General features: G+C 42.9%; 2 protein-coding genes and 1 non-coding gene across 11 annotated transcripts; 1 reads left to right on the top strand and 2 right to left on the bottom strand.

Annotated features, from left to right (window-relative positions):
• Positions 1-80,173: 80,173 nt before the first annotated feature.
• Positions 80,174-228,590, top strand: ADCYAP1R1 (ADCYAP receptor type I). 9 transcript variants are annotated; one of them, XM_071559880.1, is made up of 19 exons: positions 80,174-80,257; positions 80,508-80,766; positions 112,210-112,378; positions 137,993-138,098; positions 169,371-169,478; positions 185,660-185,695; positions 186,372-186,413; positions 188,063-188,166; positions 188,671-188,768; positions 189,225-189,357; positions 191,365-191,518; positions 195,582-195,642; positions 199,762-199,831; positions 203,050-203,141; positions 214,129-214,182; positions 217,056-217,139; positions 224,627-224,756; positions 224,978-225,019; positions 227,952-228,590. In XM_071559880.1, exons 3-19 carry the CDS (start codon positions 112,328-112,330, stop codon positions 228,159-228,161), a joined length of 1,575 nt encoding a protein of 524 aa, XP_071415981.1. In that variant the 5' UTR covers positions 80,174-80,257; positions 80,508-80,766; positions 112,210-112,327; the 3' UTR covers positions 228,162-228,590. The 9 variants fall into 9 exon arrangements, with proteins under 9 accessions (XP_071415981.1, XP_071415984.1, XP_071415980.1 ...); XM_071559883.1 differs by having other exon boundaries at positions 80,195-80,766; positions 227,965-228,590; XM_071559879.1 differs by having other exon boundaries at positions 80,195-80,766.
• A 10,246-nt stretch (positions 228,591-238,836) lies between these two features.
• Positions 238,837-270,079, bottom strand: LOC139674057 (vasoactive intestinal polypeptide receptor 1-like). Its single transcript, XM_071560168.1, has 13 exons — positions 269,997-270,079; positions 259,461-259,560; positions 257,286-257,393; positions 256,555-256,664; positions 251,475-251,572; positions 249,813-249,945; positions 249,269-249,422; positions 247,336-247,396; positions 245,650-245,719; positions 245,104-245,195; positions 243,415-243,544; positions 242,440-242,481; positions 238,837-239,025 (listed from the first exon to the last, which is right to left on the bottom strand). Exons 1-13 carry the CDS (start codon positions 270,069-270,071, stop codon positions 238,837-238,839), a joined length of 1,362 nt encoding a protein of 453 aa, XP_071416269.1. The 5' UTR covers positions 270,072-270,079.
• Positions 255,015-255,086, bottom strand: TRNAE-CUC (transfer RNA glutamic acid (anticodon CUC)). The gene has a single exon. It is a non-coding gene; the product is annotated as a tRNA-Glu (tRNA).
• Positions 270,080-288,358: the final 18,279 nt, after the last annotated feature.

Genomic DNA, 288,358 nt, shown 5'->3' with positions numbered 1-288,358 from the left:
GAGACGTGCCCCGGGCAGTGGGTGATCCTCCATCCTGGAGACGTGCCCTGGGCAGTGGGCGATCCTCCATCCTGGAGACGTGCCCTGGGCGGTGGGTGATCCTCCATCCTGGAGACGTGCCCTGGGCGGTGGGTGATCCTCCATCCTGGAGACGTGCCCTGGGCAGTGGGTGATCCTCCATCCTGGAGACGTGCCCTGGGCAGTGGGTGATCCTTCATCCTGGAGACGTGCCCTGGGCGGTGGGTGGTCCTCCATCCTGGAGACGTGCCCTGGGCACTGGGTGATCCTCCATCCTGGAGATGTGCCCTGCCCAGCACAGCTGCGTTCTCATCAGCATGGCCTCGATCCTGGTGACCCTGCCTGTTCAGAACAGACACATTGGTCACGTAATCAGACCAGTGGATGTTTAGGATTGAACGGAGGCAGCGCTGATGGAAGCATTCGAGAAGCTGCAGGTGGTGGTGGTAGATGACCCAGGATTCAGACCCATATAAGAGAGTAGACAGTACAATGGCTCTGTAGACACTGATCTTTGTACTTTTCTTCAGGTGTTTATTGGACCAGACTCTTCTATGGAGTTTTCCGAAGGCTCTGTATGCCTCTTCTACCTCCAGTGGTAATCACACACTTTCTGCATGTTTGTGGTCTGCCTTGCATGTCCTTTCAAGATGCTCCTCATCTGCCTGCAGTGATTGCCTCAAAATTTGGTTCAAGCTTAGTCTGAAATACCTGCACATTCAATCCTTCCATCACTCTCCAGCCCATGGTGGGATGGAGGTAAATTTTTGTTTATGTTGAAAAATAATATATAAATGATGGCTTGTATTCTCACTTCTATTCCTTAATTTTTCCTCCTGGGAGGAAAAAGCTTCCAATTTTGAAGATGTGACACCTCTATGGATGAGCATCCAAACTAAAATGCAATATGACAGTAGAGGTTGTCCAGAGATTTAATTTCTGTTTTTCAGGAAAAATAAATATAATTTCTGTCTAATTCTTAATCTCTGAAGAGGATCATAAATTTTCTTATTTAAAAGAAAAAAACCTTGCATAGTTTTATTCAAATTTTTAAAATATTATGTTGCTAGGGTTGCATTAAAACAATTTAAAAATATTCAGTATTTCTCTAAATTGTGAAATACTCAAGAACTGTGTGAGGAAGGGGCTATTGCAGCTTTCCAAAGACTTGATATGCAGTGGTTGTTTTCAGCCAGTCTGTGCAAAATGAAGCCTGGGAAGGGTTCACATAAAGGGAAACAGAGTGTGCAAACTCAAGGATCTTTATGGAAAACAAACATTTACATTTTGAATTTACCACTGAAATCGATTTTCTCCCAAAATGGCACCCATAGAAATGTTGGAGTTTTTTTCAGACAAGGAAATTTCTTTGTGCCCAGAGGTTGTAATAAATTATTTCTGGATGTGAAATCATCATTTCTCTGGGTGTACACACAGAAACCAGTATGAAATCAGTTCCTACCTTCTTCCCATATTATTTCTAGTTTTCAGGAAAAATTGCTCCATGCTAATAGAGCTCTGGGGTATCCAGCAGGTCTGGAGGAGGGAATATGTTTGCCTTCCACAATGAAGTTTTTAACAGTTTCATAAAATTAAACATAAATGTTTCTGAGCTTTGCCATTAGACTTTTGAATACAGTCACTTTTACAAAGAGAAAATTGACACAATACAGGAATTTTCTACCTGAGACAAGGGCAGTTTCTTCAGGAACTGTTTAATTTCTGTTATCTCTTGCTTTAAGTAAGGGTAGAAAAATCTGTAGCTTTTCCAGAACCTCTTATTTCTCTTTTGAGACAACAGCTATTTCTTATAATAGTCATTGCTCTTCTAACACTTTTTGCACAATTATTTTGCCCTTCCACTTTAAGCTCATTTTTAACATATATTGTAAGTCTGTCCTTCACTGACTTCCATGTCATTTACCATTTTTTGACTCATCCTAATAACTACAATTACTATTTTATTGCCTTGAATTTTCTGTAAATATGAACTTTTACTGCTGACAGTTAAATATTCCCACCTTCACTGAGCAGTGAGTTCTGTAAAATTATAGTAACATCTCATATTTTGGACATTAATACCAAGGGAAATGTTGGCATTTCAGGCTTCAGTCTTTCAGTTCCTGAATTAGGACAACAAAATTCCACCAAATGCCTCCATTTCCTCATGTGCTTTTCTGCTGGTCTTAATTTTGACTTTTCCATTTTCCTCTTTGTTCACTTCCCACTATTACTGTTATTTCCTACAATTCTTTTTCCATCCTTCCCCCTGTGTTCTTTATTTTCCTGCCCTACTTCTAATAGCAAGTTTTAGTCCATGTTTGATTTATGAAAGTTTCTTTAGATGACTCAGTAGTGGGTGAACATCATTCCCACCCAGTGACAGAGGAGATCTGATGTGAGATTGACACATCACATTTTTAGAACCCTTTCTTCTCCTCTGTTTCATCCAAACAGGGGTTACTTCCTTCAGTAACTGAGGACTCTGTGCTACTTTGAATAATGTTTTCTTGCAATTGCTCAACTCCTGGTTGAAGTACTTTGGCCTAGAGAGAAACTCTGGTTCAAAATTCATGTTAAAAAATCACCTTAAAACCCATCTTTAATGACAGACCTCCAGATAATCTTCTGAAGGATGAAGGAATTTTCTTGCCTATTTTTCTACTGCTGTTTGGAATAAAACTTTCCCTTCTCTGAAATTATTCATGTGGATTCCCCAGTTATTTAATGAATCCTTATCTGTGCTTTTCAGTAAAATATTTTATTGTGGTCCCATCCACTTTCTGCTTTAATCCTTTTCTTTGTAAAATATCTGTATAATACATCAAAATGATTCTTTCATATAATAATTTTTAATGAGAAGTAAAGAATAAGAGACCTGTTTGAAATGTAAAAGCTCTTTGAATATCAAAGATAATTCCAAAGGAAGGCTCCTAAGGAAGCAGTCAGGAATTCAGACACAAGCACAGGGAAATATTTAAGAAGTCATGTTGGGAAGAAGGAAATGCAAAAGGAAGTGACAAACACAGTTATTGTGCTCCTGAGTTTCAGCCTCTCAACATCCTGGCCATGAGGAAAATGCTAATTTAATGTTTTCAGTGCTTCTCATTTTCTTCAGCATAGCAACAAATGAAACACCACCAGCTTTTTACTGCCATTCCAGTCTTCACACTGAACCCCTGAGGATCTTTCTTGTGCCCTGGAGGACATTTGTAACCTCTGGAACCACCAGATATTACAGACTTCCTGAGTTAAAGTGCCATCTTGGAATGTTGTCTCCACTCTTGTAATTTCAGTCAAGTAGACTCTGAGCTCACCCACAGGATTTTATCTTGGTGGGGACACGGATCTGTCTTTGTTCTTAGGCAGTGTAAAAATCTCCTTTTTTTTTTTTCCCAACAATAAACAAACTCATTTCTGATTCAAACACTCACTTTTTGTGCTCCTTGTTTAGGCCTCCTACTGAATTTTTGGGCCTCTATTAATCATGTTCTTGTCATTTTCTCTTCCTCTACCTGTGCATTTGGAGAGCTCAAGAAGAGCTGTTCCATCCTGTGCCTCCCTGGGCAGAGCTTCTGTCACCCACTCTGCTCAAAAATGACCTTTGGAATCCTGAGGCTACTTCCTTTCATTTGCAATCAATGCTCCTTATTAAGATCCCTCTTTTCCTGTTGCTCCCAGCAACATCCTCGAGAAGGGAACACACTGTACAGAGCACAGAAACAGGGAGGCTTTGCCTTTGTTCTCTTCACGTGTTTGTGTCACAGGGAGAACAGAGAGATGCTCCAGTCCCTTCCTAATCATCACCTTGGCTCTCCAGGGGACCCTCCCCAGTGTGTCTTGAGCTGAGGAGCCCAGAACTGGGCACGGAATTCCGGATGTGGCTCCATCAGGGCAGAGTAGAGGGACAGGCTTCCCTCCCTCAACCTGTTGGTCACACTCTTCCTAATAAACCCTGAGATACCACTGGATTTCTTGGCTTCAAAGGCACATTGTTGGATCATGGTTAAGTTGGTGGTCACCATGACCTTCAGGTCCTGCTTTTTATCAGCTCAACCCCTAAGCTGTCCTGGTGCTGGGCTATTCCTCCCCAGGTGCAGGACCTCACACCTACAACAGGCAGCAAGACTGTGTGATGATCCCATATATCAGTTTTGCTTTGTTTTTAATTTTTTATCATACCTTCATTATTCTTAATGTTTATCAAAATTATTGTTCCTTTTCAAGGCATATTAAATGTACAGAATATGATCTTTATTTTACTTTTAATTTCAGCTACATGTTTGCTTTCATGGCCTAGAAAGCATTGTCTGATTTATTTTTTTCCTTCTTTTTATTCTTAAAATGCATTCTGATCATTTTGAGTAATGAAAGGATTCTCAAACTGTCTTTAGCATAACTAAATCTGTCAGACAAATTCCTTAATGTTGTTTATTTGTATTTCTTTTGACACTGCACCATTTTCTTGCAATAGTGGAAAGGTCCTCCAGTTTCTAGTGTTGGAAAGAAGAAGTAGAATAGCCCTTGATCTAATGGGGAGTCACAAATATTGCAAAATATCAGTTTATTCAGCTGAGATTTTTACATCTACCTTTTTTTAAAGGGTTACAACAGTAACAGAATCCATTGGGTGTGAAATACATCCATTTGAGTACCCCTGGCTGAAAGACAGATGAATCTGAAACAATGTGATGATGAACATGAAAATGCACTTTGAATTCTTAACAACCCTGAGAATAAAACCGGCAGATTGAATCTTGATTATGTTTTGTGCAACACAGAAATGTGCAGTGTCAGCTTTTGCTGTGAGCAGATGTTTGCATCTGGGGCTTGCTTTTTATTCTGAAGTTACTCTTGTAATTGCATGGAACTGTTGCTGTCCACCCCTTGGGTAGTTCTTGCTGTAAATCTTAATATTCTTTCTAAATGTGAGGCAGAAGATACTCGTGTGCAGTTTCCTGTTTTACGTGTGGTAACTGGTTTGTGGTGAGCCTTGTACTAAGTCAGCCCAAACCAGAGGGGGGTTTTATTGCCCATGGTGGTCTGCAGCTTTCTCAGGAGGGAAGGAGGAGGGGCAGGCACTGATCTCTGCTCTCTGGCCAGTGACAGGGCCCAAGGGAATGGCACAAAGTTGTGCCAAGGGAGGTTTAGGTTGAGTATTAGGAAAACGTTCTTCCCCCAGAGGGTGGTGGGCACTGACCAGGCTTGCCAGGGCAGTGGGAACAGCACCAAGGCTGCCAGAGCTCCAGGAGGGTTTGGACAACACTCTCAGGCACATGGAGGGATTCCTGGGACTGTTCTGTGCAGGGCCAGGAGCTGGACTTGATGATCCTTGTGGGTCCCTTCCAAGTCAGGATATCCTATGATTCTGTTCTCATGGAATATGAGTTAACAGTGATGACACAATCCCATTTTTCCTTGGGATGTCTCATCATTTAAACAGCTGAAAGCAACACCAAGTCTGTCCTTTCACAAAAATGGGATGATCTTACCCTACTGGTTTCAATCCTGAGGGCTGAAGCCTCCTTAGAGTCATTGTTTATTGAAATCAGATAATTTCCAAAGCTCTAACCATACTGGGAGCTCTATAGCTCCAATTTTAATCTAGGGGGACTCATTTCACCCTTGAGGAACATTGCTCAGAACCAGTCACCACTCAGACTTTGAACTACTAATGCCTCTGTTTCCAGTCTGATGATCTGTTGAGCTTTCCAGTCCCCTGGAAGTCCATTGGCAAGAAAGAAAGGGGTTATTTTTCTTCAGCCTTCTGGACTTTAATTTTAGGAGACACCAGAAACTCCCTGCAAAAAAATTTTGGGTGGTTTCTCTCTCCAATATGGAGTTTCCAGCAACAGAGATACCACTTCAAGGGCAAAGAGCTGTCAGCAAAAAAAGTCCTCCAAGTCTTTACTCCAGCAGCACAGCAGTGTAGTGATAAATAATAAACCTCCTTCCAGCTTTGGGAGAGGCTCTTCTCCTCCTTCCTGTATTTGGATTTTAAAAGTTGCTATCAGAACTAACTTACAGAAAAACTTAGCTGACCCCAGCCACACAGTTGCCCCTGGTGTCTGACTTGCTGTGCTCCCCAGTACATTGGATAAGAGTCCTTCTGATTTGGGGTTGCTGTTGTTGCTAAGTTACAGCCTGAGGTAGAAGTGCATATTCACATCATTGCCTGAATTGCTTTTCCCACTCAAAAAAACCCAAAGAGGTCTCACAAAACATGAAGTTCTGTAGATGCTGTCAGTGTATTTCCTTTTGCTTGCAGAGGGAATTATGCCATGAAAATCAGATGGCAAACTCTGCAAGGTGTCTGAGCTGTTTTCCTTCACTGTAGCAGCAGTGCAGGCTGCAGAGTCTTATGTCTGAAAAGCATAAGATCCATAAGAAAAACATGGATACAACTGCCTGACACAGCAGCCAGGCTGTGGGGGGACAGTGTCATGGAATCATAGAGGGATTTGGGTTGGAAAGGACTTCAAAGATCATCATGTTCCACCTCCCTGCCATGGGAAACCTTCCACCAGCCCAGGTTGCTCCAAGCCTCATCCAACCCTGCCTTGGACATTTCCAGGGATGGAGCAGCCACAGCTTCTCTGGGCAACCTGTGCCAGGGCCTGCCCACCCTCATGGTGAGGAATTTCTTCCTAACATCTTAAAATTTCTTCTTGGCATCTGATTTAAACCTCTTCTCTTTAAGTATTTTTGGGTTCCAGAGCGACTTGATTGTATTTTATTCTTTTTATTTAGTTTAAATTTTGTCTTTCAGAAACCAGATTTTACAAATCATCTGTTTCTTCTTCCCTTTCTTCCTTGGGCTTGTTGAACCAGTGGATCAATGTCATAAACAGTACATTATAAAGGCTATTCTTCAATATGAGCTTTGATAGACTATACATTTCTCCTGTGGCAACAGTGACTGGGTGTTTTTGGAAAGCCTCTGGTTATGTGGGGCACAGCATGAGAGAAAGAATGAAGTAGAACTGGGGGGTGGGAGCCAGGTGGGCTCCAACTTTGACAACAGCCGTTTCTGTGCCCCAAAGAGTTTTCCACAGTTTCTTCCCTCATCTCTAAAGTGAGGAAAAAAAGAGAAAGCTTCATCTCACAACCCTCTCTCGAGCTGGCAGCTTCAGTCACCAAAAAGCAACATATGCAGAGGAAAATCTGCTGGCAGTGTCTGCAACACTTGCTCTTTTCAGAGGTTTGTATCTCGCAAGAGTCACCTCAGATGCTGGTTACTGATCAGGGTCTGCAGATGCCAAACTCCATTGCCATGCAGTGGTGAGTGTAAGAGTTTATGGGTTTTTTTGACCAGTGTTTAAATGAGTCTCTTTGCAACATTTATTCCAGTTTTGCTCCTCTCTCCAACTCACTTTAAATCTTTTCCCCTTTTCTTTCCATGGTCATTTTTCACTGTTCTCATCCTGGACTACTGCTCAGCTCTTGTTTGATTGTCATTCAGCTTCTCCTTCTCTTCTTCACTCTATTTTTCTTCCAATTTCCCAAGTGACAGCCTTCAACTTCCCCAGTTACGGGAGGATGACAGAGCCTGTGCTGAGCTTCACTGGCAAGTTTTTGCTTTGTCACTGTGTGGTGACAAGGTTAACTTTTCCCCAAAGGTAATTCAGTCTTTCAGGAGGCCTGTGGGCTGCTCAATCGATATGTGCAGTTAGATATTTTCACTTTTAAAGTGTGGCTCCCAACAGAGCTGTGCTAACAGGGTCAGTTATCTTCAAATGCCAGGAATTCACTGGGGGAAAGAATGATACACAGTCTGAAATCTGGAATAAAAACCTGCTCTTTTTGCTATTATTTTTTTTTTTAGTGAGAATATTTATGCTACTGCCTATGATTATTATTAAACAATAATCTAAAAAAGCTCTCAGACATGACAAGGAGAACAAAAAAAACTTTAAAATGTTGGGAGTTATTATCAGATTCATTGTGCTGTACAACTGGATGGAATAATGAACCATGAAAGCTATTACAGTATATTGCAAAATTTCAAATAGAGTTGATGAAAAATAAAAGCACTGGAGGAATATCTGCAGTATAATTTTACAGAAGATGATTCCTGCCTGCCTGTAAAGTTGTTCTCAAGGCTTTCTAACAAGTTAAGAAGAGGTTTCCATGAAGGAGACAAGTCTATTCCAGAGCTGCAACCATGTCTAAGCAGTGTCTGGTGAGCAGAGGACATGAAATGCAGGTCCTTGGGAAGATCATCCTCCTGCTTGTAAGAAACTTCTCTCTTAGGTCCACTGTACTCTGGATACCATAGGATCAGAGAATATCCCAAATTGGAATTGATCCACAGGGAACATCAAAGTCAACTCCTGCCCCTGCACAGGACAGTGTCAAGAATCACACCATGTATAAATGTGTATATTTATGTATATGTAGTAAATGAAAATGAATAATTTTCTTCTTTTGCTGGTCACTGTGTGGGTAGAATAGATCCAGGCAGGTGTTGTAATTCCCAGATCTGCTCTTTTACCCTGTGGAACCTGAGAGTCCTCATCCACAGAGATGTGGAATTCCATGGCTGATGCTGTGGGACACTATACAATCCAGGCAAATTTCCCAGCAAAGGTGAGAGAAGAACCACAGCTTGGTGCCACTCCCTCCTAAGGAATGCAAAGAGTGGGAACCATCCCTCTCCTCAGTGACCTCTGAAACACTAATTTTCCTGAGTCCAGAGAAGTCACTACTTCATTCCTGGAGGAGAACAGGCTGTGCTTCTGAGTTGTGCATAACTGGCAACTGAACTGTGCCCTAATCCACATATTCCAGCTCTGGAAAAGGCTTACAGGAGAGTCAAAGTGTTCCTTGGAGGTCAAAGTTGTTGAATGAGAGAGAGAATTTGGAAGACAACTTTTGTACCAGTATTTATGGCCATTTTGCAGGACCCATGATATTATATCCACATTGGTATGGATATATAAAGCCTTTAGTAGCAGGAATTTGATGACCATGGAAAGAACATTTATTATCCCACTGCTTGAAGATGATCCTTCAGAAGCTACTTGTGGGAGACCATTGATGGAGAAAGTGACTTCAAAGGAGCATTATTTCTTTCAGCTTGCACTTTCTTGTGCTGAATGAAGATGAGATGAAGAACCTTATATCCATAAATTGCATGAATTAGTACCATGGCAGAACTCCTAGGCAGGGATGCACGTGAGAAAAAGAGGAATATGACACCTTGTCTACTCTTGAGACACAACTTGCTGTATTAACATGATTATCTGAAGGGCTTGTGCACTCCTGAAACTACAATGGCACATGCAGGGAGCAAAGAAAGAAAAACTGCAGCAGGACTCAGCAAGATGGTGTGTCCAGAGTGGCCTTTATTCTTATAGTTTTTCTTTACTGAGAACTAAATATAGTTCAAACTTAAGCAGTTTGTTGCAAAAAATGTGTGTTTAATTTGTTCATTTCACTTCAAGACAGTGGAGATGCCCTTATTCTATTGCCTCTCAATTCCCCGAAGAGCAGATCTGATGTAAATTCAAATTTCAGTACATGAAACAGCCCTTAAGAAGCCCAAAATTAAAACATCATCCAGTTTCTGAATCTGTTCCTGGTATTCACTGTTTTTAAGGCCTGAGGGGGAGCATTAACAGCCTCCAGTCTGTCCTCTGGTTTACACCAGGTCACCTCATTTTACCCAGAGCTACAAATTTTTATGAAGCTTTGAAAAACTAAACTCAGATTTCAAAATTACGAGGAAAAAAAATTCCTTGTAAAAGCATCTATGATATTTCTGCCTATTATTTTAAGAAAATAAAAGTCTGCAAATTGGACTGATTAGAGCAGGGAGAGGTTCCTGAGGATGAGGGATCTGACAGGTTGGGAAATGGAACCTTTAGCTTTGAAAGGCAAGTGAGCAGACCTGGGGGGGATTTGTTGGGTCACAAAGTGCTGGTCTAGAGACAGACCAGCCAGGACCAGAGGGAGGTGGGATGTACTTTTGCAAAGTACACTTTCTTTTCTTCTTTTTCTTAGTAATGCACAGGAAATGGATGAAGTAAGAGGTACATTTTACATAAAATAGCCAGAATGGTTGGGTGCCATTACCTGAGAGGATCTGGGCTCTCCTCTGGAAATACATGTGCAGTCAGGAACAGCAGGATCACCAACACATGGGAATGTTCTGTTGACCCTTGGCTGGGACAAGGGGGAAGGGTCAGAAGGAGGAGAAAGGAAGAGGGGGGGAAAATGAAAATGTGTATTGCTGGTGACAGAACAGGCCAGTGGTGTGGTTATGGTGTGGGCACAAGGACAAAGTTTCTGCAGGGGAAGGAGAAGGTACCAATGAGTTCATTTGGTTCCTGAACTGGTGATCCCTGTCCTTGCACCATCCTGCAGGAAGGGGCAGGGCTGGGCCAGCTGAGGAGAACACAAAGGAAATGGGGTTTGCCCTAAAGTACAGACTGAGCTGTGCTTGTCAAACAAGGACAATATTCACACCCACTCTGTGTTGGGCTTAGCAATTAAGTTGTCACAGCACTTTTAATGCAGTGCTGGGTTAACAGTTGGACTCAATGATCTTAGAGGTCTTTTACATCCTAAATGATTCCTGATTCTGTTGACCCTCATTCTTTTCAGTCCTGTTTCTCCATGAAGCACAAAGAGAGAAGACCACATGGGAAGCATTAGGGCCTCCATTATTATAAATGCAGGACAGACTTAATTATGAAATAAATCACATTTTATGAGCAATAGAAATAAAACTGGCTGAATGGCATTTAGGAGGGGCTGGGCACACAGAGCTGCTACTGAGCATGACCTAGAAAGAGAGGCAGCAATATTTTGCAGTGCCTTGGTATGACCTGTGCACGTGTCAGAATTCCCTGTGGGTGATGGGAGCCACCTTGGTCATGACATATTGGCAAGATTTTAAACTCATTCTAAGCTCATGGTGATCCTCAAGTGGATCATAACTCTGTAAGTCAAGTTCTTCCAGCTTTTACTCTATCCTGCAGGATTTCAGCTACATGGGAACCTGCCCATGGCTTTGGATGTTTCCTTTGGTATAAACTGCCACCTGCACCTTTTCCAAATGGCTGAAGTTACTGGAATAGGGTCTCTGTTTTATTGATAGTGTTATTAAAATTGAGTCATTTGATAATGAGCATCATGAGCTGTAACAAACTGTAACATGCAGAGTTCTATTACTGGCAAACTTAATAGACTGGAAATTCTCTCACCTCCGATTTGATAATGACTTTACTATTACATAGTTGAACATGCTGATGTCAACAAAATGCTATTGTGTATGAGGCCCTTCATTGTTTTTCTTTGTGATCTAAAGCCCCATTAATTTACTGAGTTTTTAGGCATGAGCCTTGCAAAGACAAAGCATTGCTTGGTGCAGTTTTGGCAGGTGAAGGAGGTTGTGTCCCATCTTGTCCAGGACACTTGTTCTTCTGTGATAATGGACTGTGTGAATGGGAGTTCCCAGACTGCCTGGACAGACACACAAGTGCAGGAGATTTCTAAGAGCATCAAGCCTTTAGTTAGGCTGGGAAGGCTGCAGGTGTATTTCTTGCAGTTCTATCTGAATCTGCCCAGTTACAGAATTACATTAACTCAATTGTGATGTATTGACATCCCAGAATCTTCCCAGTCTTTTGAGCTCATCTGTTGACCATTATTCTCCCAAGGATTTATATAACAGCATGAGAAATGAGGTACCAGGGTAGTTATCACAGCATGAGCTGTCACCTTCCTGCCCATGGAAGTCGATGATGTTTGCATCCTGGAGTGCCTGAGCCATGATCCCGTTATCCCAGCTGACAGCAAACAACTGCACAGCTTCCCTGGGAAAGCAGACACACGTGTCTGTTAGCAGAGTGCCTGTGCCTCCTGCTCCCTCACCCTCTGACACCCAGAGCTCAGCACTTCTGCTGCTGCTGTGGTGGCTACAGCTGCTTCTGACTGCAAAGCTGCAAAATTTCAATCAATGCAGCAGTTAAAAGGGCAGGAAAAGACACTGAGCAGCTTCCAAAATGTTTGCAGAAGCAATAGATCCATTTGACGCCTCTCCTCCATTTCTCTTCACTCCAAAGTAGGAAAATTTTTAAGGCTGTTTTAAAAAATTGGGGGGGTTAACTCAGTTTTATTGCTCAGTTTCTTTCATGCCATACCTGTGTTACCTCTTTCAGTGTGTGCTGAGCAGCTGCAGTATTGCTGCCTGCACATCTGCTCAGGGCACTGGGGAATGTTTGGGATTAAAGCTTTTTGAGCAGGGCAGAGTCATCAGAGCCCTTGCACTGAGCTCACCGTGGGCTCAGCTGCCCTTCACTTATTCAAAAACACTGCAGGAATTCTCATGATGCATCCAGGGCAATGTAGTTCCCCTGTGGAACCACAGCCCTGTCTCTCTGATCACCTGGCAGCTTGTCTGGCTGATGTTTTCTTTAAATTAGGAAAGCAGAAGAAACACTGAGAGCTGAGATGGAGCACAGAGAGAGCCGCTCAACGTGATTGATGTGCTTTCAGCCACACCTCATATTACAGTGGTTTGCCATGACGAGCTATGCTATAGACTTTGGGAATCAGCTGGACACATTCTGAAAATCAAAGAGGAGATATCAATGTGTGGCTAATAGGAAGTTTTCCCAGTGTCCTTTCATCCACATAGCATATAACTTCCCTGGAAGTGTTCAAAAGGTATTTGGATGTGGCACTTTGGGACATGGTTTAGTGGTGAACAGGACAGTGCTGAGTTAACAGCTGGACTCAATCCAGCTTAGAGGGCTTTCCTGATTTTATGATTCTTTAGTCAGTTTTGAGATTACTCTCTGACCTACTCTCTGTGCTACACCTTTACCTTTTCTTAACACAAATTAGATTTTGTCCTGACAAGTGCAAGTCAAGGATGTTCAGATGTGGTAAAGGCTCTATCAAACTGACAGAAGACAGACACCTCTTTATTTTGTAAAATCTGTAGTATTTATCTGAGGTATGTTGCATGTAGGTGCCTTGTGTTTTGGGGTGCATCTTTCTACACAAGGTACCCCAAAACACAAGGTAATTGTACTCTCTTTCCCAGATTCACGAGGTTATGTTTGCTTTTACACTCTGAGTGAAAAGAAACAGTATTTTATCTCTGACTTCTCTAAGTGTAGCTCTCTTGCTTATGGAATTCCCCTGTGTTGCAGGTTTGGCTTAGCTGTTACCAACCCTGGACTGGCCCCTCTTCCCCCTCCCAGAACTTTCCCAGCAAAGGAAAGGGAAAAGAACTGAAAAGAAACGCGTTCAAAAGAAACTGAAGTGAATAAAAAGAATAAATTATATTTTCTAACATTTACAACCACACCATATACACAGTATGCAGGATCCCACCCCCAGGGGAAAGGGGAAAGGGGAAAAGGGGACTGATCACTCAGAAAATTGAGAAGAAAACAAAACCAAACCAAAAGAAACAAATGAATCAGACAAACACAGTTAAAAACCTCAAGGAACGGGAACAAGCATGAAACAATCTCACCCAGGACAGGAGAACCACCAACAACTGGAGGGATCAGGCTCCAACAACCCACGAGCTGCCCAGCCAAGGCAGGAAAACCCAAACCACTCCCTCCCCGCTACGTGGAAGACACATGTGGAATACTTGTAACTTCCTTAGATACAATGGTTACTGAGGAAGCCATGGGTCAAACCATTACACCCTGTGAGCAGGTGCATCAGTGCCCAAATGCCCTTGAAAGGTGTTTGCTCAGAACAAGGATTTTGATGCAACAGCTGCATAAAAGGATCCTGAAATCTTTCACTTACTTTAAAGCGAATCTCATTGCCTGGCAGATTTCACAGCTGCTTCCCTACTGGTTTTACAGTCCCACTGGAGAGCTGAGGAGCAAGAACTCAGGTTCTCAGTGTCTCCAGAAGCAGCTTTGTCCCTTGTCATGGCCACTGGTACAAGCAGAGCCTTGTCATGGCCACTGGTACAAGCAGAGCTTCTAAAGCCCTGTGTGCAGGAGGCACCAACAGCCACCAGAGCTGCCACCACTGTTCAGTGAATGCCCGTGGGGTAAGGAGAGGTGGGGGATTCCTTGGAGGAGCTGTCAGTGTTTCCCAGGCAATGCTGACAAAAACCTGCTGCCTCTAATTGGCTTCACTACAAATATTTACAGCTGTGAAAAGAAGTTTGCTGATGCCACCACGGTAGCCATGGTTGCCTATCTTTTCAGCTGCTGTTGTGCTGGTGAGAAACATGAATAGGTTGCAAGAATCCCTGGCTGGCTTTGTAGCAGGAACACTTGCTGACCCAAATGTAGAAGCCTATTAAGCTCTAAAGCTTCTGTGGGTTTTTTTCTGGTAAGACTTGCCATTTGTTCTGTGTATTCACAGAAAAAACAAGCTAAAACCAACCAACAAACCCATGGTGAGGGGCTGTGACAAATCCAAGGCTTGTAATCATTTATATTGGCTGTGTGTATATAAATAAAATACTTTTTAAGTATATTATCAATGTATGAAGGAATTCCCAGGCTGACAGTGTCTGTTTGCAGGCCTGTGTACTCAATCAGCCCCTCAAAGTAGAAATGTTGATGTAATATGTGCTAATATTTGTTCTGAAATTACCTCTCAGATTGAATGTGTACTTACTCCTGATGGGAGGAAGGGAACAAGATGGAACCAGGCTCTTCCCAGAGGAGTCCAGTGACAGCACAAGGTGAAAGGGACACAAATAGAAATCTTGGAAATAGTTTTTAAATCTAAGAAACTATTTCCTACTTTGTGGGTGGTCTAAGAGTGTAACAGGTTTCCCAGGGAGGTTGTGGAATCCTCATCCTTGGAGATATTCAAAACCTTACTGGCCACTGTTCTGGGACACCTGCTGTGTGAAAGTATTTACTGTGAGGGTGGGCAGGCCCTGGCACAGGTTGTCCAGAGAACTTCTGGATGCCCCATCCCTGGAAGTGTTCAGGCTAAGGTTGGACGGGGCTTGGAGTAACCTGGTCTGGTGGAAGGTTTCCCTCCCCACAACAGGGGAGTTGTAACTGGATGATCTTTAAGGGTCTTTCCAACCCAAAGCTTTCTATCATTATATGATTCTATGAAATTACTTCATCTGCTTTCAAGACTCTGAAATAATGTCCCATTTTCCAACAGGTGAGTGTCCCCAGAGGTTGTTATTCCTTCCATGCTTCAGACTTCAACAAAATGCCATTTTTGGGGGGTGAAACTCCAGGCTGCACAATTGCTTGGCAACCTTAGGAGCTTTGCTTGCTAGTCAAGGACCAGCAGTTGAATGTTTGCAGGAGCTTGACATAGGCCCTGTGAAAGGCATTGACATTTAGTGCTGGCTGTGTTTCTGCTCAATCAGATAAAACAAGGGCTCCTGCATTATTGTGCTGGTATTTGTTCTCCCTTTCCCAGCCAGATCTTGAAAGTGGCTCATGACTGCACAGTGAATTATTAACATCTGCTTACTTTCAGTTTAGCTTGAGAAGTTTCCCATGAGGTTTGCTCCTTCTTGTGAGTCCCTTCCAACTCAGCAAATTCTGTGATTCTCTGTGATTCTTGCCCAATGTACTGCTTGGATGGGCTTCTAGTTAGAAGTTGGTGCTGTCAATGTTGAGTCTTGAGCTGTGACTGGTGCTGCTGACACCTTCATACATGGTATAAGGTGGCCACTCATGAAAGCTTTCTGCAAATATGCAAAATAGCTTTGCACAGTAAATTAAAGATGAAGCTGAAGTGTTGGGTTTGTATGCCAGCAATCTGCCAGGAGAGAATTCAGGAGTGATTTAGGATGCATGTACTTGGGGAAATTGTGGATTAGGGTTTAACTGGTGATGAATTATCCCAAAGGGACATGTTTAAACAAACATGATTTTGGTGGTGACTCAGAGCATGAACAGATGATGGTATCTCACTGACAAATTAACAAGTTTGCACTCCATCTTTCTCTAAAGTTCTAGTAAGCTTTTAGAATGCCTAATAGCACTGGAAGACCTGTGCATTTTCTCACAGAACCATGATTTTGACTCAACTACAAAGCATTGCATTTAGTTGCAAGAGTTGATTCTGCCCATTGTCTCTTTGGCCATATATTCAATGAGTAGCAAGCAAAGAACTTTGGGGATGTACAAAACCCATACATTTCTTACTTAATTTCTTTCATTGTCCTGGTGATCTTTTTACTAACTCTGTGCCATGTTCTAGACTCTTTCTTACTCTGTCTTGAATTCTTTCCATTCCATTCCAAAACAAGTCTTAAATGGTATTTTTAACCAGAGGTTCTCCAAATGATTCTTGCTGCTGGAAGCACTAACTCTTCCTGTACATTATAAATAGAAAAAGAAACCAGTTTGACTTAAGGAAGGACATGTCCTGATACAAACTTTGCTGGTCTTAAATTGGTTGTTGCACTCCCTGGTGCAGGAGAATGAGACATCATCTCTTTCAGGTGCATTTGGCTGCGTGTTCTGTGTGAGGAACATCCCATCTCCCTGCTTAAAGTATTTTTCTTTCTGTCCCATTTCCTTTGCTCTGGCTCTGAAGTATTTAATCACTATTTAGTAATTCAAATTTGGTTGACAAATCTACCAAATATGTTTAACAGACACCCTGACTTGATGACCACCAGAAGGTGCATATGAGAAGACTACATGAACAGTCTTCCATCACTAACTTATTTTTAATTTTCTCCTGACATTTGTGGCAAATCCCCTGTGGTGCTGAGCTGGGCTCTACATTCTGCTGCCTCTTTTATGGTAATACCTGTTTTACAGTTACCCAGGAAAGTTCCAGCACTGGTAGCACTGTATTATTTAGGCTGCCTTTCCACCAGACCAAGTCATTATTCCTTCACCTGTTCCTCGATGTGTCCCTCTGTCATTTTTTGCTGTCATTAGCTCATGTGCCACAAGCCCAGACAAGCTCTGTCACCTGCTATTTCTTTTGTTCCTTTTTCTTCTAATTGGGTAGCTGAACTGCTTCCTCCATAACGAGTTCTTAGATCCTGTTTCAATTCTGCACCAGTTTCTTGCAAGTACATCTCACCATCCTCCATGCCTTGTGTAGTGTTTGACTGATCTCACTCCTAACTCCTAAGAAATAATATTAACCAACACTGCTTCTTTTTGTCAGTCAACACTCCATTCCAGGGGAAATCTTTTCTGATTCTGGACTTTTGGCTTCACTCTGCTGTTTTATAGGATTGTTTTGTGGTGTTTTTTCCTAGGCTGTAGCTGCCTCAATGTCACACCACAACATGCTGCTTGAGCTTTCACCCATCCATGATTCCCATGTTTCTATTTTCCCTACAGTGAGATCAGGTGACTCTCTGACAAGCCCAGATGGACTCCAAGTGGAAAGGAATGCTGTGGGTGATGACAATTTCTTTCAGCTTCATGGGCACATCTGGCAATCCTGCAGCAATGCAGCTCTGCAACCCTCACTGTGCAGGATGAGCACGATGTGAGCCTGCTGGATTTACCTCACAGATTCAGCCAGAAGGCAAGACCAATTTCAGGTTTCCTTTTAACACACTGTAACAAGCCAGTCCGAAATTCAGTATCCAATTTCTCTTAAAGCACTTTCTCTAGGAAGGTATTTGCTCTTTAGAAAGAGTCAGTTGTGGAGTTGCCAGAAAACACTGTATATGTTTGTGAGAAACCTCCTTGGGGATGTTTAGGAGCTACATTTAAGCTCAAGCCCTTGTCCTACATCCTTGAGACTATTAACCTTGTGCCCAGCCTTGTACCCTGGTTTGATCTTGACTCTGCCACATCCTTACAGATTTCCCTGGTCATCCAGGTGCTTGGATGGTGATGGTTCCTGCTATTGCACCTGCTTTGCTGTCCTTGCTCAAGGAGGGACTGTGTTTTTGGGGGGGCAATGCCTTGTCTGCCTCCCTGCCACCCCCAGCTCCTGCCTCACCTTCCTGGGTAGGGTTCCCCCACTAATGTTGCTCCCTGAGAATGGGACAGTGGGTGGACCATCTCTCCTGTTTGCTTGGAAATCGGGAATCAGTGGAGTTAGATGCTACATTACAGAATAATTGCTCACCTACTGCTGTCATTTTTCCCAGTAGGAAGCTCCCATAAAAACAACTCACTGACACATTGCAAAGTACTGTGAGATAAGGAAAATGTTACTGGCCTGTTCCATGATATGAGTGCTTCTTATATAATCTGTATAAATGATTAATTAACAACTGTGTTGTTCCCAAATCAGTTTCTATCTCTTGAACTTCCACCACAGCAAAGAGATGGACCTTAAATAAGAAGTGAGAGTGTTTTAGGAGTAGAGTTCTCCAGCTCCTTTCCTTTGGTGACTGATAAAGGAAATTACTTTTTATATTTGGAGCAACATTTTCAGCATTGTCTAATTCATCCTGAGAAGTACTGTGGGGTAGTGACACCACAAATTAGGGAAAGCTCAGGAAATAACTGCATTCCTGTTTTTTGAGGATTTTACTCTCCTTTATAGAGTAATTTGCAAACAGTTCAATAAGGTCTCAGCAAATTGAATTGTTTGCTTCTTTGCCTTGGGGTTTTTTTTAATGTTTATGTGTGAGAACATGATCGACACAGACTGGCTCACTTACCCTTTTAGTGGATCAGATATACTATTTAAGGCATGTCCAAAAGGGAGAAAACAGATATTGAAGAACAGAACATTACCCAGAAGTGACAACACAGAGGTATTGCCTCAAATCAGCTTGAAACATTTAGGATGGAGCTTCCTTCCTCTCACAGCTGTCACACAGTGTTGAGAAACTGCTCTGAGTGCTGTTTTAGGAATGACCTTCCTCAATGCAGTTAATTAAGGGCTGGCTGGCCCACAATATCTGACTCCTTTGCTGACAAAATATGAGCTCTGTGTGTAGGATTTATTTCAATGAAAATTCCCTGGTGTTCCACAGAGTTAATTGTAAGACTAAACCTCTTCTTGAGATAGTACTTCCCTGAAGATAAATATAGCTCAGTACCCAATCTTCTAAAGACCCACACTCATGAACTTTATTCTTTTTAAAAGCCAAAGTTCATATGAAGATTTGCCCTCTAAAACTGTTACAAAGGAAATACAGAGAGTTAGCTCAAACCAGGCTTTTGAATGGCTGAACTAAGGGGAGGTGAACCCAGATTTATATGCACCCAAACATCCATAATTGCAACAGGAGATCCATAAACTTTGATTTAGACAGATAGAGAAAATGTCTTAGTTGTGGAAGGAATGGAATACTCAGACTCTGAACTCCTGGCTCAGGTGGGTGCAGAACCCTCACATTGTCTGCCTTCTCCATGGTCCATTGTTGTTGCCACTTTTCCTGTGGTATGTCCTTTGTTCCACAACAGTCTTGAGGAAGAAAGAGGTGGCAAATCATAAAGTGGTTTGGTTGGAAGGGACCTTAATGATCCAGTCCCACCCCCTGTCATGGGCAGGGACACCTTCCACCAGTCCAGGTTGCTCCAAGCCCTGTCCAACCTGGCCTTGGACACTCCCAGGGATGGGGCAGCCACAGCTTCTCTGCCCAACCTGTGCCAGAGCTTGCCCACCCTCACAGCCAAGAATTTCTTCACAATATTCAATTAAAATCTACCCTCTGTCTGTTTAAGGCCATTACATCACTGCAGGGAAGTTTGTGAATTTTTATCCTTCCAGCATTTATTTTTAAAATGCAGAGTTGTGCCAGCATTTTTCCAAAGGACAGGTACACATGGATAGTCAGCCCTTCCCAGATCCACAGCTTGTTTGTGAGACCAGTGATGGATGGGACAAGGAAAGTCATGCAGTGAGACAGATTTTCTCATGTTGCAACTTGACATTTCTGTTGTGGTTGTGATTTTGTCTTGAATTAGATGTGCTAGAAACCTCTAAAATTCAACTGAGGTCCAGCCACGTGGAGTTGTAGTGGAATTTAATAGCTTGTACAGGAATTTAATGTTCTCTGAAGACAATTCTGGATTATTCTGAGCTTGATGAAGATCATCTGATCTCACACCACGAGAGCTTCTCTGTCTTTATTTATAAGACATCCAAATAAATACACTTTAGGGCACACTTGGCTCTTAGTAACTTTTCAAGCAACATGATCTTGATCTTGTAAAATCATCTTTTTTTCTTTCCTTCCTTTTTTTTCTCATTTAAGAAAACTTTATGAGTGTGTGATTGAAACTAAAACTCATTTTGGGTCTCCAGAAAGCAGAAAGAAAAGCTTTTGCAAAGCCACTGCCAAGTGGAGGCATTTGACAGAAACACAGAGAGGCCTTTGCAATAGAGCTTTGCTTCCTGCAGCGAAGCAATCCTGGGAACCCGTGAAAAGGGGCATGTTTTACAAACCACAGGAGAGAAATCAATACAGGAGTCAGTGTGAAAACCAACAGCACATTTTTTTCTGGCTCAGTTATCCAAGCAAGGCCAACAACAATATTAGCTGAGAGACAAGATGGGGACGAGCAGAGATGGGATTTTCCACCTAATGAAACCAAATTGTGTTGCTGCTCCTGCAGCTGAATTTCTACAAACACACAGGATAAAGCCAGTCTGGTAGGAGAATGTACAACCAGGTCCTGAGCTTTTAAAAAGACTTAAAACCAGTAACCATGGAGTATGAACAACTTCCTTGTCAGGGTAGAATCACTGATGTAAAACAGGTCTGGCTCTTCTCTTTGCCACCCCCCCTGTGTGCCCACAGTGCTGGTGTGCCCAGCTGGGCTGCACAGCTCTGCACAGAAGCAGTGCCATTATTTCATTTGTGAATCATTTAGTCTCATCATTCAGACTAATCATCTCTCCAGCTATTTATAGAGTGCAGCTGCCAACTGCAAAACCAGTAAACATGGGAATGGGACAGAAAAAAACCCAGATTTTCTTAAGTGCCTGTGGGGTAAAACTGAATGTTTTAACTGACCTTGAGACAGAGGGAGCTCTTCCTTTGAGGCAGAGTTTTCTTGCCAAGGAAGAGTTTGTGGTAACACCACAATAATCCCCACTCCAAAAGACAATTTTTAGGTTATCTCTCCTTTGATATTATATATTTTCTTATTTTTTTGCGTGAATCTTCATTTAAGGAGAATTTTTACTGTTCTGAAAAGAATCCCACAGAGGTGCAGTGATTAAAGAATTTTCCTCCATCAGTAAAGATGATGGGAAAATGTAAGACAAAGAGGATTTTTTCCCCTCTGTTTCAATACTATTTTTGTGTTTGGCAGGAAGGTAGAGGCAGCTATACATCCAAAGGCCTTGTATGCTACACCCTCCTAATGAAATTGTAAGAGAGTTCCCCTGTTTTCAGGGCCTGCAAATGACAGGATTTAACCTCTAATCATAGAAGCATAAAAAATCATGGAATGGTTTGGGTGGGAAGGAATCTTAAAGTCCATCCAGTCCCACTCCCTGCCATGGGCAGGGACACCTTCCATCAGCCCAGGTTGCTCCAAGTCCTGTCCAATCTGGCCTTGGACACTTCCAGGGGTGGGACAGCCACAGTTTCTCTGCCCAACCTGTGCCAGGGCCTGCCCACCTTCACAAGAAAAAATTCTTCCTGATATCTAATCTAACCCTGCCCTCTGTCAGTTTGAAGACATTCCTCCCTGCCTTATCATTCCATGCCCTTGGAAAAAGTCCCTCTCCAGCTTTGTTTTAGGCACTGGAAGGTGCTCTGAGATCTCCCCAGAGCTTTCCCTTCTCCAGGCTGAGCAGCCTGCACTGACAATCCAGAATGTTGGTTTGGAAAGTTGCCTTTTCTGTTCTCTCAGGTCTCTGCCAGGAGTTCACAAGTTCCTTGGTGAGCCACAGAAGCTCTGCCCTATGCACTAAATGAGCACTAGACCTTATTTTTAACCTTTGCTTCCAAAACTGGGTGGAACAATCAACATTATTTCTATTGTTTGTGTTGCTTCAACAACTAGTTAGAGAATCAGACTTAGTTGTCTTTCTTTGTTTGACTTTCCATTCCTTTCATTGCTGTGTTATAAGGCAAGAAATCACAAAATCTGTGCATATTTAGAGTTAGTAGATCAGACCAAAAGTGGTTTCAGATATTCTAGAAACTTCTTTGTTCTTTCCTCCACAAGTGCTTGGTACTAGAACACAGAATCACAAAACATGCCAAGTTGGAGGGGGCCCAAAAGGATCATCAAGTCCAGCTGCCTGATTACATCTGTCTTTGTTTGCCAGATAAGGTGGCTAAGACTGAGACTGACCCTGGGATCAGGATTTCTTGGAAAGGCAGTCCTAGAGAGGAGCTATAACTGCAAGAAGTTCACTTTTTTTGTTTGAGGTGATGCCTTGCCTAAAGCAGAACTCAGGTTTCCTGTTCTCTGCTGCTTCCCAAGGATTTGTCCTGGTAGTAGGCAGGACTTTCTTATTACCAGTCAATGTGGGCAGCTTCAGATCCCTGGTGACATCACCAGCATTTCTCATTTTCCCTTGAGACTCTGCCACTGGGCTGATGAGTCAAACCAAGAGAGAGGTGAACCAAATTCCTCTGAAATCCTGGGAGAGGCAAAATCTTGTACTCAGCTCTGTAACCTGGCCCTTCTCCTGCTGCTGCTCTCATTTCTGCCTCTGCAAGGTGCCTGCTCATGTTGGGCTGGAGCAGCTGATGGTTTTCTAGGCACTGACCAGTGACCTCCTGCCTGACTGGGGGTGCAGGAAAGTCAATTACTCTGCTAATTGAAAATCCAAGGCTGTGCCACAACACCTCATGTGGTCTCCCTTCCTTAGGAGCTGTTTAGAAGTTGTCACAACCCTTGAGCTCAGTGTTCTGACTGTGGAACGTGTAGGGTGGGATCCATTTATCCCAAATTTAGGAACTTAAAAGGTAAATGTCAAATTTTAAGCTCACTTTAGAGTCAGAGAAGCAAATACTTCTTTTGTTTGTTTGTTGTTTTTTTTTGGGGGGGGGGTTGTTTGTTGGTTTGGTTGGTTTTGGGGTATTTTTGTTTTGTTTTGATGAAGTAGTTTCTCTTCTTCTAAGACAGGTGATTTTGGAGAAATCAACCAAATCATTTATAAATGCAACTATTCATCCCAGTGATTATAAATGAAGTCTGTAAAAAAAATAATTAAAAAAAATCAGTCGTGTTGATATTTTTCCTTGCTTATCACATCTGAATCCTTCAGAAAAGACATGTGGAAAAAAGATCACCCTTTTTTTGCCTAAAACCTGCTTGGTAGGCATTGGAGATACATCTGCTTTTTGCTCATCTTTTTTCCAACAAAAGCTGGTCACGATTTTATCTACTCCTCCTGCAGACCAAGACTCTCTCTCACCATCTGAACAGGGAATAACTCAGTAAGGGACTGCAGGAAATTTGATTGATTTCTTTCCTCTATGTGCATGAACATGGAATAAGATCCACAAGCTCTAACAATACTCCCAGAATTTCCCTTCCTGTAGTGATGCTCAGTAGTTTTCTGCTTCATTGCTTATTCATGGCAAGGAGCATATGTTCAATATGCAAGATAAAAATACATCAACATATTTATAAAATAATAATTAAATGACATCTTGAAACAAACCAACAAAAATAAATGTAAAAATAATTTTAACCACCCCCCAACAGTTGCAAAATGTGTATTTATTTAGAAAGGCATTGTGGCTCAATAGCTTTCACATAGTCATGTTGCTGTGCCAACTTATCAGGCTGTTGAAGATGATTTATCTGCTCCCAATATTATTCCTGAGTTACTGTGAATGGTTGTACTCATGAGAGAGAACTACCACAGGCAAGTGGTTGTTGGTTGTACAGTGAGGGATGGGAAGGAGCACAGACATGCTGCCTGTGGTTCTCAGTGAGCAAAAGCTTCTGTCTCTGCATGGGACACAAATGAGACCTTGAAGGTGCTCAGTGAAGGGTCTGACTGGAAGGATTGTCCATCCAACATCACACCAACCACCTCCATGTCCTTAAAACCAGTAGCCTTGCCCAAAGGATGTTCAAGAGAGACCAAGGATAAGTGTGACACCAAACTTAGGGATCCAGCTACCCCTGGCAATGGTTTTGAGCTTGTACAAGGTTGTTTTTATTCTTGAGTGTAGTGAGAACACGTTCACTCTTCACACCTTCACAAGACTGAACACCATCCAGAGTATCCTGAGCCACGTGCCAGCTTTCTGCCACGTGTCTGCCAACAGCCTGATCCAGGGGCCTGCAGCAGTGCTTGTTGCTAAAGATCCAGCTCATTCCTTGCTTTTGTGAAAGCTCTGGATTGGGATTCTCACTAAATTCAGGTGTCCCTGACTCAGAGATTCACGTTCCTTAACAGTGAAGGACTGATCACCATCACCAGTGATTTCCAGGTCTGAGTTTTCTCTTCTTAGTGTAGATGCACAAAACAAATCAACAAAATTACTCTGTAAATGTTTCACTATAAACTCACTACCTGTCCAGTTATCTGCTCAATGTGCTGTGAAAGATGAGCTGCAAGTACACGAGTTTATCCCAGAGGATGTGGGATAAATGGACTTGTACCCGTGTCCCTCAGGTAGGCAGCAAACCAGAGACTGATCCTGATCCAGACAAAGAAAGACAAAGAACATTAGGTATTAATCACATTTTATGACAAAGGTTAATATATGAAAAATTGGAAAAAAATTACAATTTAGCTCCTAATTTGAGTAACCAGTCCACAGAAACTGTGGTTGGTATTTGCTGCTGTGTTGGCTCTTTTATATCTGACTCCTACGAGTTAACAACCTTCCTGTTGGTTTGCAAAATTTGATTCTCACTAACATTATTATCAGGGGCTTCTGTGGCATTTTCTTGCTCATGTCCTGTCCCTTTGGTTTGCTCTCTGCAGCAGCCAATTGTGTCCTTCCCTCCAGGGATGCCGAGAAACTGCAGGGCAAGAAAAACAGTGGGAAGCAGCTCCACTGGAAAAAGGCTTTTTGAGGAATTAGATTCCAGGGGAGGTTCTGGTCTGTACTGGGCATGTAGGAAGGTTTACAAACAGAGGGCAGGGAGGGACATCCTCAGCAGAACTCCTGTGGCTGACTTAGATGTGTCCCTGCCTTGGTTTCCACAGTGCAATTGAATAGTCACTGAGAGATTTATGAGGTGAAAAAAATTGTCAATAGCACAGAAGTGTTTCTTGCACTTTCACAGGTCTTGTGTGCCATGGCTTTTAATGTGGGCTTGCCCATCACTTGAAGTGCTCACTTAAGCTGGCACACTCCAAAGGGATATTATTAAAGATTTTCTTCTCATTTAAAGATAAAAAAAGGTCAAACATGAGTTTAACTGAATTGTGGTAGAAATTTAATTAAACTTATTTTAGATGTCCAAAAATTCCTCAGCTCTTTCTTAACTGGTCCATTATTTACAGCAGAGAGAAACAGGTTCTTTCTAGATGGTCCATGAGCTCATTTCAGAGCAGGCATCTAAAATCAGATGAGCTGCTCTCCCAAAATGCTTGTTTGATTCCTCTGACTGGTGACAGCATGAGGGTGGCACAGCCTGTCACAGATCACCCACATGTCTGGTTCAGGGCAGTGGCATCACTTCCTAAACTCTGTTGTCAGTGTATACTGTATGTATGACACAGGATTTAAGGGACAGTCAAAACCTTTCCTATGGAAACCAGATGTCAGGCAGGAACAGAGCACAACACTTAAACCAGAGCCTAAGCTTAAGTGTAACTGTCCCATCCATTGATTCTGACTCATAAAATGAAGGACAAACCCAGGATTGTCTTGTCTTCTCTTCTCTTCTCTTGGGCAATTAAAACAATTAGTCCTTTCATGCAGTCATAGCAGAGTCCAGGGCAGTGATGTCAAAGCTAGACCAAAATATTTATAAATATTGGTAAATATTTTTAAATCACTGTTTATGTCTTATTCATGCTTTGACCACAGATGTTTCTGTATAGCCAGCTAAGATTAGGCTGATGATGATCAAAAGAAGTTTAGAGTGAGCATTACTGCTCCTGGAACAGTTTTGGTGTATTCATTCATATTTTTATAGGGATCCTGGGAAATTTACTCCCTTTGCACTGCTGAAGTAGCTCTTAAAACTCAGAAAAGTTTGTTTCCTTCACACTGTTTATGGTAGTTCTTTTTCATGGGAAACTATGAATTAGGATTGCTGTAGATTATGGCAAAGAGAGATTAATGTCTGCATTGGTTTGACAGGTGAGACAGGGCCAAATATGAAACCAATGGGATTGCACTACAGTTTCAAAAAATTTTATTATCATCACAAAGCCTCACTTTTCCTCAACTCTCCAAGCCCTGGGTAGTAGGTGGGAGCATTTGAAGTTATTTGGCACATCCACACGGTAGCCACACAGAAGCACCAAAGAAGTGAAACAGAAATTTTCTGAACAACACATTTCCCCACCAATAGTGAGCAGGAAGGTTCCTCAAAGAAAACCACTGTGTGCCCCAGCAGTGATTAACTGGTCCTACAGTGTCCTGGAGGAAATTTGAGCCTGGGGGAGAGAAGACTTTGGGGTGACTTACTGCTCTTTCCAGCTGCCTTATTGGAGGCTCCAGAGAAGGCAGAACCAGGCTCTTCCTGGAAGTAAATGCCAAAAGGAAAAGAGGCAATGGACAGACAATATTTCTTGGTGTCATTTTCTGGTATGTTTTCCTCTGAATTTCACGTCTTTGGAGTTTTTCAGTCCATTTCCTGGAGCATTCCATAAATATGTTTGCCTTCTTTCCTTTCCCATGTCTGTGATTTAAAGTAATTTAAAAGTAATTTGAAAACTGAAGGTTCTGTGTGTGACACCCACTTTGAAAATGTCTGAAATAATAGGTTTGTTTGCAATCACAGATCTTACTATGATTAATGCATCAAAGCATTGCTGGGAATTTCCTCAGTAGTATTTAAGTACTCTTCAAAGCAAAGGTACAGACTAGAAGTTTAGAGGTTTCTCTCTCTTTGTACATCTTTGTATGTGTTTATCTAATTCCAATGGAAAGGGTTTAGTGGGTTTGTTTTTCTCATCCACTCAGGCATTGTCAGCTAAATAAAAATTCTCCTGGGGAAACATCTTTTGATATTTGTGAAAGATAAATTTATCTTGCAAAGAAATTAGCATTGTAAACATCCGTATAAATGTTTGCTGTGTGATACTACTGAAAGTATTGTAACCTAAACCAGCATTGTGCCAGGATCCTAAATCTGCTTGCAGACTGCATGGGATGTGCAGAGCAAGGGCTTGGAAAAGACCACCCAAGTAAGGACTGAGAAGTGCTACACATGATTTGGGAATGACTCCTACAAACAAGGGGTTGAAGAGATGCATTACATCCAGCAAGATTACAAATAAAATATTACTGGATAAGTCCCCCATCTGCTGGGGGAGGCCAGGAAGGGGCATCTCCATCAAACTCCAGGGATCTGAAGGGGAGGGAGAGAACCAGATCTCTGATATCCTCCTTTTAGAGAAGCTCCAAGGGCATCCTTTTTGATCTCTTGCTTTGTGGCTTCATCCACAACTTAACCTCTGGCTCAGTGGCTTTTGGGTCTAACAGCAGATCCTAAAATATAAATTTTTTGTTTCCAGTCTCTCTCATCGTATGTGTGAAGGTTGGTCTCAGAGTAGACAACAGAACACATGATTGATTGACATCTGGTGACACATCTAACATATCTTCAGGGCATGCTTAGCACATCAAGTGTTTCTTCCTCAGTCTAATCCAATTCTTCACCCCTTAGCTAAATTGCTGTATAATGCCTCACAATTGCAGCTGCAGTAGGAAATGCTCTTTGTATTATTATTGATACATTGATGCAAATAGATAAATGAACACATAATTCCAAGGGTAAGATACTGTCCTGGAAAAGAAATTGAATCCCTTTTTTGCTTCAGACATCACAAAGAATAGTTGTGGGTGTGGAAACAAAACTGGAAGGTTTTATTTTGGAGAGAGAAACCAAATTTGAAGGGAAGAATCTGCTCAGATAACAGTCAAGATATGAACCTTAATCCTGATACCAGTCCCAGGGGCTCAGTGGTTTGATCACATGTGTGTTAACACAGCATGGGCATGATTGAGGCTTTATTTACCCTGGAAGCCTAAGCCAGCCTGCTTGTGCTTTAGTTCAAAAACTGGGCTTACATTCCCTTTGGTCTGTGGATTCCTCCTGTGCTATTTCAGCACCACAAATGCCTTGTTGAGCAGCAGAACACGATCTGTGTCCATGCAAGGAACCAGCAGGAGGGGCTAACAGCAGAACACACAGTGTGGGGAAGAACAAACAAACCTGGGCACATAAAGCCCAGCTTACTCACCACATGCCACTCCAAAGAGTACCTTCTTCTCAATTCATCAGGGGGACCAGAAGAATGAAAATACCGTTCCAGGAATACAGAAGTCAAGTTGTTCCTTCTTCTGCTCCTTCCCCTGCACACTGCCTGGAAGAGAAAAAGAGCTGGAACACTGCCAAGTGTCAGTGCAGAGAGGAGCCCTAAACTGGCACAGAGCCTGCAGAATATTTCCTACAACCTGCTTGTTTCTAATGGGTTTCATCTTCCCTAACCTTCACCAGCCAATTATTAGGCTTGTGCTCTCAGCCAGTCATTATGTCTCTCTGGAGTTGATGCAGAGAGCTTGGATGAATCGCCCTCTGGGGTTACTTGTCTCTGTGTGTTGACAACAGAGTCAGCCTAAAAGACTGGCTTAGAACAGACAGCAAACTTCTCGGCAGCTAAAATTAAATTAGATGAGTCCCAGCATCAGCTGCACTCCGGTGACTGACAGGCTGACTCACAGTAAGGCACAGCTCACTATGGCACTTTAAATGTTCCACAGGAGCTATGTGTTTCTGGCTCTGGCATCACTGTGGACATCCTTAGCTCTGGAAAGGCCGGGTTTTGTTTGGCTACACTAGCACAGGTTGCCCAGAGAAGCTGTGGCTGACCCATCCCTGGAAGTGTTCAAGGCCAGGATGGATGTGGCACTGAGCAACCTGGGCTGGTGGAAGATGCTCACTTGTCTTGGTTTGAGGTGGCAAACTGCCAACCCTCCAAGTACAGGGTTAGAGGGGAAGGAAAAAGAAACTTCAAGCCACGTTTATACTAAAACTACATATATTTTTACAGAAAGAAAGAGACAATTAGAAGAGAGTACAAATATACACTCACACAAGTCTGCAACAACAACAAACATTTCCCCACTTCCTAACGAACACACAAATTCTACTGTCTTAACTACACATTACTTCAAAAAACTTATTCCCCAGGGAGACAAACCCAAGCAGAAAGGAGAGAACCAGAACAACACATTTCACTTTCCTGAGATACCCTGTGAGCCAGTGGTGGGCCTGGCCCTCTCCATCCCCCCTGGGACAACACCGTGTGTCCTCCCAGGAGGAGGGCTGAGAAGCGACTGCCTTAACCACTCCCACACTGGTTCCTACTTCCCTGGAGATGATGTTGTAACGTGGTATGGAATACAAAATTACTGACTAGAAGAGGTCAGCTGTTAGCTCAGCCCAGCTCAAGTCAGCTGACAGCTTCGGCCTAGTCCGAACTTCAGAGCCCAAATTTAGGCCCACCTGGGTGAACCCATAACACCACTGCAGTGGGGGTTGGAACTGGATGGTCTTTGAGATTCCTTCTAACCCAAACAATTCTACTCTCCTATTATTCTATGCACTTTGGGGGCAGCAAATCAGATCCAGAAGCAAATCAGGAAAACACAATGCATGGATTATGATCATAGGAATATATAACATAAATGCAGATGAGGTGAGTTGAAAACAGGCTGAAATACTGAGATGGAGGAATGCTCAACAGGAGGAAAGTCAGTAATGCAGTACCATAGGTGTCAATACCGGAACCAATAGCAGGTGGTATTTTTATTAATGATACAGATAAATGGGACATCTGCAGGTTTGGAGACAGTAAAAATTCAGGGCGAGGGGTTGACCTGATGGTTGTTTTGTCATTCAGAGAGCTCTGTTGGTCTTGGAAAATGGCCAGAGAGGATTCTCAGGAAAGTCAACAAAGGGATATGCTAATCCTTCACCTGAAGAGGAATGAATCAGTGCACCAGCATGGACTGATGGGCTGGAAAGGAGCTTTGCAGAGAAGACCTGAGGGGTCCCAGTGGACACTAAGCTGGTCATGAAACAAGTGTGTCCTCAGAGAGTAGTAAATTAAAAGCATCTTGGGCTGCATTATGAACAGTATCACCACCCTCTGCTCACCCTCAGTGAGATGGATCTGGGGGTTTGTGTCCTTGTGCTGGGCTACCCAGTGCAAGAGAACCTTGAAGACATTGGAGTCATTCTATGCAGTGTCACAAGGGTGATTAAAGCCTCAGTCTCACAGGGAGAGGCCGAGAGAGCCAGGACAGAAGAGAAGGGAAAGATCTTATCAATGGGTATAAATACCTGACAGGAGGGAGCAAAGACATCCAGGGTACTCTCAACGACACCATGTAAAAGGGCAAGAGGTAATGGGTGCAATCTGAAGTAGAGGAAATCCCACTGGACTTTTTTCTATAGCTTATTTACCCTCAGAGTGTTCAAGCACAGGAACAGTTTGTCCAGAGAGCTTGTGTAGCCTCCACCCATGGAGATATTCAAAACCCAATAGGCAAAATCCTGAACAACCTCACTCTGAGGAGATGGGTCGGAATGGACATTCTCCAGAAGTCCCTGGCAACTTCAACCATCCTATTTCATTCTCTGTGTATCAAATCTGCTTTAAAAAATCAGAGTTCCACAATGGTTTGGGTTGGAAGGGACCTTAAAATCACCCAGTTCCAAACCCCTGCCATGGGCAGGGACACCTTCCATTAGACCAAGTTGCTTCAAGCCCTGTCCAGCCTGGCCTTGAGCACTTCCAGGAATGAAGAACCAACTGAATCTGATATAGTTCACATTTTTAAAAAGATTCATGGTTTTGATGTCAGTTTTATAGAGTGTAGACAAAAAAATACTCACATCCACTGCTTCCTTTGAGACAATGTCTGATCTCATCTCATTGCTCAAAGCTGGTACAGCACTGGAGCAGGAAAACCTGATGTATATGACCATAAAACTAATGAATCGCATCTAGAACATGATGCAAAAGGCATCACAGACACTTTGGCAGAAGGAAAACCAGAAGTCATGCTGACAGGTCCTTGTACATATTTGAAATGTTTTTCCTTTCAGATCTCAAATTCATGATGTGGAAATTCCTGTCTGAATTCAGTCCTGCTCCTAGCATGAAATTTAAATATCCTGTGCCTCTCCAGAATCAAAATGTTCATCTCAGACAGTCAGGTAATTGCAGATACCACTTTTAAGTGTGGCTTCCTTAAGCATTTGCAGTCAGTAGATGGACAGTTTGACCCACAGAGGCTCCAGCCAGTACTGGACATTGGAAAGACTTGTTGACACACAGTTTACATTCTCCCCAGGGCCTTTTGTACTCCACAGTATGGGTTGGATCCCAAACCTGTACAGAGAACCCCTTCAGGAGACCTATTTCTCCAAGGCCAGCTTGGACAGGGCTTGGAGCAACCTGGTCTAGTGGGAGGAGACCCTGTCCATGACAGGAGGTTGGAACTGGATCATCTTTAAGGTCCCTTCCAGCCCAAACCATTCCATGATTCTCTGAAACACTCAGTTCTGTGTTTCTCTCTCACTGGATGTAGAATATACTTCAAGACAGTAGAGGTGTAATGTCCATGTTCTCTTCATTCAGTGATCATTTAAGATCTTAAAACCTGGCCTGAGGAGTTTTCCCCAAAACAAGACTCAGAAATACTTTCTTTTCTCTTTCAGTGTTTAAGCATTCACTTAAATTCATTAAAGCTTGTAGAAATGAATATATTAAACAGGTTAATGATGAATCATTTTTTCTAAGGATAGCACTGACTCTCATGTTTGAATTCTTATTTTTAAATTGTAAGAGTAGTCTTAATTACATATTGCTGCATGTATAATTTTGAGATAATTATACAGCAAGTAGATTAAGCTCTTATTTGCTTATCATGCCTGAAGATCTCATTTAGTAATTATTTAATGCTCACCTAATGTAAAACTACCTTATTAAATCAGTGCTGAACAGCCAAGAGCTTTCTTTAAAAGAAAAAATTCTCAACTTTTTAAGAGAAGAATAGACTTGTCAGGCAGGTATGAAGCACCCAGTCTTTATCTCTTACCATTTAGCTTGGGGTTTACTTCAGAAAATGCATTTATTGATCCTGAGTCTGAAGAAAGAGATCTCAGAACGTCTCCCTACACACTCCCACAGTGAGTGTGGTGTGTGGGCTCCCAGCCACAGGATGGAGACACATCCCCCACCACTTAGAAACAGGGACGTGACAAACTTGCCCCTTTGACTCATCCAAAAATTCTCCTTTGAAGGAATTTTCCACTGATATAAGGAGCACAGTTTTCCTTGTAATCACCTGAATAGGGCAAACCATCTCAGGTGGAATTCTCTTCTGGTGAGGCAAACTAAATACAGGAGGTAATGTAGGTGATCAGTCAAAAATAAAGGTGACCACCATTTCTCCTCAATATCTGATCTTCTTAACAAACCATCCTGCAGGCTGTGCCTGAAAGGTGCCTCAAAGTCTCCCCAGGACTGGAGGGGGAATAAAAAGTAGCTCAGTAACATAAATTTCCAGTCATTTATCCCTGAAAGATTAGTGCCTATTGCAAAAAGAAAAGGAAACTGAACCCCTGAAGTATCTTCGGGGCATCAAGTGCTCAAGTGATGAGCAGAATGCCATGGGTTGGGGTCCAAATGATCTATAGGTAAATAAAATCACACTGTGATTAACAGAGTGTTCATATCTCCCATTTGACCCCCTGTTTTGGGTTTCCTGGTGGTGACCATTGTGTTCTTCTTAAACAAGTACATTTGTAGTTTCTTTGAAACCTAAAATTGATTATTGTCTACATGAGGATTACACAGTTCTTAATGTCTAAGTCTTGATGACTGTGGTAAATGTGCTGAGCCATAGACTATCTCCTTATTCCTTAAGAGCAGGTATAATGTTCATACAAATATGTCTGTGTGGGCAAGGTGTGGTCTGAGTGTTTCAGAATTTCACTGATGTCTATTAAGCACCTTAATATTTCTGTGAAATGTAGATGTGCCCTTTTACAAAGTCACAGACATGTATCAGAGGGTTCAAGCACATATGCTTAAAAAATAAAGGACAAATTAGTTATTAGCACAAATAAGATGCAGATTTTGCACCTTAATTGTATTTTGACAGGAGCCAGTCCCTGATGTGATAAAATATCCTCACTTATTTTTAGGATTTATTTGCTTTTTCTGCAAGTCAGAAAGTTGAATGAATCCTTTAACCAGATGACATGTATGAAGAAGGTCTATGAGCATCAGGACCTTTTTTCTTATTAAACTGCAGTTCTGATGTGTGTTTTACATACAGATAATCTACTAAACCATAACTCACTGACAGAGACTAAAGAGAAACAACTTAATCAACCAATTAATTCAAACTTTGTCTTTTCAAAGTGGAATTTCAATTCTGGTGATCTATGAACACACCTTTAAACCTTGAGTAAACAGCCATGAATCAGCACAAACCAGAGCTGGCCTGGTTGTTTTTTTTTTTTTTTTCCTGAAGGCACAGGGCTTGTTGACTTGGGGGTTTGTGCATGCTAAGCTTTCCAAATCATGTTTTCTAGAAACAAGGAGGGTAACCCAACCATTCAGAGTAGGAGGCACAAGCTAATTTATAATAGGATTAACTTTGCTCCATCACCCTCCCCGTGGCTTTGCTGGGTTTTCTGTGTTAAGATCTCCCCTACAGCTGCTCCATTTGATTGCAATTCTGTTCATGTTGCCTCTCTGCTGCAAGGCAGGGACTGGTTTTGTGTTTCTTTAGGTTGTTTTGGTTCCCCAGTCACCACACGCAGCCACCTCTACAATGGGTGAATGTCTCTTAGCCATGCTGTAGAAAATGGGTGATATTCAACCAGGTTTCTTTGGGAGGCACAAGTGTTGCTTTCCTTATTTGCCATGCCTGTCACTGAGCTAAGGAAGTGCCTCTGTGCCAAAGGAATGCAGCCCTGGGAGCTGCTGAGTGTGCTGTGCTGGATCTGCCTGTGTGACCTTCCCTACGGGCACAGTGTGTGGAGTGGGAGTCCACCAAAGATTAGGCAACTAAATGTAACTAAATATTCAGGTGTGTGTTTAAGTTCTCTCTGTGCTCAGTAGAAATCTCAGTCTGCTTTAATTGCTCACACTCTTGTGTCTGTTTGCAATACCACACGTCATCCTGCCTGAACTTCACTTGAATTCAAGAGGACATGGGTGTCCCACAGTTGTGGTGTCACACCTGTCACCACCTCTATGTGGGCATCTCAGCTCTCCCAGTCCCTAAAGCTGTTGCCTGGCTGTGAAGAAATAAACTACACCCTCATCAGAGGAGTCTGGAGAGTAGTTCAGCTGCCCAAATGGCACTGCCTGCTTTGGGATTGTTGTTCCTCTTTAGCACCTGTGTGGCAGGATGGCCCAACCCGATAAAATCTAAAACCCACTCAGAGAATGCAATGCCAGTCAGCATGAAAGACATCATGAAAAGCAGCATGAATGCTCAGCTGCTGGCCCAGGGTGCTGTTGTGGTGTTGAATGATGCTAAAACCAGCCTGGTTCATCAGAATTCCAATTCACATCCTGTGTTTGGGACAGGATTTGACAGATGAACTGCCAGCCCATCACTTTATACTATACAAGCCCAGTCCCCTTCCATACAGGCAGGTCCTTCTGACATAGCCCTGCTTGGGGTTTTGTGTGGAGATTCCTCCTTTGGGTGGGAACACCCTCCAAGGACACTCCTGAGGTTGAGTGCAGAGATCTCCCCATGAGCCTTGGTCTGAGTGAGCTACAGAAAATCTCTACTTAATAATCCTTTCTTTTTGCCAGCTTTAATATATTTGCTTCAATAATTGCTATCTTATACTATGCAACTACTGGGTTTAGCTATTGCATTGTGTAGTAAATGATTCTGATTAAAATACTTTGTCTAATTATTTGTAATAATAAATTATTCATTTTATATGATTATGCTCATTTTGCCAATCATTAAAACCTGTGGGACAAAACTGGCTCGATCCCACCTCTGTCATTCCTTAAATTCAAACCACTGACATAATTCAAGGCTAAGACTGGATTCAGCTGCTCCTGGATTCCTCTTTGAGAAGGGTTTAGAAAGCCAGGGAGTCCTTTCTGCATCTCATGACTCAATGGCAGGGCTTTTTTTCTTAAATTTTGACTAAGCTTTCCAATCTCACCCTTGGCAACCTGTCATTCTGCTGCTGGTGACTGAAGGAGAGTCACATAAAAAAAAAAATAATGAGTGTCTGCAGCCTGTCAAGTCCATGACAGGTGTTTTTTAACCTTTGAGCATCTGGTGCTGAAAGCTTTTCTGGAAAAAACTGCACAAGAAAAATTGGAATTCCACTGTATTTCACAGCATTTACAGGAGAATCTTACCATGAGTGAAATTATAAATAATCTGTTTGGTTAAAAAAATCAGTGACATGCATTTCAAACCCCTGGATAATAAAGACACAGTATGGTCTTAGTTCAGAAATTTATTCATTTTGACTATTGGAACATAAAAAATTATGATAAGGAGGGTATGTTTTTACTTTTTTCCTAGCCAGAGAGGTTAATTTTTGGTTCACCAAACCTAAGTCCCTCCAAAACACTCTATGTTATATTATATGTGATATTTAAAGCTGCCATAAAGCAGTTGTCAGTCTATACCCTTAACTCTTAGCAAGTGTTTTTCTGTAATGGCCTTAGAAGAAGAGTGAAAAAACTGTACCAATACAAAATGTCTAAATAAAGGTTTTGCCAGAGTTTTTGACCACCACATTAGTCACATCTCATCCTAACCCCCATCTCATCCAACCCCATGACTGTTACAAGAAGGGTTTCCATGGCCTTTTGTCACTGCCACCCGTGTTTCAGGGCTTGTTTGAGGCACTACATGAATATTTGCTCTGCTCAGATGGAAGTTCTGCCTTACTCAGCATTGTGTCTGACAAAATTTAAAAGAAACAGGGCAAATATAACCTTGTCCTTGCCTTGATATGTTCTTTCAGCCATTTAGGGAAGTTGGTGTGTCTTTTTAGACAAGAAAAACAAATATGTATTGTTGGAATTCTGCAGTTCAGAGCCTAAGTGACCTTGCTCTGTCTCTACTCTGAAAAGGCATTTTCAGAGAAGAAAATATAAGCTCCCTTTGGCTATGTCTTGAAACTACCAGGAACCCAAAGAATCAAAGAAAATTCTGATGTCAAGTGTTTGCTGTCTATTTTTTTCCCTGCAAAAGAAGTTACAACTAAGCCTGTCTATAGCCGGTTATCATAGAAAAAATAGTTATTTTCATTGTACCTCTATCAGCATTATCACTGTGATTCCACAGACAGAATTTCTAATTAAACTGTAGTGTGGATGAATTTTAGTAACCTTTCTATATTTTTTTTTTCCAATACTGGTACTAGAAACTATACTCAAAATTATTGCACCAAAAGACACAAACAAGACATGGGCTCGTCTCATTTCACCAATTCTCAGTCATAATACTGGGTAGGACCAAGAAAGAAATATGAAAGTTAAACAACTGAGGATGATAGAATCATCTTATAGTTAAATAATCACCAACAGAGACTATTTAAGGTCATGCTAACCTCAGTATCCAAGACAGGCACCAACAGGCCTTTAGATCTTCTCCATATCTCCTTTTATTGATTAAAAGAGAGTCAGGTCTGATCAGCTCCAAATTAGTTATGTGCTTTTTAGGAGTCCATGTTACAGCAGCTATTCTCACTTTTGGTATCACAGCAACACATAATTAAAAGGGCACTTTGCCCCCCAAGGTGGTTAATCAGAGAATCACCTGAGTGTATGAGTGGGGATAATAAAAGGGAAAGTTTCTTCTCAGTCACTGTGCAGAGAGAATTAATCTAAAAAGAAACTTAAAAGAGGAATTGTTTTAAGGCACGAAGAAAGGAGCAGATGCTCCCAGGGGATGATGCCATGGAGAGCAGCTTCCAAGACTTCCACTTGGAGCTGGTTCTTTCTAGAGTAAGCAGAGAAAGCCCCATGCCATCCACCAGCACCTCATCTCCTGATCCCACAGGCACAAATCCATCGATTTGGGGACACAGAGTCATCCTCTTGGCACATGATAGATGGATCCTGCTCCAGTCGTCAGCAGAACTGATCCTTGATGAGGTTCAAAAGCACATATTGGAATATTTATGAGTTTCCCAAACTGGGATGAGTGGGAGATACCTGAAACCTACTGGCATGGCCAGGGCACCACACAGGACCCCAATGGAAACAGCTGATCTGTGTAACAGAGACTGCCTTGTCAAAAATACTCTTTGCTGTGTTTCTAGGGCAACATATCTGCTGCTGAGGCAAGACATGAAGCACACACCTCCTCCTGTTCCACAGAATTTTTCATTTAAAAAGATATTCTGTTTTGGGCCCTAAGGGCAAGCTCAGAGTTACCTAAAATTAGTTATATATGGAAAAAAAAAGTTTCTTTGTAATTGTTTCTTATTTATTTTTTTGTCCATAAAACTTAGCAAACTCTCTAGATTCAACCTACCTTCAGTGTCAGAGCTGCAGCTCCCAAAAAGCTGAAGATCAGACCCACCACATCCTGGTGCTCATGGTTTGAGTATGAGACAATGCCCAGCAAAGCAAATCCAGGGCTGTGCCAGCTGTGCTGTCCCAGTTCTCTGGGCAAACCTGCCCAGTCTGTTGTCTGCAATGATCATTCTTGCAGCATTGCTTCAGCCACTCTCCCTCAGCTCTGTCTTGTGGGATATCATCCTGTACTCATGATGAATAATCAAATTAATTTTAAATAACCTTTCATAGAATCATAGAATGGTTTGGGTTGGAAGGGACCTTAAAGTTCATTTCATTCCAATCCCTGCCATGGGCAGAGACACCTTCCCCCAGCCCAGGTTGCTCCAAGCCCTGTCCAACCTGGCCTCGGACACTTCCAGAGATGGGGCTGTGCTGGTTTGAAGGTGAACCAGCAGGAGAAATGAACTCACCACGAGAGAGATTATAAGTCAGAGCTAAAATTTAATAATAATATTACAATAACAACACTGACACACAAGGGAAATTGCCTTCAACTCACAATACCCCAGCAGTATAACCCAGTGTCCTGGGGCACAAACCCAAGGGGGTTTGTTTGCCCTTGTGCTGAGACCCCTGTGGCTCCCCCAAGTCCAGAGCAAAAGGAAAAGAAAAACCTGTTGGTGCAGGTGAGGGCTGTGGTCTGGGCGAGAGCGGTGATCTCCTCCTGTCGAGGTCCTGCTGCTGCTCTGGATCCGACAAGAAGTTCCCGAGGTCTTCTTACCCACCCCTTATGTACCCTCAGAGAGCTCTCAGTCCCTCCCCCTGGGCGGGGACTCACACAATGGGTGATTAACTCTGAGAGCCAGGGGGTGTTGAACTGTTGATGGCCCATTAGCAGCTCTGTCCCCTCAGGCTGGGTGTGAAGTGATAATGGCTCCCTGGGCAGCTGCTGCTAATGGCCCATTGACCTTGGGGAATGGATAGAGGGGGTAGAATACACAGCTTTGATCACCCTCACACAGGGTTAGCTGGTCCCTCCTGCTGAACTAGGACAGGGGCAGCCACAGCTTCTCTGGGCAACATACTTTAGTAACTCAATTTATGGATCTCAGGGATTTTCAAGTAGAAAGTATTCTATTTTAATTGAGTGCTATCTATGAGGCTCATTAAAATAATGGCTCAGGAGAATCTTTTGATCATTGAAGGTGAGAAGGGACACCAAATTCTTTTGATTTTGAAGGCAAGAAAGCACAACCAGCCCTCCACAGAATCAGACCCTTCAAATTATTCAATGGTTCAAGACTGAGATGCTGAAGCTCATTTGCTTCAGAGGGACTTTTGTGACTTTTACTATTCAGAAAGTATTGAGACAGATTCCTGAGATGAGAGACCTGTAGACCAGTAATATTTTTATTTTTCTATTCCTCTTTTCTTCTGTTTAGCCAAATGGACATTAGAACTAATTTGTAATAACAAAGAGATACAGGGACTGCAATTAACATCTTGATAGTTGTTGTCCCTAGTAATTGCTTTTAGCAGAGTATTCCAAGCAATCTTGTTTCTAAACACAGTAAATGCAGTGGCTCAGGTAAATGATTCAGTAAATACTGAGGGTTTCATGGTACCTATGGCAGCATAAGGAGCATGTGAGGAGAAGGCACAAACAGCTCATGTTTTATCCAGTACATAAATAAAGGCTTGTTTTTCATTTGCAGCTCAGCTCCCTTTATGTTCCACATCAATAGTGTGTAAGGAAAGGCAACACTTTAATCCCAAGGTTTGCTCAGAAACAGTTGTTTGGGAACAGAGCTCAGCTTGAGAAGGCAGACCAAGCAGGGACTGGTTGGGTTAATTAATGGATTGACATAATTATAAATATCTGGACAGGTATTACAGTAGGATCTATTTGACGAGACCAAACTAATATTCACCTTCCAAACACTGAAGGAAGAATATCCTTTGCTCTCTTAGCAAGGTGTATTGATGTCTTTGCTTCACAGTCAATCACAACTTGGGCAAAGCAAAATCACAAGACAAAACAATAAGCAGAAAAACTGTAACTGCAGTTGATACATGGAGAGATCTTTTTTGACAAATTCCAAGTTGTTTGATTCCTGCAGATCACCCTCGGGCTGGGAGTTTGCTGACTGACAAGTTTCTCAGCTTTGATGGTGAGTGTATACAAAGAACATTTTGTGGCAGATTCCTCAGCTGGAAAATGGGTTTAATGATACTTTTTTCTCTCTCTTCCTTCAGTTCTGGTAATTAAATGTTTATATCAGGGTTCATATCCTGAAAGTATATACATAAAAATACATTTTTGCCTATATGGACATAAATTTATGTGTTTTCTATGGAATTTTTGAATCCTGAAACAAATTGAGGTTGGAAAAAACCTCCAAGATCACTGTCTCCAACCATCAACCCACACAGCCAGGTCCACCCTTAACACATGTCTGTAAGTGCCACCTCTACAAACATGGCCATATATATTTATAAACACATAACTGCACTTCATATTTTGCTTTCACTGGCTCTTTGAAGTAGTTACATGTCAAATGAATCTCTTGCAGTTGTGAAAGTGAAAAAAAAACTATCAGCTTCGATGGCATTTGTGTTGCACAGCTTTGGATAACCAACATGTTGACATTCAGGCCTGCCCTCTTCGTCCCACACTCTCCTTCTAACCAACAGAGGCACTTGAAGGGAATAATTCATGTTTCCTATTAGAGACAGTTTATGTCCCCAAATGGTCTTTTGCTTCCCTTCAATTCAGAGGGCCCCAGGAGTCACCAAACCGAATGTATATACCTGCACTGCACATCTCTGTGTTCAGCCAGAGGAGTCCCATCCCCTGAAATCCTAAATTGTGGAGAAGAGGCTTTGGAGAGACCTTTTTGCAGCCTTCCAGTACCTTAAGGGGCCTTTTAGAGAGGAGGGAGAGGTTTTATATGGGCAGATCGTGATAGGACAAGGGGTGATGGTTTTAGGCTGAAATAGAGCAGGTTTAGATTGGATATTGGGAAGAAATTCTTGGCTGTGAGGGTGGACAGGCCCTGGCACAGGTTGCCCAGAGAAGCTGTGGCTGTCCCATCCCTGGGAGTGTCCAAGGCCAGGCTGGACAGGGCTTGGAGCAACCTGGGGTAGTGAGGGGCATCCCTGCCCATGACAGGGGAGTTGGAACTATGAGACCTTCAAGGTCCCTTTCAACACAAACCTTCCTGTAACTCTGTGATCTCAGAGGTCTTTTCCAACCTTAATGATTCTATGATTATATGACACATGGGACAGTGAGCTCTGATGTCTTGCTGTACATGACATGGGAAGTTAATGACAAAACCAGGGGGAAAATCAACATTTTCCCAAATCACCCAACAGGGTTTCATTTACAAACCACTCTTACTATGAGTGTAATTAAAGTAGCATTGAATACCAAAGGAGAAACCTTAAATAACTAGACCTGGGCAAATCACTGAGTCATTATTCTGGTTTGATATTTGTCTTGTTTAGTTTGGAGGAGGAATTACTTGGATACCATCTGTTTCCTGTGAGCTGCATTCTAAGAAAAAAAAAATTACTAAAATATTATTCTGAGAAAAATCTATTACAAATGAGTGTTCAGGAAATGTAAAGCACAAGGACTACAATGAAAAAATGGAGATGCAACCTGTGACTTACAAGGTACTGGGAACAGAAAGTTGAGATTTCCCATACTTTTATAGGTATCCTTTTATCTTTGCCCCTAGAAAAGATCAAAGGAAGTTCATGTTATTTCTGTTCTTGGTCAGTGCCCTTTAAGTTGTACAAATATTTTGCCTAATGCAGTGTTAGAGCCCTTTGGGAACTGGACTGAGTCCACTCAACACATTGCTCAGGATAATTTTTCTGTGCTTTTTAATCTCTTTATAAAAAAGTTCTTGGTCCTCAGGACAAGCATTTAAACTTATTATTGTACAGAGCCAGAAGGCAAAAAAAAGCAGTAATTAAGCAGGAAATGAGTGCACTTATTTAGAATGCTTTTACTTAAGATTTTTAAGAAATAAGAGCCTAAAAATTAAGTCCAAATATTCATGTCTTGAGTATTGCAAAAGTTCTTGCTATCATGACATTCAAGACTCAGACTACGATACCCCTGGAAGTTTATAAGACAGTCAGGTCCTGATTCCTGTCTTGAATTAATTAAAGATCCTCAAATGAACTTCTTCTGCTTGGAATGTCCTTGAGATCCACGCTGGTTTCATGCTGATGGTGGGTCCCTTCAATCTTCACAAGGTGTTGCACAGCAAGGAGGGAAATAAAACCTGAAATGTTTCATCCTTGCAGTCAGAGGGAATGAATAACAGTTGTGCAAAAAAAGCTGAAGAATCACATCTTTAACATGGCAAACACTGTTGGCTGTGTCTGCCCCCTCTTCTGTGACACGGAGAGCCAGTTCAAAAGAGAGAGTGAGCAAATTGCTGCTGCACTTCTTTGCTGTGCATCCCCCTTAGCACAGCTATTCATTTGTGCTTGGAAAGGATTATTTTTGTCCATTGGCCTCCTGCATCTCTATGGGAGAAACATCAAATCTTGAAAGCTGATCCACCCCTGATATAGAAAGGGGTGCTTAATGAAAGCCTGTAAGACACTAATTATCTAGTGAGATTTCTAAGTGTTGTCCTTGAAGTTCAGCTGCAAGAAGAGGTTGAAAAACTGCACAGAACTGAATATGTGACTCGAGTTCTGAAAAAAATAATAATAATAATCTAAGGAGTTTATACTTGAAGTGCAATCCTGCACACAGGTTGTGGTGCTGTGCTGAATCCCAGGTGGAAAGCAATGCCTTCCTCGTTTAATTCCTTGATCCAGCTGATGCTGTGAATGACCCCTCCCCCCAAAAACAGGACTCTGAGCATGTTAGTGCAGGGTAAGATAAAAAGTAAAGGTCCTTTAATATCACAGGGCCTACAGCCCACAGGAATACAGGATGACATGCATGTCATGCATGTGTCCCAGTTCTTGTTTCCATGGCTTTTATAATAAGATCCTTCCAATCATTGCTTTACACATTTCTCAGTCCAGCCCCAGTCCAACCCCTGGAATTGGGTCTGGGGTCATCAAGACCCTCTGTCTTCATCAACTCCTCTTCCTCAGGCACACAAAGGTCTCTTGGAGTTCATCCAGTTCTGGCTTTTGGGTCACTCTGACCTATATTTATGTTTCATTCTGTGGGCCTTCTGATATCCTTCAACTCTACCTTGGAAAGGAGTCTAAACAAGATTAATTAACTAAAGGAATTTGAGCTCCCTGTTCTGGGACAGGGGGAGTGATATAAAGGCATTAAACTTAAACTGTTAGAAATATTAACCCTCTAAAAATCCACAACTACTGTGTTCCTAAAATCTACAAAATGTGAAAATCAGAACAAAACCCCCTTTGGCATCACAGCCAATGGAAATAATTTTACATTCTTGTCACTGGGAACAGCAGTTTAAAAAATTCACTATCACCATCTTTCTCTTTAAATGAAGAAATCCTTTGTTTAACAGACAGTTTTCTACTATGTTAAACAATTCAGCTTATTAAATTTATGGTAATTTTGACTTAGATGACCACACTATTACCTCTCAAACTAAAATATAAATTCCAGGAAGAAATGGAGTTCATGTAATTTCCAACAATGGCTTTTTAAATCTTTTTCGTTCCAAATGTCTTTGCAATCAACTTTGACAGCATTTTGAACGAGCTTTAGATATTCCATAACAATTACAGAGGATTTATTCCCATGCTGCAAATAAAAGGAAGATTAGGTAGTGATAGAAACAGGGAAAGCCCTTCAGGGAATTCTGATTTCTGTGCCTGTATTGGAGGAATTTAACCCCAGACGAAGATCAAGTCCTAAATGTGAACATTGTAAGCTTTAAGCAACTGCTTCAGTTTAATGAAATTCAGAATATAATATACTAAGAAACAAAAAGTATCTTGATGTAGTTTTAACAACTGGAGGGAACAGAGTCATTGAACAATCATATTTATACAAAATGAAGAACAACAATAAGGTTAACCATATAAATGTTCACCAGAGTGTGCTGGTTGCCCAAGGGATTTAGAAAGAAAAGAATAAAGATCTTCATTAGCAGAAGGCCTTCCAAAATCTTTTCCATTTCTTTTTCATTCTGCAGATTCTCTGGTGTCAAATATTATGATTAAAATCCTGAGTAGCCAATTCTTATAATTGCAACACCAGCTGTAGCCCATCTCCTCTTTCTTCCTGACTATCCTTAATATCCTTCAAAGATACACCTCTTGTCTAATGATAATTGGAACTGGATAATGTATTTAATGGAGAGTGGGGACTGGCAGACATGCAGTGGGGTTGCAGAAGCTTCCCTTCCTTAGGAAATCAATTAAAAACTTATGAAGTCTTCTTCTGTGTCTTGCAAATTTGTAAGTTAGTGGTGTGGGGCAGGTCAAAATTGAACTGAAAGCACAGTTTGATTTGGCATTTAAGAGAGAAGAGGAGGATAAAATTGTATTTCCATCCCTGCAAGTGCTCAAGGCCAGGTTGGACAGGGCTTGGAGCAACCTGGGACAGTGGAAGGTGTCCCTCCCCATGGCAGGGGGTTGGAACTGGATGGTGTTTAAGGTCCCTTCCAACCCAAACCATTCTGTGATTCCATGACATGGCTCTACTTACAAGCAAATACACACCTGGAAGTCCACGGGCTTTCTGGAGTATCTGCAATATCTCACCTGAGTTAGAACTGCTTCCTGAAGGCCCAGTGAGGGCACAGCTGGGAAACCAGGCAGATTTTGTTGAGTCTCTGCCACCTCCCTTGAGCTTTGTTTTCAGAACCTCACCCAGCCTTGGTGCTGGTCAGCCTTAGAGCAGCTGCTCTGTGCAGCCTCCCTGGGGCACAAACACCCGCAGAAGGTTCTGTGTAATTGGCATCCAACATAAAAAGGAGTGGAGAACCAAAACCTGGCAGTCTCATCTGCTGCTCCTTTCTCCTCCTCAGCTACTTACACTTCTCAAAGTTTCCTCTCAGTGCAGGAACTGTGTCAAAGTGCCATGATCTAGCAATCAAAGTGGGGTTGGATTAAGGGTTGGACTTGATGATCTCGGAGGTCTCTTCCAACCCAACTATGATTCTATAAGAGGGAGAGAGATTTGGAAGTGTTATCTGATATCCAGATGGTTCCCATCACTCACCATGTAAACACATACCCTGGGATGTTTGTGGGACAATCTTTCCATTAAAATTTCTTGCTGTTTCAAACTCCTTAGAGAGAACCATTTGTGTTCCCCTGGCTAGTCCAAGTGGGGATGGTGCTTCCATGCTACTAACTCCAAAAATCCCCCAAAAGCAGAGAGTTTGGCTCATGCTATAGCCAGAGATAAAGATCTCCTGCTGTTTGAGACTCCTTTTGCTCCCTGCATGTAAACAACTGTAATGATCTTGAAGGGTTGATAGCTTAATCTTCTGGGAATAGTAAAGGTGAAAGGAAAATGTCATACTCTGACAGTAATTGCATAAGTATGATTAAGCTCAACTACTGCCTACAAACTTTGATTGTGGTACAGCAAAGGAAAGAGAAAATTATTTCCTGCTGCAGACGAGCACAGAGGAGAAAATACATCCTAATTTTTAATATATCAAATGACAGAGCAATGATACCTCAGCAGCTTATTTATACAAATACATTGGGGGATTTAGAATCATAGCTCAAGGAGAGTATTTTCATCGTGCATTACCCAGAGCCATCAGAGCTGTAATTTAATTTGTGATAATGGAAAGAGGAGAAAAATGTGGATTAAAATGGTGCTGTGTGTGTGTAAATAAGGCAGCTCCTAGTGCTCAAATACAGCAGTATATATAAAATGATTATTTTGGAAGCTGTGGAAAGACAGCAGAAACATGACCTGTTTTTTTTCTTTTCTTCTTTACTCTGTAGGGAGATGGGAATTATTAATTCTGCTTAGCAGTGTTTTCATCTGCCTTTGATTCAGCAGTGCTGTCACGTCCTTGGCCTCCTGGGGCCACATCCACAGAAAGCATAACCTGCCCCAGGACTGCTGACTTTACTGGAATCCCACCAATTTGCTGTTCTGGAGAATTGGGCCTGCCCTGATTTCTTCTTCCTGTTGCACTTTGTGGTTGTTTCGTTGTTGCCTTGGCCTTTTTTTAATTAAATATGTTCTTTCACAGCTTAATAAACCCTGTTGTTTGCAGACAGTCAGGGCAACAAAGGTTAATGTGTCAGGTTTTGTTTCCTAATCTAAGTGTTCAGGCTTGACTGAGGCCACCAGGGAATGACTTTACAGAGCTACAAATTGCTCATTGGTTCCGTGAAAAAAAACTCTGGTAACTTCAAAAGAATTCAGCTGATACATATCAAATAAATTCCCAGAGGTTGATAAAAACCAGAACACACTCCCTGCAAATGGAAGGTCATATTTGTTCCCAGTTATGCCCATTCTGATCAGCTTGGTGTGTGCTGTAAAGCTCAGAACCAAATAGTTCAGACAAAGGGGCAAGAAAAGCTGAAGCTGACAAATGTAGAACAGTTCCAAGTCTCCAAAGAGGTCTTGACCTTTTTCCTGGAACCCCCTTATCTGAAACATTGTCCTTATCTTACTCAGCTCCTTCTAAACCTGGAAAGGGCAGCAGGGCTGATACAGAGCTGAGAATGGGCAGAAGCATTTTCTAATTAGTTTATAATCTACCCAAATGGTTCTTATTGATTGTGTTTTTACAAGAAGGAGAAATTTTACAGAAGGGAAGATAGAACCAAGAAGGAACAATCACAAAGCCTGACTCATGAAGAAAAGATGAAAAGATCTTTTGTTGAGGAAGAGAAGAAGAGAAGAAGACAGTTCTGTCCTGGGAAGGAATAGTCCTCCTTTCCCTTTGTCTTTTGGGTCTTGTTTAGGACCCAAAAGCCCTGGAACAAAAAACTATTTCCTTGGGCCAGTTTCTGTTCAAAATTAGACAATTTTTTGATAGTGATCATTTTTTTCAGCAACTTTTCACAGGGCTTTGAGCAACCAGGTCTAGTGGAAGGTGTCCTTGCCCACGATGGGGGTGGAATTAGATGATCATTAAGGTCCCTTCAAAATCAGCCATTCTGTGACTCTCAAATCCTCAGCTGTATTGGAACAATTTTATTCCTTCATTCAAGCTGCATCTCAAGACATATTTCTGTATATGAGCTGAACCCAAGATGTGAATTCCAGCACTCCTTTGTTGTCCAGGGTCTATGTTTCTGCTATGCAGACACAGATACATTACTTTTCATCAGTTTGTCCCAAGACAGACACAAGACAGACACATCAGCCTCTTTCTGCCCAGTTTAGAGGAGAAAATTGTTCTCCTCCCTTGCTGGAAATGTTGGATTTTGCAGGTCAAGATACATCATTGTCTGTGTCTTTGGGTTGGGCACTGCACAGCTCAGTTTCCAGATGGCTGGTCCTGATGGTGACCCTTCCCCAACCTTTGCCCATGTTGTGGAGTTTCTACCTGAATGATCATGGATGGTGGGAGGGTAACGCTGCTGTGCTTTATAGATGGCTCCTTCAAGCACAGAGCCCTGCCAAGGGGTGGCTTTTCTGTGATTTCTATGTTGTGTCACCATCTACAGTCTTTTCAGGGATCTTTTATATCAAATCTTTTTGTTATTTTTTCCCACTGGCATTGTAGCAGCTGGAGCTGTCACGTGGCACATGGAGGAGAAATTCTTCCCTGCTCCTTGAGCCACGTCCACTGCAACCAGCACGGACTTGTCCGTGGGTCCAAGGAGGCCATGAAGATGCTCCAAGGGCTGAAGCCCCTCTGCTCTGGAGACCCACTAAGAGAGTTGGGATTATTCAGCCTGGAGAAGAGAAAGTTCCAGAGAGACCTTATTGGGGCCTTTCAGCATTTATAGGGAGTTCATGAAAAAGAAGAGAGTTTTTCCCATGGGCAGTTAGTGATAGGACAAGAGGGAAGGGCTTTAAACTGAAAGAGGAGAGCAGGTCTAGATCAGATGTTAGGAAGCAGTTATTTGTCTGGAGGGTGTTGAGGCCCTGGCATAAGTTGCCCAGAGAAGCTGTGGCTGCCCCATCCCTGGAAGTGTCCAAGGCCAGGTTGGATGAGGCTTGGAACAACCTGGACTAGTGGAAGGTGTCCCTGCCCATGACAGGGGGTTGGAACTGGGTCATCTTGAAGGTCCCTTCCAACCACACCATCCTGTGATTCTGTGAAACATGAGGCACAGTGAGAAGTGGCATCAGATAACCTGGTCACATGAAGGGCTGGAGTTACTGGCTCTGCTGTCTGTCCCATGGCTGGGATTTCCTTCACCTCTCCTCAGGTGTCTGCAGACCAGACTTCCCCAGAGGACAGAGGCAGGCAGTGGTGCAGCAGGGCCCCTCTCACCCACATTGGATGTCTAACTGTGGAGGAGAGGAACTGAAGCTTCCCAGCCATTGACTGAATTGATTAGATCTCCTGAAGGAGCCCCAGGAGGACCAGCTCAGGCACAAATGCCTGATTTGCAGGTTCTTGTGGAAAGTAAAGATAAATCCTTTGTGAGGGATCTTGTCTCTTGTTCTGTCTTTTTCTAGAATCAGTTTTCAGCCCAGAAACTTCCATTTACTCCTCTTTTTCTTTTTTTTAAATTTCTCTCTCTCTCTCTTTTTTCTTTTTAAATTATTTCAAAATCTGCACACAAGTTCTCTGTCGCTCTGGGAATTTCTCTTTGTTGCTCTGGGAATTCCTTTGTTGTTCTGGGAATTTCTCTCTTCCTCTTTTCATATGCTCACCTAGAATTGCTTTTTTTTTTTCTCCCCAGGACTCATCAATATTTCCACAGTCACTAATGAGGATTGTCAAAAAAAAAAGTTGTTATTTCAGCTGAAAAATAAGCAGCAGAAGGAGCTACATGACTGTAACAGCAGAGGTGCTGTCTGTCTGCTTTTCAGAGGTTTTGAGCATCCCTTGTCCTGTTTTATTCAAAAGATATGACTCCAGTGTCAGCTTGAGAGCAGAGATGGTTTCTTACATATCCTTGCTACTAAAAATGAATAATTCAGCAGACATTGAAAAAAAAAAAAGCTCTGGAATCCTAAAATATTAACTTGAAATTTAAATGTGATGTTGCTCAAACAACAAAAAAACTAAAGACAATCCACCATCAGTATGGAATTGCTTCCAACAAGTTTATTTTCTGATATGGTCAGGAAGGGGGAAGTTGGGAAGTTGATGCCCAACAGTTGTTAGACATGGGAGGGAAAAATCTCATTCTAACATTTCATCAGAATGACAAAGAAGTAAAAAGTGTGGAGGAACCAGAATACTCCCAGTTGTCATGACATGTTTCTAAGACATTTTATGTCTTAGAATATTCATTTCACTGAGCTATATAAAAGCACCCCAAGTACCTACCTCAGCAACCTCCATGGTCAGTGAAACAAAAAATGGGATGTCCAGTGTGTGATTTTGCCTGGACACCTCATATCTAATCTAAAATTACCCTGTAAGATGAAAGACTAAATTTAAATGAACCCCCCAATATTTTTTTCCTTAAAGCCCCAGGTTTTATGTGAATAAGAATAGAGAAAAAACAACCATATCCCAACTAAGAAGTGACAGGACAAGAGGACACGGCTTCAAGTTGAGTCAGAGGAGGTTTAGATTGGATATTGGGGAAAATTTATTGACTGAAAGGGTGCTCAGACATTGGCACAGGCTGTGCAGGAAAGTGGTGGAGTCACCATCCCTGGAAGTGTTCAAAAAACGTGTAGATGTGGCACTTGGGGACATGGTTTGGTGGAGGATTTGTCACTGCTGGCTTGGGTTTGAATATCTTAGAGGGCCTTTCTGACTAACCTGAACAATTCTGTTCTAATGTGTTCAGACATTTGAGTCAGAAAGTAGTGACTTTGTGAAACCAGTGAAGGGAGAGATAAAGTATTCAGACTCCAAATGGTTTCCCAACCTGCCCCTGTCACAGCAGGTCTGAGTGAGCAGCTCCCCACAGCTCAGGGGACTGGTGGAGCAGCTGAATGGAGACCTCCCACACTGGTGGTATTGATGGACCTTACCCCAGTGCCACTGGAGGAAACCCTACACTCTCTTCCAACTACAATTTGTCAGACTTCTCCCAGGGGCTCAGTTTGCTGCAATGGCTCCCTGTTCATCAGGGTGACCTGGCTGGGGACACAAGTGACATAACACATAAAGGTTATTGGGGTCACCTATTTTGCCAGGAAAAACAATGATTTATTTTTTTATAGTTGTGGTCATGGCAGTGGCCAATTAAATAAACAGCTGCTGAGATGCAGCTTTCCTGGAGCTTTGCCCAGGATGAAATTGGACACACAGTGACCTTGGACCATCCTGCTTTAAGGCACAGCCAGAGGACCACAAGTGTTTAGAGAAGTCACTGTGTTTGCTGCCACAGTGTCACAGCTGACTGTGTGCACCTGCAGCCAAAATCAGCCCTGCCACTGCTGAGGTCCCATTTCACCTTGAACTTCCAGGAACTGGGGCTGTACACATCTCCCACAGTCCCATCTCAGCTGCCAGGAGGAGCTCATCAGCCCAGATTTTGGGCAGCTCTGTGACCAGAGACCTCGTCTCTTGAGATTCCTCATTTCTCAGCTCCCACACTTTCCACCCATGTTATTACCAAGGCAACCTCATGAGCCTGACAGATCAAGAAAATGATCTTTGGAAACCCCACACACCTCTCCTGAGTTGCTGTAGAAACTTTCACAGAGAGAAAACAAGGTGTAGTTAATTTCAAAACACTCAGAAGCCTTAATATAGTGAGGTCAAGGAGAAAGAAAACAAAAATGAAACAGAAACAGGTTCCATCAGTGCTGGGACTGTTCAGTGCAAGAAAGGGTAAATCAGGAGGCCAGATCGTGTCTCTTTGGATCACAAATCAGGTGGGTTTTGTAGTCTATGCATATTGTAGGACAGGAAAACTTGGAGAAACAAGCATTTCCCAGGAGGAAAGAGGTGAACTAGAGATATGGAGCTCCTGGAACAGGTCCAGTGGAGGCTACAAAGATGATGAAGGGACTGGAGCATCTCTGTAACAAGGAAAGGCTGAGGGAGTTGGGTCTCAAGAAGAGAAAACTGAGAGGGGACCTTATCAATGTCTGTCAGTGTCTGCAGGGAGGGGTCAGAGGATGGACCAGGCTCTGCCTGAGGGTGGCCAGAAGTGGGACAAGGGGTGACAGGCAGAACATGATGCTCAGAAAGTTCCACCTGAACACGAGGAAGAATTTCTTTCCTGTGGGTACCATGTGGGGGTTTGCTTCCCTCCCAGGGATTGTGGTAAGGTAAGTGCTCCATAGCTCTCTAAACCTTCCTTGCCTTTTTGTAAGGATTATCACAGCTTGTTTTGGTTATTTTATTTTCTATTTTACTTTATTTTCACTGGGGAGATCTCTCAATCACTGCAAACTTGCAGCAAAGATGGAGAGTGGCAGCATTTTCTCAGCCAGCTCCCTGCTGGATACATCCCATCTGGCTCCAGGACTTGTACATGTCAAATTTACCAGGTCCAGGAGTTTACCAGAGTCCCAAATCCCCAACCCAGTGCTTAAATTTCTTTCTCTCTGAGAAGAGAGATTTTTTTTTGTTCCTCTCTGAATACATCAACCTAATTATTATGAACAGCTACAGCTGAGGCAAACAGTATCTACAACATTTCAATTAATGTTCTATTGAAAACACTTAGGACTAAATGTGTTCACTCCAGCCCTTCCACCCAGTCTCATTTTCCCCCTCCCAAACTGAAAACAAGCCAGATGGAAGTAAAATTGTGTGCAGCAAACCATAGGTTTCCTCCAGGTCACCCCAGTGGGGCATGTAAAAGGGATTGACACTGCACACAGCACAACAGAAGCTAATTCTACGTGTCTGTTTAGTCCCTACTGAGCAGCTGGATCTGGGCTTGGGAGAAAATGGTTTATGGTGAGAAATGGCTTTGTCTGTCAGTGCCAGGTTGTTCAGCTCAGCCTTCACGGTCCAAATATTTACCTGAGAACAGCGTGTGTTGTGGATACTGCTGGTGGTGAAGATTAGAGGATTTCCAGGCATCCAACCTGGCATGTTGCTCTCAAAGGCTGTTGGAGACCCAAGGATAGCCCTAAAGTACAGCTTGGGCTGGAAAGGAGGTTTCTCATCTGCCTGAAAGGAGGTCATAGTGGGTTGAGGGTTGGTCTCTGTCTTGGTTTGAGATAAGCAATTGCCAACCCCCAAGCACAGAGAGAAAAGCCTCCCTCCTAACACCAGGGAAAGGGAGGAAAAGAGAGGGGAAAGAAAAAAACACTTCAAACCACGTTTATACTAAAACTACATATATTTTTCACAGAAAGGAAGAGACAATTAGAAGAGAGTACAAATACACACTCACACAAGTCTGCAACAACAAAGTCCCCACTTCAACTTCTTAACGAACACACAAATTCTACTGTCTTAACTATACATTAGTTAAGAAAATACTTATTCCCCAGGGAGACAAACTCAAGCAGAAAGGAGAGACCCAGAACAACACATTTTACTTTCCTGAGATACCCTGTGAGCCAGTGGTGGGCCTGGTCCTCTCCATCCCCCCTGGGACAGCATCGTGCGTCCTCCCAAGAGGAGGGCTGAGAAGAGACTGCCTTAACCACTCCCACACTGGTTCCTACTGCCCTGGAGATGATTCATAATGTGGTATGGAATACAAAATTACTGGCTAGGAGAGGTCAGCTGTTAGCTCAGCCCAGCCCAAGTCAGCTGACAGCTTCGGCCTAGTCCAGACTTCAGAGCCCAAATTTAGGCCCACCTGGGTGAACCCATAACATTCTCTCAAGAAACAAATGACAGGATGAGAAGAACTGGCCTCAAGTTGCACCAGCTGAGGTTTAGTTTGGATATCAGGAAACATTTCTTCACTGAAAGGGTGGTCAGGCATTGGAACAGGCTGTCTAGGGAAGGAGTGGAGTCTCCATCCCTCAGGGCTTTAAAAGCCATGTAGATGCTGCCCTTGGGACATGGGTTAGCATTGAACATGGCAAGGTTTAACTGCTGGACTCAGTGATCTTATGGGTCCTGCCCAACCTAAACAATTCTTTGAGTCCATGAAGTCACATCCCTTGTGGCTTGGGACACCAAGAAGGAAGTAAGAATTCCATCCTGAGAAGGAGGGAAGGAGAAGCACAGGAGCACAGAACAGTTATTTCACACCAGACAAGGGAAGAATTCACAGCTGAACTGTCCCCATTCTCTGTAAAAATGCTACAGACTGAAAGGGCCAAAGTTAAAAGGAATTTAGTCAATGGAGATGTAGGAGAGGATTCGGATTCCTAAAAAATTTGCTGGTACCCTCAACAGCTGAGCATTCCTAATGCCAACAGGCACTTCCACATAGGTAGGGGAATCTCTCCCCTGAAGTTCAGCATGATAAATCTCACCCACATGGACTAATTCCCTCCTGTTCCTGGCTGGGCCTTTAAATGGTCCCCACAAGGTTAGAATAAGATTCCTGTTTTGTCAGAGGGGGAAAAAACTTGCTCCATGTTTAAGATGTTATTTTATTCCATTCTCAAAGGGTTTCCCAAATGGCATGGGGAACAAGCTGAAATTTTAACAGTGACAAATGTGATTAATATGTTGAAAGAGCTGGTAATTCTTTTTTTCTAGTGAAAAGGCTTTTTTCATCCAAATAATGGAATGCATTTTGAGTTACATTTTTGGTGAAAAATTAGTCAGTACTATAATTCTAAGCAGCTTTCTTTTCCTTCCTAGAAATAGTTTTTCCCAAAAAATAGGGGAAGGGAGGAATTATTTGTTTGATTGCCTTTCTAGGTCATAATTTTATATTGTTAAAGCACCCCTATCACACTGAATTATGTCCTTATCATGGAAATGAGATATTCAGTGTATTTCAGGAAAAAAACCTTGCAAGCAGCATCTTCTGATACAGATATTATGAACTTTAGTCAACATCTCACAATAACCTCACAGGAAGTAGAAATCAAAGAGTTCATTAAAAGAATTCCTCTGTAGAGTGAGTAGGGCCTAGGCAGCATTTTACTTGGCAATCACTAACCCACAGTGTAGTGGATTTATGTCCCAGTTCAGCAGGTGGGACCAGTTTGTCACTGTGTGGGTGTGACCAAAGCTGTGTATTCTTCACACTCTCTTCATTTCCCAGGAACTGCTAACAATGGACGGTTTGCAGCAGCTGCCCAGGGCACACCTGACCCCTCAGGGTGTGAACTGGGTGTTAAAGAACCCTGTGAGACAGGAGCTGGGAGAACTACCCTCCAGGGAGTCCTTGGCACCTCCACACCCACCTGAGGGCTCAGCTCTGCTCATGGGCCAGCAATGAGTCCAAAATCCCCCCTGACTTCCAGAGTAAGATCAGCCAGTGTGGAACTCCCAGCCCTGGGGGAGGTGCTGGGTGTCCCCACCTGCACCTGAGGGGATATAATCTTGGGGTTTGGGCCTGGGGTACCACTCATGGGATCCAGAGGAGGAGCAGAACCTCGGCAGGAGGAGCCCACCACTCTCGACCAGACTGTGACATCATCTGCACCAACAGGTTTGTCCCTTCCTTTTACTTTGGACTTGAGGGAACCACATGGGGCTCAGCACAGGGACTAACAAACACCATTCTGTTCATGCCCCAGAGGGCTGGGTTATACTTCTGGGTTTTGTGGATTAAAGCCAATTTCTCTTTGTATCATTGTATTCATTGTAATATTGTTATTAAATTGTAACTCTGACGTCTAATCTCTTTTGTCTTGGGTTCATTTCTCCTGCCGGTTTCCCTTTAAACCAGCACAATTTATCTGTATTAATTTTGTTCCTTTGGGTCTCATTATGTGACTAGAGCCTGTCCACCCCCCTGGTTGTGCCAGATGTGGGTGCACATGTGGATGTGAATGTCCCTCAAATGCATGGCAGGGCACAACTGGCCCATGATGCCCTTTGGCTTCTTCTGGCTGGAAGTCCAGGCATGTTCACAGGAAAAGAGGGTCTGGAGGCAATGGAGGAGGTCAAGGGCTGGTTGGAATCATGAAATCAGTGGGGTTGGAAAAAACCTCCAAGATCATCAAGTCCAACATTTGGCCAAACACCACCATGCCCACTAAACCAGATCCCAGAGTGCCACATATACTCTGTTCATGAACACTTCCAAGGGTGGAGATTCCTTCAGTTCCCTGGGCAGCCTGTTCCAATGCTTGACCACTCTAGGTGAAGAAATTTTTCCTAATATCCAACCTGAACCTTCCCTGGCACAACTTGAGGGCATTTCCCCTTGTCCTATAGCATGTTGCCTGGGAGAAGAGGCAGATTGATGGATCTGATTGTCCCAGAATGACCAGCATGGTGACCTTCCCAGCAGTTTAAACAAAGTTATCCCTGATAAGCAGCAAAACACAGTCAGTGAAATTCACTCTTCACTTGAGAATCATTTAGATTTTACCAAACAACAGCCAAACTGCCTTTCCTTTTCCTGCAATAATTTCAAGAAGGGTTGTGACTTTTTGAAAAATTTTTTTTCTGCCTAACATACACCACTAACAGTGGTGAAAAGAACGTGAAAAGCCCAGCCAGGCAGTCTTTCAAGGCAGGGTTGTGTTCAATTCTGGGCCCCTCAGTTCAGAAAGGATATTGAGGTGCTGGAGTGAGTCCAGAGAAAAGCAACGAGGCTGGTGAAGGGACTGGAGCACAAGTGCTGTGGGGAGAGGCTGAGGGAGCTGGGGGTGTTCAGCCTGGAGAAGAGGAGGCTCAGAGGTGACCTCAGCACTGTCTGGAACTGCCTGAAGGGAAGTTCTGGCCAGGTGGGGGTTGGTCTCTTCTCCCAGGCACTCAGCAATAGGACAAGGGGGCACGATGGGCTCAAGCTCTGCCAGGGGAAATTGAAGTTGGAGATCAGAAAAAAATTCTTTACAGAGAGAGTGCTCAGGCATTGGAATGGGCTGCCCAGAGAGGGGGTGGATTCCCCATCCCTGGAGATTTTCAAACGCAGATTGGCCGTGGCACTGAGTGCCATGATCTGGTAAAGGGACTGGAGTTGGACCAAGGATTGGACTCGATCTCGGAGGTCTTTTCCAACCCAATCCATTCTATGATTCTGTGATTCTAAGAACTTACCTCTTTTCCCATCTCACCTGGGAGTTGCAGCTCTGAAGGCAGCTGCTGTTTCACAGACAGATCATTCTGCTCTGAAATATTTAGTCTTTGAGGTCAGCCAGTTGTCCTGCACTGTGTCCTATCACCATGGCTTAGGCAGCTTTGTGTTGTGCTGAATTCAAAGAGCCTGCCTGAATGTCCCTTTGGAAAATCTATCCCTCTCTGTTCAGTGGGAAAGGAATATAAGGTGGTTTTCCTGGGCCTGGACACCAGGAACAGGCAACAGTTGCCTAAACACCATCCTCTTGAACATTAAATATTTGTACAGTGAGGTTGGTCTTGCTGCAGGACCTATAGAAAACCTGTCCCTTCATGTTCTTGTAGGTGAGGGCCAAGCAAATGTCACTTTTAGCAACTCATTCTTCCCTTAATATCTTCTTGGTGTCCTAAGGGGTATTCCAATGTCCTCCGGCTGCTGATCTGGAAGGCTTTGGCCTCCTGTAGGTGCTGGGTGGTATCTGCCAGTCCCATGTGGATGTACATCCCATGCAACCAAGGAAAGCTGAAAAGGCATTAGAATTTTGCATTAAGAACAAAGCTCTGAGAGTTTAATGTCATATATTAAATTGCTTGTCTGTCTAATTAAAAGACCAGTTGGAGAGGATTAAGAAAAAGGTCAGTAAAAACTAAAAATGATGGAAAAGTTAAAAAACAAAATTAAGTCAGACTGCAAAACTGAATTGAAAGAGGACAATGACTAAGGACTCTGTGGACTATCCAAAACTCCTGAAAATCTGTTTTTCCTCCAGAATAGGACTTGGGTTTTAAAAGGAGACAGAAATAAGAGGAAGTTCTTCAAGGGAAAGCAATAAAAATGACAACCTGCCAGAAGGTAGACATGGGAATCATTGTGATGGCAATAAAAACTTCCTGTGCATGGGGAAAAGTTGGCAACATAAATGTTCCTTACAGAGCAAAAATGTCTGGAGGACTGACCATCTCTGAGCACTGTGCTGCCAAATAACTGGAATTTAAGGAAGAAAGGAAGTAAGAAAACCCCAGAAGAGGCCAATTTCTTTCAACAAACTTTCAGCTCATTTGTTTGAGGGAATATCTCTGGACTTTTCTTCTGTCCAAAGCAAGAGCCTGACCTGACATCAACAGGGGCAGAAAATCTCAAAGATTGCTTAAATCAAAGATTTTTTGTTTTTCTTTTTTTTTTTGTTGTTGTTGTTGTTGTTGGTTTTGTTGTTTGGGTTTTTTTTGTTTTTTTTTGTTTGTTTGTTTGTTTTTTGGTTTTGTTTTTGTTTTTTTAAAGAAGAACATCTTAAATACCAGAAAATATATTGAGGATAATTTTATTTTGAGAGGGAAAATGGAGTTGACAGGCACAATCTGAATTTTGCATGAAAGAAAAATATATGAAAAATTAGGAAAGTTCCACAAAGGTGTGACCAAAAGTATTTTTTTCTGGACCAGAAAAGCAGAGGGACAAAGAGAGGAGGAATAGGAGAAAATGTGAGCAGGAGCTCTTGTTAAATAGTCATAGTTATAAATCAAAACTAGGACAGTAAAGTCGTAAGATTGGCCAATTTGTTCTGCAAAGGGAGTCGAAAGTCTGGTCTTTGAAGAAAAGGAGTGACTCTAATCTCCAAATTTCACATGTAGGAACCATCAAGTGATGCTTTAAAATCAATTCTCCTGTGATCTTTTGCTTGAGCTCTCCCTTGTGCTTGGAAGGAAGTTCTTGTAAGAATCCAGAGTACCTCATTATTGTGTTCTTTTCATACACACCTGCCAATATTTTGTTAGTCTGGTCAGCTGAGGGTCATGAACTTACCTACAAATTTGTAATACTGACCAATGGCTTCTTTGGAAATTTCTGTAGAAATTCAATTACCTACAAATAACATTCTCTCTGTGTTTGCATCTCTCTTTCCAGGTGTATTCCACAGGTAGGATAATTTTAGGGATGTAAAATAAAAGACTGGGTTGTTCAGAAGAACATTTCAGTCCAGGGATAGATGATGTTTAAAAAAAAAAAAAAGAGTTAAAATCAGCTAAAATGTCTTGTCAGTTCGTCCCAAACCAGCAGCACTTGTCAGTGTTCTGCATGATCTCCAGACAGGTCAGGTTTGGTGTGACCTGAGGGAGCTGAAAGAGCAGTGTCATGGCAGCCGGTCACCAGTGGTGTCCCCAGGGGTCTGTGTTGGGTCCAGTCCTGTTTAACATCTTTATTGATGATTTAGATGAGGGGATTGAGTCCATCAGCAGCAAATTTGCTGATGACACCAAGCTGGGAGGGAGTGTCGACCTGCTGGAAGGCAGGAGGGCTCTGCAGAGGGACCTGGATGGACTTGAGAGATGGGCTGATTGCAATGGGATGGAGTTCAACAAGGCCAAGTGCAGGTCCTGCCCTTTGGCCACCCCAACCCCCTGCAGCGCTCCAGGCTGGGCACAGAGTGGCTGGAGAGCAGCCAGGCAGAGGGACCTGGGGGGACTGAGGGACAGGAAGCTCAACAGGAGCCACCAGTGTGCCCAGGTGGCCAAGAAGGCCAAGGGGATCCTGGCCTGGATCCAAACTAGCGTGGCCAGCAGGCCCAGGGCAGTGACCCTTCCCCTGGACTCTGCCTTGGGGAGGCCACACCTTGAGTGTTGTGTTCAGTTCTGGGCCCCTCAGTTGAGGAAAGAGATTGAGGGGCTGGAGCAGGGCCAGAGAAGAGCAACAAGGCTGGAGAAGTGACTGGAGCACAAGTGCTGTGGGGAGAGGCTGAGGGAGCTGGGGGTGTTCAGCCTGGAGAAGAGGAGGCTCAGAGGTGACCTCAGCACTGTCTGGAACTGCCTGAAGGAAAGTTCTGGCCAGGTGGGGGTTGGTCTCTTCTCCCAGGCACTCAGCAATAGGACAAGGGGGCACGATGGGCTCAAGCTCTGCCAGGGGAAATTGAAGTTGGAGATCAGGAAAAGTTCTTTGCAGAGAGAGTGCTCAGGCATTGGAATGGGCTGCCCAGAGAGGGGGTGGATTCCCCATCCCTGGAGGTTTTTAAGGTGAGCTTGGCCGTGGCACTGAGTGCCATGATCTGGTAAAGGGACTGGAGTTGGACCAAGGGTTGGACTTGATGATCTCGGAGATCTTTTCCAACCCAATTGACTCTATGATTCTATAATTCTGTGGGAACTGAGGTGCCCAGGTAGCTCAAATATGAACTGCTTGTTTGCAGAAGGCTTTTAGGAAAGACTCAGCTCTCACCAGTGAGGAAAAAAAACGTAAAATATTCCTGCAGGCAAGAGGCAGATAACCTTGTTTATACTGATGTTATAGTTTGCTGGATAATGGGATGAAACAAGCACACACCTCTAACAAGGTTAATGGGTTTGACAAGATGGCAACAACAGCCCTGTCAGACTTGAGGTTGTTTTCCTAATTAATAATTTGTTGCAGGTTATAGGAGATTTAATAACACTAGAGAGTGACAGAGGGGAGAAGCCAGGCTACACCTGCTAGATCTTAAACTGAAGCAGTGAGATGCACATAAGCAGGATGGATATGACCCAAAGAGGATGCTTTATTTAGTCTAAAATATTTTGTGAATCTCTACAGTCTCTGAGGATAAATGGGCAAGGCTGAGTTATGGGGATTATTTAAGTTCCTTTCCTGAAGCTCAGGGAAGATGTAGAGGAGGAGCTTCTTCTCCAGACCCAACAATGCCTGAAGTTTGACCAGAGTTTGTGGCAATCTCTGTATCTGCCAAACACAGGATATAGGAGGTTCATATTGTCCATCACCCTCTCAAAATCTTTCTGAGTCATGTAGAGAATAAGAACCTGCTGAAGTGAAGAGACTGAGTTCACTCAATCACCATAAAATCTTTTAATTGGGTTTAGTTCCTTCTGAGCATTGTTACATCCCACAGTTTATTATAGAGATTTAATAAAAACAAACAAACAAACAAAAAAAACTAACAAAGCCAAAAGTAAAACAACTGAAAAACTGTTCAGGAAAACTTCATGTAAACCAGGAGAAAATGTTTTTGATGAATAAACAAAATTATTTGACCCACTTCTGTTGCACATTATGGAAATAAAGAGAGAAAGAGAGAAACAGAATAAGAGAGAAAGGAAGAAGAAGAAAGATTCAATTATCTGTATTTGACAAAGGTAGAGATAAATCAAAGAGGAAACGTAACACTTTGATTTTTAACCTTGGCTACAGGAGAATGCTGGAAAAAAGGAGGCTCAGTGGGGACTTTATTGTTCTCTACAACTCCCTGTAGCCAGGTGGGGGTCGGTCCCTTCCCACAAGTAACAAGAGATGCAACAACAGCAAATGGCCCTAAATTGCACCACAGGATGTTTAATTTGGATGCCAGGAAAAATTCCTCCATGGAAAGAGTTGAATTCTTTCTAATATGAAGTAACCTGACTTCAACTTCCAGCCACTCCTCTTGTGTCTTGTACAATTAGGATAAAGAGCTTATTAGAAGGTCTTAATTATATTATATATTATATGCCCATTATCAGTTCCCTCTAAGTCAGTTTGTGATAACCAGACTTTTTTTTTTTTGTCTTTCTCTAATTTATACAACTACATACAACTTTAATACAAATATCTCTACTGGTGTTATTTCCTCTTGACTCTTGGCAGTCACTGCAGAGCCAATGAAAACAGGCAGTGAAAACCAGGACACGATTTATCTCACCCTAAAATAAATATCTGAAGTGTGCCATGTGACTTGCACCTGAAAAGTGCCTATTTCTTCCCACTGACTATAAAATGAGCTGGGTCTGACCTGCTCAGCAGCAAATGTTGGTTTTGCAGATAAATAATGTCAAGAATTTGCTGTAAGCTTTAATAAGTTTTCTATTTTTCCAGCAGCAGTTCACAAGGATGTGCAGCTTTCCTGGAGGAATTCCACAGAAACAGTATGGAGAGCAAAAATAACACCTTATTCTCCTCTTCATACAGCCAAAAACTGCTCCAACTCTTTTTTTTTTTTTGCATAGACAGACAAAGAGGATCACATTGAATTGTATGTTCTCTCCCTCTGCAACTTTTTTTAAATAACACACAGATACCCCCCTCTGTTCTTCCATTCCTAATTCTCCGGAGTGGAACCCTCCAAATCACAAGAATCATTGCACTGGTCCTCTTGGATTTAAGTGCCTCATTTGCTGTTATTGGATTATTTGCTGGAAAAGAAACCACATCCAGAAGTAACTGTTTTTTCCCCCTCTCTCCATGAGAGCACAGATTTAATAATGGTCAGCATCCCTGTTAATGCTGGTCATTTGAGTTATCTTGTTCTATCTATCTCTGGGCCTGCATTTCATCTTCCAGCAGCTCTTATCAGGATGCTGCAGCTGTCAATTAACCTCATTATCTGCAAGGAAAAGTAGACCCAGAACTGCTGGCTCATGTGGTATCTGCAGGGGTGACTAAAAGAAGATTTGGCCATCTGAAAACAACTCTGTTTACAAATGGAGAGATGCATTTTGTATTACAGCCCTGAGCTCCCTCCCTAATCAATCCCTTTGTGTGAGACTGAAGAGGTCTCCTCTGCACTGTTTGAAATCATGTTTACATTTATCATCACTGACAGCATAGGAACCTTGGAGTCAGCTTCCAACTCTCCTTTTTAAAGCTCTTACATTCATTGGCTTATGAACTAAAATGCTTTCCAGCTCCTTAATCTCCTTTAATAGATTTTTAAGGCTGTCTCTTGCCAGTCAGACAGTTGCAGTATTTTAATATTACTCTTTATTATATATAGAAAACCTCCCCCTTTTGCTTGAATGGGAATGACGTCTTTGATTCCTTCCAGACGTCACCTTTACATCACTGGGCCTCTGTACCACACTCAATGTTCCTCCTGCTCATGAGTGATGTGGAAAAGGAAAAACACCACCAAACCCATAAACCAAACCTGTGTGGGGCTTGGGGACCCCAGGCAGCACTTCTGAGCCAGTATTGCTTTGCCTTTGCTTGTGTTGCTCTGCACAGACTCCCCCTGTGCAGCTCAGGGACGTGGCAAGGCAGAGATAACAACCCCAACTCCAAAGCTGCCAGAAAGCAGAAGGCAAAACACTCTGTAACAAATTCCAGGCACTCAGGGGCGGCCCATCTTTGATTTGCTGTGTGTCACAATTGTTTGCTGTTCCACTGTCATCACAGGCATCATTTCTTGATTCTGAGGAAGGCATTTTTTACCATGGGGGTGGTGAGGCATTGGAGCATGGCCAGAGAAAGTGTGGCTGCCTCATCCCTGGAAGTGTCCAAGGCCAGGTTGGATGGGGCTTGGAGTAACCTGGGCTAGTGGAAAGTGTCTCTGCCCGTGGCAGGGATGGTTGGACAAGATGACCTTTAGAGGTCCTTTCCAGCCCAAGCCATTCCATGATTCCATCATTCTTTCTTCATCCATCAGTTGCCTGAGATAAAAGAGACTCTTGTGGTACTGGACATGTTCACATGATGTTGGAGATGTTTACAAGACCCTTGGAGAACCACTGGATGTTTTTCATATTCTCTCAATGCAGCTGCAGCTGCACATTTTTGTCCTTGACTTACAGTCACTGCCCAGCTCAGGATGAGTTTAATTGTGGATCAATAATTATTGCCCAGGAAGGTACAGCTGGATGTGATGAGTGATTCTGTAAGATGAAATCTTACTGGGAAGAGGTGAAGAATTCTCAGCCCCTGACTGGGAGACCTTGGCTGAGAAACATCCACTCCTTGAAACGACACTTGCCAGAGTGAGAGGAAGTTTAGAATCATAGAATCATTGAAACATTAAGGTTGGAAAAGACCTCTGAAATCATCAAATGGAACAGTTAACCCAACACCACCGTGTTCATCCCTAAAACAAGTCTCCAGGTACCACATCCACAAGCCTTTTGAACACTTCCAGGGATTGTGACTTCACTGCTTCCCTGAGCAGCCTGTTCCAATGCCTGGCTACCCTTTCAGTGAAGACATTTTTCTTAATATCCAATGCAAACCTCCCCTGATGTAACCTGAGGCCATTTCCTCTCATCCTGTCACTTGTAACCTGGGAGAAGAGACCAAACCTCCCTGAGCTACACCCTCCTGTCAGTTTATTTGCATACTAGGAAATCAATCCTATTTAACTGACATTTCTTTGAGATCAGAGATGTTCTGAACACCCACAAAGTGTTAAGCAGACCTCAGAAAGCAGAGGCTGTATGAAAATATGATTGGAAGTATCTGGTTTAAGGATGAAGAGGTAAAGTTGGGTCCTTAATTTACATCACTGAGACAACTTTCCATGATGAGATGTTTGTTTCCCAGAGAAAACATGCTATGCTCAAATTTTATATCAGATCCCCACAATGGCTTGGGCTCTGGGGTTTTCTCCCTCTCCACCATCTTTAATTAGCTAATGTTCAGGTTATGTTCCTCCTTCCTCACAGTCTGAGTGTGATTCATTTGGGAATGTGGCTTAATTGTCCCTTGGACACCCTGGCCATAAACATTATGATGTACAGGGGCTGTTTGAGCCCAGGGGATTTGTTAGCACAGATCCAGCACAAAGATAGTGATGTTGCCTTCAGGGTCACCTCTGGTCCAGAAGATTATTGGAACCCCTTTGGAGGACCAAAGCTGGCTACATGCTGAGCATGGCAAACCTGTACAGGACCTTTTCTCAGCAAGTTTGCAGCAGGGGGATGGCTGAGATTGCTGACTCAACTTTGGAATTCCAAACCATGTCTGACTCCTCAAAAACAGATGAGGTGACCCTACCCCAAGTATTTTTGTGAATCCAATCCTCCTGTTAATTTGGAGAAAAACACCCCAAAACTAGACAGTTCTTTCCTGTCCTTTCCTTTCAATATTTCCCTTGAAAAAAAAATTGTACTCAACTGTACAAGCCTAAGGGAGAGCAGCCCCATGCTGAGAAAATAAGAGCAAAGCAACACTGTGCAAGGCACAGTACAAACCTCTAAAGGTGAAAGGGCCAAGAGCATCACCAGAACCAAAGATGCCTTTTTCAGACCAGAAAATGTCTCTGTGTCAAGCAGGTCTATCCACAGTTCTCCACCATGCACATGGACCTGAGAGACCTTCAAAGGGGCTGGCTCAGGGGCTGACACCATCATTTTCAGGACTAGTCTTCATCTCTTCCAGATTTTCCACTTATTAAATTCCTGCTTCTTCCACTCTCTGCTCTGCTTTGTGCAGCCATAAATGTGCATTTACCAAGTTCCACACAGATGTGACTTTGCTTTTGAACAGAGTTAAATCCTCCTCTGCTTTGTTGGCACCCCAAGGCCCTGCCATGAAGTTGGGGTTGGGGTCATTGCACTCTTCCTTTCCTGCCTGTTCAGTTTTTCAGTGGCCAGGAAAGTCATAATTTTGAATCAGTCTGAACTGGTATTTCCCCCATTTTCCCTGATTGTGGTAATTACACAGCTGAGATGTTGGTAGGCTTAAATTTGCTTTATAGCACCAGAGAGGGACAAAACCCCAGAGGTTCACAGATGATAAGATATTGAAAATTGCTGCTTTAGATCTACACTGAAGGGAACAAGAAAATTGCCAAACTGCTTAGTTGGATTTTCTGCCTCCTTCATGATGAACACTGACCATGGGCAATACTACTCCTGGTTTCCAAGGCCAGGCTACTTAGGAATTTCCCTGTAGGAAATGGAGGCACTTAAATGCCTTTTCCAAGAAGAAATGGCCTGAAAGGTTGTCATGGTAAGTTCAGGTTGGACATCAGGAAGAATTTCTTCCCCCAAAAGGTGCTCAGACATTGGAATGGCAGCCCAGGGAGGTGGTGGAGTCACCATCCCTGGAACTGTTCAAGGAACAACTGGATGTGGCACTCAGTGCTCTGGTCTGTTTGACCAGGCTGTGTTCAGTCAAAGGTTGAACTCAATGATCTTGGTGGTCTTTTCCAACTGTGAGGATTCTGTGATTTTATTCTGTGATTCTTTAAAATCCTTGTGTGATCATCATAAAATACTCCCCTTTCCTTCTATTTTCATTCTCTAACATGTCAGCATTTTACTCACCTGTGCAGGAAAAATACTTTTATGTTTGGAATTAGTCTAAATCAAAAAGAAAGAGGGCATGAGGCTGTCTGGGTATCTCTGTGACCACCTATCCCTTCTCTAGCAGTGAATCATCCAGGGGGTGATGTGCTCTTTGCAGGTACTGCACTCCTCTCCTGAGCCACATTGGGGATGCAGAACACCAACCCTGTTCTCACTGCCTGACAGCACTGCAGGGCTCTGTGACAAACCACGGAGGATAATTATTATTTCATCAACACTTTGTTTGTTTTTCAGGAACCCCCAGGCTCTTTGCTCCCCCCACGGAGTTAGTTCCGATTCAAACTGCGAATTTCTGCCTGTGATTCCTTCGGAGATGCCCTGAAGTGCTTCAAATGGGAATGATCACTGGCAATTTTGCTTGGAGACAACTCTGTGCAATCTAAATGATTGTGTTAAGCCAGCCTGCTCACCTGTCATGATTTGGAAAGCTCTTTAAAAAAAAAAAAAAACAAAACCAAAAACCAAACCAACCAAACCTGAAAGAGATGTCCACAAAAATCACAGCTCTAAAGCTTATAAAGTCTTTACTGCTACTGATGACATTTTGGTTTGTGGGTTTGGGTTTTTTTTCCTAGATTTCCAAACCCTGTTCATTCAGAGCATTTCATTATGGTCCTCAGTGTAAAAGAGCAGAATTCATAGAATGATGTGCTTTATTGCTCATGAAAAAAAGAACTAGGAATGAATAAAAGGAACATTTGGAGTTGGGGGCACCGCAGCTGGATTGTGTTTTCATGCTCAGTGCAGAAAACTGCAACATGCTCTGATGTGACTGCTCCATGGCTCACTGAAACACTGATCAGCAGAGGAGAGGCTTCACAATCAGCTGTGATAGTCACAACTACATGGAAAACCAACTTTCATTTTGGCCTCTTCATGTTGATGACAAAGTTTTCATGGAATGTGGGTTACCCTGGACTGAAGTGCCCCAAGAAAATGTATCCAGGGGTTCTGCAGGTACAACTCATGTGTGTGTGTCATCAAGTGCTTCCATGAGATGGGGGAAAAATACCCTGTGGCCCACAGTTGTTTTAGTGGTACCATAATTGCCATTTTTAACTGGGTGGACTGAGATAGAGGAGGAGAAATAGGCCAATAGTCACTGTCACAACTTAAGCTCAGAACTTCTGTACATCAGACACAGCCATCACCTCAGAAAAGTAATAGCCTCAGCTTAATCCTTAATGCATTTGCAGGATGTATATTTATTGCTTAAAAAAATACGTGGAGAAGTTGTTTTGAAAGGCTGAATGGTGCTATAGCAATTTGCAATATGTGAATTTATACTGCCTGGAGATCTAATGGTATTAAGTCTGCACGTAGTTGGGGCAAAGCCAAGGATCTCATGGGAGACATCTGAGGGCTGTGCTTTATCTTTGGCTGTGAAAGCACTGGGAATCAGCAGGAGCAATGTGAATTAGAACAGAAATTATTGACCTCATTTGCACTGGGTGTATGTACATATGGAAGAGGAGGCTGTGGTGATAGTCCCTCCACATTTAAATGTGTAAACATTTATACTGCAGACATCTTCACTTGGTGGAATAAACTCATCTTTTACTTTCAGTGCAGAGAACCTATTTTAAGTATTTCTTTACTGAGAGGAAATGGGTTGAATGACTTGTATCTGTGCCTGTGTTTCAAAACCCTTTCATTCACCACTTCTTGTAAGGATGGTGGTAGGTTTGCTCCTGAGGGTTGTGAGACACTCAGATATCACAGATCATGAAAACCTGGAAATATAGAATGGTTTGGGTTGGAAGGGACCTTAAAGAACATCTAGTTCCAAACCCAAATGGCACTACAGGGGCTGCAGGAGCTTCTTGAATAGTTTGAGTCAGATGAACAACTGACTGACCCTCTTCTTTGGAAAGGTCTAGAGAACAAGCAGGAGGTGACAGAAAGAAGTGGAATACAACACACAGGCAGATCATAGAATGACTTGGGTTGGAAGGGATCTCACAGATCACCTCATTCCACACCCTGCCATGGACAGGGACACCTTCCACTAGCCCAGGTTGCTTCAAGCCCTGTCCAACCTGGCCTTGGACACTTCCAGGGATGGGGCAGCCACAGCTGCTCTGGGTAACCTGTGCCACGGCCTGCCCACCCTCAGAGGGAATTTCTTTCTAACCTCTAATGTAAATCCCTCCTCTTTCAGTTTAAAATCATTCCCTCTTGACCTGTCACTATCTGCCTGTGTCCAATCTCACTTTAATGAAATCATAGAATAATAGAATCATAGAATAATAGAATTGATTGGGTTGGAAAAGACCTCCGAGATCATCAAGTCCAACCCTTGGTCCAGCTCCAGTCCCTTTACCAGATCATGGCACTCAGTGCCACGGCCAAGCTCAGGTTAAAAACCTCCAGGGATGGGGAATCCACCCCCTCTCTGGGCAGCCCATTCCAATGCCTGAGCACTCTCTCTGCAAAGAAGTTTTTTCTGATCTCCAACTTCAATTTCCCCTGGCAGAGCTTGAGCCCATCGTGCCCCCTTGTCCTATGACCAAACCAGCAACTGTAAAGCAGCAGCACAGGTGGACAGAAGGCAGAGAAATGACAAAGAGAAGAGAAATGCAAACAGCTACAATTGGATAGAGTGCAAAGATCAGAACTGATGGAAGAAAAGATGCTGTAACCTTTATACAAGGGTTTAGACTAAATTGAGTAAAGAAGGAATTAGATTTTAAGGCAGACATTCATGGTATGTTGATTAAGAAAAAAAAAGGACAAAAAAAGACAAAAAAGGATTTGCCCTGGACAGGGGTAGCATCTGATTCTTGCTAATCTTGCTATTGCAGGGAAAAAAAAGCCTTCATAAGGCACCAGTTTTTTAGGATGAGGATGTGTTATATCTACCTTCTGTTGTGTCAGATTGCTACAGTCAGACAATGCTTTGAGTGAACAGAGAGCAGAAACAAAGCTGGTATTTAAAATAAGCAGCATGTGAAGAACTCTCTATTTCAAATTTAAAATATATGCAGAGTTACTCTAAATTCTGAGATAGTGTCGCTCTGCCAAAAATACAAAAGTTATATCAAACCAATTGACTTTGTGCACTGTTTATTGTAGGACTATGTAAAGCAAATATAAATGATTAATAAAAATGGAAGTGAGACAGCTCAGGGATAAAAGAGAGTGCTAAAGAACCACTTTTGGAGCTTCCCCATGAAGTGCCACTCCATGTCTTTCTGCCATGTGATGTGTGAGGCCTTTTGTTCTGCATGACTTTGAGTTCTGTAATTAACTCACTCTCTGCTCTGCTTTCTGCCACTTGCATTTCCCTGTATAACTCTAATATTAAATAATCCTTGTTTCTGTTGAAGGGGAACTGACAAAATCAGGAAATTCAGCACCTACTTAAAGGAAACATAAGAAATTCAAAGTGGTAAATCCCAGCATAGATTAGAACTCCAGATCTAAGTAAGAATAGAGGGTGGTGGCTTTGTTTATTTATCTGTATGTTTGGATATTATTAATTACCTCAGAAAATCAAATTAATGGGTTTTTTCTCCAGGATATTTTGACATTCCATCAGATCCCTTGTCTGTCTCCTCCATTTACTTTTCCCAGGCAAGGTATATTAGGTGAAAATGGAAGAATATGATGTTTAGGGTAATATATTTTGTTCTTTACCTTTAGTAATCAAAGACTGATTAAAGCTTTCAAGCTGTAACAGATCACACTAAATTTATTTCACTATTAAAAGTATTTCTTCTGATAATATTGGTGGGGGTTTTATTTGGTTTGTATTTTTTTTTATTTTTTTATTTTCCAGTTTCTTCCATTCCAAACTGTACTCTTGCTCTCTCTCAGTTTTTATGGAAATATGTTCCACGGCTGACAATTTATCTTACAAAGTATTTCCTTTTATCAGGGATAAGTTCCACACCTTTCCATTCATCTGTCATCATAAGACACTAAAATTTATTCAGTTATTGAAGTCAGTGATTTATACTTGGATAAAGCATCTCCTTTGACTAACAGACTTGTCTTGATGACACTCAGAGTGGGATTCATCTCACCCACCTTTAGATGTTGACAACACAAGTCCCTTTAAGTTATGGAGAGAAATTGCACTTTTAGGATATGATTTTTCTCATTTATTTGACATGCCTCCTTTAGGTTGATGTGATTCATGCACTGGTTTCTGGTGACTGTGAACTGGATTTCTCTGACGAGAAAGGGAAACAAGGATTAGTTCAGCTACAGGCACCTACAGTGCAGAAATATCTAACCATGAATAGATGAACCCTTTAGATATTAAAACCCTTCCTCTTTCTCTGGCACATTATTGCAGTGGTTATTTTCCTACTTCTTTAAGAGAGCATTTTTTATTATTTCTGAAGTGAATTTATCTGCCTTCTGTTTCCAATCACTACCTTTTCTTTTTCTTTTCTCTGCTAGTTTTGACAGACCCCAAGGAGAAAGTGTATTCTTGCTGTGAATATTTAATCTAATTTAAGGTTTTCATATGTTCATATTTCAGGACATGAAGACAGAAATATGGGATGAACCTGTCTTTGTTTTTTTCCATAGTATTTTGGGGATGCCACATCCCTGGAAGTGTCCAAGGCCAGGTTGGACAGGGCTTGGGGTAACCTGGGCTGGTGGAAGGTGTCCCTGCCCATGGCAGGGGGTGGGACTGGATGATCCTTAATGTCCCTTCCAACCCAAAACATTTGGAATTCCATGATTCCATGATTTTCATGCTCAGAGAAGCGGAGTGGATTGTCAGGGAGGGTTCAGCCTCCTGTAGGAGATGAGATTTCATGTCAGTGGACACTTGACTGCAAAGAGTTCCGCACAGCAAGGGAGCAGCAGAAGAGAACTCCATCAGAAGGCAAAGGGAAAAAAAAGATTCTTAGCTTTGTTATATTTGATTTAAGAAAACTGGCCTTCAGCCAAATGCAGGGGAAGAAAATTTAAACAGAAAATAAAGAATACAGGGGAAAAAGCAGGGGAAAAAAAAGAACATATCTGAATGTAATCAGTAGCCATGCCCCAGTGACAAAGCATAACCATTATTTCTCAGTCTGGCTCACTAAATGATGATGAAATACTGTCAGCAATAGTCACAGCTATTCCCTTTGTGCAAGCACAAGGAGAAGATACTTTGTAATGGTTAAAGTAGCATTTTTGTTCCCTGACTCATCTTGGAAGGTGCAATTTGACATATAAATGCTATGCAAGACTTCGGACCCAAGAGAGTGTATTAAGAAAAAAATGAATATATGTAATAAAAAGAATGAGAAATTGAGATAGTGAGGAAGTTCTTAGAGAAATATGAACAAACACATTTTATTCTCTAGATAAAAGAAGATTTCCTCATCCCACATACAGAATGGCATCAAGTAAAACAGCCAGGAGCATCAGTTCCTCAAGAGAGATCTCCAGGAGTGGCATTTGCAGATGTTGCCATAAAACCTTTCCACAGGGGTGTGGCCCACGCAGGTTTGATGGTCAGGCCAACCACAGACCTTCTGCAGTCCCCACCAGAGTGTTATTTGCTTCCATTTTCTCTTCTTCTGAAGGAAAAGAGATTTGTTGGTCTTCTATAGCTGAAAATTTTTCATAGAATCACAGAATCATAGAGTCAATTGGGTTGGAAAAGACCTCCGAGATCATCGAGTCCAACCCTTGGTCCAACTCCAGTCCCTTTACCAGATCATGGCACTCAGTGCCACGGCCAAGCTCAGGTTAAAAATCTCCAGGGATGGGGAATCCACCCCCTCTCTGGGCAGCCCATTCCAATCCCTGAGCACTCTCTCTGCAAAGAATTTCTTTCTGCTCTCCAACTTCAATTTCCCCTGGCAGAGCTTGACCCCATCGTGCCCCCTTGTCCTATTGCTGAGTGCCTGGGAGAAGAGACCAACCTCCACCTGGCCAGAACTTCCCTTCAGGCAATTCCAGACAGTGCTGAGGTCACCTCTGAGCCTCCTCTTCTCCAGGCTAAACACCCCCAGCTCCCTCAGCCTCTCCCCACAGCACTTGTGCTCCAGTCCCTTCTCCAGCCTCGTTGCTCTTCTCTGGACCCGCTCCAGCACCTCAATATCCTTTCTGAACTGAGGGGCCCAGTTGTTCTCCTTCAACAGTGGAGAAGAATCTCCCTCCAAAGGTGTTTCATGCAAGAAGAGAAGACAACATTGGACTGAAGTTATTTTGGGAGCCAGAATCAAAAATGTTGAGCACTATTGGATGATCCTCACCTCACAGAGAGGAGACCAGAAGGGAATTTGACTCAAGGCATCCTGTCAGATAAATTAGAAGAAAACCCCTTGACTTCAGGGTTAGGGGAGCAAACTTGTCTGTACCTCAAGATAAAGGAAGGCAGAATCATTCCAAGTGACAGAATCAGCTTATAAATCAAGGCAGTTTAGATTGGGAATGTGACCTTTGAATTCAGCCACAAGTTGGTCATTAATAATTCCAGAAAAAACTGTCTAAGGAGGATGTAAGATGTCTTGGCTGCTGAGAAGGACGACTGTCTGGAAGATGAAAGAAGGTGTGTGTCTGCCAGTTGGGGATGGCAGCTGGATAGATCAGTGACTTCTTCCTCAAATCTGCTTCACCAGAGTCTTTATTGCGCTTTAATTAACGAGAAATTGTTTAGGCCAGGGCTTAAGCAGTAAATTCTCAGAGCATCAATCTGCAGCACAAAAATTCTCATGTGGACTCACTTTCAAGGTCTTCATGATTTGAAGATCAAAGTGAAAATTTTCCCAGGTGGTTTTTAAGGCAAGATTTAATAAATTCTGACAGATATCCACACTCTTTGAATAGAACAAAAATGACTGAGAGAAGAATTTTGTTTATCAGTCCCATTCAGAGAGATGGCCATGAAGGTCTGTGTGCTTGTGAAAGGTTCTTTGCCAAGCAGGAGCTACAGACAACCTTCAGCCTTCAGATGCCACTTATTTCCTCAAGCATTTTTAGTTCAGGCTCCTTATCTCACCACAAACAATATCCACCCCCCTGAGATTTCCACTGATAAGGATACTCCTTAGACCTGGGTTTATTTATGGTTGCACAATTTATCTAGAAACAGGCACAAATTCTTATTAACTTCAAAAGCTTTGTGCATATTGAGCTTTTTTATACTTGTAGGTGGAAATGTAGGGAGAGTTATCAATTAAACTTTCTGCAGAGGACTAGATATTGATTTCTGGATTATGAGGGAAGGCACAGATTTATATGCCTTGCTGTATTAATGCTGCTTTTTCCATTTTTTAAAAAAAGAGTGTCAAAAACTTTGGTCAGGAAATAAATCTGTGCAGTAACTCTTTGAGTGAAAAATAGGCTTTCAATTTCTGTTTTGAGAAATAAAAATATGTTTTTAAGTCTTGGGGATTTTTTCTCTTATCTCTTTTGACAATTGTAAAAACTCCCTGACCCAATAATTGACTTCTGATTCTACTTAAAGACAAACCTCTCATGATACTTTCTAACTATTCCTCCAGCAACCACCATCCAGTAAAAACAAAAACAAAAAACAACCAAGTCAAGAGGAAAATAAGAATATTTCAATGAAAATAGCAATTTTCTCTTCTAAATCTCCTCCTGACCTTCATGGATTGTGCATCTCTCTGAGCAAACTCACTGAAACAGAGGAAGGCTCATGGTAACAAAGTGAAGGACATGAATAACTGTCCTCAGGACTTGTGGCCTTGACAGACATGGTGATCCCTTCCCTGTCTCCACGCAGAACTTCTCCTGCCTTAATTGCCCCATGAGGTGCTTCAGCAGGTCATGGGTCACACCTCAGAGGCTTTCCCAAAGAGCTTCTCAGCACTTTGTTGCTGCTTTCCATTTCTGCCCAGCCCATCTTCTTCCCTGCCTTCCTGAAGGCTGTCCAGGGACATGGTGGAGTCACCATTCCTGGAATTGTTCAAAAGCCTGTGGATATGGCAATGGAGGACATGGTTTAGTGGTGAACATGGTGATGGATTGGTGGTTGGACTTGGTGATCTTGTCCTACCTAATGATTCTATGCCTGTGATTTCTAGAAGGCAGGAAACTTTATTCACCTGTGATTATTTGTTCTTGGATATAAATGGTGTGACAGCCAGACCTCCAGGAACAAGGCAAATGGAGAGAAATCAGTGGGCTGGCTCTCATCCCAGCTGAGCAGGGGGAATATCAGCTCTTGTCTTCCATGTGAGACTGAGTATCCCTCCAGATACAACAACATGACTTTCACAGGCTCATCATGACAAAATCCACAGTGCAGCTGGAGCAGCAGATTCCTCCTTCACACTCTGGTACTGGAGTTTCTCATGAGCAGCTTTGTTTTTTGTGAGAAATAGTTCATCTCCTGTGCCCTGTGAGGAATTCCCTATCAATTCCTCCTGCCCTCTGAAAAAGAGGTGCCTTCAAGAGATAAAATATAGTTCCTTTAGTGAGTGCCAAGCATGAAGACACAGTGTAACATCGTTGGTCTCCCTTCCCATTCCAGTTTTATGCAGGTTTGGGAAGGAGAGAAACTCCCAGATATTTCAGAAGTGCCCTGAGAGGGCTCTATCTCAAGAAACAGAGGACACAGATCAAAGAAAGTCCTAGAAAATGAATCCATCTACATGTTCCAAATGTGGTAGGATGAATCTTGGCCATGCAGCAATAGAGGAGTTATAAGTAGAACTTCAAGAATGCTGCAGCTTTCAGTGCAGATTGAAATAGAAATTTATATAATAAATTATATAACATTTATTTAAAGACATATTTGTAAAATTTATTTCTGTAAATTATATGTTTATATGGCTGTCAGGTGAAGTCCCCAGTGATGGGAACATGGGAAATATTGGGATCATTTTTAAAGAGGGTAGAAAGGAGGACCCTGTGAACTACAGACCTGTCAGCCTCACCTCTGTGCCTGGGAAGATCATGGAGCAGATCCTTCTAGGAGCTGTGCTAAGGCACAGGGAAATCAGGAAGGTGATTTGGGGCAGCCAGCACATCTTCACCAAGGGCAAATCCTGCCTGACCAACCCAGTGGCCTTCTGTGGTGGGGTGGCTCCATCAATGGAAATGGGAAGGGCTACAGATGTCACCTGTCTGGAATTCTGTAAGGCCTTTGACACAGTTTCCCCCAACATCCTCCTCTCTAAATTAGAGAGAGGTGGATTTGATGAGTGGACTGCTCAGTGGATAAGGAATTGGCTGGATGGTCCTATCCAGGTCAGTGGCCAATGGCTCGGTGTTCTAACGGACATCAGTGACAAGTGGTGTCTCTTGGGGGTCTGCAGTGGGATCAGTAGTGATGAATATCTTCATTAATGACACAGATAGTGGGATTGTGGACAGCCTCAGTTAACTGGCAGATGACACCAAGCTGAGGGTGCAGATGACACACCTCAAGGATGGGATGCCAACCAGAGGGACCTGGACAAACTCAAGAATGGTCGAACCTCATGAGGTTCAACAAGGCCAAGTATAAGGTCCTGCAGGTGGTTCAGGGCAACCCCTGGTATCAGTAGAGGCTGAAGGAGATGGATTGAGAACAGCCCTGCTGAGAAGGACTCAGGGATGCTGGTGTGGGGCAAGGTAGGACAACAAACAATGTAAGAGTGTCTGCACTCAGAGCAGAAGTCACATGTAGTCTTGTAAGTTCCTAGAAAGAATATTAGCAAGAGGCAAGCATTAATGTGGAAGTGCCCTAAATTACCCCTCAGCAGCTACTGAAAACTTTTTCCGAGACTTTCTGAGCCAGAAGTGATCTCATGGTATTTAATTGCCTTTATGGACTCTTCCTCCTTGGAGGTGCTTTGTATCCTTGGCAGCTTCTATCATCTGTCAGGACATACAACATTTTAGGTTAAGACTTTTTTGTTGTTTTGGAGTAGGCCTCACTGAGTTGTTGTTTGAGGTTTTTTGGCATCTTTCCTTCCTTGCATTAGGAAGAAGGAAAAGTGCATGTTTTTTTCCTTATTTACCTTCCCAATATCATTTTTTACAGATCCCCATCACCTTCTGTCTCAGTAATCTCTACTGAAAGCTGAAGGCTCCTAATCTAGAGCAGTTCTTAAAGGTAATTCATTCCATAGATATAATTCCCTTGATCATTTCCTGTTGTGTCTTGTTCATTGTTCATTTCTGCTTTGCCCATTTTCTCTCTGTCAGGGAAACTCACACACGTTCCCTTCTGCTGCCTCCCTTTAGTGGGAAGGTAACTTCTCCACTGCAAGAATGATTCACACAAAATAATTTCTTTAAACAGCTGATCATGAATCACACGAGGTTGTCAGAGGGCATCTTTAGTTTATTTACCTAAGAAGAGGAAGGAACAAATTCTGTCCTCATGCCAAGTGAAGCTGGAGCTCCAGATAGAGGAGGTAGGTCAGATAGGGAAAGAACTCTGAGGTTATTGGTAACTGCACTCTTGACTGCAAGAGCAGGATCCCGGAGCCTTGCACTGGTCACCTGAGCACCTCAGCTTTTCACTGGTGGCTGCTGTGACACATCCCAGCTCCATCTCTGTGGGCCAATCTATTCATTTACTGAAAGGTATGAGTAGTCACACAACAGGATATCTGCAGATCTTTAGGTTCATGGTTGGAGTTACTGCCCTTTAACAGTGATGTAGGCTCTTGCCTGCACAGCAGGGATGTCCCAGCTGATCACAGCAGCTCAGGGATTTAGGGTACTGCATCTCCCTGGCTGTGGAAACAGCTCGAGGAGTAGAAATGTCTTAAAACAGTGCAGCTCATTTACATAACTAGAAAGGGAACAAATGACAGTGCAGCTCATTTACATAACTAGAAAGGGAACAAATGACAGTCTGCATAAATAGCTCTTTCCTCCTACTCTCTACCTCCACCACATCTTGTCCTCAGGAACCAGGAGATGTTTCTTTCTGACTGTTAGAAATCTTCTAGTTGGTGGGAAGTGACTGAGGGATATGCAGACCAGAGGGTTCCATCTGTCACGAGACATTTCTCAACCTCACATTGTAGCTGTAGCACAGGAGAACTTTTCTTTGCTCTGGGACTCCTTTTGATGCCCATCATGGCTGATCATCCCATCAGAGCATCTGTAGGCCAATAGGGTCTGGCAGGTGGGATCTCAGTGTGGGTGGGAGGCTGTGACACCAACTGGGAGTAGTTCTTGTCCTGGCAGAACAGAAAAAAACCCAAGTGAGTGAGTCTCAATATGTCAGTCTTGTCAAACCTGATAGTGAAAGAGGGATTCATCTCATTAAACATTAGTGGTCTACTCTGGGGGTGTTGACAAGCTGGACCAGTGTTCCCAGTGTGTCTGACACCAGTGGACAGAAGCAGGCACATTTGGGATGTGGTTCCTCTGAGCTGGTTTCAGTATCTCCTTGGGCTGAGATGGATCGTGTCTTGTATTCCAGGGGACTGCATGGATAAGATTTGACTTTAATGTCAAGGGAGAGGTGGTTGATCAGTTCAGACCCAGTTGTCCAGTTAACTAAATCACATCCAAGGTGTCACAATAAAAGGACAAGGGCCTTCTAATCAAATACCTTTAACTTAGTCTCAGCAAACACTCCTGCAAGCATCCTGAGTAGGATGATGGATGGCTGTTGAGGTCATTACTAATAACTCACCCTTTGCTCTCAGAAGCCTTCTCCTACCCCTGCCAGTCTCCCATGCTGGCCAAGAGAATGGTTTTTATGCTCTGCACATGTTTAAATAATGAAGACCTATTTAATAGACTGCTCAGGAGGATAAACATTAAAGCATCATTTGCCTAAAAATGGCTTAGTTGTTTTCTCCTCAAGAAAATGGTCTTTAGAGAACAAAGTTCTTAGATAGACTCTCCTCACTCCTTCAATAAGAAACCTGATACAAATATCAGCTGAGACCATCTAAGGCAGTCCAACTGCTGCTGGATATGGGCCACCAGATGATTCTCTTGGCCTGCTGCCTTTCTCCTGGGAAAGACAGGGAGCAGATGTTGGAGCAGCACATAATAACTGAACAGCTGGGAGCCTCCTTCCATCCTTAGCAACCCAAGGCAACATTGCACTGTGGGGCTTCTGATTTGAGGTAGGACTGCCATAAATTCTGTAAGTTTTAAGGGAGCACAGCTGGGGTTTTGATTCCTTTGTTGTGAGTTTTTTTGGAGTGGGGAAAGAGGTTCTTCAAGTCTGCAGAGTGAATATAGAGGCTTTTTTATGGGAGGAATAAACATTTTGCCATGGAGGGTTTTTTTGTCCTACATAATCTAATGTCCTTCATTATCCAGTGCACCCTCAGTAAGTTTGCTGACAACACCCAGCTGTGGTGTGGTTGACATGCTGGAGGGAAGGAATGGCATCCAGGTGTGTGCCAGCCTCACGAAGTTCAACAAGGGCAAGGTCCTGCATGTGGGTCAGGGCAATCCCAAGCACAGACACAGCCTGGGCAGAGAATGGATTGAGAACAGCTCTGGGGAGAAGGACTTCGGGGTGTTGGTGGATGAGAGGCTGGACAAGACCTGGCAATTTGTGCTCTCAGTCAAAGTCAACCATATCCCCAGCTGCATCACAAGAATTGAGGCCAGCAGGTAGAGGTAGGTACTGCAAAAATAATCAGAGGGCAGAGGCACCTCTGCTCTGGAGACAAACAGAGAGCTGGGGCTGTTAAACTCAGAGAAGAGAGAACTCCTGGGAGACTTTAGAACCTCTTCCACTCCCTGAAGGGGCTCCAAGAGAGATGGAGGGGGTCTTTTTAAAAGAACATGGAGTGATGGCACAAGGTGGGTTGACTTTAATCTGAAAAAGGGCAGTATTAAATTAGATATTAGGAAGAAATTCTTCCCTGTGAGAGTGAAGAGGCCCTGGCATAGGTTGCCCAGAGAAGCTGTGGCTGCCCCATCCCTGGAAGTGTTCAAGGTCAGGTTGGATGAAGGTTTGAATAACCTGCCTAGTGGAAAGTGCCAAGTGCTGGGGGTTCAGAACAAAATGATCTTTAGGGTCCCTTCCAACTCAAACCATTCTATGATATTTAATTTGTTTTCTTTTTTCCCTGTGTGTCTAATGAAGTTACCAAAAGCTGTGAGAGGTGACTGGAGAAGATGGCATACCTAGAAAAGCAATCTTTGAAAAGTCAAGTTGATTCCTTGGTCTGTTCCATGGTGCTGGAACCAACCCAGAGCTGAATGCTCCAGTGAGTCTGTGCATGCCTTCCTGTGTGCAGCCACAGGGCTGTTCCTGTGCCAAGGCACTGGGAGCAGAGCTGGCTGCTCTGGTGCTCCTGCTGTGGAGGTGTGTCCCCCCAGGGACCCATGGGGATTATAATGCACAAATGTGATGGTTTAAAGGCAAATCAGCAGGGGAAATGAACTCACCACGAGAGAGATTATAAGTCAGAGCTAAAATTTAATAATAATATTACAATAAAAACACTGACACAAGAGGGAAATTGCTTTCAACTCACAAAACCCAGCAGTATAACCCAGTGTCCTGGGGCACAAACCCAAGGGGGTTTGTTTGCCCTTGTGCTGAGACCCCTGTGGCTCTCCCAAGTCCAGAGCAAAAGAAAATGAAAAACCTGTTGATGCAGGCGAGGGCTGTGGTCTGGTCGAGAGTGGTGATCTCCTCCTGTCAAGGTCCTGCTGCTGCTCTGGATCCGACGGGAAGTTCCTGAAGTCTTCTTACCCACCACTTATGTACCCTCAGGGAGCACCCAGTCCCTCCCCCTGGGCGGGGACTCACACAATGGGTGATTAACTCTGGGAGCCAGGGGGTATTGAACTGTTGATGGCCCATTGGCAGCTCCGCCCCCTCAGGCTGGGTGTGACGTTGATAATGGCTCCCTGGGCAGCTGCTGCTAATGGTCCATTGTCCTTGGGGAATGGATAGAGGGGGTAGAATACACAGCTTTGATCACCCCCCACACAGTGTCAACTGGTCCCTCCTGCTCAACTAGGACAACAAATAAGTTACTATGTCAGGGATTTTCACACTGGACAGGTAATGGATTTAGTTGCTTTTATGACCAAACTCCCTTTTTTTTTATTCCTCCTTTGTTTAATCTGGGGGCAGGGTAAAGGCAAGGAAGATTTGAAATTAATGTACGTGCTAAGGGAAATAGAAGATGGGAGATGCAGAAAATGAAGGAAGAAGAAGCCTGGAGAAAAGGAGGCTGATGAGAAACCTTACCACTCTCTACAAGGACTTAAAAAGACATTGTAGCCAGGTGGGGGGTGGCCTCTTCTCCTCAGCAAGGAGCAACTGGACAAGAGGACATGGCCTCAAGCTGCATCAGAAAAAGTTCAGGTTGAACATCAGGAAGAACTTCTTCATGGAAAGGGTGGTCAAGCATAGGAAGGGGCTGCTCAGGGATATGGAGGCACCACCAGCCCTGGAGGTATTCAAGAAATTACTGGATGAGGCACTCAATGCTCTGGTGTAGTTGACATGATGGTGTTTGGTCACAGGTTGGACTTGACATTCTTGGAGATCTTTTCCAACCTTAATGATTCTATGAAAAGGTAAACAGAGGAAAGGGCTTCCACAATAGCAAGAGTAACAGTAGGTGTACAGGTCTCATGAAATCTCAGGGTAATTAGAAGATCCTCATTAGGCAGCTGTTCTTGCAGCACAGGTGTCACAGAATGAGGGTGAGGATTTGGGCATTCAGCATCTCAAATTCTTAACATGGATCTGAGGGGCCCGAGAGCAGCATGGTTGGCAGCAGCACAAACATTGTGGTCCCAAGTGTCTCCATGGGATGTACTGCCAGAGGGCTCCCCCAAGGCTGCCATAGATGCTCAGGCTCCTTTAGTGAACATTTTCCAGGTCTAGAGAGCTTTCCCTTGAAGGCTGCACTCTGCAGAAGGGAATCAGTGACTGGATACTCCTCTGCACAGCTCCACTCCCCTGGTTTTCCAGCAACAGGTTCCATTCTTGCACTGCTGTTGCTGTGTGGTTCTGAGGCAATGCAGGACAGTGCAGATCCTGCTGTTCCTGTGCAGCCCCTTGTCTCTCTGGGTGTATGTTTGTTGTGTAGGAAGAGAATATCCTTTTCACAGCCTCAGAGGGCTCATCCTGGACACAGGCCACCTGCTCATCTGCAAATACCAGCTGCAAAATGGAGCTTCCAGCTGAAATTCCTTCCCTGCCTCCCCTCAGCTCCCTTCAACTCCAGCTACTTTATCACTTTTCTTTGCAATCAACTCTCTGCAGCTCAGATAGAAATTGGCTCTCTTCATCCTCCCTCCCACAGCCCCCTCTCCCTCCCAGCAGCGATGCCATCCTTCCTCCCATCACTGTCTGCTGCTGACCCTGTCACACTAATTAAATGAGAAAGAAAAATCTCTGGGACAGCAGAAACAGGGCTAAGGTGCTAAGGAGCAGGAAGGTTTGGGGGAGGTAAGAAAAGGAATAGAAAAAAGAGGGGAAGGGTGTTTGATTTAAGAAACTTGATTTGAATAAATCCCTCCTCCCGCTCCTTCTCATTGGTTTCTTTTCCTCTTCCATATTAATGCGAGCAGCCAAGGAGAAGCTATTGGTTCCATATCCCTTTCCCTTTGCTCAGGCACTCGGGGGAGGAGGTGTTTGCATTTCTCCGCAGAACCAGCTCGCTTTGCAGAGCATTGTCTGGGTATGAGAATCACACACAGGCACAGAGACGGGGGCGAGCGCACCGGAGCATCTCACCCCGGCACAGCATCTCAGCCAGCCTAAGCACCCTTTTAGTCCCGAGCCCCTCCCCGAGCCCCCCCAAAACAAACAAAAAAAAAAAGGGGGGGAAACCCAAAGTTTGCAAATTCTCCCGCCTCCCTTCTGGTTTTGTTTTGGTTCTTTTTTCTTTAGGTTTTGGTTTGTTTTTTGTTTTTTTTTTTTTATTTTAGCGATGGCAAATTCCTTCACGGCCAGGAGCTGGCCCATCCCCTGAGCAAAGGCAGCTCGGACATGACCGGCAGGCGAGGGAGGAGGAATTTGGATTCCCTTCGGAGGCGCCGACCCCTCCTCCGGCCGGGGACAGCCGGGCGCTCGGAGCCAGCGCGGGCAGCGGGGCTGGACCGGCCGCTGTGCCCCCGCGGCCCCCGCCCCGCCCCGCACCCCGGGGATGCGGCATCTCCAGCGCCGGGACGGATCGCTGCTGCAATGGTAAGTGCGTTCCTTCCCCACCTCCCCATCCCCACGCCGCGGGGATGCCGGAGCGGCTCGTCCGAGAGTGACATTGATTTACCGGCTCTTCCCTCCGCTTCCCGCAGGTCCTGGGAATACTTCTCTAGCAGGGAATCGCGGGCAGGCTTCCTGCCTTCAGCAGAACTGTAGGCTCGGGGGATGCGTCCTCCACATAGATTTGGTCCTTTCCAAACAAATCAATCTCCCTTCGCAAGTGGTGACAGGTCAAGGCTCTCGGTATGAGAATCACGTCTGGTTTTAACACAATATGGCTGGTAAATAAAACCCGCTTGCTAAGAGCCCCGCTGCTGTGGCGGCATTGCCGAGCCCCAGGCTCCCGTTGCAGTTCTGCATCCTCACCTGCCGCAGAAACTCCGATTCACCCCTTCGAGCAGCGCGCCAGGACTTCCCTGCTTTTGCCGTGGGGTGGTAGGAAGAATTGCGGTTAGTGTGCCTTTGACCTCTGCCTGCCTCCGGGTTCCTCTCCTTATCAGTGTCTGAACAGCTGGTTCTAATAATACCATCTTCATGCCAAGCACATCGGAAGTCAGGGGGGTGGCACACAGGACAGGCTCTTTTCCGCCGTGCGGGGAATTTGGGATGTGAACGCTGCGGGTACGTAGTGGAATCTGAGGAGTTTGCAGCCAGGGGGATTAAGATACTGTGATAATGCAGCATGCTTTTCGGAACCGGGAAAGGCATGGGAAAAGAGGGAGATTTGGATAGTGACATACTGGTGTTTATCAAAAGCCAGACGATCATCCCACTCACGTAGGAGCAGGTCTGGAAGAACTCCCTGGAAGTCAGTGGATTTCTTCTGCATCTGATCTGCAGGTAAACAGATTCTGGCCTTCAGCTTGAAGGATATATTGGAGTAGCACTGGAGGTAGCTATAATAAGAAGGAATTATTAACTAAAGTGTAAAAGGCAGCAAAGTGACCTGATTCTTTCCCAGGGTATTATGAATTCCCATCCGTCTGGTGCATGTTAATTACAGTGCAAGTGCTGGACTGATATAGAGATACGGAAGGAGAGTAGTTTTGGGGATTTTTTGATTTAGTCTGTTGGAGGCAACAAACAACAAATGGGTTTGCACTTGCTCTTATTTGGGTGCCTGGCCACCTCACTCCTCTATTCAGCCTGTGCAGCACTGCTCAGGTACAGCAGGGAAACGTTCCCGTGGCTAATCAAAGGGAATGTTTCATTACTTAAGGCTAATGACAGGATGGAGACAAACTCCTTGAAGTGCTGCTGGTGTAGCTGCAGAGGAAGAATGTGTTATACAAGCATCTGTCTTTGGCTAATGCAAAACACGCTGGGGCTGGCTTGAAAGAAGTTGTCCTGTGGTCTGGGTAAAGCAGTGCTGCTCCCATTTGGTGGAAAATTTAAGGAATGCTAGTCAGTGTAATAATGGGAGTTGGATTAAGTTGTGTGTCTTCTGTGTCTTGGTTATAGTTTTGGGTTGTGGTCATCTGCCCTTATTCCCACCTGTCTCTGTGGTGCAGGCAGTGGTTGCTGCTTTGCTGTCATTCAGGACAGCTACAACTCATGTGTTACTGTCCAGGCCATTCATCTCATCCAGGAGTGGAAGATTTCCCTTGGGTTTGTTTTCTCCCATGGAAGGCACGTGCGCTTGACTGGAAGGATAACCATTGGCACTGCACAGGCTCCAAGGTCAGGGGGGGCTTTCTGTGGGATAAATACACTTATTTCTCTTGAAACAGGGAACGAGCTTTGTGATCGCTCCTTGTCTTTAGCCTTCCATCATTCCTTGGGGTCCCTGTGGGAAATTGGAGGGCTCCTTCCTCCTTGAAGGTTTAAGATGTGTGCTGCTTGCACAGCGGGGCCACAGCCACACGTAGCTGTCCAGCTCTGCTGCTGTCGGTGTTTGTGAAGCTCCTAAACACCGAGGCAGGAGCTTTGTTGGAGGATGCTACCAGGGAGAGAGAACCAGATTTCTGAGATCGTAGGCTGCGCTGTTGAGCACACTCAAACCTTTGTGCATCACATCTCTCTTCATTTGGCTGACTGAGCTGGCATCCTGGAGATTTTTTTTCTGGGGTTGACTTCCATATGTGCTTATGCCTTTGATAACTTGAGACCTGTCTCCCCAAGCTGATTCATTCCAATGTAGCAGATTTTGTTTTCCTTTCCTTTCTTCTGAGCACACTTAGTACAAACAGTCTAATTCCTAAATTAGCTTGGATTATCTTTTAATGGAAGCAGAGTATTGGAGTGAAGAAGCACTGAGAAAAAGCAAACTCACGACAGGATCCTGTTGTAACTCATACCTGGCAGAGAGACCTGCAGAAATATGAGGTCTTACAGTTAATCCTGATTTAATAGAGGAGTTGCTTATTTGACACCATTCTCAGGAGAGGTAAACTGATACCAGGATATAGAAGTCAGTGGAGATCCTGAGTTTTACTTCACCCCATTCCTTGGCCCAGGGAGTGTGGCCACAACCTTTAAGTCAACAAAGTGAATTTTTTTGTTGGCTTATGTTCCTTCATTTCCATTCCCTCTTCTCTCACTTCCAGCCATCCCATGGCACCCGTGATTTGGTACACACTGCAGTCAACAGGATTTTGGAGTGAGTTTTCCACATTAGGACCAATGAGGAATGACTCTACTAAAAGGGATGTAAATGCAGCAGTGAGGAACTCCCTCTTTTTTTACTATCCACAACCTAAAATTCATCTTTACAGATACTGTACCATCAGGGTTAGCTGTAGCACCACTGAAACACTCTGTTCCAGAGTATTCCTGCTTCCCACTGCGCAGCATCCCTGATGAGCCACTTTCCCAGTTCCCTTGGTGCTGAACTTGTTCCGTTCTTAGGAAATGCCTTGCATACAGAGAGGTACCGGGTAGTTTTCCACAACCCTAACAAGTGCTGGGATTCACGTGGCTGCTGTGGCCGCTGAGACGCCGTTTGGTTTGTAATTGAGTGGGCACAAATACATGGGAAGAAAGGCAGATTTTTTTTTTTCCACAAGCTCCATGGCAGAAGGTTCACTTCTCACCTCATTACTTCGCTGGTGCTTTATTCTCTGACCGCCTTTTGCTCTCTCATTTTATTGATGTGTCTCCTTGGGCTTGAACTTTTATCTTCACAAGACAGACTAGGAATGTGTCTAAAACTCGCTGGATTGCTCCAGGCTTGTTTATGTAACTCACTGCAGCTCATTGACTGTATTCCCATGCAGGCTCATCTCTAGAATAGCTGGATTAGTAATTTTGGGGTTGAACTTCTTCTGACATGCTAAACCAGCCCACCTTCTAAAGAAAAGGCAGGAGCATTGTCACACGGAGCATTTAAAGCTGACATGGCTGTGGAATATTCCCTTGGAAAGGGTCCTGCAGAAACACACGGATGCAGTTGCAGGGACTCTGTTGCTGCTCTGGTTCCAGCCTGCTGTTGAATACAAATTCTTCTGAGATAATCATCCCACGAAACGAGCTGATTTGCATCTGACAATAGAGTTTATGTGCCCTGGAGGCACCCTGACAGTCTCATCCCTGCTCATTCAGATGTCATATTTTACTCTTGGATGGCTTAAGGTAGGACTATGCTCTGAAACTGCTCTGATCTATTGACATATTGTTTAAAAAAAAAAAGACAGTTTTAAAAGGTGTGACAACTTTTGCTTAATATCATTTTTGAAAAAGAAAACAAGCACCAAACCCCTGCAAATCAACTCAACAATTCTAGTTTTTGTTAATGCAATTCATAATTCACTTTAAAACTGAGAGAAAGGGGGATAAATACGCACATGGTCGAATTCTTCATAGTAATAGTTATGGAAATAGCAATAATGTATTTTATAACACATTGGAAATATGGATGTCTAAGAGCTCCTTACTTAACATACAACATTAAACGTCTGCCACATCTGCTTGCAGGTTTGTCCATCCAGTGTTGAGGCATTTTCCAAGAAACCTCAATCACAGTGGCTTTTACACTCCATTAGAGATGGTTGGGTCATGTTTGCTCAGGAGCTGCAAATGGAAGGATAATTATAGTTTGTTATCTGTGATTTGTTGGTTTGCTAAATGGAGCTGAGGGTTAGGGCAGGAAAAGATGTTTTAATCTGTGCGGTGGGTTAATATCTCAGATGTTTTATTTTTATTTGTTTATTCCTCAGAATGAGGCAAGTTTTGCTATTTTCTTTGCCTGCAAGTGACAGTATATTATACTGTCTGAGTCTGTGAAGATTCTTAAGGAATAATGTTGTATTGAAGGGAAATGTCACTGAATCAAGTTCCTTGTTTCTGGGGAATAGATGTATCATCAGGTCCATCTTTGAGGAGTGGAGGATGTATGAATTTCCTCATTCTCAAGGTGAAGACTTGGCCCCAAATGATCCCCTGGCAAAACTATTGTTCTTTTCTTGTGGAGGCTTTCTCACTTAAACATCTGAAAACTAAATGGTCACATCCAAGCCAATCACCCTGATATTGGAAGAGAGGAAGGTGGTTCATCCCGGCCCAAAGTGGGTCAGATGAGTCACCCTATGGAGGTTCTTGCAGCAGCTGACTCAGAGCAACACATCCCCAACCAGTGAGGTGGATCCTTCCATGGCATCTCAGAGACATCTCCACAAACTGTGATTCCTGTGGTGCTCCCAGCTTTGCTCAGAGGGGAGGAGTGGAAATATTTTGCCACCTTGCCGAAACAGCAATTTGTGATTGATGGTGAGTTTTTTGAAAAGCCCAAGACTGGTGTGGTGGGCCCCACACCTTCCTCACCCAGATCTTCCCTTTATTCAACGAAGGGTAGACTCAGCTATCAGAGAATTCATGCCACGTGTCCCAGGCAACATCCTATCTAGTTGTCTTTTTTTTTTTTAATTATTCATTGATTTTTAAACCTCAGAGGCTTCCTTAGTGTATTGCCACTTCCTTCTTCTGTCCCATTACTAAGAGGGGTTTGCCAAGTGAAGCTCATATGTAATTCTGTGAACCGGTGGGGGTGCAAAAGCACAGGGACACAGCCAGGACAGGGACAGGATCTCCTGCAGGCAGATGCAAACTCACTGTTCCTGTTCTCTGAGCCAGCCAGGAGCTGAGCAATGCTCCAGATCTCATCTCACATCCCCCGCTCGTGAATGGCTGCACTGCAAGTTGCACCAAGATGGAGATGAATGCTGACCACACCTCATTAGCTTGGGGTTGGCACCTTGTGAAATACATTTTGACCAGCTTGCAGCACTTGCAATGCTTAGAACCAGGTGACTTAAAAGCCAGGTTGTGCCATTAAATCCAGAGCTAAATGCTTTTTTTATTTTAATGCATTCACTCTCTGTCCTGAGCTAACAAATTCTTGGGCTTTAAAATTGTTTACTGAAATCTAAATAATGCAAAAATACCCCAAAACGTGGACCTCTCAGAACACAGTGATACATAGGCTGGAGTTCCAGTTGTAGCAGTAAGAGATGCATTTCCCCACAGCAGAAAGAAATTATATATATTTGGAAAGAGAGTTTAAAATAGCTAAGAGATCCTTAACTATTAATTCCTTTTCCTGGAATGGAAAGACTTTATTAAGTCTCAGCATTTCTGTTTCTGCTCTTACTGTCACATTTTTGCAGTAGGTTTATATAAGATTTTTTACTTCTAGCAAAAGTATAAAAAGGCACTCTCATGGGCATAAGTAAAAAGCATTTCCTTTTAAAAAGAAGCATTTGTGATAATGACATTTTGTATGTATCTAAATTCTTAAAGTAGTACCACAAGCCAAATAGGAGCTTGGGCTTAGTGTGTATCTAAGATTTTGGACACACAACAGAACTTTCTCTCTTGGCCTAGAAACAAACTCTACAAAGAAGCCAGCACAAGTGCATTATGTAAAGGCCCAAGTTAAAGTTAGTAAAGTTACTCATTTCCTGTGGTTTAGAGAGCTGGATCTTTGGATTCCTTCCAGGAGTTTGGTGCTCCAACTTAAGATGCAGAGGAGATGAGGAAGCATCCGAAATACCGCAGATGCTGAAGCTCTTCATGACTAAGGCTGTGAATGTGTCACAGCTGTCACTGGAGCCTTGGATTCCACCAGCCACACTCATTCATTGGGGTTGCATGGAGCTCAAGGGCTTGGATGGGGCTTTTGTGCTGCTGAATGGGTTAGTTAGCAGAGCTGATTAGGGACAGTGGGCGAACAGCTGGAACAAAGCTCATTACAGAATAGTTCCTGTGGCTGCAGAGAGAGCAGCGGGAAAAGCCAATATTAGCCATGTGGAAGTTGTTTCTCTGCAGTGTTCAAGCCTCTAGACACTGCTCTGTATTCCCCAGCTTTTTGTTCTCTGACTTGTTCTGTCTACCACAGCTGGATGTAGTAACAATAGTCAGGGAAAAGAGCCCTCAGAGGCTACCAAAGTCTGAGCTTTATTCAGAAGAGGAGAAGAAAAGCATGTATGTCATGGCCTTTGTGGTTCCCCCAGCAAGTGACAGAATTCACCTCTGGTATTCAACTCATTCCCTTTCCTCTGTATGAAAGACTTGCAGGTCTCTTTTGCTAAGATAGTTTCTGTCATGCTGAGCAGAAATGAGATTCAGCTCACAGTTCAAGACACCTAAAGATAGGTGTGGATTTTGATGTGTTTACCTGTACTCGAGTGAAGAAGCTCCTGTTACAGCAAAGGGAGATTTAAGACATGATTCAGTCACATAAAGGAGGTGTTAAGTGTCATTGGAGATCCCCTGGGGTATCTAACATCCATTAGGGATCTGTAGGTAGGATGTTTATCTACACCACATCATTTACCCTCTGTTTGATAAATACTCTGGGGTATTGGTGCACCAAACACCAACACTTAGGCTGCTGATTCTGGCCCCTGGCCAAAGCCCAGTCAGTGCAGATAAATAGATATCTGCTGTGGACTGAGCTCTGCAACTCTTTAGACTGAAAAGTCTTCAATAAATAACACTGAGGTGGTTTAATCTGCAGTCTGAAGCCTGTTCTGCATTTCTGATCCCTCCTGATGGTTTAGAATGAGAGTGATCAAATCCTGGACATGGTGCTCTTACCACACACACACACAGTTAGTTAATTTTACATACTGTGGAAATACCCTGTGGTCCACTGGGATCACAGGGAAGATACTGGGCCACAAAAGACTTACTACATTGCAGGTGTATCTATTTGGCTCCAAATAATTCTTGGAGATTTTTTTTTCCCTGAAAATACCTTGAAACTGAATTTACCTTTCTCCAGATTCAACTACCACAGGCAGCTCCTGTGACTGAATAATCCAGAAGGTGTTTTTCTCCCTGTATAATTCACACTGAATTATTCTCAGCCTGCTCTTCATGTTGCCTTGCACAGCTCACTGGTCCATGCTGGCTCTGTCCTGTTACCTTGCAGTTCCCTCTCCATCTGTGCATCATCACTGTCCTCATCTCCAGCACAGGAGAAGGTCAATCTACAGCAGATGTGCTGGGGTCATACCCCTGCTCTGCCTTCAGTTTCCTCTGACAGCTTGACTGAACATTCTGACTTCATCCTGACATTCTGGCTGTCCAAGACAGTTCTTTTGGTGCCCAGATTGCTCTTTTCTTCTAGGGAGAGAAAGAACTTCTGGATTCTTGGAATGTTTGTGATTTACCAGCTCCAGTCTGGAGTTTTTCCTTGTGATTCCTTTTCCTTTTCCCTTGAGATGTAGATTTCCTGGAATTTTGCATTTTTAATGCAAAAAGACCATTTTTGCAGGTCCCAAAGCACTGTTGCCTTTATTACCTAATTGTTTCAGTTTGTCCAAATTCTCCTGTTTGGAGTGAAGAATTTCAGCTCCACACTTTCTTTGGTGAAGGTTTGTGTTGCTTTTGTCTTTTTTCATTTTTCTGGCATTTTCTCTACCTCCAGAAAACCTAGAGGTGGGTCCAAGGTGATTAAAGCAAAACATGACCTATTTAGAACAAAACTCTTCCAAGCACCAGGGTTTAATGTTACTGTGACAGACCCAGCATCTTCAAACACTTCCAGGGGCCTTTGTGTGCATCATATTAAAAATATGGGTATGAAAACAACAATGTGATAACCAGATAATTTGGAACTCATGGTTATTTTCTTAAAAGTTGTGAAGGAAGTTCACCTGAACATTAACATGCTGTTCATTTTTTCACTGGCTGGAGAAATTCTCACTGATCTTCATCCTAATGAACTGACAGACTGTTCCATTCTGCACATTTACACAGAATTTACACAGACTATTCTGAGCTGGAAGGGACCCACAAGGATCATCGAGTCCAACTCTTAAGTCAGTGGCCCTCACAGGGGATTGAACCCATGACCTTGGCATTATTACATCCAAGTTTTAACCAATTGTTGTACATGGCAATGTCTAAATTCAAAAATACTTTCATTTAAACCAGAGATTGTCTGAATTTTCTGACAATCATGTAGCATTTTATATAATTTCCCTTTTGCTTCTAAGTACTTGCTCTAAAATACAACATTTTTATGTGTGCAGATTTCCGGGTGGGACTAAATGGTGTTTATTAAATGTTGCCTTTACAACAATGAAATCTGTGGAATCCAGATTTCAATTCTTTGGATCCCAAGCTAGTTTTCTAAAATAATTCATGTGAATTATTTTTTGCCTGCATTAACTATGGGAGATTTCTGAGCAGTGAGTGCTGTGGAAGAGCCAGTTAAGGCAGACAAGATGATCTGAAAAATGAAGTTACCAGATCTCCCCATTCCATGTAAAGTGGCCAGATGGGAAAGAATATGGAGGTGTGTCTGACTGCATGGCCAGGCTAATCCATATCACTCTCTTTAGTATCTTGTTCAAACTTGCATTTTATAAATCAGCTCTGAGAAATTTAACCCAAAATGTTACAGCTTGTGAGTCTCAGCCTGGTCCCAACATGCAGAATTTTTCTGTACCTCTGCTCTGTCCTTGCCATTTCTAAAATGCGTCTCCCTGGTGTGCTGCTGATGCTGTGGGACTGAAAACTCACCACCTCTAGGACCTCAGAGTTTGCATTTAGCCTGAAACTGGTAGATCAGACCAGAGATCCCAATCTGTATGGGAATCTACAGAAAGTGCTTTTGAATCAGGTATGATAAAGATGAAGAGGAAAGACTTGAAGGTGGTTGAACCTCCCTTTGTTTCACATCTGTGCAAGTGCCTCCAACATAGAATCATAGAATAGTTTGGGTTGCAAAGGACCTGAAAGATCATCCAATTCCCACCCCTCTGCCATGGGCAAGGATGCCTTCCAACATCCCAGGTTGCTCCAAGCCCCATCCAACCTGGCCTTGGACGCTTTCAGGGCTGGGGCAGCCACAGCTTCTCTGGGCAACCTGTGCCACCCTCTGATAAAATAAAGTAATAATCTCCAAGAATTTCTTTGCTTACTAAAGAAACTAATAATTAAAATACATCTCAAAACTTTGCTTCCTGGGCTGGTGGAGATACACAGATCAGAATGTTTTCCCAACATCCTCCTGCCTTGATTTTCAGCACTTTTAAATGTTATATTAACCTTTGTGACAATTTTTACTCTTCTAAGATGAAGAAGGCTAAGAAAAATAACTGATGTAAGGGAACATGAACAAAGAAAAAAAGGTATAATGTGCTCTGGAATTGAACTGGTAGTAGTGACATCATCTGAAGCTGCTTTTAGCCTTCAACAAAATTCTCATCTCTAAGAAGATATAAACTCTTCCACTCTCAGAAGAATAACCCATTATGATTTTCCAGTCCATTTAATAATCAAATATGCAAAAGAGTAAAAAAAATGCACATTTTTCCAAGTACTTTCCACTCCTCTGTGTGCTGTTATCATTCAACACCCTCCTTTGCTGTGCTTCCTCTTTGTCCAGTTGAGATTAAGACTCTTCTTACCAATGCTGTGACTTTATCCAGCATTAAAATGAGCTTCCTGCTCTGTCAGCTCTGTATTTTTGTGCCTGGCTTTACAAAACGTTCTGTGTGATCCCACACCTCATTCTTCATCCTCTCTATCAGGACCCTGCTGTCTGTAGTGACCCACTGGTTGCAGTACCAAGCAGGTGAATTACAGTGTGACCTACACCTTGAGTTTTCCCCTCTGAGTTTCCTGTGAGCAGCTTTGGAAGCTCCTACCCAATGTTGTGCAGGGAGCTGAGGGAAGGAACCTGTGGTATTAATGCCAGCAATTCTGAAATGTTTGTCAGATATTCTTCCTGCTTGTTGCAACTTGGCCTTACCATAATACCATTGAATAAGTGAAACATGACCCCAAGTTCTTAATATATCTCTCAACAAATATTCTTCCAATGTTCTTTGAATTCTTTAAAAATATATCATTTAGATGAATCAGTCTAAGGATTGAAACTTGTTTGTTTATTTGGTGATTTATTCAATAATTTATTCATTTGCTCCAATAGCAATGAAGTCCCACTGCAAAAGCACAACCCTGCACAGGATCCCTGGAGAGTTACAGTTTAAAAAGGTTGCTCCAAGATATTTGTATCATAGAATCATAGAATGGCCCGGGTTTGAAGGGAACTTAAGGATCATCTCATCCCACCCTGTGCTATGGGCAGGGACACCTCCCACTGGCCCAGGTTGCTCCAAGCCCTGTCCAACCTGGCCTTGGACACTTCCAGGGATGGGGCAGCCACAGCTTCTCTGGGCAACCTGTGCCAGGGCCTGCCCACCCTCCCAGGGAAGAATTTCTTCCTAATGTCCAACCTAAACCTGCCCCCTTTCATTCCCCCTTCTCCTGTCACTGCATGACCTTGTGAATCGACTCCCTCCATCACATTTACAGAGATATAAATTTCTACAGTATATCTAAGGAGCATAAGAATACAAAGTTAAATTCTTTTTTTTCCCCAAAACAGAAATTTTAAATAAACAAGATGTATATGCCCCCAAATAGCTTTTTGTTATCCCTTCCATTGTCCATTACAGGAGTCTGGATTGATTTGGTTATCTATAAATGTCCACAAATTACATGTCTGAAGTCAGTGGAGGAAAATCCACTTTGATTTGTATAACACTCTTTTAATTCTTCCTATAGATTTACAAAACAAAGGCCTTCTACATCAAGGATGGGACACAAGGGTTAATAGATTTAAAGCAAAAATAAATGATCAAAATATTTCCTTGATAGATTTATAGAATTTAAAAGTGAATACTTACTCTTCTCCCGAAGGATTTCTTAAAAGTATCACTGTCATTATGTTGGTAGTTAAGGAATTATCTGAGGAGAACTCACGTCAGAGTTCTTGTGTGCTCAGACAAGCACAGGCTGGTTGTCAAACATTTACCCATTGCTTGGGTTTTGGAATGTGCCTTTTTATCTTTGCAATACACACTGACAGAAATTCCTGTTGTCTTTTCAAGATAAAATGAATCTCCGTGGATGGGTAGGAAGTGTTTTCATGGAGATCTCTCCAGCAGTGGTGCATTTCCTCGGCTTTGCTGGGAGTACCAAGGAGGCTGGGAAGGGTTAAGGGAGCAGATAATCCCTGACACTGCTCCAGTGGGAGGGGAACAGCAAGGATCTGCAGGAACCTGGCAGAATCTGATTTTTGCTCTCTGTGCAATATTTAATAAATAAGGTAAATGTTTAATAAATAAGGCAAATAGGCATCCAGTGCTCAGGGAACATCATGGCCCAGAGGTTGATCTCACCGATGGTTTGGATGAGGCTATTCAGGTTGGTGGCAAAGCAGTTTAACAGAGTGAGGAAAAGTCATCACATGTTGCTGGACCTCAAGGCCCAGAAAGGTCCTTACAATGTGGTGATAACACTAAAGCCATTTCTTTGCCTTGCCCCCTCAATGAAACAACTACTCAGTTCACTTCCTTGAGCTCCTCCTTATTCACAAAGAAGCAGCTGAGACTTCTGATACAAAGGCAGGTGATGAATTTAACAGAAAAGCAAAAGCTCCTGACTGGTTGGACACAGAGATTTCTACCTTGGGAGAGATTGCTCCGTGGTTATTGAACTGGTGCCATTCACAGATGGAGTCACTGTGGTCCAGCTGTTTGCTTGGACAGAACAGCTTTGCTTTTTAGACCTTTTAAGCATTTATGGTCTAGAGGCCTCACAAAGGAGTTACAGGGGGGCAGATTCCCCTTTCACAGAAAGGGAAGGGAAATAGGAGACGAGACTGCACAGAGCTAGGGACATACCAGGAGTAGACTTGTCTACAGGGAGATGTTCTGGTTCTTCTTCAAGCCCTCCTTGACACTCCCAAGGAGCCTTAGGAAGTCAGCTCTGACATGGACATCTGTCCATGGTAACAAGAAAATGTTTTCAAAGCTCAAATGCTCTAAAATGATTTTATATTATGAAGCCTTTCCATGTACTCTTTTGGGTCCATTTTCTTTCAGCCTTGGCTTAGACTTCAGTAATTAAACAAATAATTCTGTTCCTCAATTGCTGCCTGTTACGTGCTATGTCCCTTTTCAATTAATTTAGTCACCCTTTGCTCCTTAGTCTGCAGCAGAACTGCAGACAGGGGATATCTGCAGACATGCTCCTATTTGAATGTATTTCAGCAGATTATGGTATTTATCTAATTCTTTGGGATATAAGGGGCTCTACAACTGTGGAATACATTGGCTGGGCTGATTCTGGAAATTAAAGACCACAAGAGAACATCCTGGACCTCTGGAATTTGGTCACTAAACTGTTATTAAATTATTATTAAATGAATGATAAATTATTTGCACGGCACATTGACTGGGTTTGCAGGCAGGTAAATTGATCTTCTTCCCAACAATGCCTGGGCACAATTCAGAGATTATCAAATCTCATACACTATTCCTAAAAGGCACTATGAGATAATATAGGCAATAGGCAGATGGCCCCTCTATTTGAGGGGCTGAAGAGGTTAAACAACTTATACATAACCCTGTTTGCCTCAATCCAAACCCAGCACACATTTCAATTATCGTGTGTAGGGTGTGTGTGTGTGGCTGAAAAAAAGTACCACAAATGAACAGACAGAACAGACATTCTGCCTTTTGCCTCCCACATTCCTGAGCTCCTGTGCTATTCTAGTTCTCCTGGCAGTGCTGTTGGATTCAGAGAGGAGGATCTTAAGGCAAAATCCCTCAGCTTAGTCATGCCTGTGCTTTGATATCTCCTGTTGTGGCATGTCTGGATTATGGTTTTTCTGGAGCATCGGAGTTCAATCCCCACATAAAGAAGGACTCAGTTGAGACAGAGAGGAGAGACCTCCCTTGGTGGGCAGACCTGGTTCTCCAGAGAGCTGGGAAGTGTTTTGGAAGAGAGTTGGCTGCACATCAAAGAATCTGTATCCTCAACTTGCAGCTTCCTAGGAAGTTGTTTCCTTAGTGACAATAACAACAAGAAAGATTTTAGAGCATTTTCTTCATGTCTGTTTTTAGTGCTTGAGAGGTGTTCAGAAGTCAGAGTACAACTGGCACTTCTCTTCAGAAGGGCTTTTTTTTTTCCTGTGTTGTTTTCTTTTCTCTTTTGCAGCTCCCATTGGCACATCAGAACTTTAGTTTATAACAGGGATCTGTCTTAGTACTGTTGGCATTTTTAAGTCCACAGACACTGTGGGAGCTGAAGAAACACATCTTGAAGGATTGTTAATGTGTCTAATAAATGGTAGCACGTTGGGAGGTTCTCCCTGCACACACTTTAAAGCCTTGGAAGGTACTCAGCAACCCCCCAAACTGGGCTTGTGACAGGAAAGATCTGGGAGGTGAAATGGAATAAAAAAACAACTCACAATTGTGCTTAAGAGACAAATCTTGACAAAAGTCATCAACCTCCATATTTGTCACTATTCACAGGGAATTTTGAAAAGAAATTGTGGAATGTGGTTTGTGGGGGAAAAAAGAAAATTATCATAGAATCCTAGAATGGTTTGGGTTGGAAGGGACCTTAAAGACCATCTAGTTCTAACCCCTGCCATGGGCAGGGACACCTTCCAGGTTGTTCAGAGTTCCATCCATCCAGGTCTTGAACACTTCCAGGGATGGGACTTCCCTGCAAAGGGAATAACCTGGAATTAGCTACAGAATGGGACTGGTGTAGCAACGAGGGTAATTTTTGTAGTCTTTGTTGAAGAAACCCTGTAGGATGAACGCCCACTCTGCATGCTGAGAATGAGAGACCCTGAGCACGATCAGAGGAATTTAGCTTTGATTTCCAGGAAAACAAGGCTGACTGAAACCATCACAAAGAATGTGCAATTTGGAAGCTGGGAGAACCTTTAGAGGTCACAATGTGCTAATGGAAAAGAACTGCAAACTCTATTATCGTGTCTGAATTAGGAGGGCAGTCAATGTAAGCTTTAACCAAAGAAGAGACCAAAGAGTGACTGAAGTCAAAATATGATTCATGCAATGGGGGTGTCAGGCTCTTTTCATTAACAGCAGAAAGAGATTAAAATATCCCTGGTTATAATTTAAATGCTAATAATTAGCTGGGAAGAACTCTTTGACCAGGAGCAGTACAGTCAGTTCAGTGACACCACATGATACTTCCCTTGTTCAGGACATCACGTAATTATAAATAAAATTCAGTGTCACGAGGAACTTTGTTTTTCCTTCCTTAGTCAGGGCAGGGGGGGCTTCAAACATTGTGTGTGTGCATTTCCAAATGTGTTTTTAATTTCTGTTCAGTTCTTAGACAGTAATTCATGATTAAATTATGAATTGCTAAATTCAGAATGAACCATATGGCCTGGTCCAATATGGCAAAATGAATTCAAAAAGAGAATTAAAATATATATCCACTTAAAATCTTCTTGAAATACATTCCTCAGTTATATAAAATAATATATTCCAAACTCTGTGTCCCAAATCAACCTTTCATCAACCTTCTTTGGGGAAAAAAAAAAGCTAAACATGTAAATGACAAATAGAAAGAGTATTTATAATTAAAGATAGATGGTCTATTTGCTGTTTTAACACTTTAATCATTAATTCAAATGGAGAGTCATGATAACTAAGCAGCAATGTTAATTAAGCTCTGTGTCTTGCTTTGGACAACTTGTGCTGATATCCACATTTCACAGCAGTGGTTTGGAGCCAAATTTCAGTCTCTCTTGTGAACTGTTCCTTGCTGTTATGCAACTCCTTTTTTTTTTCAGTATCTCACCATTATTAAGTGGTTCCAGCCTAGACTTGAATCTTTATCCTCTCATCAAAAACCTGATCAGGTTTGACTCAGTCCTGCAATGCTTGGATGATAAAATCTGAGCTCTCAAACTGTGCACTGAGTGTGTATTTGACATTAAACCACTCAATAGTAGCTGAGAAAATGAGAGTGATTTTTCTCAGCTTCAGCCTTCCAGGCTCTTTCATGGGTGAATCTATTAGAGCAGAATACCAAATTAGGAATTAAAAGATTGACTGGGTTATAGCAGAGAAATCCCACATGGGATGCAAAATGATGTGTTGGGGAAGGGGGATGTAAGGGGGGTGAAAACAAGGAGCACAACAAGAGTTGAGCAAATTGGACTGACAATGCACCATTTAATTTGCGTGATACAAACACATCAATTAAATGGCAAATGAAATAGCAGGAGAATTTGTTGCCTATTTTTTAACTGAAAAATGTTTCCAGTCAGAAAATTAGAGTGTATGCATTACTGAGCCCCATTTTCACCTGCTCTGGCAAGAATGGCAAAATGAATCTACCATTTGGTAGTGAAAATAGTGGCCATCAAGAGTAAGGAATAGTACACAGAAGGAAAAGAGGAAAAAACCCAAACAAACAGTTGTGTCATAGGCAGACCTTGGGTTTGTGAGTTTTGAAGTCTGCAGTATGTGCAGTTGTTCTGCAGTCCTGTGGTTGTCTGATGACACTGTCACCTCCAGCCAACTCCATCACTTCCTCAGCACCTCTGGAATCTGAGCTGCCTGGGAGAGCATTCCCTAAACCCGATGGTATCACTCTGGCCTTGGGTAGCAAGGCCTCATTTTATCACAGAATCACTGAAGAGTAGAATCATAGAATGGTTTGGTTTGGAAAGGACCTTAAAAGGACCTTAAAGACTGTTCAGTCCCACCCCTGCTAAGGGCAGGGACACCTTCCACTAGCCCGGGTTGCTCCAAGCCCTGTCCAGCCTGGCCTTGGACTCTTCCAGGGATGGGGCAGCCACACCTTCTCTGGGCACCCCGTGGCAGGGCCTCCCATCCCTCACAGGGAACAATGTCTTCCTAATATCCCACCTAAATTTACCCAACATTTACATTAACCCAATTAATGTGGAGTAAATTGGCACAGGCAATGCTTCTACGACGAGCTGGTGGGGCAGATGGGAGGAAGCACAGCACGGGTTGGTGTCTCCAGGCTGAGTGGGAATAACCTTCCCAGTGATGGTTGCAGCTGGGGAGAGAGCTGTCCACAGCCTGATGCAGGTGGGAAGAGCTGGCAGTCTTTCAGAGCACTCACTCATGCACAGTGCTGGACATCTCATTTCTACAGAGGCTCAGAAGAAGGAAGGAATTCTCAGTTCAGGAAAGATCTTGAGGTGCTGGAGTGGGGCCAGAGAAGAGCAACGAGGCTGGAGAAGGGACTGGAGCACAAGTCCTATGGGGAGAGGCTGAGGGAGCTGGGGGTGTTTAGCCTGGAGAAGAGGAGGCTCAGAGGTGACCTCAGCACTGTCTGGAACTGCCTGAAGGGAAGTTCTGGCCAGGTGGGGGTTGGTCTCTTCTCCCAGGCACTCAGCAATAGGACAAAGGGGCACGATGGCCTCAAGCTCTGCCAGGAGAAATTGAAGTTGGAGAGCAGAAAAAAATCCTTTGCAGAGAGAGTGCTCAGGCATTGGAATGGGCTGCCCAGAGAGGGGGTGGATTCCCCATCCCTGGAGGTTTTTCAGGTGAGCTTGGCCGTGGCACTGAGTGCCATGATCTGGTAAAGGGACTGGAGTTGGACCAAGGGTTGGACTTGATGATCTCGGAGGTCTTTTCCAACCCAATCCATTCTATGATTCTGTGAATTCACATGTCCTTCTGTGAAAAAATGTTAACTACCATTCAGCCAATGCAAGCAAGGACTATTAACTTAAAATAGCTAAAAGGGAAAACACTGGAAAGAGTAAAGAGAAGCTTGTGTTATTCCCTATATTGGTGATCAGAGGAGGTACAGCTGGTACTCAGAGCTAAATTAATCCTGTGTGTATCTGTCCTACCGAAGCCACTTAGATGTGAAGTACTCAATGCCCTCATTTCTCACTCAAGTCACTCAGCAGAAGCTGCTACTTTTGTCTTCAGCAGTGGAGATGCCTCCAGGAGGTCCCTACATGTGTGAGCAAACTGGGACGTTGGATTTGCTTTGGAAAGCAGATTGAAAAGCAGGGGAAAGGAAAACACATGAATTTCCATTGTAGAGAGATGCTGGTGATGGTCTTTTGGATTGGAGCTGCATGACTGTCACTGAGTAACTTAGGATTTATTCACCTACCTATTTATGACCTGTAAGTTCTGGTTTGTTTTTTTTTTTTTTTTGGTTTGGTTTATTTTTTGTCAGACAGGTTTTCATAGTATCCTTCATTATTTTGATTTAAAATTATAATTATTTTCATTGCTGACATGAAGATAACACAGAATGCCACCACTCCTTTGCAGAATATGAGCCAGAATTATTTCTGTAAAACCTGGGATTCTGGCCCATCAAGGAAGATTTTGTAAACACTTAAAGTCAAGGAATTCTAGATGAAATTAAGTAACCCAAAGGACATCTAAATTCAGGCTACAGAATTTTGGTTTCAACTGAGTGGGAGACCTGTACACACCCAAAATGTGCAAGATATTATTGGAGAAATTATCCTCTGCCTCACACAGAGTTCTCATTTCATGGCTGTCTCTGAGTAAAGCAATCCTCAGTTCTTTGGGCATGTCTAATGGCAGCCAGGCTGTGCCCTGGAGAGTCCTCTTTGTACCATCCTGTCCAGACTCCATCACAAAATGTAGTCAGCTTGTCCAAATCAGCCTCACACTGTGCTGACCTCAGGTTATCAGACATTTAGTTTATTTACCAAGACAAGATCCTTCTCCCCCTTTCCTGTGTCCCTACCCTGGTGTCCCCAGTGAGGGACACGTTTCAGAAAAACATAAAAACTCATCCCATGCCTCATTTACTCCAGCTGGCAAAAAACTCCAGGGACAGACATGAACTCTGGGATATGATGGAAAAAAATAACATAAAATATGAATTCACCTTTTCTACTTCCTGTGAAGGGTTTGGTTTTCATGGGATTTATTTTTTGATGGTCTTTTTTGGTTGGTGGCTCCTCTAAAAATCTGGTTTTTAATGTGAAATATGTTCCCAGGGGACAGCAATAAAAGACTTTTGAGATGTCAGTTCACCAGACTGGGCTGAGCCAGAAAATGATGTGCAGATAACTCAGAGTTCTTCTGTGCTACCAGTACCTCCTTCCTGGGATTGCTTTCATGTTTAAAAACAAGGGTGTCTCCCAGGTTACCAAGGCACAGATGAACCATTAAACTTTGCCCCGAGTTTTGGTGACTCTCACGTACCATTGGTGGTCTCTCCTTTCTTTTGTTGCTCTGGTTCACCTTTAATCTCTCTTTAATCTTCTCTTGGGATGAGAAAACCCACAAAGGCTCGATCTGCAACCATAAGGGTGATTAATAATGCAGCCTGCAGGGCTTTGGGACATCTTTAATTCTTGTTTTAATAAATGGCATCCTCTGGAGGGAATCTCCCAGGGCTGGAGATCAATAAAGCTTTCTCTTTCTTAGGTTGCTTTTCTTTAGATTGGATATTAGGAAATGTTCCAATAATTTTCCATAGTTGTGGTCAAGTGCTGAGCAGGGTGGGCAGGTCCTGTGTTTCTGTGAGAAGTCAATCTGTGAAGCTGTGCCTGGTTGTGGGTGGTTTAAAAGCTTGGAATAAATCCCCTCCCCAGAGTATCCAAGGAACTAGAGGAATAATGGAGAACTGCTGTTACACACTGTGGTGAAATTGTGAAATCTTGGGCCAAAATCCTTTGCCCTAAAGAGTTTCTGAAGGGTCAGACTTCATTCCCAAAGTGCTTGAAGGGCACATGATGATGATGATGATGATGATGATGATGATGATGATGATGATGTTTTTTCAGTGTCGTTTCGGCTGAGATTAAATGACACATTAAATCAAGGTGGGTGGGAATGAAAACCTGAACAGAATTTAGACTTGATCTGGTGTGAGCAAAGTAAAGGAAAGAGGTTGGAGCAACAAGAAAAAAACCTGTTGCTGAACACTTTGACCTTAATTTGGTGCCCACTGTAAGATGATACTAATCAGCTGAGTGTAGCTTTGGCAAACCTTGTACTGAATCTTCTAATGCTGCGTGTCTGTCTCACATTCTCTGTCTTCCTTTCCCTCCATCCTGACAGAAAATGTAGAGAAATGGGGCACGATTAATCTGTTGCTTTGAAAAACATAATTGAAAAAAACTTATGCTCTGAACTCTGTGGGTTTTGCTGATTGTGTCTCAGGGACTATAGGAGGAATCTGTGGAAAATTAGCTCAGTTTTAGAGGTTCACATCTTAATGAGATAACTCTCACCCAAGGCTCCGAAGGACCTCCCATGGGGAGAGAGGCTTTTCACTGTGTCTCTGAAATATGAGTCAACCTATTTAAAACTGAGCATTTTGGAGAAGAGGAGGATTTCAGCTTGACTGAATTTACGTCTTTATATCCTGAGTTTAACTGGCAGTGCATGATCACAAAATGGCAAAGCTATCCAATGGAAAGGAATAACATTTGATTGTTTTCTGGGCCACCAGGGATATTCCAGTTCCACACGATTTCTGAAGGAAAATGTCAGTCATACTCAGTTGGTTTGCATCTGATCCAATGACCATCCTCTTAATTTATTATAAACTTGTTCATCCAACATCTTAATTCCCATAGTCAGGATTTCCAGTTTTCACCTCTACAACCACATCCAGTAGAGGAAAATCACCCACTTTTTTATAGTTCCCATTGACTCCTGTTCACAAAAGTCCTGTAGATAAGATTTAAGTAAATTGAAGTTCCACAGAAGTAATTATGTTGTGTTATAATTGATACAATTGATCTCTTCTAGTTGTGTTTGGATAGGTGTTTTCTTCACCTCCTAAATTGATAAAATTAGAGAAATAATAAAAGAACATGTCATAAGTGTTGCATGTATTTGCAGGTTTATGTGTGTGTACCTGGTTATATTAAACTGCTTTGATCTTAAATTGTTCCAGCCTTCCCAGGTGTTCCTTAGGAATTTTGCCACCTTATAGGTTATCTTCTAGAACTTACCTTCTAGAACTTACCTTCTAGAACTCTCCCATGGAAATCCATGAGCAGGTCCTGAAGATAAATATAGAAATAACCAGTTTTAGTCACAGCCTGAAAAGATGATTACAATTCTGTTCATTTATATTTCCTTTTCTTTTCTAGAAGCAGTAGAGGTGCTTTATTCAGAATAATATTGGAGTAGTGGTTTATGATATAAGCTGAATATTTACATTATCTAGATTTTAGAAAGAAAGAGAGAGAAATACAGAGAGAGACAGAGAGAAAAGAGAGAGAAGAGAAAGAGTGAAAGAGAAAGAAAGAAAGAAAGAAAGAAAGAAAGAAAGAAAGAAAGAAAGAAAGAAAGAAAGAAAGAAAGAAAGAAAGAAAGAAAGAAAGAAAGAAAGAAAGAAAGAAAGAAAAGAAAGTCCCACATATTTTCTTTAGACTACTTTCTTTCTGTGTCAGACCAAAAGAAGGAGTCTTGGATGGCTTTTTGTGTGAGTTGGAGCTTTTAGACTCATAGAATTCTTTGGGTTGGGAAAACCCTCCAACACCATTGAGTCCAAACATTCACTCAGCACCACCTTGTTCACCACTAACCATGTCCCCAAGTGCCACATCCACACGCCTTTGGGACACCTCCAGGGATGGTGATTCCACCCCTTACCTTGGAGCCTGTTGCAATGCCTCACCACCCTTTCAGTGAAGACATTTTTCCCAAAATCCAATCTAAACCTCTCCTGGCACAACTTGAGGCCACTTCCTCTTGTCCTGTCTCTTATTTACCTGGCACAGAGCAGCTTTTCTCCCAAGCCTGAAACTCCTCACGTCTGTCCACATGTCTCAGCTGCCATCACTGTCATCCTCCACCACCAAGACAAGCTCTGGGACCTTCGTGCCTCTGGAGTACTGGGAGCAGGAAAGGCCAAGAACACATTGCACTCCTCCTCAGTGCACTTTTCCTCATTGCAGAGGCTGGAATTTATCCTGTGCTTTGAGGTGACTGGATGGGATCCAGCTCTGAGTCAGAGCCCATGTGGTTGGGAACCTCTATCTATCAGCAGTGCAATAATCCACGTGTCAGAGGAATCAGTTTACAAAATACTCACATTGAATAGAGACTTCTCAAAATTCTAAGCTGTTTTTCCCTATCCTCCTCTCTCTGGAAGGCATTTTCAGGGCTCTGTTCTGCTGAGGGTCCAAAACTTTCTTCTAATTCCCAGCTTAATATTTTGTCCCAACACTGACTTTGATTTCAACTGCTTTTCTTCCTCTTTTTCTTTAATATTTCTGCTGTTCTCAGAGCTGTTCCTACTCAACACTCTTGAGCTAATCAGAGTGTTTTTCTGCTTTATTACCTCTCTGTTTGCCAAGATGAGTAGCAGGTTGTCCCAGAGCAAGGCAAAGCCATGTGCTGCTGAGGTGACTTGCTCATTATTTCTTCACTGAGAGAAAATAGCTTGGATAAAGATGTTTCACTTTTAGACAGCCACGTTTATGTGACTTGAATTCCATCTCTGGTGTTGCAAGAACACGTGCTGTGGAAGGTCCCTAATAGTGTCCAAATGGGGTGAGTTCATTAACCACGAGATGGGATACAGCTGAGTGACCTCAGGCTGTCTGGGATGCTGGAGGACAGGAGGAACATAGGAAAGGGGGGTGGAACAAAAGAAAATGGAATTATGCAATTCCCTAGTGCTCATGCAGTGACTTCACCTTATCTTTCAGTGTAGGAGTGAAAAGTGGAACTGTTAAAGAAAAAGATACTTATCTCCCTAAGGATGGAAGAGACAGGGTTGTGTTCCTTGGGAACTGGCCAATGTGCACTTGAGGAATCACACAAGTCGGGGTATCTTTACCTAGAAATGAATTGGGCAACATGTCTCTTCTTTATTTTATCAAGATGGGCTGAAGTTTAGCCCATGAAAACTTTCTGTTGACTGGAAGTGTAGAAGAGGATGGTGGATATTCATCTGGGAGAGGTTGCCAAGTCAGAGTGCTCAGGGAGGTACAGGCTGTTGTATTCAGAATGCCTCTGACTATGCATTGGAAAATGGCAAGGAATTGTACATCTGAGACAGAGAAAGATCATTTGATCATCCTCTCTGAACAGCTTGGCAATTTTTCCACATTTCCAAGCACGCTTTGCTCAATACCAAGGTTATCTCAGACTGTTCTTCACACCATCACATATTAATCCCTTTGGCATCAGGCAGTTGCTGGGTGTATTTATCACCTTCTAAAGCAGCAGGTAACTCCCTTGCATTCCTTGTTTCATTGATTTTGCTCTGCTCTCAGACAGGAAGAGGAGACTTGTTTCCCAGGGGTCATAAGAAGTTGTTGTGCTGTTGCTGGAGCTCAGAGATTGCGTCTTGCCCCTGGGTCCATCACCAGCTCCAGGGACACTCCTCTGGAGTCTTCCTCTACTAAAGAGTGGAATGTCTTGTTAAAGATCTCCTGGGTGTTTCCTTAGAGCTGAGAACACCTTGGCACAGAGACAGCTTTTGGTCTGGGGAGGAATGAGAGCTTCACAGTGAGAGCTTGATCTCAAGATAATCAGTCCAGCACATCAAGAGAGTAAATTAAGGGTGTTAAGAGTGTTACCATACTCAGTAAACATATTATTTTGAGTTAAGGAGTTGGTTTAATAGTACTGTACAAGTTCTGCAGTTGGGATGATCTTCAGAGACAAGGAGAATAAAAGACTCTGGTCTGGAGCTGCATTGTTGGTCCAGAGTTGCATTTTTCTGCTCTTACTCTTTCCTCTGCCTGTGATAGATGTCTGCTCAACATGTGCTGAGCAGGTTCCAAGCAGAGAGTGATGACCATGTTGATGGACAGCTCAGAGTGCTCCCAAGCTCCTGTGCAGTCATGGAAAACAGTATTTACACCTACAGCCAGGGCAGGAAACACAGACCACCAGTCAAGGGAAGCACATTCCTCAAGTAGCTTTTGTAAAACATTGATATGCCAGATACAGACCACATTTTACTTGTAGTGGAGTAATAATTTTGAAAGACCTTGCCAAGCAGCACTTAAAGCCCTGCTGGAATGGAGCAGCACATTGTTACCTTTATAAGCCCATATTAGTTTCATATTAGCCATGAAGTATCACATATAATGCAGAGGCTTCAAAAGGATAATTGATCTGTGAAGGTGGAAACCTCTCCTATAATCTTTTTTACTTTGCCTAATGCTTCCTAAATCTGTGGTCATTTGCAATTATTTCCCTGCAACCGAGTGTGCACAGTCTTCAGTCCCAAAGTCAGGTCACTTCACCAGGTCTCTGAGAACATCAACAACATAAGGGCACATTAAATCTGATAGATAAGTGAGCAGGGAAATAATGTCAATCTAGACAAGAATTTTGTCGGTGATGTTATGTGGGAAACCTGCCAAGAGTAGCAATGCTGTGCCCAGGGAGTTACGAGTTGGATTCCATAGTTTCTGCTCTCATGAGAATGGGGCTGCTGTAGTTGCAAAGATTAGCTGAGAAATCTTGACCTCTGGATGAGTGATCCACTCGTGCCCATCTGAGTTTTCAGAGAGTCTGAAGCTGCAGTTCCAACAGACTTCCAAAAACCATCACAATGTCCAGTTACTCAGATATGCAGAACTTTTGATGTCATTTATGACATCATACCCGTGGGGGGAAGCAGTGTAATATAAAGGAGAAATATTGTCCTATCATGATGACTTTTATTACTTATAAAAGTCAGGCATTGTAGCTGGAGTTTGTTTAACAAAAATCGAGTGTTATTTAGTTTTATACACTCTGTCCCACAGGAGCACAAACTTTCAGAGCTCAGGAAAGGCTTGGCTTCAGGATCACACGTCTGAAGGGATGGGGTACAGTGGATTTGGACTTTTCAAAGAGTTTTTGATAATGTCCTTACTCAGTAAAGGTTCTGCCTTGAAGAAGAGCAGTTATCAGCTGAGGTCCCAAGAGCTGAGTGGGTCCAACATGACAGATTTACCTTAATTTCAAAGCTTCCACACCTGGTTTATGGCAGCTTGTTGTGTGTGCTCTCTGCCTATGGTGAGTGCAGTGAAAGAGCCTGCAGGCAACACTGACCCAAAATTAAACTATACAACCCGAACTTGGTGTGGACAAAGAGGTACATATATATTTACTGAGTATCAGCTGGGACAGAGGGAGTTTGTAAGATGGAAAAATAGGATTTTATGTGTCTGACTCTTAAAGAGAAAATGAAGGCCTGAAGAATATAATTCTTTCTGAAAAATAATAGTGAGTCCAGAAGGAGCTACACCAGCCCAGTCTTAGGTAAGGTCTGAAAATGAACAGTGGGATAGCAAAGTTTACAGATAATCAAGAAATTAATCAGGTCTTCAGAAGGTGTAAATTTGGATACCTTTTTGGAATTGGTTGAGCAACACTTATTAAAAGCTGCTTCAGAATAGTTTTAGATGTTTCTTTTTAGTGTTAGAGAAATTCTCTAGAGCTGAAGCACCAGGAAATGCAAGAGCTGGCAGGTTAAACAGAAGTGCTAAGGAGTGTGCTCTGTAAGGACAAGTTCTGATACTCTTACATCTTCAGGGAATTTCAGTTTAATTGAAACCACTCAAACAAAAATTACGAAAACCACTCCACCAAAATTGTAATTGGGGACAGCTGAAGTAAGGCATACATGGAATTACTAGGCTGTGTTAATTAAAGGAATAGAGATAATACTGAAAGTAAGAAAAGGCTGTGACAGAGAGGGCAGTCAGTGCTGTTTTACCTACCATTAGTGCTTCAGTGTCTTAAACTTTGGGAATGGAATTTTCTTTGTTTGTAAACAGAGGGGGGAAAAATGACTCTTCCAAAGGACTAATTCACTTTGTCCAAAATTAGGGAGAGTGTCATAGATTCAGAGAATATTTTGACTTGGAAGGGACTTTTCAGAAGTCATCTAGTCCAACTCCTGCCATGGGCAGGGACACCTTCCACTGTCCCAGGTTGCTCCAAGCCCCATCTAATCTGCCTTGAGGCATCAAGCTTTAGGGTATAGAAATTGCTCCCTGAGGGTACATCTCCTCCATTGACTGTAAAGAGAGCCTGGGCAGGCTGGGCAGAACTACAAAGCTCTGACATTTGGATGTGACAATGTTGTTTAATGTCCCCACTCATGGCCAGGGTGGTGGGACAGGGTGCACCTTCAGGAAGGTTGAAAGTTACATGATTTAAAGAGGAGTGGTTGGGGGTTTGCTGTTATCCAGAAGGAACTGGAGAGGCTTGAAAAACAGGCAGAGAGAACCCTCAACAAGTTCAAGAAAGAGACATGCAAAGTCCTGCACTGGGAGGGGGGGGGAATAACCTTTGCACAAGGGCAGGCTGGGGATCAGCTGGCTGGAAAGCAGCTTTACAGAGGAGGATCTAAGGCTCAGGGTGGACATGAAGTGGATCCTGAGCCAGCAAAGCACCCTTGCAGTGATGAAGTCCAAAGGCATCATCAAGTGCACGAACAAGAATGTTGGCAGCATGTCAAGGGGAGGTGACACTTCCTCTCTCAGCCCTGGTGAGGCACATCTGGAGTGCCATGTCCTGTGCTGGGCTGCTGAGGACACAAACACACTGCAGGGAGTCCTGGAAAGAGCCACAAAAACTAGGGAATTACAGGGAGAGACTGAGAGACCTGTGGCTGTTCAACCTACAGAAGAGGAGGTCTGGGATCTCCAAGTGTAGCAATATTTGATGGCAGGATGGAAAGGAGGTGGGCCCAGTGCTGACAAGAGGCAACAAGCACAAATAGATGCACAGGAAATTCAACTGTAAAATAACACTTTATTATTGTTAGAATGGTCAAGGACTAAAACAGGTTGTGCAGAGTCTCAGCATTTGGAGATACTCAGAAACTGATTGGAAATGAATTTTGAGTAACCTGTTATCCATTCTAGCTGAGGTCAGAACAGTTGGACTGGACAATCTCCAGAGGTACTTCCAGCCCCCAGTTCTGTGGATCCCCTTTATCAGTTTCTCTTCTTGGAAAACCACGTTGCTTTGATTTCTCTCCCACACAAGTCCTCATGGAAGTAAATGAAATTGCTAATCCTACTTCATGTAAACATATTGTAACACTTGGGCTCTCCTTTGCATATGGGAGTCACAGCACCTGCAATTTACCATTTCCCACTTTTTTAATTACACTTTTATCTTCCTTTTTAGAAAGGGAGTAATAGTAAAGTTCACAGGTGTTTTCTGCAAGGAAAAGAAATAAAAAAGCTACTCCTCCAGATAGAAATAGGATTATTACTGAGTGTTGCTGCCAGACTTGGTTATTTGTTAACACTGAAATGCCCAAGCCAGGCAGCAGCTGAATGTATTTCATTCAGCTATTTCCATGCAAAATTGCCACTGGCATTGGGTCAGCTCCCTTTTAAGTTTCCTAAAGGCAAAAGCAACAATTTTCCTGAAAGCACTGGGCATTAGAAGAGTCTGCCTGAATGTATCATTAATTATTGGATATTTTTCAGCATATGATGCCCACATCCACTCGTGTCAGAACGATGGCTGGGTGTCCTACAGTCTGCATTGATCCTTGTGGACTATCCTGGGGAAAAAAAAACCAGGTTTTTGGTTGACAGCTCTCTCAGGCAAAGGTGTGGCACTTCTGCCTGAGACCCTCATGACATTCTCATGCAGCTGAAAAGGGTTTTGTCCCTTGTAAGAAGTGACAAAATCCACTTCTCAGACCTCCCGGTGTACTTGCCCTTTGAATCCTGTTTTGGCACTGACAACAGGCATGGGGAGTGGAAACAAGGACCTGAAGGACTTTTCCAGTTAGGTTTGTAAAGGAACAATACTTGTCTTCTTGGTTTTTTAAAGAAAGGAGAGTCAGAGGCTCAGATGCTGTGATCCATGAAGAAGCTTTAATTTCAGTGAATTTACCCAGGAAATGAAAACAACCCAAAATATTTAAACTCTGAGAAATAATAAGTGCTATATTAAAGATAGTGGAAAGATCATGATGTTCTTTTTCTCTGCTTTAAGAGGATTGCTCTTTATGGACTACTTCCCATGGGAAACTTCAGAGCTCTTGTTGTCTGGTAATCAGTTCAATCTTCTTTTAGCTTTTCTGTTGCCTTAAATATATCAGCATTAATTTATTGACACCCTAAACAATCAAATTCCTTCTCAAGCCTTTGTGGGGTGTCAAACTGATCCATATACTTCAGAAGAGATTGGGGGTGGGATCATTGTGTCCAAATTTAGGTATCCACAATGTGGATGTCAACAGATGATCTCGCTGTCAAGAATTCCTTTACACTCCAGGAGAGAAGTTGAAAGTTGAAAGCAGACAGTTAAAATAGGTCAGACAAGATGCTTTCTTCATAGGTCTGCTTCTCTCTGTTGTCTGTATAAAGAGACTTGACAATGAGCTCATGTGTCTCCTGGGTTTCTAAAATTAGGTGACATGTCCTAGGTCACTGAAGGGTTGATTTCCCAACTCTGCTCGTTGCTGGCAAGTGTCTCAGTCGACATGAGGAGGGTGCACTGTGCCCTTTAATTTAAATTATGTGTCTGATTTGCTACATTTGGGGGGTTTAGGAGGGACATAATAAAATGCACTGGGTTTCACACCTTGTATCCATAGATAAGGAATCACTTGTATAATGAAGGGTGTTCCAGCCCTGTGATCGATTTAGGAGAGCCACGAAGTTCATCAGAGGGCTGGAACACCTCTCCTATGAATTCAGGCTGAAAGAGCTGGGAATGTTCATCCTGGAGAAGAGAAAGCTCTGGGGAGAACTTGGAGCATCTTCCAATGCCTGGAGGGGGCTTACAGAGGAGCTGGAGAGAGACCTTTCACACAGGCATAAAGTGAAAATGGCCTTAAGCAGAAGGAGGACAGGTTCAGATTGGACTTTAGGAAGAAATTCTTTACGGAGATTGGTGAGACACTGGAACAGGTTGCCCAAAGAAGTTGTAGGCTCCTAATCCCTGGAAGTGTTCAAGGCCAGGTTGGACAGGGCTTGGAGCAACCTGGGCTAGTGGAGGGTGTCCCTGCCCATGGCAGGGTGGTGGAACTGGATGATTTTGAAGGTCCCTTCCAGCCCAAACCATTCAGACATTTTAGGATAATTAACCTGTTCATATATAAGCTAAAATGACCAATTATCAAACTCTGTGCCATAAACAGCTCTGGAATCCATTTCCTGGGGAGAAAATGGAACTGATGAGAGAGTGGTCTGTGAGCCAGACCCAGTGGTGACATCTGGTGTATTCTCCTCGTCACCTTCTCACTTTTGCACCCAATAATTCTCCACCCACCTTTATTTTTCATAGAGAAATATTCTTCCCATCTCTAGGAAGTACTGGAATCACTGGGCATGGAGTGATTGACTTTTCTGAAATGTATTTAGTCTGCAAAAGCTCAATGGATGCTTCCCATAGTCAGAATCCTTCTGATTTCCACACTTGAGTAGTGGCTTGGTGATGGTGCAGGAAAAGGATGTGGTGGGAGGCCCTGACAAGACACTGAAGTGAGATGAATTGAGTGATGAAATCCCATCTCATCTTCACTGCTCTAAGCCATTGTGGGTCAGCTTTGAGATTTATTGGTTTCCTTTCAAACCACTGGCACGTGTCCCAGAGGACCACACCAGATCAGGTGGTTTATTTTGAGTGAGATCTCAATAACAGTTCAGAACTGCCTTACAAAGTCACTAAAAATCCTCTTTCATTCACCCAGCATGATGCTGTGTTAAAAATTTACCCATTATTTGCTAAGGTGACTTTTGATTCTTTTAAGCAGTGGTTTATGACTTTGTTTTTTATGCCTCCCTGGGAGTGGACACATCCCACTGGGAAAGGACTCTCTGCCTGGTTCTGTTGATTAGTGACATCATATTGTGCACTTGACACTTGGGGGCTTCTCCTGGAGAATTCTCCTCACCAGCCCCAGAGAGCCTTTCTAGGCAGGGGAAAGAAATGGGCACTTTCAGCAGAATAAGTTTTGCCAGAGCTTTTCCAACCTGCCCTTGAAGCATCTAAGATACTTCCACAAAGATTTTGCTTTGGTGTTTGCAGTGAACAAATGGATTCACCTTCATAGGTGATGAATTATTTGAAGTCATTAGATGATTTCTTTCCTTCCTGTATTCCAGCCATGCTTGAAATAACCCCCTGAAGCCCATTCTATTTTAGTAACAATCAACTGATTTTCACATTCTCAGACACTTGAACAACCTTTCTGTTTCACCAGAGATAATTGAAGATTATTTTGGGGATCTTTATATCCATAACTGAAAGGTGTAACCCCCTGTTATTGGCTACTCTGACTTCATTAATTTTAATTGCAGTGTCAGATGCAGCTAAAACAGCAACATGAAGCATCAGTATCTCTAATTTATTAATGAAATTACAGGATTGGGCTCCCAATGACATCAGAAGAAAACAGGATAATTCAAACTTCCCTTCCAAATCTTATAGCAATACATTTATTTCTTTTTCTCAGTGCTGAATGGCAATGCTTTATCAACATTGCCTGTATTTTATTTTAGTTTATTTTTTAGTAAAAGATAGCTGGTAACACCTGTCTGGGAGAGAACTAGGCTTTCATTGGTTAAAGAGATAACTGGCCTTTAACTGGTGATAGAGATAAGTATATTTTAATTGATAATAGGTGGACTGTACACACATATATACCCCATACATGCAGGGAACTGCTGAGCAATATGCTCAGGTCCTGCTGCAGGTCCAGGGCAGAAGTTCACAGAACTGGTGGTTGTTATTACCTAATAAACACTTGAGTCTCTGTGGGTGACATGAAGGCCTCAGCCCAGCATTTGATGCAGGTTTCCATGACTACCTTGAAGGGAAAAAATGAAGCAGATTCTTTTATTTTCCCTGCAATATGTGAAAGAAAAGCAGTGAAATGGTTTGCAGATGTTCTTGTTGTCTCTTTAGAAGTTCCTTTGAAACTAAGATGAAGCAGAAGACAGAAAACATCTTCCCTTTTGAAACCCAGTCAATGTCAGGTTAAAGGAAAACTCCTTCAAATCAGAGTGGATTCTACAGGTTCCCCCTTCCCCCCAGGGTATCTGTACATCATTTATCAGGCATCTCCCACCCTTACATTGCCTTTAAATTACTGAAATAACTGAAATTTCTGATGCATCCCAGTGCCAGAATTCAATCTCCACATCTCTCTCTGGCCTTTCTGCACTGACCTGCACACAGGAGCAGGAAATCATCTCCAAAGCAGTGTCTGCTGAGGTGTTTGTCTGCTTTTTCTCCTGCCTGTGTTAATGGAGGGATGTTCTTTTCTGACTCCTCCTGGCTGAATGTCACCAGGGATGTTTGCTGCCCTCCTCAGCTGAGATCTTATCAGTCCCTCATTATTTGATAAACCATCAGAAATGCAGTGAAGTAATTAAATTCAGTGCCAGAGCAGAGCAGGAGTCACTGATCACGTGAGGAGGAAAGAAAACAGTTCAGTTTAGAGTGAATTTTTTGAATCATTGTTCTCCAAAATTTTTAGAGAGAGATTAAATTTCCTTTTTCATTTTTTAATTAAAAGACTCTCCCCTTTCTAAATGCTGATGTCCTGGCAGTGTTTTGCAGCCAGTATAAAAATTGGGTGTCCTTTGATTGTAAAAGTTCTTTTACAAATCACTTCTTTATAAAGCAAAGTAGGATAATGAGATACAAGTCAATCCTGTCTTATGATATGGATGAATCTTTAGCCTGACAGTAAAATTCATTCCTTTCCACCTCTGTTTCTGGGTTCCCCAAAATGCTGTTGGGTTATAGAACAACTCTGGTCACGGATTTTCTTACCTGGACAAATGACCTCCAGGAGGAAATCATCATGTCATCCACACTCCTAAAGGCCCCCAGACAGTTGTACTTTTCAGAGACTACTGAAAATCATGAAGGGTGAATCACAGCTTCAGAAATGAAGCAGTCAGGTCTTTTTTTCTAGTTCAAAATAACCCATCCTACCTTCTCCTTTGGGTGCAATTTAGGCCCTTGCAGCTACGGAACCTGTTCCAGTCATTTTCTTGGGACAAGTTCCTGATCATTCAGACATGTCCTTTGGCTTTCAATTAGATATCCAGGACCAGCTGCTATGCAGACAAGTGTGGCTGGTCTCTAATATGAGCAACTCAGAGTTCAAGTGTTGGGTTCCCTATTTTCTGTCCATTTTTTTTGTCAGTCTCATCACAGTTTCCATATTTAAAATGGTTTTTCTCTTCCACTGCAGACATCAGAGCCTTGATGTGAAGACCTCAGCCAAAATACCTGCAGAGAGCCTGTGCTTGAGCCCTAATCACAGTGTTAACCAGCAAAACTTGACTGAAGTTCAAAATTAAAGAGAGAAGATGGCCCTCACCTGGAAGATCTGCTTCTTCACTCTCATATTGCTTCCCATGGTAAGGGAAAATGCTTTTCTTTGCATTGTTCTGATATAAATGTTTGTTCTCATGGCCAGGAGTGAAGGATCTCCTGTTGACACTTATTGCAGCTTTTTCTGTGTGGTCTCATAAGTTGTTTTAAGGTTTTTCCAACCTCCTTTGTCAATTCAAAAGGACTGTGATCACTGCTCATCCTGAGAAGGGCCAGTCCATTCTTTAAGGGTATTTATTCACTGTTTTTATCCAGGATTAGAAATGAAATAATGTAATAATTGAAAAAAAAAACAAAAATAGCAAGGCTTCTGATTCAAATCCATTAGATTAAGAATACTTTTTTCCCAGCCAGAGGGGCTAAAATTAGAGATTCCTCTCAGCCCTGTGAAACCTGAACCTTGAGATATTTCTGGCAGTGCTTTTGGATGCCTCTGATTTCAGAGGACTGACTTTAAGAAACAACACAGATGAGCCTCTAAAGGTACAAAAGGCACTTAAAGTCATTTATCATGTTTCTGAAGGTTTTCAACTCTTTCTGAAGATGGCAGAGATTCATTTTCCCCCTCTTTACTTACTGAGTTGCTATTCCATTAATAACTCAGTCTGAACACAAGTGGAGTTGTAGCTGTTCCTCTCCACTGTCCCCCCACACGTTGTGGCTGGATCTGACCTGACCAAACAGCCAGAAAACCACTGAATAAAGATGTTTCTTCCCTTTGTTGCAGTGAGGATCAGTACCCAACCCCTAGAATAAACTCCTCTTGCCTTTCAGCTCAGTTCTTTGCTAGACCATTGGTCAGAAATGTGCTTTTCACCACTGCTCAAGGAGGGATTCTGGGACAAACAGCACCACTATTTAAATATTCCATCTCATTTTTATTAAAAGCCTTCTGCAACTTTCATGCAAATGCTTTACAATTGCTTAATATGCAGATATTCTCACATTCCTGCACTTTAGCAGGCAGGGGTTTGAAAGCATTCTTGACATTTATTTTGTTTTATTTTTAAATAACAACAATTTTGTATGGTAGTGATTTGACCAGAGCATCTTTTAGGAGTTTTTACAGAGTTTCTTGCTCCTGTGTGAGCTCTCTGACAATGCACGTTTGACACCCATACAGGGCTTGTCTTTACTTTGGCACACAAAAACACACTTTTTTTTTTCCTTTTGGGTTTTATTTAGGGTCGATTCTATTTAACTGAACACCTGAAATGTGTGAGCTGAATTCTGTAGGACAGGGTTGGTACTGGGAGTACACTTGTGTTCAGCCAAATAACAGAGTCCCTTATGTGGTCTTGGAATTTTTACCTACTGCATGTGACTATTTCTTAGCTTTCCTCATCAGGTAGAAACTATTACTTACTAAACTTTAATTTTTATGCTGTATCTCTGAAATAATTGCAGTAACTTCCTTTAAGCTGATAGGGAAGGGAAGAAAAAACACATTTCACTCGGTTTAGGTGCTGAAGTTCACATGAGATTCCTGACTATAAAAGAAGGTTGGGTGAAATTCAGAAGCTGGTTTTTTGAACATAAATTAGATTATATAAACACACCTTGGTGCTGCTGGTTTGACACCCAAAGATAACACCTGTCACATCTCAGTCTCTAAGGAGTTCCCAACTTCCAGCTGAGCCCAGCACAGCCCCAGTGTTTCCTCCCAAATAACTGCTGGTGAGATGTATCCTGCACTGGGAGAGCTGAATTCTTGGGTTTGCAAGCACATTTTTCACACTGGAACAAAGTTTTAATTAAATCTTCACATGAATGGAAAAGCAAAAGACGTTTTTGTCAAATGATTTTCAATGTTTCCAGATTCTTGGTGCTCAGCTTGAGGCAGCCAAAAGGTGGCTTCTTATTTAGAGGTGAGCAGCTTTTAATTAAGGGAAATAAATGAACATCTCTCTCGAGCTTTCACATGCATGACCTTCCTGGCAGATGGGGAAGGACAACAAGTTTCCAGTTGCTCATATTTCAGGCCATAACTGTGGTTGCTGAGCTGGATAATTAGTGATCAACTCCAGCTCTTGGACAGAAAAGTTCCTTATTGAAATACTGTGAAGCAAACCAGAGTCCATGGGAAAAAAATGCTTTTATGTATGTGATGTTTCCAGAGTGAATATTATGATCCTATTTATAAATGAGATTTTATTACAGTCTTTTTGCAGATACTGAAGTTGAGCTTTTAACACCTGTGAATTTGTGTGTTTGCACACACATTTCTTTGCTCAGTAAAAAAACTTAAGCTCATGACAGAGATTTTACCATAATTTATGTACAGTATTTTTCTTAGTAAATCCTTACTTTCCTTTTCACACATTCCAAATTTTGGGAATGGTATAATGTTATTTACAGTTTTTCCCTGCTGTGACTCTTCTGCAAGACTTGTGGTAACACATTTCTCTCCACTGGGACACACAATTACTCTTAAACCACTTCTAACATGCTGTGCTGGTGACCTCAGGTTGGTACTTTCCAGTCCTGCAGATTTTCAGCTTTTCTACCAAGGGAGTGGATGTGAATTTAAAAAAAAAAAATGGAATAAATTTGAATGTCATCCTTCAGAAAGTTCCTGAAAATAACTTCTTTTGTATTGATTTCCTCTAAACACCTCTGGTACTCAAGAAACCTCCGGTGACTCCAAGAAAATCTCTTGTTAGATGCTGGGATTCATCCTCCTTTTCTGGCACATTCCTCAAAGTGGCTGCAGTAGCTCCTGAATCCTGCTTGGATGGGGAGATTTTGGCTTCACCAACAGACAGACCCATTTTATCCCCAGAAAACCAAACCCCTCCAACTAATGTCCACGTCCATAAACAGGGCAAGAAAAAGTAAAAAGAGGACAAAGTGTTAATGGAAAATTCTGGGGAGCTTCAAATATAGACTCAGACCAGACAAGAAGAAAATAATATACTAAGATATATGTAGAAATGGGCACGTTAAGCCAAGTCTAAGTGTCAGAGACTGAGGGTGGTTTGATTTTTCATGTGTTTAACAGGCTATTCTGCATTGGCCTATTAAAGGTATGACAACTTATTAACCACTTGGGATTGAAGGCAACATAATCCCTGCTAGGCCTTTCAGAGGAATTCTTGAGCTTTATTTTTTTTTCCCCAGTTTAAGTGTTTTCCTGGATTCAAGTGCCTGTGTTGCTATTTTAGCTGATTTTAATCCATTTCTGTCAGCTGGTCCAGCTCTTCTCACTCACTCTCATTCTTTCCTTTGCTTTAGATGAAGCTCTGGAATAGTGGAAAATGTCCCTGCCTAGTGCAGGGAGTTGGAATGAGATGATTCTTAAGGTCCCTTTCAATCCAAACCATTCTAGGATTTTATCACTTGTTTTCATTTGCACATCAGTTTTCTTCACCCTACTTAATTTTTTTTTTCTGGATTCACTTTCACTGTGATTTTGCATTCCATTCTCCTGTGATTACAGTGTATTTGCTTTTCTTATTGGGAAATACAACACAAGTAATCATAAACTTATTGAGGAGAAAGGATCCTAAACCATCATTCCTTTGTCTGGTTCCAAATGTACTTGAGAAACAATGAATTTCATGACTCACAAACTTGGCTTAGTGTATGAACTGAATTTTAAATGTAACTGCAATGCAGGTGTCCTAACTATTTGGAATAATTCCATCACATGTATTTCTTCACCTAATATTTAGAATTTCTCATGGCTGCACTTTTAGTATTCCTGAGCTTAAATGTTTCAAAGGGCAGAATATTCTTTCAAGGGCTGCGAAACATTCGTGGACTTCCTTTTAAAAAAGAGAGAGAGAGAAAAAGTAAGTGATGCCTCTTGTATACCAACAGTGAAGTGTGATCTCTGTGAGTGTCAGATGGGCAAATCCAGATTTGGATGCACAGGCAGCATCTCACAGAGCAGAGAATGAAACCTGATCTTATTGTGTTTAAGCAATTCATGAAGAGGTGAGGAGAGAAAGTAGATTTATTTGCTCAGCCCCTGTTTGCTGAAGAGGGTGGTATTTCTCACTCTTTTAAGGGTGTGTATGGGCTGCAGAGCAGAGAACTTTCTGTATCCTCTCTTACACTTCTGTAGCTGTCACTTGCTGTGCCAGGTTATGTTCCAATGGAATCATCTACATTTCAGCCTCTGTCATTTTGAAAAGATGAGGCACGATGTATTCAGGCACAATATTCTACTCATTTCCCCCCAGCCCTGCAATGTTTGTTAGTGCATTTTCTGCTGCAGCCCAAATGGGAGGCTCCTCAGGCACAAACATGGGTGGCTGGGATGGTCCCTGCTCTTTAAGATAACAATTCTTTTCCATGCAGGACTTAATGAGAGAGATTTTAATGAGTTTATCTGTCTGGTGATTTGTAGCAGCTCATAACCCTATTAGAAAAGTCAAATTCTCTGTAGGACTGCAGGTGTCTCTTACAAAGTTCACAGTTTCATGGAACTTCCCTGTTATTTATGTAATGAAAATGTAAATATGTACAAAGATAGTCAGGGAACTCCACAGGAGATAAAAACTCAGCTAGCCAAGACATTAGTATTGCTTTAGCTTGTCCTTTTTAATATGAGGAGCAATCAGCAGAACAGCAACCTCTTAAAAGCCTTGTTTGAAATAGAACAACAAAATCTCAGGGTGTGTAATATTGGGTAGAGCAGTTTCAAAGAGCAGGTTCAGAGATTCTGGTAAAATGTATCACTGAAAGCATCTCAGAAAATCAGTGTGGGAGAACCACAGTGGGTTTGATGCCAACCAACTTCAAGCACCTTTCAGAGGCAGAAAAATTAGAATCTTGGGTTCCAGATGGTCGATGCCCTCCCAGCTGGGTGGGATAGGTACCTACAGAGAGGGAGAGGGGGACAGATCCCTCAGAGTGAGATCTCCACCTGAAATATCTACAAGTCTGATTTTTTATTGAGAAAGCTCCTGTCTGAGACACCTGAAGGTGATGGGAGACCTTGATGTTGTGTTGGTGCTCTGTCTGGTGCACTGGCACTTGTGATCCCAGACTGGGCACAGCAGGTGTCAGGTATGGTCATTGCAGGACATAAAGGAAGACACGTGGCAAAATGGTTTTTTCATAGAATCCCAGAATGGTTTGGGTCGAAAGGAACCTTAAAGCTCATCTCCTTCCACCCCCCTGCCATGGGCAGGGACACCTTCCACTGTCCCAGGTGGCTCAGAGCCCCATCCAGCCTGGTCTTAAAGGTTTCTGAGCTTATTAAGCACAAAAGATGAATGACAGCCCAAACCCACATAATATACCAACGTGTGGTTCACAAACAACACACAAACACCTACAACTTTCCTTCTTTAGAAAGGCAGATTAGATATTTAGGTCTTAGAAATGCCAGGCAGCAGGTAACAAAGCAGAAAATAGTTGCCCTACATTACATTAATGTGTTCACTGTTTGCTCTCTGGCAGTTGTAATAATTTCTGTGACAGGCAAATAATATGATGGCACCACTGATTTAAGGACATGAATATGATTTTTCTTCCTGCTGGTTCTTCTATTCATGAGCTTGGAGGAGGGTTGGATGAACAGCCAAATAACAAATTAGGAGATAAAAAGAAGATTTCTTAATAAAGGAGCCTGTAAAAAAAGTAGTAAAATCAGAATCAGTGATTTTTCCTGTTGCTGTGCTCTAAGATCCAGCTCCTGGAGGGATATTATTCAAGTCTCTCAAGTGCTGCTGGCCTGCTCTGCCTGGGGTTTGCTGAGTCAGCAGCTCAAGAGGATTTCCCCTGGAATCAGCTTGGAGAGATAACTGTGATGCAGAACCAAAGCAACACAGAAAGAAGGGGAAAATGGAGATAAAAAAGCAGGAAGAGAGGGAAAAAATATTAACCCTCCCACATTTACAGTACTGTTCCATTGTTAGAGATTTGGTCTTTTATGTCCCCTACTGTCCCTCTTGTCGTAGCTACAACAAACAGTTTCTTCTCAATATGTGAAATAAGCTCCAGAGCCACTCAGAGTGAATGTACATCCCATGGCTGCTCAGTTGGTTAAAACTTGGTTATAATAATGCCAAGGTCATGGGTTCAATCCCCTCTGTGGGCCGTTGACTTAAGAGTTGGACTCAATGATCCTTGTGGGTCCCTTCCAACTCAGAATAGTCTGGGATTCTGTTAGAAGCTACACCAGGACTTGGAGCCTCCCTGAGGATCCAGAGGCCTCCCTGAGGATCCAGGGGTGATGCTGAAAGCTGCCTGGGTGAGGATGTGGGAGCAGGGCCTGCCTGTGGTAGTTTTGGCTTTAGTTTCAGGTAGGCCTCATTCAGCAGGCCCAGAGGATGTGACATAGATTAGAAGGGGCAAGCATCACCTGACTTAACCAACCAAAGAGGTATTTCATATCATCTGACATCATCAAGGAGTGTCAAGAAGTATAAAAAGAGAGGGAGGTGGAGCTTTTGCCTCTTTTGGTCTTTGCCTTAGTCCCAGAAGGACGGACTGTGCCGTCCTAGGAGGGACGGGAGGACCAGGCCTGGCACCAGCTTACCACAAACCCTCCACACAAACCATCCACAGGCTTGGGAATTCCATCCCAGGCAGACTCCACTATGCCTGAAGTGGCCTCCAGGGCTTCTTTGCCAAAGAGGAATGCCTATTGAACCAAATCTGTGAGGCCATTTATAAACCATTGCCAACCATAAAGCTGAGATGTTGCTGTCCAAGGCACAGCACCCAACTCAAAGCCCTTTCCATGGGTAAGAGGTGAATGGCTCACCCCAGGGTAGCTTGATCCTGAAAAGTTCCCCCAGATTTATTTTCTCCATGTAGAAATCACTTGGAAGTGTAGATTTTGTACTAAAATATCATCTCCATGGTGTATTTATTCCATGCCATATAGTGCTGGTTTTACCCAAAACTGAGAACACAACTGAGTGGGATCTGCCTCTGGACTTTCCTGTGCATGATAGAACTGAGTTTTGTACCTAAATAAGTCAGAAAATGTCCTTAGGGCATCATTTAGCCACAGAAATGCTGGATGTCTGGATTAGAATCATCGAGTCATGGAATGGTTGGGGTTGGAAGGGACCTTAAAGACCATCTATTTCCAACAGATTCACCTTCCACTGTCCCAGGTTGCTCCAAGCCCCATCCAACCTGGCCTTGGACACTTCCAGGGATGGGGCAGCCACAGCTTCTCTGCCCAACCTGTGCCAGTAGCTCAGATTTTTACCTATATAATATATAATCATGAATCTTCTATACTTGGTGTCAAGGGACAGACACCTCTACACATTGGAACAACCCATCCTAAATTCCCCTAACGCTCTCCTTACTGCTGGGTCCTCAAAAATTATCTGAGACTGGACTTTGGTTTCTTTAGCTTTTAGAAACCTCATTTTTATTGACCTGCATGGGGAATTCTCTGAATGTTATGTGGATCATGAGCAGATGACAGTAATCACTTTTGCCCAGTGGATTGTCTTGAATTTTCAGTATCTTGTGATTCATTTCTGGGGGGTGGTTTGTAAGGTTATCACAAATGCTGTTTCCTGCCTTTCATGGAACACATTTTTGAAATTGTGCATTAAATGTATGTTCTTGAATGGGCAAGGGCAGATGCCAATGAATCTCTGTGTCTGTAATATAAAAAAAATGACAAATTCATCCATTAGATACTTCAGGATCTTTAAAAAAAGAAAAAGTGGAAGAAGATCAATTTTAAAGAAAACAGGTAAAATATTTTCCCCCCAGAACAACATGCTAAAAATATTTTGTACTCCTTTTGTTAGAATTATTATTTCCAGCACAGTTCAAAGAATACCATCTTAATTTCCACCCCCCCTTTTTTTTGTTTTTGGTACAATCTAAGGTGTGGGTTTTTGGGGTTTTTTTTGCTATCAGTACAGTTTAGACTGTAAATCTAATCAGAATCTTGAGGGAAAATAGTCTCAATGAACATCTTCCAGCCTGATTTCATTTTTGTTGGGGAGTTTATTGGTTTCCCAACCTTCATCCACGTTCAGTGCCCAACCTGTCCCAATATCCTTTTTATCTGCACACTTCTGCTGAAAACTTCCATTGAGGATTTGAAAGGGATGAAGTTTTTCACTGCTCCTGACCTTCCCAGTTACACATTTCTGCAATGTTCTTTCCTTGCTCAGTAGGTGTCTTTTGGAGTGGAAGGTTCTTATTAATTCTCTGAGAGCTTTAGACAGAAGAAAACACTTTAGCTGCTGTTTACTCCTTTCAAATGATTTTGGTCCCCCAGTCTCCCTCCATCTCAGCATCTGTGGCCAAAGTGTGTGTGATTCAGGGTTATTTAGCCTAAACACAGGCTGTTAATTTGGTTTAACAATTCCTGAAACGGTTTGTCAGTAATTTGAGCTTCTGATATTTACACATTCAGGAAGGGAAAGTACAGAGATTTTAATTGGGTTTTAATTATTCTCCCCTGATAGCCACATCTGAGCATGTTACATATTTGTCTTAAAACTATTTTGGACCTTTACTGTGGTTTTCTTGTTTACTGAGGTCTTGCAAGAGAACTGATAATGCAAAATATATCTTGGATGAGATTAGAGATAACGCTAAAGCTCAAGGCTATAAAGTTGGTTTTACTTCCTCACAGATATTAAAATGTTCTTTCTTTTTTCCTGCTGCCCTCTGGCTGAGCTGGTTTTAGTTATTAGCTCTCTGTTAGCCAGTTATAATAATTTGCTCCATTACTTAAAACCAACAAAACACATGACATGTTTGCAGCGTAATAGAAATTAAATTCCCATGCAGTTTCACTCTAAGCCACTCTATTTCAGTGCTTCTTCCAGCAACGTGGATGGGCAAAATGTAAACCTTTTGGCATCATGTGTTGTATCTTATGTCTGAACTAATGCAGAAACACCAGGGGAACACACTGTGGGCTAATTTAAGGGAGCTGTTGACTCTCAGTGTGTATTTTCAGTGTAAAAGGTTTGACCCCAAAGCTGATGTATTTACTCTTCCTCCTGGAACTGGCTGGAGCTGGAGGCATTCCCATGCACACTCCTTTGGCAGAGCAGCTGTGGGAGAGTCAGGAATTCTGTGCAGGCAGGCAGGATTGGTGGGAATGGGTTGCTGAAGGGCCTTTGATGCCCTAAGGAAAGCAGACTGATGTGATTTTTCTAATGCTCCAGGTCATCTGTCCACCTCTAAAACCTGGATGCTGGGGGTGGGTCCAACTAAATTTGGCAGAACATCCACATTCTCAGGCAAAATAATTCTCTAACAGTTTCATGTGAATGTTTAGGCAAATACAGAGATTTTGTTAATTCACTGCAAAAAAAAAAACCCAAAAAACCCAAACAAAACAAACCCCAAAAGAACTTTAACATAATCTCAAGATGTGTTAAGACAGCAGAGTATCCAAACTGGAGTTCATGTTAGGATGAGGGCATGGAGTGATAGGACAAGAGGGAATGGCTTTAAACTGAAACAGGGCAGCTTTAGATTAGTTATTAGGAAAAAATTCCTCCCTGTGAGGGTGATGAGGCCCTGGCACAGGTTGGGCAGAGAAACTGTGCCTGCCCCATGCCTGGGAGTGTCCAAGACCAGGTTGGACAGGGCTTGGAGCAACTTGGGCTGGTGGAAGGTGTCCCTGCCCAGGAGGTTGGAACAAGCTGATCTTTAAGCTCCTTTCCAACCCAAACCATTCTGTGATCTGGGAGACACTACTCCATGTCATCAATGACTAAAGACTCTTGTTACTACTCAAAAAACCCATCAACTTTATTTCTATTTTTTTAATCTAACAGCTAATCCGGGTGTGTGGCCATTCAGGATCACTGGCATTAGCAGTAACCTCAGGCATGAGAGTTTGAGGGTCAGATGTTCTTACTGACTGCTCAGTGTGAGCAGCTGAAGCTTCTTCTTTCTCATTTCCCTGCATCACAGACCAACTGCACTGACCTATCTCTAAAAGGTGTGGAAAAGATGAACCCACTTAATGCTGGGGTGCCAAAGGCAGGTGTGTGAGAGAGGAGGGGTTTGGTTCATCTCTTTGCTGCCCTGTGGAAGGGCAAATGCTGCTGAGCTGTGCAGAGTCAGAGAGTTCTGTGAGACACTTGGCTTTCAGACATTCTGTGTGTTCCATAAAAACCATAAAAACTTCCACCAGTGAGATCTGAGTGAAACGTGCCTTTAGGCCATCAGTTTGTGCAGTGAAACAATGATCAAACAGTCTGTTTTCCTGCTTTTCCTCTCACACTTCCTTGTACACGACCTGGTATCTAAATTATTCACACCTATAAAATCCATGGACATGAATAGTACATGTTTTAGCAGCTGGGACAACCCTGGATGTTCTGGAAAAACACAGATAGGGATGACCTGGGAATGACACAATGTCTCCTGATTTTCTAGAATGGATATTTGTAACACCTAAATCTCCATATGGTGAATGCCTTCACTTTTGCCTTGACATAATTATTCCTTCTCTGCTTCACAAAAGCTTATTTGTTCTATTTACCCAACACTTGACTGGTTGTATTTTAATCTTTTTAAGGATTTTTCTGAGAATTAAAGCAGTAGATGGGGACCAGAAATGGTAGTTTATTTTCCTTTGGTTTTCACACTGTAACCTACTGGTTACAACATTAATTCTGCTGCTATTTAATTAGGGGGATGCAAAGATGGAAAATCAGCTTCTTCTCCCTTTTGTATCCATGGGTTTTTTTCTACAACTCTCTTAATGAAATGCAGAATAACACCTTGTGAATTAAAACCAGCATATGAAGGGCAGGTCATCCTGTACTGAGCTCCCATCCCACTACATGGCACTGCTTGCAAAGGGAAGTTTGGGGATATTCAGCAGTGGGAAGTGGCAATCCTCCAGCTGTGCTCGTGGATTCATTTGGGGAAAAAAAACACCAAACAGCTGCACAAGCTGCCAGAAGCCATCATAAAATAAGACCATTAAAAAAGGAGAAGAATTAAATCCTCCTTAATTTAATATAAGAAAAAATAAGGGAATTTGACAGGAATGTGTATGAATGATACTAATCTATAAAAAAATTGTCAGTCCTTAGTACTGGGGGTTTCTTGCATTTTAGGTCATTGGTTCTTATTCTGAGGGTTTTTTTTATGTGTGAAAATGTGAAATATTTATCTGTTGTCTAAGGTGAAACTTAGAAATTCTGAACACAGTAATCCTCAGGATCAAATGAAGGGCAGATAACATATATTGGAATCACCCAGAAGGAGGGACAATATGACAGAGGTTTCATCAGTTTTGCTTTCAGGTCTTTGGCTTAAATGTGACAGCAATTTGCCCTCCTGGCAGAGGAACCCCTTCTCTGTTTCTTTCTTCAGTATGTGTCACACACAGGGTATTTACATGTGTTAATGTTTGCTTCTGAGAGCAGGGAAATCAAAGCAGCAAAAATAGCTGCTCCCATTTCTGATCCTCTTTCTCCACGGAAAATGAAACCTTCTTTCTATTAACTTCAATCTGAACTGAATTAGAACATCACTGCAATTTAATGTTCCCATTTCAAGGGCTTCAGGACAATTTTTTGGCACGTTACAATTCAGAAATAAGTGGAGAGGAAATGCTTTGCATGTCTTTATTCTGTTGCACGTGGATGGTTCTAGGATGGACAATAATCATAAGGTCATGGAATCATGGAGTGGTTTGGGTTGGAAAGGAGCTTAAATATCATCCAGTCCCACCCCCTGCCATGGGCAGGGACACCTTTCACCAACCCAGGTTGCTCCAAGCCCTGGCCAACCTGGCCTTGGACACTTTCAGGGATGGGGCAGCCACAGCTTCTCTGGGCAACCTGTGCCAGGGCCTGCCCACCCTCATAGGGGAGAATTTCTTCCTGATATTTAACCCTGCCCTGTCAGTTTAAAGCCATTCCCTCTTGTCCTGTCACTCCAGGCCCTTGTCCAAAGTCCCTCTCCAGCTCTCTTGGAGCACCTTTAGGAACTGGAAGATCTCCTAAGATCATTAAGGTGTCCTTGAAGCTTTCACTTCTTCAGGCTGAGCAACTCCAGCTCTCTCAGCTTGGACCTAAACTCCCTGAAAAATAAAACCAGTGGACATGGTGGAACTGGCTTTTCTTTCTGTAACTGGGAATAGAACAGCAGAAATAAAATTAATGTCTGGATATGAGCAGGGAGATGAAAATGAAGCTGTTAAGGTTAATAACTGAGAAATCCTGGCCACTTCATGGGGAAATTCAGCTGGAACTCAGCAACTGCCTTTTCTGGGGCTTTTGGTTTACCAAGAACAGCAGTCAAGGAAAAGACATGGGCATGAAGTCCTGGCTGTCATGCCAAGCAAGGCAGGTTGTGTTGCACTCACTGTGTGGCTCTGACCAGCCACCACTGACCAAGAGGAAAACTTTACTTTGTACTGAGGGGTGAATGCTGTGTCGGGAGACATCAAGACGTGGGAATCGAGGGTGGCTGAAGATTTCAGAGCCAGGTGTCCTTGGGGCTGTGATGTGGCTGGATATTAGGAAAAGGTTCTTCACTCAGGTGGTGGTTGGGCACTGGAATAGGTTTCCCAGGGAAGTGGTGGTGACTTCCACCCTGCCAGAGTTCAAGAAGTGTTTGAACAACACTCTCAAATACTGTGTTTTTTTGGGGTGATCCTGTGCAGGGCCAGGAGTTGGAGTCCATGATCCTTGCGAGTCCCTTCCAGCTCAGAATATTCTCTGCTCTGTGATCCAGTGCCACAGATGAAGTAGGATGCAGCATTTTCAAGCTGAAGTACATAACATCAGGCTCCCTTAGTCAGCAGAGAAGGACCCCTTTAATATGGAATGCACAAATACCCCAGCAGAACTCTCACTTATTTCTCCAGGATGCCAAGTTATTGACACTTCCACACATTTATCACATTACATTTCGGAAGGGAGGCTTGAATGTATCGGCCAAGACTTACTATGTGTGGTTACAGAGTTTTAACCATGAATGCTTGGCTTCTGAAGCCTTTATTTCTTATTTTTCTTGAAAAAGAAAAATGGTCTGTTGTTTAAATATGCAAAAGGTTCTGGATCTAGGAGTCTGTGCATTGTATTCAGCAAACAGCACAGCTGGAGCATCTGTTACCCTGGGACAGAGCCCCTGTGCCACCAGTTCTGCCCTTGTAGCTGCCAGCTGAGGGGACTGGTGTAGCTCCCCAAATGCATCTTGCTGGAGCTGAGAACAACAGGAGATGTGCCATTAGGATAATAAAGTGCATCCTGAGTTTGACCTTATGTAGTGATGTATCCCTATTTGAGCAAATTTCTGTAGAGCAGCGGAGTGGAAAATGCTGGAGCAGAATCTGGGTCATGACAAGACGCCGAAAGTGAGACCTGTGGCTTATCTGTCGGGGGCTGAAATGCATCCAGGTCCTGCTGGTTTATTTGGAATGAAGTCACCCTTTAAGGGGGAGATCATCTCTAAGCAGAAGACCATCTCTATCTCAGTGTGTTGTCCCTCCTTAAATCAAATCCTCCCCTGCCGTGGCATAAGAGTAGGATGGGAATGTGAGATCGGCCCTGCAATCTGGCACTGTGTTTTGTTGGCTTGCTTTGTTTTCTAGTAATTTTGCAGTTCTTTTGTGACACATTGTACTTAGGAACTTCTTGAAACCTGCTTGAGGTTCGTGAAATGTCATGGAGTCAGTAGTAGGACTTTCAAAGAGGGCCTCGTGAGCAGTGCACGTGTGAGAATAATTAATTCATTAATTACACATTTTCTGCTGCTCACAGAGCAGGGACTGGGCCCCACCTGCCTCCTGCCCTGGGATTGTCTCACAAACAGTCTCTGCATCCTCTCTGTCCTCACACCACATGAACCAAAACATTGGGATAAGGAGTCACACAGGGATAGGGAACCCACCTTTTGCAGGATTAAGTAATAAATTGCTTTCTTACATCATGGTTCATAAGAACTTTGAGTCACAGTTCACAATGGTAGAGTATTCTTGATACAGCAACAGGTAAATAATAATATTAACACATAAAATGTTTGGAAAGGGGGGAAAAAACCCAGAAGGTACTTTGGAAAGGAGAAAGAGGGATCTGTATGTGTAACACACCTGCAGCTAGAACTGCCCTCAAATATCTTGTTCCATGCAAGTCCAACTTTGCCCTTCCGAAACCTCTACTTTTGGGGATCTCATTTCACAGAAATGTGAAAAAAGAAAATAAATTAAAAAGCAGGAGCGTTCAGGGTTGGTTTCTTGTAGGGAAGATTCTCTGGGTTGTAAGAAGGCTCCAGCTGGCTCTGTTGGAGGTACCATTGCTGAATATCCTGCCCGGTGCGTGATGTGGACATGAGGGTTCATCAACCATTGGCTGGTTCCTGTCTTTGCTCTCCTTCCACATCACTCCTGCTCTTGACTCCTCAGAAAACAGACTGAGGTGGGTGGGTCTGGATTTTTTATAGTATGTAAAAAGAAAACCCCTCTACATGTCACACCTTCTCTGAGATGTTACGGAGTTCAGTTCTTGTGAGTGAAGAAAGGAATTGGGTGCGATTGTGTTTCCCTATTTCTGAAAGTCCTGTGAAAATACCAATTATTGTTGGCTCATTTTTATTGTGGCAACTACATGGGTCCCTGCTGACTGTGAGTCTGGGCATGTGCTTCTCTGTTGTGGCATCTTTGAAAGAATTATGTGTTTCCTTTGAAATATCAAGGATGGAGAATTGAGGCCCAAAATTGTTCTCCATCACCTGTTCACTGCATGTCCCTGAGAGGGGCACATTTTGCTGCATTCAGATCACCAGGCAGGATCCTAGTTCAGAGCTGCATGTTCTCAGGTTCTACAAATATAATATATAGAGATTAAATATAAATGTAAATAATATAAGTTACAAGGTTAAAGACAAAGACCAAATTTTCCATCGTAAGTCATTGTCAATATACACTAGTAGAGAAATTGATAATTTCATGAGACAGATGTTGTCCAACAGGTGACGTGCCTTCTTCCATTCAGTGGTGTCCAGAGCATTGTTAAACAAGTATGATTTTTAAGCTTCCAAATGCCCAAGGCAGGAATGTTACATGTGGTTAAATCACTGTAAAATACAAACCTCCCAAACAGCCTCTGCTGCACCAGTGGAGGGAATTGTGGTGGTGGAACTGCTCAGCCCTCTGGCAATGATTTGTCTATCCGGAGCTTAGTTATTCACTCCTGGTATTGTAAGTGTATCACCAGGGACTGCGTGTGCTGGGAACCACATTTACATGCTCCTGTTAAAGAGTTACTGCCAGATATTCAAACACTGGTGATCCCCCGTGGCTGAATCGTGCCCAGTGACAGCTCAAAACTCCTCTGAGGTGCTTAAGGGGGAAAAACAAGGCACAGATGAGTTTTCAAGAAATAGGATGGGGATGGGATTCATCAGGGCCTTATCTGCAGCCACACAAGTCACCCTGGGCTCTCATTTTTGTTACTAGCAAGAAACAAACACTGACACTGCAGGTCTCTCTCCATACTTTTTTTTTCACCCTGATAGTAATTTAAATATTGATCAACATCGAGTGTTTAAAACATTAATTGGCTGTGAGAGAAGTGTCTGCTGATGCTTCTCAGCAGCCTGACATTGATGCAATCCTAAATACAGTGATAAGGTGCCCATCAACAGGCAGACAATCATAAAAACAGGAACTGCTGTTTTATTAGATCACCTAATAAAAGTAGCATTAGTATCACTCTCTGTGGTCTAAACCCAGACTGAAGGATCATAGTGGCTAATAACTTTATACTGAAAAAATGGAATTTTCTATTGTGTGCAAAACTCAATTGTTTCATTATCTTTTGTCATCCTGCAGGAATATGTTCACATATCTAGACTTGTTTTTTTATATTTTTGTTTTTTTCCTATTTCATGAAGCAGATCACTTTAAAAACTTGGATCCCAAAATAATGAAATATTTTACACTGATATCTTTAAGCATAGTAAAAGTTTTCCTTCCCCCCTAGGTTGGATTTTTTGAATGACACCTAAAGGGACCTACAAGAAAGAAGGGACTTTTGACAAGGACAAGTGACAGGATGAGAGGGAATGGCTTAAAACTTCCACAGGGCAGGGCTAGATGGGGTGTTAGGAGGAAATTCTTTCCTGTGAGGGTGAGGAGGCTCTGGCATAGATTTCCCAGAGAATCTGTGACTGCTCCACCCCTGGAATTTTTCAGTGCCAGGTTGGTCAGGGCTTGGAGCAACCTGGGATAGCGGAAGGTGTTGCTGCCCATGGCAGGGGGGTTGGAACAGGATGGTTTTTTAAGGTCCTCTCCAGTTCAAATCATTCCAGTACTCTATGACTGTATGATTCTTCAACTGAGCTGTGCAACATTTGATAGCATGTTTTGTGTTTGTGTCATAGTTAAATGGTTGGGATTGTGGCCAACACGTGGAAAACCAGAGCCATACCATGGTCTTCACAGTCCTAAACTGGGATGGCAGAGGACCAAGGCAGCTCATGTGCTGTGCCTCTGCCAGCAACCATCTTCCAGCCCTGCTGTGCTTTCCTCCTTTTCCCAGTCAGTGTCCATAGCCCAAGGACAACCAGAGCTGGTCACAAATGGCCTCTGCAGATGCATCTTCTCTTTCTCTGGTAGTTTCTTGGTGGTGGGTTTTTTCTGTAAATGGCACCATTTTTCATCATTAGAAAGTTTTCCTGCATTGCCTCCCTTCCTTTACATTCCTGTCAGCTGAGTTCCACCCTGGCCCCTCTCACTGTGTTGGTGCTCTGACACACCATTCATCCTGCTCCTCTTTCCTTTGGGAATATGCACTTTATTCCCCTCTTTGAGTCCTTGCAGCAAAATAGTGACAAAACTATTCCTCCATCAGTATGTACTTTATTCCTCTCCTTGAGTTTTTACAGCAAAATGGTCACAAAACCCTCCAGAGATGAGAAGGAGAATAAAAGGTTTGTTGAGAAAGCAACTCAAGGCACAGCCTTTTGTGCAAACATTTGATTCCTTTGGGAGTTGAGTGGGGTTTTTTTAGTTGTGAGTTGTTGTGTTTTCCCTTCCACTTTGGCACAATATCTAAACCAGTGTCGCTGAGCACTGAAAGGACAAGGAGGGGAATTGAGAATAAGTTCAACACTCCCAATTACCACTGTTGTAATGAGATTTTTGCCTCTATTCTTCAGTGTTCTCCCCAGTCCCAGAGGCCCTTTGGGGGATATTAGAGTAAGAGCTGGAGCACGATGCACTTACTGGAGCCGCCAGCGGGGAGGAGAGAGAGGGAAAAACGTGTGTGATAGTTGAGGGCAAATAGCTTTAATTTAATTAGTAGATTAATTAAAGCCTTCCCCCTTGGGGAGGGTATATGTGTGTGTGTAGAAAGTGTTCCTGCAGGCTCCTGTAGCTGTTCATCACACGTTACTGTTCTGAGTGTGACTCAGATGGGGTTTCTGTTGAACTTGCTGGGAGCCTGCACAAAACAAATTTCCTGTCGGAGACCTTTTCTCTTCAGGGTTTTGTTTAAATGTAATGAAGTATAAATGGGCAAATAATAACAAGTAATAACAAGAGCCTGCTTTGCAAATGAATGTGGCATCCAGCAGCACAACAACTGCAGAACTCCAAAAAGCTTCTCTGTTTCCCAACGCCCCCGCAGTGCGAGAGTTCTTACATTAGCACAGTCCCTCAGCCTTCACTCACTGAAACTCATCAAGAGAAGTTTTTATTGTAAAAAATCCTTCAAGAATTCTTAGCAGCCTTGACTCTGCAAACTTTACATAGATCCTGAGGAAAGTAGATCAGGCCAGCAGTGTCCTGGGCTGTATTAACAAGAATATAGTCAGTAGATGCAGGGAAATGTTTACTCCTCTCTACGCAGCACTTTCTGGATTAGTTTTAGAATTACAGAATCCTGGAATGATTTGGGTTGGAAGGGACTGAAAGATCATCCAGTTCCATCCCCTGCCATCAGGAGGGACACCTTCCAACATCCCAGGTTGCTCCAAGCCCCATCCAACCTTGCCTTGGACACTTCCAGGGATGGGACTGCCACAGCTGCTCTGCCCAACCTGTGCCAGGGCCTGCCCACCCTCCCAGGGAAGAATTTCTTCCAGATAGCTAATCTAAATCCACTGGTTTAGACTATCACGTCCAGCTTTAGGCTCCTCGGTATATGAAATATGATAATCACCTGTAGCACATTCAGAGGAGGGGCACTGAGATGGCCTTTGAAGAGAGAATGAGGAAATTGGGCTTTTTTACCTGGAGAAACTTTAGGAGCAATGTAGTAGCAGCCTCACAGCATCTATGAGGAGGTCATCAGGAGAAAAGAGCCAAGCTTTTCATCATGGTATGTGGCAGGAGAACCACAGGCACTGGGCATGACCTGAAACTGGGGAGGTTCACACTGAAGAGAAATCTTTTTACCCTGAGGACAGGTGAACATTGGAGCAAGTTGCACAGAGCTTGTACAGTCTTCATTCTGACCCGGCTTCCAGTAGAAGGTTGAGCTAAAGTCTTCTGAGGTCCCTTCTAATCTGAATTATCCTGTGATCCATGATTCCATCTGAAAGACACACGTTAACATTATTCAGAGACAGCCACCAGGGGCAGGATGTCTGGATGAAAGCAAAGGTGTGGGAGGGACTGAAGTTTCAAGCAAGAAATCTGTAGCCCAGGAAAAGGAGGTTAAGGCTGCTTTAGGCTGTCCTTTATATACCCTGGATTTTGGGTTGCTCTGACACCTGGTGCAGATTTCCAGGGCTGCTTTAAACAGGGGGCATTCCAGTGTTATCAGCACTGCCTAAAGAGTGAAAAGGGTATGCCTTTCCCAAAAATCCTCTGGAGACAAGAGGAGAGGAGAAGGTGCCTTTCTGCCTGTCACTGTTTCTCACAGGAAAGGCAGCTGTAAAGATGATGGTCCAGGACCATCTTAAGGATCATCTGTAAGCAATGTAGCCCCCTATTCAGGGTTTGGGTGGGATCTTTTAGGCTGATTTAACAGAGAAATTTTGAACAAGGCAGGTCATTGTCACCCACAAGTTTGCCCCTTTGGAAGAGCAGTTCATGAGATTACATGAACAGCGTGTCCCAGATTGCTCAGAAGTTAAAGTGTCCCTATTTCAGGTGTTCAGATGAATCTGAACATCATATCCCAGATGTCTGTCAATATAAATCCTCATTTCTCAGCCAGACATAATGTATTAAAAAAAGGTGGATCCCACCCTCCAACTTGTACTCCAGTCATTTCCACTTATTGTTCAAACTGAACTGCTGTGCTGAATCTGTGTGGAGTAGTTACCTGAGGCTGGAGCAATCTGACCACAGGGGAAAAAAATACTCATTATTTATCCTCCTTTGTCAATCAGCAATCAGGAAGGGCTATTGAACCTTTAGTTTCATCTCAAGTACTTTATATCCAGCAAGATTTTTAAGCACTTTTAAAATGAGTGGTTGCATCCTGCCAGTGCAGGGCTTTGAGAAGCATCACTTGGCATTACCTGCTGTTAGAGCAAGGATAAAGGTATCATTTGGTTTCATCCCACATGTCACTTCTTGTGGAGGTCCTCAGCAATCCTGGGAATGCCTCACCATGCTCAAAAAGAGGTTTTAACAACTGATCTCCAAGAGAAGGGAGCCTATAAGAAAGGTGGAAAGAGTTTCCAGGAGCATGTAGTGATGGGACAAGGGGGAAATGGATTCCAATGGACAGGGAATAGGTTTGCATCAGATGTGAGGAAGAAATTCTTCCCTGTGAGGGTGGGGAGGCTCTAGAAAAGGTTGCCCAGAGAAACTGTGACTGCCCCATCCCTGGAAGTCTTCAAGGCATGGCTGAATGGGGCTTGGAGCAACCTGGGACAGTGGAAGGTGTCCCTGCCCATGGTAGGGGGATGGAACAAGATGTCCTTTAAGGTCACTTTCAACCCAAACCATTCAACGATTCTGGGACTCTACAAAAAAGCCATTTAAGGCAAACTCAAAACCAGGTTCAGCCCATGTTGTGTAACACATCTCTTGTCCAGCATTCCCTTCAGGAGGCACCCACTGCAGGAGGGGAACTGTTGGTGATGCTGCTGCTCATTTCTGCTCTGCAGTGAGCTGTGCATCTCTGCAGGAGCAGCAGTGTCAGGAGGTAACCTTATCTTAAATTCATGGCAGCCCCTTGGAAAGGGATCAGTTCCTTTTCTTGGCACTGTGTTCTGCTGTTTTGTTTTTTGCTTAAAGCTTCGTGTCCAAAGGATTGTACTACTGTGCTTGGGTTTGAATAAAGTCTTAATCATTTTACCCTTTCACTTAGTCTGAAGTGTTTTGAAATTACAGCAGTTTGGGTGTCATTTACACAGGAAAACAAAAACGCAATCAAGTGACTACATAAGACCTTTCTGGGGACAACAGTTGGTTTGAGTGCCAAGCCAGTGCTGTGGGTCCCAGCAGTGATGCAAATCAGTGCTGAAAAAATCCAGATGATCAGAGCTCCTTCCCAAACATCTCTATTTTTAACACAACATTTTGCAAGGCTTGGCCCTGGTTTGACCAGTTGAATCATTGCTTGGTAAGAAAGGAGATGAAATCTGGTAATGCTGTTTCCATGACAAAGGAGCTTCTTTTGGCAGTGCTTGCAGAGTAATGCATTGGTTTTTAAGCTAACTTTTCAAAACTGAGAGTCATAATAGAATTAGTAAAATGTGTAATTCAGCTGCAGTGAGTGATCTAAGATACCCAGTGGATTAAACTCCTCTCTGGCATTACTTTAGAGACAACACTTAGATAACGAGGGACTCTGTTTAATCTCAATGTTGATGTAAACCAGAGTCTGTGAAGGATTTAAATAAGTTTTGCTGTTCTTGTTTCTTATCTTTCTTTCTTCATCCCTCTCATTGTCGAGGTGCCTGACTTGACATATCCTGAATGGAGTGGAAATGCTCCCATTCACTTGGAAAAGAAAAAATCAGCACTTTAACACAGAAATGCAGAAGAGGAAAGAACAGCCAATAGTACTGAATTGCTCTATTTGATCTGATCTTTGCAGAAATGAAAATGCCAAGTGGATGCCCTGTTACTATCACATCTTTATTATGATTTCAAAGCCTCTTTTCTGATGCTGGAGTTTCTCAAGAATACTGGTGACTTTTCTCACTCTGTAGATCCACTGAATTAACTTGTGTAGAGAAATAATGTTTTACAGTAGCCACGAATGTTCTTATTGAGGATAAAAAGAGCAAATCAGTATTTTTTTAATAACTGAATGTAGTCAGAGATGGTTCAAATTTCTTGGCTGACCAATTCTACACTGTTGGCTCACAGGATTATTAGTTTTGATAACACTGAGACCTCTTTAAATGCTCAGCTCTGATGTGTTAAAATTTTCCCACATCCTTCCAGCCACACAACCACCTTTCTTTTCACAAGTCTTTATCAGTGACTGTGGCACAAGAATAATGTCCCGTTCATAGAGAACATCCTGTTTTTCCCCTGAGAAGGCCTGTACCACTTGATATCACCAACCAAGTGTGAAATACTGGAAGCAAAAGAAGAAGGAAGAAAGCTTATTTAAACATGGAAACAAGCTGGGAAGTGTAAGGGACTCTTCTGCTCTGCACAGTTCCTCCCACGTGGTTCCTTTCCTGGAGCATCCATAAAATTGGCCAATGCCTTACTGAAACTCATGACTCTAGAATTTGGTAATCTGGTTTTCACAAATAGCTAGGGCAGGACTGGAAGCAGCACAGAGGTGTTTCAGCTGCTTCTCTGCTCAGGTGTATGTGCTAATAATGGTTTTCTCAATGCTACAGATCACAATAAAGCAGAACCTTGAGAGTGTATTGAAATTATTGTAATATATAGATTGCAGTGTAAGATGATTGTTATTAACATTACCATAATGTCAAGGGAACAGTGGAGAGATAAGTACCACAAATTACACACAGCATATGCCAGTTATTTTTTTAGTGGCCTCCTTAATAAAAACAAAGGAAGAAAAATGAAAGCTCTGAATTTGTTGTACATCTCACATCCCAGCCAGCTGCTTTTGTCTTTTTGTGTTCTCTCAGAACTGAACAGACATTGATTGTTTTTCCTGTTGTTGTATCTAAACAAATATATGCCATTTCTAAACTGATGTGAGTCAAAATCTTTCACTCCATCGAGAGCAATAATTTTTTCAAAAATGTGAATTTCCTGCACTATCGAGTTAGTTTCTTGGTGTTTCTGGGACGTGTCAAAATACTCTTTAACTGCTCATATCACTGCTATCTTCTGGGAAACTGAAACCAGACTGTCTCTACTGAACACAGGAAATTGCAAATGTCCTTGAGGCAAAAGCAATGAAATCAGGAGGCTGTAGAGTTCAAGCTCACGCTTCCATCTGAACTGGGCTCTGCTGTTCGGGTGGTGAGGACTGAGCTGACAGATTAAAGGCTCTACTTCTACATAATCAATGGAGAGACACCAAACCTGGGGATCCTTTCAGGAAAATGTGATAACATTAAAGCATCTCTCCATTCAACAGGGAAACCTTTTATTACTAACAATCCAAACCTTTTATTGTGTTCTCAGATATGGAATTGCTTATTAGCAGAGTTGACAGGCAGCTCCTCTTCCCTCCTGACACCAAGGTTAATGTTTCCTCCCTTCCTTTGCTTTCTATCTCAGTTTCCATGTTCCCCCAAGTTATTTTTTTTTTTCAACAAAAATCTGTTAATGAAGTGCTACAAAATGACATGCAAATCATTATGGAAAGTCACATCAAAATATTCTGCCAACAATGAAAGCTTAGGGAAGGCTCCAGGGATGGGTGAATCTCGTGGCCCTGGTGCTCTCTCTGTGCCCACCAGCCTGAGCCTCCTGAGCCAGACACTCAGACACAAGGCACTAAATTTAGTCAGTTCAGTCAGAGACATCTGACTGGATGTGCCTGTCTGCAAGAACAGCAACAGCTGAGCTTTTAACCTTAGGCTTTCTACAGAATCAATCAAGTCCTGGCTTTGATATACCTCTAGTAAAGAAGATGCCAAAAAGTGGAAAGATAAATCACACTCTTTTGTCTTTTCACTACGGAGTTGAATTTAAACCTTCTTTTCAAATATCTCTGATTACCCCACAGGACATGGGCATGGTGGGTTTCTTAATATTCTTTAATAGAATCAGAGAATCCCACAGTGATTTGGGCTGGAAGGGACATTAAAGACCATCTAGTTCTACCCCCTGCCATGGGCAGGAACACCTTCCACTATCCCAGGTTGCTCCAAGCCCCATCCAACCTGGCCTTGGACACTTCCAGGGGTGGGGAATTCACAGCTTCTCTGGGCAGCCTTTTCTAGTGTCTCACTCACCTCTGTCATATGATGGACTTTGCATGAATATATGCATATATATATATATATTTAACTTGTGGCATTTAACATACACAATTTCAAGCTGGAAAGAATTCTGCAAATTAACAGTAAGTGTGTGAAGAAGTATTTCCTTCTGTTCAGTCACATCCTGCTTGCATAGACAGTGTATGATTATTACTATTAATAATAATAAAAATACTATTATTAAATGACAGCTTTTCTAAACTGTACATGGTGAATTGTACAGAAACTGCCACGTTTGTGTATTGAGACAACCCCTGCACACCCCTTTTGGTCCTGGGCAACTGTGGAGAGTGAACCTGCACGAGCAGCAGAACCCTGTTTTTCTTGCTACTTCTCTTTTGTCTTTTTAAAAGATATTCTAAGAACTTGAATGGCAGCCAATGCAATTTTCTCTCCCTTTGCTGAGGCTTAGTAGATGCTGTAGCAAAAGCCCTTCAGTTCTTGGGAGATCCTAGAGATGTGTGACAATGTATCTTTGCCAGGCACTTGGGAGCCCTTAGAACAGAACTGTGTTTGTTGTGAAGACAAACAAATCTAATATGGTTGTGCCTGGTGTATCCCAGGGGGGAAAAGAGCTGAAATTCCTCACTGGGATCTTGGAGATGAAACTGTGTTTAGCATTCTCAGTTCCCACAAATGGAGGGAAAAGATTTCTGCATCAGGAAACCCTCTCTGTCCTTGAAATAGGGGTGGTGGCTTAGAAGAACATTTGCAGGGTCAAAAGTGTGCAAGTGGCTCCTTGCAGCATCACACACACAAAATCACCACACAAGCACCATCAAACTGGAGTTATCAGGGACTCATTGAATGGATTGGGTTGGAAGGGACTTTAAATATCATCCAGTTCCAACCCCCTACCACGGGACAGGGACACCTTCCACCAGACCGGGTTGCTCCAAGCCCCCCCATCCAACCTGGCCTTGGACATTTCCAGGGATGGGGCAACCACAGTTTCTCTGATCTGTGCCATGGTTTCCCCTCCCTCACAAGGAAGAAATTCTTCCTAACACTTGATCTAAATCTCCCCTCCTTTTCTTGGACTATCTTCCAGTGTAAAAGTTTCCCTGTTTTTTTACAAGTGCCTTTAACTACAGAAAGGATTTGCCTTGGGATTTACTCTGGGGGCATTGAGTGTGTGGTGGCACTTTGGTGCCACAGTGACCCAAACTGCTCACTCTGTTCCCTCTGCTGGGAGGTGAGGGAGAAAAGCTGAACTTTGCACATGAGAGTCCAAACACACCAAAGCAGGTTGAATTCAGCTCTCACTTTCTCTGTCTGCTTACTCCTACTCAGCAGGTAAGGGGAAAACAGGTCACCTGCCAGCTGCCCTCCACTTCTCTGTAGTTCTCCCTCATCCAGAGGGAAGGAAATGGGATGGGAAATATGAACCAGTGAAATTGCTCCAGTGAACCAGGACGACCTTTCCCACCTTCAGCCAGTGCTCAGATTTTCACGGGGTTTTGCACTGAGTGTGGTGTGACCCTCGGCAGTGCCCCTGCAAAGTGATCTGATGGAACCTGGGCTAGATTGCCCTTGGACTGATATTCCCTGGCCACTGTCTGCTGTGGGAATGAAATCCTGCATTGATTCCTGGAAATGGGTCACATCCTTGTGTCACTGTAGCTTTGGGATTGCACTCTGTTGGCTGCAACATTCCTCTTATAAAAAAAAACTTTTTTTCCCTCTCTTTTTTTGCCCTCTTACTCTTTTTATCCCCTTGTAGTGGGCTGCCTTTGAGCCTTAAAGATAGAAAACAGAAAAAAAAAATAAAAAAAGAGAAAAAGAGAGAGAGAATATTTGGATCAAGTCATCCTGGTTTAATTGGCATTGCATTCTCTTCAGGCAAAAGAATCTGCCTTGTGTGCACTGGGAATAAATGAAGAAGTTAAGGAATGAACAGGGTAAAGTCTAAGAGAAACAGCTTTTAATTTAGTTTAAAGTCCAGCGTGAGGTTAATGGATTGTGCAAGGACTCATAAGGAACTGGTGGAAGATCAAACTGAGCCTAAATTGATTTCTGATTGCTCTTTAAATTATTTCTCTATTTAGAAATACCCTTGTTTCAGCTTTATATGAAGAAGGAATTCCATAAAATAAAGCAAACATGTTCACAATTACATTGACAGGGAGAACAATATAAAACCCCCAAGTAATTAATGAGAATTTTAATTCCTTAGTTTGACCTTAAACCTGCTAGAAGAAAAAGGAAGCATAAAAGGAAAAAAAGAGGGGAAAAAAAGGAAAGAAAATATGGTTTGTTGCCATTTTCTCTCAGCTTCTAATGGTATTTTTATTTCTTGCAATGGGACCTTAAAACTTCCTGATGCTTCCTGACAAACTGTTTTAATTGTGTAACTGTTCTTTCTTCATGTTTTCCCCTTATTTCAGGCTGCAGCAACCCATTCCAACTGCATCATTAAGAAGGAGCAGGAGACCTGTCTGGAGAAGATCCGGAGGGCAACTGCCCTGAACCCTTTCAATGACTCTGCTCCAGGTGAGTCTCACACTGAGGACACTGAACTGATGGGTGAAGGGGTGACATCTGTCTACAAAACTAATCCCCCCTCCATAAAAAAAAAAAATTAAACCAAAACAGTGTGGCTGGATGCCTTCTGCTGATGCAGGTGACAGCAGCTCCTGGGGACTGCACAGAACCCCAAAAGCATCAGCTGTTTGCTCTGGAGCAGCTCATTTACCCTCATCAGCTCAGTAATAATTTGTGCGTCTCTCGCGTGATCTGAAGACCTTTACAGGGATTAACGTTGTGATCTTGATGAAGGATATTTGTGCTGCTGCTGCTGAGATAAGAAACTGAGGCAGCAGCGAGCAAAGAAGAAATTTATGGTTTAATATCCTGCCTTATTTCCTACTGACTGCAGCAGGAGCTGTCTGTGCCCAGCACCAAGGAGAGAAGGGCAAAGAATGACAAAGAAACTAATTGGAAGTCACGGTCCATTTTCTGAGTCCTGTCCAAACTGCCTCTGCTGTGACTGGAATTGATAAAACTGCAGAGGAGAGCAGATAAAAACACATTGTGTGTGATAAAATAGAGGAGGTTTCTCTTCACTTTTGCTGCCCACATATTTTAGCCCAGAAGTAAAGGAGGGCAGGAGGCAGATATCTGTGTTACCAGAGTGTCCTCTAAAGCAAACCCTTGCAAGGAATATTTCTGTCAGGGTCCTCTTATTCATCTTGTACATAAACTGATTCCTGTTCTGCTCCCCAGCTTTGGGCAAATGAACAGTGTGGTTGATGGAGCTGAGGGAAGCAGGTACTTCAGGCAGTTCTTTTCACCCCCAGGGATGTGGTTTTAAGACCTTCTTTGTGATTTACAGCAGAGCTTCTCAGTTCTTTCCTGGTCCACAAGTGGCAAAAGCAAGGACAAAGGGGAAAAACCCCTGTTTCTCATCCCCTACTCCCAGAATGAAGTCAGACCATGAGCCCTAGTTCTGCTTATGCAATGGCTGTTATTTGGATTCATAAATTCAGAGATTTCCCCAGGTGAAAAGAGACCATTTCACCAGGCAGCTTGGTCTTTATCACTCAAATCCAGAATAACCCTGACAGCTGGGGGACTATTCAGACCCAGCTCCTCCCATGCCTGTTCCAAATTCAAAGAGCGCAGCTCAGAGATAGAGGAAGTCCAGAGCCACTGGAAAGGCTTTTGCATCTCAATGTAACTAAATTGTATCACCCACTCAGGCAGGAAGGGACTGGATCCTTTCAAGCTGTCCCTGAGAGCAGAACCCAGCTGCTCTTTGTGCTGTTCCCCCAGTATTTGCAGACTGAATCACTGCATAGATTTTCCCAGGCTCAAGGAGCATCTTTTAGTTGTTCACCACATCCTGTGGCAGAGAGTTCCACAGTTTGTGTGGCTTTGGATAAAGAAACCATATCCCCTTGAAGACATTAATCTTCCAGTGAAGAATTCTGGTTGGAAAGTGATTTCATTCCATGGATCCTGCTTGTTGCCCTTTTCCTCTGCTTTATATATGTATGTGTGTGTTTATGTGTGTGTGTGTATGTGGATATATATACACATATATATATGTCTACAATAATATATATGTCTACAATTATATCTGTAGAAATAAATAAATATATATTTATATATTTATATTTTTTCATATATCTATGTCTGTATAGATATAGATATATTATTGTAGACATGTCTTAAATGTATTTCACTTCACCTCTGGGACTACAGCATTGCTCTACCTCCTCTAAGTCCTGATCTCCAGACTCACCTTTCATTACCTAATACCTATCTCAAGCCAGATCCTGCCACTCTCATTCCCAACAAAGCCTTATCTCCATAGTTAAAGGATGGGACATCAACAAAACTCTACCAGCTTCTGACTGTTGGTGTTGTTTGGAGACTATTTCACTCCAAAGCTCCCTGAAGATGCAGTAACTCTCCTTAAACTGAGCAGTCATATGTGCAGTGTGTTGATCTTTCTCGATTTTCTCCTGCTGCAAACAACCTGTTTTTCTCTTGGGAGAAGTGGAAATTGCATGACAGGGGTTTTTTTGTTATTCAGCTGTAGCACTAAGATTTACTAATGATGGCAGGTAGTGGAGAAATATGTTATTAGCTTGTTTCCTTCAAAAAAGAAAAACATAGGAAATAGCTCTCTTGCTTGTCAGAAACAGTTGGGCAAAAAAACCCCAACAGCAGAGGATCTGCTATTCCCATTACTATCTGTTGCAGCACTATTCCCATGCAGGGGGGAAGAAGCAGTTGTGTTCTCACTGCTCTGGAGCAAATAGAAATTTATTCACCAGTCAGGAGGGATTTCTTCCTTTTTTATGATGGCTTCTTGCTTCTAAATGCTTTAAATTCTTGAGGAACCTTTATATGAAAAGAAATAAGGAGCATGTTCTGACCCTATGTGTCCATTCTTGTTCAGTCATCACCTACAGCCTGAATGAAAAAAAGCATTTAAAGGAAATGAGATCTCAGCAGGACCCAGAATAGGACTCCTTCACTCTGGAGAAGGAAGTAAACTGATAAAGGGAAAGAATGAAAGCAAAGGCAGACAAGAAAGGAAAGAGAGGAGTGATTACTTCATAGCCAATTTCTACAGACAGAGTGTTTCTTACACGAGTGTCTCCATTCTCCTTTGCTTGAGCTTTTATCCCTGTTCTGGTTTATCCCTGTAGAGCTGCCCCAGTTCATGGTGGACCCTCTTCCAGCCCTCAGAGTACCCTCTGAGTATCACAATTGATGAATCTCACTGCTGATCCAGATGCACCCTTTTCATTTCTGTTTTTCCCATTCAGACTCTTCTGACCTGTTCCCAAACCTGGGGCTAGGAAGGAATGACACAGGAGTTACTCAGACATTAATGACATTTTCCTGAGTTATGTCCATTTAGCCTGGGATTTATCTAATTAAATGTTGGTGCCTGCAATTTCATCTACACCACAAATGAGCAGGTCACCTTCCTCATTTTGTAGCTCTGGTTATCCAATATGTAGACCATGAGACATAATGAATTTCACCCTCAGCATAGAATAGATGATGCCTTTTTTTGCTCCCTCGACACACATGGAAGTGAAGGGGGACCATCTCAGCTCTAAATAATCTCACTGTAGGTGTCTACATTTGATGAGACAAATCCCACCTTTAGCATCTGGCTCTGTTACACTGACTGGGTCATGCTGGAGATCTGGATTACCCAAAGAAGTCTGGATTTTGATTTTAACACAGCATTTTTGATATTTATATATCTTCTTCATGTCATCCATGTAGTGGATCTACATAAACTTGTGTGAGCAAGTTTTGCAATGAATGACCTCCAAAGACAGGCAGGAGCTCAGCAGCCTCCACATTCACACTCACCACATGAATGCAGTGACAAGAGAATCTCCTGGCTGTCTCCTGCTTCCTGAGGAATTATCTCTCTCCTGTTGGACACTCCAAGGCCCTTACACATTTGCATGGCCCTGACCAGTGGTATCTGATACTGGCCATGGAGTGCACAGAATCACAGCCAGGGAATTGCCACTCAGAGAAATCCCATGATGGAAAGAGCTCTAGAGATGAAATGTAGAACATCTCCAGCTGTGGATTGGCATGAGAGACTTGCCCCAGCCTGTTACTCTTCTTGCTTACCACTGTTGGAACCAGATATTCCAGACTTGTCTCTTGAATGTGGCTCTCTCTCAGATGGTAGGGGAGTTCCCTGAGTGATCTGCAGGTTTAGGGCTCTGATTTGATGGTCACAGGGTTTAAAATGCAGCCATTTGGAACGAGCCAAGGTATGACAAGGTATGACAAGATTGTGCTGTGAACTCAGCACAAGAATTGGATTAGAAAGAGAAGCAATGACGACTCATTGCTGCTTATGTGGTTCATGACTCATGTCAAATTAACCTTTAACTTCAAGCCCCTGTTACCCAGTCCCACTCCTCCTTTCCTTCCTCTGAAAGATATTGAAGGGCAGGAACATTCCAGGCATGTCAAGGAATTCAAATGAAATAAGGATTTGAAGGGATGCAATGCCTTAAGTTTGTTAAGAGGAATCCTATCAGCAAGTTACCCTGTAAATCAACAGGACAGAATCTGATAAGGGCACCAGTGGGGTAGGAGATGATAAGCAGAAAGTAGAAAGTCACATAGAAAGCAAGGAGAGGTTTTGAATGATGTTTCCATCATACAAAGATGATGGAGCACATCTTTTTTAGTTTCATGTTTTTATTGAGTGTCTCATCAGCCTCTTGTTCTTTCTGAGCCTTTGAATTATGTGCTGTTATTTCCCTTGGCACCACTGGGAAGACATTACTTCACTCTGTGCCTCCCTCCTGGGTGCAACTGGGCACAGGAGCAGCAGGGCTTGGATCGAATTCAAGCTGAGGAATTCCTGGAGTTGGAAGGGTATGGCTAAGACTGTCTCTGCATCCAAAGGCTCCCTATGTGGCTCCTTTTAAAGCCAGGATACACACCTGGATAGCTTTGATCTGCCAGGATACAACTGTCTTTGCTCAAAGATGCTTCACTGATGGATTTATCCAGATGACACTGCACAAGGTGCCCTCTACAAACCCCATATTAGAGATGGTAGGAACAAGCAGGAGTTTCAAGAGAGAAGTTGGGGACATGTGGAAACAGCCACAGGGTCTGTGCTGATTTCAGGCCTCCATTCTGTAGCGTGTCCACCTGAACAACCACCTGTGCAACCCTCAGGACCCAAGCTGTGATCAGCCTTTGCTCTTGCTCAGGCAAATGCAAGATAAAATGCTTCACTAATCTCTGCTTTCCAAGCACTGATTCATTCTTTAGCTCTTTGCTGAGTGTCTCTGACTATCAAAATGATTTTTAGAAGTTTTTTGAAAAGGGGGGAACAGCTTTTAGTTGAAGGAGGGTAGATTTAGATGAGATATTGGGAAGAAATTCTTCCCTGTGAGGGTGGGCAGGCCCTGGCACAGGTTGGACAGAGAAGCTGTGGCTGCCCCATCCCTGGGAGTGTCCAAGGCCAGGTTGGACATTGCTTGGAGCAGCCTGGGCTGGTGGAAGGTGTCCCAGCCCATGGCAGGGGGTGGGACTGGATGGACTTTAAGGTCCCTTCCAACTCAAACGCTTCTATGATCCTATGATGCCATAAGTTCATTAATTACATTGGATCAACCACCCAAATGTAGGCCTATAAAGTAGAGAGGTCTTTATCAATATTGGTGTTTTAAACTGTGTTTATAGTCAAAATCAGTTGTTAGAACTCTGTTACATTTACAGATACAGGACTTCAACTTGCCCTGTTTTAGCATCCATCTGATGTTGAGAAGGTTGTGTGACAAGTGCCTGTTTCTCTCCATTGCCTATTAAATCAATCACAGTGGAGGTCTGAAGTTGGCTTGGATGAATTCTCTTGGTAATAATGACCAACATCTTCACAATCCAGGCATAAACCAAGCTGCAAGCTCCATAAAGAATCTTCTTTTCAAATGGAGCAGCAAAAGCTAAAGGGGTTGGTGGTAGCCTAGTGTGACTTCAGTCACATCAGTGAAGCTGAAAGCCTGGAATTGAAAAAGTTGAAAATGTTGCCATTGAAAAAAGTTCAGGATCAGCTTTGGCAGGGAAAGAAAGGGTGCTGTGTCAGTCAAACTACATTAGAATTATCTATGAAAAGGTTTTTGGCAGCTGCAGACAAATGTCCAATGGGTGAACCACTGGTATATTTTTGGAAAAACCTTTAAGATGTTTCATTTTCATCCCTCTATAACTTTAATAGATGGTTTGCCTGGGAAGACAAATAATAAAACAATAATTTTACTGAGGAAGAATCCTGGTAGCAGGGATTAAAAACCCATCCACTGTGCACCCTAGACATGATATTAATGGCAGCTGAGCAGGGATATTCATTTGGCATTGGAACTCTGAGCTGAGATCATGGTCCTGGGAGCAGAAATATTCTTAGGGCACTGCTGTGCTTGTGCAATCCTACAGCCTTTGCTTCCAGATCCAGCTGGAATGCCATTAGAGTGGAGACCTCTCTATTCTTTAGGGATCACAGTGTCTCTGCTAATTGATGTGTCTCAGTGTCAAGAAAATTATTCCTTAATGCACCATCCGTTTCCCTTCAGTGCCCTGTGGCACCCACAGGACAGTGCTGAGCCATGGCAGAGTGAGAGTGGGTAGGGCTGTGGGTGCATCCTGCACCAGCAGGGCAGAGTTCTGCCAGGGATTCTCCACAGCAGAAGGATAGAGATGGATACTTTACTCTGTCATAAGAATTTTACCCTCAAATCCTGTAGGTTCTTATTCACCTCTTTGTCTCCAGGGATGTGGTTTGTCTCTCTTGATTTGAGTGCCTGACACCTCAGTTCTCTGACCTAAACCAAGTCTGAGCAGCCCTTGTAGTGCTGTGGGTCCTTCCTTGGAGCTGCTCCTTCCAAACTGCTGCAGGTTCCTGACATCAGTGGGCTAAATTGTTCTCTGGAATGGCCTTTTCCTCTCTGCTGCCTCAAGAGGGAAGGCAGAGGCCAAGTTAAGCTGTATGGACTCTCTGAGGTGGTTCAGGCTTAGGCAAGGTGATCATCATCCTGGGGACACTGAAGATGACTCAGAGAAAAGATGCAAAAATTGGCTGTAATGGAGCAGAAGTTTCTATTATCTCTTTGGGCAGCACCAAAACCCTCTGCTGACCACATTTTGGTGCTTTCAATGAGCTCCTTTTCAAGCCCTGCTAATAAATCCAAGTTTACTCATCTCCTCAGCATTTGTTGGACTTCCATTCAGATGGGAAATGGAGGGAAGGAAAAGTACTGGAATTCAACAGCTCTGAAAACACCATTAACTATGAAACACTATGAGCCAATATCTCCATCCCATAGTTTATTCATCCTGATCATTCCTACCTGGCTCTTTCAAAGCTATTGCTTTTGTAATCCCCAGAATTGCCAGGAAGCCCTGGTTTAATAAGCAAAGAACATAACTCAAAATAAAATAAAATATGGATTGGACTTTGGCCAGGCAACTGGGCAGGATAATGACTCAGATAGGATTAGTTTCTGGGAACAAGATGGAATAAAAGTATTTCTCTGCAAGCAGTTTGGTCATTGAAAAATGCAGGTTAAGGTTAAAATTTAAAATAATTAAGTCTGAAAAATAATAACAGCTAACATACTTGGAAAATTAAAATATACAGCCATTTCCTGGCAGAACATTATTTCAGAAGAACTGCCTCTTAAATTAAGGTAAAAAAATACAGAAACAATTAAATTAAAGATAAGAAGCTAAAAATGAAAATCCCCATCTGCCTGTCCAACTCTCTGTTTTCATGTCAGACAAAATGAAGGTAAAAATCACACTTAATGGACCAGAGCAGGATTTTTGGTTTGTGTGCTTAAAAATAAAATATCAATTATTTACACAATTCCACTTTTGAGGTGCTTGTTTCTATGGTGACATTTAGTTCATTAAACCACACCAGCATCTTTTCTTTGTCCAGACTTCATTATCCAGAAGACCAATCTTACCTCCCACTGCGTGGTGTCCACAATGTGCAGTGAGAAGCTGATCTAGAGAAAGTGGGGCAGTTTCTTTCCAATATATGAAGAGACTATTAAAGCATGAGGGTTTTCCCCAGATGTTATTTCCTTGCCTGTTTTTGTGTTTTGTTTTGTTTGTTTGTTTGGGGGTTTGTACTTTTTTAATGAACATTTTCAAATACAAAGTGTAGTAGATGCATCCTAATAGAAGTGTCCCCACCCATGATGGGGTGGAACTGGATGATCTTTAAGGTCCCTTCCAGCCCAAACCATTCCATGATTCCACAGTTTTAGGTACATTTGCAATTGATTTTACCTCCTGGCAGGGGGGCTGTTTTAATTCTTGTTTCTCCAAGCTGCAATTGTGAGCAGCACATGGAATTGCAATCATGATATACCAGGTCACTGCAGTTAGATGAATGATGAATAGCAGCAAAACTGCAATTAAAATGAGGGATGGTTTCATCTGTCAGTGTCTTCAGGGTCATGGACAGCTGGAAGTTGTGACAACAAGCAGTCATCTAATTTTTTAACATCTGTAGCACCATAGTGGGGAAAACAAATAACAAAAACCCCAAAATACCATTGGAGTAACCTGAATTATAAGTGAGTGAGCATCTGTGATGGTCAGCTCCTTTCAAAGCACGTGCTGGTGCTCTGGCCCAGCAGGCACCTGCTGCAATCTTCACCAGTGCTGAAAAGAAGTGTTTCCTTGCGTGGAAATTGTGTTTTCATAGATCCTAAAAACATGTTATGCTCCTGTAGCAGTGAGTGACTCAGGTGTCAGACAAGTGGATATTCTTTTAAAAGGTAATTCAGTGAAAATGTCCTTTTGTTCCTGCTCCCAAGGCATGTGCTGTGCTGGCTGCTGGATTTGTGACAGAGGGAGACTTTATTGCTGCTTTGGGTTGTTGGTCTCACTGAGGAAAACATGACAGTGAGAGAATGAGTTTGAGTCTTGCTGGAATCAGTGGCACACTTGGCTGCTTTCTAGGATCTTTATTTCCAGTGATGAAATGTGGATTGAGACAGCACTGATTGTCTTGGAAGTTCTGCTCTCTGGCACTGACTACATTTCAGAGAAACCCAATTTGAACCCTAGACATTGCCTGTAAATCACATTCTAGTGTCCAGTAAGATCCTGAAGCAAGAGAAATAGGGAATTACTTTGGAGATTTTCAGGACCAAGTGCAGGTGCACATGAACACCAGAGTCACTACCTTCCTCAAAACACTCTGAAATGGGACCTGTAGAAGGTTTGTGTCTATCTGGCATTCTTAATGGATCTCAAACTGCACTAACTGCAGAGGGATCTGGATGGACTGGAGAGATGGGCTGATTCCAATGGGATGGAGTTCAACAAGGCCAAGTGCAGGTCCTGCCCTTTGGCCACAACAACCCCCTGCAGCGCTCCAGGCTGGGCACAGAGTGGCTGGAGAGCAGCCAGGCAGAGGGACCTGGGGGGACTGAGGGACAGGAAGCTCAACAGGAGCCAAGAGTGTGCCCAGGTGGCCAAGAAGGCCAAGGGGATCCTGGCCTGGATCCAAACTGGCATGGCCAGCAGGCCCAGGGCAGTGACCCTTCCCCTGGACTCTGCCTTGGGGAGGCCACACCTTGAGTGTTGTGTTCAGTTCTGGGCCCCTCAGTTCAGAAAGGATATTGAGGGGCTGGAGTGGGGCCAGAGAAGAGCAACGAGGCTGGAGGAGGGACTGGAGCACAAGCCCTGTGGGGAGAGGCTGAGGGAGCTGGGGGTGTTCAGCCTGGAGAAGAGGAGGCTCAGAGGTGACCTCAGCACTGTCTGGAACTGCCTGAAGGGAAGTTCTGGCCAGGTGGGGGTTGGTCTCTTCTCCCAGGCACTCAGCAATAGGACAAGGGGGCACGATGGGCTCAAGCTCTGCCAGGGGAAATTGAAGTTGGAGATCAGAAAGAAATTCTTTGCAGAGAGAGTGCTCAGGCATTGGAATGGGCTGCCCAGAGAGGGGGTGGATTCCCCATCCCTGGAGGTTTTTAAACGCAGATTGGCCGTGGCACTGAGTGCCATGATCTGGTAAAGGGACTGGAGTTGGACCAAGGGTTGGACTCGATGATCTTGGAGGTCTTTTCTTGTTCTATGATTCTATGATTTGTAATGATGTTTTCCATTGCTGGTAATGAAACCCAGGATGGTTGTTGCTTCTGACTTTGTGTTGGGAAGGAGCACAGAAGAGATCAGAGTCACTGGAGCAGGGACACAGGTGTGGCAGTGGGTTTTCAGCAGCTGGCAGAGCTGCAGGGCACAAAGCCTTGGCAAGAGAAGTGTGTGTGGGAAGCAAAGCTCCAGCCTGGCACCTCCTGTGGAGAAGCAGGAACAGAAGCCTTTTAGTTCCACATTCAGACTGTGGTCACCCACTCTATCATTGCAGGAGGTGACAGTGGCAGTCATCAAACATCCTGCAGTTCTCCTCCGTTGACTCCTTGTTCCTATTTAATCCTTCATTCAGCCTCTCATTTGAGGTGGATTTAACAGTGGCACAGCCCAGGAAGCAAACTGGTTGGACCTTCTTGTTTGGGATGTAATGGGGTTTCTGCTTTCCTGCTGTGAAGGTGGCATTGTTTGAACTTTCTTGATTATTCTTCTGCACCTTGATCTGAAGATGAGAATGATATCTGGCTATTTTAGTTTATTTTTTTAGTTTTTTGCAGTGAGTTCTTCTCTTGGAACTTGAGTTTTCTGTGCCACAGGTGTTTCTGTCTTGGCTGTTGTCCCAAAGCTGCTTCCCAGTCTATGGACAAAAGGAATGACTCACCAGACCTGTTTCAAACATCTTCTTTCCAATGAGAGACACTGTTCTCTGGGGTTGCCTGTTTCTATCTATTCCCCGTGAAAATTTCGAGGGCTGTTCAAATGCAGATGTTGGCAATCAATCAATCAGCTGAATCCCAGTCTGGAAAGTTTTCCAGGTGCTGTTGCTTTGTCAATGGGAATGCTGCCTGTGCTTAGGCCATTAGTGGGAGAACAACAGATGTGATGGGAACAAGAATGAGTTGGAAGAAATTCCAATGGCTTTCTTTTGATAACTTGAGTTGGAAGCTTTTCTGTGCCCACCTAAGAATCTCTTCCTTTTCAGCAGCATTTGGGATTCTGGAGGGACATTCTGACAAACCACACTTTGTGTGTTTGGAATCACTGCTGTTGGTATCTGCCTGTATTTTAGGATCACTTGGAAAACTCTAGTCATGGATCAGGTGTTGTTAGACCCAAGACTCAAGGGAGTCACAGAATCACAGACTGTTCTGAGTCGGAAGGGACCCACAAGGATCATCAAGTCCAACTCTTAAGTCAATGGCCCGCGTAGGGGATTGAACCCATGACCTTGGTCTTCTTGGCCTGTTCCTTACCATAAAATGTTTCTTCTTAGGAGATTTCATCAAACACTGATATTCTCACAGAGGTGGCCAATGATTAAAACTGCCCAACTGTACAGTTTCATTTCTTGTTTCAGCTTATTCCCAGCTGCATCCACCACTTCTTAATATACCCCACAAACTTAAGCCAAGAACTTCATTACAGGGAGCTGCCTGCTCAATAATACATGCAGTTGAATAAGTATAATAATTTGGACTCCTGACAGCTTTTGCATATTGATTTTTCCTCAGCAAAATAAAACTGAAGAACAGGAAGTTAAATCATCTTCAGATGGATGAGCAAGTTACAGCAGTGTAACAAGTGATTAAATACTCTCTGTGCTAAGTGGTGGGAAAATATCAGTATATACTCATCTCACCAGGGCAGAACTGAGTTAATTCAGCTTTACTTACCCCTAAAAGCAGAGCACAAAGTAATTTACATTCATATCCCACGTGTCCATGGCAGGGGAATTGGAACTAGATGGTCTTCAAGGTCTCTTCCAACCCAAACCATTCTGTGCTTAAATATCAACTCCCTGAGCCCTTCCTAAGCTCCACTTTTCCCCCCAATTCCTTCCTTAAATTCCTTACATGAACCAGAAAGAACAGGAAAGTAACATGGGAAAATCCTTATGCAATTGTAAAAGAAATGAAAGAAAAGAGACCCTCTGGTGTTTTGTTTTGGGGGGTCATAAAGCTTTATGTGTGGCCATATTTCATTCCAGGGAGAAGAACTTTGCATGCTCTGCTAGAAAACAAATTCACTTGGCTTGTGCTGTTTGGCTTCTCAGCTTGAGATTTCATTGTCGGGTATGAATTCCACCCCAGAAACGGGTTCTTCTGTGGTACAGGAGGAGTTTAATAATATCTCCTAAGTTTAAAAGTGAAATTAATTTTACTTTAGTTGGCTGAAACTGGAAGGTTTGCTTAAAGTGGACATATAGGGTCCTGCATGGAAGGAAGGAAGGAAGGAAGGAAGGAAGGAAGGAAGGAAGGAAGGAAGGAAGGAAGGAAGGAAGGAAGGAAGGAAGGAAGGAAGGAAGGAAGGAAGGAAGGAAGGAAGGAAGGAAGGAAGGAAGGAAGGAAGGAAGGAAGGAGGGAGGGAAGGAAGGAGGGAGGGAAGGAAGGAAGGAGGGAAGGAAGGAAGGAAGGAAGGAAGGAAGGAAGGAAGGAAGGAAGGAAGGAAGGAAGGAAGGAAGGAAGGAAGGAAGGAAGGAAGGAAGGAAGGAAGGAAGGAAGGAAGGAAGGAAGGAAGGAAGGAAGGAAGGAAGGAAGGAAGGAAGGAAGGAAGGAAGGAAGAGGAAGGAAGGAAGGGAGGGAGGGAGGGAGGAAGGGAGGGAGGGAGGGAGGGAGGGAGGGAGGAAGGGAGGGAGGGAGGGAGGGAGGGAGGGAGGGAGGGAGGGAGGGAGGGAGGGAGGGAGGGAGAGAAGGAGGGAAGGAGGGAAGGAAGGAGGAAAGGAAGGAAGGAAGGAAGGAAGGAAGGAAGGAAGGAAGGAAGGAAGGAAGGAAGGAAGGAAGGAAGGAAGGAAGGAAGGAAGGAAGGAAGGAAGGAAGGAAGGAAGGAAGGAAGGAAGGAAGGAAGGAAGGAAGGAAGGAAGGAAGGAAGGAAGGAAGGAAGGAAGGAAGGAAGGAAGGAAGGAAGGAAAAAAGTTGATTTGACCAGCTTACGTTTTGTAACAATTCTAAGAAAATATGTTAAGATACATCAGACATAAGGTGGTAGATCTTCTTCTCTGTTATGTGTGATCAGTTTTTTCCTCATTTCACATCTACAGCAACATTGAATGTGGGAGTCCAGGGTTTGTTTGTTTTTTTTTCAAATATATCCAGTATTCTGCACGACAGTTGGAAAGGAATAGAATCCAGAAAACTCCCCAGTCAGACTTCAAATTGATCTCAGTTGAAATAAATGTTCTTTCTTGCTCCTCTGCTTTCTCAGTTGTGCTCCTGGATGCCAGGAAGGCTCCTGATCTGACAGCTCCATGAATATATAATGCCTTATAAATGATTTCCAGGTGAATCACAGCAGTTACACCTGTCCCTTGCACCACTCTGTGCACATGGAGTTTGGAGGCAGATTTGCTTTTGACATGGATAGTTTTGAGCCTCAAGCCGTGTGGAAATAACCAAACAGACTCATATCCCAACTGATAATATATTTATTATATAATTGGGAATTCTTGGCTCAATTCCCTGACTGAGACTCGTGTACAGTTGAGAGATGCAGAGATTTGCATCCAGTTTACATATTAAAAAACTCATTTAAAGTGGATTAATAATCAGGCTGAGTCCCAGTGGGGGTATATCCATAAACTCACAGAGTTCACTTTCCAGAACTGGAATTCCTCCTTTGCCAGAGTTCAGATGCACTCTGTTATTTTCTGGTTGGGTATTTTTGGTTGGTTTTTGGTGGGGTTTTACGTTTGCTTCTGTTTTGTTTCATTTGTTTGATTGTAGAGTTACTTGTTTGTGTTTTGTTTGTTTGGGGTGATTGTTTTTTGTTGAGTTTTTTGTGGTTTGGGTGGGTTTTTTTGGTAGGGCTATTTGTGTTTTGTTTTGCTTCTGTTTTGTTTCATTTGTTTGATTGTAGAGTTATTTGTGTTTTGTTTCTTTTGGGTGATTGTTTTTTGTTTATTTTTTGTGTGTTTATTTTGGTAGGGCTACTTGTGTTTTGTTTTGCTTCTGTTTTGTTTGATTGGGGTTTTTGTTTGTTTTTTGCAGGGTTTTTTGTACAGTTATTTATGTCTGGTTGGTTTGGTTTTTTGTTTCGTTTTCTGTGGGGTAATTTTTGATTTTTGTAGAGTTATTTGTGTTTTCTTTGTGTTTTCTTTGGTTTTCTCTGTTTTTTGTGGGTTTTTTTTTAGGGTTATTTGTGTTCTGTTTGTTTTCTTTGATTGTTTTTTGTTTGGTTTATTGTGGGGCTGGTTTTTTTTTTGTAGGGTTATTTACTTGTATTTTGTTTGATTGGCTTTTTCTTTGTTTTTTGTGGGTTTTTTGTAGGGTTATTTGTGTTTTGTTTTGCTCCTGTTTTGTTTGATTTGTTTGATTGGGTTTTTGTTTTTCGTGGGGGTTTTTTTGTAGTTATTTGAGTCTGGTTGGTTTGGTTTTTTGTTTTGTTTTTTGTGGGGTAATTTTGGATTTTTGTAGAGTTATTTGTGTTTGTTTTCTTTGGTTTTCTCTTTGGTTTTTTGTGGGTTTTTTTGTTTTTTTTTTTTATTTGTGTTTTGTTTTGCTTCTGTTTTGTTGGGTTTGTTTCATTGTAGAGTTATTTGCTTGTGTTTTGTTTCTTTTGGGTGATTGTTTTCTCTTTAGTTTTTTGTGGTTTTTTTTTTGGTAGGGTTATTTGTGTTTTCTTTTGCTTCTGTTTTGTTTGATTGGTTTTTTGTTTCGTTTTTTGTGGGGTAGTTTTTGATTTTTGTAGAGTTATTTGTGTTTTCTTTGTGTTTTCTTTGGTTTTCTCTTTGTTTTTTGTGGTTTTTTTGTAGGGTTATTTGTGTTCTGTTTGTTTTCTTTGAATGTTTTTTGTTTGGTTTATTGTGGGACTGTTTTTTTTTTTGTAGGGTTATTTACTTGTATTTTGTTTGATTGGCTTTTTCTTTGTTTTTTGTGGGTTTTTTGTAGGGTTATTTGTGTTTTGTTTTGCTCCTGTTTTGTTTGATTTGTTTGATTGGGTTTTTGTTTTTCGTGGGGGTTTTTTTGTAGTTATTTGAGTCTGGTTGGTTTGGTTTTTTGTTTGTTTTTTGTGGGGTAATTTTTGATTTTTGTAGAGTTATTTGTGTTTGTTTTCTTTGGTTTTCTCTTTGGTTTTTTGTGGGTTTTTTTGGTTTTTTTTTTATTTGTGTTTTGTTTTGCTTCTGTTTTGTTGGGTTTGTTTCATTGTAGAGTTATTTGTGTTTTGTTTCTTTTGGGTGATTGTTTTCTGTTTAGTTTTTTGTGTTTTTTTCTTTTGGTAGGGTTATTTGTGTTTTCTTTTGCTTCTGTTTTGTTTGATTGGTTTTTTGGTTTTTTTTTGTGGGGTAATTTTTGATTTTTGTAGAGTTATTTGTGTTTTCTTTGTGTTTTCTTTGGTTTTCTCTTTGTTTTTTGTGGGTTTTTTGTAGGGTTATTTGTGTTCTGTTTGTTTTCTTTGATTGTTTTTTGTTTGGTTTATTGTGGGGCTGGTTTTTTTTTGTAGGGTTATTTACTTGTATTTTGTTTGATTGGCTTTTTCTTTGTTTTTTTGTGGGGTTTTTTGTAGGGTTATTTGTGTTTTCTTTTGCTTCTGTTTTGTTTGATTGGTTTTTTGTTTTTGTTTTTTTGTGGGGTAGTTTTTGATTTTTGTAGAGTTATTTGTGTTTTGTTTTGCTCCTGTTTTGTTTGATTTGTTTGATTGGGTTTTTGTTTTTCGTGGGGGTTTTTTGTAGTTATTTGAGTCTGGTTGGTTTGGTTTTTTGTTTTGTTTTTTGTGGGGTAATTTTTGATTTTTGTAGAGTTATTTGTGTTTGTTTTCTTTGGTTTTCTGTTTGGTTTTTTTTGTTTTTTTTTGTAGGGTTATTTGTGTTCTGTTTGTTTTCTCTGACTGTTTTTTGTTTGGTTTATTGTGGGGCTGGTTTTTTTGTAGGGTTATTTATTTGTGCTTTGTTTAATTGGCTTTTTCTTTGTTTTTTTGTGGTTTTTTGTAGGGTTATTTATTTGTGTTTTGTTTAATTGGCTTTTTCTTTGTTTTTTTGTGGGTTTTTTTGTAGGGTTACTTACTTGTATTTTGTTTAATTGGCTTTTTCTTTGTTTTTTTGTGGGTTTTTTGTAGGGTTATTTATTTGTGTTTTGTTTGGCTTTTTCTTTGTTTTTTTGTGGGGTTTTTTTGGGTTATTTATTTATGCTTTGTTTTGTGTTATTGGTGTTTTTTTAAGGTGTGGGGGATATTTTGTAATTTTTTATCAGTTCTTTTCATTTTCTTTGTTTTGTTGGAGTTTTTTTTAAGGTCTCAGGGTTATTTTGATAAGGTTTTTTTGTTTCATTTTGGGGAGGTTTTTTAGGGTTTGGGGTTTCTTTTAGGGGTTTTTTTGTATCTTGTTTGGGGCTTTTTGTTGAGGTTTTGCTGAGGGATTTCTTGGTAAAGTTTGGGGGGATTTTTTTGTTATTTTAATTTTTTGTTTTGGTTGGTTTGGGGTTTTTATGTTGGAGGGTTTTTTATTTTATTGGGTTTTTGTTGGGGCTTTTTTATAGGGTTTGAAGGGGTTTTTGGTAGGTTTTTTTTAGGTTTTTCTCTTGGATTTTTGTTTGGAGTTTTTTTAGTGGGATTTTTGTTATGGTTTATTTGGTTTTTGTTGGTTTTTCTGTTGGGTTTGGGATTTTTTTGAATTTTTTGTAGCTTTTTCTCTTTGATTTTTGTTTGGGTGTCTTTGGATTTTGTTGCGGGTTTTGGTGGGATTTTTTTGTTTGGGTTTGGTTTTGCATTTTTTGTTGGATTTGGGATTTTTTTGTAGTTTTTTTTAGGTTTTTCTCTTGGATTTTTGTTTGGAGTATTTTTAGTGGGATTTTTTTCTTTATTTTGGTTAATTTGGTTTTTGTTGGGTTTGGGATTTTTTTTTTGGAATTTTTTGTAGTTTTTTCTCTTTGATTTTTGTTTGTGTTTCTTTCATTTTTGTTGAGGTTTTTTCTGGGATTTTTTGTTTGTTTTTGTTTATTTGTTTTTTGTTGGGTTTTTTTGTTGGATTTGGGATTTTTTTGGAATTTTTTGCAGCTCTTTCTCTGATTTTTGTTTGGGTTTCTTTGGGTTTTGTTGGGGTTTTGTTGGGATTTTTTGGTTTTTGTTTATTTTTTTTTTGTTGGATTTCGGATTTTTGGTAGTTTTCTTGTAGGTTTTTCTCTTTGATTTTTGTTTGGGTTTCTTTGGGTTATTTTGGGTGGGATTTTTTTGTTTATTTTGGTTCATTTGTTTATTGTTGGATTTGGGATTTCTTGGATTTTTTTGTAGCTTTTTCTCTTGGATTTTTGTTTGGGTTTCTTTGGTTTTGGTTGGGTTTTTTTTATGTGATTTTTTTGTTTTGGTTTGTTTTTTGTTGGGTTTTTTGTTGGATTTGGGATTTTTTGATAGTTTTTTTGTAGGTTTTTCTATTGGATTTTTGTTTGGAGGTTTTTTGGTGGGATTTTTTTGTTTGTTCTGTTTGTTTTTTGTTGGGTTTGGAATTTTTTTAGTACTTTTTCTAGTATTTTCTGTTTGATTTTTGTTTGTGTTTCATTTTTGTTGAGGTTTTTTGTGGGTTTTTTGTTTATTTTCTTTTTTTTGTTGTTTTTTTGTTGGGTTTGGGATTTTTTGGAATTTTTTGTAGCTTTTTCTCTTTGATTTTTGTTTGGGTGTCTTTGGATTTTGTTGGGGTTTTTTGGTGGGATTTTTTTGTTTGGGTTTGGTTTTGTTGCATTTTTTGTTGGATTTGGGATTTTTTGGTAGTTTTTTTTTAGGTTTTTCTCTTGGATTTTTGTTTGGAGGTTTTTTGGTGGGATTTTTTTGTTTGTTCTGTTTGTTTTTTGTTGGGTTTGGGATTTTTTTGGTATTTTTTGTAGTTTTTTATCTTTGATTTTTGCTTGGGTTTCTCTGGATTTTGTTGGGGGTTTTTGTGGGGTTTTTTTGTTTGTGTTTTTTTGTTTTGTTGGTTTTTTGTAGGATTTGGAATTTTTTGGATATTTTTGTAGCTTTTTCTCTTTGATTTTTGTTTGGGTTTCTTTGGGTTTTGTTGGTTTTTTGGTGGGATTTTTTTGTTTTGATTTCTTTTTGTTGGTTTTTTTGTTGGATTTCGGATTTTTGGTAGTTTTCTTGTAGGTTTTTCTCTTGGATTTTTGTTTGGATTTCTTTGGGTTATTTTTGGTGGGATTTTTTTTTTGTTTTGATTCATTTGTTTATTGTTGGATTTGGGATTTTTTGGTATTTTTTGTAGCTTTTTCTCTTTGGGTTTCTCTGTTTTTTTGGGGGGTTTTTGGTGGGATTTTTTTATTTGGTTTGGTTTGGTTTTTGTTGGGGTTTTTGTTGTATTTGGGATTTTTTTGGTAGTTTTTATGTAGGTTTTTCTCTTGGATTTTTGTTTGGGTTTCTTTGGGGGTATTTTGGTGGGATTTTTTTTTGTTTAGTTTGGTTCATTTGTTTTTTGTTGGATTTGGGATTTTTTGGTATTTTTTGTAGTTTTTTCTCTTTGATTTTTGTTTGGGTTTCTTTGGTTTTTGTTGGTTTTTTTTGTGGGATTTTGTTTATTTTGGTTTGGTTTTGTTGGTTTTTTATCAGGTTTGGGATTTTTGGCAGTTTTTTGTAGGTTTTTCTCTTTGACTTTGTGTTTCTTTGGGGTTTTTTGGTGGGATTTTTTTGTTTGTTTTGGTTTGTTTTTTGTTGGCTTTGGGATTTTTGATAGTTCTTTTGTAAGTTTTTTCTCTTTGATTTTTGTTTGGGTTTCTTTGGTTTTTGTTGGGGTTTTTTTTGGTGAGACTTTTTTTGGGGGGGATTGTTGGATTTGGGATTTTTTGGTAGTGCTTTTGTAAGTTTTTCTCTTTGACTTTTGTTTGGGTTTCTTTGGGTTTTGTTGGGGTTTTTGATGGGATTTTTGTGGGTTTTTTTTGTTTTTTGGGGGTTTTTTTTGTGTTATGTTGGGGGAGATTGGTCGGGATTTGTTTGTTTGTTTGTGTTTTGTTTGTTTTGGTGTGTTTTTCTTGTTTTTTTTTTAGTAAACCAAGTGGGAACCCTCCCCAGATTCCAAGTTAGGCATTACTTTAATGGTGCAGTTTTCCCTCTCCAAGAGCAAACTGTTGAGTCTTGTGGACAAACACCTGCAGATGCTTTTTTTATTGATCCTTTTCCTTGCCTTTCTCTTTCCCCTAAAAGCCATCTCAGCCTTCCACAGCACTTTTGGTAATCAAGCCATTCATTTCCTGCTCACACAGTTGCTCCAATCGATTGGTTTGTGTCCTTTGCAGCAAAACAAATCGAAGGAAGCAAAGGAAAAACAACACAACTAAAAATCCCAACCCAAACAAAAGGCCACGTTGGAATAATCCATCACTGAGTCACTAACCAGGACTTGGGTGAAAAAATTACTGGACATAGAAGTCAACCACAAGGAAATGCTTTAGAAGAGGGAAACAATTATTAAAGTGTGTAATGAGCATTCTCAAGTCCTGTGCCAAGAGCAAAGACAAATGAAATAATGACCACAAACAATTAATAAAATGCACTGAAGGATTGTTGTCCATATTTTATTCCCAAGACAGGAAAGGTCTTGAATCTGCTCCAGGATTTTGGCCACAAAGCCAAATGACTAATACAATTCTGCCCCTTCCTCTCCAAACTGCCTCAACCAGAACCCACAGTAATAACTGAATAATCTTGGAAAAAATGCACTACAATGATCCCAGTCAGTGGGACTGTTCCATAATTCTCTCCATGCAGGATAGACCAGAACTGCTGCTTTGTTTATCACTGTGTTTCCAGATCAGGAACTCGTACAGAAAATTCCCAGGGGTGTGATTACAGCCTTCCTGATTGCAGGAATAAGGTTATAAATTGAGTGGGGTTTGTGTGCTTTCTAATTTTAGTTCCTCATGTGCCTTAAACAGCCTATGGACAGAGTCATTTATCTGAAGAGATATATAAATATCCTCCTGGAAAAGCTGGTAGCCCATGGCCTGGACAAGTGTCCCCTCTGCTGGATTAGGAGCTGGCTGGAGGGTCAGGACCAGACAGTGCTGGTGAATGGAGCTGCATCCAGCTGGCGGCCGGTCACCAGTGGTGTTCCCAGGGGTCTGTGTTGGGTCCAGTCCTGTTTAACATCTTTATTGATGATTTAGATGAGGGGATTGAGTCCATCAGCAGCAAATTTGCTGATGACACCAAGCTGGGAGGGAGTGTCGAGCTGCTGGAAGGCAGGAGGGCTCTGCAGAGGGATCTGGATGGACTGGAGAGATGGGCTGATTGCAATGGGATGGAGTTCAACAAGGCCAAGTGCAGGTCCTGCCCTTTGGCCACCCCAACCCCTGCAGCGCTCCAGGCTGGGCACAGAGTGGCTGGAGAGCAGCCAGGCAGAGGGACCTGGGGGGACTGAGGGACAGGAAGCTCAACAGGAGCCACCAGTGTGCCCAGGTGGCCAAGAAGGCCAAGGGGATCCTGGCCTGGATCCAAACTAGCGTGGCCAGCAGGCCCAGGGCAGTGACCCTTCCCCTGGACTCTGCCTTGGGGAGGCCACACCTTGAGTGTTGTGTTCAGTTCTGGGCCCCTCAGTTGAGGAAAGATCTTGAGGAGCTGGAGCGGGGCCAGAGAAGAGCAACGAGGCTGGAGAAGGGACTGGAGCACAAGTGCTGTGGGGAGAGGCTGAGGGAGCTGGGGGTGTTTAGCCTGGAGAAGAGGAGGCTCAGAGGTGACCTCAGCACTGTCTGGAACTGCCTGAAGGGAAGTTCTGGTCAGGTGGGGGTTGGTCTCTTCTCCCAGGCACTCAGCAATAGGACAAGGGGGCACGATGGGCTCAAGCTCTGCCAGGGGAAATTGAAGTTGGAGATGAGAAAGAAATTCTTTGCAGAGAGAGTGCTCAGGGATTGGAATGGACTGCCCAGAGAGGGGGTGGATTCCCCATCCCTGGAGGTTTTTAAATGCAGACTGGCCGTGGCACTGAGTGCCATGATCTGGTAAAGGGACTGGAGTTGGACCAAGGGTTGGACTTGATGATCTCAGAGGTCTTTTCCAACCCAATCGATTCTATGATTCTATGAAATATAAACATGTAAAGCTGTGGCTGCCCCATCCCTGAAAGTGTCCAAGGCCAGGTTGGATGGGGCTTGTAGCAACCTGGGATAGTGGAAGGTGTCCCTGCCTGTCCTTGGGAGTGAGACTGGATGATCTTCAAGGTCCCTTCCAACCCAAACCATTCTGTGCATTACCATGATAGTTCTCCAGGCACCCCTGGCACCTCCTTTGTCCTCCTCCTCCAAACACTCCACCTCCTTTCTCATCTCATGATACCCCTCACGTTGTCTTTTCACCAACTCCCTTTAGTGTCTCTCCTGCTGCCCAAAGCTTGCGGTTGGAATCCTGGCGGGGCTGGAGCACATTTCATTTTCAGTGGTGCTTTTTTTCATTCTCTGAGTACATTGAGGGCAGGCAGAGAAGTTCAACAGAGAGCAGGGGGCAGCCTTTGTTAAGCTCTGACAGTGTTTGTCTCCCTGTTCAGGAGCATGAAATGTGATGTTGACGTGCCCCTTCACAGGGTATGAACTGGCTTTTCCTAATGCCTTTTTTTCCTTTATTTCCTCCACTGGATCACAAGGTCCCATGGGCTCTAATAAGGAATTGTTTGACTCACCACTAGACCAATTTCCAGGAGAGATTATGGATTTTGGACGCTGGAAGAAATTAAGTTATTTAATTCAGTCATTTCTCATTCTCAGAAGGTTTGAAGGAGTAAACAAGGCAGAAATGCCTCTCCAGAGTGTCCCCACTGGCGTCACTGTGGTTATATCAGTGAGAATTTGGCCCAGGCTCTGTTATAAATTATCTTCTACTACGGACTTGCCTTTTCCACCAAGATAACTCTATTTATACACTAGAAAAGCCAGAAGGTGGGGAGCACAGGAGTCAGAATTTACAATGCCCCCATTTACTGAGTTTGGTTTGGTTTGGTTTGGTTTGGTTTGGTTTTTCTGCTGTAAAAAGAGCAGAAAATCTTCTTATCCCCAGAGCCACCCTGAACCCAAATTATTATTATTATTATTATTATTATTATTATTATTATTATTATTATTATTATTAATATTATTAATATTATTAATATTTTTGTTATTATTTGTTATTATTTATTATTATTTTTATTATTATTAATGATAATAATAATAACAATAATAATAACAATAAAAATAGTAGTAGTAGTAGTAATAATAATAATAATAATTTGTGAATTCCGTTTCAGGGATTTTACTACATGTGTAACAGAATTTAGTATAACTCCTGAAATTATCAGTTGTATAGACTTGAGGTCAGTTGCTGTTTTCAGTTGTTTAATGTCTGCCTGTTTCTTTGGTCTATTTGTCCTTTCAGAACCAAGTCAAAATTCCTGACAAATATCACTGGCAATTATCAACCCCAGGCTTTGCCTGAATAAATCCCACTGAGAATCCTGTTCTCCTGTGTTGGGATTTTATAGGTCTGAAGTATAACTCCATACTCAGAGACTATTTCCAAGGTTCCATTTTAGTCCCACTTTTGTTCTGTGGTGAAATGAGTTAGAAATGAACAAATCACAGAAAGATGTTATCATTTTTTTCTGTTGAGACAGAAAAGATTTGAACCCCTGAATTTATTACTAGGAATCCTTAAGGCTCAAGAGACCTGCTATTAAATCTTCTTCTCATCTTCTTCCACGCAATTAAATCCTCTCTCCATTTTCAAAAGAATGCAGACTCCAAAATACCAGTCTGAAAAATTTCTTCTTTCTCTGTCTCCATGGCAACTATTTATCCCAGTGATCTTTTCAGATGTCTTCTTCACAGGCCCATTAGAGCTCAAAATGGGCCAAATATTGCTCCTTGGGTGGCAGAAGTGGCAGTGAAGAGTTCAGCCAACCAGCTTGGATTAGGTGAAAGCTTTATTGAAAGCCAAGGGTTCACTGAGAGACAAATTAGTACTTGGAGGAGGAATGTGTTATATATACAATATTTTACATGTAAATATTGATTTCTTGCCAGCTCCTCCAACACCACACCCAGTTGTAGACTTATCTGATACTGTTAATTGAGACTGTGCTCCAAAGCAAGCCCCAGCTGATAGTGCTCCTCCCTGCTGTCCTTAGCAAGTCCTTTTGGGTTGTGCCTGTGAACAGCAGGAGCCCTTTGGACAGGACCTGACCGAGGAGAGCCAGGCTGTGTGGGAGAGGAGCAAACCTTCATGGGTTCTTCTCAAACTCCATCTGAACTCTGCAGCTTCAGCCAGTGTTTTTATCATGCTCTGAGCCCAGTCATGTGAGGATGCCAATTTGTGGCACTGTGATGGATGGGAAGCCTGCAAGGCACTGCTGGAACAGCCTCCCTTTTCCCATCTGTCCCAGCTTGGAGAACTGAGGAGTGAGCTCATAAAGTGCATGATGTCTTCTCCTCCCCAGGAGGGGACAGTGGGTCAGAACAGCTGCTGGTGGGGTAGGACCATGAGGCTTTGGCACTAAAGGCAGTGAGGGGCACCAGCTGCTGCCAGGCACTGCCACTCCAGCAGGAGCTCCCACATGCCATGCCCTGAGCGCTGCCAGATCATCTGCAGCTGCTGAGCTTGGCACTGGCTCAGGCTCTGGCAGCCTGGCAGTGCCATCCTGTCCTCCAGCAGCACTGGAGACAACTCTCCCAGTTCCCTCAGTAATTCCACAGAGCCTCTTTGCCTCCAGAGCAGCAGAGTGGTGACTTTCTCAGGGAGGACTAGCCAAGCCTTTTTTATTAGAGTTAAAGGAAGTCTAAAAAAGCTGCAACTCCTCTCAATTTCACAGCTCGTTGGCTTCTCACTCTCTTGCATAATTAGACAAAGAAATGTTCCAAGATTTTGCCAAGCTGAAGTTTCCCTTTAAAACTCTTCAAAGCTCACCTAAGGCCAATTGGCTGGCAGCACTTAAAGGATTTTGGAGATCTTTTTGGATGAGGTTTTCTTGGATGAGGTTTTTTTGGCAGGTATCAATGCAAGAACAGCGCTGAGTGTGAGCTTAGAAATAAATATCCTGGGAGTGTGAAGAGCTAAACAGCTTTAAGAGAAGAAAAATAGTTCACACCTCTGTAATTACAAAAAACAGCTCCTGAAATCTAAAAGCTGATCTTTGCCATGTATCCAATTTTCAAGAAAAAAAAAAAGCTGTAAGATAGAATATATTTCATAAAAATGCTGTATTTTGTAAAATATTTTATAATATTTGTAAGTACAGCTATAATACATAAATATGATCCTATATATAATTATATAATGAATATTTATATAAATAGGAAACACTATACAATAGATATCTATTCATAGTATATACAAATAAAATTTACAATTAAATAATAGTATTATATTGTATAATGTTTATTCTATAAAGATAGTATCCTTGAAAATCCATCATTCCAATGCAAAAAGCTCAGTGGTTTGGATTCTTCCTCTTCTAGTTTCTAATATAATCTATTATTAACTTGGTAAATTAGGAATTGAATATTCCAAATAATGTTTCTAATGCTCTCTTTTTTTTTTAATTAGGCTGATATATTTAGTAATTCTTTGCAAGCAGTGCTGCACTGAGTATGTCTTAGTTCTCTGAAAATGTCACCTCACAAAACAACTCACTTTATTGGTGAGGCTGAACCAGTAGAAAGTATCATTACATAAATAAAGTATCATTACATAAATAATCATAAAATAGTGTTGAGTAACTTGGTACTGGGGCAGCAGTTACCAAAAGGGAGGTGGTGGAAATGTGAAGGAGCACCATCTGCTGCTGAGGTTGATCTCAGCTGGTTGCTCTTCACACACATCTCGAGCAGAGTCACCGGGACTGGGCATGTGGAATCCTCTAATTCCAGCTGCTTTAAGCCTTAAATTTGGCTTTCTCTTGGTGCCTTTTCTAATTAGGGGAAGAAAAGACACATCTCCAGATCATAAGGTATCTTAGTTGCCTGGAGAGGTGGTGGATATCCAATCCCTGAAAGTGTCCAAGGCCAGGTTGGACGGGGATTGGAGTGGAAGGTGTCCCTGCCCATGGCAGAGGGTGGGACTGGACGGTCTTTAAGGTCCCTTCCAACCCAAACCATTGCATGATTTAGTGATTCTGTGATGATTAGAGTCCCTCCAGCAGTGCCCTCCACAGCTGTCCTGTTTTTCTTCATATATTATGAGAGCAGGGTAGAACTTCCCTTGGAGTTCCATGTCTGACATCAATACTGGTTGGGTGAATGAATTACCACGTTACACAACACGAGGTGCATCTGGTGCAGCAAAGCAAAACCTGGAGAGAGAAACTAATCTTCAGTGATACAGCTGGTCCAAAAGACATGATGAAAGCCTAAACAGACTTTGTTCAAATAATTCCAAAATTTATCAGGAGCAGAACTGGGAAGGGAAAAAAACCTTTCCCATCTCTCTGCTCAGCTTTCCCTTCTACTCAGTCTTTCATGTCTGCTTTGTATAAGTGGCATTTTAAGGAAGGAATTAGTTTGGGTTTTTTGCTTATATGCATGATCAGCTATTCTCTTTTCCAACACAGTGTCTTCCTTTAGTGTGTTTCTCTGCTTTGTGGTCATATTTCCCTTTTGAAAAGTTGTTCTGGAATTTTAGTTGATGTTACATTTCTACCCTCTTATGATCTGGACTTTCAAAAAAACCCCATGGAATTGTAGAGTCATAGAATGGGTTGGGTTGGGAGGGACCTTAAAGATCATCCCATTCCAACCCCCTGCCACGGGCAGGGACATCTTCCACCAGCCCAGGTTGCTCCAAGCCCTGTCCAGCCTGGCCTTGGACACTTCTAGGGATGGGGCAGCCACAGCTTCTCTTGGCAACCCTGTCTGACAGGGAAGAATTTCCTCTTAATATCCCATCAAACCCTGCCCTCTGTCAGTTTGAAGCCAATCTCTTTTGTCCTGTCCCTCCATCCCTTGTCTCCAGTCCCTCTCCAGCTCTCCTGGAGCCCCTTCAGGCACAGGAAGGGGCTCTCAGATCTCCCTGGAGCCTTCTTTTCTCCAGATGAACCTCCCCAGCTCTCCCAGCCTGAGCAAAGGGGCTCCAGCCATCGGAGCATCTTCATGGCCTCCTCTGGATTCACTCCAACATTTCCACATCTTTCCTGTGTTGGCCCTCGAGCTGGATGTGGTGCTGCAGGTGAGGTCTCACCAGGACAGAGCAGAGGGACAGAATGCCCACCCTTGACCCTCTGCCCACACTGCTCCTGGTACAACCCAGGGTTTGTCCTTGTGGGCTGTGAGAACCCACCTCTGAACCTGCCAGAGCTACAGCTTTGCTGCCCAGCCTCAAACACCTCCAGAAACTCCATGTATCTAACAGGAGCTCCTGGAAGATATCTGCACTTAGAAATGGCAATTGCTTCTGAAAATCTAAGCCCCGTCTCCAGGCCACACTGAAGCCCTTATTTATTTTGGTATTTACCCAGATCTATGAAGGAACAGAGAGCACCTATCTCCTATTCCCCCTCTCTCTGCAAGGCTTTCTATGCGCTGTGCCCTTCAGAGGTTATTGTGCACCACATAATTCAGTTTAATATGCTGCCTTGTAACATTACATCTCCTTTAATATTGCTCTCCTGAAGGCAATATGACCTTGCAGGTGATACTTTAAATTAATAAATGAGGAGAGGAACTGAAAATCAAACTGAATGCTGTAAGCCAGAAGGATGGATTTTCATCTCAAGCCTTTATTTCCCTACATGAAAATTACAGAAAGACTTTTTTTTCCTGATCTGCCAAGGAAAAAAATGCAAATTCTTGTCTATTTGTTTTTGTGTGTGTATAAATCCATAAATCCCTTTGTCCATTGTCCTGCCATTCCTTTTGTTCACTCCTTTAGTTGTGAAAATGTTGTGCTGGGTCTAAAGATGTCAAAACAACAGTTTTTACAGAGAAGGAGAGGAGGCAGGTGGGGCTTACCCACGTTCTTTGGAGGAGGGAATGAGTGAGCAGTGAGTTGGTCCACATGGTCTTGCCAGCCAAAAAACACATCTCTGCTTCTGCACCTTCTCCTGCCAAAAATGTGACAGAGATGGGAGGAAGCATTTTGCACTGGGGCAGGATAAGGATGTGGGAGGATGTTGGGGAGGCTGTAAAGAGGATTTACATACAGAGTGTAAAGGAGGGTATTGTGGTAGAGGCACCCTGAGAAAACAGGACCCAAATCTATAAAAAAGAACAGTTTGTACAACACAGTGACTCTCCTGGTGGAAGATAACAGGCTCTATCCTCACTTGATTTAAAATGAGGTCCATTCCTTGAAGTCAGTGAACTTCAGCTCTGGGGCTGCCTAAAATCTGCTTTTATATCTCCCCACTCTCAAACTGTGACTCTTAAGACAGCCCTAGACAGAGGAGAAAAGGAAGATAAGGGACCATAAGCAGATTTAGAAGAGCTGTTTATCACTGCTCTTGTGCCAGCATAGCTTGCTTTGGGTTTTTTAGTTTTTTTTTTTTTCTCTTGGTGCTTGTCCAGAAATGTCAGGCAAGAAGGAGCCTTTCAGTTGCCAGGAGGAGCAGGTTAGAGAGAGTGTTTTCCTCCAAGGGGCTTCATTTGAAATGAAAGGTGGGAACAAGGCAAGAAGACAAGAATGGTTTTAGTGCTAAATATAGTTTTTAAAATGCATCAGAGGATTCTGCAATGGTAAATAATCGTAGTTTCCTGCTTGTTATGAAATGTGGCCTTTTTTTTTTTTTGGAAGGACCTGTTCTTTTTCAGTGGCTGCCAAGTCAGATCTATCCTTAGGTATGTGAGGCACCTCCTCAGCTTCAACAATGTTGGATTTAAACCTGAGTGTCATGGATTTCACGTGAAATCCATGTAAAATCCATGTTGTGCTTCAGCTGAATGCAGAAGCTGCTTTTTGAAGTAAAAGAAAGGGGGCAGAGTGGATCCAAGCAGAGGGAATTCACAGTCCAAACCCAAATTTTATCTCACTTTTACAAGAAGCTTGAGACAGAGATGTAGGGACTGATGATGTGGCTTTTCCTAAGCAGTCACTGGGCTTTGCCTGTGGTTCTAATTGCTCAGGAGCTGCAAAGCTTCTCTCAGGATCAGAAAGTAGTCATTCTTCTTCCCAAAGGGAAGAGCTGGTCCACACCTACTCCAAAAGACCAGCTGGACCCTGCAAGGAATACAATTTGACCATCTGAAAGGCAGCTGTCTAAGCTGAGCTAATCCTCATCCTCCTCCTACTGAGTGAAGTCAGTGGAGAGATGCAAGTCCCCTTTACAGGGTGATTCCCCACCAGTGGCACCTTAAAATGGGCTTATCCCCATCTGGCAAGTCCCTCTCCATGGACTCCAGAGGGAACTTTACTTGGCTGAGTAGGATAAAAGTGTAAAGCTGAAGTTAAACCAATCTGGACTAATCCTATAGTAGAAGGATCATTTTGTGTTTCCTAAAAGTGAGCAACAAGGAATAGGAGCTCCCAAAGGCTAATCCATCCATCCAAGAGGAGGTAACTAACCAAGCTGAAGCACTTTTCTGCCCATGCCATGAGGAGGACCTAAGGAATCACCCAAGACCAGACACCAAGCTTTACTCCATTTGCATTATCTGAGACGAATCCCACAAGGTTTCCAAACTGGAATTGCAGCCTGCAGGTTGCAGTGCAGGCATGGGAAGGGAAGGCAGGATTTGGGCATTCTGGAAAAAGACTCACATTGTGCCAGGCGAGGTTTAAATTGGATATTATGAAAAATCCCTTCACTGAAAGGGTGGTCAGGCATTGGCACGGGTTGCCCAGGGAACTGGTGGCATCACCATCCCTGGAAGTGTTAAAAAAACATGGATGTGGCACTTGGGGCCATGGTTCAGTGTTGGGCTCAGCAGTGCTGGATTCATGGTTGAGCTTCATGACCTTAGAGGGCTTTTCCAGCCTTAAGGACTCTGTGATTCTGATTTGTTTTCAAGACCATCCCTTAGCAAGACCATTATTTGTAATATTTTATTTTTTTCACTCTGGCCCACGTGAAATCTCATTCCTTAAAACTATTTCTTGCTATTAGTGATTTCTAACAGGGTAAAAATCAGGACAATGTGCCCCTCTGAAGCTGCACCTTTGTGCTTGCAGTGTGTGAGCTGCCCCTTCCAAAGGCTGCTGGGTCATGCCCACCTCACAGGGCACTGGAGACACCCTGGCAGTGCCAGGGGGGAGCCCTGCTGGGCAGTTTGACACTCAAGTCACTTTGATTTCCGTGGGCAGATTTGCCCCAGCAGGAGTTTCTGGCTGTGGCATGGTTTACAAATGTAGGGAGGTTGTACACACTGCCCTTTATTCCATTTAGTTTAGGGGTTTTTTTTCTGTCATCCTTTCCTTTGCTCTTCTAAATTGCGTGTTTCAAATATTATTTTCCAAGCAGGTTCAGACAATATTCTTATTGATGGGGAGTTCCTTACTGTCTCCATTGCTGACTTATTTTAGGAACTAAAGTAAATAACTTGACTTGCTGCTCCTCTCCCCCCCTCTCCCAATGTCAGCACATCAGTGTTTTCTCGCACAATGATCTTATAATGACTTTTTAAACGGGGCTATTTTTTATCTCTGCATGGGTTTGCCACACAAGCAGCCACCTGGTGTAACTGAATTTCATACCCACTGCTCTGAGATGTTTATACTCACACACTCTCTGCTCTGCAGTCTGAGGATTTCCTTGCATTTCTCCAGGCAGGTTTGCAGCATCTGTTGCTGTCCCAGCGTTTGGAAGAGAAATGATTTTGAAGTGATCATTAGAAATAAGAAAGTTTTTCCTGTTCCTATCCAACCCAGTTAATTTAAGGAGGCTAAAAGGTGGTTCTCCAAGGATCTCATTAACCACTTTGATTATCTCTAGCACCTCTTGTAAGCAAATGTCTCATTAACAGTAATATTTGCATATAATTTACTTCTGTGCAGAGGGCCATCCATCAGTGAGCTGTAAACCTGTTGCTACACTCCTTCAGATTTGCATGGAAAATACAATTCCTGCTGTGTGGACAGACACAAACAATCATAAAAGACAAAAAAAACCCCATAGCACTCAATGTGACCTTGATTTCCACCTTTAGTACATAAAGAGTATCAGAAAATTAGAGACTTATAGAGTGTCCTGAGCTGGAAGAGACCCACAAACGTCATTGATTGCAACTCCTGGCCCTGCACAGGACACACCAACAATCCCCCTATGGACCTGAGAGCTTTCAAACTTCTCTAAAGTCTTTGAGAAATTTAGAAATGTTCTAGAGAATGACAGCACTCATATGGTGGGATCCTCATCTGGCAAAGGAAACAATCTGGAGTAAGAGTTCAGAAAGAGAAGAGGAAGGGCAAATGTAAAGGATTCCCTTTTTTTTTTTTTTTTTTTTCCCCCAGCTCCTGTGATGATTTAATGAGTATTTTTGAAGTAATATTGTATTTTAATGGGTCTGGCAAAGCTGAGAGATTTTATGTAATAGGGTTAGGGGTTTTGTATGGCTATTCATTTATATTATGTAACCTGAAACTGCATCCTGTAGTTTGAAAGGATATTTATCCCCTCCTTGGCTTGTGCCCCCATTGTGATGTGTGACATGTTATTAGAACATCGTTGCTGGACACTGAGCTCATCCTTCAAACTCCACCTCTCTCAGAACTGCCCCACCCAACACACAGGGCACGGTCTGTCTTATGTTTTTGTGAGAAAACACAGGACTTGATTGCCTGCCACTGAAGATGATGGGGAAAAGCTGCCAATTCCAGTGCTGAGAACATCCATCCTGCACTGATGGAAATGTGCTGCCTCCCCAGGGCTGAGGAAACCCACACTTGTTGTGTTTTTACAAGTTCATCACCCATATCTCGTTATATTGTGCGTGTGCCAGTTGGGAAGTAACACTTGGAAGTGGGTTTTGCTGAAGATCTTATTTTCCTTGGCACAAAGACAGAGCAGATTAATGGAAAACCACTTAGAAAACCATGGTGGCATTTAGCAGTTGATAAGATTATGTGCCTAATCTCAACATCAAAAGCAAATAAACAGATACTTCGATTCAGTTTTTCTGTCTTTTCCTGATGAGGTGGAAGATGATCCCCTTTGAGATTCCATCACTACATTTTTTTAAACATCAGGAGGAAAATTGGAGAGATTGCCCTGAGTTTTTCTGTACACTGGGTAGGTCTTCTGGGTTTGTGAGCTGGTAAGGTGGTTTGCAGAATTACAGGAGGACATTTCACACTATGTTTTTAGACAATCACCAGCATGGAAGAGTCTCCCTCACATGGCTGCAGGATGAAGGAGAAACTGTTTTCAGACGATTTCCAAAATGTGCCAGTGCCCAACCTTGGACAAGGATGAGAGGAAGCAGAAATTCTTAGAATTTACTCAAAGATATGGTCCATAAATAGTTTTTAAAATTAACCCCAAATTTCTGACAGGTGCCTCAATGGCAGCAGATTTCATTCTCAAGGGAAAATCTTTCTCTCATATGTTGGAGTGATTTAATTGGGACTAAAGAATGTGATCTTCTGAAAGAGTGGAGGTTGGTCATTGCTATGCCATCCTACTACTTATTTTATGCTATTCCTATTGGTGAAAATTATTTTACTCCAGGAATATTGATACTTTTTTTTTGTCCTAAACAAGCACCTTTTTATGCACAGAAGAAAGAACTGACCATAACACTGTGAAGAAAAAATGGATTTACACCACTAATGTATTTTATCCCTCCTTCTCTTCTCCAGGTTGCCCAGGAATGTGGGACAATATTACCTGCTGGAAACCTGCAAGTGTGGGGGAAATTGTCTTTGTCAAGTGTCCTGCACTGTTCAGATTTATCATCTCTGAAGATGGTAAAGTATCTTCTCTTTGTCTGTGTCTCTCTCTGGTAAAGCCTCATGGCCAGCACGAGGGTAAATCCTCACTTAGAGCCTCAATATGAAGGGCAATAAAAAACCTACAGTTGGGTTTCTGTTAAAAAAAAATTAAACCCCCAAAGTGTTCATGTGTAGATCTCTGTGTGTGCACAGGGATGGGAGGGAATGTTTGGAAAAACTCTTCCCAGACTATACAACATGAAAATATCACCAAATCTAACTGCTAAAGGGAATGTTCTGCCCTTGAGTCTCCAGGGAATTCAGTGAGACCTGAATCTGTGTTTTGAGTCTTGAAGACCTGAATCTGTGTTTTGAGTCTTGAATAACACAATTTGAACCTATTTTAGAAAACAGCTGAAACTCAGAGAGGGTTCTGCTCGTGCCTAAGGGTACCATAGGCTTGAAGTGACCATGGGGAACTCCATGTTGAGGGTCCAGGGTGGAGTCAGTGGGAATTAAAGATTTCTGGAGAGAGGCAGAAGCTTCATCGTGCTTGTTTGTGGTCTGTAGAAATGAGATATAAATATCCTTTACCCCTGGTAATTAACACAGATTTGTCTCTGCTCCCAGCACCCACCTAGGCTGCTGCAGATCACTTAATTAGCACTGTCCTTGGAGGGAAAAGTTCAGCACTGTCCCCAAGGATCCTTTTTCCCAAAGATCATTTTACCAATGAATTACTCCTTTATAGTCTTAAGTCCCAAATCCCCCTTCTCTGCACAGAGCTCAGTTTGTGGGACACAGTGGTTCATGCTCAGCTCCAGGAATGCTGAAATCCTCACTTTTAGATCCATTCCTTTCATCTCATCCAGGCAGGGTGTGCCTGACCCCATCCCTGCACATCCAGGCAGCATCCCAAGCCCCTTCCCAGGATCCCTGCCCTGTTGTCATAGAATCATAGAATGATAGAATGGATTGGGTTGGAAAAGACCTCCGAGATCATCAAGTCCAACCCTTGGTCCAACTCCAGTCCCTTTACCAGATCATGGCACTCAGTGCCACGGCCAAGCTCATTTGAAAAACCTCCAGGGATGGGGAATCCACCCCCTCTCTGGGCAGCCTATTCCAATGCCTGAGCACTCTCTCTGTAAAGAAGTTTTTTCTCTGCCTGTGCACTCCATTCTTGCCCTTTAGTTTGGCCACCAGGTCCTGCCTCAGCCATGCCCATCTCCTGCCCTCCCTGTCCAACTTCTTACTCATGTGCTCTCTGACAAACATCCTTAAACATCTGCCAGCTCTGTTGGTTTTCCTTATCCCTGAGGGCAGTTTCCCAAGGGGGTTCTGCAGACTAATTCCTTCAACAGCTGGAATTTTTCCTTGCTAAATTTCAGGGCCATGACTTTAATCTTCACCCTGACCCTTGTTCCTCAGGGCTTGAGAGTCCACCAGTGCAGGGTCACTGCAGCCCAGGCTGCCTCCAGTCTTGGCATCACCACTGCCATCTAACCCGTATCCCACCTCAAAAGCTCCAAATCACTTAGTCCAAATCTTGAGTAAACTATTTCCTGTTAATGGAAAATAATTTTTTGGAATAAAAAAATAATAGAGGCTTTAGAAAAGCAATAAAAAATAAAAATAAAACTAAAAAAGCCCTATAATAGCTATAAAATAAATAAATAAAATAAGAAAGGGGAAGGGAAGGGAAGGAAGGGAAGGGAAGGGAAGGGAAGGGAAGGGAAGGGAAGGGAAGGGAAGGGAAGGGAAGGGAAGGGAAGGGAAGGGAAGGGGAAGGGAAGGGGAAGGGGAAGGGAAGGGGAAGGGGAAGGGAAGGGGAAGGGAAGGGGAAGGGAAGGGGAAGGGAAGGGGAAGGGAAGGGGAAGGGGAGGGAAGGGGAGGGAAGGGGAGGGGAGGGAAGGGGAGGGAAGGGGAGGGAAGGGAAGGGAAGGGAAGGGAAGGGAAGGGAAGGGAAGGGAAGGGAAGGGAAGGGAAGGGAAGGGAAGGGAAGGGAAGGAAGGGAAGGGAAGGGAAGGGAAGGGAAGGAAGGGAAGGGAAGGGAAGGGGAAAGGAAGGGGAAGGGGAAAGGAAGGGGAAGGGGAAAGGAAGGGGAAGGGGAAAGGAAGGGGAAAGGAAGGGGAAGGGAAGGGGAAGGGAAGGGGAAGGGAATGGGAAGGGAAGGGGAGGGAAGGGGAAGGGGGAGGGGAAGGGGGAGGGGAAGGGGGAGGGGAAGGGGGAGGGGGAGGGGGAGGGGAAGGGGAAGGGGAAGGGGAAGGGGAAGGGGAAGGGGAAGGGGAAGGGGAAGGGGAAGGGGAAGGGAAGGGAAGGGAAGGGAAGGGAAGGGAAGGGAAGGGAAGGGAAGGGAAGGGAAGGGAAGGGAAGGGAAGGGAAGGGAAGGGAAGGGAAGGGAAGGGAAGGGAAGGGGAGGGGAGGGGAGGGGAGGGGAGGGGAGGGGAGGGGAGGGGAGGGGAGGGGAGGGGAGGGGAAGGGGAGGGGAAGGGGAGGGGAAGGGGAGGGGAAGGGGAGGGGAAGGGGAGGGGAGGGGAAGGGGAGGGGAAGGGGAGGGGAAGGAAAGGAAAGGAAAGGAAAGGAAAGGAAAGGAAAGGAAAGGAAAGGAAAGGAAAGGAAAGGAAAGGAAAGGAAAGGAAAGGAAAGGAAAGGAAAGGAAAGGAAAGGAAAGAAGAAAGAAAGAAAGAAAGAAAGAAAGAAAGAAAGAAAGAAAGAAAGAAAGAAAGAAAGAAAGAAAGAAAGAAAGAAAGAAAGAAAGAAAGAAAGAAAGAAAGAAAGAAAGAAAGAAAGAAAGAAAGAAAGAAAGAAAGAAAGAAAGAAAGAAAGAAAGAAAGAAAGAAAGAAAGAAAGAAAGAAAGAAAGAAGGAAAGAAAAGCTATAATAATATTTTTAATAATTTGCTTAGGATTTACAGAGCTCTGCACTTACTGAACTTCACATTTGACCTGTAGCAGGGGGATAGTATGACCCTAAGGGAGGAATGGTCCATCCAATTTAAGCATATGTCCTTCTTCCTTTATCTCCTCACAGCATCTCTGACAAAAGTGACAGCTGTTACCTCATGTAGGGCTGGGTTTGGGGGATTTTTGGACATCTATTTAGCATGAACAAACCCAAGATTCATAATTCATTAAATAAACAAAAAGAAAACATTTAATCTGGAGTAGCTGGAAATCTCTACAGAGCTGGCTGGGTTTGCAGTGGTGACCCCAAGGTGGAATTATCGACAGCCCTAATTGCTCTCCTGGGTCAATCAGCAGGAGCTTTCACTGGCACTGCTGCTACTTTTAATTAGGCAAGTCTATTTGTTTCAGTGAGAGTTTAATGAAAAAAAAAAGCCAAATTTTATGATAGTTCTTTAAATAAAGGGTTAATAGAGAGCTCTAATGTTTCTAAGACATGACTAATCTCGTTTTAGGGGTTGTTGCAGTGTCCTCTGGCTGCTGCTCTGTTTCTGGAGAATGGCACTGGCCTGGGCACCAACACTAATATTTATTAATAGCAAAAATCAGTCTTAATACAGCCAATTTTTATATGACCATAAATCATTTTTTACAGATTGCTGCAATAACTTTAAATTCTACTTTTCAAAAGTTTATCCTGTGAAGCACCTGTAGGTTCAGTGTGGAAATCATGGGATGTGCTAACCCCAGAGTGGGCAGGAGGCATCTCACTTGGCTTTGGGTATTTCAAAGTTCTATGGAAAAGTCTGAAATGATCACATGGATTCCTGGTTCAGTGAAGAGAAATCAATGGGTACTTGCAGGAGATGTTTCCTCTGACCCCTCTGAAATGCTTTTCTTGAGGTGGGTGAAGTCATTGGAGGGGTCTGCTCCTTTTATGAATTTCAAAAAGGAATTTGGCTGCCTGGAGTTGGATGTCTGATTTCCATATACAGTAAAATGGGAAAATAATAAAAAGAGACTACAAAATTAAAAATTTGCTAACTAAACTGTCATGTGGAGAGAGGCTTTTTGGAAAAATTAGCCATGGATTTAGCTAAAAATACCAGCTGGTGCTGGTTTTAATATGCTCTGATTTAACCATTTAAGGAGTAACATTTGAACTGCTGTCAACAGAAAGTTTGATGTTAAACCCCATTCTGTGAGTTTGGCAGCCCTTCTAAAATTTCCTTGCACCTCCTCTGATCCTCCAGACCCACCAGAACTGGTCATTCCTTCCAAATGCAAACTGTGGACAAGAGAATCATTCTCAGAATCTCCCCACATGGAAAAAGCATTGTTAGTTCCTGGGTCTGTTCCCCTGGAGTAACTCAGGCATTTACAGAACTTTCCTTCTAGATAGCTCCAAATATTAATTTCCATTTCCTCTTCAACATTTATTTCTTAGATTGATGTGCATTAAGCCTTTTGTTTCCCCAGGAGCTGTAACTCCCATGAGCTCTCTGTTGTGCATCCCAAGTGCCTTTCCAGAGACACCCACTCCAGAACAGGGTGCATTTAAAGCATTCCAAGGGATCTTTGCAAAGGAAAAAACCAAGAAAATCATGCCAAGCTGTGATGTTACATTTCAGTATGGCATAGAAAGGCCTAGAGATGGCCCTGCCACAGTGATCTGCACTCCCAGCTGGAGAATTTTCTCTGCTTTGTTCCTTTTTCCCTTTCTTTTTGCTTTTTTCTTTCCAGACAGAGGTGCTACTGCCTGGAATGAAAACCTACAGAAGCAAAGTCTGTGCTTTTTTTATTCCTTGCTTTACAGCTGAGCTATTGTGGAGCCTATAAAGCCACATTACTCAAAAGCACCACTGAATGAAACTCAGTAGCCAGATCAGAAATGTGCCTATTTTTAGTTCTTTTATTTGCAGTAAAAAAATAATACAAATGACAATAGACACTTTCTGAGCATTGCCATATGCTCCACATTTGGCAAATGCTTTCATTCACAAATCCAAATAATAAATATGAGTAGCTCCTACTGAATCTTGCAGCAGTTCAGAATGTTTGGGTCACAACCTGCTACACCCCAAAGAACATGTTACACCATGAAGGACAGAGAAAATGTACATCAATTTTGCCAATAATATAAAACCCATCCTATGTTAATAGCAGGATCAATAGCTCCTAATTAAAAGCCACTAGAATAAAATAATTTTTCTGGGTATTAAAGAGTTTAAGAGGGAATTATATCCTATGCTTTTATTTTAGAACTGAAATGTTTGGCTTGTTCCTACTCTGGGAGTGACAGGATCCAAACAACAAGAAACTGAAAATAGTCTATTAGCTGATCCCATTAAAAACACAGGGAAAGACTCAAATACTAATTAATTGATTAATTGATTCTCTAAGAACCCCAAGCCTCATGTTTGCTGCACTAGAGGTGCCATGGGTGGACATGGGGTTTATGAATGCAGAGTAATGGGATTTGGGAAGCTACTGTGGCTTTTTTCCCTCCTGCCTGGGTTCAGATTTTATCCCTAATCAATCAGAATAAGATGACAAGAGAAGAGTTAATGAGAAGGGAAGTGAAGCTACATCTTCATATGTGGAAAGCCCTTCTGTGTCCTCTCTGGGGAGACAGTCCTGGTAAATTCTTTAAGAGCTGATGGAGAAAATGGGACATAACTCCCAAACTGAGAGAAAAGACAATAAAAGTCATTGACTTCCCAAGGTGAAAGATGTTAAAATTCTTTGCAAGTTACAAGTTCTATTGGTTTGGGCTATGCATTGATATTTTTTGATATAGGCAGAAAGAAAAGGTGATTGTTGAAACATCAGGGGCCTTCGAAACACCAAAATGTCTCTGGAAGATTTTGTACTTGTTTTCTCCTGAAGCAGAAGGTGCAGGTTTTCTTTGCTACTGCTGAAATTAAGGTCAGCACTGCAGCAGACTGAAATTGGAAATTGCATTTGCCTGTCAAAAAGGCAAAAGATCAATGCAAAGGTCTACATTTCTCTTCAAGGATATCTTGCCCTGATGGGGATTTCAACATCCTGCATGAAAACTGAGGGAAGAGAAACAGGTAACCAAGGACTTGTCTCTGAAAAACAAGGATGAGCCATCCCATAGCATTGTCATCATTGGAATAATAATGAGCCATCAGGGCTTATCTGGTCTTTGAGACAACCAGCACTCTGTGCATACCTTAGTTTCACCCTTAATTTTATGTAAGATCATTCAGGAGCAAGTCCAATGCAAAGCTACCTGTTTTGTATAAACCATAAATTCATATACATTTATTTATACAGTTTTATATATAAACCATGTATATAAATCCACACCAGATGAGGAGTTTGGACACCTTCAAAGCTGTCTGCAGGTTGCATGTGTGTGATTGTTGGTGAGTGCTCAGCAAGCCTTACAAAGAATTGTGAAAATAAAGAATGGGTGTGAGAGACCTCCCCAGAGTTGATGTTAAAGATAATAAGTCTTGCCAATAACCACAATAATAGCAGTAGGTAGACAGGAAACAATTTCCTGCTCCTTTTCATCCCTAGGCTTTGCACAGGCAGTGAAACCACGGGATTGTTCCAGCTTTTCCAAAGTCAGGAGGACAAGCTGTAATTAAACCTCCTTGGCCACAGCATAGAATCATAGAAATCATAGAATCATAGAATGGATTGGGTTGGAAAAGACCTCCGAGATCATTGAGTCCAACCCTTGGTCCAACTCCAGTCCCTTTACCAGATCATGGCACTCAGTGCCACGGCCAAGCTCACTTTAAAAACCTCCAGGGATGGGGAATCCACCCCCTCTCTGGGCAGCCCATTCCAATCCCTGAGCACTCTCTCTGCAAAGAATTTTTTTCTGCTCTCCAACTTCAATTTGCCCTGGCAGAGCTTGAGCCCATCGTGCCCCCTTGTCCTATTGCTGAGTGCCTGGGAGAAGAGACCAAACCCCACCTGGCCAGAACTTCCCTTCAGGCAGTTCCAGACAGTGCTGAGGTCACCTCTGAGCCTCCTCTTCTCCAGGCTGAACACCCCCAGCTCCCTCAGCCTCTCCCCACAGCACTTGTGCTCCAGTCCCTTCACCAGCCTCGTTGCTCTTCTCTGGCCCTGCTCCAGCACCTCAATATCCTTTCTGACCTGAGGGGCCCAGAACTGAACACAACACTCAAGGTGTGGCCTCCCCAAGGCAGAGTCCAGGGGAAGGGTCACTGCCCTGGGCCTTCTGGCCATGCTATTTTTGATCCAGGCCAGGATCCCCTTGGCCTTCTTGGCCACCTGGGCACACTGTTGGCTCATGTTGAGCTTCCCGTTGAGCATCACAAAGTCTCTGCAATGCAGAGGGAAATGGGAGGGAAATACTGTCAGCAAAGAGTAGCAACTGGACCTACATTTCTAATCAAGCAGCTAAGGCCTCTTAGATGTTTTATTATTAGGAAAAAAACCCCATTTTACAGGCTTTCAGACCAAATTATGAAGACAGAAGACTCTCTGCCTCTGCTGCTCAAAATATCAGCATGGCCAAGTCAAGTCCTTGGTCCTGTGCAAGATGACATCCTCCAGTGGCCAGGGGGAAGCTTTGTCAATGATCTTGAGTAATTTGGCCTTGGGGGGGAAAAATTCATGTTCCTTTGGGAGGAATTCCAGGGTGGAAGATACTGAGAGCTGCGGAGGAGTTTGGAGAACCCTCAGACTGCAGAAGGGAATAGATTGAAGTATCAGTGTGGGTGCAGATCCTTCAGTCTGTACTAGTAGTCTTTGCTCTGTTCCTGTTTCCCCTCTTGACTCAAAACATCTGGGAAGGGAGTTCCAGTTAACTGCAGGATTTTAGGTGTGGTGGGCACTCATTCATTCTTACCTTTAGGAAAGGGATTTAATTATCTTCCTTCTCTGGAGTTATTTCATAACTAATGATCTCCATTGGACAATGTTTCAGGGTGGGTTTTTTTTGTGTTTCTTGTTTGGAAAAACATTTGCTTTTCTCTGAAATGTGATCCCTGCCCTCTGCAGAGCTTGGAGACCCTTCAATAGTAATTGCATTGATCCTGCACTCTGATGGATGCTCCTGTGACAGCCAGACTCATAGCAAGGACTCACAGAACGTTTAGATGATGCTTAGTTGCTATGGTGACCTCAGTCCACTTCCAGTTCCACAACCTTTGATAGGAAAGAGGAAAAAAAGAAGATAGCCATGATTTCCCTTAAATGTTATTGATCAAATCTGTGCATCAGTCCTGCCTTAGCCAGCCCTGAGTGCTCTGCCTTTATGTTCTCCTTGTGGGACCTCACTGGTATTCTCCCTTCACTGAGTCTTCTTGCCTCTATGTCATGGAACCACATGCCCTGGAATTAGACAGGGATATGAAAGAAAGGACTTGTCAGTCAGTTCTGTCCCTGCCTTCACTGCAATGTTCTGCACAACATGCTGGGCAACAAAGAAGTTGCAGAAGCCAGTTCATCTCACCCCATCCTGTGGCAAATGTCTAAAACCAATCACCCTTTGGAAGTTCCCTTTATAGGATGAGACTTAAAAACCAGATGAACTTATCTTCAGGTGGGTAAATTGGATGGAATGAGTTACCCCACAGAACCAGTCCCTCAGATGTCCTTGGGCACCAGTTCCTGTTCAAACACTCAAATATGAACCAGACTTCCTAATTTTATCCTTCATTATCCTCTACTTTCTAAATAAGTTGAACAACACCACTTAATTTTGTCCTGTCTCTGTGTTCACAAACCCCTTTGTCAAGGCAGATGATATACAGTAAACCGTAGAATAATAGAAACCATGGAATGGTTTGGGATGGAAGGGATATTCATCATCCATTTCCACCCCGCCATGGGCAGGGACACACATCCCAGGTTGCTCCAAGCCCTGTCCAACCTGGCCTTGGACACTTCTAGGGATGGGGCAGCCACGGCTTCTCTGGAAAACCTGTGCCCACCCTCATAGGGAAGAATTTCTTCCTAATGTCTAATCTGACTCTGCCCTCTATGATTTAAAATCCATTCCCCCTTGTCCTAACACCACATGCCCTTCAATAAGTGACTTTTAATCTCTAGGTTAAAGTATTGTCTATGGGAAATGAGGCTGGAGAGACCCAAACCTCTGGAAACAGAGGAGGGAACTTTGCACCTGGAAAGGTTTGGGAATCTGTAGGGCCATGTAATCTGTAACCCTCTCTGCCCGCTAATTACTACAGATCCTGCTAATGAGGTTGTAAAGATGAAGCAGCTCATCTTGGATCACTCAATCATAGAGTGGTTTCAATTGGAAATAACCTTAAAGATCATCTCATTCCACCCCTTACCATGGGCAGGGGCACCTTCCACTATCCCAGATTTCTCCAAGCCCCATCCAGCCTGGCCTTGGGCCCTTCCAGGGATGGGGCAGCCACAGCTTCTCTGGGCAACCTGTGCCCCTTTACCCTTCCAACCAAGTGCCATAGCAAAGGAACTGTGATGGCTGGATGGAGTGTCTGTGGGATCAGTGTCTCCAGGAGCAGCACAGGGCAGAGAGTTGATGCCCCCTGCTCATGGAGCAGAGGATCCATGTGGGGAGCTCTGAGAGCCCAGAAGAGCTGCTGAGCATCCTGCTGTTCCCAACCATGGCTTTGCCAGCTGGCAGAACAGATTGCTGTGCCAGGAGAGCAGCAGGCACAGACAGGGCAGGAGAGAAGTGCCCAGCGTGGGGGATGCCAGCGGGTGGGGGCATGAGAGCTCACCAGCTTATTTCTCATTTAGACATTAAATGTGAAGCTTCTAATCAGTGCTGCATAAAACAGGGGGGAAAAAATTCAATTCCTGCCTAAGCAGCTCGTTATCCACATAGCTGGACGGAGTGATCACAAGGGATTTTAGGAATTGTTTTCCACAGCTTCTCCTTGTCCCAGTCACTGAGCTTTGTGAAGGGACACAATGTGCAGTAAAATCACTGCAGGCTTTAAGAATTGATCTTAATGCTGGAAAAATCCAACCTATGGGAACCAGTCCTGCAATCCATGATAGTGGGATGGGAACAACAGGAATAAAGGAAAAGTGTGGGATGATGCATTTCAGCACAGCTCCTCTTTGGAAGCCTCTTACCCCCTCCCACTCTGCCACTAATAAGGGACAAGTGCTGGAACAAAAGGGTTAAATGCAAGTGGTGTTCAGATAAACAAACCTGCGGGAGATAAAGCAGGTGCTCTGGCAGCTGACAGGGATTTGGCACCAGGAGAAGATCTAAAAGGCTGCTCTGAGCTCTGAGGCTCATCGTGCACAGGCTGTTTCTTGGCTCCAGCTCTGCCAGTCCTGTCCATTTTAAATCAGGAGCAACAATTGCTTGCATCGAATTTCTCATCAGCTGGAGCATAGCCAGGAGTGAATTATGTTTTTGGGGTCTCAGTAAATAAAAAACAAGGAGGAAAGTCTGATGAATGTGCAAGAAAAGGGCAGGAAGGGTTCGGGTCTCTGCCACTTACTCGATGGGGAGCCTTTGGCAACTCCTTGGAACTGTTTTCCCCCTCCTTTCCCCTCTTCATACAGAAAACAGAAATAAGCAACATTTTCTGTATTTGGGCTTTGGAACTGATAGTTCAGCATTCTGATGGGTCTTCTCTAGGATCTCTAAGCAGTTATGCAAATAGCATCTAATTAATAATGTCAGTTAAAGGACAAGAGTGACACTTCCCTGTGCAGCTTGGTCAGACACAGACAATAATAACACAGTCTGTTCATGTACTGGATAAACCATCCTGTGTTGAGCATAACAGTAACTTGGGAGTTTATAGACTAATATGAGCAATTCTTGATTTAAAAAATGGCACTTTAATAGCTGATTTTGTGTCCATATTTCTGTATTTTGGGTTTACCTACATGGGAGCAGCGCAGGTGTCATTCATGGAAGTCATAAAATCATTATATTTAAGGTGTTATTATCATGGAATAATAGAATTATAGAATGGCTTGGGTTGGGAAGGGCCTTCAAACTCATCTCATTCCACCCCCTGCCATGGGCAGGGACACCTTCCATCAGCCTAGATTGCTCCAAGCCCCATCCAACCTGGCCTTGGACACTTCCAGAGATGGGGCAGCCACAGCTTCTCTGCACAACTTGTTCCACTGACCCCACCCTCACAGGGAGGAATTTCTTCCCCAATATCCCATCTAAAGCTGCCCTGGGTCAGTGTGAGGCCATTCCTCCTTCCTGTATCACTACATGCCCTTGTCAAAACTCCCTCATAAATGCAGTCTTGAATTAATCCCTTGAAAAATGGGTTTCCAGTCAAAATGCAAATGTAAATCATCTTTCATTTATTTATTCTTCATTTCTGTGAGAACAACATACTTCATTATACCATTGTCCAGTCATATTGATGGGCTTTCTCTTCTTCATCACTGAAGTCTAATACACCACTTTCTTACTGTTTATGTCCTAAGAGTGAGGCAATGAGAGGGTCCTGTGAAAGCCCATCCAGTGAGGGGTCCTACAATCTTGCCCACTCAGCAAATTTGTTGAAGTCTCTCTGGAGTCAGAAAGACACTCAGATATAAAAATAACCCATAAAAATACCATTTCAGGGTGAAAAATGAGAGGGACTGCCCTGTGTCTGGGCTTCCTTACAGCCTCAGCTGAAGTTGTGCCCCTACATACGTGAACATGTTAAACACAGAAATAATCCATATGAACTCCACTGAATTCCCCTACATGTGAGCAAACCATTGGCATGGCCTTTGTCAATAAATATCCATGTTTGGGTGCAGGATACCCAAACATACATTATCTGAGAGAAGGGCAGCAGCACACAGGAATTAGAGGTGTTCCAGGGAATTTAAGGAATTACAGGTGGTGCCTGTTTGTTCTCTCGTTGTCTTTGTGTATATGTGTGTGCATACTTCAGCAAGGCCTTTGACACTGTCTCCCATAATATACTCCTGGAAAAGCTGGTAGCCCATGGCCTGGACCAGTGTCCCCTCTCCTGGATTAGGAGCTGGCTGGAGGGTCGGGCCCAGACAGTGCTGGTGAATGGAGCTGCATCCAGCTGGCAGCCAGTCACCAGTGGTGTCCCCCAGGGGTCTGTGTTGGGTCCAGTCCTGTTTAACATCTTTATTGATGATTTAGATGAGGGGATTGAGTCCATCATCAGCAAATTTGCTGCTGACACCAAGCTGGGAGGGAGTGTCGACCTGCTGGAAGGCAGGAGGGCTCTGCAGAGGGATCTGGAGAGACTTGAGAGATGGGCTGATTGCAATGGGATGGAGTTCAACAAGGCCAAGTGCAGGTCCTGCCCTTTGGCCACCCCAACCCCCTGCAGCGCTCCAGACTGGGCACAGAGTGGCTGGAGAGCAGCCAGGCAGAGGGACCTGGGGGGACTGAGGGACAGGAAGCTCAACAGGAGCCACCAGTGTGCCCAGGTGGCCAAGAAGGCCAATGGGATCCTGGCCTGGATTAAAACTAGCGTGGCCAGCAGGCCCAGGGCAGTGACCCTTTCCCTGGACTCTGCCTTGGGGAGGCCACACCTTGAGTGTTGTGTTCAGTTCTGGGCCCCTCAGTTAAGGAAAGGGATTGAGGGGTTGGAGCGGGGCCAGAGAAGAGCAACGAGGCTGGAGAAGGGACTGGAGCACAAGTGCTGTGGGGAGAGGCTGAGGGAGCTGGGGGTGTTCAGCCTGGAGAAGAGGAGGCTCAGAGGTGACCTCAGCACTGTCTGGAAGTGCCTGAAGGGAAGTTCTGGCCAGGTGGGGGTTGGTCTCTTCTCCCAGGCACTCAGCAATAGGACAAGGGGGCACGATGGGCTCAAGCTCTGCCAGAGGAAATTGAAGTTGGAGATCAGAAAGAAATTCTTTGCAGAGAGAGTGCTCAGGGATTGGAATGGGCTGCCCAGAGAGGGGGTGGATTCCCCATCCCTGGAGGTTTTTCAACTGAGCTTGGCCGTGGCACTGAGTGCCATGATCTGGTAAAGGGACTGGAGTTGGACCAAGGATTGGACTTGATGATCTCGGAGGTCTTTTCCAATCCAATCGATTCTATGATTCTATGATTCTATATATATATATGCATATGTGTGTATATATATATATAATTATGTGTATATATATGTACACACACACACACAAATATAATGATATATGTGTATATGTTACCCCAACATTCAACAGATGAACTTTGACTTTTATTTGTAATTCAGGGCATGATGTTCAATATAAATCTAATTGACTTTCTAGCAGCTTAACTTATTAGGGAAAATTAGGTTGATGGATCAGGCCTAAAAGCCTGTATAGTCAAAGATTGTGCTGGAATTGTCTTCAGTACATTAGCAAAGACTCAAATATTGAAGAATTATGTTGATAAAAGGTAAATTTGCTCTTAAAGCAATCAGATTATTAATGTTGTTGAAAATGTGAATCCTTTCCTAATGTCCAAAACAGTGAAATGCAATAATAATGTGGGGATAGATATAAAAATATTACTATAAAAAGCGTATTCATGTCAGAAAACCTACATTAATATGATGTTTTTACTGTTGTTACAGATGTCATGAAATTCAAAATGAGCTCAAATCTAATATTTTAACATCCATGTGACTTATTACTGCTGATATTTAGAGGGAAATAATGGCAATTTTTACTTCATCCTTTTTAGATTATAGAAAAAAAACCCACTTAAAAGTTATAAACATAAGAAAAATATATTTTTCTAAGCCTTCAGTGTAGAATGCAGGGTGCCAGGAACATCAGGCTTCAAGTCATTTAACAGTGGCCTGGTCTTTCTCCAGAAAGAATTCTGGACAGTTGGTAATGTCAAATTGCTATGTAAAAGATAAAAATAAAACTGGATTTTTATGAGTCAAAGAAGGGGGGTTTTTGAGATTTTCATAGAATCATAGAATGGATTGGGTTGGAAAAGACCTCTGAGATCACCAAGTCCAACCCTTGGTCCAACTCCAGTCCCTTTATCAGATCATGGCACTCAGTGCCACGGCCAAGCTCACTTTATAAATCTCCAGGGATGGGGAATCCACCCCCTCTCTGGGCAGCCCATTCCAATCCCTGAGCACTCTCTCTGCAAAGAATTTTTTTCTGCTCTCCAACTTCAATTTCCCCTGGCAGAGCTTGAGCCCATCGTGCCCCCTTGTCCTATTGCTGAGTGCCTGGGAGAAGAGACCAACCCCCACCTGGCCAGAACTTCCCTTCAGGCAGTTCCAGACAGTGCTGAGGTCACCTCTGAGCCTCCTCTTCTCCAGGCTGAACACCCCCAGCTCCCTCAGCCTCTCCCCACAGCACTTGTGCTCCAGTCCCTTCTCCAGCCTCGTTGCTCTTCTCTGGCCTCGCTCCAGCCCCTCAATCTCTTTCCTGACCTGAGGGGCCCAGAACTGAACACAACACTCAAGGTGTGGCCTCTCCACGGCAGAGTCCAGGGGAAGGGTCACTGCCCCGGGCCTGCTGACCACCCTAGTTTGGATCCAGGCGAGCTGCAGCTTCTTCTTGCCCTGTTTCTGTGGGTCCCTTTAGAGCTCAGGCTGCTGTGTGAGGTGACCTCATGCAATGAACCAGTTCCATCAGAGCTGCTGGTTTTGGTGGCACATGCTGTGGAAGACCCCAGGAAAGACAGGGCTAAAGGAACAGTGGTTTGCTCATTGATCCTCTCAGTGCAAACTAACCCCATAGATAAAAACTGCCACATGGAAACCTCATGCTGGTATTCTGAGTTCAGATTTCACAACAGAGCTGCCTATATCTGACTTCTCTCACTGTTAGTAACCCTGGGGGTTGGTGGATTCAGGAGGGAACCAGGGCTGTCCAAGGGATTCTGCAGAGCCATCCCTGTTGCTCTGCCATGAACCTGGAGCACAGCCACAGCTCTTCTGCAGCAGCTGCCACTTCAGTCTGATGCAGCAGCTCAACAGCCTTTGCTAGGAAAGGTTTGCTCAGCGCATTGGTGACTTCTCTTCAGAATTGGTAGACTTACCCAATATTTGCAAATACACAAGAATTAGAAGTATAGAATTATAGGATATCCTGAGTTGGAAGGGACCTACAAGGATCATCAAAGTCCAACTCTTGGCCCTGCCCAGGACACCCCAATAATCCCATCCTGTCCCTGAGAACGTTGCCCAGACATTCCCTGAGCTCTGGCAGTGTTGGTGCTGTGCCCACTGCCCTGGGGAGCCTGTTCTTCACCCTCTGGGGGAAGAACCTTTTCCTGATATCCAGCCTAAATTCCCATATAGAAAATCCTCAGAGCAGCTGGAGTTGGGCAGAGAGGGCAGGAGACCAGGAGTGTTCTCACCATGGCTTTCAGTGTTAACCCTGCAGTGTCACTGGTGGGTTTGATGTTGAGTATTTCCATCCAAAGCCACAGAACAGCCTCCCTGATGCCTCAGAGGGGTTTTCTACACTCCCTCCATCACCTTCACATTAAACCTTCTTTTTTTCCATTTTAGAAGATCAAAAAGCACATCTGATTTATTATAAAGAGAGAAATCAATTAATTCTAAATTATTAGATTATAAGGAATTTGAAAAAATATAAAATAAAAAAATGCATTTTTTGCTGTGCTGAATTCTTTTATATCCTTCAGTGCTTTCTCTTTTCCCAGAGGATCAAAATCAGACTTTGGATTTTCCTTTTAGTAAAATCCTTCTTGTACAATTTGGTGAAGCTTTTTCTCAATCCCTAATTAGGATTTGACCATCAGGGTTAAAAGATGAACAACCTGCAGCCCTGTGGTCGCCCCAGAGGATGCAGAACTGAGCTGACCTCAACATTTAACCTGCTGTAGTGGGCACTGAAGTGCTGCAAATATTCTCCCCTGCTCTGGGGGCCCCTGGCAGAGGCTTTGGCAGCAGCTTTGCTGATTCTGTGCACGGTGCAGCAGCACCACTCCATGGCTCAAATTCTGCCTTCTGCATCCCCAGCACCCAGCCAGAGCCAGGAGCCACTGGGATGAAATATTTAACATGCTGAGTAGGAATTTGGTTGGAGTTAATCCTGGCAATTTTTTTTTAATCTCCCCCCTCTCCTAAAAAAAAGGAAAAAAAAAAGAAAAAATCCACAAAAAAATATCTCTCATCTATTTTTCTTATTTTTCGTAGAGTTTGATAAAACTTCGTGGTTAAACCAGATATTTAACAATACAATGCAATCAACCATCTTCTGAAAACCACTTTCCATTCATAAATACACAGGACTGATGCTGAAATAAAGGTTTAAACTTGCAGTTCTCTGGGCTCTGCAACATCCATTCCTCTTACAGGAAGAAAACTATTACCAAAATTAAGTTACAAACAATAAGCAAGACAGAATTAATTGTTTTTCTCCTTCTCATTTCAGGTTGGGAGGTGGATAATTTGGGGCAAACCCATGCAGGTAAGAAGCAGTTTTGCTACTCACCCTTTAGGTACCTCTGCTCTCAAATGGTAATATCAGATCACTGAAAAGTAGTTTGTGTGCCAACCATTATGAAAATTAGACATTTAGGTCATTGTCACACCCAGATAAAAAGTGCAATTAAAAAGTAAGTCTCTATAAATCAATGTGATTTCACCTAAATCCACAAAATTAAACCATCTTACAAAAAAACTAGTTATGCCTTTTGTCATTGATGGATGGAAATAATTTTTCAGTAATTCTCTGAAAACTGACTGTGTTTAAATACCAATGGATTATAAATGTCAGTTCCTAAAGAGACAATATTTGACCTCTATAATTTTACAATAAAATTGGTCCCAGGTTGATTCTCTGTGTTCTTAGTTATGTGTTTGCTGCTTGCAGTAGCAATCTCCTCATTTTAGAGGTTCAGCTTTGATTTAAACTCCCCATGTTTACTCCTTGAGAAGACAGAATCAAGTATTTATTGCCTTTAGGCCTGATCTAAACAAATAAAAATCAATTGCATTCTATCCCCTGATTTCCACAGAGATCAGTTTGGGTCTTAATAGAAAACCCAATCAAAACAATTTCATACCACATTTCCAGAGACCACTTTGAGTCCTAATAGAAAACACAATCAAAACAATTTCCTACCAAATTCCCACTTTTCTAGGTGATTATGACCTGCTGGAAAGCACAGCCCAGTCTCTTCTAGGTAAGAAACAAAACCATTTTTTAACTCTTTTTATTTATCTCTGTTAAAAAGGAAGCTCTGGGGGATTTTTTTTCTATAATTTTGGTATTATTTTCTAATCAGTGCTAATTTTGTTTTCTGCTATGTTACTTGTGGCAGTATTATGAAAATTTATTCCTCCACTGTTAAGTCTTACAGTCTAGCAAGGGTGTTGCTAGAAATGAGATCTACCTGCTTAGCAGTAATTACTAAATGCTGTTAAAGACAGTCAAGACCAGGATTCAGTGGGTATTTTCCAGAGAAAACTGGGGATGAATGTGCAAGAGTAATTTACCAAAATTTGCCAAGTAATGCAATGTTTTTAAATGAATGCTGTGATTAAAGAGTTATATTCTGCTGCATGGATGGCAAAGAGAGTCTCTAAAAAGAAGGTCATGAGCTGCTTGATTAAACCGCTCTAAGAATGCAAAGCAGCACAGCCTTAATAACAAAACCCAAACCTTGGAAATTTCCATCAGTTTTGGTCAAGGTACAACTCAAACTCCAAAAACTGTAATAAATGGAAGGTGTTCCATTGTGCTGGAGAGGAAGAAGTGCAGCTAAAAGTCTATTCCTAATTTTTCAACCAGAACACTGAGCTCTGGCAAGGTATTGGTGCTTCAAAAGAGCATCACAAGGGCTGTCCCACTCCAAGCAGCCTCGTGGCAAAGTGTCAGAAGACTCTTTCCTCTTCTACCTCCAACTTTTGCTTCCCAGTAACATTTTAAGTCTAAGTGAGTCAGTGAAAGCCATTTAGGATCTAGTCTTAATATGAGAGGCAAAAAAATCAAGTATTTAAGCAAATATTTGCTTAAAATTGAGGTTATAAATCAGAATTAGAATAATTAATTGACAGAGGAACGTGAGAAGCTCTGAAACAGGTTTGGAATTGGCAGCTGATCCACCCTCTGTAAATGAACATATTGCCATGAAGGCACAGAGATTTCCACTCCATCCTTGCTTTTTCTACAGACCTGTTTTTCTACAGACCCTTCCCACAAAGTCACTCTCAGATCAGAGCCCATGCTTGAAAATAAAGGAGTGGGTCACATTTTATCTGACCATAGGAGAGCAACCCAGATACTCCCCATGGATATATAATGACTTGTGTAGATATCCCACAGCATCCTGCCTGGTTTCCAGCAGCTGCTCCCATGTCAGCTTGGGGTTTCCTCTCCAGTGCCATCATGTGTCTCAGATAGAGACCATTTAAAACAGCACAAAGTGTCTGTATTTAAGCACTGCACTTACCACCTGAAATGGAAGCAGAGCTGGATTCCCTTGATGTCTTTCAGAGTCAATGGAGAGAAAAGGACATTTAGCTGCCCCCTGGTTTAGGCACCCACTTGAGAATGAGATTTTTGGTGGCCTGGAGACACTGAGTACACTGATGAAATGTTTTTGCTCTCTGCTGACCAACTGTAGTAGCCAACCATGGGTACCTGTTGTAGAACTGGGTCATCAGAGATGCCGTTAAACTTGGACATTAAAATCATGTCTGGACAGCCAGAGAAATAAAGCTCTCAGTAAAACTGGGGGGTTCAGTTTGGTCCTACAGCAAGGGGAGGGAGGAAGGGCATAGCCTGGGGTTTGCTCCAGCAGTGTCACATTCCCACCTGCCCTTGGCACAGGGGACATCAGCAGGAACTGCACCGAGGATGGCTGGTCTGAACCTTTCCCTCATTATTACGACGCCTGTGGCTTCGATGAGAATGAGACAGAGTCTGATAACCAGGTGGGAATGCATCTCATCATTAAAAACAAATGAAGGGGGGAGCAGCAGATTGCTTTTTGGGTGGCCTCTGGTCATGTTCTGATTTGAAAGGGATTAGAATAAGCAATCAGATATTTATGGGCATAAAAACGTGAGGTTTAAATCCTTCCTAGCCCTATTTACAGAAAGTGAGTGTTTGCTGTTTCTGCAGCTTGGGACTTCTAGAACTGTGAATTAACCCACAATTCTTCCCCTGTTAACTAAAGAATTCCTTGGCCAACCACTTTTTTTGTACAGATACATGCAGAGTGATCAAAACAAATACAGATAGCCTTTGCTAGCTCACTGGCAGAGAACCTCATGGTACACAGACCCTGATGTACAGTGAGATCTCAGAGGAAACAAGAGGAGAAACCAGGCTGTTCAAGAAACAAACCCTGCCTCTGGTTCCCCCTGAGCACTGACAGGGAAAGGAAGATGTGATTGTGGGTGAGCCCTTTAACCAAGTGCTCTTTGCCTCCCAAGGATTACTACTATCTCTCTGTGAAGGCTCTGTACACAGTGGGCTACAGCACGTCCCTGGTGTCCCTCACCACTGCCATGGTCATCCTGTGTCGATTCAGGTGAGTCAGGACAAGGGCAATGAGCTGTTCAAGTCACTGGAGGAAAGAAACTGGAGCTCATCTGTCCAAGCTTTTATCCCACCAGATGTAGAATCCAAGGGAGAAAACCCTCTAATTGAGTTGCTCCCCCAGCTGAGACACACTCCTGTAGTAACATTCCAGTGGACTGTAAATGCTTCAGGAGAAACTTTGGGTCTGCTTTATGAAACTTCAGAAGCTGTGTTGGACTGGGTGTATTTTATGCTGCCCTGTATCCTTTCACAGGAAAATCCCCACATCCTCCCCTTGCTCAGTTTTAGGATCAGTACTAACCACAGTCCTGGCTTATAAATATTGCTATTCTTAGCCCCAGGCTGCTCTGGCTGTGTGTGCACATAGGCCCAGTGGGCTATTTCCATGCAATAGAACAATTTTCTTCTTTATTTCTCCCATTTTCCCTTCCCCTTTGCTCTCCAGGAAGCTTCACTGCACTCGGAATTTCATCCACATGAACCTCTTTGTTTCGTTCATCCTCCGTGCAATCTCTGTGTTCATTAAAGATGGGGTTCTTTATGCTGAACAGGATGGCAACCACTGTTTCATCTCAACAGTAAGTAAAACTCAAACCTTGATTCCTTCCAGAACGAAGGTCTGGTTTTTCTCCAGAGCCTCATTTGTTCTGGGTGTGAGGCAGAGTCCTGTGTAAACAGACAGAAGGTACATCTGCTGGCCACACTCTCAAAAAATCTCTGGGATTAGCCACATGTTTGTCTCTGAGGTGTGTAGTTTCATGAAAAGCAGTCCCTTTCACAGATGCATTTAGCTATATATGATGTGTAGATCCATTTTTTTTCACATTTCAGGCTGGTATTTGATATGATAAATCAGCTCACTGGGTGTAATTATCATGGAATTACAAACTGAGTTCTCCTTTATCCATCCAGTTATGAGCTAAATTCCCTCTGAGTCACTTCCAAAGGAAATGCAGCTGTGAGCTGTGTAGTTTCTTAGTCAGCCTTTTCTTTGTCATTTAAACTAGTTTTTACTCTTAATTCCTCTCTGTGGTGAAGCTGAAGCCATGTTAGATCTGTAGTTTGTTCACACAACTCTTCCACTGGTGGCATCTGCCTCTTAGTTTTGAAATACTTGAAGCATAATACACATCAAAATCCACCATTCCATCACCAGGTCCTGGTGGAGCTTCTGTGAACAAACTCAAGCTCTGATGGTTTAAACACATTGGTTGTAGATTTGGCCCAGAGGATGGAGTCCAAGTGGGAACTAATTAAAATTATCAGCCTCCCACTGCCCCGACAGGAGCTTCCAGTTTATCAGCTGTTTCTGCTCTGATTTGGTGAAAAGTCCTACTTTTGCAGGACTAAAAACATCTCACTGTGTGCAACAGTAGAAAGACCAGTGTGTGCTGCTCTTACAGAGCCAGGGTGGAGCTCAGTTTCCACCTTAGACTTTTGTCAGAGAACCACAGAGTCATTTAGGTGGGGAAAGCCCCCTGAGATCATCGAGTCCAACCACTCCCCCAGCTCTGCCAAACCCACCACTAACCCATGGCCCCAAGTGCCATATCTGCATGGCTTTTAAATCCCTCCAGGGATGGTGACTCCACCACTGCCCTGAGCAGCTGTGCCAGGGCTGGACAACCCTTCCAGGAAGAAATTTTCCCATATATCCAATATAAACCTCCCCTGGTACAATTTGGAGGCCATTTCCTCCTGTCCTATCACTTATTACCTGGGAGAAGAGACAGAGCTGGCCACAACCTCCTTACAGGCAGCTGGAGGGAGCAAAGATCACCCTGAGCCCCTTTTCCCTCCTTGCAGGCAGCTGGAGGGAGCAAAGATCACCCTGAGCCCCTTTTCCCTCCTTGCAGGCAGCTGGAGGGAGCAAAGATCACCCTGAGCCCCTTTTCCCTCCTTGCAGGCAGCTGGAGGGAGCAAAGATCACCCTGAGCCCCTTTTCCCTCCTTGCAGGCAGCTGGAGGGAGCAAAGATCACCCTGAGCCCCTTTTCTCTGGGCTAAACAATCCCAGTTCCTTCTTCTACCTTTTTTTTTCATTTTTCTTTAGTTTGCTGCTTTCTTCCTCCTCAATGAATGGAAGTTTCCATCATTTTTTTCAGTTTATCATTCAGCCTTCTTTACTCTCACAGTCATTTTTTCCCCCTGGTTATGTCAAGGAAGTGCAATTCCCACCTGTGTCCATCCTTTCTGATCCCACTCTCAGGGCTTCCCGAATCATCCTGTCATTTCACATCCATCCTTAGGTTTCTTTTGCTTCCCTGCACTCAATCCTCAGAAAGGGGCTTAAATCCAGCACTGAGTGTTCCCTGGGGGTGTGGACTCTCCCCAGTGCAAGACTGTCTGTCTGCAGATGCTCCTTGACCAACTCCAACTGGGAAAATTGGCCTCCTCCCCTGTCAGGCATCACTCTCTAAGTGCTGCCTCACATTCTTCTCATTCTTTAAAAACTTTACTATTAAAAGTGTCCAATATCAGTCCCAGCTCTTTCCACTAAGAGATTTGGAGAGGTTAAAAGTGTTTTTTTCTGTCTGTCAGACGGAAGCACCACAGGAATAACTTTGTTTCTCTCGATTCTCTGCAGGTGGAATGCAAAGCAGTGATGGTGTTTTTTCACTACTGTGTCATGTCCAACTACTTCTGGCTTTTCATTGAGGGCTTGTACCTTTTCACTTTGTTGGTAGAAACCTTTTTCCCAGAGAGGAGATATTTCTACTGGTACACAATCATTGGCTGGGGTATGTGCTATTTCTTGTCTAAAATGGGTCTTATCTAATATGTCCACATATGGTTTCAAAGTATATTTTTAGTCTTGGTGTGGAAGTACCACTGCAGTCCAAACTGATGTGCTTTGAAGTGAAATCTGGAGGACATCACATCTCCTGCAGAGATGAAGTCCATGGCAGAAAATTGCCTTCTACAAGATACGATCTTAATATCAAGTTCTTCAGTTTAATCAAATCTGCAACCCTCAGTCTAGTCCATTTTCCAAGACTTTATTTGTGCCTTTCTTTCAGATAACAGCTAAATTGAAAATAGACCCAGAGGATATTCACATATGCTCATCCTACCTGGATGGGAAACAAAAACTTGCAATGGAGAGGAATAAGATTTCTTTCAGAAAGGCCATTTGCATGATGATAACCAGTGTAATTATTTTTCATTCTGGCCCTCTGGAGAGAAATTGATTCCTGTGACATGTTAATTCAAGCAGATCTTTGCTGATGTGTTTGTGCAGCAGTCAGATGGTGAATGCAGAAGAATACATTCATTTAAAATGTACCCTGAGAAGGTTTTTGTACTCAAACATACTTCTGAAGTAATTGGAAATAATCCTGTATATTCATGTGCAAAATCTACAAAAAAACTCCCCATGTCTTAAACTTTTCTCCTTTGTAAAATCATCCTTATGTAACCTGAACCTTCAAGTCATCCAGAGTTAGTTTTGGTTTTACCCTCCTGAGACAGTTGTACCTACACAAAAATTCTCATCTCCTGGCAAAGATTCCCTAAAGTAGGAAGAAAAAGGTATAGAGGTAGAGAAGGTACAGAGAAGATACAGAGAAGAAAGAAGAGAACCAATAATCATTAATATTACATGACATAAAACAGCTATTGGACAAGGATGGTTGCTGGAAAAGGCTTTTGGAAAAGCAACTCTTGAAAAGGATGTTCAAAATTCCCCTTGCACCATGCACAGATGTATAACCACATTATGGCTGAGACAAAAGTGTGTTTTTAAAGAGAAATTGGGGCTGTGTACATGAAAATGTGATGATTGAAAAAGAAACAGATACATAAATCTTTGCAATCTGAACGAGCCAGAGGGTGGGTTCCTTTTATTAAGCTTGAACAGTTTTCATCTCTCTAGGCTGGTCTGAATGTGAGAATGCTGCACCACAACACAGATTAGCTGATTTTAAGTCAGTCTTTGTGATAACTGAACTATCCAGATGGATTCATTCTATAAAGCAGCCTCAAAATTTTTGAGTTTAATACTGCAAATAATATCCAGCTGTTCAGTTTGTAGATATCCTGAATGATTTGGGTTGGAAGGCACCCAAAGCCCATCCAGTGCCACCCCTGCCATGGGCAGGGACACCTTTCACCAGCCCAGGTGGCTCCAAGCCCTGTCCAGCCTGGCCTTGGACACTTCCAGGGATGGGGCAGCCACAGCTTCTCTGGGCAACCTGTGCCAGGGTCTGCCCACCCTCACAGGGAAGAATTTCTTCCCAATATCCAATCTGTCAGTTTAAAGCCATTCCTCATTGTCCCATCATTCTGTGCCCTTGTCCAAAGTCCCTCTTCAGCTCTCTTGGAGCCCCTTAAGGCACTGGAAGGGGCTCTCAGGTCTCCTGGAGCCTTCTCTTCCCCAGGCTGAACACTTCCAGCTGTCTCTGTAGCCAGAGGTGCTCCAGCCCTTGGAGCATCTTCATGGTCTCCTCTGGATTCATTGCAGCAGCTGCTCTGCTGGAGACCCCAGGGCTGGGCACAGATTCAAATCACTTCATATTCAAAGCAGCGTCAATAAGACCAGTAACAACACTAAGAGACTCTCCAGATGTGGATGGGTTTGGGTTTGCTTTGGTTTTTCAAACCCAGTTATTTGCTCAGCTCCTGCCCATCTCACCTTCACTGGCAGCTCCCCTGCCCTGGTAGCAGCACTTGGCAAGAACCAAAGCTCCTCCAGACTCTGGCTGCAATTCCTGCAGAGCCAAAGCAGCCCCTGAGCTCGGGGCTGATGTGGGGGAGCTGCTCTGAAGCAGCACGAACCAAGAGCTCAGCATTTTGCAGCATCTGGATGTTTTTCTGTCTCTTGAAATGTGCTGAGCATGTCAGTGGCCTCCTTTGATTGATGGGAACTACAGATGGCTGTGTTGATCCAGGCAATTTTTTTCTCCTTAAATCTGCAATCTGCTGGTAAGTTCTCTGGATAGACTGCTCTCTTCCTGAGCTCTCTTCCTGAGCTCTCTCTGTGCTCAGGGCTCAGCCACTCTCTGCAAGGATAACTCTCTTCTCAGCCTTTGGGGCTTGTCTGTTTTCTAACCTTACTCAGAAGCTGAAAAGAAGGTGATGAGGAGATATAAATCTTTTGATGTAAAGAAAAGTAATGTCAGTGTATGGATATTCGTACAGCAGATGGTTCAAATCTCCAAGGGGATCTGAAATGTGGGTTTTGAACTATATTTTTAGGACACATTTAGTTTAATTCTGCCTTCCTGCACATTTTTTGGATTTGGAACACTATTCATAGCAACAAAATTTATGTAGTGCAGATCAGTGCAAACTAATGTGAGACCAACCTCATAGAACCACTGAATGCTTTGGGTTGGAAGGGACCTTAAAGATCATCCAGTTCCACCCCCTGCCATGGGCAGGGACACCTTCCCCCATCCCAGGTTGCTCCAAGCCTCATCCAACCTGGCCGTGGACACTTCCAGGGATGGGACATCCACAAGTTCTCTGGGCAGATATTTTAAAATTATTTGGATAAAACTAAAATTTGATATTTAAAAATTAATTTAACTCCTGTGCATCTGTTAAGTGCACAGAGATCTCCATGTTTTCCAGGTATTCACCTGTGAGAAAAGCAGACTTGGACTGAATTAAATATGCATGAATTCTTCTCCCCAAAGCCTGTCATTTTATTTCTTTGTATCATTTTCCTTTCAAATATTTCTCTGTGTGCTTATTTAAAAGAGGAGGGCTCCATCAATCATCTGGATCTAACAAGTAAACTTTTTGTTTCTGGGAGTGGGAATATGAGATTTGACAGACTCGTTTAAGCAGCTTCAATCCAATGACTAATTAATGTGACATCAACACAAGCTTTGCAAAATGCATGAAATATAATTGCTCCTGTCAACCTCCAGCAGTGCCATTCACTGCAGTGAGCTGAGGGTAGCAAAGTCCTTGGTTTGTTTGCTTTTTAACACTTCATTTTTCCACTGCTGCCTGAACAGATCTCAGCAGTTTCCCAGTCAAAGGTTTTATTTACCGTAAAATGTAGATCCAACTTACCCAGAGCTGACTTGCAAGACTGCATTTATGACTTTGTAGAAATATTTCCACTGAAAGATCACACTTTTAGAGGTTTCAGAGAGGAAAATAAATCCATGTTTCTCAGTGGATTCTTAGTGTTTTGATTAAATTGGCATCTTGCATGCTTTTTTTTTTAAAGCAGTGTCTGGAATAGAAATTAAATCCTTGCTCCAATATTCACTTTTGGGAGTTGATTGTTTTGTTGTGGGGTTTTTTCTTCTTTTTTTTTAATTGAAAAAATGAAAATATTCCTGTGAGTATAGGAAAATTCTCTATTGGTTTGTTTTGGTTGAATAAGTAAAGCAAAATTGACTCAGTAACAGAGGAAATGCAACATATGCAAATCATTTACAACAAACCCACATAAGAATGCAAGGAATACAATAATGCCATTACAGCTCAACATCTGGCCCTCTGCAATTATTGCATAATTACAGCAGCTCTAGACAGGGTGTCACTGCCTCTATTCTGTACACACTTTGTTTCTCTCTTCATGCAACAAGATGTGGTACAGCAACTTGGAGCAATAACGGCCTGAAGCAGCATCACTCTTTCCTGTTGTCACTTTTGCTCCTGCAGTCCCACCCTCCAGCTGAGATGGATGTTTCTGGAGCTCTGAATTAATGCAATAATTGCAGTATTTCCTGCACAAGTGCATTAGGAAATAAAACCTCAGTGGAGAGGTTGTAAAGAGTGCTCATTGTTGAATATTAAATGTGTGCAGAACTGCTAATGGTTTCACCATCTTGTCCTCTGCAGGTACCCCAACAATCTGTGTCACTGTCTGGGCAGTGCTGAGGCTTCACTTCGATGACACTGGGTGGGTATTGCTGTGTGGGAAGTCACTTTGTGTGCCTTCAGCACAATGGCAAGGATGCAACAGAAATGTAGGGATCAGAGGAGGTGGAATCACAGGATCATTTAGGTTGGAAAAGACCTCCAAGATCATGGAGTGCAATCTTTGACTGACCACCACCTTCTCAGCTAGACCAGAGCCCTGAGTGCCACGTCCAGTTGTTCCTTGAACATCTCGAGATGGTGACTCCACCACCTCCCTGGGCAGTCCCTTCCAGTGCTTAACAACCTGAACCTGGTTTGGCCCATTTTGAGGATATCTATATCCTCTTGTCTTATTTTCTTCTGCCATTTCTGACACTGCTTTGTGGACCCAAGTCATTTAGGTCCAGTGTTCAAATCCTGTCCTGTTAATTTACATGTAGAGCCACACTTTGATGTCTGTGCCCTTCTTGCACTGGTGAATTCCTAAAAGAAGATGTAGGCACCAAACTTGCCCAGTGGCCCTTTGTTCCCTGCTCTGTTAAATTACTGGAGGCCAGGATATGGTTTTATCTCATCTTGGCAGAGCTGTGGGGTGAATCACACATGAAATGCCTGTTCCTTCCCAGCTGATTCTGGAGGAGGACAAAGGTGATGAGCTCAGCTGGAGAAATTATTGGAGGCAGCAATGAGTGAAATCTGAGCTTTGATTTACCAAAGCAATTGGGAGGTTAACTGCCCACTGAGGAGTGTTTTCCACAAATCCAGCAGGGCAGATAAATAGGGGTGAGACAGAAATCCACACCCTGGCTTCTGTGTGAAAAAAAAATAAAATTAAAATTTAAAGAATTTCGGAAGGAATTCAAGAGGGTGGATTCTGCCCAAATTGTGTCTTTTGGTAGAGAAATAAAACCTGCAGATATCCTGTACCCTTTTCTAAAGGACCAGAAGGAAAAGCTGCTCCCAGTTAAAACTTGGTTGTAATAATGCCAAGGTCATGAGTTCAATCCCCTCTGTGGGCCATTGACTTAAGAGTTGGACTTGATGATTCTTGGGGGTCCCTTCCAACTCAGAATATGATTCTGTGATTCTGTGACCTGCATATCTTGGTGGTCTGTACCTTGACTGGTCTGATAGAGCAGCGGAGGTGGCAGGTGGGGATGGATGGATGGATGTGCACAGCCTGAAAACACAAACTTAACTATGATGGGTTTTTTCATGACATCTGTGTTTGAACTTGGTGAAATGTTAGAAAAATGAGGGAGACAACAATCCATCAGTGGTTCTTGGAAAATACAGAACTGAGTGAAAGGCCTTATGTACCCAAGTTCCATTTCCAAGGGATTTAGGCTTGTGCTTTAATTTATGCTTATACTGGAGATACCTGCATGCAAAATTTGCACCAGACTTGTTATTCTGTCAGGTTTTCTTCATCTTTGTTCTTCCAGACTCTCTTTGGAAAGCACATAAAGCCCTTCCTCCACCGGGGATGCCTGTGCTTTGACCCAATGTTCTATTTTGACATTAAGACAAATTAAATCACTGATTTCCATGCAAAACAAGCCAGAAACCCCTGTTGGGTCCTGAGTACAACACTGGTCCTAAATGCATGAATTTCTCTCAGAAATCCAAATAACATTTTGCAGGTAGAGAGAATGTCTCGCAGGAGGAAAAAAACCAACAAACAACTAAAAACCTTCATTTTCTTTTACTTAGAGAAGCTATTTAGCATGCAACACATTCAGAGAGATTCTAGCTGAGAGGTTCAGTAGCTGCTTTTTGAAAAGCAACAAGCATTGCTGTGGGGGTGGGAGAGCAGCCTGAACACACTGCAAGGATTCCTCAGCTGGAAAACCACAGACATGAACTGAAATGCAGATTCAGAGGCTGAGTCCTCTCCTAAAAAACCTGTTCCTCAGAGCTCCCTTGCCTTCAGCTCCTGACACCCATCACTGTCAGTGGCAGGTTTGTGGAGATCATAGATCATAGAATGGATTGGGTTGGAAAAGACCTCTGAGATCATCAAGTCCAACCCTTGGTCCAACTCCAGTCCCTTTACCAGATCATGGCACTCAGTGCCACGGCCAAGCTCACCTTAAAAACCTCCAGGGATGGGGAATCCACCCCCTCTCTGGGCAGCCCATTCCAATGCCTGAGCACTCTGCAAAGAATTTTTTCCTGATCTCCAACTTCAATTTCCCCTGGCAGAGCTTGAGCCCATCGTGCCCCCTTGTCCTATTGCTGAGTGCCTGGGAGAAGAGACCAACCCCCACCTGGCCAGAACTTCCCTTCAGGCACTTCCAGACAGTGCTGAGGTCACCTCTGAGCCTCCTCTTCTCCAGGCTAAACACCCCCAGCTCCCTCAGCCTCTCCCCACAGCACTTGTGCTCCAGTCCCTTCTCCAGCCTCGTTGCTCTTCTCTGGACTCGCTCCAGCCCCTCAGTCTCTTTCCTGAACTGATAATGCAGCTGTCTGTTTATCCCCAGCTCTGCTACTGAATTAAGGGGAGTTGTTCCAGATGGACACCAGAGATGTGGCAGAGAGCCTTTCCAAATGGAAATGCCATCCCTGCTCCAGCCCACTGGCTCCCTTGCCTTCATCCATCCTGAGAAGGAGTCCTGTGTGTCTGACCTCCCCTGGAGTGATGCATTTGAAAGAAATTAGGGAGTCTGTTTATGTGGTGCAGCTTGTTGGCTGGTAATGCCACTGCTCTGGTGGGCATTGTTCATTCTTCCTTCTGGCCATGCTTATCTGAGGAGAAGGTGATGTTCCTTCCACTACATCCATCCTACAGATGTCACAGGGACTGGACTAAAAGAGTCCTGGATAAAACCTCTTAGGAGGTTTTATCCTGTGTGAGCTGGATCTGATTCACTGTTGGCATCTACAAGGTAGAGGTTGGAAATTGAGGTCTCTGGGGACATGGCCCGGAAAAGCAGAGTAATGTGTCTAGGATGGGAGTTTGTAAAGGATGATGTAGCACCCCCAGAGTACACATTTGAAATGACTCAGTCTGGGAAAAAACCCAAAACAACCCCCAAGTGTCTCTGTCCCAACCAGATTCCAGGATAATGAGCTGGGCTGTCCATGTTTTCAATTCAGATGATTGGAACTAGAGGAGGTCGATTCCTTTCCCTGTAACTTCTCATTTCTACATGGACAAAGTGCCATCCAGCAGTATCTATTGAGTTTGAGAATTCTCCCAGATTCTTCCAGCATTGGTCAACTCATTTAAGACTTACAGGGTAGATTTAATGTCCATGATAAGGAGGTTGAGCTCTGAAAATAATGTGTAGTTTTCAGAAGGCAGCACCTAATTTATAAACACATATCAAGAATTTAAAAGAGAATTGGTGATTTTGGGTGCTTTTTGTTTTTGGGTTATACAATTGTTGGTCACTGAAGAACTCCTGACTTCCAGACTGTGGGTGAGGAGTTCCCTCTGAACATTTATCTTCTTTCAAATATTGTAAGTTGGACATCCCAAGTGAGGTAACTGAGAAATGTAAAACATCCCATTTGAAAATCTCAGCCATCAGTCTCATGGATTTGGGGGCATTTCAGGTTTTTAGGCTTTGAAAACAGAAGGAAAAATGCGTAATTTTGTGTAAATTTGACGCTTCAAATCTTCAATTTTTCCTCTTCTGATCAGCTCTACCACACACATCCTTATTATTGGTTTTATGGAAATCCAGTAAGATGTTAAGCTGAAAGAAAATAAAAATCGTTCAGTTGAAAACGTAAGTCCCACTTTGCTCCCGGATGCCACCAGACAAGCATTTCAGACTTTGGGATAATCATCTCTTACCCTTCAAGGTATCCTTGTCTTTTTTTAAAGAAGGGACAAATTTAGTCATGCTGTAGACACAGAAACACACATTAAGGCATTTTTCAAAATGTGTATGCTCTCAAGTAAGAAGTACCATTGAAAGTGCCACAGAAATATTCATTTTACTTTCTTACAATTTGGGGAAAGGCTGTTAACTAAAGCTACAACAGGAACAACTTAAAGCACTAGTACATTGAACTGCAATAATTTGACTACAAGACCAATCCCCCACTCTCTGCCCTCTTAAAAACTATTGTAAGTGCATCAACTTCTGTGTTATATCTTTCTTTTTCCTTCTCTTTCCCCACCCCATTCTTCTCTCCCCCACTGCAGCTGCTGGGACATGAATGACAACACTGCCTTGTGGTGGGTGATCAAAGGTCCTGTGGTTGGATCCATCATGGTGAGTAGCACTTGGAGCAGACACTTCCTCAACTCTCCTGAGGACAAGTAACCAATATCTTCAAATACCTTTACCAGCTATGCTGGGCTGGTGGGCAGCTTCTCTGGATGCCCATCAGTTGCCACCCACAATGATTTGTTCACTGCTCATAGTACAAGTTGAATGCTGGTGCTCTGCCTGCAAGCAGAGACTGTGGAGATGGAATTATTTTGGTGCTTGAACAGAGATGCCAAAACACCCCAGAGCATGTGGAGTGTTTGTCTGAGGCTGGCAGAGATGACATTGGATCTGTGGGAATCCTGTGCCATTTGGGGCAGTAACTGAAGACCAAGTGGGACAACTCAGGGCATTTCAAACAATACTAGATGCCAGTGACCAGTAGAATGGGCTGTGTGCTCAATGGAATTTATTTCACAGCTACATTTACCTGATATTACCTCTATAATAGTACTGTGATCATAGTGCAAGATACTGAATTGTCTGCAAGGGATCTGAGCTCTCTTTACCTGATGGAGGGCTTGGATTTGACTCAAATACTGTTAGATACCCATCTATAGATGCTTGAGAGGTTCTAAAGAACCACAGGAGGGAAAAGATTGGAAGGGGACCTCTGAAGGTCATACAGTCCAACCTCCCTGTTCCAGCAGGATCCCCTAAAACGTATTACTCAGGATTGTCTCCACAAGGCTTTTGAGTATCTCCAGAGAAGGAGGTATTCTGGCAACCCAGATGAAAATGGGAATTTTGAAGTGGTGGTGGACTCCTGCAGTTGGGAAACTAAACTGAGCCCCTGGACAGCATGGTTAGTGGCACCTGAAATTGTCCTCAGCTTGCCACAGGTCGGTGTCTGATTCTGGGCATCCTGAGATGCTCTCCATGCTCCAGGCACAGCCTTAGGCAGGGTTTCAGTGGCTGCTGGGGGAATTCAGCTCACAGGTATCCATCTGCATGCAGGGGTTGGTTTGATCAGCTTTGGTGCTTCTTCTGTGGAGTATTTGGACAGCTCCCTGAAGCACAGCAGTGTGCAGATGAATTAAAGGTAGTTCAGCTGATAACATGGACCAAGGTGGAGGTGAGTGATCCAGGGGCTTTTGTCCATGGATGTTAATTCTCATGCTCTACTGGCATATTCCATGTGGGAATCTCTTTGGGCAATCACTTACACCAGGTTTGTGTTGATGGCATTAAAGAACCAGGCAAGAGATGGGCTTCTCCAGCCATTTGTACCCTCAGATCAGATACAAAATCCTTCTGAGGTTGGTGCCCACATCTGGTTTCAGTTCTTGGTCTCCTAAAGAGGTAAAATATTGTATAAGGGACCAACTCAAATTCCCACTGTTTTCTTCTGGCTTTAAGAAGCTGTGGAGTTGGTGGCAGCCAAATCTGATGCCAAAGCATTGAAAAAAAACTGATTTTATTATTCACCAGATTTTTAATCCCGGTGGATGCTGCTAAACTGAGAAGTCCCTTAATTCAGAGAATGGGAGTTAAAGACACTTCTACTGCTGAGGACTTTTTTCTATGGTTTTGGTGTGCAGAGCTCTCTTTTTACTCCCTGCACTGATAATAAAAAATATTGAAATCCTTAAATTTCTATTTCTCTTCTCTTGTTATTGAGACTGCAAAAATCCTGAATCCCATTAGCTGCAGGAAAAGGGAGATTTTTGCCTGCAAAAAGGGTGATAAGTTGTTTGTAAACGTATCCCAAAACTTTTAAACTTCAGTTTGGAGATGAATAAGAGAATAGAACCAGCAAGTCACTTGGATTGTCTCATTCTCATACTTTAAAAAAAAAAAAAAAGTGTCATTGTCACCCCAATCCACAAAAAGGGCTGCAAGCAGGACCCTGGCAACTCCAGGCCTGTCAGCCTGACCTCCGTGCCTGACCTCCGTGCAATCACACAGCACCTTCAAGGTGGACAAGGGATTAGACCCAGCCAGCAGGGGTTTAGGAGGGGCAGGTCCTGTCTGACCAACCTGATCTCTTTTTACGATCAGGTGACCCACCTGGTGGATGAGGGGAAGGCTGTGGATGTGTCTATCTGGACTTCAGCAAGGCCTTTGACACAGTCTCCCATAATATACTCCTGGAAAAGCTGGTAGCCCATGGCCTGGACAAGTGTCCCCTCTGCTGGATTAAGAGCTGGCTGGAGGGCCCAGAGAGTGAATGGGGCTGTGTCCAGCTGGTGGTCGGTCACCAGTGGTGTCCTCAGGGGTCTGTGTTGGGTCCAGTCCTGTTTAACATCTTTATTGATGATTTAGATGAGGGGATTGAGTCCATCATCAGCAAATTTGCTGATGACACCAAGTTGGGAGGGAGTGTTGACCTGCTGGAAGGCAGGAGGGCTCTGCAGAGGGATGTGGATGGACTTGAGAGATGGGCTGATTGCAATGGGATGAAGTTCAACAAGGCCAAGTGCAGGTCCTGCCCTTTGACCACAACAACCCCCTGCAGCGCTCCAGGCTGGGCACAGAGTGGCTGGAGAGCAGCCAGGCAGAGGGACCTGGGGGGACTGAGGGACAGGAAGCTCAACAGGAGCCACCAGTGTGCCCAGGTGGCCAAGAAGGCCAAGGGGATCCTGGCCTGGATCCAAACTAGCGTGGCCAGCAGGCCCAGGGCAGTGACCCTTCCCCTGGACTCTGCCTTGGGGAGGCCACACCTTGAGTGTTGTGTTCAGTTCTGGGCCCCTCAGTTGAGGAAAGATCTTGAGGGGCTGGAGCGGGGCCAGAGAAGAGCAACGAGGCTGGAGAAGGGACTGGAGCACAAGTGCTGTGGGGAGAGGCTGAGGGAGCTGGGGGTGTTTAGCCTGGAGAAGAGGAGGCTCAGAGGTGACCTCAGCACTGTCTGGAAGTGCCTGAAGGGAAGTTCTGGCCAGGTGGGGGTTGGTCTCTTCTCCCAGGCACTCAGCAATAGGACAAGGGGGCATGATGGGCTCAAGCTCTGCCAGGGGAAATTTAAGTTGGATATCAGGAAAAAATTCTTTGCAGAGAGAGTGCTCAGGGATTGGAATGGGCTGCCCAGAGAGGGGGTGGATTCCCCATCTCTAGAGATTTTTAAAGTGAGCTTGGCCGTGGCACTGAGTGCCATGATCTGGTAAAGGGACTGAAGTTGGACCAAGGGTTGGACTTGATGATCTTGGAGGTCTTTTCCAACCCAATCCATTCTATGATTCTGTGATTCTATGATAATTGTTATCCTTTTTTTTTTTAATCCCCAGATAAACTTTGTGCTTTTCATTGGCATAATTGTGATACTTGTGCAGAAACTCCAGTCACCTGATATCGGGGGCAATGAATCCAGCATTTACTTGTAAGTACAAATAAAGCAGTAATCAACTGAAATTACTAATATACACATAGGAAAAAAAAGACAAAGCAAAAAAGATGCCTCAGCTGAATTAGGTTGATTTTCAAAAATAGTCACAGTCTATTAAATTGTTTTAGTTGATTTTGGCTTTTATTTTTTTCAATCCATCAGCCACAAAAGTGCATTTTTAATGCTGGTTTTCACCTTTGTTTAAAAGGCCTAAAACATAAGCATAAATATAAGATTAAAAAAAAAATTACAGGTCAGTTATCTGGAAATTAACAGACTGAGCAGGTATAAATATTACCATTATACTCATGGGACAGTCTGCTGTGCTTCATACATCCCAGGGACATGATCCAAAAATCCCTGAAATCAGTGAGATTTGGTGAAAAGATTTCATTAACTTTGGGTGAAATTCTAATTTAGAAAGGTCCCTTAAAGTTCCTTATGCTCATGTTTCTTGAAACCTTAAATGCATTGTGCTTAAGCCAGACAATTCCCACACACCTCCACCCTTAAAATCATTTCAAAATGCACACGAATCCTAAAATTTCCCTTTAGATGTTTATAACTTTGTGATTTACTTTTTTTTAAGTGATCTCCACCTCATAAGAGGACAGGTTGGCCATTTGAGATGGTCCTCACTCTGATTTTGAGTGCAGGCAGTCATTCTCCATGGAAAAATTGTACAATCCTTTGGAATAAGTGGGATATGTGGCAGCACATTTGGGGTTGGCTTGTCAGCCTGAACACACATTTGACTTGGCAATTTTGGGGTTTTTTTGTGAGTCTGAGTGATTTCTCACACTCATAAACATGGGTAAGACTATTTGATTTAGTACTAAATTCCTGGTGAAAATAGGCAAGCCATGAAAACCTTAAATAAAACTAAAAGATGTCAGGATAAAGCAGGAGATCCTTATTTTGTAGCAAATACAATTATCCAGTGATTAGTTTCCCCCTAAGTAACCACAATCAGAATATAATGATGTCATCCATCCAAATGACAATTTTCAGGGAAAAATAGGTCCTCCAGCTGCCTATTTTTTCTTCTTTTTTATTTTTTCCCTATTATCTACTCTGCATTAACATCAAAAGATACTTTCTGCATCACTTTTTCATGTCTGTAGCCAGACATCCACTCCCTGAAAGTGCTCTAAGCTGTGTTCCCACAGCCAAAAATAAGGCTTTAAATTCATCCTGCAGATTAATATCTCAAAAACAAAACTCAGGAGGGAGTGCAGGGCTCAGGTGAACGGTGTGCATGGATTTCCTGGGGCTTGCATGAAGCCTTCCCGTGGCTGTGCTGCTGGGAAGGAATTCCCTGAGTCTCAGGTTGCAAACAGCACCCAAATTGTGCAGAGCTCCTTCTGATCCTCCCTCCTGAGTGCATGCCTGGTGTGTGCTGCACTTCTGTCCCATGTGAAGCAAAGCATGCCACGGATTCCAGGGGTTTAAGGAGATGATCCTTGTCATCCTGGATTAATATGGTGACTGGGTTGGGCTGGAGTTTTTCCTATGTGTATAGTCAGCCACCAAAACCAAGAGAAATCATATTTTCTGTTTCATTCGCTGCCATCCTTTTCCATATTCCTTTGCAACTTCCGAAATGGGTTGTGTATGAACAGACCTTGCCTTGATGTTCTGTGCTATGGAGGGGAGTGTTGTTTATCCAAACAGACCTGACAACAGAAAAGTCACACAGGAAGGATTGGGAGGAAGGAAAATTCATAATCCTGTGCAGATATACACCAGAGAGAGTCAATATTTGTGCATACAAACCCTGTGAGAAAAGAGTTTGTTGTAAAGAAAAAAGAGAGATGACAGTCTGGTTCTGTCACCATATTGAGATCTGTGGCATTGAGACTGTGGTTCATAGTAAGCATTTCCCATGTTCTGTTTTGCTGTTTCAAGCTATTACAATATCATTCCATCAGACCAAATTCTCCATCCAGATCTTTATTCCACAACATGCTTAAGTCCTTTCCCTTTAGTAAATGAGGAAGAATGAGGCTGAGGAAGGATTTTCAGCCTCTTTCTGAAGGTAATAGGACAAGGTACCTGCAGCAGGGATTGAGATTTATTCTGTTATCATTTATTGGAATAACCCTTTAGCCAGCTGGGACTTCCATCATTAAAAAAAAATAAAAATTAAAGACCCCAAAAAACTTGTGGACTGGCTTGGAGTAAGATTTATTTTCTTTTTATATATATGGTACATTTTTAGGTTCAGGACCTTTTAGTGATTACTTTTGCCAGGAAAATCTATCTCTGGTTCCACATTATAAACACCATGGTCATGATTCTACAAAGCACTTAGGCCTGTGTTTGACATTTAAAGCCTTGGAGATGGGCTTAAATTCAAAGATTAATTATATATTACTCCCACTGTGCATTCCCTATTCAAATCTCCCACTAGAGAAGTTCCCTGGGAGCTCTGACAGGACGGTGGAAGAAGAGAACTGGGGAATTGAGGCTTAATTAATGTGGTGTAGCCACTGGAGAACATAAGACTTGCTTTTAAAAAACTCAAACAATGATTTGTATCATTTGCAGCACATTATGAGTGCTTTACTCCCACAAAGAATCAGATTTTCTCCCTAAATAACCTGATGTTCATTGTAGGCAACAGCTGACAAAAACTTGGAAACCTATGGCTAATTCCTAACTTTTCTGCAGTGGTCAAATAGTTCACTGATGATAAACTTCCATTTTATCACCTCATCTGTTCAGTCACTCATTCCCTGTCTCATGCCTTCAGTCCCCCCTCAGAGCTCCCTGCATGCTGCTCACCCCATTCCAGCCTCAACAGCCCAAAAAGTGGCAGGTTCTGGGAGAAAAACAGCTCCATCTTCCTTCCACTGATGCCTTAGAGAGAAACTCCCCTTTATGGCTGAAAATACTGGGGGCTGGAGCCATCAAAATATCTAAGCAGCTGAGCTAGGAAGTCCAAAAGACATTAAAAACACCCTTTTAATGATGATGATTTTAATTTTATTATTATTTTGGGGCTTTTTTTTCCTAAGAACCTTTCATATTTTTTGCCAATAGTCATCATAATCATTAGTTACTTTTTACTGTAAGGAGTGACCAGCCAAAGGCATACATTTTTTTTCTTGAAACTTGTCTGATTTCAGTTAATCTCATGTCAGTTCTGCCAAATTAAGCATCCAACCAAAGCAAGGTCAGTCATGCAAATCAACAGATTTTTATCGGAGTTGGAAGTTCTGAGACCCTCAGGTGCTGGGGAAGAACAAAGTGACATTGATTGTATTCCAAGAGTAATTAAGACAACTCTTATCATAGTTCAGATGGTTTTCTTGTCCTATCTGGTGAATCAATATCATGAACTATAGAAATGAGTCATGATTATAGACAAGGAATACTGGAATGGTTTGAATTGGAAAGACCACCCAGTTCCAACCAGGGACACCTTTCACCAGTCAAGCCCCATCCAACCTGGCCTTGGACACTCCCAGGGATGGGGCAGCCACAGCTTCTCTGGGCAACCTGTGCCAGGGCCTGCCCACCCTCACAGGAAATAATTTGCTCCCAACACCCAGTCCTGCTCTCTTTGTGTTGAAAGCCATTCCCCCTTGTGATATCTCATACTTATTCCAGAACAAATGACCATGTCTTGAACTGGTACCTGTATTTTCCACCCAGTGAGATTTTACTCAATGTGCTTCCAAGCAGAAAGAAACACTTGGGTTTTTAACATCTCCAACTGCAGTTTGTAAATACTTTGAAGAAGCAGCAGATTGTTTAGGGACAGTTACAGCCAAGGAGCACCACATCAGAAGTCCATGAATCCAGTGTGACCTCCCAGTTCTGGGGGTTTCAAACAAGTCTTCCCAACCCCACAGTGGCTGGTTCAGCTCACATCAGGCCCACCTTATTTGCATGGATTTGTCATGTATCAGTTCCTTCACTGGAATTTTACAAGAAACAGATCCAACTGTTTTTACTATGAAAAAATCCAGCCCATAGTTTGTATGTGTAACCTGGTATGTCAGAATCTGCTTTCAGGCATCCTGAATTTGGTCAAGTGGTTGTAGAGAGAGTACAGTACATTCATCCCTCACCCCCAGAAAACCATATTTCTATAAAATGCCCACACAAAGCTTAAATCCACGCTGTTATTTTCACATTGTTGCACTGCTGAAATACTCACTCCAGAGAGAAAATCATCCAACAGCATCACTGCCCTAAACCACCACAATATTTAGTAGGTGTGCATGATGTAGGTGCATGCTGGAATAACCCTTAAGATTCAAAAACCCCTCACATTCCCATCAAGTCTTTGCTTATTCATTCATTTTCAAGGATTAAGCCCATGTCACTGAAAAATCCTCTTTTTTTTTTTTTTTAGTATGATTTCCATTTTATCACAAATAGTATAATTTGGGAGGGGGAGGCTTGTTTCTTGCTTTTGCTTTAACAGATTCTTCATATATTTTGTATCACTTGTTGAAAACTCAATGAAAAGAAACTAAAGCCCACATTTATGTAGCTAATTCAGGTCTACGTCATTCCTCCACTCAGCATCTTGCTGGAAAGAAAGGAGAATCATGGCATATATCATAGGTAGGTATGATTTTACCTGTGGTGCAACCTAAAGGTTTAGGGCAGGGAAAAAAAAATGATGTAACACAAATGTTTTGATAAACAACACTCCTCTGCAATTCACCTCCAAAGCCACTGGAGCCTCAGTGGTTCATTCTGCTACTGCTTTGTCTTGCTGCAAGTGCTCAGACTGCCAGAGCTAATGGTTACCCACGGGCTCTTTGTGCCAAAGGGCTCATTTCTGACCAGGAAATGGAAGGGGTTGGATGAACAGTGTGTTCCTTAGCTTGGCACTTCCAGTTGTGACTCCCAGGGACTGCCAGGTGGGGGCTGGAATGCCCAACAACCCAACGACAACAGGAACTCTTGTCCCTGGGGAAATCCTTTCCTACCACTTGAAAATACAGTGGCAAACATGGATGATGATCATTTGATGCCAGTGCATGATTGGCAAGGACCAAGTTCTTTTTTCTAAGCAATGCCAGGAATGTGGGTATTTGCTGCTTTGACTGACACTAATTCTTGATGGATTCATTTAAAGTTCTTGGAAAAAACATTCTCATTCACAACTATTGTACTTTTCATGTACATTGCCCAAGGGAAATAATATTTGGAGTGTTGCTTTGATGTTTTTTTTTTTAGTTTCTATTTTGGATTTTTCTTTGGAGGGAGGGAAGGGGTTAATTTGTGCAAAATCTTGTCAGGTAGGGCTTGGAAAAAAATTCAGTGTACTCATTAGGAATGTAGGATCATGTAGGCTATGGACCATAATTAGCAAGAGTATAATTACACAGGGATTTATTTCTTTTCAGATAAGTAATCAGAAGCCCTGTTCTGCTTTGATTATCTTTCTGTAGATGTGCTGTGGCCTCAGCTACTGTAACAACAAACAGCACAGAATATTTAATGTGCTTATAATGTTCCTGTGAGCTGTTATTGCCACTGAACAGCTGAGGGTGTGATGCACAAAGGGGGATGCTCAACATCCCTCAGGTGCCTGTGGAAAGTAGAGAAAGAGGAATCTTTGTTTTTAAAATCCACCTTTCCAACACTGTCCTTTCATCCTTTACATTCCTACACTGATGATGAGATTAGACCTAAAACTATGTCCACCTTCAGAGCAGTTTTGTTATTTCATGGGCCTCTTGCCTGAGGGATATTCCAGAAGAGCAAATCAATATTTATAAAGGAAATTCCATCCATTTCCAATGATACACAAGGCTTGACAGGATCTGATTTTGAAATCAGGGATCACAAAAGTTATTTCCTGTGGTTACAAGATCATCTGTGATGAGTGCAATGTTCCAAAGTGTTCTGTTGTTTGGAAATCCTTAGAAGGTGGATTTTAGAGGGCAGGGCCATGTGCCTTGGCCTGGACAGGAGATATCTGTGTGGTGCAGGCTGACTCCTCTTATTTTTCTGTTTTGCAGTAGTATTGAAAACCAGGGTGACTTTATCATAGAATCATAGAATCGATTGGGTTGGAAAAGACCTCTGAGATCATCGAGTCCAACCCTTGGTCCAACTCCAGTCCCTTTACCAGATCATGGCACTCAGTGCCACGGCCAATCTGCATTTAAAAATCTCTAGAGATGGTGAATCCACCCCCTCTCTGGGCAGCCCATTCCAATGCCTGAGCACTCTCTCTGCAAAGAAGTTTTTCCTGATCTCCAACTTCAATTTCCCCTGGCAGAGCTTGAGCCCATCATGCCCCCTTGTCCTATTGCTGAGTGCCTGGGAGAAGAGACCAACCCCCACCTGGCCAGAACTTCCCTTCAGGCACTTCCAGACAGTGCTGAGGTCACCTCTGAGCCTCCTCTTCTCCAGGCTGAACACCCCCAGCTCCCTCAGCCTCTCCCCACAGCACTTGTGCTCCACTCCCTTCTCCAGCCTCGTTGCTCTTCTCTGGACTCGGTCCAGCACCTCAGTATCCTTTCTGAACTGAGGGGCCCAGAACTGAAAACAGTCCTTAAGGTGTGACTTTGTCTTTAACCACTGTGCATGTGGCTGTAGGGTATTTTTATGGGTAATTTTATGGTTTAAATGGGTATTGAGACAGAGGAAAGGCTACAAGGCTGATTTTTGTGGTTGATGAACTAGCTGATGCTCTGATCTCTGCTTAACTTTCATGTTTAAGGATTTCTTTAATGGTGACTTGGAATTTTTGCTTGGCTCCACAATCTGTGGCAGCCTCAGGAAACAAAGTTCTTGGTCCATAAGTTGTGTATTAAAAGAGCAGAGCACAGACTTTCCCCCCCATCTGTTAAAAGTGCAAGCCATGAACTGGAAAAGAGGATTTTTGCATTAAAAGATAAGCCACTCCAAGATGGTCCCTCTCTGGAAAGATCAGGGAGATGTGCAGGTTTGTGAGGGATGGAACAAAGCCAGCAGTGCAATTCTCTTTATAGAAATGGGTTTTCCCATTTTTTAAAGAAGGCCCAGCAAAGCTTGATGGACACTCAACAGGAATAGCTCTCATAGCCCTGTTTCCAAAGAGTTTGAGGCACCAAAAAAAGCCTAAATCCCATCTTATGACTTCCCATTGAAATGTTAGTGGCATATATGTGGAAATGTCAGATCCAAACATCTTTCAAAGACAGCACCAAACCCTCATGGCTTGATTGCCATCACTGGTGTGGAACAGAATTCCCAATATCCAGAGGCTCAAGCCACTGGGATTTCTAGGGAAGTGCTTGTGTCTGTTGGATGCCTTTGCCCACACATGTGCTCTCTGAAACACTGGAGATATCTCAAATAGTTCCTGCCCTGCTTTTTAGAGAACCAGAGATGCTTTACCAACAGTGTAAAGCCTCTTGCTGTCCTGGGGAAGTGGCTGCACTCGGCTCCATTTGCTGTAACATTAGTTTTGCCCCACACTCACTGATTAGCAAAAATAAGGCAGCTTTTGTAAAGAAAATGAGATACAGACCTCAAATACATTTCTGAAGTCACTGTGCTTCATCCAAGTGAATAAGCTCATTTTGTTGTGTATTGATAAGCTTCAGTTGTCATGGAGATGAGCAGGACTGGGAACATCCAGTGCCTGAGGCCATGGATCTTTACAAATTATCCATGGATTGGGGTGCAGTATCTTTTAGCAGAGTAGCTTACTTACCTTCTGGGAAAGATAATGAGTTTGGACATTGAGAAAAAATTTGAGAAGATTCAAATTAAGAATGAACTTGGAAATATCCAAATGAGTCCATTTTGGCTGCTTGCCCTTTCCCTCCCACGTTGCTCACAGCTGAGTTTGCTGTTCTGAATGGCCTGTTAGACTGAAAGGGATAGAGATGGAACTTTATTTATCCCCCCAAGCAGTTTGCAGCTCTGATTCTTTAAATCACTTAGTGTAAAGATAAAGGTGGAGGTGAAGCAGCTGGTCATGCCTCAATTGTTGTGAGGCTGCAAAGAATGGGGAGTAATTCTGACATCTCTGATCTTAAACATGCTTTCAATTTACACCAAAGCCTGATGCACACCCACATCCCTGCTCCTTCATTTAGTTTTTGCTCCCATTCACATTTGGGCTGTATCATGTGAGAAGAAAAGGGTTTTATGTTCCCCTCAGTGTCTCTGCTTCTGCTTGCCATTGATTTATTGGGTCTCACTTCAGCAACTGGCAAGTTCCCCATCCAGGGGGTTTAGTTTTGCATCTGAAGAGTTATTAGGATGTACTCCCTGCAAGTGCAAAGCCTGAGGTATGGAAGGGACAAGAGCAATGGTGCTGTCCCAGTGCAGATGGTCTTTTAATCTGGAAAGATGAACTTCTTCTGAGGTTCTTGTAACTAACCCCATGTGTAAAAGGAACTGAGTGGTACAAATCCCAGAAACAAACTCTTCCTGCCTTGGAGAGTGCAAATATACCCTCTGAGGTTACAGTGGTTTAATACTGAATTAAGTCTCAGTGAAGGTGTCTTAAACAAATGTAAACCACCTCAAGACAGGACAAGTCCAAAGCTGTGCAGAACATTCACATCACAGTCCCAGCACCTCCTTTGCTGCCCACCTGTGTCATTACTGAGAGATTTCCAAGCTGAAATTCCTCTTTATATTTCAAGTGAAAACACTGGAGCCGTTCAGCTGATTAAATGTCTGCAAGCCCAGGCTTTTTAAACAAAGACAGTGCTCTCTTTTTTCATGAAGGAGGGTTATAGAGATGGTTTATAGTGCTCTCTTTTTTCATTAAAGAGGGTTGTAGAGATGGTTTGTAACTCAAACCCTTGTCTGCAGCAATATTGTATGGTATGTAAGGCAGGTGAGTTAAAACACTGCAACTGAAGCTTCAGAGCTGCAAATTAAAGAAACTCAGTGTAGTTACAGCAATGCTGAGCTCTGCCAGCTGCCAGGACCAAAAACTGTTTTTATTGCCTGAAAAGCCACTTCTTGTGGCAGACTGTGACAATAAATACTCTGTGGGTTGTGCTCATTGCTTTTGGGGACAGTGAGCTAAATCACAGGCTCAGATATTTATGTCTGGATTTGGATATGCACATTCTTCATTTCAAACAGTAAAGCTACATCCAAAACCACTTAAGAATCTCATTTATTGTGGTACATTTTCCTCATTAAACATTCTATTGTCTGTTACACTGCATTTATGTTCCTGCACTTCTCAGAGTTATTCCACAGTGCATGACTTGTTTCTATGGAGTCAGTGAGAATAACCCAGCTTGGTAAAACAGGACCTCCAGAGTCACTGCAGAGGAAGGGTCAGGACACCAACCTTCCATTTAGAGTTCATTTAAAGACTGCTTTTGATGGAAGAATTCTGCTCTCTGCTACCAGAGTTATTCTCTAGAGCACAGGCAAATATTAACCTTTACCTCTTTGTTATTTATCTCTGGGTGTAGCCATGGCTTTCTCCTTCTGTTTATGTCCCCCCTGTAGAAGTTGGCAAAGCCAAGAATGAGCAGTGTGGACATGATTTTTGGCTTTCTTTGACCATTCTGTTTCATCTTCAAGCCTCAGATCTACTCAAAGGTCAGATTTACTGGACAAAAAGTGCCAGTCCAAACATTCATTTTCAGCCACAGCATTAATCTGAAAGCAGCAATTGAGCCTCAGCCTCTAGATTTGGTGCTGTTAGCAGTGAAAAGTAGAGCTGCAGGTAACAGGACTAAGAATTTAGGATTTTTTTTCAATTAAAGACTAGAGAAACAGAGTTTCCTTTTTTTTTCTTTTTTTTTTTTCCTTTTTTTCCCATGGAGAGCACAACAGTGGTTATACTTTCACCAAGATAGCAAGGATCCACCTGATTTAATAAGGTAATAATGTTGGGCTCCTTCCACAATCAGTAGAGATCTACTCAGTCCTGACAATCAAATCCTTAGTACCATTTATTTCCTTTTAAAAAAGATGTTTCAAATAGGTCAGGTGAATCTCACTTTGTGGTGTTTCTCAGCACTGACAGCAAGGCTGGTGTGGGGGAACAAGGTGAAAAGCTCACAGCTTTGCTGTTAACTTCAAAAATTAGATGAGAGATGGACCTAAATGGTAACTTTGCTGAGAAGCACCTCTGCTTAGCCTGTGTCTGGATGAGAGGGGTCAGTGAGTTTACCTGCAGTCTCTGCAGTGGGATGGAGCTGTAGAGTCTGTTTGCTGCTCACAGAACGAGTTCAGTTTTCCAAACTCTTTACATCTGACCTGTAAGTTCAGGGGGGTTGTAAATGTAGTTGGTGCATTGGCCAGGAAAGAAGTGTCTCTTCAGGAAATCCTTAATAGTGAGTAGCAAGGAAAGGTCCCCTGACCCAGAGCAGTGTCAGCTGAGGGTAAGTAGGGGTGTGGCATAAATAATAGAGTATATGGTTCCGCTTTTCAATTTTCTCCTCTGTCTCCTATACAATCTTTCTACTTTGGTTAACTTTTTACTGTATTTCAATACTTTATTTCATTGATTTGTTTCTCCATTCCTTCTCCTCCTACCACATGGTGGCCAATGCTATTCATGGTGAGGTTACACAGAATTACTCGAGCAGGGTGCACAGAGATCCTGAAAGAGGCACAGTTTTTATTTGCATGAATCTAGTCCTACCTTTATTGTGTTTCCCAAGGGATTCTCTTTCAGCATATTCAAAGACAAGCCACAAATTCTGTCATTCCCTGTGTGTTGGTAGAGACTTAAATTCATAATCCTGACTGTTTTCCTTATGGATATACATGGAGAATGCAGCAAAACTTCCTTCCCCTGGATCAGCATGTTCATTTGACTTCCCTTAAGCACCTCTGAGAAACCCCCAGAGCCTTCAGAACTGAATTGCAACTCCTTTTGCCTCCAGTTTGTGCCCTCTCTCATTTGCATGGACGTGCCGGACCTTCAGGTGTTCGGTCTGACACGGTGGCCTTCAGCCACATCGTGCCTCACTCTTTGAATCCTGGGAATGTTTAGGGAATGTTTAACCTTTTCTTTCCCCTTCCACCCTAGCACCCTCCCTCTTCCTCCCAGATGCAGCTGCAGTCCATGCCCAGGACACGTGCGGTGAGACTCAGCTTGTTTGCCTTTAGCTGTCTAAAGTCTCGTATTCGATCTGAGCAGTCCAGTCGTCGTCTCATGGTCCAACTGGGAGACCAGGGCACCTCCGTCAGGCACTGCCTCCCGTGTGTCTCAGATGCCTCTGTCACACAGGCCAAGCCTGCAAGTCCCTGTTCTTTCCATGATTGAGTGATTTCAAGGTGATAGTTCAGTTCAAATTTGTCTCTGACACGTAGAGTTAGACGTGACCAAATCCATCCTGTGTGTGCCTACAGAGGTCTGAGGATCCTGCCCTGATTCGTGTAGTGTTTGGATATCCATAATCTCATTTTCTATTAATTTTCTCTTATTTGTCTGATATTTTCCTTCTTCCCATTTCTTCCTGGTTCCTCTGTCTCTTCTCTCTTTCTCCCTTTCCTTCCACCAGTGTCTCTATTTTCATAATAAATAAATAAAGTTGAAGGGAGGAAGGAAAGAAAACTTCTATAAAATATGTAGCCAGTGTCTCTATTTTCATAATAAATAAATAAAGTTGAAGGGAGGAAGGAAAGAAAAGTTCTATAAAATATGTAGTCTAAAAGATTTTGTCACACTTTACAATAACATCAGAGAGATGACACTTGAATTAGAAAGGATGGCAGAAAAAAAATGCAAACAGCACTAAAGTATCACCTTTCCTAGGAAGTGCTCACAGTTTTCCATCACAAACCTGTGTGTAAATGTCCCCTCATTGGGTGTGGAGAAGAAACTAATTCTTAGATATTAATTTCTAAATCAAGTCTGTCCTATTTGATTATTCTGGCAAATACCAAGTGCTGTCAAATTTGTCTGTTCACTGGAAAAAAACAAAACAAAACCATTAAAAAATCAGTCCCTGTCAAATAAAACAGGGCATAAGCAGTACAGGAAACCTGGGTGGGAATTTTTTCCCAGATGACCACGACAATATTCAGGGTATCACTTAAGAGCACAACCTCCTACAACACCCTGAGAGTTTGCAAAGTCGTTAGGGATTTTTAGATGGTTCGTTTTCTGTCCTGTGCCTGGAAATGCCTCCATAAGCACTTCTCGACACAGGCTGAGCAGCCCTCTTGTGGCCAAAACTGCTCTGAGAAAATGTGTTTCAGAACCATCAGGTGACTAAAAAAATGAGTGAGACACTCAAAATCCAGAATCACTCCTGAAAGTCTCAGTCATAGGAAAATTGAATGAACTCTAATATTTCCCTGCTTGATTTTGAGGAGTTTTAGCTGACAATTAATGCCCAGCTCAGCTCTGTGAAAAACAGGTGGTGCAAAAATTCGTTACAGAAGTGATGCTGTAAAAGGAACACTCATTTTCATATTTACTTCCTTAGCATCATCCAAGACATTAATTCATTCTCTAAGTTGAATCATGTTTACTCTTTCTGTTTGCTGGGTGTGTGCATGCCACAATACTGGATTATTTCCAGCTCTTATACTATAATATTTAATAATAGTTTTCAGGGTTTGATTACCCAAAAGGAAACAAAACAAAACTCTAGCAATGGGGATCGAATTAAATGAGTTGAGAGTGGGGAGAAATTGAATATATTTTTAATTTATTCTGTTTTACTGTTCAGCTTATGAACTGCATCTTCCATCTCTGCATAGGTGAACACAGATCTTAGACTGTGCATATTAGCAGAGAAACAGAACCTCATTTTGGGTTGTTTGAACAAAATTAGATGTTTGCCCTGAAGGCAACTGCTTTAAATATCATCATATTATCCTTTTTATTTAATGGAGATTAGTCAGTGGTGTTTGCTGTGCTGTTCATCCCATCCTAAAGTGGACATCTAAAAAAAGGTCAGGTGTACCCTGGCCAGTAACTGTTTCTCTCTCAGCTACTTTTCCTCTCTGATGATTCTCAAGGGATCAAGGATGCCCAGTTTACTCTCTATACTGCAAACATCCAGCCTTTCCTGAGGTGAATCCCACTAAACCAACCATGTGTTGAAAACAAAACAAAAAAATCTCCCCCTGAAAGTTGGCAAGAAAACACTATTTTCAATTCTCACAGTTTTCAGCCTGTTGTAACAGATACGAAATCTGTTACAAGATCCCTCCAAATGCCTTCCCATGTTGTTTCAGATTGCCCTTCATGGTGTCTGATTTAAATTAGCCTCTCTCTGGCTGGTTGGAAATTTAACCATTCCCTTCTCCATAGCAGCTCTTTCTAGGATACAACATCTAGAGATGGTGGTCTTGGTACATAATTTATGTGCCAGCTGCTTTTGTGGCCCCACTGCCCGTGTGTGTGTGTGACAAAAATACAAGTGGTACCTCCCAACTGCCAGCCAGACATGCAGTTTCTACTCTGAACTCCCTCCCCACCACCAAGGAAAATGTGGTGGAAAAAGTGCTTTGGTGTCCTTTGCTATAAAGAAGGGATCCACTCCACCCTGGGTTCTCATACAGAAAAATGAGGAACATCTGACCCAAGGTCATCTTAGACCAATCTAGTCTACAACCCTCCAAGTTTCTGTTCCTATCTGCCTGTTCTTCACAAGCATGCAGTCGACCTCCATGTGATCTGATGTCCTGTTACCCTCTGTGCAACCCCAGACTGCCAAAGTCATGTGTATTTTGGATGCCCAACGCTGCCCACCCACCTCCAGGTCCTTCAGTCTCCGCTTTGTCCGTGCCCGCCCCATGACTGGCCAGCAGCAGCCAGTGCCTTTTCACGTGTTTGGTTTCATTTCAGTTTTTGCTTAGCCAAGCAGCCTCTTTGTGTCGTAGCCCCATCCTTGCTGTCTGCCTTCCATCTCTGTGCCGTGCTCATGGAATGTGTTGGAAGTGACCTACCTTGGCCTGTTCCCGAGATGCTGAAACCAATGCTAATCTTGTCATATTTAGCAGCTGCGTTCAGAAATGCTACTGTAAGCCTAAGAGGGCTAACCAGCACTCTTGCAAGATGTCAGAACTATCCACCATTACCCTGTAAGTGTTCGCACTCCTGTGCCATGACTGTGTTTGTGTGACGCATGTGGCGATGGAAGGGATGGAGGAGAGCGGAGGGGCAGGGAGCAGAGAGAGAGCATTCCTTCAGTTCTTGTTGCATGGAGAGTTGTTTTTTGTTCTTGTTCTGTGCTTTTGCTGATGCACCACGGTGGAGGATTTTAAGGTTATTTTCTTTTTTTTTTTTTTTTAATTTTTAGTACTTAACGGCCAATGCTCTTTGTGGTTTGGGGTTAATAAAAGCTGCTGTTTATTGCACAGCAAAGAGGTGAGCACCTCCATGCTGACAGTTAATGTTTCACCTCAAAGTTTGTTGGACAAACAGGGTCAGTGGGTGTAAAAGTTTGTTAGAAAAACAGTGTCAGTGGGTGTAAAAGTTGTTAGAAAAACAGGGTCAGTGGATGTAAAAGTTTGTTAGAAAAACAGGGTCAGTGGGTGTAAGAGTTTGTTAGAAAAACAGGGTCAGTGGGTGTAAGAGTTTGATAGAAAAACAGGGTCAGTGGGTGTAAGTTTGTTAGAAAAACAGGGTCAGTGGGTGTAAAAGTTTGATAGAAAAACAGGGTCAGTGGGTGTAAGAGTTTGATAGAAAAACAGGGTCAGTGGGTGTAAGTTTGTTAGAAAACAGTGTCAGAGGGTGTAAAAGTTTGTTAGAAAAACAGGGTCAGTGGGTGTAAAAGTTGTTAGAAAAACAGGGTCAGTGGGTGTAAAAGTTGTTAGAAAAACAGGGTCAGTGGGTATAAAAGTTTGTTAGAAAAACAGGGTCAGAGGGTGTAAGAGTTTGTTAGAAAAACAGGGTCAGTGGGTGTAAAAGTTTGTTAGAAAAACAGGGTCAGTGGGTATAAAAGTTTTAGAAAAACAGGGTCAGTGGGTGTAAAAGTTTGTTAGAAAAACAGGGTCAGTGGGTGTAAGAGTTTGTTAGAAAAACAGGGTCAGTGGGTGTAAAAGTTGTTAGAAAACAGGGTCAGTGGGTGTAAAAGTTTGATAGAAAAACAGGGTCAGAGGGTGTAAAAGTTTTAGAAAAACAGGGTCAGTGGGTGTAAAAGTTTGTTAGAAAAACAGAGTCAGTGGGTATAAAAGTTTTAGAAAAACAGGGTCAGAGGGTGTAAAAGTTTGATAGAAAAACAGGGTCAGTGGGTGTAAAAGTTTGTTAGAAAAACAGGGTCAGTGGGTGTAAGAGTCTGTTAGAAAAACAGGGTCAGTGGATGTAAAAGTTTGTTAGAAAAACAGGGTCAGTGGGTGTAAAAGTTTGTTAGAAAAACAGGGTCAGTGGGTGTAAAAGTTTGTTAGAAAAACAGGGTCAGTGGGTGTAAGTTTGTTAGAAAAACAGGGTCAGTGGGTGTAAGTTTGTTAGAAAAACAGGGTCAGTGGGTGTAAAAGTTTGTTAGAAAAACAGGGTCAGTGGGTGTAAAAGTTTGTTAGAAAAACAGGGTCAGTAGGTGTAAGAGTTTGTTAGAAAAACAGGGTCAGTGGGTGTAAGAGTTTGATAGAAAAACAGGGTCAATGGATGTAAAAGTTTGGTAGAAAAACAGGGTCAGTGAGTGTAAAAGTTTGGTAGAAAAACAGGGTCAGAGGGTGTAAAATTTTGTTAGAAAAACAGGGTCAGTGGGTGTAAAATTTTGTTAGAAAAACAGGGTCAGTGGGTGTAAGAGTTTCATAGAAAAACAGGGTCAGTGGGTGTAAAAGTTTTAGAAAAACAGGGTCAGTGGGTGTAAAAGTTTGTTGGAAAAACAGGGTCAGTGGGTGTAAAAGTTTGTTAGAAAATCAGGGTCAGTGGGTGTAAGAGTTTGTTAGAAAAACAGGGTCAGTGGGTGTAAGAGTTTCATAGAAAAACAGGGTCAGTGGGTGTAAAAGTTTTAGAAAAACAGGGTCAGTGGGTGTAAAAGTTTGTTGGAAAAACAGGGTCAGTGGGTGTAAAAGTTTGTTAGAAAATCAGGGTCAGTGGGTGTAAAAGTTTGTTAGAAAAACAGGGTCAGAGGGTGTAAAAGTTTGATAGAGAAACAGGGTCAGAGGGTGTAAGAGTCTGTTAGAAAAACAGGGTCAGTGGGTGTAAGAGTTTGTTAGAAAAACAGGGTCAGTGGGTGTAAAATATCTTTTGTCCACTGAACTGAGGGAAGGTATGGTAGTAAACACCCAGGGGGGAAGGAAGGTTAAGGTTAACCTGATGTCAAAATAGATTGTGTCTAGTCAGAAATCATAAAGGTTGAAAAAGACCTCCAAGATGATCAAGTTGAAGCCAGTGCCAAACATTTTCCTATGGGGAGTGGGGCATCTCGAGGAGTCAGTAAGTGTCATTCAGCCTGGAATGAAGCACCTTCCCACAGTCCCCTTCACCAGCTGGATCATACAAGAAGCCCACAGGTTTTCATGAAATCAACACCTCCAGGATCATCATCTCACTTTGTTTGGTTGAGGTGTATCTTTCAGAAAGGGGTTATACAATCTGTGTCCTGAGGAGCTGAATTTCACAGCAGTCTTATAAGTTCAAATCAGCACTCTCAGAGATGTCCTGACACACAGACCCAACACTCCAGAATTTTGCTAAAGAATGCTTAATAAAGGAGTTCTGTTTGACATCATTAAGGAAAAGAGATTGGTTGTAACTTAACTGCATACTTGGTCATGCCTTTTTAGCTATAAAAAACCATAAAAGTGAATTTTATCAGTGATTTTACATCTCCTCAAGATATTTAAGAAATTGATGCTCAAAACATTCAGTCCAAAGTCTGACACTGCAAATAGAAAAAGCAGAGAATAAAAGAACAGTCAGCATGTGCATCTTCTACCCTGGCAGAAGCTGCAGATTAAGAACAGTTAGGTAAAACTGGGACCTACATTTAGGAGGAGATTCAAGTTCACTCCTCCACCAACACCCTGATTCACCACATGTTGGGCCTTTGCAGACACAGATTTCACATTAAGTGCAGTGTTTCAGAAAGGTGGGACACTGACACTCTCTGAGGTGAAAGGGCACAAAGAGTTCAGCCTAAACAGGAGGTATTTAAACCTAATTTTTTGGTGTTAAAATATGGAAGTGTCAATAAGCTTCCCTGGTTTTCAAGTCTGTAGTATGAAGATGTGGTTTGTCCATGGGAAAATTGAAAACCTCTTTAGGTGTCCATTCAGGTCTTTTGGAAGTGATCCTACAGGCCTAATTAAGTTTTTGGATAATATATGTCTCTGTCAAGGAGATTATTGAGGTTCCTGAAAGTCAGATTAAGTCTGTTTAACATCATTATGATAAAACAGATACTTCAGCTTACTAATCATGAGATATTAAGCATTTCATTACTAATGACATTGTGTATCTTCGTGGTTTGCTCTTTATCCCTCTATTTGAAATACTGTCATGGTTATTTTTTGCACATATTCACCACTGAGATGATGAATACATTTGGCCAGAAAAATTGGATTCCTCAAATCCAAACTTCCCAAGTCCACAGAGCAGTGATTTATCTGACAAACTCAGTCCAGATTCCCTTTATGGTCAATGAATAGATTTAGGATGTGGTAAGAACTTGCTTAGGGGCAGATGATTTGTCCTTGTGAGTAAGTGCTTCTTACTCTTCCTAGACAATAAAGGGAATGGAAGTTTGAATCTAATTTAACTAAAAATAGATGTCATCATTGCAGACATCTCACAGCATTAATCTAGTCAATATATTATACATCAGTGGATGTGTTCAGTACATACCCTTGTGGTTACTACAGGAGTCACTTCTTCTTCAAGAGACATCCAGAGCAGGCAAGAATTAGGTCTTAAAAATGCATTTTTCCCTGCATCGAATTTTGAGACATTATTTCAGTAATTTCATAATCAATATCTCCATTATGTATGTCCAGACTTTGGTGAGATGAATGTTGCTTTACAGGACTACAGACCTTGATGCCTTCTTTGCAAAAATGTGTTTGATCAAAGTATTTCACTTAATACTCAGCTTTTAAACTCATCAGCTCACTCAGTTTAAAGAGACAGGACTAAACAGCAAACCAGCTACACAATTTTTCTTCAAACTCTGTGTGGTTTGGAGATCTTTTGATTCTTTGGACAGTCTGTGATTTTTTGTCTCAGAAAAATTGGGTGGTGAGAATTTCTAAGACCAAGGCAACAAACTCTTTGGCAGAGTAAAAGTTATTCTTAGCTTAAGGACACACAGTGTCATCTCAGATACTTTTTGAGTTCCAGTGGCTTTTTGGAGCTCCACAGCTTTGCAATTAGTCCTGCAGAAGCAGCTGCAGAGATGGGCCAAGGCACATCTCCAGTGCAGTGGAGACACCTGGAGCTGATGGCAGAGTAACCTCTGAACCACCATCTTCACCTCTCTCAGGGACAGAAAAGAGAAGGATAATCACAAATTTCCTGACTCAACTCTGCAGGTTCTGAGTCTGGGCAAATATCTTTGTTAAATCCCTTTCACTGGAGCTGGAAAATCCCATTTGGAGCATTTAGAACCCATTTGTCCTTGTTCCCTACTGCACAGTTGAACAAAATAGTATTTTTTTAATCTGATGTGCAGTTGCTGTGTTTGTGTAATGACAGCATTAATTATTATTCTAGAAATCTGTTTTAAAATGTGGAGTAAAAACACACTGAAGGAGTCAATAGAAATGCCTGGAAATTCCACTGAGCAATACCATGGGATGTGTAATTTAGTTTCCAGTTCATTCCCAGTTTTGTCCTATGTAATATCCACAGGCACTTCAGCACTCTCAACCTGGAAAAATAAAAGCCTGGGCCCTTCAAATACTGATCAAAGGTTAAAACCTCAAAAACACTTTCTGTTCCTTTTAGTATTAAGAGATCTTTTCTTAATTCACTGGAGGAGTGAGGAAAAAGAGAGGCCACCAATGTCTGTTTGTACCAACACTGTGTGAAAATGCCACATCCATAGCCAAGATGCTGGAGCAAATCTTACCTTTAAATTGATTTTGAGGAAAATAACAGCTGAAAAATAGAATGTCAACCTCAGCAAGAACTGAAAGGCAACTTGTTATTTTTTTTAAAATAACCTTGAGGTTTTTCTCTACCTTTTGCAATGTAAACAGGTTTTTCCTAGACCTTTTGGAGAACATGATGCTTTAAACAGCCAGTTTAGTCCCAGCTGAGTGATTATTGCCCTCAGAACTTTCAGGTCCATCCCCCAAGTTCCTTGCCAGTCTGAAAGAGTGTGGGAAGAAAAGAGAATGAGGATCTTTGACTGTTACACTCCTGAGAATTCCACTGTAATCCTTTAACATTTTCATTCCCCATAAACTTCACGTCTCACAGAAACTGCTTTAAGGCTTTTTTCTTCCTAATGCTCTTGGAAAAAGTCAGTTCATCATCATCATCATCATCATCATCATCATCATCATCATCATCATCATCATCATCATCCTTTCAGTCATCAGTATCTCAGTTTTGGCCTCTTTATTGATCTTAATAATCTATAAAGTTCAGAATGTGTTACTTCTTACATTTCATGGATTTTCTCTGTGGCTTTCTTGACAGTATTGCAGACAGCATTTCTAATAATTCCATTATGGCATTATATTTCAAGATCCTACAAACTAATTGTATGATTAATAAGGTAGAATTAATGCCAGAAAATGGGCAACAGAAAAATACTTTCTCTGCCTTTTTCCCCCAAAATAATCTCCCATGAGTGCAGTGAGATAGAACATACTAATAGACAGTTCCATTCTGAGCTTTAGATCAAAACAACATTTACCCTTTTCTTGTTGTTGGCAATAATTCTGAATATAAAGGATAACAGATCTGGAGAGATGATACTTCTTTGTCCACATTACTACATTTAATATGATTTCTTTCTTAATTCCATGACCAGTTTAAGACACATTTTTTACATCCTTTTTGGTTTATAGAGATAGGATTGTTCCATATACTTTTTCTCAGTGTTTCTGTTCATTTTCATTACCCTAAATACAGGTCCATAGAGAAGAAGGATCAGAAGGGACCCCAAAACCTCTTTTAGTCCATCACATTGGCTCATTCCTGGATAGATTATTTTTTTTAGAGATCCTCAAAGTTGAACACTTTGTATGATCTTCATCAGTCTATTCCAAGGCTGTTCCTCTCTTTTTAAAAAATCCCAAACAATTGGCCAATGTCCTGTGTCTTGATAACTCACAAGAACTGTGTGCTCTGCTCTGTGGGGTCTTTCCCCAAAGCTTCAGGTTTGGTGTCCATCACACTTAGGACTCAGGTGTATTTAGTACAGTCTCAAGGCCAGAGCTGGGATGTATTTATCAATATTAGTGCACAAAGTCTGGCAGAGACACCAGCAATGTCCTGGTGTCCCATCTGCACTCCAGTGGTGGGGATAACATCAGATGTTCACAGAGTTCTTTGAGATGTATTAATTAAATTTTCCATTTCAGTAAGACCAACACATCATGTTGGAGTATTGTTGAGCATGAAGTAGCAAATTCCAGTGTGCCTCCAATATTCCACAGAGATAAAAGCAGAGTAAACATTTGAATTTTAAAAAATGTGAAGCTCTCGGAAAAGCCTTCCCAGCTTTTTGCCTTCCTTTGGCCTCCATCTGCCTTCTTAACTTCCTTGAATGCAATCAATGATATTCTTCCCCTTTGAAAGCATCCTGGAGGTTACTTTAGGTCACTTTTTTTTTAATAAAGCACTTGCCTTAATTTCAGATCAACATTTGCTTTCTCTTTGCTCTTTTTTTGCTGCTCAATCAGCAAATCACACTGAGCAAAACATGCACAAGTCTTGGGTGGCCTCCTGCTCTTGGGGAATGTCACCGTTTAAGGGTTTCCAATGGACACACATTTGTATCCAGCCCTTCTGTTTCTGTCTCCTGAGCCTGATTTCCCTCTGAAACCTCTTTACTTTCAAGCAATGGAAATCAGTTAGAATTGCACTTAGGTTTCCAACAGTATAAATGAGACCGAAATCAAGTCCTTGAGGTAAAGTCAGAAGAACAGGAACATGCAGGATTTTTAGCTCTATTTTTATGGCTGTTGTTTTTTTAGCTTTATTTGTATGGTTGTTTTGGAATATTTTTGCTACGCAGAAAAAAATTTGCACACAATCAACAACAAAAGGTGGTTTCAAACACTCCACTGGGATTAAGCAATTGGGTGAGAGGTTTATAACTGTGCTGTGGTAGCAGTCTGAATCCCTTAGCAAGATTCCCCTCCTCACTTTTGGCATGATAGAAAGAAATTCCTGCCTATAATAATGCAAATTGAAATAACAGAAGAGAGGATTAAGGATTATTAATGTGCTGTTACTGTAGCAATGGGAAGAAGTGGGAGCAAACCGCAGTGTGTGTGAAATCCCCCTTTGGGACCAACTGGGAATGTCACATCTTTGTTTGTATAATGATGCAGTCGATGTATTTACCAAAAGTCAGTCAGCACAATATTTGCTGTGTTTTCTGCTTTAATTGAAGCCCAAGTTGCTCCTTGCAAGGCTGCATTAGAGCTCTTTTTCTCTGTTGTGACAGGAGACTGGCTCGCTCGACTCTGCTGCTCATCCCCCTGTTTGGAATTCACTACACCGTGTTTGCTTTTTCTCCTGAGAATGTCAGCAAGAGGGAGAGACTGGTGTTTGAACTGGGACTGGGATCCTTCCAGGTGATTACACAGTGAAATCTGAGGTTTTTTTAGAACAAAATATCTGTTCTTTATAACTCTTTTGCATGCACAGTTCTCAGAGTGTGTATTTGTTCACTTATGTGGAGGTTTTTATACCAAGATTTGGGATTTGGTTGATGGGTTGTTTTAACTCCAGCTATTTTCTGTTATTCCTCCAGAATTTAAATTAAATTGGTTTCTTTTCTCTTCCATTCTCCTAGGGTTTTGTTGTTGCTGTTCTCTACTGTTTCTTGAATGGGGAGGTAAGATTTCAATATTTAACATCTCTCACCCCATTTCCTTGTGGGAGTAACTGCTGTTAAACCTTTGCTCTAACCCATCACCTCCCACACTCCCTGATACTTTAGGCTGAATCTCACAATTCTCAGCAAAACACACAAAAAAGGATGTGTGATGCCTTTATTGATCCAAAACATTGGCTGTGCCAGAGAGGATGGCTCAGATTAACTCTCCCTAACTGGGGTAGGGGCTGTACCAGTCTCTTTGGAAATGTCCCCCAGCTACAGAATTTTGCAGTGCTTTTGTTGAGTTTTGCCCTGGTTTTGTTAAACTTTGCACTGTTCTTGCCAGCCCACTCTCCCAGCCTGTTCAGTTTTCTCTCTGTGAGGTGACTCTTCCTTCTGACATGTCCAACTCACCACCCACTTTGGTGTCATCTGCCAAGATGGTGACAGTGCTTTCAACCCCATCATTGGGATTGTGATGAAAAAGTTGAAGCCCTGGCAAAGGTTTCCCAGAGAAACTGTGGCTGCCCCATCCCTGGAAGTGTTCACATCCGGGATGGATGAGACCCTGAGCAACCTGGTCTAGTGGAAGGTGTCCCTGCCCATGTCAGGGCATGGAACTGGATTAAAGAGATCTTTAATGTCTCTTTGAACCCAAACCATTCTGTGGTTTCATGTTGAACAGTGTGGGGTCCATTATCGATTCCTGGAGGACCCCACCAGTGATAGGCTGCCAGCCTGAGTAAAAAACCTTGTTCACCCCCCTCTGAGAGTGGCTTCCTTCCACCTTGCAGATCACCCATCCATTCTGCATCTTGCCAGCTTGTCCAGGAGAAGGCTGGAGGAGAAAGTGTCAAACCCGTTGCTGAATTCAAAGTTTTCATGAGTCCTTGGCCTTTCTTGCTGGTACCACCCAAGTGTTGCCAGCCTCTCTCCTGAGACCTGCCACCTTCCACCTGGTCCCTACATACACAGCCCAAGCTCTGCCAGAAACCCCCCTCAGACCCTTCCCAGAGACCCTGCAAGCCTCACACTCCTCTCAGCACGTGGCAACTGCTCCTGCTGCTCCCAACTTTCCCACATTTAGGTTTTTAAAGGTTCACCTGTTCTGATCTGCAAATTGAGATTCCTCTGCCTTTGTTTATCCAACTGAATGCCTGAGGTCATTATGTTCTGAAATAACAGAAAAGTGGTTCCCTCCTCAAGGCAGCCTTGAGAGGGTTATCCAGAGTTCATCCATTCTCTCCCTCACTGATTCACATCTCTTGTGCAGTCCAACACAAGCATTTTTCTAAAATCACTAAAATCACCTTCTTTCCAAGGGGGCTGAGTGCAGCAGGTGTTCTGTGCTTGCTCATGCATGGCCTGCAAGAGCTGATCTCTAGTACAAAAGGTCTCCAAGTCCTTGATCCAAGCGATTCCTTCTCAGATAACCACAACAATCTCCAAGCTCATCAAACAAACGTGTAGGGTCATCTTTGCTCATGGGCTTAGTCAAAATGACTTTGAAAGGACCCAACAGGGCTATCAAAGCATTATTGGCAGCTCAGACAATCCCAGGTAGCTCAGAGGGTGAGATCTGGATCATGCCTTGGTGGAATTGTGACTGCATTCATACTTCACCAGCTGCTCTTACTGAATATCTAAATCTCCCACTTAGAGTTGTGGTTTCACCCATTACCTTCCTTGAATGCTAAAAGAATTGCCAAAAGGTCTTGTCTAAAACCAGCCTGGAGATAAACTCCTTCCAGGATAACATGCACAGTGTGTCAGATTTCCTGGAACTCCTTGGAAGAAGTTGGGGGGGTAGTTCTTAGCCAAACCAACCCACCCAGATTAATTAAAACCATTTTACCTCTCAGGACATTAGAGAATGGTAATTAGAAACTGTCTTGTGCCTCACTAAATTTGTTAGGGCAGGATAGGATTCACCTTTGGTATATTAATTACACTGTCCAAGATGCCAACACTATTTTCTTTTTACAGGGGTAATATAACTCCATACTCAATCTAATCTATAATTATCTATACAACAAGAAAAATAGGAATTTAGAGGTACAGTTAAAGGACTTATTTAGCATTTTGGCTTATGGTGATCCATTTTAACATTTCTTCTAGTCTAGGGAAATCTAGTACTGGCTGCTAAAGCCAGTAAGAACATCTTTGCCACAGCAGCTCGTTGAAGACTGGAAAAATATACTGGGAAAGTATCTCTACACATTTCCTTGTACTATTTCATTCAGAAATGTGCTACAGGGCACTGTCAGGGATGAGTAACAGACCCAGTAAATTCTGGTCTGAGCTTATGTGATCTTCCTTACATTAAATCTTTCCTATCTTATCTATACATACACACATGCTCACCTAGCAGATTGCCAGGAAATTGGTGATGAATGAACAGGAGCAAAGCTGTGGAATTATTTGCTTCTTCCCTAACTGAACTTCTAACCATGGATTGTTTTATTCTTAGTGATTTACTGTGGGTGCCCATAAAATACTCTCAAGACAAGGAGGGTGTCACAGATGCTTATTAATCCCAGAGCTGGTGTCTGCTTTGAGATGATCTGAAAGCAGGAGGCAAGGTCTGCCTTGGGCATCCATCCATTAATGGCAGGTGGGAGACAATCTGCCCGTGTGGACAGGCTGTTTCAATGATGACTTTGGTACAGGCCACTGATGAAAACACACTTTCCTTCATGTTGGACTTAGTGTTGAACAGGTCTTTATGCACCTCTAGGCTGATCCCAAATTTCCTGAAGTCAGAGACACAGATCCTGGGCCGTAGTTCCCACTACATGGCACGGAGAAGCCACTTCCGATTTTGCTGAAGTGAGGAGTTTAACAACAGCCTTAAAAATAGTTCTGTGGAACTGTGGGGTTTTTTTCTAATCTTGATAATTTGTCAGCATGTCCTCGAGCGGCTAAGTACATAAAAAATGACCTTTTGAAGTTTCTCCCTAAAGGTGCAATCAGAAATAAAGAGAAAATGGAGGAGCTGGAAAGTCAACCGGTATTTTGCTGTGGATTTCAAGCATCGTCATCCTTCTCTAGCGAGCAGCGGAGTGAACGGGGGGACACAACTGTCCATTCTGAGCAAGAGCAGCTCTCAGATTCGGATGTCCAGCATAAATGCGGAGAACCTGGCGACATGAGCAGCTGAGGAGCACACCCAGCAAGGAGCAAACCAAAAACCGTCCCTTTAGACAGAAAAAAAGTGAAATAATCATTGTGGTGGTGGTGTAGGTCTCTCCTGTTTCCTCTCCTTTTTCCTCTCCTTTTTCCTCTCCTTTTTCCTCTCCTTTTTCCTCTCCTTTTTCCTCTCCTTTTTTCTCTGCTTTTTCCTCTCCTTTTTCCTCTCCTTTTTCCTCTCAATTTTCCCTCTCTTTTTTCCTCTCCTTTTTCCTCTCCATTATCCCTCTCCTTTTTCCTCTCCTTTTTCCTCTCCTTTTTCCTCTCAATTTTCCCTCTCTTTTTTCCTCTCCTTTTTCCTCTCCATTATCCCTCTCCTTTTTCCTCTCCTTTTTCTTTTCCTCTCCTTTTTCCTCTCCTCTCCTTTTTCCTCTCCTCTCCTCTCCTCTCCTCTCCTCTCCTCTCCTCTCCTCTCCTCTCCTCTCCTCTCCTCTCCTCTCCTCTCCTCTCCTCTCCTCTCCTCTCCTCTCCTCTCCTCTCCTCTCCTCTCCTCTCCTCTCCTCTCCTCTCCTCTCCTCTCCTCTCCTCTCCTCTCCTCTCCTCTCCTCTCCTCTCCTCAAGCAAAGGAAATGTGTATATAATATCTCTTTTTACCAGTCACTGTAAATACCCAGCTGTACTCCAGGCCATAAATGGGGAATGTTTCCAAGACAAACCAGAGGCCACACCCACCCACTCAACTCTTCCCATTTCAGAGCATCTGCGAGTGATCCATGTCTGTCCCAAGTACCAAGTGGTTGCTGTGCAGTTGTGATCCTTGGTTGCCCAACTGGTGCCAGTCTGTGAATGGACATGACTGTTGTCATTTTCCAACTTGGTTTCCATTTTGGGTTGGATTTGCCTATTTTTTTTCCCCTCCAAGTCAACCCTGTCTCAGCCTGTCCCTGTCTTTTGGCACGTGAAGTTCTGCAGTGTTTCTCTTTTGAGTCTTAAGAAGGAGCTAATGTTGCTTGGGTTAATCAAACCAGCTCATTCAGGAAGAGCTGTGGAAAATTTAAGTTCCTGGCTGGTTTTAATCAGATGCTCCCAGTGGACTTAAAGAAACAGCTGTGCCAATGTGAAACTGCCTCTCGCTGCAGGAACTTCAGGCAAGAGCAATGGGATCCTTTGTCTTTTTCTGTACCCAGGGACACTTCTGACATTGCTTTCTGTTCTGGCTAAGCTGTGAATTTTCTAAAAGGGCCCTGCAGTTGAGATATATTTTTGACATTGATTGATTGATTGATTGATTGATCATTTGGATTCTTTGAATAACGAAAAATAACTGTCCCTTCCCTCCCACCTTAAGAGCAAAAGTCAGTTCCAGGGTGGCCTTTCCCTGCAGATGACCTTGGACCCTCTGCATCTTGTGGCCAAATGTGGCATTGGTGGTTTGGGGTCGTGCTGTCACACAATGTGGTGCCTCCGGGACCTCCTTGGCTGGATCTGGGACCATCACCCTGGAAGGTCAAAGTCACCTGCATTGGGTGAGCAATGAGCAACTCAGCAATGGCATGGAAGGAAAAGCGAAAGACTTTGGAGGACTTCCCACACCTGGCAGTTTTGTCTCTTTTTGGACATTCTGTTTGTTGTTTAAGCACCAATGGTCTTACTGCTTTTCTTTGGGAGGAACTAGAATGTTCTTTCAACCTTTGCCTTGTAGTTAAAGCCACGACTGGTACTTACCTACTTCAATCCAGTGTTGATGATGTCAATTCTTAAGAGCCTTCATACAGAGCATGAAAGGCTTTGAGGACCATCCTAATGCTCACATCACTTCGGATTTATGAACTGAGATATATATATATATAAAATATATATATATGTGCGTGTATGTGTATGCATATATTAAAAACAAAAGTGGAAATGACACTTTAAATGTGAAGTGTTGAACTGAAACTAATAGTAACCAGGAAATTCAAAATTCAGGCTTGCTCTTTGGTGTTAGTTGACATGGTCATGAACTAAAAAAAAACAAAACAAAACCCAACAAAAAAGTGAAAGAAGACTTGGAATTTTAGTGTCAGCTGAGTGTGAGCTTTTAATTTCACTGGGTTTTGTTGGTTTAAGTACAAAAAAAAAAGTTTTAATGTCATTTTAAGCAAAGGTTTTTAAAAATAATCCGAGTTTAATTTTTTTTTTAAAAGGAGAGATAAAGGTCTCAGAAGGTTGTGAAAAGAATATTAATTGTAATAATACTCAATACATGCAGTGCTTTGTGGGATATAATCTGCTCTCACATGTAGCAGTCTAAATGAATGTAAAAATAAATTGAAATGGAAATACTGATTGAGGTTATATTGACACAGGATCATGCTCCTATGAGATGGTTACACTCCTGTCATGTGAAATCCACCCCTGCACAGAGGACCAGTAAACAGTTTAAACCACTTCCAGTATACTCCCATTTTTAAGTGGCATTTGTAGGATCCAGACAACTTTTTTTTTCATGTCTCCAGGACTGATTTGCTGCTCCAAGAGGAGAATTTGCCCCCCTCTCCCCAACTCTCTGCAACAGTCACTGAAGTCTGTTTTTAACTGGTGGATTGGCCCTTCTTCTCTCACGAGATGCTCCTAAAAGCTCTTTGAGAAAGTTTTCTGAGGAATGATGCACTTTGCAGTCTGCCAGTTTTTAAATCTAATGTTAAATGAATGAACAGGTAACATTAAGGTTGTATTTTCTGTGGTGGGAGCTTTCACAAGTATTATATTGACAACACTGTAAGTGTATTATTTAAAAAAAAATCAAAAGCTATATTTTGCATGAATGATTAGTACCCAATTTTCAAGCACTAATAAATTAGAACTTTTGAGAAAAAGATGTTGATGTCCAGCCTCTAGCTGAGACTTTTTGCCATGTCTCCCTCCAGAGCACGAAGGTGTTTGGATCATTATTGTTTATTTTTGTTGTTGTTTCTCTTGTTGAAAATTTTTCTGATTTAATTCAGAATTCTGTAGTTTCCCTGCCCCATCCTGCAGTGCTCTGCAATTTGAGTGGGTGGATCTCAGCCCAGTGCCTCATGGGCAAATGTCCACATCACCAACCCCACCCTCCAATCCTGCACACTGCAGACCATGTCCTCAGCTAAATTAAAACCGGTTCAGAGAACTGTTGTGAACATTAGAATAAGCCACATTTAATTTTGGATTGGGATTTGACCTCAGCATGTTGTTATTACTGTTAATTTTGGTGGTCTCAGCAAGAGAACGCAGGGACAGAACAGTCATGGAAACTTGGACTTGCCTCTTAATTCCTTGAGCCAATGCTCAGGAGCAAGACAAGCTGGAGAGCAGTAGAGGTCACATTTCTGCTGTTGCAGACTCTGTGTGGACAAATTGAAGTCTTTGGTACCTTTCACCAGCACTGAATTTACTAGAAGAAGTTGTATCAAATATATAATATTTCAAAAAATCCCCTTTCTATCTTGGTTTGATTTATCCGAAGTGTCGATCCCTTGCAGATGTGGCTTTCCTTGGTCACCTGAACCTTCTCAGTGTTGCTGGAAAGATCATTCTTGAGGTGCACAGTTACTGAAAGCAGACTCTGGTGCTGTGGCACAAATCAGCTCTCAAGAACCCTTTCTGTTGAATGGCAGGGGCAGGGGCTGCCCAGGCACGGCCACCGCTCCCAGTGGCTTTGCTTCCATTTGCTCCAGGGGGAAGGAACCAGCAGGTGGTTTGCTTTGAGGGTGTGTAAATACCAACTGAGTGTAACAGTTCTTTGTTTGATTTCTCACTGTGAAATATATTTTGGAGCAAGAAAGGCTGTGTTGTGAAAGTAAAACACAGTTAGAAGGCAAACAATGTGCAGTGCTCCTTGAGCCATTTTTTTTCTACCATGTCCATAACGTATTCCTTGTCTAAGTTCCTTATTTTGCTTTTCTAAATGTACAAAAAAATTCTGTGCTGTGGCTTTTGTGACTATTTACTGTAGCTGACCACTTGTCAATGTGGAGTGCTGGTACTACAGGACAATTAACATCCCAAAATGAACAGTGCAAACTATATTGTAAAGGACAAGGCTTTTTTTCATTGCTACATGGTGACCTCACCTCCTTTTACCTTCACCTACATTTATTATATCTGGAATTCAGAGCCCAGGTAAAGGAACTTAAATGCTTAGTTTTATTTCACAGAGGAAAAATAGCCAAGTTCCTCTGCATCATCTGAGAGTTTGTATTTGAAACCCAGGTGTGTAAATGGGGTGGTGGGAGAAAGGATAGAGATGAAGGCAGGAGAGTCCAGAGGAAAATGCAAAAGAGGTGCAGTTTGGAAGTGAAATTCAGACACTCTATTTGGTGTCTGGCTCCTCTTTTCAGCATCTGTCTCTCATTGCAACTAAAGGCCAACCAACCACCAGAACTGGGCAAGAAGTGATTTGAGATCACATTTGCAAAGGTGACACTCCCCAGACTCTCTCCATCATCAATGGCAAGCGTGAGGTACCTTCCAGAAGGGAATGCAGGGCAGTTTGGACAATCAACAACCAAGGCTGGAAGTGACCTTGAATGACCATCTGGTTCAGCCTTTCTTGAGAAAGGGAGCCTAGATGGGGTTATTTAGTGCCCTGTCCAGTCACCTCTTGGAAACCTCCACCAATGGGGACTGTACAACCACCCTGAAAAAATTTCTTCTTTACATCAAAATGAAACCTCTCCTGGTGCACTTGCACTTTTTCCCCTGTTAAAAAAAAAAGGTTGTCCTGAGTGACTTCAGCAAACAGTGGCAATAAAAGAAGTGGAAACCTCATTACTTTAATTGGCTTTATTTGCCTTATTTGAAATTGTTTTCAGTAGTGTTTCAGAAACAACTGCAGGTATCAGAGGCTTTTAACCTGTGGTCTGTGAAGACTTCAGAGCCCAGAGACTATTTCTGAAGTGTTCATGAAAGATGATTAAAGATAATAAATTAATTCTTTGTATATGGCAATAGATGCTTGGAAGGCTCCTATTTAATCTTACATGTCTTATTCAAAGGCTTCCACAGCTCAAAAACTTAGAAAGTTCCATAAATTATGATTGTCTTCCTTGGTTTGAATATGGGATTTCATTTTTCTCGTGTGGAAAAGGCTTCCAGAGAAATGTATGTTTATATTATTAATATCAAGCTTATAATCATCTTCTGTGTCAGACAATGAATGTGTCCTCAAGAGAACAATTATAACGTGGAAGGTCTAAAGGGAAGCAAGACCAGGTAGTAAGAAGAGAAAGAGCAGGATTTATGGACACCACAAGGGACCCTGCTTGGTCTCCATCTCCCAGACAAGATTAAAGTCTCCTGTTGTTCCTAAGTCACATCGATGAGCTCTGTGTGAATATCTTGGAAAGAGATAAACTCCCTGCGTGGAATTCAGTTCCAGACTCAGATACTGGACTTTATTTCTGTAAGTGCAGAGTCTCTTGGGGTCCTGTTTCTACAGCTGTAGAAATGCACAGTATGCAAAAAAAAAAAACCCCACCCAATCAAATATCTGCTTTTAAGTAATTTTCTTCCTTAGGAGTTAAATATCAAGGGCTATATTAGACACGTGTCCCTTTCAACATCTGGCACTTCCAGCATTAGGGATTCTGGCCTGGGAAAGATCTGGTGGCCCTAAGCAGACAGGCAAGGACACAGCCACACCCCTCCACTTTAGACATCAGTGGAGAAGGAGTCTCCCTTCCATCCGGTTTCTCCACTTTGCCTTTGTAGTCATAGGAGAGAGAAGAGCAGCTTCAGGGTACAAGCATCAAACCCATTTTTGGTGTCTGCTCAAGGGCGAGATGATTCACGCTTTGCAAGTGTTTCTTTGCACCAGGAGCTCGAGGTGGCCAGATTGGAGACAGATGTTCACACTGTGGAAGCCTGGAGAGAGATGAGTTTTCCCTGCCAACTTTGCCTGGGCACTATTGTTCTGTTTCATGCATGCTGAGAAATAATGGCCTTGAAAAACTTGGGGGTGGCTCCTGTTGGGTATTACCAGCCAGCCCTGGGGGAGGTGTTATGCCTAATGAAGAGTTAAGAGTTTTCAAGAAATCTTGTTCTCTCTGTCAGGTTGTGTCCATATGACCAGCACTTCTGTGTCCAGAAACAAACCATATTGTAGAGTGCACATGCAATGGAAAAAATAAACAAACAAAAAAGTGAGGATTTTACCCTCTGCTTTCAGCAGTCAGGTACATGCAGCCAGTTCAGATTTGCATTTAAGGGCAAGTCAGGAAGATCTGGAGGATGCAGGTAACGATGCTCTGATGTTAAGCTCCGTGTGTATCTGTCCTAAAGAGCTACGTTCAGCTAAATACACATTGTACTTTGTGTATGAAAACACACCAGCAGAGCTTGGACAATGTTTTGAACCTCGTGGTCTTTCACCTTCTTATGATTCAAACTGCAATTTCCCATTGGCTTTCTTTTGGGGAATTCATCCATGTGAAGAATTACTGTGTGATATGACACTGTGTGATATGACACTCTTCAGTGTCTGAAATTACTTAGGCTTCTGCATATGCCTTTCCCAATGGACTTTGTGCTTGCAGAGAAGTCTCAAGAGGCCTTTGTGTATCAGTATAATCTGTAAAAACAACTATTTGGTGTGTTCATTCTCTTTTCCCTTCTCCTTGTCAATTTAGTGGCAATGCAACATGCTTTAGCTCTGAGAAGTACCACATTATTGGATGGAAAGCTGTATTTTGGCTTTTGACTGTGTCAAGGTACAAAGTTATGGCCTGTTGGGTCAAATACTGACCTTTTTTTGGTCAAAATTGGTTTAATTGGTAACGGGATCGGGGGTTATTCAGCTTTGTTATGAGGTGGAAACACAGATATCAATTGCTGCTTTCTAACCTTTTTTGTGTTTTGAGAAATTGTTTTTAACATGTATACTGCTGTAGATGACACAATAAATGTATTATCATTTTGTATAAGTCTGTTCTGATATAAAATTGCACCAAAGAGAACTTTTGGTCTGTGAAGTTACAGGGTAGTGTATTTTTTTCCTGAAGCAACAGGATGGAGGGTTTTTGGGGGGACCTAAAATTTGCTTCTTTCCTTGTGAGGAGTCCCTGGATTCTGATGGGCAAAGGCAGGTCTGGAGCAACCAGGAGTGAAGTCTTTGCCATTAGTGGGCCGTGCACCCTCTTCCTTCCCCATCAGCCAGTGGAGTGGCATGAGGGAAGTGCTCACTCCCTGCATCAGCATCACACCTGACTGAGCTTTAATATCACCAACACAAGTGCAGCACATTCTTCACAGCAACCAAAAGCCCCTGTGCCTCTGAGTGTTGACCCACAGGTCTTTGGGGACCTATATATTATTTCTAAGGGATCTAAACAGGAGAACAAATTCTGTTGTCCTCAAACAAAGACATTGCCAGTTGGCAAGGGTGAGAAAAAATTGGTCTCTATAATTCCTGATACCCTTCAAGGCTTCATTTCATTTATAGCCAAAGGAAACCTAAAGAATTAATAATTAGGTTAATTTTTCGAATATCAGGAGCATTCTCACCACTGAAACAGAGGACTCCACAGAAGATGACCTATTTCTGATATTTTCCCATCTTTATCCTCTACTTCAGCCCCTGTAAGTCTGTCTGTCCCTCAGAATCCTCCATACAGGCTACCTCTTTCCACTGTTATCCTCCCTCACTAGCCAAAGTACAGACATCTGGAGCTTTGTCCTTTGGTGGGGAAGTGGACACACAATTATGGGGAGTGAGGTCAGGGATGTGTCAGGGAGCAGCAGATCCCCATCCTACAGCACTGCTGAGACAGGACTGGGCTGAGAAGGGGCCAATTTGGGAGGGGCAGGGCAGGTATATGGATTTTCTTTTTTGCTGTGTTTCAAATCCCTGTAAATACCCTTTGGTAACCCTTTTACATGGATTTCCTGGGTGACCTGAGGCAGCCTCAGCCCCTTCTTTCAGGGTGCATGGCGGGCACAGGATGTGTCTCCCCTTTCCCCCACATGCAGAAGGGCTGCATTTGTTGGCATCTCACTAATCATGTTGATAAGCAATGCAGAACAGAGATCTTGGAAAAAGTCTGATTTCTAAAATCTCCATCTACTCTAAATGGTTTTTTTTGTGCTCCTTTTACAGTTGAGAGACAAAGAAAGGCAAGGCAGCTCCAAAGGTATTTCAGCTGACTGTAGAAGCCCAATGTAGGTACCCACGATTTTAAAGACACCGTGCCACACAACAGCACCAAAAATCTGGTTTAAATGAGGAAATCCTCATTTGCAAGGTCTGTCAACACACCAAGGAGCAGATTGCCTTGAATTCAGGTGTTTTTTCTGCAACTGAAAAATTCTTACTCAGATGCCCCAATAATTCCTGCCCTGGGTGCATTCGGGAGCTCTGCACCAGCAAAGCAGGTCAAGTCACCTGCTGGAAGGATTTCTTTTTTTCAGGAGCCCACAGGTCAAGTTACCTGGTGGAAGGATTTCTTTTTTTCAGGAGCCCACACAGTGTCAGATATGCTGACACTGCCAGAGTTAAAATTCTGCTCTCAGGGAGAAATTCAGTTACCTTAACAACCTGGCTTTGCTGCAACACCAAAAGAAACCCCAACTAAAACAGCTGGTTTTGATCTTTCCAGGTTGTCATGTAAAGGAATTTAAAGATAAAAGTTGATGAGTTAAACTGAGTAAAGACACCAGTGGATTAGAGGAAGAGAAAAGCAGCTTTTCCTGGCTGATGTAGTTCAGAGATCCGTTGCAGCTGCCCTTTGGGAGTCATTTACTCTCCCTCAGGAGGGGCTGTAGCTCAGGTTCCTGCCTGGCTCAGAGCAGGGGGCATTTTTGGGGCACTGCCTGGCTTTCTGGTTGCTCACATCCCAACAGACCAAGAGCATTCCCAGCTCCAGGAGGTGGCAGTGGCTCCACACAGAACACACAGCACAGCACTGCTCATCACAGCCTGTGAGGACCTTTTGCTGCCTTTCCAAACCTTCTGTGAAGGAGGATAACCCTGGAGCATTCCTGACTCATCCACACTCCATCATACCCTCTGGTGTGGCATCAGATGGGGATCAGCAACCTTTTCACAGCCCAAACAAAATCTTTATCCACGAAACTTTTGCACTCCCCAGGATTATTTTTTTTTATAAGGTCTGAAATGAAATACCCAAACTGACAGAAATTAAATTTTTTTACTCACAATAGCTGTAATTATCACTTGCACTTTGTAGCTGTACCTCACACAAATGTGTTCTCATTACTACTGTCAGCAACAAAACACAGACACAAAGGTTACATTTACAAGTAAAAATGATAGGGAGGTCAGAATAGACAAAATTACTCCTTACAAAGAACTCACAATTCACTGGGACAGATGAGTTAAATGCCTGATTAATAAATAACTCATTTGAATCCTATTTATAGAAACAATTTATCTCTGCTCTAATAACAGAACTAAAGATGAAGCACCTAAAATCAACAAAGAGGTTTCCACAAGTCAAATGCCTGTTCAACTAAATAATTAGCCAAGAGCAGAACAAATTGAGGGACTGGAACATTTTTTTTTTAAGCTAAACTGATACTGCAGCTCCCAGAAAGCCAGAGGGTACATGAATGGCTGTGGTCTCCAGCAGAGCTTCGAAGGCTGATGCAGGTTCTCCTGGGAATGGTCCTGTCCTGATAGGAAGAGTATCTTGTGTACCTTTCTTTACTTTTGGAGAGGTTGAGGTAGAGTGCAGCTCAGTCCTGAAGAAAAAAGGCAAAACACTGGGCAGGACTGAGACAATCACAGCTCTCACAGCAACTCAGTCCTCAAAAGCAGGTCCCCCCAAAAGCACAAAACCTTGAATTGTGTGTTTCACTGATGGATCCATCCAGTCTTTAAGGTTGTGGTGGCAGGTCTGTTCCAGCTCACAAGGACCAGGTTGATCAGTCATTCTGAGCACAAGGTAGCCCAGCTGGACACTGACTTTGCTCTCATTTCTTCCTTCACTCAGAACCAGCCTAATATTCAAGCTGATCCATATTTTTCCCATGGACGAGAAAGGGTTTGGGATCCTCTGACCTGTTTTCAATATGCATGGAATAAAAAACCCAAGCAGATACTGTAACTCACATTTTTTGTGGCACTTGAGACACCTTGAGAGTCCTTTTAAAAGAGGCTGCTATTCCACAAGCAGGTTCTTAGCAAATTTATGTGCTTAATTTCCACTAAATTGACTCAGACTGTCTCAAAACAACATCAGTAATTCATAGAATCATAGAATAGAATCACAGAATACAATCAGTTGGGTTGGAAGAGACCTCAGATCATCAAGTCCAACCCTTGATCCAACCCCACTTTGATTACTAGATCATGGCACTCAGTGCCACATCCAGTAATTATTAGGGCAAAGCTTGGCCACCAAATGACTCTTTCAACTGAAGATTAGGAAAAATGCACTTGAAAATCAGAAATTTTGGGAAGACAGGACAAAGATTCTGGGCCAGGAGGGAGTTAATGTGTTTGGGTTTTTTTTAAGGGTGTGAAGGTGCTAACCTGTTGATTCACACCATCTCCAGGCCTGGATTTTCACAACAAAACAAGTAGATTTTATATACTTAAGGAGAGAGAGAACCAGAGTTGGGACTCACATCCAGGACAAGGAATTTACAGAATTCCCACTATGGAAAGCCAAAAGGATGCAGCTGGCCATCCCTTAGGTAGTCCATTCCAATGTCACAGCTGGAAAGCCTCAGACAGTAGTTACCCCATTGTGGAACACAGAGGTTTTCCTCTGGGGGCTGATTTTCTCCAGCAGCGATAACTGAGTGACGTAGTTGACAGGACTGTTTTCTCTGGACAGAGTCCCATGTTTGTGGGTGAAGGTCAGGTATTCCTGGTGCTGCCACTTGCACAGCTGTTTCTTCAGTTCAGTTTGGACCTATAGAAAGGGAAGTTAAAAACATAGAAAATTAAAGCCTGGTGGAAATGGAAGGTAAAATATGCCAGAATGTCCACCTGGCCACTTAGCCCAGAGGCACAAAAGCACCCAAAAAAGTTGGGATTAACCCTTCACACATTTTTAGAAGAACTTGAACTGTGTCCCTCTTCACCTTTGAAAATAAACAAACCTGAGTTCAAAAATTCAGAGTATGACACACAGAAGTACATTTGGGCATCAGGGCTCCCTGAAAGTCCCTGACAATATTTATCACACCAGCTCATGTGTAGCTTCACATATGGACAGAACGTGCCCTCTGGATATTTCAAGCCTAATAAGTGTCCTAGTTCAGCAGGAGGGACCAGTTAACACTGAGTGGGGGTGATCAAAGCTGTGTATTCTCCCCCCTCTATCCATTCCCCAAGGACAATGAACCATTAGCAGCAGCTGCCCAGGGAGTCATTATCACCTTCACACCCAGCCTGGGAGGGGGGGGGGGGGGGGGGGGGGTTGGGGTGAGGGGGGGGGGGCGTGGCTGCCAATGGGCCATCAACAGGTCAGTTCCCCCCTGGCTCCCAGAGTTAATCACCCATTGTGTGAGTCCCCGCCCTGGGGGAGGGACTGGGTGCTCCCTGAGGGCACATAAGTGGTAGGTAAGAAGACCTCGGGAACTTCTTCTCAGAACCAGAGGAGCAGCAGGACCTTGACAGGAGGAGATCACCGCTCTTGACCAGACTACAGCTGCCACTCTTGACCAGACCACAGCCCTCACCTGCACCAAGAGATTTTCCACTTCCTTTTGCTTTGGACTTGGAGGAACCACAGGGGTCTCAGCACAAGGGCAAACAAACCCCTGTAGGTTTGTGCCCCAGGACACTGGGTTATACTGCTGGGGTTTTGTGAGTTGAAAGCAATTTCCCTTATGTGTCAGTGTATTTATTGTAGTGTTATTATTAAATTTTAGCTCTGACTTATAATCTCTCTCGTGGTGAGTTCATTTCCCCTGCTGGTTCACCTTTAAACCAGCACAGTCCCTCTTCACCTTTGGAAATAAACAGACCTAAGTTCAAAAATTCAGAGTATGACACACAGAAGTACATTTGGGCATCAGGGCTCCCTGAAAGTCCCTGACAATATTTATCACACCAGCTCGTGTGAAGCTTCACATATGGACAGAACGTGCCCTCTGGATATTTCAAGCCTAATAAATAAAAGAGAGGTTTCCTCCACCAATCCAGGATTATCCCAGCAAACTCAAGGCCCTTCAGAATTCCTGTTGCACATTCCCAGCCCTCAGTTCCTTGGCAGCAGCACAGTCTCTCACATTGTCACAGATACTTAAAACTGAACAAACACACACACACAGAAAATAATGATTAATTTTAGGATTGCAGGGAGCCATAACAGGTTCACTGCCAAGTGGGAACGAGTGGCCAAGCTGCTCCAGGAGCAGTTATCCCAAGCAGCATGGACATAAGCCAACGCAACTTAGTCTTGGGCCAGAGATCACACCCTGCCTGTCCCTTTTTTAACACCTCCTGAATTTGTGTGTTGTGACATTCAATATGCAAGCAATTAAAAGGTTGTTGGCAAGGAGTCTGTGGGTGCAGAAGGCAGGTGGGAAGTGGAGCATTCTATGTTTATAGCTAGTCTTGGAGGCCCTCTGGCAGAACAGCACTGGAATGGCCATTATAAATTGTTTTCCTAAGTAACAAATGGATTTTAGGCATTGTTCATCCATGGGTAGGATTAACTGCACCCACATTTAACCTGCTGCATCCCTGTGAGGTGCTGCAGAGTGTCCAGAGAAGGGTCATGAAGCTGATGAAGGGTCTAGAGAGTCAGACCTGAGGGAGCTGGGGGTGTTTAATCTGGAGAAAAGGAGGCTCAGGGCTGATCTTTTTGCTCTCTAGAACCACCAGACAGTACTTTGTAGGTGGGGGTCAGCCTTTTCTCCCAGACAAGTGACAAGGTGAGAAGAAACGGCCTCAAGATGTGCCAGGGGAGGTTCAGGTTGAACATCAGGAAGAATTTCTACACTGAAAGGTTGTCAAGCCTTGGAAGGGGCTGCCCAGGCAGGTGGGGGAGTTCCCATCCCTGGAGGTGTCACTCAGTGCTCTGGGCTGGGTGACAGGATGGGGATCAAAGGTTGGACTCGATGGCCTTGGAGGTCTTTGATTCTATTATTCTATGAGAAGTGTCCAGTCTGAGCTAGTGGGGACACTTGAGCCACTGTTAGTTGGTGATTCTTCTTGTCCAACCTCCACCCTTTTCTGAGGATTAGTTGTGGTTTTACATTTCCTCATCAATTTTGATTCACTCTGCTCTTTTGGAGGAGGTGCCAGAAAATATAGTTTGGTTTTGAAGTCAGAAGCTAAAATGTACTGCAGGGAACTTATCCAAATTCTAACAGGGTTGTGAAACCAGGAAAGAAAGTGTTTGAACAAAATATTGAATGCACAGGCCATCCTGGGAAGGGGGAAGGGGAAAGAAGGGGAAAGAAGGGGAAAGGAAGAAAAAAAAGGGGGGAAAGGAAGAAAAAAAAGGGGGGAAAGGAAGAAAAAAAAGGGGGGAAAGGAAGAAAAAAAAGGGGGGAAAGGAAGAAAAAAAAGGGGGGAAAGGAAGAAAAAAAAGGGGGGAAAGGAAGAAAAAAAAGGGGGGAAAGGAAGAAAAAAAAGGGGGGAAAGGAAGAAAAAAAGGGGGGAAAGGAAGAAAAAAAGGGGGGAAAGGAAGAAAAAAAGGGGGGAAAGGAAGAAAAAGGGGGGGAAGGGAAGAAAAAAAGAGGGGAAGGGAAGAAAAAAAGAGGGGAGGGGAAGAAAAAAAAGGGGGGAAAGGAAGAAAAAAAAGGGGAAAAGGGCAAAGCAGAAAGGGGCAAAGAGAAAGGGGAAAGGGGCAAAGGGGAAAGGGGCAAAGGAGAAAAGAGAAAGGGCAAAGGGGCAAAGGGGAAAGGGGAAAAGGGCAAAGGGGAAAGGGGAAAAAAGAAAGGGGAAAAGGGGAAAAGGAGAAAAGGGAAGGGGAAAAGGAGAAAAGGGAAGGGGAAAAGGAGAAAAGGCAGAAAGGAAAGAGGAAGTACTAGGAGAAAATAAAGAAATTGAGGGGCATCAAAACTTTCCATTGAGATGTCATCATGACACACATCAGTCCCAAAGCAGCAGAGAATTCTCCTGACAGGAAAGTCAGCAACCATTTGTGAAGGGTCATGGCTTCAAAGTTTATTTTGTGTCCTCCTGTCAGAGCTGGATGAATATACATAAAGTCAACACAGGTACCAAGGGAAAAAAAAGACATGGGTATGTCATGCTTTCAGAAGCAGATCAAAGCACAGATCTCTTCTGAAAATAGGAAAAGAAACTAAAAGCAAGAGGGGGTTATGAATTTTAAAGGTTTTGATAATGTCATGTACTTGTTACTCACCTCTGCGTTGGAGAAGCAATAAAGAAGAGCGACAACAAATCCCTGGGACAGGGAGGGGAGGGAGAAAAAAAGCCAATAATCAGGATTTAAAGCATAGAACCAATGACAGACATCATTTTTCATTCACAATTTGAGTAAAACAGGCAGCAAAATACGTAATAGTTTTCATTTTTCCATTGGAATTCAGGTGAGGTTTTTCTAATAGATTAAATTCCTCAAAGGACTGGTGATATTATATGTATATTATTGGAGACAGTAAAGACTAACTTGTTGTATATTTTATCCTACAAACAAGTTGTCCCTCAGGTAAGGAAATAGAGACATCTGTTTTCTCTAGTCTCTATTTACAATAGAGACTAAATGTATCACAAAGTATATCACACTCAGGCTCTGGCCCTCTGAAATCCCTGATATTGTGCTGTAGTGGTATAGAAAATAAGAAGTGAATAAACTACTCCTAAAGGGTAAGGGAAGAGCAAGTTGTTATGTATTATCCTTATTTTTTAATTCCTTTTATTTTTATTTTATTAATTTTTATTTTATTAATTTTTATTGTATTAATTTTTATTTTATTAATTTTTATTTTATTAATTTTATTTTATTAATTTTTATTTATTGTAGTAATTATTACTCTTTTTTAAATTTATTTATATTTATTATATATAAAATCATTTCAATCTGTTCACCTTAACCCACAGACTGGTCTTCCTGGCACTCTGTCATTTGTTATTCAATAAAGGTAGATATTGTGTGGGGGTTTGGTAATTATTAATATAAACTCTGACTCAGAACTCAAAAGTAGTGTGAGATTTCAAACAATAAAGGAACAAAACCCAGAAGAGCTGGTGAGGGAGTACAATGGAATGTGTGTGTTGCATTTGGCCACATCCATAAACTCTGCTGTGATAACCACCCTGCCAGGGGGGTGTTACAGATCCAACCCCTCAGGATTGTTGAACATTTTGTCCCCCTCACCTGGAAAGAACCCAAGCCCAGCTCGATGTACAGACGAGCTTCCAGCCCAGTGCCCTCTGGGCAAAAGGCAAAGACAACGTAGTGCACTCCAAAGAGGGGGATTAACAGCAAGGTGGATTTGGCAAGTCTCCTGGCAAAGCAAGGATGGAAAACAATGCAGTGTTAGAAACATGGAATCAATGATGGCAGCTGGGACATATTTTAATACAGAGTATAGTTCCATGATGGAGGCAACGTCATAGAAACACAGGATCAATTGGGTTGGAAAAAACCTCCAACATCAAGTCCAACCCTTGGTCCAACTCCAGTCCCTTTACCAGATCATGGCACTCAGTGCCACGGCCAATCTGCGTTTAAAAAATCTCCAGGGACGGTGAATCCACCCCCTCTCTGGGCAGCCCATTCCAATGCCTGAGCACTCTCTCTGCAAAGAATTTTTTTCTGATCTCCAATTTGCCCTGGCAGAGCTTGAGCCCATCGTGCCCCCTTGTCCTATTGCTGAGTGCCTGGGAGAAGAGACCAACCCCCACCTGGCCAGAACTTCCCTTCAGGCACTTCCAGACAGTGCTGAGGTCACCTCTGAGCCTCCTCTTCTCCAGGGTAAACACCCCCAGCTCCCTCAGCCTCTCCCCACAGCACTTGTGCTCCAGTCCCTTCTCCAGCCTCGTTGCTCTTCTCTGGCCCCGCTCCAGCCCCTCAAGATCTTTCCTGACCTGAGGGGCCCAGAACTGAACACAACACTCAAGGTGTGGCCTCCCCAAGGCAGAGTCCAGGGGAAGGGTCACTGCCCTGGGCCTGCTGGCCACGCTAGTTTGGATCCAGGCCAGGATCCCCTTGGCCTTCTTGGCCACCTGGGCACACTGGTGGCTCCTGTTGAGCTTCCTGTCCCTCAGTCCCCCCAGGTCCCTCTGCCTGGCTGCTCTCCAGCCACTCTGTGCCCAGCCTGGAGCGCTGCAGGGGGTTGGGGTGGCCAAAGGGCAGGACCTGCACTTTGCCTTGTTGAACTCCATCCCATTGGAATCAGCCCATCTCTCCAGTCCATCCAGATCCCTCTGCAGAGCCCTCCTGCCTTCCAGCAGGTCAACACTCCCTCCCAAATTGGTGTCATCAGCAAATTTGCTGCTGATGGACTCAATCCCCTCATCTAAATCATCAATAAAGATGTTAAACAGGACTGGACCCAACACAGACCCCTGGGGGACACCACTGGTGACCAACCACTTCATCCCTTCTCTGACTGCACTGATGAGGATCCTGTTAATTGTAAAGGGATTTGTAACAGGACCGGATTTGGTTACCAGAACATCAACATCATGTTACTGCTAAGAATTTAAAGGAAATTTAACTTAAATTTACATCTTTCTCCATGTGGCCATTTCTGCAGAAAGGACTGAAAGCAAGATGGATTCATCAGCTGACATTTGGTGTTTATACTTTCACTCTGTGTCCTTTTACAGTAAAACTTTCTGTTTCACTTTTCTCATTGACCCAAACACATCCACCCCACCCTTCTTCCCCTGAAGAAAAAGAGAGGGGTGATATTTGGGATGGAAAAGAAAGTTCACTTTGCTGTTTCTCCTGGGGATTTCTCTTTCCATTAGAAGAAGAGTAGAACACTTTGTGCCCCTGCCTATAAAATATTTCTTGTATCAGTAACAGGTCAATATTAAGAGACCCAGAAATACTCACATAAAGTGGCTCGAATGGCTCCCTCCTCCCTCTTGTGATTTCAATTTATGGATTAGAATTCTGATCACGTTGATAAATATGATAAAGTTAATCTGAAAAGACAACACAAAATCTGTAAATTTACTACAAACCAGGTCATCCCTTCAGTTGCTACAAATAACTGGAAATCCCCAGTCACTGCCATAAACCAGTGCAGATCTGCTCACAACTCAAGTCAAGGGCATTAGAAATTGAAATTGTATTTCCCACCAACAGATAGTTACACATGAAATATACTGAAAATTATGCTGGATCTCAATCTCATTTTAGGTCTGATATTAATGCCTTGTGCTTCTTGTCAGCACCTCGCAGATCTGACAGGTTCCCTTCCCTGTTTGGGACAGGGATTATAACAAATACAATCACGAGTCACTTGGTGACTTGGTGGCATCAATGGAGTTTTTTTTGTTTGTTTCTCAAGTTTACATCCCGAGGACTCATTTTGAAAATAGACCAGAGAGTTATCAATGTGCAGATAGTCGAGGCAAAATGAAAAAATAACCATACTAATACAGTTATCAGGATGGGGCCCTTGATGATCCACAACACCACTCCATCCTCATCATCGTCCCAACATCTGAAACAACAAACAAAACCAGTCATGTGACCTGCCCCAGGTGAGCTTTCCAGGCACACAAAAGCACTTCTGCCACAGAAAAGGAAGGGTTAAACACCAGCATTAGTACCCTCATACTTGAGAGATGGGCTGATTCCAATGGTATGGAGTCCAACAAGGCCAAGTGCCGGGTCCTGCCCTTTGGCCACCCCAACCCCCTGCAGCGCTCCAGGCTGGGCACAGAGTGGCTGGAGAGCAGCCAGGCAGAGGGACCTGGGGGGACTGAGGGACAGGAAGCTCAACAGGAGCCACCAGTGTGCCCAGGTGGCCAAGAAGGCCAAGGGGATCCTGGCCTGGATCCAAACTGGCATGGCCAGCAGGCCCAGGGCAGTGACCCTTCCCCTGGACTCTGCCTTGGGGAGGCCACACCTTGAGTGTTGTGTTCAGTTCTGGGCCCCTCAGGTCAGGAAAGAGATTGAGGGGCTGGAGCGGGGCCAGAGAAGAGCAACGAGGCTGGAGAAGGGACTGGAGCACAAGTGCTGTGGGGAGAGGCTGAGGGAGCTGGGGGTGTTCAGCCTGGAGAAGAGGAGGCTCAGAGGTGACCTCAGCACTGTCTGGAACTGCCTGAAGGGAAGTTGTGGCCAGGTGGGGGTTGGTCTCTTCTCCCAGGCACTCAGCAATAGGACAAGGGAGCACGATGGGCTCAAGCTCTGCCAGGGGAAATTGAAGTTGGAGATCAGAAAGAAATTCTTTGCAGAGAGAGTGCTCAGGCATTGGAATGGGCTGCCCAGAGAGGGGGTGGATTCCCCATCCCTGGAGATTTTTTAAATGCAGATTGGCCGTGGCACTGAGTGCCATGATCTGATAAAGGGACTGGAGTTGGACCAAGGGTTGGACTCGATGATCTCGGAGGTCTTTTCCAACCTAATCGATTCTATGATTCTGTGATACTTCTTTAAAAGCCTCCAATCTAAAGGCAATGTGTTCTGAAAGAAGTAAAGATTGAAGGATCAAAGCAAGTCAAGAAATACACATTTGTATTTTCAAACTTCTTTCCTGCTCTTCTCACTGCTCTGCATCATTAATCTGAGCCCTGAGCAGGAAGGTGTGAAATGGTATTTTTCCAACTGATCGTCCCTGTGAAATGACCCTCAGGGACAGCTTTGAATAAACAATTTCTATATCTGGCTCTCATATTAAAATAGAATAAAAATAAAATAATTAAATGGAAATGAAAGAAGACACCACTTAACAAGACATGTTTGTTTGGGAGGTTCTTATTGGAAGAGATTAGTGTTAGTAATTTATGGCTGACTTTATAGAGAAGCAGCGATTTTCCTAAATATAATTATTTCAGGGACTGGCCATTAGGGAACTAAATGAAATTTCAGGAATTCTCATGATATTTCCAGGGTTTATTGGCCTGTATATATAGACATCAAAATCAGAGGACTTAAAACTATTTTCTCACTTATTTGCATGCAAAGTGTAAAGATTAGAGCCGCAACTTCGGCACAATTTTTTTTTCCCTTTCTTTGAGTTATTTTTTTAATACATATTTATTTTTCCTCACCAGAAGAGAAGAATGCCATACAAAACAGGATGTCCTCTTTTCCCTCCTCCAAGCTCTGACTCACCCAGTGTTCTGTTGATGGATTCTTGTGAGCACCCAAGCAAAGAGCACAGCAGCAGGAGCTCCTGGACAAACCAACAGGGACCACAAGAATTGGTTGGAATGGCCCATGGGAACTTCATTCCAAACAGTTTCACAGTGCAGAAGGTTGGACAGACATTAAAGGTCAAATGATGGGGCAGAGAGTTTTAAACTCCCAGGCACTCAGCAATAGGACAAGGGGGCACGATGGGCTCAAGCTCTGCCAGGGGAAATTGAAGTTGGAGATCAGAAAAAACTTCTTTGCAGAGAGAGTGCTCAGGGATTGGAATGGGCTGCCCAGAGAGGGGGTGGATTCACCATCCCTGGAGGTTTTTCAGCTGAGCTTGGCCGTGGCACTGAGTGCCATGATCTGGTAAAGGGACTGGAGTTGGACCAAGGGTTGGACTTGATGATCTCAGAGGTCTTTTCCAACCCAATCCATTCTATGGTCCTGTGAAACAGCTTCATAAAATAACTTGATTTGTAGGGAAAAAAAAAGGGATAAAAGGGCAGGAGAATTAACTGAAAGCAGAGAATAATTGGGGGTGCTGTGAAACTTTGTTTTAATAATTAAGTGCTCAGAATTACTTCAAGGTTTGAATATCAATTACAAACACTTGTGAAAGCTGCAGTAACTGTTATTTAGCTGGATCTTTTTTTCACCTTGTGAATTGTGGCCAACATACAACTCTTTGTACAGTAGGTTTATGTCCTAATGAGTCTCTGCTAATCACTCCAGACTCATCAGCTGACAAGAATTCCATGAAAATTTAATTAAATCCAGGAACTGGTGATTTCTAGCCTCATTTTTTTACTGCTTATCCTTCTACATTTATGACTGATTTTTTTAAAGAAGGCCTATAAACTAGAAATTGCTTTTGCTCTCCTGTGGAATTAAATTTCCAAAGACTGAGTGACTTTCAAAGCTGCCACAAAAGGGACTCTAACCTGAAGCAAGTGACTTTTTCACTGATAAATCTATAGAAATACGGGCAACAACTTTCTAAATACCATTTTGAGATCTTTAGAAAAGACCCAGAAGTTGTCCCTCTAAATGTTGGCCTTTTGTTCAAGTCCTTTAAGCTGGGACCACATTCAGTTCAAGGTGTCTGTTTAATTAATGAAGAGAAATATTAACATCCATATCACCTCAGATCTGAGTTACCCCTGGGATGTCTCTCACCTTCCATTGATTCTAGAAGGAAATGAGGGTTACTACACTATTAATTGAGATCTTCCTTTGTTATCTCAAGTTAGCCATGATTAATTAAGGTGAGAGTCATTTCAGACAGTCGGTTGAGCAGCTAAAAAAATATTTAATTACATTATATAATATCTGGGAGTCTGAATTTAAAGGATAAAATAATATCTACTTCAAGATAACTTGGATTTCAGTGCTAAGCCCAAAAAAATGCCATTGTAACAGCTCAATTTCAGTTTTTCTGTTTTAGGTGAGGCACAGGAGTGCTTGAGAGTCACAACAAACGACCCTCTGCACGTTTATATATTCCACATTCCTACTCTGTCAATCAGAGATAATTTGAATTGCTGTAAAACCTCCAAAAATATTTTAAAAGCCAGGTCTCTGGGTGAAAAAAAAAAAAAGAAAAGAAAAAAAGAAAAGAATTGTTTGATTCCTAAACCCAAATTCACACAATTTAAACTTAATCTATCAAATTACTCATTCCCTTGAGGACTGGATTAATCACCACACCGTGACTGGTGTAAAGAACTAAGGAGATAAGAAAGGCAATACAATGGTGGGGGTTGGATGCAGCAATACTGAAGAAATGGGCAACTTTCCTCAGAGTGGTGGCACCTTTGACAGGCACCTTTGGTTTCAAAACACGTATTTTTTTTCAGTTCTGACAGTAAATAAAAGTGCGAAATAAGAGAGAGAGGAAAGGGGTACCAACCCCAGCCAGTGACTATGAACCAGCCCAGGAACTGCCTGTTGGACACAAAGGTGAGCAGGAGCAGGGTCTGCAGGTAAATCCCCTCCATCAGAAGCCAGAAGAAGTTGGCCAAAATGCTGAACTGGAAGAAAGCCACTGCAGCCTTACAAGCAACCTGGAAGTGCAGAGTAAGAAAAACCCATTAGGGCAACTCTCAGTACATCTGGTTTCTCTCCAAAATTCAATGTGACAGCACGAGAATGAAAAAATCCTCCTGATATTTCAGTAGGTTTGGGGTTCCATAATTTGGATTGATTTTACTTCATTTTTTTAAAGGGGAAAATACTCTTTTCTATTACAGATTAAATTCTTTCATGGTATAAACTGTAACTCTTCATTACAGTCAACAGACATGTACCTTTGAGTGCAGCCACAGGATTTGGTCTTTGGGTCTATAGAGTGTTGTTTTAAGATTTCAGTTCTAGCAAATTTAAGTGAAATGACATTAAGAAATGCCAAGAATTCAATGTTAATTCAAGGATAAAAGAGAGGGGAAGGTCAGTACCGTTGACATTAGGCAGTGGTCCATAGTTTCATCTGCAAACAAAACAGCATCTTTGGTGAAAACAGCAATAGCTCTCAAGATGAAGGAGACAAACAGGTGCATGTGGATGTAATTCCGGGTACAGTGGAATTTTCTGGCATGGAAAGAGAAAATAAAAATTGTTCTTCTTCAACAGAAATTTCTCCTGGTCTCGTCAAAATTCAAACTGCAAACATCTTCCAAAGCAAATAAATTATCTGCCCCTGTTTGTCAGGGAGACAGACATGAGGGAGCAGAGCAGTTATTATCTGTTTAAACCAATAAAAGTCCCAGTGTAATTGTCCTTGAATCACCACTCATTAAAGGAGATGCCAGAAGCAGAGAGTAACTGTGGGACTCCTGGGCTGTATTGCAATAGTGCTTTTTAATTATTCTAAATAACTTTTTTTTATTGAACAGTCTTGCTTAACAGACTCAAAAAGCTTTTCAGCCCCTTTCTGGCCAGAGAGGAGGAGGCTGAATGGGTATCAGTCCCACCTTGTGAGATGGTTGACAGAGGAGTTGCCTTGCCTTAAACTGCATTGGTGTTATGAGGAGCATCTGAGGGATCTGGGGGGGCTCAGCCTGGAGAAAAGGAGGCTCAGGGTGGATCTTCTCACTCTCTACAACTCCCTTAAAGGAGGTTGTAGCCAGGTGGGAGTTGGTCTCTTCTCCCAGATAACAAGAGGCAGGGCAAGAGGAAAAGGCCTCAAGTTGTGCCAGGGGAGGTTTAGATTGAATATTAAGGAATATTTCTTGATGGAAAGGCTTTTCAAGCAGTGGCACAGCCTGCCCGTGGCAGTGGTTGAGTCACCATCCCTGTGGGTATTTAAAATATATGTAAATGTGACACCTGGAGACATGGTTAATGGTGGCCTTGGCAGTGCTGGGTTAATGGTTTGGCTTTATGAGCTCAAACATCTTTTCCAACCTAAATGATTCCGTGATTCCATTTCCCTGGATTACCCTGTCTACACTTTTACCTTGAGCTGAAGGAACATCCTTCAAGGTTTGGGCATATCAACCTCGTGGTCCTGGGTACATCTATAAGGGGTATGACCTTTGAGACTGCCAACCCAACCCACCCCAGCCAACAACCTGCTTTTGTGCCCTGCCCTCCTGTGTCCATGGGGACTTCAACTCTTGTCCAAGAGGGCTTGAACAAATCAACCCCAGCGTCCATTTCTTAATGTCCAACAGTATCACAGGTGATATTTGCATTTATTTAAATCCCTTTCTATAGCTCTCAGTTATGAAAGCCTTTCACAGAGGGAATGAGCAGTTTAGAATCACCTCTGACTCAGGGCTATGAGCCATTATTTCTGCAGAGTATGTCTTGCCATTCACTACAGGAATAGTTATCTTATGCTCATAGTGGTATAAGTTGGCCACTTCCACTGGATGGTGTCCTTAAAGAGACCCAGAGTGCCCAGACAGTTGGATTGTTTGAACAGCTGAAATTGTTTGAACATCTGCAGGGAAATGTTACAGCACAAGAGTCAGACCCGTCACCATCAACACTGTTACGTCTTAGAATTACTAGAAAATGATCATTAAAGAATCCCACAAAACAAAACTACAGAGAATCTGAGAGAAATTAGAGTGTCTTAAGACATCCTGAAAAAAAAGCCCAATGATATTTACCTGAAGGCAGCGAAGACAATGAGAGCTGTAAGGAGTGAAGTCACTGATGCTGCATAGCCAGCGGTGTAGACACGCCAGAAGGCAGAATAGTAGGATTTCTGGAGGGAAAAGAGACACAGCCTGTCCTAGTTCAGCAGGTGGGACCAGTTTATCACTGTGTGGGTGTGACCAAAGCTGTGTGTTCTCCACCCTCCATTCATTTCCCAGGAACTCTTAACAATGGACCATTTGCAGCAGCTGCCCAGGGCACACCTGACCCCTCATGATGTGAGCTGGGTGTGAAAGAAGCCTGGGAGAGGAGCTGGGATAACTCCCCTCCAGGGAGTCCTTGGCACCTCCACACCCACCTGAGGGGTCATGTCTGTTCATGAGCCATCAGTGATTCCAAAAATCCCCCATAACTCACAGAGTCAGATCACTCAGTGTGGAACTCCCCGCACTGGGGGAGGTGCTGGGCATTCCCACTTGGACCTGAGGGGATATAGTCTTGGGGTTTGAAGACCGTGGGGACCATTTGTGGGATCCAGAGGAGGAGCAGAACCTCAACAGGACTGCGACCATCACTCTCGACCAGACTGTGCCATCATCTGCACCAACAGGTTTTTCCCTTCCTTTTATTTTGGACTCAGAGGAACCATGTGGGGCTCAGCACAGGAGCCAACAAACCCCACTGTGTTTGTGCCCCAGGGGGCTGGGTCATAATTCTGGGGTTTGTGGATTAAAACCACTTTCTCTTTGTGCCATTGCATTTATTGTAATATTTTTATTAAATTGTAACTCTGACTTCTAATCTCTTTTGTGTTGGGTTCATTTCTCCTGCTGGTTTACCTTTCAGCCAGCACACAGCCCCATGCAGGTGGCTCTGCAGGGTGATTGTTGCTGGGATTATTTCCCCAGGATACATTTCCCCTCACTGGTGTCAGCCCCACCACCTCCTGCTCCAGGTCTGCTCCGGGTTTTCCCCTCCATTGCTCACACACGTGATTTTCCTTTAAATCTGACCTGACCTGACCTGACCTGACCTGAGCCAGGGGACAGATTTCACAGCCCAGAGGCTCCTCTGACCCCTTGGAGCACAGTCAGGGAGAAAATGTTAACTTTGTTCGGTGAGTACATTTTCTCCTGTTGGTACCTAAAGACTGAAAGCTCCCGGTGGGGGATTTGTGGATCTGTCACTTCAGACCTGGGCCAGACTCGATAAATATTGATTTTTATAAACAGCCATAGCTAAAAGAGAAATAAAACTTGCAATTTGCAGGTGAGAGAAGTGAAACACTGAGAAGCAGTTGCATCATATTGTGGATGTAAGAAAGTTAAAGCCAAGAAAATCATCTCCCAGTCAATCCTTTGGACAAACAGTTCATTCCATTGCCAAATAGTGAAGTTCTTTCCAGTTCATTTGTTTTCAATTTAAACATGTCCTTAGAAAATTGAAGCATATTTACATGGCTTTAACTATGCAAATTTTATTCTGATTCACTAAAAAAACCACCTAATTATTTAAAATCCCAAGAAATTAATTCTCTGTCTCCAGGCAAATTTCCTCTTTCCAGATGCAATGGACACTTTGTTCTCTAATTGATCCAAAATCTGTTTATCCACAAGGCTGCAATTCTAGGCTGAGACAAGAGATTAGCAATTTTAAGTAGATCCATAAATAAATCATGTAACCCTGACAAGACAGGAATCATCCTGGTGTTTCTGAAACAGTCCACATCTTCCAAGACACAGATGAAAACTGGAGAACAGGTTCTTCAATTGACTCATGATGTATTTCAATTCCTTTTATCTGGTTTTGTAGGATAGATAAAAACACAGCACTATATACAGAGGACAGCACTGCACATACAAAACACAAAGCAATTGGTTCTCTTGGAATATAATTGGGACTGTTCTTACTTCCCTGTGTTTGCACTGCAGCAGAGATTACTCATCTCATCTTCCTTTCTAGTCAAACCCAGTGGATTTGATTGGAATAAACTAAGCACAGCCAGGGCACAGCCAGGAGCTCTGCACTGAGATCTTCCATACTGCTGAAATGGAAATGCAGTTCCTTGCTGGATTCCAGCCTAGGCCAGCTACAAACTAGGCCTGGCTTAGCATAATCCAGGAATTGCTTGGAGGAAACCACCCTGGAGAGCGAGTTTAGCTCTGAGGGTGAGCACCATGTGGGCAGCTCCAGAACTGTCCTCCAGAACACACATCCCCTCCTGAATCCTACATTCCTTCTGAACTGCTTACATGGTTTCCAGCATCTTTCTAGAAGTATTTCAAGCATTTATTTAAGGTTTTTTTAAAAACATTTATCTTTCTAGATTCCCCAAATTGCAAAGAAGTACAAATATTCCTAATATTTAGGTGAGGGCTGGAGATCCAGATATCTTTACAGCCTGTTACACACACTCTGAAGTCCTAAGTTCATGTAGCCAAATTCCTGAAGCAAATTGTACCTACACTTCCTAAAGATTTAGATCTGAACTAGTTTGTGCTTGAGCTTGTGAGTGTGGAGAAGCAAATATTAACTCCAGATGACACCCAGAGTGTTAGTGATGACAACACTCTTCACCTTTCTGTGCCTTGCTCTGGCTTGTGAGAAATGACCTTTTCCCGCTGTTGAGTCATGACTGAACACCCACATCGAGTTCTAGGAGTTCATATTTTCCCTCACAGACTGGAGGAGTCCATCGCCTCTGCAAAACAGCTCAGGGGGAGGAGGAGGAGGCAGAGAAGAGGCACATCTTGGACTCCTGCACTACATGTGAGCCTCATGTTGCATGAGGTAACCGAGAACGGGAACGAGAACGGGAACTAGAACGCGTATGAGAACGAGACCTTTCTTTGCAACCTGTCGAGGGAAAACTGGAAGCCCCAGGAGTAAGACACAGAGTGAGCGTGGTTTGCTGTGGGCCCTTCTGCACAAACTAGGAGAAAACATGAAAAAATGGCACGGTGAACCCACCTCTAAACTTGAAGCCCGATTGCAGGAATTGAAACAGAAATTAGCTGGCAAGAAGGCTGTCCACATAGTTGAAGCAAAGACCCTGGACATGGCTCTCTCCGCTGTCCCTGCTAAAACCACAGCTGAAACTCAGACTCAAGCCAAGGTACAAGCTGGACATGATCCAGCTTCTGTCTTGGAGCAAGCCTGGCTCATGCCCCTGCTGCCTCTGCTTGCATTTTGTTTGCATTCAGGGAAGTAGAAACATTTTTGTTGTTACTCTTTCTGTTTCTTGCTATGTGTCTCTTAGAGAACTTACAGATCTGTGCAATAGACTTTGCTTTGTATTAACTGGGGAGTGGGAAGTTATTCTTTGTTATATATATGTAACTTGTGTAAGTGTGTGTTATATTGTAGCTTTCTCCTAACTTTCTCTTTTCTGTATAAATACATGTAGTTAGTTTCAGCATAAACCCAGTTTAAAGGTTTTTGTTTCCTCCCCCTCTTCTTTTTCCCTTAGCTGGTTGGGGAGAGGAAGAACCCTTTTCACTCTGTCCTGGACAGTCGGCGTTTTGCCAGCTCAACCCAAAACAAATAAATGGTTCCCTGACCGGGAATTGAACCCGGGCCGTGGCGGTGAGAGCGCCAAATCCTGACCACTAGACCACCAGGGAAAAGGGAAAAGGGGACTGATCAACCAGAAAATTGGGAAGAAACAAAACCAAACCAAAAAACCAAATGAAACAGACAAACACAATTAAAAACCTCAAGGAAGGGGAACAAGCATGAAACAATCTCACCCAGGACAGGAGAACCACCAACAACTGGAGCTGGGGTTGTTCAGCCTGGAGAAGAGGAGGCTCAGAGGTGACCTCAGCACTGTCTATAACTACCTGAAGGGAAGTTCTGGCCAGGTGGGGGCTGGTCTCTTCTCCCAGGCACTCAGCAATAGAACAAGGGGGCACGATGGGCTCAAGCTCTGCCAGGGGAAATTGAAGTTGGAGAGTAGAAAAACTTCTTTGCAGAGAGAGTGCTCAGGGATTGGAATGGGCTGCCCAGAGAGGGGGTGGATTCCCCATCCCTGGAGGTTTTTCAAGTGAGCTTGGCCGTGGCACTGAGTGCCATGATCTGGTAAAGGGACTGGAGTTGGACCAAGGGTTGGACTCGATGATCTTGGAGGTCTTTTCCAACCCAATCGATTCTATGATTCTATGATTCTATGATCAGACTCCAGGCTCTTCCATCAGCAACCCAAGCCAAGGAAAAACAATGACCCCAAAACAAAAACCACTCCTCCTCTCCTACGTGGAAGACACGTGTGAAATACTTGTAACTTCCTTAGATACAATGGAAGCCATGGGTCAAACCACTACAATGAGGAACGTGGCAATTAAAATCATATGAAGAAGTGGCTGTGAAAGAAATGCTGCAGGAGCTTCACTGAGTACCAGTGATGATCATCAGATGGGAAAAGAGATTTGCTTCCTGCTCCATGAACACCTAAGATAAAGTATAAAAGTCATCATATCATAGAACCATAGATTGGTTTGGGTTGGAAGGGACTCCCAAAGATCAGATAATCCCAACCCCTCTGCCATAGGCAGGAACATCTTCCACCAGACCACCTTGCTCAGGGTCCCATACTCCATGGCATCCAAGAGTTCCCTCAGAAAGGTGTGTGTTGACCACCCTGTTCTAAAGTTATGGAGTATTTTTTCTGGCTCAAATAAAATCTGGGGGAGAAAAAAAACAACAGGAGGGATGCAAAGGAATTTTCCCTGAAAAATTCCCTGCAGATGAGTTGGTGGGGCTTTCCTGGGAGATGGGTGGATGAGAATTAAAGTCACCTCTGTCAGAGAAGCAGAGTCTTTGTTAGTCAGGAGAAGTGAACTAATAATGAGTTTACTCTTTAACACCAAGAGGAGACATTTAGATGGAGAGGAAAGTACTTCCTGCTACTCACTTGCTTTATATTAAGCCTAATTTGTTAAAAAAAGCTTTAAATATACCCAAAAAATTTTAGTTTAGCACCAAAAATGGGTCATCACCAGATTCTGACAGGAATCAGATGTGTGGGACTACTCAGCTCTCTCAGGAAAAGCTGCTCTGGAGATGTTCAGAAACAGGGAATAAAACACTCACCTGATCCTCAGGTCCTTTAGTGGAACCTTCATCAAATCCACAGGCAACAGTGTATGGTGGGAATGGCTCTGACCACTGAGCCTCCTGTGTGCAGTTCCTCTGCAGGAACCCTTTGATGGGAAAATGGAGCAGAGAATTCATTCTGGGAGAGTGGTGGTTGTATTTTGATGAACAAGAACAATTTCTTTTTCCTATTTTGATTCTTAAGTTAGGCACTTGCAGGTCAAGGCATGTTCAGCAAGTTTAGTTGTAGGGTCACAATATTCTTTATAGCAGCTGAAAATTCCAACATTTATTTCAAGATTCAATGGGGCTGGTACATTCCACATGGGAGATCAGTTCTGTAACTTCAATCCTTACATGGAGGAAATCAAATTATACATTTCAAACATATTTGGGGATTGTGGACAAAGCCCTGAGCCACCTGGTCTGTATTGGAAACCAGATACAAGTTTTGAACCTGGTCCTGCTCTGACTGCAGGATTGGACCAGATGACCTCAACAGGTAATTTCTAATATTAATTACTATAAGTCAGTCATTCTACAACATATTCCTTTTTAAATTTAGCAACATAGTGATACTGCCCATCATTTTTAGACCACCAAAGAGATGAGACAACTCAGTACAGCATAACAGAAAACAATATTGACCACAGGAACATGCAGGAATCTTAGAATTCTTTTTTTTTTTTTTTAAAAAAGGGATAAAAGGAATAGGAAAAAAGTCTTGCCATGGGTATTGGTGAATTCCTCAAAAAATCGTGGACAGGGAATTTTAACCACTTCTCCAAAAGTGGCTCTGGGCCAGCAGGTTAAACCATCCCAATCTTTGGCACATCCTGTAAAAAAAAAGAAAAAAAACCACCTCTAAATAAAGGAAACCACGGAGAACATCAGACAGTGAAATTGTCTGTGGCATCCCCATTAATTCACATGCAAGAAGAGCCCCAAGAGGACATGCAGCTCTGCTTTGTTTTCCTCTTCTCCTTGGATGCATCCTTGCTCATGTGTGCATATTCCAGCTGCACCTTCCCCACCTTATCTCAGGAGAGAATGTACCTGAAATTCAAGCAGACACAATCTGAAAGTCAAATCAATTGAGGCTCTTTCCCTTGTTGTCAAAACAAAAGCCACCAAAATAAAAACACTGAATAATTATTAGTGCTTGAGATTTCAGTGGTTACGGAGTCTGACTGAGAAACATCAGGCTTAAAAATTAAGCCTTAATATCTTGATTTCATGCTAAAAATCTACCAGTTTCACCTGCCTTGAAGGAAATCAGTGTTGAAGTCCTAGTGTTAGACAACCAATGGTATTTTTGCAATGGATTTCTAAAAGGATTAGATTCATCCCAAACTAGGAGAACATCCCTCAGCATTCTCTAAAATGGCCATCACTGGGAGAAGGTCTGACTGGTTGGCATCCAGGAGGTCCCCAGAACCAGAGGCTGCTGACTGATGACACAGGGATGCTGCTGGCCATGAGTCCATCTAAAAGGGGTTTCAGAAGTTTTAGTTAATCAGCTTCATCACAGATGCCTCACATTGAGACTCCCAGCTGTTGGCAAGGGGGTGTGGGTGCAGCACAGAATTACCAACATGTAAATGGGCCTGAACCAATAAAAACCAGCATCATTCTGTGAGCAAAACTAATCTCCTGACAGTCGTAAGGTGGATGTAAAACAGCACAGGAGTTTGGGTTGGGAGGAGTTCCTTTCTTTCCTGACTCTTTTCTGCTTCCTCTGTGATGGATGACAAGGCAAAGCTAAAATTGGTCAGGAGTTGAAACGTGGAAGCAAATATTTCTGACCTGTAGCTGAGTGAAGTTGCTCTCTGGCTTCCAACAGATAGTCCTGAGTATCTCCCCCAGCATTATCCTCACATCACCCTTGGGAAGATGAAATTCCTGGTCTCCTCAGTTTGCCAGATGGGGAAATAGAGGCCCTGACTCATTAGCTATGATTTTAATTGCCTAAACCCTGTCAGCTAATCTTAGCTCAGTTCCCTTTGTAAGCAGCACAGAGAGACAGTGACTTCCAGGGTGTGATTCATCCCAACTCTTGGTGGCTTCTGTCTGAGGACAGGCTGAATCACTGGCTGCAAATCCCCAGCTCTGGCTGATCACTGTACCCTAAACCAGAGGGGGAATCAAACCCCTTCATTTCATTCTGGAGGTAGTAAAGAGAAATGCTACCCCAAAAAGTGATTCCTCTTATTCCAAAATGTCTAAAATTCAATGAAACAGGTTTTAGGGACACCCACCTTCCTCCATGTACTTCAAAGAAACAGAAGACAAATCCTGACTTAGACACTGAGCCTAAAATGAGATGAGGCAAAGTCCCAGACTAGAGAAGAACCATTTTGAGCTATTAAGAGACCAAATGAAACAGGAATCAAAGCTTGACTCAGGAGAATAAATGGCATTGGACACTGTGCCCCTGAAAAGATATACAAGGGATTTCATAAAATCACAGAATCATAGAATCAGTTGGGTTGGAAGAGACCTCTGAGGTCATCAGGTCCAACCCTTAATCCAATTCCACTTTGATTACCAGATCATGGCACTCAGAGCCACATCCAATCTCACCTTAAAAACCTCCAGGATGGGGAATCCACCCCCTCTCTGGGCAGCCCATTCCAATGCCTGATTACTCTCTCTGCAAAGAATTTCTTTCTGATATTCAACCTAAACCTCCCCTGGCAGAGCTTGACCCCGTGCCCTCTTGTCCTACTGTTGGTTGTCTGAGAGAAGAGACCAATCCCCACCTGGCTACAACATCCCTTCAGGGAGTTGTAGAGAGTGATAAGGTCTCCCCTGAGCCTCCTCTTCTCCAGGCTAGACAACCCCTGGTCCCTCAGCCACTCCCCACAGGACTTTCATGCAGGACTTGCCAACCAGAGCATTACCTTTCAGAGCAGGAGAAAGAGATTCATTCTGTTCTGAGCAGAGAGCCTCCTCCTTGAGCAGCTGCTGGAAGATCTTGCATTCTGGATGGATTCCTGCAACCTTGGCCAAACACAAGAAGTTCTGTCATTAGCAGAATGAGCAAAGCCTGATTTGAGGGGCTGAGAAGGTGATAACTCCAACTGAAGGTGCTTTCTGCAAACAAGGCATGGAAGTGGCAGAGGAGGCTGTGATGAACAGCTGTTAATTGTTGGACATGTCAGGGTGCAAACCATGTGCATTCCTCAGGGTATGGAGCAGCTCTTCTCCAGGGTGGACATTTATACCCACCTTTCCCTTACAACTACATGTTGCCCAAAGCCTCAGAGTATTCCACAGTCTTTGCATCTCCACCTCTTTGCCAACAGGCCAAACCTGGATGAATCCATCAGCTCTGGGAATATCCACACCCAATCCTCCAAACACACCTGCAGCCTGACCACAGAAATATTACTTTCCCATAGAACCATAACAATAAATATACATGTTTGTACATATACAGGTTTGTTTGATTGTTTCTTTGTTTTGGCTTTTCTTTTTTGCCGTTGTTTGATTTCGGTTTGGGGTTTTTTTTGTTTGGGTGGTGATTTTTTCTTTGTTTTTGTTTGTTGGTTGGTTTGTTTTACGTGGGTTGGGGTTTTTTTTTCTATTTAAAGATTTTGGGTTTTCAAAACTAAGTATTACCAAAATATTCCTATTTTGATTCTTGGGTTTCTCCCAAGCATCAAAATATTCCTATTTTGATTCTTGGGATTCTCCCAAGCATCAGCTTTTCTTTAGAGCAGGAATTAGCCCTAAGTGAGATGACAGAGTCTTAATTACCCTTCAGGAGGGCTTTCCTACTCTGCTTTGATGCTGAGAGTAACAGTTTGGTCTTCTTTGAAACCCTGAGATTATTGTCCCATACAAATCACTCCACTCAGAGAGCACCATTTAAGTTGTTTCCTTCTGAGTGCAGTCAGTATAATTATAAAAATAGAAGCAACAAATAGGAGCAGGAGTTTTACATGCATTATAATTTAAATAAGGAAACTGAAGAGCAAGAATTTGGAGAAAAAAAGGAAAATTGTAGTCTTGGCCACAGTTTAATCTGAAGGATTTATTTATCAGCATGTTATCTGAGGATGCTGCACACACCTCAGACAGAGGCACTGCTGCCATTTTAAGAGATGAGGAAATGGGAAAATATTAATGACTTGTTTTGGAAGCTTATGTAATTATATTTATCCCACAGATTAAAAGACCTTCATTTCAACAATCAAATAGATTTCTACACAGCAGTTGTTGAATAAGGTCTGCAATCATCTGTAGTGACTTAGTGACACTATTTTGTGTCATTTAGATATTTTCATGTATTTGGGTTGTACCTCATCTCCCACTTCAGAATTTTCATGTCCTGTATCCCACCTCCTGTGGCTGTGATGGTGTTCTTAATATCCCAGAACATCCTCAAATGGTTGTCTCTTGTTATGGGTTCACCCAGGTGGGCCTAGATTTGGGCTCTGAAGTGTGGACTAGGCTGAAGCTGTCAGCTGACTTGAGCTGGGCTGAGCTGACAGCTGACCTCTTCTAGCCAGTAATTTTGTATTCCATACCACGTTACAACATCATCTCCAGGGCAGTAGGAACCAGTGTGGGCGTGGTTAAGGCAGTCTCTTCTCAGCCCTCCTCTTGGGAGGACGCACGATGCTGTCCCAGGGGGGATGGAGAGGGCCAGGCCCACCACTGGCTCACAGGGTACCTCAGGAAAGTAAAATGTGTTGTTCTGGGTCTCTCCTTTTGGCTTGGGTTTGTCTCCCTGGGGAATAAGCTTCTTCTTAAGTAATGTGTAGTTAGGACAGTAGAATTTGTGTGTTCGTTAAGAAGTTGAAGTGGGGAATTTGTTGTTGCAGACTTGTGTGAGTGTATATTTGTACTCTCTTCTAATTGTCTCTTCCTTTCTGTGAAAAATATATGTAGTTTTAGTATAAATGTCATTTGAAGTGTTTTTTTCTTTCCCCTCTCTTTTCCTCCCTTTCCCTGGTGTTAGGAGGGAGGTTTTTCTCTCTGTGCTTGGGGGGGGTTGGCAGTTGCTTATCTCAAACCAAGACATCTCTGCAAAGGCAATTAAAGTCTGAGAAAGAAAAAGAAACTACAATGTCACTGTCTACATGTGGTGGTGTTATCTCAGCTTCTCTCACAGCCCAAAGGATGTCTCAGTCACCCACCAATGGTCAGTTCTCTTTGGGATGTTCCAAGATGTCTCAGTCCTCTTGTGTTGGTTCTGCATTAATTTTGTCAGCCCCATGGAGAAGCCTCAAAAGCATTATTTGATATCTCAGATGTTTCTACACATCCCATTTAGGAAGAAATTAAACCAGAGTGAACAGAAAGCAACTGAAGTGTGTTCAGACAACTGAATCCTACATCAAAACCCCCTTTGGGATATCAGGATCTTCAAGGAGTCTTCCATGGAACCGAGCAGAGGGTTTGCTCCTTTGCAAGCTTTGCCATTCAAGGCAATGCCTGGGCTCAGCTGTAGTTGGATTAACAGAAATTATGGATTGAAGGCTCTCTGAGGCATTTCTGAGGAAGGTTCTGGGCTGTTCTAAGCCTCCAATGAGTCTGAAAGTTCAGCACAGGTGCAAACATCACTGCTGTGCTGCCTTTCAGCCTCAGGAAGTTGATTTATTGCCCTTCAAAATGTTTTCAGGGAGAAGGGCAACCAGGACTTCCTTCAGCCTCCTGAGAAACTTTAGTGGAAGTCATGTAAAATATTACATTTCAGCACTAATATCTGCTGAGGGGAAAAAAGGAGAACACAACTTCATCTTTAAAAAGCTTTAAAAATTCTGCCTCCATTTAGGTTTTAAAGTAGCACAGACAGACTTCTTTTAATTATGAGGCCCCAGAGGTGGTTCATACAGGCTAATATTAGAACAGAAAGAGGATTAAGGATACTGTTTGAAAAGAAAGTTAAGCTGTGGCTTTTTTCATGCATAATATTCCTCCAGTGGGTAATTCAAAATACATTTTTATAAATCAGCATGAGTGACTCTTAAAATAGCACTTCTTGCTCTTCAACTCTGGGAATAGAGTCCTTAAATGAAATTTTTCAGGTATTAACAGGATCCCTGCTCGTTGCTTTAAACTTACATTTCACTTTGCATATTGCCTACGTAACAAATTAATTATTGGAGTCAAAGTACCAAAAGGATTGCTACATAAATCTCTCACAATTTCTGTTCAGAAACGTGGATTCAGCAGGACAGGAAAAAGCCATCCCTCTGCTTTCTGGAATTTCTAGACTCAGTTACTCCTGATAAACTTTGTATTTGGAATATTATTAGGCTTGATATTTAAAAATTATGACAACTTGGTACGATGCTCTACAATTTACCACCTATGCCGAGTCCTCTGGTAAAAGGCTTAAAAGCAACACCCAGCCAGAACCCAAAAGGGAATCAAAACATGAAATTTGAAATGTCTTTGAGAAACAAGCACTGAGGAGAAAACTGGCGTGGCCAGCAGGCCCAGGGCAGTGACCCTTCCCCTGGGCTCTGCCTTGGGGAGGCCACACCTTGAGTGTTGTGTTCAGTTCTGGGCCCCTCAGTTCAGGAAAGATCTTGAGGGGCTGGAGTGGGGCCAGAGAAGAGCAACGAGGCTGGAGAAGGGACTGGAGCACAAGTGCTGTGGGGAGAGGCTGAGGGAGCTGGGGGTGTTTAGCCTGGAGAAGAGGAGGCTCAGAGGTGACCTCAGCACTGTCTGGAACTGCCTGAAGGGAAGTTCTGGCCAGGTGGGGGTTGGTCTCTTCTCCCAGGCACTCAGCAATAGGACAAGGGGGCACGATGGGCTCAAGCTCTGCCAGGGGAAATTGAAGTTGGAGAGCAGAAAGAAATTCTTTGCAGAGAGAGTGCTCAGGGATTGGAATGGGCTGCCCAGAGAGGAGGTGGATTCTCCATCCCTGGATGTTTTTCAGCTGAGATTGGCCGTGGCACTGAGTGCCATGATCTGGTAAAGGGACTGGAGTTGGACCAAGGGTTGGACTTGATGATCTTGGAGGTCTTTTCCAACCCAATCCATTCTATGATTCTGTGATTCTATGAAATCAGCTCCCACCGTATGGGAATGGCTGGGAATGGTGGGAACACACATTATACCCATGAAAAATTTCAGAGGAGGAAGAGTTATTTTCCTCCACAATTCAATTTAAGAGGCACAAGCAGCTGATACAGGTGGAACAAAACTGAGGGCTGAGCTCCCCAGCCAGCCCATCAAACCCTGAGTCAGTGTGTCCTCCACACTCCCTGCTGCACCTCCTTTCTTCTCTCCTCTGGGAAACCTCCACCTGCTGACCCAGCCCCTCAGGGACCATTTTTCAGCAGAGCTGGACTGAAATCAGGGCAGTGCTCCTGGTTTACAGTGCTGGGGAAGCCTGCAGGGAATGGGGCTGAGTTGGTTTTACAGGTAACAGAGGAATTGCTGTAACAAAACAGATCCCTGTTCCATGTGGTCAGGTTCTTGCCTCACAAAGCAGTGAGAAATCCCCAGAAAACTTGATTTTATGATCTATTCTAGAAATCTTGACCAACATCTAATGACACTAATAAGGTTGGTGTTGTTATCTTCTAATCAGGAGCCTTACAGGAAATAATCCCAGGGCTGGAGAGAAAAATAGAAAAAATGACACATATACAAGAAACTGAGAATAGGGACGATGCTTCAATTTGTTGGTTTTCCTCAGGCTTTAAGAAAAAGAAAGACATTAAACCATTTTATAGTTAAAAAAAAGCCTTCTGGGTAGAACATTACTTGTAATTTGTTGTCTATGGCTTAACTTATTTTTTTGTTATTAGTCTCACAATGCCTTGAGAGAAAAGTGCAGGTTGTTGCTCTAATTTGCCTACAAGGGCTGGGTGATGGGGCTTTCTGGAAAGCAGGGGCTCTGCTTTTGTGCTGCAATTTGGGAGGCATCTGCCTCTTGTAGGAAAAGAGCAGCTCCTGTTCACCTTAGGAAAGGACAATTTAGGAAACTAAACAAAGCAGAGCCTTCTGAGCCAGGCATGTCCAGTCTGGGACTGTTCCCTGCTATGGTAATAAATAAGGGCAAGAGGCTGATTTCAAACATCACTGTCTGGATGAACATTTCCCAGGATCTAGGCACTCACCTGGCATGAACCTGCAATCACAGGGGGGTGCCTTCACCTCAGACTTCCAGAGAAAATTCAGAGGTTTCGTGTCCTCAAGAAAGGGAGCTTTGCAGTGCTGACCATCACAACACAAAGATCTTTTTGCTGCCTTTATGTTACTGCCCAGCCAAAATTCACAGGGGCATTTTTCCTCAGTCCTAACCACTGAAACAATCTTGTCTGGAACATAATGAGCCTTAAATATTACCTGTGGTATGGACATTGTAAAGAACATAAAAAAGTTTCAAAATCCAGATTTGCACTTACTTTTAGACTTCATTTTCTTAACATCTGTAAGGTTGTTGTGTTAAAACCTCAAGTGGTATATTCACTGAGAGTAAATATAACACTGTTTTTTATTTCCTCTATTTATTTTCTTCCTCAAATCTGAGCAGAAAATCAAACTAAAGGCACTTTGAGCTTTGATTTGCTCATGCTGGACAACATGAGATTTAGCAACCACTGGGAAGGGTTTTTCTGGCAACAACCTCATGCCATACATAGTGAAATTTAGTTAAAAACAACCTTTCCTTTGAGCCCATTCAAAAATAGTGCCCCTAAGCTGCTGTGGTGGTGGAGAAAACTGTAATTCAGTTGTCACCCCAAAGACAGATCTTCACTCATTAAGGAGCTCATTAGCACAGGTGGGGAAAAGAAGGGACACTTCCTGTGCTCTCTGAAAACAAGGGAAGTGCTTCAAAGCTGAGCACTGAATGTATCATTCACCTCTGAAAAAAGCAGTTCAAGGGGATCAAAGAGCCACGAGTGAATTGGTAACACTTAATCTTTTCAAAAATTAATCAAAACTCAAAGAACTGACTGAATTCAATGACAAGATGAGAAGGTTTCAAGAGCTTGGAGGCTTTTTTGCAGTGATTCAGTTTAGCTTCCAATGCCATGCAGTCCTAAAACCTCACAAATAGGTTTTGTGGCAAGTGCATAAATCATTCACTAAGAATATTCCTCACTGTTCTTTCTGCCTCTGTCCACAGCTTGCTTTCATGTCTCAGATCTCATCTCAGATATTCCCTGAAATCAGCTTTGTACTCCCAGTTCTCACTGTCTGTGCTTCCCCTCTTCAGGTTTTCTCATCTGACTCTGATGCCTGAATATTTTAGCTCCCTTTCATATAAATTTGCCTGCCATTCATGTCCCACACTGACTCCCACCCTGGAGAGGATTAAAACTCACCTGGTATTTTAGAATACAGGAAAGCACAGCAAAGGCAACTCCTGCACCCCTGCCCATTTTTAAGTGTGGAATGAAGTGTTCAGTCAGTCCTGAGAGTGATGCCAAAGACACAGAGAAGAAAATCAGGATATGCTCTGAAATGCATGAATTTAAGTGGAATTTGGGTGGACTGGAAAGGCTTATGGAATGGAGGAAGGCTCCTAGAAAAAAATTGGAGACAGGTTGGATAACTGACCAAGAAAACGTCAATGGTTTTCATAAACTTCTCACTCTGTGGAATATATCTCATCAAAGTCTTCCACAAGACCTGTCTCCTTCCATCTGCTCAACTCCTTTCTCCCAAAGACAAGTGCTAATTAAAAAGCTTTGGGATTGGGAAGCACAGGTCACTGAAGCCAATTTTCACATGCACTTTGAAGGGATCTGGGGCCAACCTCAAGCTCCATGAGCTCTTGGGCATTTCCCAGCTATTTCCCTGTAGTAAAAGTCTCCTTATCCAATCCCTGTCCTGTAAGTAATTCTGAGATCTTTATAATGTAATATATGTAGTTTTTTGTTCTGTCAGAAAATTACAAGAAACTATAAAAAATAAACCTTTCTCATGCAGTAAACAAAAAAAAAATCTCAACTAAAATATTACATGCTCAGTTACATTTTTAAAAATAGCAGAGCATCCCACCAGGTTGTTTCAGCAGTACCCAAGGCTTGTTTGCCACTCTTGACTCTGAAAAGCTCGAGGTCACTCCAGCAGTGACATGACTGGTGACCAGCCATTCATTCAGCTCTCAGAAAAGTCCTGCCCTCACCTTCAAGCTCTGACACAGCCCTGATCCCAGCAGCTTTCAACCCCAAAGCTAAGGGCTTATTTCCAGTCTTTCTCTTCAGCCAGTTAAACAGATTATTCCTGCAGTCTTTTGGGCTGAAAATGACTACCTAGAGGATATTTTCTGTGTTTGTTTCCTCCCTCTAACTCGATTACCTGTGGAACAAGAGAAGCTGAGACACTGATTGCCTTACAGTCATTTAGAGCAATATCTTCTCAAGATTGTTTCTAAGGCATTGGGGTAATGCTTGAATGCCCCTCTGTGTATTGGACTGTATTTATCTGAGTGTATTTAACTGCATAACCTTATGCAGAACAGCACTTGCTTTACCTGCAAATCCAGGTATATCCTTGTACTTATTCACTCCTAGATATTCTTTATGAGACAATGCAGTCATACTCATTTATTTTGTTTATAAACCCTATGTAATTAGTATCACCCTGAGGAAAAAAAAATAAATTTATTAGCTCTATGCTGATCTTGGTAGAGCATTTAATTATCACTAATGCTTGAAGAACAGCAAAACACTAATAACTGACAATCCTCATTTCCTGCTATTGCAAGTATTACTGTAAATTAAAGATAAATTTCTCCCTTTCTGTACCATGTTTGCCTACAGGTGGGATTCATGTCACATGATCCCAAAGAGCTAAACTAGAAGTTAAAATCCATCAGTAAATTCACTCACATGGTCTGTACTTTTGAGTGTTTCCATCTCTTCCCAGCAGTACTGAAATTAGTAGCTTTGGAAAAAGAGTCCTAATTTTAGACAGATCATTTTAGGTGATTAATCTACACTCCCCCATCAAGCCTCCCTTAATGACCAGTGAAAGCAGACAAGCAGTTCCAGGGAGGGATTCCTGCTGCCTCTCTGAGACAGCTGCTCCAGGACAGAGTGACTCCCTGTACAGGATTGTGTCTCCCTCCATTAACTCCCTCCAGGCTAAAGAAACACCAGAACAGGCTGATCCTTCCCCACATCCAGTCCCTTAAGGAGGAGAATTCCAGGTGTTCAGGGACCAGGCCAACAGAGGCAGCATGTGTGTCCCTCCAGCACAAACCAACCAATGTGAGCCATAACAGAACTCTGGACACCCAGCTGTGGTTTAATCACAGAATCAACCGGGTTGGAAGAGACCTCCAAGATCCTCAAGACCATCCCTTGATCCAACACCACTGTGATCACTCCATCATGGCATTTACTGGGAGCTCAGCATCTTGCCATGGATTTGAATCCAAATGTCCATCACCACAAGAAACGTTTTGCTAAAGGAAATGTGAAGCTCAGTGATAACCCTTCTGTGTTTTCATTCTCACCTCCATTCATCCAATCAGACTGAACTCCTCCCCCAGAAATGTGCTCTGTGCGTGTTTGAAGAAGAAAACAGTTTAGCACAGCAGGGACAGCACTAAACCCAGAGTCTTTTTTGTTCCTCATCCTCTGTTTCCCAGGTCTCTGAATTCTTTAAGACAGGAAAAGGTGTTTTTACACATTTCAGCCCCCACTGCTCTCTGTCCCTTGTCACTTAGGAGCAAATGGCAACTTTTAATGTCAAGGACTCTGTTCTGGAAGACACAAAGTGCATCCTGCAACACGTCAGCTCCCCGTGGATCTGAGGGGAGGCAACAGCACCCAGGTTCACACAGGAAGTTTTCAGGGTTACCCTTCTGGCTTATTTTCACATCTGAATCATGAATTATCTGCAGAATCCACACAAGAACTATTTCTCCGCTCTGACGTGACCCTTTGAAATCTGAAAGGAGCACTGACTCAATTCATCCTGTGAGACCTTTCCTGACTGTTTAACTCAGGGTGCAAAGCTTCCCAGGAGACTAATTTTGAGCCACAAAGCCCTCTGATATTCAGAAAACTGACTCTTACCCGACATGTAATTGGTGTTCATACACCAGCAGTGGTTTGAGGCCAGAAGCTGTGTAGAGGAGTTGATAGAATTTCCTTTATTATGGGCACAGTCTGCTGTAATATGCTGCCCCATTAAAATGATGGATGGCAGCCCACAGATGGGCATGATACATCACTCCAAATTAGCTCCACTCTGCTGACAGCTGCAAGAATGGGTTGTGCCTCTAATAGGTGTAAAAAATTCAGTCCAGATGCCAAAGTCACTCTACCTGTGGCATTCTAACACTTTAGGCTGACTTGGTCCCCCTGAAAGAAGAGTATTACACATGGTAATAACTGTACTGGCAAGGCTTACATAGCAAGGATCTATAACATAAAATAGTTAATAATAATTATATATATTATAGATATATAATTAATAAAATAATAAATCTGTGTAAATACAGAGGAAACAACAAGATCCAGAGGATGGGCAGGTGTGAAAATTTACATCCCATCTCCCACCTTGGAAAACTGAAAGATCAGGACCAGTGTGTAGCCATTTAGGCTCTCAAAATTATCAGCAGAGGAAAGCAGGCCCTAGAGAAGCATTCACTCCATCTGCCTTTCTCACACAGGATGAGATGTCTCCTGGGGAGGTGACTGTCTCCCTCCTGGCTCCAGCAGGAGCCTGACTGCCAGCCCACGCCAAGCATCTAACTGGGAATGACTAAAGTTTGTCCCTGCTAATCACACCCAGAGGAAGGTTTCCAAACACTTCCCTGAGGCTGAAAACTGAGGGGAAAGAGGAGACGTGACTGTGCTTGCACTTCACACAGCACACAAGAGGCAGTTCCTGCTCCTGCTTGGTGATCTCATGAGCAGGTGCCTTCAGCAGTGGAAACATCTGTGTCCTCACAAAGGGGTAAAAGTCACAAATCCAGCAGGAGGGACTCTTCCTTTATAGTTATCCTCCTTCTACTGCAAAGTTGTCTTTCTCAGGACAACTGGGACAGCAAATTGTCCCCTTCTGTCCCTCTGTTATGGGTTTAGCCATAGCTAAGGTACAATACCCTCTAAAGCCATGCTACAGCTATTCTGATTTAGGGACACTTTTCTGTCCTTTGGAAACTGCAATTCTAAGGAATGGAGATGAAAAGACACTTATTGAGGCTGGTAAATTTTCATGTAAGAAGCTGGGTCAAACTTCTAACTCAGGGATATTTTGTCTTTTCTCTCCTCTTACATCCCTGTCCTTTTTTTTTTTTTTAATCCTTTATTTATTTTTCTTTCTTTCTACCTACTCTCTACCAGGAGAAAACTTCCCCTACATCTACAAACTCCCCCTCTCCAGCCCCTCTGGATGCTGTGGGGCAGCTGCAGAGCCATCCAGCTGTGGCCAGCGGCGGCAGGAGCCAGATGTGCGTCCCCCCCTCCCCCGGAGCATCCCTGAATCCCTGAGCATCCACTCACCAGCGGGAGCAGGAGCAGGAGCAGGAGCCAGCACAAACTTCGCATCCTCCGCCGCAGCCAGCCCAAACTTGGCATCCTGCACAGCCCCGCCGGGTCCCGCCGCTCGCTCTGCCCGCCGCGATGCTGCCAAAAGCCGAGACTCAGCCCGCCCACACCTGCCCAGGGCCCGCCCCGAGCGCCTCGCACGCCCCTGCAGAGCCCGCGCCCCTCCTGCGAGAGCGCGACATCCCCCCGCGGGATCGCGACATCGCCACGCAGGACCGGGCTGGGAGCGCGATATCGCCCCGCAGGACCAGGGTGGGAGCGCGATAACCCCCCGCCGGACCAGGCTGGGAGCGCGACATCCCCCCGCAGGACCAGGCTGGGAGCGCGACATCCCCCCGCGGGATCGCGACATCCCCACGCAGGACCGGGCTGGGAGCGCGATATCGCTCCGCAGGACCAGGCGGGGAGCGCGACATCCCCCCGCGGGATCGCGACATCCCCACGCCGGACCAGGCTGGGAGCGCGACATCCCCCCGCAGGACCAGGAGGGGAGCGCGACATCCCCCCGCGGGATTGCGACATCCCCCCGCAGGACCGGGCTGGGAGCGCGACATCCCCCCGCAGGACCAGGCGGGGAGCGGAGCGAAGGTTTTCCAGCATTCCCCTGGGATATTGGATCCACCTCCATGAACCTGCGCTCTGGTCGCCTACCTGCAAAACTGGAGGGAGCAGTAACACCACTTGGGTTTTTTGGGGATGTATTTGGTAGCAGAAATTCTCTGTTCAAGAAGAGGTGCTGAGTTCACCCCTGGTTGGTGGGGCCACGTGTATGGGCAGTGGCTGCAGGTTTTCCAGGGATCTGGGGTTGGAGTGGGTCTGACAGCACGGGATTCCCTTAGAGATGGAATTTCTGGGGTTTGGCATCTTCTCCTCTCAGCTGGAAATGTCAAGAATTTCCTCCACATTTTGCATAAGGTGGTTTTGGTCCTTATGTTATGAAGATAACCTTGAATGCAGCTTTATTTTTTCTGCTAAGACAGATAGAGCTTTTTTGCCTACAGCTGAGATTATTTAGGGGAGGGGGAAATACAGTAAATTTTTAAATGTCAGAGTTCACAGGACCCAACTCTGGCTTTTACCACATTAAATACTGCACCAAGCAGTTTCCAGGACCTGGGAGAACTGAACTTGTGGCCATGACACAAGCATTTCCCCTTGATAAGTTTGAAGTGCCTTTTCATATCCTGTTTATCATTCATTATTTCCCAATGGTGTTAAACACACAAGTTCTGTATAATCAGAGGAGATTCAGGGCTTGCCTAAGTCACCCCAAAATAGGAAACCAATATCATCAGAGGAAATAAATATTTCTGCAGCTTTAACCAGAAGTGCATAGCTCTCCTGTAAGTCCTATAGCTGGTTTTCCAGCTCCACCCAGATATTTCAGATACACAAGGGCACTTGGGGCAGCATTTTTCTTCCCTGTGTTCAATAAACTGAGTCACATCAGAGGGATCTCTATTAATTTCTCCTGTTAAAATGTGAGTGTTTTGCATCACGATGATCCCTAACTTGGTCTTGTAAGTCAAAGGAATTGAGTCTAAAATAAAATATTGTGCTCAGGCTCATGTTAGAGGTGCAGTCAGTTCTACAGCCTGCTCAGAATAAGGATGAAAAAGGGATGGTTTTGTGGGATAACCTTTGTAACTTAATTCTCATTTAACGTTCCCTTTTTCTATATGTCTGTCTTTCATTAGTGCACATTGGCATCTAATCACTCACCTGCACAAAAAAGCCCCAAATGCACCCCCCCCAAAATCATCTTTGTTCTGAAATAAAGAGATTAAAACCTAAAAAAAACATATAATTTGAAGTCTGATTTTGACTTTTTTCCCCATTTTTAATGGATAAGTTAAAGCTCTTCAAATTCTCACCACTCAATAAGGTGGTTCTTTTCACACTGGAATAATTTTTAGGATCCCACTACAAGTCAGGCACCACATGGTACCAGGCAGTTCCTAATTCTGATGCAAAGGACAATGCAAAGAAGAGGCTTATCAAGTAGCCCCAGGGTAGGAGCAGTTTATAATTCCTGCTGAGCATTACTTGAGTATACAAAAGTAACAGGATAATTGAGGTCAGAAGATGAAGGTCTGGCCCCAACCATCCTCCCTCAAAATAGGCCAAACTTCAAAGTCAGGTCATGTTGCTCAAGAATTTGGTTGCTGTGCTTAAAAAAAAAAACAAAAAACAAAAACAAAACCAACCAACCAACAAAAAACAAAACAAACCAAAACAAAATTGCTCTCAGGAATCACTGAAAACACAAAAATACAATTGAGTGAAAACCAGTGGGACATTCCAGTCTATAATATTTCACTTGGATTCCATTATTCAATGTCCCAAATGTCACTTAAATGAAGATTTTTGGGACATTACAACTGGTCTTTCAGTTTGGAGCAAAACCAAGTGTGAGCCACTTCTTTGATTTTTTTTTTTTGTGTAGTTTCTTGATATGAATATTGATAAGCAGAGCTGAGAGAAGACATTGCCTCATGGAGCAGTCTTGGTCTCTCAGTGTTTGGTTTCTTATATATATTCTCTCCCCCACTGGTTTTCCCATCTCATCTCCAGCTGATCAAAAAAACAGGCCACGTTCCCATCCTTGAGTTTTCAATTAACTAGCTGGAAATTCTTCCTGTAAAAGTATTTTTCCACATTAATAAAGAAAACAAAAGCTCTTCTGGTCGGGTTTTGGTAAGATCTCATCATGGTTAATGTTATAAACCTCACCTATATTAAAGTCTCTGAGTCTGTTTATATCCCCTCATTACTTTAAACAGATCATTTTATAGGCTAAAACCTTCTTTAGTCTAAAACCCAATTTCTGTTCATCATGTTCATTTGCTTTATCAATTCTGCTCTTTGTTATTTCTCTGTTTGTGCCAAAAAATAAAAGATCCAACCATGCAATAAGGCAAGAAGCAAATCATAAATCTTTCTCATAATATTTTCGTTTGCTCTGATGATTTTTGCTGCTTTTTATCACAAAATAGCTCCTTGCCTGATCAGCTGCCTGTAATTAAGCATTGTTTTCTTTTGCCTCCCAATTATAGGATAACTCTCAAAGATAAGGAGCAGCTTTGTTTTCCTACTGCTCTACAACATCAACCTGGGCTCAGAATATCTGATGTGCATAAAAATGTCCTCTTGTTAACACTGCCAAGCCATTGGGGTCGTATGAAACCAAATCAATGAGGCAATAGACCTGTGATCCCTCCTAATCCCCATCAGGGATATTCTGAATCATTTGATGCCATTAAATGAAAATTACTTGACATTTACTGAGCTGCTCAGAATCTTTGTAGGAGCTGGAGAATGGGGTTTTCAATACCAGATGTTCCCTGAAAGAGGCTTTTTCATAACAAAAGCCTTCCTGAAATGTGCCTGCATTTTCTCTGAGCGCCTGGGCAAGAAAAGTAGGGTGGACCAGCCCCACACTGCAGCAGCAGCCATCAGGCAGAGAATAAAGGTGAATTTATTGACATTTCTAAGCAATCTTTGGATAAATCTGACTGAAGGTGCAAAACAAAAAGCCCTGGGAGCATGGGAAGAAAGGTGCAATTACTGAAAGTACATCATTCAGCGAGTGGATAGAACATGACATTGCTGAGGAACATATTGGGAGTGTAATTAAAAACAAAACTCTGCTGTATTTAAAAAAGGAGGGTATAAAACAAGGAGAGGAGCTTTATTCCTGGGGGTGATCCCTGGGGGATGTTTGAGAGAGAGGGGGGAAAGCAGGAAGATAAAAAACAACTGAAGGAATGGGCTGGGTTTGGGATACTAAAAGGTAAGGCACTAAATACCAGGCAAGTACTTAGAGGTGCAGGTGGATAATTTGTCCACATCATGTTCTCTGTAACTCCAGCTGTGTTCTCTACTTATTATTTCCCTTGGATAAAATTGGCTCCTGTTGTGTCCTGGGGCTCTGACTCCTGTGCCCATATTGTGTTGCAGGTACTTGGCCTGACTCCAGGGACACCACAGAAACACAGGCAGAAATCACAGACATTGGGCTTGTGTGGCTTCCATCCTACACATCCTGCAAACTGAATTCCATCCCAGCATCTAAACCACTTAATGAATTTGAAAAATATATTTATACCCATCACATTATTTAGACTCTTTTAAAAATAAGCTCCTTTGGTGTGTTTGCTGTTTCTACTTTAAAACCCCCAAATCTGTCAGTGAATCCTTCTCTGTTTCTATTGTATGTTATTTGTGAATAAAGTTATTTTTCCCAGCCCAAGGGAAGTTACTTTTCCCAGTGACACACAATGCAATCTTCATTCCTATTAATAGTCTCTAAAGAGTTGACAGACCAGCTGTTCCTGTCCTCAGAAATAGTTTTATGCATTGTATTATTCATTTGTTTTCCTCTGGCCCTTTCAACTCCAAGTCATTTCTGGTTTGTTTCGTGGTTTGTTTTCTTTTTTTCAAAAGGAGAAGAACAATTCTGATTTTTATTCAGTAAAATGCAGGTTTAAGACCAAGTTTTCTGCCTTTATAAAGGCCACGATCCATGTTTGTCACAGGTATAAGCTGAACCTAGAAAATAGGATATAGAAAAACATGAGGGACCTGTTTTTAACAACATAGACATTCAGTTACTGCTGTGCACTGGTCTCTGCTTCCTTTATGCTTAAAAGAGAGAATGATAGAATCCTAAAACAGTTTGGATTGAAAGGGGCCTTAAAGATCATTTAATTACCTTCCTCCTGCCATGGACAGGGACACCTCCCCACTATCTCAGTTGCTCCAAGCCCCATCCAACTTGACTTTTAACACTTCCAGGGATGGAGCAGCCACAGCTTCTCTGGGCAACCTGTGCCAGGGCCTGCCCACCCAAAGGGCCTCTTTATTCCAACCTTTCCCTTTGATTATCCCAGTTTCCCAAGGAAGGGCAGAGGGGGCTCAGCCAGCTGGCTCATGTCCCCCCTGGAGTAGCACTTGTCTCCCCTGATTTCAGACATTAAGAATGGAAATGTGAACTGATTATCCCCAGTTATTTTCACAGTCACAGACACCATCGAGTGCAATTTGCCTGACATCATTTAGGTGTCTGCAGAGGACAAGACCATCAGTTCCTCAGGGCTTGCTCCTCTCCACCACCTCTAAAAGGAGGGGAGGGTGATTGCTCCGATGTGGGTGTTTGCTTTAGGGGTGAAATTCCACACCCCACACACATTAGGACCTGAATACCTAATGCAGCATCTCCCTGGATGGGTGAGCTGCAAAAGGGAGCTCCTGCTGTTCTTAATTGCAGGTCTAAACTAATTAGCTAAGCTACCCTTCTAGTTATGGGAGTGAGATGGAAAGCTCCTGTTAGAAACTCCTTAGTGCTGTATTGTGGTGGGAGGTCCTGACTCCTGAGCCTGAGTGTCTTCAAAGGGAGTGGTGAGGTGGAGTTTGTTAAAGACCTGGAGATATTTAGGTACCAATGTGTAGGTGTTGAGATACAAATTGGATGTTTAAGCTCCCCCTGGGTTCAATGATCATCTAAAACAGAACCTCCATTTAGCCCATTGAATGGCTCTGTTGACTCTATTTGCCAAGATATCACTTTCCACACTTCAAGGCTCAATTGAGTTGTTCAGTAAGAGGAGAGCAGCACCAACTGTGACACCTCAGCATATCTTCTCAGTTTATCTAAGTGTCTGAAGGGAGGATGGACCAGGCTCTGCTCAGTAGTGCCAAGCAGTAGGAAAAGAGGCAACGGGCAGAGACTGATGGAGAAGTTCCACTTGAACATGAGGAAGAACTTTCCTCTGAGAGCGACTGAGCTCTGGAACAGGTTGCCCAGAGTGGATGTGGAGTCTCCCTCACTGGAGATACTCAAAAGCCTTCTGGACACAATCCTGACTAAGGTGCTCTGTGGAACTCTGCTTGAGGAGGGATATTGGTCTAGATGACCTCCAGTGGTCCCTTCCAGCCTTATCCATCCTGTTTTGTCCATGGGACAGGGGTTGGAGATAGATGGTCTTTAAAATTCCTTCCAACTCAAACCATTCAGTGAATCTTTGAGTCTATGAACATGTACATTCATTCACTTGGATGAAAACCTTGTGTTATTTTCCTGTAAAAAGGCTCATCCTCTCTTCTACTAAGGGGGTAGGAAGAGAGACCTTCCCTTTACATAAAATACCTAATCAAAGGGAACACACCTTGACAAAGTTGGTCCCACTTCCCTCCCTCCCTTTCTTTCTCTTTCCTTTTCCAGATAAAACATTTTCTTCCCAGAGGGTTTAAACACACACATTAAAAAAGATGAAAAAATCTTATAGAGGTCAAAAATGAGTTTCAAGTAGCTGTTTTTAGATATGATGAAAACCACAAATCAAATGATATATTTAAAATTAGAATCCAAACTAATAATCAATGAACAACTCCATTTATTATTGGTAGATCATCTCTTCATGAAAAAAAAAAAAAAAACACAACAAGGAGAGTATAGAATTTTATTTTTTTAAGGGTTAGGCTTTCATTTCAATGTTGACACAAGTCCAGATATTTTTCACCTTATCCTCTGACACAAAAGTGCAGGAGGGAAAATCCATGAACGTTCCCCGGGCACAGAACAATGAAACAAAGAGGGTTTTTTTTAGAAAATTGGTAAACTTGCAAAAGTTTAACTGATTTCCAACAGCCTCTGTCATGGAATTCACAACAAAATAGAAAAGAAGTCTTGATTTGATCCAAAGTGAAGATATTGTTTAAACATTTAGTAAATCATGGAAATGTCAAATCCTGGAATGGGTTGGGTTGGAAGGGACCTTAAAGATCATCCCTTTCCAACTCCTGCCATGGGCAGGGACACCTCCCACCAGCCCAGGTTGCACCAAATTCTGTCCAACCTGACCTTGGACACTTCCAGGAATATGTTCCAGTAAATCAAAATACCACCTAGAAGCAAAATTCAGACTGTAGTTATTAAGAGAAATCCTGTTCTGAGCAAACTGAACATTTCGGAAGAATAGATTTTATATTCTATTTCTGTATCTGCTGCATTTTTTTCTCTCATTAAACCTTCTCTGTAGTAACTCAATAACATGATATAATCAGGGTGAGTGAATGCAATTTTGAGGACCACTTGAAAATCTGTGTTTTAAGAAAACAGTAGCAGTGGAAGCAGAATTCCAATTGAGCTAATTCTGCAACTCAAGTGACAGCATTTGAATCCTGTCTAACAAATGGACCATTGCCCAATTTAGTCATTTTAGGTGATCAAAAATGAACAACATTGATTTTATTATAAGTATGTGGGGAATTTCTAATTACTTTTTTGTAGTTTGCCCTTTGTTGCTGTTATTTTTAGGGAACATTATAAGTAACAAAAATAAAACTGTGGGGGAAAAAAAAACCACATGAAAACTATTTGCTTTCCATTAAAAAAAAAATAATGTAATTAAACCACAAGGTGATTTTCCTTCTTTGAGACAGACCTGAGCAACAGTGAGGGTATTGTACAATAACAGTCAGAGAATTAGGCTGTTTCCTGCAGTGTAATATAATATTCCAATGAATAATGTGAGGAAATTGTTATTGTAAAGCCCCATGAAAAAATAGCTGCATGAAACCCCCCCAGCTTTAGGCTTGATCTGTACCCAGGAGCTCATGAATAAAATCTCCATAAAAACTAACTCAGCTTTACAACTGATTTACACCCACGAGGACAGGAATGAGCAACAGTGCAAATGTTCCACGGGGCACAGAAAGGGGAAAGTTTGAGATTGAAAAGATTTTACCTATTCAAAAACCCTCCCTCGTTTGTAAAAAAAAAAAATCCCTTTCTTTTAAAGACCATTTTTGTTGCCTTCCTCTTCCTTCTCCAGCAGTATTTCAAAACATCTCTGGAGTTATGGTAGTCAGGCCAGAGAATATAAACCTATAAATTTCCTCTTGAACAGGGAGAATTCCATTTATATTTTTAACAGATAGTTTTCTGTGCTGAGCAGTTCATCATTTATATTAATTCACTGAACCCCTTTTCCTGTTACTTAATTTTTTTATAAAGACGTTCTAGTTCTTCCAGATAAATTGTTTGAAAAATTGGTGAATAATTCTTGCAGGCTGACAAAATAAGTGTAATTAACATTTCAGGGACGTGGTGCCTTTACAGGCTCTGATCACACACTGACTTAACTGCTAGTTTTGTTTTCCTGATTCAAAAATTAGGGGGATTATTTCAATATTTGGGCTTTGTGTGTGTGTGTGTGTGATATGCAATACTCATGTGAAGAGATCATGAAAGTGATGATTTCACTACACTTTCTTTCTCTCCCAGGGAAAAGAATTATGAAAAATGAAATCAGAATAAAAGTCCATCACAAAATCTTTACAACTGGTGGTGAAAAAAATGTCTAATGATGGTCTAATGCGTAAGGAGGGTCATGATTTGCACAGAAGGCAGCTGAAATATCAAAAATTGATGATGATCAGGATGGAAACAGATGAAAAGGACTGAAATCACACCCCACCTTGAACAAACACCTACTTTTAGTAGAAGTCAATACCAATTTATGGGGCCAATGGATCAACAGGCATCCAAATGGGACCTGCTGAGCCTGAGATGTGACTGAAGTGATTGACTTGTGTAACAAACAATTAAACCATTGACAAATTTAGCCCAGAACTTTTTTTAGGAGTTGTTGAGCTGCAGATTGCTGGAACTCAGCCAGGTATTCCTGGAAGAATCACTGCAGGTTTGTTGTGCTCTTAGACCTTTCCTGAGCTTTCTGCCACAGCCACAGAGGAAAGAATCAGCTGTTAATGCCTCTGTGCTGAGCTGTGCCTCTGCTTTTCCTGGTCTTAGGCTTCAAAAAAATATCAAACAAATAAAAAAATCCAACCAGCCAAACAACCAACAAACCAATGTATTCTCTCATTTTTATACATTTCAGGACTGGAAGGTTGATTTCTCTATTTAAATAAAAGCTCTTGGAGCAATAAAGTTTTATAATAATGTTTGTCATTAAGACACCCTGAATTTTTCTCTGAGATACTATTAAGGAAACAATAAAACAACAGCACTCCTGTTTACACTTGCTGCTAAATCTGAAACTCTCGGTGGAAATCTTAAGCAGCAAATCAAATTACACAGAAGCAGGAGGTGGGTGAAGATAAATGACTAAAGCAACACAGAGTTTTCTACATTGTCAGTTTATTCTTAGAACTGCTTTTTGGGCAGGGAAATGACTCCTGAAAAGGTACATGATTACCTCCTCAAATCTTTTCTTAGCAGCTTCTCCACCTTAATTCAGGTTGAAATGATCAGGTGATTAGTGGTTTATTTCTGCAGCCCCCTAATACCAGGAGATAACTACCAGTTGCAAATGTAATTCTCCCCTGAGAAGGCCAAAAACAGCTGCTGTGGCCTCTGTTAATTAATAGTCAGCAGCGAGATTGGTATCAAGGACTTAAATGTTTCCTCCTAATGCAGGGGTTGCTGTTATTACTGTTCTCCTCCTGACAGGGAAAGGTTTATTTTAGTGGGAAAGTTACCAAGGTAGAACCACCAGAATTCAAAAGACACTACATGAAACACCAAGCAGCAAGAGGGAGATTGTCCTCTTTTGTGTTGGTGCAACGAGAAAATACTTGGTGGTCTGAGGGGCTGGTGGTGTGTCCCCAAGGGTCGTTCGTGGTGGTGGACAAGCAGCAGAGAATTCAAGGGTTTGGTGAGGACAACCAGGCAAACATACCTGGAGAGCTTTGAAGATGCTGATAGTGCAGGCAGACCATGCAGTTCCCTTGGATGCTACTCAAGGTCTTGTTCCTCCTGTCCACCTTGAGTGTTGTGTTCAGTTCTGGGCCCCTCAGTTGAGGAAAGGTCTTGAGGGGCTGGAGCGGGGCCAGAGAAGAGCAACGAGGCTGGAGAAGGGACTGGAGCACAAGTGCTGTGGGGAGAGGCTGAGGGAGCTGGGGGTGTTCAGCCTGGAGAAGAGGAGGCTCAGAGGTGACCTCAGCACTGTCTGGAAGTGCCTGAAGGGAAGTTGTGGCCAGGTGGGGGTTGGTCTCTTCTCCCAGGCACTCAGCAATAGGACAAGGGGGCACGATGGGCTCAAGCTCTGCCAGGGGAAATTGAAGTTGGAGATCAGAAAGAAATTCTTTGCAGAGGGAGTGCTCAGGCATTGGAATGGGCTGCCCAGAGAGGGGGTGGATTCCCCACCCCTGGTGGTTTTTCAGCTGAGCTTGGCCGTGGCACTGAGTGCCATGATCTGGTAAAGGGACTGGAGTTGGACCAAGGGTTGGACTTGATGATCTCGGAGGTCTTTTCCAACCCAATCCATTCTATGGTCCTGTGTAAGAGTCAATTTAGATTATGTATAAGGAAAGTTTTTGCAATGAGGGTGGTAAAACTCTGGCACAGGTTGCCCAGAAAAGCTGTGGCTGCCCCATCCCTAGAAGTGTCCAAGTGTCCAGGGCTTGGAAAATCCTGCTCTAGTACAGTGTCCCTGCCCATGGCAGGGAGTGTTTGAACTACAAAATCTTTCAGGTCCCTTCCAACCTAAACAGTTTCATGATTTCTATGAGTATCTCCAGTGTTTGGAGACATCCATTATCCCTTCCAAAGTTCGGGGAGGGGGAAAAAGACCTGTAGCTGCACTTCGCTATCAAAACAACACTTCCCGAAAAAGCAAACCCTTCTCTACCCTTGCCAAGATGCCTTTCAGATTCCAAAGAGTTTCCTTGTGTTTTTTCCTTTGTTTCCTTACTCCCCGCTCGCTCCCCGGCCGTGTGTCACTAGATGGAGCTGCGCACCTGCTGGAGGCTCCGCGCTCCGTCCCTCCTCCTGCCCGCAGAGGGAACCCGAGCTCTTCGCAGCCCCGCTCAGCCTGCCCAAGACAAGGAAAATCCACTTTTGTGACACTTTACTCAGGGATTAGGGGCGGTGAGACAGGCAGCAGATCTGATTCGGGCCGTCTGGATTACGATGGTTTAGGGAGGGGAATTTTTTTTAACTGGGCTTTGAGTAATTTGGATTTTTAGTAGCAAGTAGAGGTGTGACAGCACAGCAATGAATTCGGGAATGTCGTGTCTTTGTGGAATGGTTTAACCCCAGCTGGCCATAAAGAACCAGGCAGGTGCTCACTCCCTCCCTCAGGGTGGGATGGTGGAGAGGGTCGGGAAGGTAAAAGTGAGAAAATTTGCGGGTTGGGATAAAGAGAATTTAATAACTTGGAAAGCAGAAGTCCCATACACAGGAAAAGCAAACCAAGGAATTCATTCCCTGCTTCCCATGGGCAAGAAAGTGTTCAGCCATCCCTAGAGATCCATCAGGTGTAACACTGAAGGAAAATGCCATCACTCTGAATGTCCACCCCTTCCTCCTTCTTCCACAGATCTACATGCTGAGCATTTATATGGTCTGGAACATCCCTTAGGTCAGCTGGGATGTGCTGTCCCAGCTGTGTCCCCTCCCAGCCCCCTGTGCACCCCCAGCCTCCTCATTGAGGGTTGGTATGAGAGGCAGAAAAGGCTCTGAAGCTGCACAAGAACAAAACCATCTGGGTGTTATCACCCCTGTTTTCAGCACCAATCCAAACCACAGCCCCTTAGTAGTTACTGTAAAAACAATAAAACCTGTATCAGCCAAACCCAGCACACTGGGATGAGCTTGGCTTTGAGATGTTTTCCCAGTCTAAGAATGAAAGATGGCAAAGCAAAGACAGGCTTGCTAAAATCAGAGGCTTTGAGGAGCTTCAGCTTTGCAGAAGCACAGGAGGCAGATGGGTCACTCCTCATTGCTTCCCACCACCAACAGGGCTGGGGGAACAGCTCTGAGATGGCATTCCAGTGCCCCTGACATTCCATTCTTTCTTCTCCCTGTCACTTCCCACCAAACTACAGGGCCAGCTCATGGAGCTCTGTGGCCTGAGGTTCACCCTCAGCTCCTTCACCTGTGCACAAGCTGTCCTGAAATTCCACTGGTCTCCCAGCCAAACACTGAACTATTCCAGAACTATCCCATTTCAACACAAAATGTGTTTAGCTTATCCTTCAGCTCCATTTCCTGTTTTTCTATCATGTGGTTATGGGAACTTGATAGGAGATGCAGCAACTTCAAGAAGAGGACCACGAGGTGATCAAAACTTCCAGGCACTGCCCTAAAAACATCCTGAATTATGCTAATAATGTACAAAATGGTGGTTCTACAGCAATTTTTAAAGTTTATTTCCCATTTCCAAAGTAAATTAGGCAGATGCACTTTCTCCTTATCAGATGACAAAAGCACATGATTAGATTTAACACCCCTGATAAACCAAATACTTTGTGTAAATAGTTACCTGCCATGGAAGTTCTATAAAATATGTTTCTGTGTGTTTTCATCCAGCTATATCCCCGGGTTTGCACTTATTTGCCTTCCCTTGAAGATTAACTCTGCCATGTTTACTGCCTATTCAGTCACTAATTAGTAGATATGTTTGTGAAGAGAATTCATTGACTCTCTTGCTCTGTCTGTCACGATCATAAAGCCAGGCAAATACAACAGCTGTTGGGGGAGACTTCTGATGTTCCTTTTGCTCTTTATTTAGTGTGATTTCAATTTAATTTTTGGATGCATGTGTAGGAATCCTCCTTTTAGTGCTCAGGCTATTTTTTTTCCCTCTGACTTCATATGCAACAGGTCTCTGCCTTAATGAGAACCAATAGGTCTCACTTTGAAAAGGGCACTTCTGTGAGTATCTTCGACTCACAAGTCCATGATGTGTTTTGTGTGTGATGGGAACATTCAAATCTGACCTTGTCCAACAGGAAGGTTGTTTCCAGCTTTAATGAAGCAAAGCCTGCAAACAGAAGGGGTGTCTTTCACTAGAATTGCAGACACAAGGGGAAGGGAAGGGAAAGGAGAAGGGGGAGATGCTTTTTAGGAGGGACTCTAACAAGCTACTAGGCTGGTTTACCCTCTTTAACTTCTGTACTCCTCCTGTGTGTCATGGCAAAGCCACAGGGGTTGCTGAAGGAATCTCAGCAGTAAAACCAAAAGTGGGTGACTTGTCCCATTCCCAAAGCACTGAAACCTTCAAAGGGAATGTGGCATGACAGATCCAAGAAAGACAGCATAGGATAATCAGAAAACCAGGGGGTTTGTATCCCTATTGCTCCTAGAGAAGAGGGGAAGGTTCTTCTGAGGTTACTGAAGTGTGTTGTGTCCCTGCAGTGGGGCTGGTCCTGTGCCTGCAGCTTCTGGGACTGAGCAGACAGCAGAGTCTTGGGTTTTTTGGTGGGGTTAAATCATAGAATCATTGAATCATAGAATCGATTGGGTTGGAAAAGACCTCTGAGATCATCGAGTCCAACCCTTGGTCCAACTCCAGTCCCTTTATCAGATCATGGCACTCAGTGCCACGGCCAATCTGCGTTTAAAAATCTCCAGGGATGGGGAATCCACCCCTCTCTGGGCAGCCCATTCCAATGCCTGAGCACTCTCTCTGCAAAGAAGTTTTTTCTCATCTCCAACTTCAATTTCCCCTGGCAGAGCTTGAGCCCATCGTGCCCCCTTGTCCTATTGCTGAGTGCCTGGGAGAAGAGACCAACCCCCACCTGGCCAGAACTTCCCTTCAGGTAGTTCCAGACAGTGCTGAGGTCACCTCTGAGCCTCCTCTTCTCCAGGCTAAACACCCCCAGCTCCCTCAGCCTCTCCCCACAGCACTTGTGCTCCAGTCCCTTCTCCAGCCTCGTTGCTCTTCTCTGGCCCCGCTCCAGCCCCTCAAGATCTTTCCTGACCTGAGGGGCCCAGAACTGAACACAACACTCAAGGTGTGGCCTCCCCAAGGCAGAGTCCAGGGGAAGGGTCACTGCCCTGGGCCTGCTGGCCACGCTAGTTTGGATCCAGGCCAGGATCCCCTTGGCCTTCTTGGCCACCTGGGCACACTGGTGGCTCCTGTTGAGCTTCCTGTCAATTAGTACCCCAAGGTTTTTAATGTTCATGTGTGTACGGGGGTGTTGTCTGTCTTGGGGACAGTACAGCCAAGCATTTTGTCCAATAACCTTGGCTAAGATTTGGAGACTCTTCCATCTTCCTTAAACATCAGAGAACTTTATTTCCTAGTGATCAACTTTGTTCTTGTAACTTTCTGAACACTGAACAGCAAAATCCAAGTCTGACCAGTAAGTTCAACTGGGAGTTCATTTCATGAAGTTAATTAAAGGAACAATTTAAGAAGCTTGCACAAGAGATGCTTAAAACACAGGGATGTGTGAAGTGACTCTCTCCTTTAATCCTTCCCTCTGAATGCTTTGAATATCTTTCATATCCCTGCCTGCTGCAGTAGGACAATATCCTGGTCTAGGAGTTTCCTTGCATTGAAAACTCCTTTATACTTTAATCCAGGATGACCAGTGATGGCAGAAGGAGTTGAATTAAGGCCCTAATTACAAGGATCTCATGCTGTGACAAGCACTGATTTTGCTTGCAAGCAAAGTCTCTGTGAGATCCCTGATGTTTTCAGGCAGGCTTCTGGTGATTAAGGGGGGCTTGGCAGAAGATGGTACTGAGAAAGAGCTCAAGCTGCAGAGCTGAATCCATAAACTTGCACAGTTCATTAAAAGAAGGCTTTGAGGTCTCGATTTTTGTTTTCTTTTAATTTTGTAGAACTTGCTATGAAAAGTCTCTATTCAGCCATTATCATTTTAATGATTCTTTTTTTTTTTAAAGTGCAAGCAATTTTCTGGGTTTTTTCTTTCACATCTACTTTATGTTTTCAGAAAGCTGATGTTTTTATGGAAATGCAGCATTTTTTTTCTATGTATCACAGAATCTCAGAATGGTTTAGATCAGAAAGGACCTTAGAGATCATCTTGTTCAACTCCCTGCCGTGGGCAGGGACACCTTTCACTAGTCCAGGTTGCTCATAATTAGAGACTATTTACATTTTCTTTCCAAAATAATCCTATAGACTTTCTGATTTTGAGTGATAGAAAGGAAAAGCAGAATTAATGTCTGTGTCAGCCCTGCCTGACAGGCATGGGGGCTTATCTGCTGCTCAGCCCCAGGCAGTGCATTTGTCTTTCTCAGTGCTTTGATGCTGCTTCCATCTGAGCTGTCTCTGTGCTGGCAGTTGTTGTATCTCCAGCCTGACACAGGTCAGATGTTGACAGACCTTGAGTCCATCATGTGAAGTGGCCACCAAGCAGCTGTTTGCTGCTGGTCCAAAATAAGATATGGATTCTCTCAATTCTGGAGAATTACTGTCAAAAAAAAGACAGCAAACCACCCCAGATTTGTTGTTAAAATAACACAGATAGACCCTGCACATTAAAACTGGGCAGGGGTGGGGGAACCAAACAATTAAGCTTAAACAATGTGCTGGGTTTTTTGGAGAGGTGGTTAAGAATTTTTGGAAGATTTTGATCTGCTTACATGGTTTTGAAAATTATTTTGAATATTATAAAACATAGAGTTGGGGGAGAAAAAGAAACATTTTCCATCCAAAAATCAACAGGGATAAATGTCATCCTCTCACATGAATGGAATGAATGAGGAATATTGAAGGGCACATTTGAGCTCTTTGATTTACACAATAATAACAACTTTGGAGCAGGGATGATATCTGAAGCCAGCTCTTTAGGGAGAAGTAATAGTGTTTATTATCCCAGCTGTGATAAAGATAGATGGAAGCTTGTCCATTTTTTCCAGCTGTGTCAGCTGCAGACACTGAAGACTGGAAAGAATCTTGTAGAATTCTTGTATTCTTTTCCCTACGTGTTGGAAACAGACTCATCTGTTTAATGAACTCTTGATCCAAACATTTGTATTCTTTTGGTCCTCCTTGTGCTTTTAATTTTTGGGGTGGGTTGGTCCCGGTGCAGGGAGATGTGAAGGGGGGTCATAGTCAGTCCATCACAGGTTGTTTCTGCTCAGAGAGAGGAGTCAGAGTCCTTCCACCACTTCAATGTGGGGTCCCTCCCACAGGAGACAGCTCTCCACAAACTTCTCCACTGTGAGTCCTTCCCACAGGCTGCAGTTCTTCACAAGCTGCTCCACTGTGTCACTTCTTCAAAAGGTCAGTCTTTGAGGCACAGGCTGTTCCCACAGGGCCACAAATCCTACCAGAAAAACCTGCTCCAGGGTGGGATCCTCTCTCCACAGGTCTGCAGGTCCCAGCCAGGACCCTGTTCCTGCACTGGCTTCCCATGGGGTCACAGCCTCTTTTGGGCATCTGCTGCACTGTTGGCTTCACCAGGGGCTGCAGGTGGATCTCTGCTCCCCCAGGGACCCCCATGGGCTACACAGGAACCTCCTCCAGTTCCTGGAGCACCTCTTGCCTCTCTTGCACTGACTTTGGGATCTGCAGGGTTGTTTCTCCCACATCTCCCTACTCCCAACCACAATTACTTCAGTGCAATACCCTTTTCCCCCTTCTTAAATGTGTTATCCCAGAGCCATTCCCACTATCCCTGATGGGCTTCTCCATGGCCAGCAGTGAATCCATCCTGGATCTGTCTGGCATTAGCTCTGCCAGACAAGGGGGAAGCTTCTGGCAGCCTGGCAGCCTCTCACAGAAGCCGCTCCTGTAACCCCCCTTCTCATAGATCTTTGCCAGGCAAACTCGATACAACTTTATATCAGCAGATGATCAAATCCCACTACCCTCAAAAGCACATATATGTCTAAGGTAACCAGTTTGTTTCCAAGAAACTTCAATTCTACCATTTGCTGAATCATTTGTGTGTCTGCAGTTTGAAACTTCAGTGTTGAGATCCTCCTCATTGCTCTGCAAAACCAACACAAGTGTTTGGACAGGATTGATGCATCAGTCATTCTGTGTGTTGGAGAATCATGAGATCACAGAATCATAGAAAGTCCTGGATTGGAAGAGACCTTAAAGACCATCTCATTCCACCCCCTGCCACGGGCAGGGACACCTTCCACTACCCCAGGCTGCTCAGTGTCCCATCCAGCCTGACCTTGAAAACTTCCAGGGATGGGACATCCACAGCTTCTCTCAGCAACTTGTTCCAGTGCCTCACCACCCTCTGAGTAAAGAATTTATTCCCAACATCTAAACTAAATGTATCCTCTTTCAGTTTAAAATAATTCCCCTTTTTCCTATCACCATCTGCCTGTGAAAAATGTCTTTCTGCCTCCTTTTTCTAAACCCCTTTTTTGTGGAAGGGCACGATGAGGTGTCACAGAGTCTTCTGCAGGCAGAACATCCCCAGCTCTCCCAGCCTGTCTCCGTAGGAGAGGTGCTTGTTGCTATTTCCTTGGCAATAAACAGCCTGCACTGTTTCTGTTTTGTACCATGTTGTTTTCTTAAACATCTCTTGCTTTATAAGCACACATAAGTCAACCTGCTGCCATCCCCACGAGTTAAAAACCATTAGAGCTGCTGGTAATGGCTGGGCCCTTTTGTTGTGCTCTCATCCAGACAATTCCTGCTACTGTGCCTTTTGCTTCACAGCAGCCCATCTGGTGACCCAGATTAGCTGGCTTTGTCCCAGCCTTCTCTCATCTCTACCTCACTTGCCTAAAATATTAAGGGCATTGTCTCTGCTACCACACACCAAGAGCAGGTCTTGCTAAAGGAACTGTCCAGGATCAGCCAGGAATTTTCTGATTCTTTTTTTCTGACTTCCAGGATTATCTTGCCCAGATGAAACCCTGGGGAATAGTCAAAATACTAATTTCTATCCTCATCCCTGGAAGTGTTCAAGGCCAGACTGAATAGGGCTTTGAGCAACCTGGTCTAGTGGGTGGCACCTCTCAAGGCACCACTTATGGCACCAGAGTTAGAAGAAGATGATCTTTAAAGGTCCTCTCAAAACAAACTGTTCTATGATTTTAACTAGTTATGGGCAATAAAAATGAGGACCAACCCTCAGGAACACCAGTGATCCCAGAAGAGTCTCCACTGACATGCACCACTTCACTGAGATCAGCTCAGTTGGTTAAAACTTGGTTGTAATAATGCCAAGGACATGGGTTCAATCCCCTGTATGGGCCATGGACTTCAACTGGACTCGATGATCCTTGTGGGTCCCTTCCAACTCAGAATAGTCTGTGATTCTGTGATTAAACTTAGTTCACTTCTGGTGTAAAAAAATTGCACAGATCTGTCTCAGTTGGGTCACTGTCGGAATCTGCTCGAAAAACTGAACACCTGCTCAAGGCTGGTGGGACTGGATGATCTTAGAGGTCTTTTCCAACCTTAACAATTCTGTGATTCAAAGATCAAAGACATCAATGGGAAAAACCTCTGTTAATGGCCCATTAATAACCTACTAGCACTGAAAGAGGATGCTCCTGGGATTCTGAATCCCTGGATCCAGGGATGGGTTAGCACAGCCAGCCCTATAGTGCAGGTTGC

Source organism: Pithys albifrons, chromosome 7 (genome assembly GCF_047495875.1).
Source record: "Pithys albifrons albifrons isolate INPA30051 chromosome 7, PitAlb_v1, whole genome shotgun sequence".
NCBI classification, from domain to species: domain Eukaryota; kingdom Metazoa; phylum Chordata; class Aves; order Passeriformes; family Thamnophilidae; genus Pithys; species Pithys albifrons.
The sequence above is the reverse complement of the archived record's forward strand: the minus strand, read 5'-3'. Positions and strand labels throughout refer to the sequence as shown.

Coding starts and splice junctions, on each gene's coding strand:
- ADCYAP1R1 (XM_071559880.1), top strand. CDS start 112,328: ATGGCCCTCACCTGGAAGATCTGCTTCTTCACTCTCATATTGCTTCCC. Junction 185,696..186,371: donor TTTGGGGCAAACCCATGCAG/GTAAGAAGCAGT, acceptor CCACTTTTCTAG/GTGATTATGACCTGCTGGAA. Junction 188,167..188,670: donor AGACAGAGTCTGATAACCAG/GTGGGAATGCAT, acceptor TTGCCTCCCAAG/GATTACTACTATCTCTCTGT.
- LOC139674057 (XM_071560168.1), bottom strand. CDS start 270,071: ATGCCAAGTTTGGGCTGGCTGCGGCGGAGGATGCGAAGTTTGTGCTGG. Junction 257,394..259,460: donor TCTTTCTCCTGCTCTGAAAG/GTAATGCTCTGG, acceptor TTTTTTTTACAG/GATGTGCCAAAGATTGGGAT. Junction 251,573..256,554: donor CTAAAGGACCTGAGGATCAG/GTGAGTGTTTTA, acceptor TTTTCCCTCCAG/AAATCCTACTATTCTGCCTT.